The 288,358-nt window shown below is 39.5% G+C and overlaps 3 protein-coding genes, 1 long non-coding RNA gene and 2 pseudogenes across 8 annotated transcripts; 3 read left to right on the plus strand and 3 right to left on the minus strand.

The window, feature by feature from the left end:
• Window positions 1-53,028: 53,028 nt before the first annotated feature.
• Window positions 53,029-130,475, plus strand: MAP3K1 (mitogen-activated protein kinase kinase kinase 1). Of its 2 annotated transcripts, none has more exons than XM_081231528.1 (20): window positions 53,029-53,567; window positions 93,619-93,769; window positions 94,418-94,618; window positions 98,328-98,528; window positions 98,954-99,070; window positions 99,454-99,602; window positions 104,826-104,947; window positions 105,538-105,619; window positions 105,734-105,914; window positions 107,992-108,270; window positions 117,830-117,951; window positions 119,573-119,664; window positions 119,936-120,125; window positions 120,438-121,719; window positions 122,095-122,247; window positions 123,376-123,538; window positions 124,690-124,821; window positions 125,680-125,822; window positions 126,440-126,571; window positions 127,876-130,475. In XM_081231528.1, exons 1-20 carry the CDS (start codon window positions 53,086-53,088, stop codon window positions 128,023-128,025), a joined length of 4,524 nt encoding a protein of 1,507 aa, XP_081087654.1. In that variant the 5' UTR covers window positions 53,029-53,085; the 3' UTR covers window positions 128,026-130,475. The 2 variants fall into 2 exon arrangements, with proteins under 2 accessions (XP_081087654.1, XP_081087655.1); XM_081231529.1 differs by lacking the exon at window positions 53,029-53,567 and adding an exon at window positions 74,396-74,448.
• Window positions 130,476-132,927: 2,452 nt separating this feature from the next.
• On the minus strand, window positions 132,928-149,094 carry LOC308615903. Its single transcript, XR_014015635.1, has 3 exons — window positions 149,010-149,094; window positions 145,501-145,569; window positions 132,928-133,072 (listed from the first exon to the last, which is right to left on the minus strand). It is a non-coding gene; the product is annotated as an uncharacterized lncRNA (long non-coding RNA).
• A 125-nt stretch (window positions 149,095-149,219) lies between these two features.
• SETD9 (SET domain containing 9) lies at window positions 149,220-156,628 on the plus strand (the record flags this gene model as incomplete). The annotated part of the gene is made up of 6 exons (XM_081231780.1): window positions 149,220-149,317; window positions 150,897-151,264; window positions 152,491-152,614; window positions 152,825-152,940; window positions 153,662-153,767; window positions 155,760-156,628. The coding sequence occupies 6 exons, from the start codon at window positions 149,220-149,222 to the stop codon at window positions 155,845-155,847; spliced, it is 900 nt and encodes a 299-aa protein (XP_081087906.1). The 3' UTR covers window positions 155,848-156,628.
• Window positions 156,629-160,340: 3,712 nt separating this feature from the next.
• MIER3 (MIER family member 3) lies at window positions 160,341-191,201 on the minus strand. Of its 2 annotated transcripts, none has more exons than XM_081233552.1 (13): window positions 191,128-191,201; window positions 189,645-189,669; window positions 186,548-186,693; window positions 177,785-177,919; window positions 176,449-176,569; window positions 175,418-175,503; window positions 175,154-175,226; window positions 173,242-173,393; window positions 170,703-170,784; window positions 169,278-169,372; window positions 164,670-164,797; window positions 164,444-164,586; window positions 160,341-164,332 (listed from the first exon to the last, which is right to left on the minus strand). In XM_081233552.1, exons 1-13 carry the CDS (start codon window positions 191,134-191,136, stop codon window positions 163,875-163,877), a joined length of 1,653 nt encoding a protein of 550 aa, XP_081089678.1. In that variant the 5' UTR covers window positions 191,137-191,201; the 3' UTR covers window positions 160,341-163,874. The 2 variants fall into 2 exon arrangements, with proteins under 2 accessions (XP_081089678.1, XP_081089677.1); XM_081233551.1 differs by having other exon boundaries at window positions 173,242-173,396.
• A 69,280-nt stretch (window positions 191,202-260,481) lies between these two features.
• On the plus strand, window positions 260,482-262,193 carry LOC308616314 (ferritin light chain-like; annotated as a pseudogene). The gene is made up of 2 exons: window positions 260,482-260,546; window positions 261,461-262,193. The product of its transcript is annotated as a ferritin light chain-like (transcript).
• Window positions 262,194-265,262: 3,069 nt separating this feature from the next.
• LOC308616315 (large ribosomal subunit protein uL30-like) lies at window positions 265,263-266,033 on the minus strand (annotated as a pseudogene). The gene has a single exon. The product of its transcript is annotated as a large ribosomal subunit protein uL30-like (transcript).
• Window positions 266,034-288,358: the final 22,325 nt, after the last annotated feature.

The raw sequence follows: 288,358 nt of genomic DNA on the forward strand, positions 1-288,358 counted from the left end.
AGCTTTTTTCCTAGGTTTGCCCTGCTCTCTCTCTCCTTGATTCCCTGCTCTGCCAATAGTGACCTTAAGTCGCTTTCCTAAATAATCCACCTCCCCCCTATGCCGCCACCCTTTCAAAGTTTCCTAGAAAGCTTTGGTGAAAGCATGTTCTATTTCTTTGTTTCAGTGTACTTGGGGAGACACTCTCTCTGTGGTTTCAACAATAAAAAGGAAAAAAGAAAATAACCAGAAAAGAGAAAAGGGACGCTCAAAATCACCATTCATTGTTCCTAAGAACCTACCCTATCAGTGATTTATCTTTTAATATTTTAAAAAATTTATTTACTCATTTTTTTTTTTTTTTGGCTGTGTTGGGTCTTCATTGCTGCACGCAGGCTTTCACTAGTTGAGGTGAGCAGGGGCTACTCTTCATTGCAGTGCGTGGGCTTCTCACTGCGGTGGCTTCTTTTGCTGTAGAGCACGGGCTCTAGGTGTGCAGGCTTCAGTAGCTGCAGCATGTGGGCTCAGTAGCTGTGGCTCACGGTCTCTAGAGTGCAGGCTCAGTAGTTGTGGTGCACGGGTTTAGTTGCTCCACGGCATGTGGGATCTTCCCGGACCAGGGCTCAAACCTGTGTGTCCTGCATTGGCAGGTGGATTTTTAAACACTGCACCATGAGGGAAGCCCTCAGTGATTTTTAAGAAGAAAGGAAGACTTGTCAAACCCCTCTTGCCCCAAAATTAGCTGGAAGGGATTTTGTTGGCTTTTTAGAAGTGTGTTCTTCTGGATAGGGGGGCTATCTTGGGGGCTGGCTGATCCTGAGGACTTATAACTTCTGTCTTCTAAAAGTTACCCCCTTACATAGTCTGTGGAAGACTCTAATTACATAGATCTTGTCCCTCAAAGAGTGTTCAGTTCTTAAAAATCTCAGACCTTTTAACTGCTAGAAGGGAAAAACCACACTGATTTTTTTCCCCAGTAAAACCGTATTAAACTATGGCTCCAAACTAATAAATCTAGTTTTCTCTGCTTTAAATGATGTGCCACTATTGTTTCTATTGACTACTCCCTCCATCCCGTTCTATATTCACATATGGAATACAATTCTGAAAATACTTCTTTTGACCTACTTAAGTCTTTATCCTCCCATTTTAGTTGTTTATCTCCACTTGTGACCAGATATCTCCACCAGTGACCTCAGATAACTCACAGAGGCATCAGTCAATGTAAAACTTTTACTACTTTTCACTGATACACCCACCCAAAGGGGCTTTTATTTGAGATGAATTAACTGTTCTCTCTCCCCTTCTCTGACAGTTTAACATCTATGTGGCCACAAGAAAAGCTTTCAATAGTTTAACCTTCAGCTCTTCCTCTGGTGGGAACTGAGAATAAGAATGATCTTGTCTGAACAACCTGAAACTGATTCCAGCCTCTACAGAAGGTTTTACAGTTTTACATCCCAGAAGAGTCCAAGACTTTAGGCAGAATGTGAGAACTGAAAGCCCGATATTGCTGTACAGGCTTCTCTTGAAAGGGCTTTGGCCTGATTCATCTGCACCTCATTATTAATTTACCTTTTGCTGCAGCAGAGACCAAAAGAAAAATGCCCAAGGACCAAATCTCAAAGAGGCCTCACTGAGCAGAATGAACAGACTTTATCCTGCTGTTTCTGGAAAGCAGTCCCAAATTAGTACAGAAATAAGAACAAGTTGTTCCAGCAACACAAGTCTGCTTCTTTTCCAAACTAGTCTTTAAAACAAAGTACATAGAAAAGTAAGAGTTAAACAATGCTTCAAAAAGCTACTAAATCCAGTGAAAGCATTGGAACTTGGGTAAGTAGTCACTTAGGGATAACACTGATTGGAAGAGCAAAGTGACTGAGAATTTTTGAAATCCTAGTTTACAGATTTAAGTTCTTAACTATTAAAAGTCACTCAAATCATATTTATTGTGAAATCAGCATCTTCTGGAGAAGGCACAATAAAATGCAGTGGATGTGCATTTTTTATAGATGAGGTGAAATAAATTGAAATCAGAATCAGACAACCAAAACATGGGCCAGGTTGTTGCAGTATTTAAATACACTTGTTTAAAACTGCTCTAAGGACACAGATATAGATGTGTATGAAGATACATTTTTTTCTGGACTGATAATCACGAATGTTGGCTATTTTTAGTTTTCATTTCATGTTCAGTGTAAAGCTACTCAGTTGAGCTTTCTAACCACATACTAGTGACAGTTTCTTTCTAATATAAAACGTTTTGTCTGGTCAGTGAGGCTAGAGGCCATTTTAATTTTTCTATATGCTTTCTTATATTAAAAACCAAATACAGGGTTTCCCTGGTGGCGCAGTTGTTGAGAGTCCGCCTGCCGATGCAGGGGACACGGGTTTGTGCCCCGGTCCGGGAAGATCCCACATGCTATGTAGCGGCTGGGCCCGTGAGCCACGGCCGCTGGGCCTGCGCGTCCGGAGCCTGTGCTCCGCAACGGGAGAGGCCACAACAGTGAGAGGCCCGCGTACCGCAAAAAAAAAAACAAAAAACAAAAAACAAAAACCAAATACATTCTATTTTAAAGTTAAATATCATTACCTATTCTATTATTCAAAAAAATTGGGGAAGCGGGAAGCCATCCCATTAAAGTTAGAACTAGTAGAAAAACATTACGCAAGACATTCTCTAGGAATCCAATGCAAGACATTCTCTGGGAATCCAAACATTTTTTCCTGGTAGCATATTTATTTCACTGCCCATTCATGACCAGTAGATTTCAGTTGTGTTATGTTCCAGTTGTTAAACTTCCTGAAATTAAAAAAAGCACCTCAAGACCCACCAGAATAGAGTTTTTTGAATACGAACACGTTATTATGTGGTCATACTTTGAGTAGAGCCATAGGAGAGAAAAAAAAAGTCTACAGTTTCATGAAGCCTACTGCAGATTTTTGAGTAGAGTATGCTATTCCTCAGAGCTATGGGTACTTTCGTACTTCTTTACTTCTTTGTTCCTTACAAAGTATTATTGTTTTATGTTTTCCATTGTCCAGACCCCAAGAACCTTGACTGAAGAAACAGCAGTCTGTGCCGGGTTTGAATGCACCATTAGCACCCAGGGTAACCTCAGTCCATAGAATGTAAGAAGACAAGCGAGGCAATGTTTGTGGAGTCCAGCGGCTGAACCCGCTCCATTCCAGAAGAAATACCCGAATTGTCCTTCCTAAGCAAAAATTGCCACGATTCCCCATAAACAAGCAGTTGTCCGTTGACTGTTATAAATAGACTTTAATACACAACCAGCTGTCTGAGAGAGTTTATAACTGTTGACCAAAGACACAGTGGGGAAGGGAAATGGGAGATTTCCGCATAGCAGGAGAATGGCTTGTCTGCAGTGAGTGAGTTTGTGCACAGATCCCCCATTAAAAATATGTCAGCATGCCTGGATTCGAGCTAAAATTAGGGAAAGGCACAACGGGCTTCATGTTGAAGTCTTCTCAATAGATACTGTATTCTTGTCTCATGGGCACCCTCGAATTCAGGATTGTGAAATAAGTGGCAGTTACCAGCAGATAGCCTGTAAAGTGCTGCTCAAAGGAGATATTTTAGACGATACAGAGCAAGATGCACCAGTTTGGCTGTGATAAGAGCTAACCTTTCCCGCTGGTTCTTCCCCCATTTCCGGTACTGTTTTCCTTTATCTTTAAGATGACTCTCCCTTTCCTTCTTTCCCAACCTCCCCAGATAGACTGTTGAGAACACCCCTAGAGGATGGTTATTTTAACCAGGCCCAATCCCTGGGGCAAGATGGTGTCTCAAAAATCTGATGGGGTGTGACGGAATGGGGCCGGAGCAGCCTGCCAGGAGCACATGCTTCCCTGGTCTGCCGCAGGATCCCACCCACGGCTGCTCTGAGTTCTGACCAGCCAGCCGGAGATCACCGGCTGTGGCTATGGCTGAAGGTGCAATGGCTGTTGTTGCAAAGCTGAATGAAACTAGGCGTGTGCAAGGACAAACAGGCCTTAGAGGAATGAATATGGACACAAAGGGGCAGACCCAGAAGACGGACACAGGAGTAGAACCCAGAAGGGAAGACTTCTATTTCTTTCCCCTGTAAACTAAGTAGAGACAGAGAATGAAGGCCATATCTGAAGAGAAAATAGTAAGTTGTGTGTAGTTTTTAGATACACCTCTTCCCAAAGGTCTGTGAAATAAATGTACTTTGACACACTGAAATTTCTCTTCAAATTCCCAGTTTGATCCCCATCCGCTAAAAATTTTAAGAGGTATGATGAATTTTTTACATTGAAGTATAATTGACATAATTATATTAGGCTCAGGTGTACACCATAGTGATTTGATATTTTCGTATATTACAAAATGATCACCATGATAGACCTCATTACCATCTGTTACCGTACAAAGACAGTGCCTTGTTTACTATTTTTGCCCACACTTCGTGTTTCGTACCCGTGACTCATTTATTTTACAGCTGGAAGTTTGTACCTCTTCATCTCCCTCACCTATCTCACTCATTCGCCCACCACCACGGCTTCCCCTCTGGCAGCCACCAGTTTGTTCTCTGTATCTACGCCTCTGTTTCTGTTTTGTTATGTTTGTTCATTTGTTTTTTAGATTCTATATATGAGTGATATTATATGGTATTTCTCTTTCTCTGTATGACTAATTTCACTTAGCATAATACCCCTTAGATCTCTCCATGGTGTCACAAATGGAAAGATATCATTTCTTATGGCTAATATCCCATTGTGTGTGTGCACGTATATATGTACACACACGTTGTGTGTGCGTGTGCATATATATGTACACACACATTGTGTGTGCGTATATATACACATTGTGTGTGTATATATATGTGTATATATATATATATATATATATATATATATATATATATATATCCCACATCTTTAGCCACTCGTCTGTTAAACACTTATGTTCCTTCCATATTAGAGAGTATTATAAATTCTCTGTGGAGAAAAAGGCTCTCATGACTGGCTTTGAAGTATCCAGAGCTAGCACCCATCCTATAATTCCAGCTTACCCTGAAATTAACATGAATGAGAAAGTTTATGGTTAAACAAGAATTTTTTTTTCCTTCTGGTTGAGAAACATACAATTTAACACCAGGTCCTATTTTTTAGGAATTAGAAGTTCTATTCTATAGACTGAAAAACTTTAAACTGAGTAAACAAGGGAGTGTACCTCTAGAGATGTATACCCTGAAGATCTGAGATATTGGATATCTCCTACTACACACCTACATACAACTACTCTTTCCTCAATAAACCTGTTCGTTCATTTCCTCTTTTAGAAAGTAGCGCCTAACTCAGTATTATAAGAGGGTTAAATGAGTTAGAAGAGTGCCTTGCACCTGGCACTCAATAGTGTAACCTACTACAAATTCATTCGTTTAAAAAGTTCCTGAGTCTTTTTCTTCCAGGATAACTTTGTACCAAAGCATAACGTTCAGACAGAAGTGCGTGTAAGGGCTTCCCTGGTGGCGCAGTGGTTGAGAGTCCGCCTGCCGATGCAGGGGACACCGGTTCGTGCCTCAGTCTGGGAAGATCCCACATGCCGCGGAGCGGCTGGGCCCATGAGCCATGGCCGCTGAACCTGCGCGTCCGGAGCCTGTGCTCTGCAACGGGAGAGGCCACAACAGTGAGAGGCCCGTGTACCGCAAAAAAAAAAAAAAAAAAAAAGAAGTGCGGGTAAGATACCTCTTGGTAAATCTTCACGAACTGAAGATACCCATGAGACCCCTGCCTGGATTAAGAACATTCCCAGCACCTTAAGACCTCCCCTCTAGCCATTGCTGCCTCACCTGCCAGCTAACAATAACCAGTATCCTGACACTATTAGTTTTGCTTTTTTTTTTTTAAAAAAAAAGTTCAGGACAATTGGCTATTTATGTATTGTTTCAGTTGGCTATTTAAAAAAAAATAAAAAGATTCTCATCAGGTAAGAATGCATTTAACTGCAAGTAACCAAAAAAACGAACAGTGGCCTAAACAGCTAGGGCTACATGTTCTCATGTAAGTCAGGAGAGATAGTTGCTAGCAGTGGCCCACCTGCTCAATGATACCGTTGGGCAGAGGTTGGCCAAACTATGGCCCATGAGCCAATCACTGCCGGTTTTTGTACAGCTCACAGACTAAGGACAGTCTTTTTAAACGATAAAAAAGAAAGCAAAAAAATGTTTTGTGGCAAGTGAAAAGTCTATGAAATTCAAGTTTTGGTGCCTATGAATAAAGTCGTTGGAATACAGCTATGCTCATTTGTTGACATTTCCTCTGTGGCTGCTTCCACAGTGCAACAACAGGGTTGAGTAGTTGCGGCCGACTGTATGGCCCACAAAGCCTAAGATAGCTATCTGGCCCCTTACAGAAAAAGCTTGCTGATCTCTGCCCTACAGAACCCAAGGTCATTTCAGTTTTCTCCTTTGCCATCTTTGCCACATGACCCCCAGTAATTTGCTAGGCCCCAAGCTCCAAAGCCGAGCTTTCCTGGAAACCTTGCAGACCTCTACTTCCACCTCATAGACCAGAATATCATAGGGCCCTAGATGCAGGAGGGTGTGGGAGATATCCATGTCTTCTCACTCAGAAACAAACTTCAGAAGGAGGAAACATGTAGGTAAAACTATCAATACAAAACACAAAAACTAGGAAGTGCAGAATGTGTATGATCTTTTTACATGGAAAACTAAGCAAACGTGAAACCAAGAGTCAATAAAGACAGTGATTGACTTGTCTGTATAAAACCTCCATGTAGAAAAGATAAATTTTATATATTTGCCACATGCTAAGAGTTTCTACAAGAAAATAGAAAAATGATAGAGAAATTCAAATAATTCACGTGTCCTACAAGATATGCAAATCCTCATTTTTAAAGATGCAACTTAAAACAATGAAATAATCAGATTAACAAAAATTAACTTGCAAGTGTGTGGGGGGGGCAGGGAGAGAATGGACACTCACAGTGGATGAGAATATAAGTTGATACAGTCCTTTTTAGGAGGAAGCTCAGTATTGCAGCAAGACCAAGTCACATCTCTGACTAGCTGTTCTATGTCTAGCACTTTCCCCTAGAGAAATTCTCCTAGAGCATGAAGAAATGCACTCAAAAATTATCATAGCACTCTAACAGCATGTAACTTTAAATATTCTCTGAGGACCCACCAAGAATGCAGTCCATTAACTGGAACAATGTTCATATGCAAAGCAAGCAATCTGGCAGGGCACACGTCAGGCCAATGGTAATGACTTCAGGATAGGATCAGTGGTGGAAGGTGGGCCTTTCATTTGTATACTTTGCTATTCTTTACCTTTAAAGCACATACTACTTCCATAAATGTGTTAGAACTTCAGTTGCACAAACTTCCATAAATGTGTTGAACTCCAGTTGCAGGGATACTAAAACTCTAGCAAACAAGTTAGTGCACCCATTTTACAAAATACCATACAACGGAGACAGAGCTTGGAACAGACAGGAGCCAGGGACCATTATGTCTTCTAACTCAGTCCCCATCCCGACCACTATTCTTCCACATTGTCAACTTCATAAATTATGCTGCAAGGACAGGCTAACATGGAGAACTATGAACACTGCTGAGAACATTGAGTGCAGCGATCTTAAGGTTATTTCCAAATGTAACTGATGTATTCCTCCCCTTTCCTAGGATTTTAGGACCCATCATGCAATATTAAGGTATTGAGTAAATGCAGAGTGTCATCTTGAACTTTTCAGTTTCTCTTCTGCACCAACATCTAATAAGTAATTTTTGCATGAGTAGTCACATTGGAGTACTTCCTTATATTTTTGTAGCTACGTTTTAGAACTTAAAACCAAAAGTCATGAATAAACACTATAGAGGACAAACATTTCAAAGAGCATTTGAGCTACTTCTCTTTTCTGTGATCCTAGACAATAAGACTTGTGACCCAATCCATTTACTCATTCTGATTCAGACTCTCAAGGATATCAAAAGATAGCATAAGACCCACAAAACTAGTACAGATTGTAAAGAATATTAAAGATAGTAAAAGAGCTAATATAACTGAGTTAAACCATCTTTAGGCAGAAAATCTCTTAAGTGATAATGAGAGACTTAATCTGTCTGTGAGGTTCAAGTTCTCTGCCACCCAGGGTCAGTCTCCAGCGATGTCATCCATACCCAGCGGTTCCCAGGCTCTCAGCTGACACTCGCCACTGTCTAAGGCCTGGTGTCCTGCACCACGACTAGCCCATGCAGAGTGCTCCCTTGGACAGAGTCCTCACCTACTCCAAAGAGGCCAGGAATATTAGGTGGGGAGGAGTTGACAGTCTGAGACTTAAGCCAGCTTTGGGCCAGCTGCAGGCCTGTGGTACAGAGACGGACAAGAGGAGGGAAAGAGCTTGAAAAGGTCCCAAGCAGAGCCCTGATTAACACCAGTAACAGTTCTAACCCTACCCCAAGGGCAGGCACACACCCATTCCAACTCCTCCTTCCCCTCCTAAGTGACCCTTAAGATGACACAGAGCCTGGCCAACTCACCCATCTAAGACAGAGCAGTATCCAGACATCCCGACACACTGTGGGCCCAGCTTCCCCAGTGATGGGGTGGTGAGAACAGCGCTAGAGGGGCCTCTGCCCACAAAGACAAGCATCCAAGGAGGAGTTACTCTCATAGCTCCATCCTTCCTACTGTGCTTTGACAAACAGAAACCAAAGAGCTTCAAAGAGCTCTCATCGCTGTGAGGACTAACCCCAGGCCCTCACTAGAGTCCCGAGATCGCAGTGGCTGTGAGGCTGGTGGGAGGCTCCAGGGTATCTCAAAAGCAGCCTCACTTTTCTATCAGGGATGTGTTCACACAATACACACTCATGGTGTTCATCATCCCGGACCATCAAGGAGAAAAGCCTGACCTTGATGGGACCGCAGACCTGGAAGAACCACACGTGTCTCCTGACATTAAGGGGAGTTGGAAGCTGAGCACAACAATACTCTCTGCAGGCATCTCTGAAGTTTCACCTTGTGATCCTGCAGATGACAGAGCTTTTCTGCTGGAGACTTAGCCTGGCCAGGCCCTATCTACCAGTGACACTGGCCTGGGAACCCCAGGACCAGCTGCTCCACATCAGGGATAAAGGGCTCCTGCAGGTAAGGCAGGAGAAACAGAGGAGGCTGAGCGAGGAACCAGGACATAACCAGTATCCCTGTATCCTGCTGCCATTGGTGTAGACACACTCATTCAGGCCGGTGTCAGTAACACCAGTGATGGAAACTTTTCCTCTGCCATGTGGGTGGGTACCAACTCCACCCAATACCTTAGGGAACAGTAGATCTCCAATAATGATCCTCTGTCTGACAGATAGGATGGAAAGGTAATGGGGAAAGAACCCAGGAGGAATCTTTTGGTGCCCCTCCAATGATCCTCGAACTCTAGAAGTAGCTCAGCTCTGTGTGGGGGGCAATAGGTACTCAGGCCCACAGCTGTATCAAGGAAATCCCCAAGAAGGAAGCTGTTTCAAAATGGAGAAGCCAGTAACTGTATAGGATCTGGGAGCCTGGAAGGAAGAACAGACGCTGCTCAAGGAGGCTGCTATCACAGAACGTCCCACAGAGGAAGCTCCTTCCTCCCCATGCACCCAGCTTCACAGGATAGGGTGAAGACTAAGCAGCCCCAGCACATGCACACCCACCCACCAAGCCGGCTCTCGACTCCACAGCAGCCAGGCGTGGACAGAGATTCCTCTAATCCTGTCACCTACCACTTGTATTAAGGCCAAGAAAGACAGCTCCGGGGCTGACAATGATCCCAGTCACCATGACCTAGGATAAGCCACTTGCCCCGTCGTGTCTCCTAAACACACTGTAGTTGCCCAGGTTACCAGATGAACACTTCATGCTTTAGAGCATCCTTGCACACAGAATATCAAGGACATCAGCCACAAAACTTAAGAACATCTTACTATCAGAGCCGCAGAGCCAAGACCAGAAACAGACTCCTTTCCTGCTAGACCAGCTCAGGAGTATTTCCTGTCCCTAACTCCACGCTCTACCCCCAGGAGGCCCAGACATTTGTGGTCTCTTACACCCCACTCCCACACTGGCCCCTCAAAATGCTACCAGGCAGCTTCTGGAACATTTGTTCCCTGGCAGGGACCAGAGCTCCAGTTACTTACTTTTGAACGTGAGGGGGAAGCCACGTTGCCTGGCAGAAAAGGTCTCATTCATCTGGGAAGGCAGAATCCGGCCGGGACAGTCCTATGGCTCTGGCTAAACTGCATGAACCAAAAACCCAGAGCCGAAAGCTCAGGGACAAACCAAAGCAGCCCCTCCTACCGATACCATCTCCACTGTGCCTACTCTCAGATGCTGGACTGCCCTCTCCATGGCCTTTAAATATCCTTCTGCACAGGTGTAGGCCCTTGTCTAACCCCTGCAACCTGGGGCGGATCCTGAATCCAAGAAGAACTGAATTCAGGTGAGAGAACCTCCCTCTCCCAGCACAACTTCAACACCTACCCCTGCTTATAGAGTGGAGGTGCAAGAAGAGATAATACAGAGTGTTTCTTAACCTAAACCCAAAAGCACAGTACACAGTTAGTAGGTAGATGTGCTTCTGAGGAAGGTGTCAGCCTATGTCAGCCCAAATGCTGGCAATAAGACAGAGGTGGGCAGTTTACAAGTTACATAACTTTACCCCACCTTTGAATCCTCCAGAGTGGTGCTCTTTAGACTTCAGCGAACAAACAGCAGAATCACCAAGAGGGTTTGTTAAAACATATATTGCTGGGCCCCATTCCCAGGGTCCCTGATTCAGAGGTCTTGGGTGAGATCCGAGAATTTCTCTAACAAGTTCCCAGGTGATGTTGGTCCTGAGGCTACACTTTCAGAACAACTGATCCAATCATCTACACCAGGACTAGTAGATAGAAGTTGCTCACTAAGTGTATATTGATTCATCGATAACAAGCCATGCCTGGTGTGTTTTGCAGCTCTAGAATTCTTTAAAAAAAAAACAAAACAAAAAAACCTTTGGACTTCCCTGGTGGTCCGATGGGTAGGACTCCGTGTTCCCAGTACGGGGCGGTGAGGGGGTGGAGGGGGCAGGGTTCGATCCCCGATCTGGGAACTGGATCCCGCACACGTGCCGCAACTAAGAGCTCGCATCGCATAACTGAGTCTTCACGCGGCAACTAAGATCCCGCGTGCCGCAACTAAGACCCGGTGCAGCCAAAATATATAAATAAAAATAAATCTTAAAAAAAAAAAAAACCTTCAGGTTAAAAAGAGAAAATTCACTAAATCTGGAAATTATTGGAGGAAGTATCCGTGTAAGCAAAGTAACTGGTATTTGGAATTCATGTTCCCAACATTCTTTATCTTGTTTGAAGAGAGGAAATAGCTGGATCTCCAAAAATTTTAAATAATGAAGACTTCAGAAGCCAGTACAGTCCTCCTCATGCTTCTTAACACTTACAGGTTATTATGAATATCATAATAATAGTCTGTCAAGTAAACATGCAAGGGAGGCATACTTCATTCACAAGTTAACCCGCACTTCACAATATTTGCTTTTCTTAGAAGACCAAATCACATTGACACACACACACTCAAAAGAAGAGAAACTCAAAGTTTATTTATTCTCACTAAAAAATGTGGAGTGTGTGTCCCAAATTATACAAATGTATCGAAAGGAGCCATAATCAGGACATTCCATCTTTTTGTAAAAAATAAATTAATTAATTTATTTTTGGCTTTGTTGGGTCTTCGTTTCTGTGCGTGGGCTCTCTCTAGTTGCGGCGAGCGGGAGCCACTCTTCATCGTGGCGCGCAGGTCTCTCACTGTCGCGGCCTCTCTTGTTGCGGAGCACAGGCTCCAGACGCGCAGGCTCAGTAGTTGTGGCTCACGGGCCTAGTTGCTCCGTGGCATCTGGGATCTTCCCGGACCAGGGTTCGAACCCGTGTCCCGTGCAATGGCAGGCAGATTCTCAACCACTGCACCACCATTGAAGCCCACAGGATATTCCATCTTTAGAAACGCTTTGCCAACATTAGCTAATAGTCTCACACAGCAAGCTGGTAGGCGTGATTATCCTTGTTTTGCGGATGGAGAAACTGAGCAAGGAGGTAATGACTTGCCCCAGGCAGGCATGAGTCAGCACCAAATGCAGAGTAGACTCTATGTTAAGACAATTGCTTTGGATTTTCGTCTCTTAAAAATCAAGAAATACAAAACAAAAACAAAGGAGAAAATAACTCAATTTAGAAAAATGCATTTTGGTGTGAGAAATAGGCTTTTTTTAAAAAAAAACTAAGAATAGAATTTCACAAGCTAATAATTTGTATGCTCCCCAAGGTTCCTGCTAATTACCACCTCCTCCTCTGGGTTGTCTTTCTAGTCAATGAGAGGTTGATGATAACTCTCTCTTTCTACCTGATATGCTTTGCTTTTTAATGAGTAGTTTTTTATGAAACCCCAATTAAATATTTAGTGAGCTTATGAAATTTCTAGCAAGCATGGCTTTCCTTTTTGTTTACATAAATTAATCTTCAAATTCTCAGCAAAGAATAAAGGGGTTGCTCCCATGTAATCCCCAGACCTTCCCTAAATGCTTCAAAAGCTGTATCAAGTATGAATGTGTTAATTAAAATCCTTCATGACTTTGTAAATTGCTCTGAATAAAGGCTTTCAATAGTAATCTTGAACGAGAAGCTTGTTTTAGTAATTTATAGCTAAGCAGCTGTTGTTTTGGTAGCATCTTCAGTTTCTTTTACACAAGAAAATCTGAAAAGGAGTCATGTAGACAGGAAGACCAGATTGCTTTCCATGGTAAATGTTTTTGTATGCTTATCTCATAGAACTCTTAAAGTTTCAGAGAAGTAAACACCGGAAAAGACCATGCGTTAACCATCACACTGGAGAAAATGTTGGCCAATAATATGTTTGATTCATATTCCAATGGATTTTCTATTTCATCATTGCCATGTGATAGCTGAGTGTGTGTGTGATTAGCACATGGGCTGGCAAAATACAAGTCAACTTCTCTGAGGCCCTGCAAAGCTTAACAAATGCCTCTTCAAGGGTGTAAAGTAGGATTGACTGCTCAAGTTATTTCCTCTGGTATACCTGTCTGCACCACTCAGTTCGGTCCACTTGGACTTGGCAAGAACCAGGAGCTGATGAAAAGTACATAGTTACTAAAATGCTCAGGATCTTCTTGGCACTTGAGGTAATTTATGTAAAGCATATACTATAAATTGTAAATTACAATTCTCTTCCGTGTACAAGAATGTCATATGCTTCAGTAATGCAATTATTTCTAAGCTTTTGATTGAGTACCAGCAAAAAGAAATTAACATTTACCCCCAAATCTATATGTGTGTTTAGTCATTCATTAATAAACTATAGATGTATATTCTCTAATAATATATTATATATTATAAGACACAAAAACTAGAAGTTGAAAATGGATAAGAAAATAAATTGGAATAGTTGCTCTAGTATTTTCTTCCTTCTTTGAATGGATAATCTTTGGAGACTACTGCTCTAATGGAATGTTAAATCTGTCTTGAAAATAAGGGGCGATAACTATAATTAACATTTAACATAATGTAAGTAAATACTGATAAAGATCATTAATTCTCATGCTTTATGTATATTAACTTGCTTTATCTTGGTATCAGCCTTATGCAAGAGGTATAATTATTATCTTCACTTCCCAAATGATGAAACTGACCACAGACTTGTCAGCTAACTTGCCTGTGGCCAAATAATTACAAAGTAAGAGGATGCGATTTAAACCCAGGCAGTCTAGAGCTAGATTCTAGCTGAAACTGAAGACCTGGCAAGTTATTATCGTTCTAACCAGTGAGTGATAGAGGCCCCAATGCATTCGTTTCCATAATACCTGCATAATGGCATGTATCCTATCATATTAAAATTGTTCTTTTGAGTGTTTCTCTCTCCCACTAGAAGAGAAACTTCTTGAGTCTGGTGACTGAAGCATTTTTATATTTGTATCACAGCACTGAGCACAGTGCCTGATATCTAGAAAGCACTTGGTATAGACACTTGTTGAATGGATGGCTGGATGAAAGAAGAAAAGATTTTAAAAATGGATGGATCAAGGGGTAGATTTACCCAAAGCTACTAGATATCCACTGAAATTTTTTTTTCTTTTCTTTTCTTTTTTTTGCAGTATGCAGGCCTCTCACTGTTGTGGCCTCTCCTGCTGCAGAGCACAGTCTCTGGACGCGCAGGCTCAGTGGCCATGGCTCACGGGCCTAGCCGCTCCACGGCATGTGGAATCCTCCCGGACCGGGGCACGAACCCATGTCCCCTGCATCAGCAGGCGGACTCTCAACCACTGTGCCACCAGGGAAGCCCTCCACTGAAATTTGAATGTCCCTGAAATAGGGATAGGAAGCTATCCTGCCAACAAAGATAGTCTCAGACTTTCTTCTTAATGGGATATTGCTCCATTGCTAAACCACCACATAGGAAAAAAATATCTGCTGATATTATCCAAACCCCTTCAGATAGGAGTATTGTCCCACCCATGAGCTTTCCAATTCTTGACCCTAGAGAAACTGAAAAGATGAAAGAAGAAAAGATGGGAATGTTGTTTATGGAAATAATATGTCTCTCAGGAGCCTTATTCACAGTTTCTCTCATGAAAAGAACAAAACAACAGGCAAATCTGCCCTCATGCTCTGGAGTCAACAGGAAACTATTTCATTACAAACTTAGCCTGGATACCACTGGTGGGGGGGGGGAGGGGCATGTTGGGGGATGCATGGGTGAATGAATGAATGATGGGCTTGCTGTCTAAGAAATGGAATCCAAAACATTCCTACATTAAAAACAGCTGGCAGCCGGGTAAGATGGCGGAAGAGTAAGACGCGGAGATCACCTTCCTCCCCACGGATACACCAGAAATACAGCTACACGTGGAACAACTCCTACAGAACACCTACTGAACACTGGCAGAAGAACCCAGACCTCCCAAAAGGCAAGAAACTCCCCACATACCTGGGTAGGGCAAAGCGGAGAGATTCCCGCACAGAGGATCGGTGCCGAGCGGCACTCACCCGCCCGAGAGGCTTGTCTGCTCGCCCGCCAGGGCGGGCGGCGCTGGAAGCTGAGGCTCGGGCTTCGGTCAGAGCGCAGGGAGAGGACTGGGGCTGGCGGCGAGAACTCAGCCTGAAGGGGGCTAATGTGCCACAGCTAGCCGGCAGGGAGTCCGGGAAAACTCTGGAGCTGCCGAAGAGGCAAGAGACTTTTTCTTCCCTCTTGGTTTCCTGGTGCGCGAGGAGAGGGGATTAAGAGCGCTGCTTAAAGGGGCTCCACAGACGGGCGCGAGTCACGACTGAAAGCGCGGAGCCCAGTGACGGGCGTGGGACGCTGGGGCTGCTGCTGCCACCGCCAAGAAGCCTGTGTGCGAGCGCAGGTCACTGTCCACACCGCCCTTCCGGGAGCCTGTGCAGCCCGCCACTGCTGGGGTCCCGGGATCCAGGGGCGGCTTCCCTGGGAGAACGCACGGCGCGCCTCGGGCTGGTGCAACGTCACGCCGAACTCTGCCGCTGCAGGCTCGCCCCGCACTCCGTGCCCCTCCCTCCCGGCCGGCCTGAGTGAGCCAGAGTCCCCGAAGAGGCTGCTCCTTTAACCCTGTCCTGTCTGAGCGAAGAACAGACGCCCTCCGGCGACCTACACGCAGAGGCGGGGCCAAATCCAAAGCTGAGACCCAGGAGCTGTAAGAACAAAGAAGAGAAAGGGAAACCTCTCCCAGCAGCCTCAGAAGCAGCGGATTAAAGCTCCACAATCAACTTGATGTACCCTGCATCTGTGGAATACATGAATAGACAACAAATCATCCCAAATTGAGGAGCCCGGAGTCAGTGCTGTGCCTCTGAGGTGGGAGAGCCAACTTCAGGACACTGGTCCACAAGAGACCTCCCAGCTCCACATAATATCAAACGGCGAAAATCTTCCAGAGATCTCCATCTCAACACCAGCACCCAGCTTCACTCAACGACCAGCAAGCTACAGTGCTGGGCACCCTATGCCAAACAACTAGCAAGACAGAAACACAACGCCACCCATTAGCAGAGAGGTGGCCTAAAATCATAAAAAGTCCGCAGACACCCCAAAACACACCACCAGACGTGGACCTGCCCACCAGAAAGACAAGATCCAGCCTCATCCACCAGAACACAGGCACTAGTCCCCTCCACCAGGAAGCCTACACAACCCACTAAACCAACCTTAGCCACTGGGGACAGACACCAAAAACAACGGGAACTACGAACCTGCAGCCTGCAAAAAGGAGACCCCAAACACAGTAACATAAGCAAAATGAGAAGACAGAAAAACACACAGCAGGAGAAGGAACAAGATAAAAACCCACCAGACCTAACAAATGAAGACGTAATAGGCAGTCTACCTGAAAAAGAATTCAGAATAATGATGGTAAAGATGATCCAAGATTCTATTTCCCAGATCCAAAATCTTGGAAATAGAATAGACAAAATGCAAGAAACAGTTAACAAGGACCTAGAAGAACTAAAGATGAATCAAGCATCGATTAAAAACACAATACATGAAATAAAAAATACTCTAGATGGGATCAATAGCAGAATAACTGAGGCAGAAGAACGGATAAGTGAGGTGGAAGATAAAATAGTGGAAATAACTGCTGCAGAGCAAAATAAAGAAAAAAGAATGAAAAGAACAGAGGACAGTCTCAGAGACCTCTGGGACAACATTAAACGCACCAACATTCGAATTATAGGGGTTCCAGAAGAAGAAGAGAAAAAGAAAGGGACTGAGAAAATATTTGAAGAGATTATAGTTGAAAACTTCCCTAATATGGGAAAGGAAATAGTTAATCAAGTCCAGGAAGCACAGAGAGTCCCATACAGAATAAATCCAAGGAGAAATACGCCAAGACACATATTAATCAAACTGTCAAAAATTAAACACAAAGAAATCCTATTAAAAGCAGCAAGGCAAAAACAACAAATAACACACAAGGGAATCCCCATCAGGATAACAGCTGATCTCTCAGCAGAAACTCTACAAGCCAGAAGGGAGTGGCAGGACATAATTAAAGTGATGAAGGAGAAAAACCTGCAACCAAGATTACTCTACCCAGCAAGGATCTCATTCAGATTTGATGGAGAAATTAAAACGTTTACAGACAAGCAAAAGCTGAGAGAGTTCAGCACCACCAAACCAGCTTTACAACAAATGCTAAAGGAACTTCTCTAGGCAAGAAACACAACAGAAGGAAAGGACCTACAATAACGAACCCAAAACAATTAAGGAAGTGGGAATAGGAACATACATATCGATAATTACCTTAAATGTAAATGGACTAAATGCTCCCACCAAAAGACACAGAGTGGCTGAATGGATACAAAAACAAGACCCATACATATGCTGCCTACAAGAGAACCACTTCAGACCTAGAGACACATACAGATTGAAAGTAAGGGGATGGAAAAGATATTCCATGCAAATGGAAATCAAAAGAAAGCTGGAGTAGCAATTCTTATATCAGACAAAATAGGCTTTAAAATAAAGACTATTAGAAGAGACAAAGAAGGACACCACATAATGATCAAGGGATCGATCCAAGAAGAAGATATAACAATTGTAAATATTTATGCACCAAACATAGGAGCACCTCAATACATAAGGCAAATACTAACAGCCATAAAAGGGGAAATCAACAGTAACACACTCATAGTAGGGGACTTTAACACCCCACTTTCACCAATGGACAGATCATCCAAAATGAAAATAAATCAGGAAACACAAGCTTTAAATGATACATTAAACAAGATGGACTTAATTGATATTTATAGGACATTCCATCCAAAAACAACAGAATACACATTTTTCTCAAGTGCTCATGGAACATTCTCCAGGATAGATCATATCTTGGGTCACAAATCAAGCCTTGGTAAATTTAAGAAAATTGAAATTGTATCAAGTATCTTTTCCAACCACAATGCTATGAGACTAGACATCAATTACAGGAAAAGATCTGTAACAAATACAAACACATGGAGGATAAACAATACACTACTCAATAGCGAAGTGATCACTGAGGAAATCAAAGAGGAAATAAAAAAATACCTAGAAACAAATGACAATGGAGACTCGACGACCCAAAACCTATGGGACGCAGCAAAAGCAGTTCTAAGAGGGAAGTTTATAGCAATACAATCCCACCTTAAGAAACAGGAAACATCTCGAATAAACAACCTAACCCTGCACCTAAAGCAATTAGAGAAAGAAGAACAAAAACACCCCAAAGTTAGCAGAAGGAAAGAAATCATAAAAATCAGATCAGAAATAAATGAAAAAGAAATGAAGGAAACGATAGCAAAGATCAATAAAACTAAAAGCTGGTTCTTTGAGAAGATAAACAAAATTGATAAACCATTAGCCAGACTCATCAAGAAAAAAAGGGAGAAGACTCAAATCAATAGAATTAGAAATGAAAAAGGAGAAGTAACAACTGACACTGCAGAAATACAAAAGATCATGAGAGATTACTACAAGCAACTCTATGCCCATAAAATGGACAACCTGGAAGAGATGGACAAATTCTTAGAAATGCACAACCTGCCAAGACTGACTCAGGAGGAAATAGAAAATATGAATAGACCAATCACAAGCACTGAAATTGAAACTGTGATTAAAAATCTTCCATCAAACAAAAGCCCAGGACCAGATGGCTTCACAGGCGAATTCTATCAAACATTTAGAGAAGAGCTAACACCCGTCCTTCTCAAACTCTTCCAAACAATATCAGAGGAAGGAACACTCCCAAACTCATTCTACGAGGCCACCATCACCTTGATACCAAAACCAGGCAAGGATGTCACAAAGAAAGAAAACTACAGGCCAATATCACTGATGAACATAGATGCAAAAATCCTCAACAAAATACTAGCAAACAGAATCCAACAGCACATTAAAAGGATCATACACCATGATCAAGTCGGGTTTATTCCAGGAATGCAAGGATTCTTCAATATACGCAAATCAATCAATGTGATACACCATATTAACAAGTTGAAGGAGAAAAACCATATGATCATCTCAATAGATGCAGAGAAAGCTTTCGACAAAATTCAACACCCATTTATGATAAAAACCCTGCAGAAAGTAGGCATAGAGGGAACTTTCCTCAACATCATAAAGGCCATATATGACAAACCCACAGCCAACATTGTCCTCAATGGTGAAAAACTGAAACCATTTCCATTAGGATCAGGAACAAGACAAGGCTGCCCACTCTCACCACTCTTATTCAACCTAGTTTTGGAAGTTTTAGCCACAGCAATCAGAGAAGAAAAGGAAATAAAAGGAATCCAAATTGGAAAAGAAGAAGTAAAGCTGTCACTGTTTGCAGATGACATGATACTATACATAGAGAATCCTAAAGATGCTACCGAAAAACTACTAGAACTAATCAATGAGTTTGGTAAAGTAGCAGGATACAAAATTAATGTACAGAAATCTCTGGCATTCCTGTACACTAATGATGAAAAATCTGAAAATGAAATCAAGAATACACTCCCATTTACCATTGCAACACAAAGAATAAAATATCTAGGAATAAACCTACCTAAGGAGACAAAAGACCTATATGCAGAAAATTATAAGACACTGATGAAAGAAATTAAAGATGATACAAATAGATGGAGAGATATACCATGCTCCTGGATTGGAAGAATCAATATTGTGAAAATGACTCTACTACCCAAAGCAATCTACAGATTCAATGCAATCCCTATCAAACTACCACTGGCATTTTTCACAGAACTAGAACAAAAAATTTCAAAATTTGTTTGGAAAAACAAAAGACCCCGAATAGCCAAAGCAATCTTGAGAACGAAAAACGGAGCTGGAGGAATCAGGCTCCCTGACTTCAGACTATATTACAAAGCTACAGTAATCAAGACAGTGTGGTACTGGCATAAAAACAGAAAGATAGATCAGTGGATCAGGATAGAAAGCCCAGAGATAAACCCACGCACATATGGCCAACTTATCTTTGATAAAGGAGGCAGGAATGTACAGTGGAGAAAGGACAGCCTCTTCAATAAGTGGTGCTGGGAAAACTGGACAGGGACATGTAAAAGTTTGAGATTAGATCATTCCCTAACACCATACACAAAAATAAGCTCAAAATGGATTAAAGACTTAAATGTAAGGACAGAAACTATCAAACTCTTAGAGGAAAACATAGGTAGAACACTCTATGACATAAATCACAGCAAGATCCTTTTGGACCCACCTCCTAGAGAAATGGAAATAAAAACAAAGATAAACAAATGGGACCTAATGAAACTTCAAAGCTTTTGCACAGCAAAGGAAACCATAAACAAGACCAAAAGACAACCCTCAGAATGGGAGAAAATATTTGCAAATGAAGCAACTGACAAAGGATTAATCTCCAAAATTTATAAACAGCTCATGCAGCTCAATAGCAAAAAAACAAACAACCCAATCCAAAAATGGGCAGAAGACTTAAATAGGCATTTCTCCAAAGAAGATATACAGACTGCCAACAAACACATGAAAGAATGCTCAACATCATTAATCATTAGAGAAATGCAAATCAAAACTACAATGAGATATCATCTCACACCAGTCAGAATGGCCATCATCAAGAAATCTAGAAACAATAAATGCTGGAGAGGGTGTGGAAAAAAGGGAACACTCTTGCACTGCTGGTGGGAATGTGAATTGGTACAGCCACTATGGAGAATGGTATGGAGGTTCCTTAAAAAACTAAAAATAGAACTACCATATGACCCAGCAATCCCACTACTAGGCATATACCCTGAGAAAACCATAATTCCAAAAGAGACATGTACCAAAATGTTCAGTGCAGCTCTATTCACAATAGCCTGGAGCTGGAAACAACCTAAGTGTCCATCATCGGATGAATGGATAAAGAAGATGTGGCACATATATACAATGGAATATTACTCAGCCATAAAAAGAAACAAAACTGAGCTATTTGTAATGAGGTGGATAGACCTAGAGTCTGTCATACAGAGTGAAGTAAGTCAGAAAGAGAAAGACAAATACCGTATGCTAACACATATATACGGAATTTAAAAGAAAAAAAAAAAGTCATGAAGGACCTAGGGGCAAAACGGGAATAAAGACACAGACCTACTTGAGAATGGACTTGAGGATATGGGGAGGGGGAAGGGTAAGCTGTGACAAAGCGAAAGAGAGGCATGGACATATATACACTACCAAACGTAAGGTAGATAGATAGTGGGAAGCAGCCACAGAGCACAGGGAGATCAGCTCGGTGCTTTGTGACCGCCTGGAGGGGTGGGATGGGGAGGGTGGGAGGGAGGGAGATGCATGAGGGAAGGGATGTGGGAACAGATGTATATGTATGACTGATTCACTTTGTTATAAAGCAGAAACTAATTAAAAAAATTAAAAAAAAGAGATAATGTCAAAAAATAAAAAGCAGCATTAAAGTAAAAAAAAAAAAAAAAAAAAAAAGAAATGGAATCCACATATCTGGGTCTCAATCCAGTGTCAGTCCAGCATATGTGGTTACACTTCCTTTAGCAATATGCTTTGTCATAACACGAGCTACCCAAGCTGCAAACTGACATTTATCCTCAAACCATGGGAGTTAGTGTATTTCCTTCTCTTCATTTTGAGTGGCACAAATCAGCGCCAGAATGTGTCAGCCAAACCTTGAAAAGTTCCTTCTTATATTTGAAGCTGGAAAAACTTCAAGGCACTTTGACCCAAATATACTTTCTAGTAAAACGTGTGTTTCTTTCACACCAGTTACTCTGTACATAGTTTAAAGCACAAAGGCCTCTGAATCAAAACAGTGACTGTGGAACTGCTTCAACAAATCAAACAATGTACATAATGTAATGTGATGGGTTCCATCTAAGTACTACATAATTTTGTCTGTTTTCCATTGCTTTATATTCTTTCAAAGGAAATGCAGTTTTATAGCAGTTGAATTCTGGACTTTCTTTGTTACAATTATATATATTGTATATATTAATTATTGAATATATAACATATTTTCTATATAATATATATTTTATTTAGGCTCATTAGTGTTGCTCTTTGGACCTTTCTTTTGTTTGAAGCAATCAGATATAACTATCACTGTTCTAAAACACTGCCAGTCAAACTCATCATTTCACTCTGAGAGCTGTGCCTGCCTGTCTTTATTCTTCCCTCCTCAGGACAAGGTCCAGCACACTGTTGATAAATTTTTCCTGAACTGAGTAACTGTTGAACTACTTAGCAAAGGTAGCATTTTTCAAAGATGTTCATTTTAATGAGTAGGGAGAGAGGAGAGTCCTGCTAAAGTGTGAGTAAGAGGACCAGAAGGGCTTCCCTGGTGGCGCAGTGGTTGAGAGTCTGCCTGCCGATGCAGGGGACACGGGTTCGTGCCCCGGTCCGGGAAGATCCCACATGCCGCGGAGCAGCTGGGCCCGTGAGACATGGCCGCTGAGCCTGCGCGTCCAGAGCCTGTGCTCCGCAACGGGAGAGGCCACAACAGTGAGAGGCCCGTGTACCGCAAAAAAAAAAAAAAAAAAAAGAGGACCAGCAAAGCAGCATCAGTGTCACCTAAGAGCTTCTTAGGAATGCAGAATCTCAAAAACTCTCTTTCTTGTGCATTTGAACCAACTGGGGATTGTGGCAAAAAGCAGGTTCTGACCCCCAAAGTTGGGGTGGGGCCCAAGATCCTGCAGTTCAGTGAGTTCCCAGGTGATGCCTATACAGCTAGTCCTCAGACCACACTAAATGGGAGGTGTAGGTAAGAAGCCCAGGAAGACACTGCACCCACCAGGTCTGCTGACCAAAACAAAAAGATTTAATGGGACAAGTAAGTAGTTGATAAATAAGGATTCACTTAGTATTGATATATAGTCTGTGACTAGACCTTTTATGACTGAGTTACTATTTGACTTTAGTTAGACCATAAGATTTCTCTGCTTATTATCTCTATGTATTTAATGAAAGTAGGGCTTCAATTTGTTTTCTGATAATGTTTACATTTGTCCTTTGGATTCACCTTATGCATGCTATTCGTTGATACTACCAAGACCAGCTAATTTTTATTTATAGAAGAAATAATATAAAGATATAATTTTCAAGTAAAAAAGAGGACTGGTCTGTTAAAAATCGTTTCAATCTTGTTATGATTTAATCTTAATTAAAAGTTGTGGCAACAAAAACCAAGAAATCTCAGGGTTCTCCAGGTCTAGTTTGTTAGTACAAACCTCAGAAAATCACCTAATTGATTTCCGCACTAGATTCCTCATCTATAAAATAGGTTTAAAGTTAAGTTTTCTCAAACCATTAACGCTGAAAGATGCTAAGGAAATATATTGATTCCTCTACATATGTGGGTCTCAGAGAGTGGTCCCAGGCAATGCCTACACAGCTAGTATGACTCCAAGGTCAGCAGCCCCAGCATCACCTGAGAACTTATTTGAGAAACAAATTCTCAGAGCCCACCCAAGACCTACTGAATCAAAAACTCTGGGGACGGGGCCTGGGAATCTATGATTTTAACAAGCTCTTGGGTGAATCTGATATATGCTAAAAATTTTAAAACCCTCGCTCTCTCTATAAAGTGTAACAATGATCATTCTTAGTCAGATGTTCCCAATTGTTAAAGGACTTTTATATTTAGTTACATAAGTTCATAGGGTTGCGTGGTACAAAGATTTTTTTTTCTTTTTAAAATTAATTAATTTATTTTTGGCTGCATTGGGTCTTCATTGCTGCACACGGGCTTTCTCTAGAGTTGCGGCGAGCGGGGGCTACTTTTCGTTGCGGTGTGCAGGCTTCTCATTACGGTGGCTTCTCTTGTTGCGGAGCATGGGCTCTAGGCGCGTGGGCTTCAGTAGTTGTGGCACACGGGCTCAGTAGTTGTGGCTCACGGGCTCTAGAGTGCAGGCTCAGTAGTTGTGGCGCACGGGCTTAGCTGCTCCATGGCATATGGGATCTTACCAGACCAGGGCTCAAACCCGTGTCCCCAGCATTGGCAGGCAGATTCTTAACCACTGTACCACCAGGCAAGTCCCCAGAGATTTTGTTTTAACAGTATAAAAGCAATGTAAACTGGTTCCAAGAACATGGAAGACAGGTATTGGAGAATCTCTCATATCACAGCATATAGAAATGTATAATACAAAACTAAGCTCCAAAGAAATAATAGGAAATCTCAAGATGCAAAAAGTGATGTGGGAACCCACAGGCAGAACAGTAAGCAAGGACGACAGAGTGTCCCAGGGGGTGGGGTTTATTACCCACAAGGGAACAGAGATGTGGCCTGGGCCCAGTGAAGTCAGGGACCTAAAATTAAGACTCCTTCAGAAAGCTGAGACCCCCCCCCACCATAGTGAAAGGAGGATTAGAAAAACTCTGCTCTCTGCCCAGGAAGCTTGTCTTTTCCTCAGGCTCTGAGGAGAAAAAGAAAGATTATGTGGGAGATTTCAATCCCCATGGGATTTCAATCCCCAATGGGCTGTGTGTGAACGTGGAGACCGATTTAACACTGCAGGATGTGGAAATTCCAAAGTGAAATACCTGAAACTCCCGGGACCAGCGGAAGCAAAAATGAAACCTCCTTGCAGGAATGTTTCCACAGCCCAGGATAGCAGACTGTCACGAGAAGACAGAGAGAGAAAAGGTAAGTGTAAAAAAAAAAAAGACATTTTCAAACAAGGAAAGTCTACCATCCAAAAGACCTTGGCCAAACGAGTCGCTAGAGATTGTACTTCAGTGCAAAGAAAAATGAACCCAGAAAGAATTTCTTACAATTCCACAATAAAAAGACAACCCATTTTAAAAATGAGTAAAGAATTGGAATAGACATTTCTTCAAAGAAGATAAATGAGTGACCAATAAGCATAAGAAAAGATGCTCAACATCATTAGCCATTAGAGAAATGTAAACCAAAATCACAATGAAATACCAATTCATGCTTATTAGGACAACTACAGTTTTAAAAACCGATAGCAGTAAATGTTGGCAAAGGTGTGGAAAATTAGACCCCTTGTACATTTCAAGTGTGAATGTAAAATAATGCAACCATTTTGGAAAATAGTTTGGCAGTTCCTCAAAATGCTAAACGTATAGTTGTCATGTGACCTCACAACTCCATTCCCAGGTATCTACCTATGAGAACTGAAACATGTTCACATAAAAACTTGTACATGAATATTCATAACACTATTCATAATAGCTAAAGGTGGAACAACTCAAATGTTCATCAACTGGCGAATGGATAAATAAAGTGTGATACATCTATACAATGAAATATTATTTAATAATAAAAAAGAATGAAGTACTGCTACATGCTACAACATGGATGAACCTTGAAAACATTACAGTAAGTGAAAGAAGGCCATCCCGAAACTTGGAAAAATGTCTAAAATCTTTATGGAGGAAATTCTAAACATTTATTCCAGAGAAAAATGAAGACAAATATTTGGTGGAAATCTCCCACCATATTTTCCCGTAGTAACTTTCCCTGTAGTAACACTTTAGGCCTTTCTTCCCACTCCTTAAGTGAGTTTTTAGTAGAGAGTTTGTCTGACCTCCATGGGTCCCATTTTCTCTATTGGATGCAGCTAATCTATTAAATTGCTCCAAGCAGTGCAGATTCTCCCTCTCTGTGGTCCCTCTTCACTCTATCTGACCTTAAGTAACAAAGCTGGTTGGAGTGTTTACTTTGCAAGCCCAAACTTTCCCTAAATCCCAATGTCTCCGAGACTGACTGGGGAAGAGAGTAGAGGAAACCATGTCTTCACAGATCTAAAGCACATTCCCTCACCACTTTTATCAACAATAAAAGCGATACTTTGATCACCATGTATCCATCTCTGCTAGAGCAATTTGGGAGGGAAAGGGGGGAATTATTTAATGATCTCCGAAAACCCCAACACAACATGATCACATTGAAGGCTTACTATGTGCTGTACCCTATTCTAAGTGTGCTTTGTGAATTAGCATGCTTAAGCCCCACCAAACTCTGAAGTGAACTATTGTTAGTCTTCATTTTGCGTATGAGGAGAGTGGGACACACTGAGTAAATAAAAGGATGTATCACCTCATGAATGGAAAGATCCAATAAAATAACGAGGTCAGTTCTCTCCCAAATGATCCTATAAATTCAGTGCAAACTACAGTCAAAATTGCAACAGGCATTTTCACTGAACTTGAAAGTGGATCCTAAAATACACATAGGAGAGGAGAAACAAGAATAAAAAGCAAGAATATTCAAGATTTTGAAGACGAGTGGGGAGAGGGAGGTTAATCCTTCCAGATATTAAACTTAAGATAAATCAATGTGGTTGGTAGATAAATGGATCAATCAACGGAGATTAACAAGTCCAGAAACAGAGCCAGTGTCCACGAGAACTTGGCGTGTGACAGAAGAAGCTTCACAAATCAGTGGAGAAAAGGGTGTGCTCATCTAATTAGCTGTCCATATAGAGCAATAAATTAGGCCTCACCTCACAAGAACGTAGAATTAAATCAACACTTATTAAAGGTGTATGTATGAAAAATAAAACATTTAAAACTTTTTTAAAAAATTTAATACATTAAAATTAAGCGTCTAGGCAACAAGAGACACAACATACAAAATTAAGACAAATACATACTAAGAGAAGATACATACAATGTAAAGTTCTTAAAATCCAATAGCCCAGGCTTCCCTGGTGGCGCAGTGGTTGAGAATCGGCCTGCTAATGCAGGGGACGTGGGTTCGAGCCCTGGTCTGGGAAGATCCCACATGTCACGGAGCAACTAGGCCCGAGAGCCATGGCCGCTGAGCCTGCGCGTCTGGAGCCTGTGCTCCCCAACAAGAGAGGCCGCAATAGTGAGAGGCCCGCGCACCATGATGAAGAGTGGTCCCCGCTTGCCGCAACTAGAGAAAGCCCTCGCACAGAAACGAAGACCCAACAGAGCCAAAAATAAATAAATAAATTAAAAAAACATCCAATAGCCCTAGTATAAATTTCTTAGAACCTTACAAATCAAGTTGAAAAAGACTATCCATTTTTTTTCAAATGGGCAAAAGATAACAGCTAGTTCACATAAGAATGATCAATAAATATGTGAAAAGATTCTCATCAGCAATCAAGGAAACACAAAGGAAAACAATATGGAATGCTATTTCTTACACAAAGGATTGGCAGAAGATCAAAAGTCTAATAATATAAACATTGAGGAGTTGACAGAAAATCAAAAGTCTAATAATATAAACTTTGAGGAATATGTGGGGAAGCAAGCACCCTAAGTGTAAATTATAAAATTTGGCAATATCTAGTAAAACTGAAAATGTACATATCCTACAAACTAGCAATTCTACTTCTAGGAACTGACCTAGAGGCTCTCTCTCACATTTTCACTGGAAAGCTATACAAGGATATTCCAGGTAGCATCCTTTATCTTAGGGAAAAACTGGAAGTAAACTAAATGTTCAGTGATAGGCCAATAGATTAAAATAAAATTGAGGAATATTTACACAGTGGAACACTATAGAGTCTTAAAATACATAAGATAGCTCTACATGCATGAAGGTGATTAAATCTCAAAAACATTTCAAGACAGATTCATATAAATTTTTACAAACCATGAAACAATATTATATTTTGTTTATGGATACAAACACACATAGTAAGAGCATGAAAATATGGAATAACTTCAGGATGGTGATTACTTTTGGGGTTCAGGGAAGGGAATAGGAAAAGGAAGATTTCATCCTTATCTGTCATACTGTTTTATTTCTGCAAAACAATATTTGAAGCAAGACCAGTGAAATATCAGCACATTTTAAAACTGGTGAGTGAGGATCTAACTCTTTACTACCGCCATCAATTTTTGTAATTTTATATGGTTTAATAATTTAAGAAACAAAATATAAGCTTCATTTATTTCTGTGTTCCTCAAATTTTTTCTAAGTCATCAGCTACCTTTACATCTCCTTAACTACATATGAGAAACATATGCTTTAAAAACTAATAAAAAAAGTAACAAACTTCATTTTTATCGATTGTCACTATGATATCAAATATCTATAAAATTGTGAAGAAAACAAAAATATATATACAAATAAAACCGTTTTAGTTGGTTTTGAAGTAAGGAAAATGCCAAAGTAGAGAATTTTCTGCATCTTTATGTGGTGTAGAAATGGACTTGAAGGCTATAAGGAAAAAAACAAGACCATAATTTATTCCCATGAATCCATCTAGAATGCACTGCTTGAATGAAGGAAAAAGTAGCTGTTTACCAATCCAAAAATGGGCAGAAGACCTAAATAGACATTCCTCTAAAGAAGATATACAGATTGCCAACAAACACATGAAAGGATGCTCAACATCACTAATCATTAGAGAAATGCAAATCAAAACTACAATGAGGTATCACCTCACACCAGTCAGAATGGCCATCATCAAAAAATCTACAAACAATAAATGCTGGAGAGGGTGTGGAGAAAAGGGAACCCTCTTGCTCTGTTGGTGGGAATGTAAATTGATACAGCCATTGTGGAGAACACTATGGAGGTTCCCTAAAAACTATAGAACTACCATACGACTCAGCATTCCCACTACTGGGTATATACTCTGAGACAACCATAATGCAAAAAGAGTCATGTACCACAATGTTCATTGCAGCTCTATTTACAATAGCCAGGACATGGAAGCAACCTAAGTGTCCATCAACATATGAATGGATAAAGAAGATGTGGCACATATATACAATGGAATATTACTCAGCCATAAAAGGAAACAAAATCGAGTTATTTGTAGTGAGGTGGATGGACCCAGAGTCTGTCATACAGAGTAAAGTAAGTCAGAAAGAGGAAAACAAATACCATATGCTAACACATATACATGGAATCCAAAAAAAAAAAAAGTCGTTCTGAAGAACATAGGGGCAGGACAGGAATAAAGACAAAGATGTAGAGAATGGACCTGAGGACACGGCGAGGGGGAAGGGTAAGCTGAGATGAGGTGAGAGAGTGGCATGGACATATATACATATATACTACCAAATGTAAAATAGATAGCTAGTGGGAAGCAGCCGCATAGCACAGGGAGATCAGCTTGGTGCTTTATGACCACCTAGAGAGGTGGGATAGGGAGGGTGGGAGGGACATACAAGAGGGAGGAGATATGGGGATATATGTATATGTATAGCTGATCCACTTTGTTATACAGCAGAAACTAACACACCATTGTAAAGCAATTATACTCCAGTAAAGGTGTTAAAAAAAAAAGTGGCTGTTTAGTGCTTAGGGGCTTTTTTAGAGGACTTAAGGGACTTATTAGATGTTTAGATATTTGAAACAAGATAACCAGCTTTCAGGCACAGGTGGGCCTTAATTCCAGTTGGTTTCCTTCTGGTAGGACAAAGTTTCCATATGCCCAGCTTCTAAAATGTTATCTCAATTTCACCTGCAAAAATTAGATTATCCAATTTATGTGTGGGGAGTTAGAGAATTGTCACTTGACTTTGTACATATAGGGTGTGGCTTCTCACAGCCAGGGCCCTTTGGAGACCATAAACACTGAAAAGATTATGGGGTCCTTTCACCCAATTAGTAATTCAAATTTCTATTTTGACACAAGACTTCCACGCATGCTGAAATTAAAAGAATCCCTCTCTCCATTTTTGAGTGCGAAATTCTAGAAAACTATGTCAAAGTTAACTTGCTTATTTGTAGAGGGAGGATGCCCTTGCTTTTCTGGTGCTCTGGACACATCATAATCTCTGGGGTAGTCCTGCACTGTCTCAGCTATCTGTAAAGCTAAAGGGCTCTTTAAGGCAACCCATTATTTTAAACCTTACAAGTGACTAGAAAAAGCTACTAGAAGCTGTAAGTTTTCTCACTGGTTTCAGGACTCAGATTCTAGTCTGAAAAAGCAAACACTCTAGTAGTTGAATGAGTAAGTACCACAGGGCTGAAGACTAATGTTCATTTACACTCTCCTGTCCTCTGCCACAAAACAAGAACGTAAGACATCAGTGGAATTTGGACCTACGACCTTATGAATATGCTACGTGAACACTTTTTGAAAAAGGTATACACTTTAGCTTCGGGACTTCTTTTGTTGTGTTTGATAGAGTGCAATTACTGGAATAAGTTTGCCAAAATGCCTTTCCCAACCAATGCTACAGACTTCTGCAGATAAAGGTCACGGAGACATATGCTCTTTTAGGTTTCAAAAATAAGGTTAATTGTAACAGTAGGTATAGCTTTAAACCAATTAATTTTAAGCCCATGCAATCTTACCAAAGAGCTTTATATTTTTATAAACTTGTTTCAGCAAACTTATTGAGAGCCGGGACTATCTATCTGTGACATTCTGCTCAGTACCCAGTGAGGCGATGGGTGAAATGTCTAGTTGTTACATTACAAATCATAAGTCACCTGTTTTCAAGTTATGTAAAGACATTAAAAGGTATATGAGTTAGGGACTTCCCTGGTGGCACAGTGGATGAGACTCTACACTCCCAATGCTGGGGGCCCGAGTTCGATCCCCAGTCAGAGAACTAGATCCCACATGCATGCTGCAACTAAGAGTTCACATGTCACAGCTAAGGAGCTGGTGAGCTGCAACTAAGGGGCCTGCTTGCCACAACTAAGACCCAGCACAACCAAACAAACAAATAAGTAAATACTCTTTTAAAAATAAATAAATAAAATTTAAATAAAAATTTTTAAAAAGTACATGAATTAAAATTCACATTAATCTAAAAATTTAATTTTTTAAAACACATTCGTGGAAATGTAGTAGGAAATACCACCTGAGACCTTTTTGTGAAGTCCTTTTTTTGTGTGTCTCCAAATCAGTTTAGTAAATCCAAGAACACCACCAATCAATCTGTCAATTAATCAATGTTCTTGAGTCCTTGTTATATGAAAAGAATCATAACAGTTGCTGTGTGGAATTTTTTTTTTTTAAGTATAAAGGTTTTGGGCTTCCCTGGTGGCGCAGTGGTTGAGAATCTGCCTGCCGATGCAGAGGACACGGGTTCGTGCCCCGGTCTGGGAAGATCCCACATGCCGCGGAGCAGCTGGGCCCGTGAGCCATGGCCGCTGAGCCTGCGCGTCTGGAGCCTGTGCTCCGCAACGGGAGAGGCCACAACAGTGAGAGGCCCGCGTACTGCAAAAAAATAAAATAAAATAAAGTATAAAGGTTTTGCCCTTAAGAGATTTATAATTTGGTCAGGAAGAAAAGGCTTAAGTTCATTAAAACATAAATTGCCACATAAGAAAACAACACAAAAGCAGACAAAGGCAATGTATGATCAGTTGTCCAATCTAAATAAATGTGATTCTTTCATAAAAGGAAGAAATCACTGTGGAGCAAAATTTGGTATGTGAAATTTTCACTATTTAACCAAGAAATGCTGAAGGACAGGCCAGTCACAGACCAATTGAGCAAGAGGGCTCCCTTGCTCCAATGTTAAGACCAAACTAGGTCAAAACTATTTGGGTATATACATGTCTTTAAGGTTGTGAACTGAGATTGTAAACAGGGGAAAGATTAGGATAGCAAGCTGAGGTTGGAGAACCAAAATGCTGAGAGCTCCTTGCACACCTCCTGGGAACCCTTCTGGTCAGCAGTTCTGACACATTTGACATGCTTAATGTGGATGGTTACATTTGCATGTGTTCTCACAAAACGGATAGTATTGTTTTAACTGCAGCTAACTGTATCTCAACCTTAATGAGATATAGTTCACATACCATACAGTTCACTCATTTAAAGTGGACAATTCATTGGTTTTTAGTACATTCACAAAGTTGTGCAACCATCACCACAATAAATTTTACTATATTATCTTCCCACAAAGAAACTCTGTACCCACTGATGAATCACTACCTATCTTCCCTCTGCCCAGCCCTTGGCAACTATGAATCTGCTTTCTGTCCCTATGGATTTGCCTCTTCAGGACATCTTGCATACGTGGAATCAGACAATATATGGCCTTTTGTGTCTCACTTCTTCCACTTAGCATAACAAGGTTTATCCATGTTGCAGCACAAATCAGTACATACTTCATTCCTTTTTATGGCTATATAATATTACACTCTATGAATTTACCATACTTTGTTTTATCCACTCATCAGTTGAATGGATAACATTTGGGCTATTATGAAATAATGCTGCTATGAACATTCATGCACAAGTTTTTGTGTGAACATATGTTTTCAATTCTCTTGGGTATAAACCCAAGAATGGAATTGCTGCATCATATGGTATGTCTATCTTTAGCATTTTGAGGAACCACCAAACTTTTTCAAAGTAGCTGCATGATTTTACATTCCCATAAGTAATTTCTCCACAATCTCATCAACACTTGTTATTATTTGTCTTTTTTTATTATAACCATCATAGTGGGTGTAAAGTGGCGTTTCAGTGTGCTTCTGATTTGCATATCCCTGACAGTTAATGACGTTAGGCATCTTTTCATGTGCTCACTGACCACTTGTATATGCTCCTTGGAGAAATGTCTATTTCAATCTTTTTCTCCCTTTTTAAAATAATTAATTAATTAAATTTTATTTTTGGCTGCATTGGGTGTTCGTTGCTGCTCATGGGCTTTCTCTAGTTGTGGTGAGTGGGGGCTACTCTTCATTGCAGTGCGCAGGCTTCTCATTAAGGTGGTTTTTCTTGTTGCAGAGCATGGGCTCTAGGCGCACAGGCTTCAGCAATTGTGGCACGTGGGCTCTAGAGCACAGGCTCAGTAGTTGCGGTGCACGGGCTTAGTTGCTTCGCAGCATGTGGGATCTTCCCGGACCAGGGCTCAAACCCGTGTCACCTGCATTGGCAGGCAGATTCTTAACCACTGAGTCATCAGGGTAGTCCTGCCCCTTTTTAAATCAGGTTATCTGTCTTTTTATTATTGAGTTGGAAGAATTCTTCATATGTATTCTAGATACCAGTTCTTTATCAGGGTTGTATTTCCAATTTCTTAAGTGTCCTATGAAACACAAAAGTTTTTCATTTTGATGAAGTCCACTTTGTCTATTTTTCTTTTGTCTCTTGTGCTTTTGGTGTCACGTCTAAGAAACGATTATGAAACACAGGTCACAAAGATTTACCTCTATGTTTTCTTTCAAGAGTTTTATAAGTTTAACTCTTACATTTAGCCCTTTGATCCAATTTGAGTTAATTTTTGCATATGCTATGAGGTAGGGATTTCACTTCATTCTTTTGCATATGGTTATCTCATCCCAGAATCATTTGTTGAAAATACTATTCTTTCACTATTTAATTTTCTTAGCACTCTTGTCAAAAATCAACTGACTCTAAATGTGAGGGTTTATTTCTGGATTCTCAATTCATTCTATTGATCTAGATGCCTGTCCTTATGCTAGTACCTCAATGTTTTGATTACTGTTCCTTTTTAAAGTGTTTTGAAATGTTTGACTCTTCCAATTTTATTTTTCAAGACTGCATATATTTTTTTATTTATAACATATTTCATTTTTTATCCACATATCCCTTTTATAGTTGATTTTGAAACAAAGTCCTAGTGATAATTTACATAAAATCTGCCTTTTCCTCTTTGTGGAGGTGTCCTGTCATTCTCTTCTTTGGGTTGATGTTAAACATCAAGGCTCCTCTTGCTGGAACTGACTGAGGCAAAGCTCCCAAACAAAAGCCTTCTGTGAAGGTGGCAGTTCTTCCTTCTTCCTCAAAGTTCCTTCTTAAACCAGATCTTGTCTCTTTGCATTGTTTTTTTAAACTCTTGAGACCTTCAGGACAATTGCTCTATCTCTGATAATTGCAGTTGAACTGCCCAAACTGAAACTGAGTGAGGGAATGCCTTAATAATAGGCTTTTTAACTACACTATAAACTTCTTTGCTTTATACCTCTTTCAAATGTCCTCTTGGTTCCACATAGCTAGGGATATAATAGATTCTCTATAAACAATCCAAATAATCCATGGTTAATTGATGACGTTAGGTGAAAAAAAAACAGCTTTAAATGTTGATAGCAGTTAGTGAAAAGAAATCCAAATCTATAATTTCTAAAGTTTCTTTACCTGTAAGTACTTCATATATGTTGTTTTATATAGAAGTATAATAACTAACACTTATGTAGTACTCTCTGTGTTCCAGGCACTATTTAAGTGCTTTTCCTATTTAAACTCATTCACTCCTCTCACTGACACCACAAGTTTGGTACTACTATTAATCCCATCTTACAGATGAGGAAAACAATGCACATGGAGATTAAGTAATTTGTTCAAGGTTACATGACTATTAAGTTGAAGAGTCAAGTTCAAACCTGGACAGTCTTGCTCCAAAGTTTGTGTGTGTGTGTGTGTGTGTGTGTGTCAGTCACCTGTTTATATCAACATGGTGTGATACCATTATGTGGTAGAGGTAATTAGAGAATAGCATGCCATACCATAATGTACAGTGTGGTTCAGAGAGAGAATGTAAAAGGGATCAGAGAAGAGAGAGGTCCTTATGAATAGAAATGACTGGAAAAGAATTTCTTAAGTAGAGAAGATATGAGCAGGCCTTAGGTCCGTTTGCTCTAAGTCAATTTATCAAATGATCAATTTGCCAAATGACAAATTAGCTAAAATTTGTCAAAACATTCATTGCAGCTATGTTATTACAAGAGCCGTCCACATGGCCAAGAGCAGAAAGGAACAGAGCTATCTAAGTTGCAAGATTGATAGCCAAAATTGATAGTCATTTGACAAGTCTAACAAGTCTCTAGCTACAGAATTATAGCACAGCTTTAAGGAAACTGAAATGTGGGAAAAGTCCCCATCAAGTCAACGAATTGATGATTCAGCACATTAATCATTTGTGGAACTGATTTTTGGTGAACTGGCTTGTGGCAAATTCACTGCCAATGAGTTGATTTTTGCTGCATGCGCCTGATTCAACATCTAGAACTGGAATGTATAAACGTTGGTTTGATCCTACAATCCCCAACCCAATGACCTTGAATCCTTTTTTACTGTAACCTACAGTAAGGAATACACTTTTACACTTTACAGTGTGACCACACACATACACACAAGACTCACATTGCCCTTAGCTCAGACAATGCATTCTGGTATTTTCTATTCTATTCTATTTCTTTTTTTTTCCAATACTGATTACAACCCAATAACACAATTTCATCATCACTCAGTTGGTTATGACCTGCAGTTTAGAAAACCTCCTAACAGAAAACCTGTTGTAACTTTGAAGATACAGTACAAGGCTAATAGTCCTATAGCACCAAACTAACATGTGTAATACTATTTTGGAGATAATAATGGATATAATTCCAACTCAGTGTTTCAGGATACAGTTCTCCACTTACAATGAAACCGGGAACATTCTGTCTACTCTAAATCCTGCTGTGGGGCTGTAGGGAGATCTTGCAGATCCAAATAGCTTGTATGGCTGCCATGGCCTGGTGGGTAGATGTAGAGCTAGTTAAGGGGCTGGGGGGCATATGCCTTGACCACCAGATGCCTCACTAGTGGGGCCATTTTTTCCCCTCTACTAAACCTGCAAGTTTCACTTTCCACTTCTAGAACTTGCTATCTGGTGCCCATAGAAATTGCTCTTTCCCTTGTTCCACTAATAAACCAAACAGCATCTTTCAAGTCCTGGAATCAAGTCATCAATCCTTCGAGATTTTCTAGGGGGATATAGTGCTGGTGATAAGAAGGTGTGGATGGGATGGAAGTTTTCCGCTGTGTTTGCCTCATCCTTTTCTTTTTCCCTTGGGCCATGCAGGAACGACAGAATTGCACATAGATTCTTGTGGTGGGTTGTCAAGTACAGTAACATTGATTCATCATCATTTCAAGAAAAACCAGACTTGGGCGGGTCTGACTGGGCTTTCAGATCGTCTGGCTAAAATCACTATTTTATGATATTATTTCTAATTCAGTGACATATATTAGAGGGAACAATAATTTTAATAAGTACGCCATGTGCTTATTATATAATGTCCCTTCATTTAGCCATGCATTTAAACAAGTTAGATGCTGATTATACTTCAAGTGTAAAATGCTGAAGGCCTATTCTGCTCTTTTGAGTCCAATTAAAATTTTAATTACTTGGTAAAGTGAAGCACTTCAGGAAAGAGAGGTGACATTTCACCCAAAGATTTTTCTAAAGTTAAGGGTTGAAAAACAATATTTTTATGTGCTATTTTTCACTGATGACCAACCAGTGCTTTTTTTATGAGCTCATTTTGTTCAATTTTAACTATTTTGTTCAATTTTAACTATCTCCATTTGTTCATCTCCAGTGGATTTGTATCAATGCTACTGAATGCTAATAGAAGAGATGCGAGTCAAAGACAAAGAATAAGGAAAATATCTGGGATTTGCAAATCTCTGGGATTATATCCTTTGCAGCTGGAACTTCCCATATTGGCGTCAACCCAAACTTAATTTAGAGAGAAAGTTTGATTAGCATTCCTTCAGTTATGAGGACTTTATAAAGCAAAATGTTTTCTTGCCACTTTTGTTAGATTTTTTTTCCCTTCTTCATCCATGTGAGTATCTTTAGAAGAAGGAGAAAAAAGAGCTGCCCTTTGAAACAGACTTCACTTAAGAAGATGAATGTGGGGACCCCCTGGTGGTCCAGTGGGTAAGATTCCACGCTCCCAATGCAGGGTTTGATCTCTGGTCGGGAAACTAGATCCCACACGCATGCTGCAACTATGACTTTGCATGTCACAACTAAGAGTCCACATGTCGCAACTAAGAGTCCCCATGCCGCAACTAAGAAGTCCGCACGCTGCAACTAAAAAAAAAAGATCCCACATGCTGCAAGAAAGACCCGGCACAGCCAAAATAAATAAATAAATAATATAAATAAATAAGGTGAATGTGAAGTACTCAGTTTGCAAAACTGAGAAAATACAAAACTGAGAGTATTACATCGGCATTTGAGTATCGTGAATGCCTACTGTGCGTGTTGGATGATCCTACTGAATGCATGTGAATCTGTTGTGCAACTCCGGTCCCACGTTCTCTGGTGTGGCCCTGCTACCTTTGTGAATTAAAGTATAATGCTAATGAGGTGACGTGGCAGGCATGGCTCCTGTTTGAGTTACTCAGCATCATTCAGAGAAATTTTACTTTTACCACCAGCTAAACTTCTAACTCCAGTGAACTGCTGGGACATTTTGTGCTACTGCTCACAATAGCACTGGCCAAGGACTGCGAGTGATAACACTATCGATACTCAAGAAATCTTCAAGTGCCTGGTACCTCATAGGCACTCGATAAATATTTGTTGACTGATTAAGTGGTGCCTGATTGTTATACGAAGAATACATTTATTCTTCCTGGAAGCAGTGACGTAGAGTGGGAAGAATACCAAATTTAGGGTTAGCAACCTATCCTGCCAATTTGCCAGCTAAGTGATTTGGGGCAGCATAAAAAAAAAATCTCCCTGAGGCTCCATTTCCAAGTCTGTAAAATGGGAGGAAGAACTCTGTCTCGAAAAACAGTTGTGGGAGAATTAAATGGGGTGACAAAGCGCAAAAACACCTGACACACAGGGGGGAACCTCAGTAAATGCTGGTTGAATCAAATCCGAAATTACTCATTCTCATGAATGAATTTGTCCCTAATTTTAGTCTTTCCACCAATAGTTTTTATCTATATATTTATTTTGTTCTCTGCATTATTTAGTATTCCTCCTCCCTTAAAAATAATCAACTCATTTTTGGCAAAGTACAGATGCAGGCAAAAATAATAAGAATATTAAATATTACAATGTCAATAAAAAGGGATTAAGACCTTCTTTGAGATATTAGTAAGCTCACAGAGCAGGCTCCTAAGTGTACATTAGTAAGGGAAGCGATGAATCCAACGGTAAATTCCCTGGGTAAAAACAACTGTGCTGTTCACAGAGAACCCAACTGATTGTAATTTTATGCCATCCTCTCATCAAGGATGGCCTCTTGGCAGTTACCTAAGCTGGCATTATTATTAGGTTAATATGAAAAGTTATGACAGATGCTGAGATACTTCCCTTCAAATAAAATGAAAATAGCATCCAAGGAAGAAGAAAGACATACATGTGAAGGGGCCAAAAATCAGCTGAGTTGGAAAGGGGCCACTCTGAAGATATGCTCTGCCTAATAGGAGACTGACAGCTCCAGTCTGTGACAGGCCAGACTGCTTGGGAGCTGTCTCTTTTCTTCCAGTCCAGACCAGATGATAATCAGTAACTGTCACATGAACAGGCAGAGCTGGGCCTGGGCCTGAAACTGCAGTGAGGAACACCAGTTCCAGCCAACAAGACTGCAAAGCAGTTGGGAAATACGTAAATGCAAATGTCCTGGGTCTTCTTAACTTTCAACGCAGAACCTAAGTACCACCCAACATACAGTCAGCTGTTTCAGGAACATAAAGAATTACTTTTAGGGACTTCCCTGGTGGCGCAGTGGTTAAGAATCCGCCTGCCAACGCAGGGGACACAGGTTTGAGCCCTGGTGCAGGAAGATCCCACATGCCATGAAGCAAGTAAGCATGTGTGCACAACTACTGAGCGTACGCTCTAGAGCCTGGGAGCCGCAACTACTGAGCCCGCGCGCCAAGAGCTCATGTTCCGCCACAAGAGAAGCCATCGCAGTGAGAAGCCCACACACCACAACAAGGAGTAGCCCCCGCTCGCTGCAACTAGAGAAAACCTGCACACAGCAATGAAGACCCAATACAGCCTAAATAAATAAATAAATAAATTTATTTTTAAAAAAGAAAAGAATTACTTTTAGGAAAAGATGGCAATTTAAAATTGGCTTTGAAATGTCCTTAATTTCAGAAGCTTTTGATTTCCAACGATATTCCCATATAATTTTCATCCCTGCAAATTTTAGTTTTTGAAAAATTAAAAAACCTAGATCTTCTTGGAATTAGTTCAATTTACTTTGTCAGTATCTATTTCTAAAGAAGGAGATGACTCTTTTAAAACAAAATTTTGAGACCTTCTGAGATATCAAGTGATGTGAATAAGAGGAAGTGTTTATTTACATGGTCTCATTCTGCGTAGTCCACTGTTTTCTTATCTTAAAAGGAGTTGGCATTCCAATGTTTTCATATGTACTAATGAGCTATAACAACAATTGTCCACCCACTTAAATGAATCTATGTAGTAATAAAGAAGATAGTCTTGTGGTTTCCCCACCATTAGGAGGACTTCCCAAAGAAAAGCCATTCTTAGTTTACCTTTGCCTCCTCTCTCAGACTGGGATAGGATACAACTTGCTTTGTAGACTACAAAGCTGAGGAGAGTAAATGCTCCTTTTTAAGCTTCCACATCTTGCCCTATTCTCCTACAACTGGTCCTGCAGGCTCTCTGCCCACTAAATCATCTGAAGCAACAGATGCATTCTGCAATTGCCAGTAAATATGTGTGAGGGGAGGGCTCTCTGCAGGCTTTTCCTGTGGTTTAGAGCCATTACTACATTGACACTTTTACTTTTTCATCTTAGAAATTATTTTTCTTTGTAATTTAATTAGAGATGGAAGTCAATGATAGGTGTCCTCTTAGAAAAGGCAGAGCGGTACTAAACCAAGTCCCCAGATCAAGACTGTTTCCCCCACCTCATGAGTTGTATTTCTTTTTTACTTTGGTCTTTTTTTTTTTTAACTTGGTAAAACCAATTTAATTACTTAATGTACTGAAGAGCATACTGTGTCCACAACGTGCACTGAATATATAGCAAGGATCAGTCTCTCTGTGCTGTAATTTCAGACTGAAATGCAAAGTCTTCGTAATCAATTCAAATGTTCACCACTAAGATTTGGGGAAAATAAGTAAATAAAATCAGTTGCAAAGTTTTATACTTCCAGAAGGGAACCTGGCATTCTAGCATTTATTTATTTATTCCCCCCCATTTATTTATTTATTTATTTATTTGGCTGTGTCGGGTCTTCATTGCTGCATGCAGGCTTTCTCTAGTTGTGGCAAGTGGGGCTACTCTTCGTTGCAGTGCGAGGGCTTCTCATTGCGGTGGCTTCTCTTGTTGTGGAGCACGGTCTCTAGGCGCGCGGGCCTCAGCAGTTGCAGCACGCAGGCTCAGTAGTTGTGGCACACGGGCTTAGTTGCTCCATGGCATGTGGGATCTTCCCAGACCAGGCCTCGAACCCGTGTCCTCTGCATTGGCAGGTGGATTCTTAACCACTGCACCACCAGTGAAGCCCCATTCTAGCATTTAATGTCACCCTGGCTATTTCCTAAAATGTAAACTTTGTAATGTATGTAAATTGGGGGATTCATTATAGAAACACTTATTTTCAAAAGTTAGGCAAGTTATATCAATCTAACTAAACTTAGCCAAAACAAAATCACTGATAATCAGGAACACTTTTTGGAAATATTTATTATGTTATGTTTATACATATTATTTAAATGTATTATTATTTATTATTGAAAAACTGATACATGTCTGTTTTAAAATGTACAAATAACACAGAAGTAAAAAGTGAAAATTCCTCCATCCAACTCCCAAGAGTACTATTAACCATCTTACATGTATTTAAAATATATTTAAAAAAATTTTATCATATCATATTAGCATTATATATAATATAAATATATATAAAATAATATACATATAGATTTTACAAAACTGGAATTATATAATGTTCTGCTACTTGCTTTTCCACTTAACTACATTTCAGATACCTTTCTTTCTGCATCAATACAATAAATAGGCAGAATGAGCTATTTCACTCTTCTTTATTACTGAATATTAATTCAGTTTGCATAATTATTTTTAATCTAGCCACTACTAATTGACATTTGGCTTATTGTTACTCTTTAATGAATATAAACACTTCCCTAAAGGACATTCTTGGTCTCTGTAGAATAGAAATTATTCTCTGCAGAGTAGAAATGCTGCTTCAGAGGATAGGTTTATTTAAATTTTTGAACAATATTTCACATTGGCCTTTAACTATGGGACTCTATTGGATGCCTCTTGTGTCCACCTCACATCTCGGCCCACTGTTTACTTCCACTATTGCTGCAGCTTGGTGCAGCTGTCTGCAGCCTGACAGCACCTCACTCCAGCCTCACCTCGTCTCTAACCTCTGCTCCAGGTTTCTTAGGCTGTGTGGAGGGTGCCTGTGGGACCCTGATCAGCTTTGGCACTTGCGCAAACCTTGGAATGTGAAAGGCTGACATCTCCTGGTGCAATCCTTGTCCAATGAGGACAGGAGCTTGTGGGGAAATGTTCCCCTCCCCTCTCCCATTCTTTAAGAGGGCAATTGGGAGGCCAGATCTACATAGCTCCTCAGTAGGTCCTGGAAGAATCCAGCCCTGATTGCCCACAAGGGTGGTGACCAGCTGGAAAAGGGTCCCCTGGACTGGCTTTCCTCTCACTTTTTACTCCCCTACTCCTGTTCCCCTGTCTCAGGCTCTACTTTCTGGGGGGACCTCAGCTAACACAGGTACAGATTAAACCTTACCACTGATGACTGGTTCTTCTTGTCCTCAGCCACAGCAGGCACTAGCTACGTTTTTCAATATTGTCTAGCTGATAGGAAATCTCACTGTTTTAATTTGCATGTCCGATTAACAGTAAATTAAACATAAAACATATGTTTAAAAATCAGCAAGTGAACCACAATCAAGAATCAGTCATTTCGTCTAACATTAAAACCCTAAGGAAAAAAAAAAAAAAACCTAAGGAAAAACACTTTGTTGCCTCCCTCCCTCCCCATCAAGGTAGTACTTTCTGATTTTCACATAATCATTGACATAACAAAGGTAATAGCAAGGAAACAACATGACCAGAAGTCGTTTCCTACTGCCTTATAGCCCTTGAAATGCTAAAAGAGGACCGGCAAATGATAACTACTTAACTTGAATTGGAACTTTTGTCCATATGTGTTAGACTTTCATAAAATGTTAGAGCTGCAATAGATGTTAAATGTCCTCTGGTTCAGGATCCTTACTTTGAAAATGGAGGCACTAAGACCCAGGGAAGGGAAGTGCCTGAACGACTCACCCTATATGACACAGACAGAGGTGGCAACAACTTGGGACTCATGGCCCTTGGTTTGGCACTTTTTCTACTAAATCATAATGCCCTCTCCTCGGAAACTGATCATTTGGCTTTTCCAAAACATCCTCAGTTCTGGTGTCTGTTAGGACCCAATTTAGTTTTTGTTTTTCTTTTAATTAATTAATTAATTTATTTATTCATTTATTTGGCTGTGTTGGGTCTTCGTTACTGCACGTGGGCTTTCTCTAGTTGTGGCGAGCAGGGGCTACTCTTCGTTGTGGTGTGTGGGCTTCGCATTGCAGTGGCTTCTCTTGTGGAGCATGGGCTTGAGGCACACGGGCTTCAGTAGTTGTGGCTCTCGGGCTCTAGGGCGCAGGCTCAGTAGTTGTGGTGCATGGGCTTAGCTGCTCTGCAGCATGTGGGATCTTCCTGGAGCAGAGATCGAACCCATGTTCCCTGCATTGGCAGGCGGATTCTTAACCACTGTGCCACCAGGGAGGTCCCAAGACCCCATTTATTTTGAAATAAGAAAAGAAATGTTATTCATAATTTCACCATAAAGACACCACAAAGGACTATTTTTAAAGAAAAATATCCAGAGAGGTTATATCTTTGTAAGCAACGTTGTAACAGTGACCTCCTGAAAGAGCTTTCCGGTGGCTCCAAAATTGTGATTCGTTACTAGGATACTGGGATCCTGGCATACGTCACTGTTCCAAGTTGACATAAAAATATGAGGTTAACACAAATATCTAAAATAAAAAACAAAACGAAACTGACAATTGCTAAGGAGACATCAAGATCAATAAGAGGTCAGAGGCCTTAAATTTATTAGAAGCCTATAGCTACCAGCAATGTAAAGGGAAACTGGAGATCTGTATCTCACAAGACTAGATTCCAGAGTTAACTTTGTCTCTTTGGATATATTAGAGATTTACCTTGAATTTTCATATGTGTAGTTTTTATTTATTATGGTAAAACTCTATTTAAAATAATGAAAGTTTTCAAAAGTCATTGGAAGTGATTCATATATTTGGGCAATTGAGTTTTTAATGCATACTTTCAATTCCTATCATGGTTAACTAACCTATAATAACTCTGCTGAGTTTGCTTTAGCCATATGGTATTTCAGTACAGGGAAGAGGTAATATTTGCGGTGCACCTACTAAGTGCTATGTACTTTACATGATTTCAACTTCATTGCTAGCCCCGTCCTAGTTTGAGTTTCCATAAAAGCAGACCTTGAGACAAGATTCTAATGCAAATAGTTAGAAGGCCGAGTAGTGAAGAAATGATACAGCGAAGGCAGCTAATAAAGGTTTATTTCCAAGCTGGCTACTACTATGGGTAACTGGAGCTTAGTCTTGCTGGGAAAAAATCTAGAAATCATTGTAGAATGCACTCCTGGGTTATCCCACATCGAGGGTAAGAAAGCTGGTATGTTGGTCAATGTTTAACAAACAGCTCTGGGAGAGGGTGGGAGAGTTTTGATTTGTAGCATTTGTTTATTCCCGTGGTGTAAATACTCCCATCATGGCCAATTTTAAGCTGTCACTGTGACATCACTGAACTTGGAGTTGGGAAGAGATGTGCATTCCAGGTTCTCATAAGTTGGTGCAAACCACCTGTAGTATACCACTGCAACTCCCAATATTGGTTAAGGACCGCTCAGGATTGAAAATGCGGCCCACTTCCAGCTGGCCACATGGTCAACAAAGTGAGCTTCAGAGGCCAGAGAGATGCCAGCATGGAAATCTGGCTGATGTGTACCAAAGTAATGGTAAGGGTGAGAGGAAAAGGGCGAGGCTCCAACAGTATAGCCCCGTGTTAATAATGACTAAAGTCTGTACAGCTTGCCAAAGGTCACACAGCTAATAATGGAAGAGCTGAGATTCAAACAGAGACCTGGCTAATACTAGAGCCCTCTTGTCTCTATGTCATGCTGCTTCTCCTATAGAAAGCTGTATTACAATGCATTAGTGAACAAAGAAAATCATACTGTGTTACTTAGGGTAGATTAAACTGCTATAACAAATAGATCTAAACAAGTACACTAGAATTCTATTCCTTGGTCGGCAAAATAGATTTTTTTTTTCCTGGGAAGGAATTCAGGAGGTTGTCTAATGGGGCTGTCCTCTACCTAATCATTTGGGGACCCTTTTATTCTGTTGCTCTGCCATCCCATGGGGCATTATAGTCATCTGTGTCCAGACAGTGCCATGGTGCATATCCTATTGGTGAGAACCAGTTGCATGGCCATATCTAGCTGCAAGGAAGGCTGGGAAACATAGTCCCTGGCTGGGCAGCTGCTTCCCAACTACAACTATATGGTAATGGATGGAGAGAGGGAATTTGGTGGGCAGCTAACTGTCTCTAACACATCTTTCCAGAGAATATTTAGGCTAGATATTAATTTCCATTTCTTTGTATAATAAATTTAAAGATCTATAGTAATTCAAAGGTAATTTTTATGTTTGATAGACAATGATTTTTTTTTCAAATATAAGATTTGAAACAGCTTGGAACTTTGGGTTAAAAAATAATACAGAGTATAATATCCTTTTTCCCATTCAAAGGGATGTGTTAGTAAAAATCCCCATGGTAAAATTTTCACTTGAGATGCTTAAATCACTGGGGAATAAAAATTCCCCATTCTCACTGAGGCAAGAACTCTGAAAGATCTCATGAATATTTTTATGGTCACTAAAAGAATGATATCTAACCAGTGAAAATCAACAAATATATTTAATATGTTATATTAGTATATATATCCAATATCTATAATGGATATATATTGCATTTTTAAGATTTGAAGAACAGGCTGTGCAGCCAGAGCATATAAGTTCAAACCCCACCTCCACCACTTCCTGGTTGAGTAACCTTGATTAAGTTGCTTAACCTCTCCATGGTTCAGTTTCATCTGTAAAATGGAAATGATGATAGTGCCTACTTCATAGGGTTATTGTGTAGATTAAATAAGTTAACATATATGAAGCATTTATCACCATACTGGCATATAGTAAATACTCAATAAATCATTTATAACTATAAACTTTCTAGGATCCTCTTCCTACAAACTTTCAGATTTGTTTCATGTGTTACAGATATGGCTCCTTTTCTGCCATTCTCTTCTTCTGCATTTTAGATTCCCACTCCTCAGTTCTCTCTCATTTTCTCTCTGTTTCTCCCTTCTCTCCTTATGTCCCTCCTTCTCTCTCTCCCTCCCTCCCTCTCAATTATCCTCAATAAGAGACAACTAGGATGCATATAGAAATAAATTCTCACCTTCTTCTAAAGAAAGTGCAAAATTATATTCACAGATGCATTCGTATCCTTTTAAGGAAAGAGAACTTTTTCCCCATTAGGGATGGAATGTTGTGATTGAAGCTCAAATCCTAAGGAGTCTTGGACAGTTGGTATTTTGTAACAACTGGAGTCAGCTCCTTTTAATTGAGCATCTATTACATGAAAGGCACTGAGCTAGGGGCTCTGGGGAGACAAGGATGATGAAGAGGAGATGGTTCCTCTCTCCAGGGTCTCATGAGCTAGTGGAAAATGCAGACACGGACAAAAGTGGTTCTCCTACAAGGGCAGGCTCTGGAAGTCCTCTGAGGGAAAGGGCATCATCTCACTTTCTCTACTCCCAGCACCTGGAACAGGTCCTGCTCATTAGCAGGTGCTTAGCGGTACCTCCCTCAGACCTGGGCAGGAGAATACAGTGCACCATGCATCACAACTCTGGAAAAACAAATTTATTAAAGAACACACAGCTGCCCTGGTCACTCAGGTCTGGTGTGCAGTGCTGGCTTAGTATGACCCATAACCCTAAACATCTGCTCTAGAGACCAGTGCCTTTCAGGCCCCAGGGAAACACTGCTTCACATGTCTTGTCCCATGACCTTGACATGTCGAGGTCTGTGGCTGTGCTCCTGCTGATGTTGGATATCAACATTAATTTGCAGTTGGGGAGAATTTCACTAGTTGAAGTGTTCAGTAAGAGAAGAGATAAGCTAACTTGTCAGATCTGCCCCTCTGATAACAGGAATGCAATGGATTCCTGAATAACAATGTGTCATATCCTCTTCGTCTGAGTGCTCCTGTTCTTGCTTCTCTTTTTGACCTATTTCATAGGTCCTGAGCTACTCACCCATTAGGCCAGTATTCACAACAGTTGCTCACAAATGCCGAGAAAAATTTTGCAGTATTAAGCAATATGTATGACTTAGATTTGGATTTATGGAGGTATAAATAAAATACGTGAAGTATGTTGCTATTCCTTACATTGGCAACTATATGGATGTTGAATGCTAGGACTGCAAATAGTTTTATCCTAATAAAATATTTGATGACATTTAATTAAATTTTCAAAGAGTTAAAGATTCAGCTTTATCTGAATAATTTTTATTTAAAATTTTGATATTCATCAAATTTGTAGTTTAAAATAGAATTTTGCCTTTTAATAATAACAGATAACTGGATTGTCTCAAGTGATCAAATGTTAATTATGAGAAAATCCCAATTATAACAACATAATTAGTAATTTTGTTGAAATAAAAGTAGGAAGTTAATGTGTGTCTTTATTTTAGTCCTCATCCAAACACTCTCAGCCCATCAATGGAGCACCAGATAGAAATACAATTGTCTTTACTATTTTGTTGCCAGTCATATAAAAATCACAACTTTACATGTAACATTCAAATTTGTCTTTATATATATCCAGGTAGGAGCCTAGAACATATTTTATTTACTATTGGTTTACAATTTGACTTTTAACTAATTTAAAATGTTGTATGGGGCCTTCATGTGTACTCACCCTGGCCCTCCAAATGTTAGGAATGGGCCAGGCCCAGGGGTAGTGGTGTCCAGACTTTGGGGGTGGGGTGGATATAAGGAAGTGTTTTCAGAAGAAGAGGGCTCATGGGTGAAAGCACGGAGGAAAGAAAGCACGATCTGTTCCTAATCTGTGGCTGGAGCCCAGGCGCAGGACAGGGTGAGCTGTGTTGAGAACTGAACAGTCAATGGTGGAGCCAGAGGGACGTGGTAGACTGGGAGTGTGATGAGGGCAGATGGTAGGTCTACTCTGATCTCTGTGACACCCCTCGGCCTTGCATGGTGCCCAGTACCTAGGAGCTAATGCATTTAATACTGACTGAATAATGAAAGAAGGAATTTGGACCCTATACTGTATGTAATGTAGAACCACTAAAGAGTTTGAGGAGATGGGACAGAATCAGAACCGTAGTTTGGAAAGATAGCTGACAATGGTGCCTGAAATTTGTTTGAAAGTTTAACTACTGGAAGTAGGAAGACGAATATACTTAGTTATATGTTACCAATTTATATCTATTGGGATTCTTTATTTCCTGAACATACAGATGTGGATATTTAAAATTATACACTAATCTGGCCTAACCAGACAGTTAATGGTCCATAAAACTCCTGAGTCTTAGGTACAACAGCTCTAGGGCTGTGCTGTCTGATAACACTGGCCACTATCTACATGTGCCCTTTTGAGCACCTGAAATGTGGCTCAAATGATGTTCAAGATGCTCTGGAAAGTAAAAAACACACCAGATTTCAAAGATCTAGTACAAAAAGAAATGGTAAAAGATTTCATTAGTAATATTTTACAATGTTGATTACATATTGAAATAATAATATTTTGGATATATTGTGTAAAATAAAATATATTATTGAAATTAATTTCACTTGTTTCTTTTTAGTTTTTTTTAATGTGGCTACTAGAAAATTTTAAATTACACATGTAACTTGCATTTGTAGCTTGTGTTATATTTTATCAGGTGGCACTGTTCTAGTGGATGCCAATTTTGTATACATCTTTAGCAGTTTGGACCCCAAAACAATGCACATCGATTGCAAACTGAAGGTGCAAATGTTGCAAAAGATGCAGAAGTTGACTAAGCCACTGGAAGTGGTACTAAACTTCCCAGATTACATGTAAAGTCTTGTCAGCATAGGATTTAGCAGAGTTGGATCAGTGGACCACAAAGAAGAGAAAACCAACAAGGACACTGATTCAAAGAAAGAAATTGAATATTACAGGAGGACCTTGGCGAAACACAGGAAGTCTTCAAATATTTTTTTGCAAAAATGATAGTCATGATTAAGCCACAAAAGTTAAATGGAAAAAGAATATCTCATCATACATCAAAAAAAAAAAGCAAGCAACAGGGCTCATGCAAAGAATTCAAAGAATCAGTGCAGAGTTGTAAAGGTAAACAGAATTTTGCTAACTGTGAGATAAATGAAATTTCATTAGTTGTAGTTGTATTTTTAAATATAAAAATCCCAATTCAACTAGCTTTCATTGTTTACCATAAAATTAGTTTCTGATTTTAAATACATGTAAATACATGCAAAATGTTTAGATGGCTAGTTAATAAAAAGGAATCTCATATATATGCATACATGTATATATAATATAAAATATTTTCTTTTAGCTTAAAACATAAATAACAGGGTTTTGTTTTGTATAGTTGGGGGGTTTTAACCAGTATTTGGCTGTAGGGCCTTGGTCTTTTGAGTGTGGGTCCACTATTCAGAGCCCTATGTATCTTTCTCCCATATCTCGTTGTCGACAATTTTCACTTTTAATCTCTTTCAAGCAAAGTGAAAACTGATAGATAAGTTCAAAGTTCTTACAGATTTGAATACTTTTTTCCCCAATCTTTCACAATCATCATACCCACAACTAATGTGACAGAGATTCTTCTGTCTCACCTTCATTCATTCTTTCAAAGCATTTAACTTACTTTTCATTGGAACAACTTTCATTTTGCACTTACATACTCATGTTTAATAGTATTTAATTAAATTCCATAAGGACAGTTATAACAGGTATAGTCAGATTCGGGAAAAAATATGATGGATTCTCTTGGGGTCCATAACTCACCTGGTGTGCAGGTGTCACGAGCATTCATTGTGCTGTAGCATCCCTCTGCCTGCTGCACACCACACCGGGAATGACAGGTATCTGTTACTGGATGAGTCAGCTAAGTGGAGGCTTGTTAAGAAACTTTTTACTATAATGTCACCTACAGTGTACTTGTAGAGGGACAACTATCCCATAAATGACAAGATTTCCTGACTTAGGACATCTGGAAATACCTGAGAATTATGGTGTCTGGAAAGAGCACAGAGAAACCAAGTTCCAGCCCTAATTCTCCTGCAAGTATTCCATAATAATATTGATAACTCTGATAGGACACAAGCTTTTACTCTATTCTCAAGGTTATCTTCTTACTCTCTATGTCTACCTAAGACATAGATCTCACAGAGGAGTGAAACCACACACACTGATGGATCTGAAATTCTATCAGAGTCAGCCTGATAAATACCCACTAATAAAAATATTTGCAGATGGGAATGTTTTATTTATTTACTTTTATAAATATGAAAAACAACCAACAATATCCCCAGAGAAGAAGAAAACTTCTTGCATGTGCATAGTAGGTGTTTAATAAACACATGATGAATGATGCATGGGCTGAAATATTTCTGCCAGCACATATTAACTCCATTCATTCTAATATCAGTGATGTTTATGCACGATGAGGAAATGCACCAATATTAAACTGGATCCTCCAAATGAATGTGATGTAGGAACTGCAGTGTGACTTAGGGATCCCAGAAGCACTATGTGGAAGCAGTGATCTGTAAAGCACTGGCGTAAAGGTTACCATAGCTGTCATGGCATAAATGAAATCACTGCAACATTTGTATCTGAGTGAGGATAGAAATAAAGAAAATGAAATCACTGCAACATTTGTATCTGAGTGGGGATAGAAATAAAGAGCTTGGAAATAGGAACTGGAATTTTCAGTGTACAAGCAACCTTGGAAGAGACACCATTATGTCATTAAAGAAATCAAATTAAGGCAATTTGGCATATGCCTTTATGCAGTAATATAAAGCAGGCTCCTACAGCACCAAACTAGAACTAGAATCTTAACCATGCTTAAGCTGCAAAAACTATGGTAGCAATTCCATGGGTTAAAATCTCTTCAAAAAGACTTTGTATCAACATGTGGCAGAGGAAGAACACCCTTTTCAGTCAAGCATGTCCTTTGATTATTTTTCTACCTTAAAAAAAAATGTTTGGGGCTCCCCTGGTGGCCCAGTTGTTGAGAGTCCGCCTGCCGATGCAGGGGACACGGGTTCGTGCCCCGGTCTGGGAGGATCCCACATGCCGCGGAGTGGCTGGGCCCGTGGGCCATGGCCGTTGGGCCTGTGCGTCCAGAGCCTGTGCTCCACAATGGGAGAGGCCACAACAGTGAGAGGCCCGCGTACCGCAAAAAAAAAAAAAAAAAAGTTTGTCGATGTATATAGATGCACGATGACAACATGAATATTTACATAAAAGATTAAGGGGAAGGGCTTCCCTGGTGGCCCAGTGGTTAACAATCCGCCTGCCAATGCAAGGGACACGGGCTCGAGCCCTGGTCCAGGAAGATCCCACATGCCGCGGAGCAACTAAGCCCGGGAGCCACAACTACTGAGCCCGAGTGCCACAACTACTGAAGCCCGTGCACCTAGAGCTCGTGCTCCGCAAAAAGAGAAGCCGCCACAATGAGAAGCCCGCGCACCGCACCGAAGAGTAGCCCCTGCTCGCCACAGCTAGAGAAAGCCCGCTCGCAGCAACGAAGACCCAACATAGCCAGCAATAAATAAATAAATTAATTAAAAAAAAAAGATTGGGCTTCCCTGGTGGCACAGTGGTTGAGAGTCCGCTTGCCGATGCAGGGGACACGGGTTCGTGCCCCGGTCCGGGAGGATCCCACATGCCGTGGAGCGGCTAGGCCCGTGAGCCATGGCCGCTGAGCCTGCGTGTCCAGAGCCTGTGCTCCGCAACGGGAGAGGCCACAACAATGAGAGGCCCGCATACCGCAAAAAAAAAAAAAAAAAAAAAAAAGATTAAGGGGAAATGACTCAAAGTACCAAAAGCTGGGTGAAAGACCAGCACTTAAGGTTTCTCCATAGTGGTGTGATGGATGGAGTTCAGAGAACTGTGGCTAGTTGATAGTGTTGTATTTGGTGCTCCTCTCACTTGGTTCCATTTTCCTCACTGTACAAATGAAGAGGCAAAAGTAAATGTTTTGCTGGAATCCCATTCCACTTTTCTACTCTGGCCAAGCTTCAAAACTGGAACAATTTTGAAAAGCTGAAGGCGTCTACTTACTTTTCTCATTTACAGTTACCTAAATATGTGTGTGCAAATTTAAAGGTTTTCTGATCTAAATAGGAAAGAAAAAAGTTTATCCTTTCCAATGTAGGATTTGGTGGGTGTGGCAATCCGGGAAGACCTGGGAAATAGCTACTGTTTTCTTTGGATGATACACTTGGCTACCGTTAAAAGAGTGTATAATTATAGCCTAAATGTAGACTTAAACTTTTAACAGATTTATCTAAAGTTTCAAAATTTGTGCCATTGGATGTAATTATCTAAAACTATCTATGGCAGATGTTGCAGTACTCAAAACACTGAGCTAATATGAAATCTGAACCCGCTTTAAAAATCCCTCGGATATCACCATCCTCCTCAGTTACCATTTATAGCCAGGAAGGAGGTTTTCACTTTATCTATTTCCAAAAAATCAAAGGAATTATTTTGTAGACAGTTTAGACTCCTGTCGAAATATATGAATACTGACAGGATACAGCTCTCCTTCTGTTCCTGAGGAGCCCTCTGCCTCCCCCGCAGCCCAGCCCCCGCCTTAATTCCTGTTTCACAAAATAAATCTAGGGACTCTGCTCCCGGGTTGTGGGAGATTTCTCATCACAGACAAACAGGCTGGAGGAAGAGAAGGGAGGGGAGAAATAAACGCGACACGGAAGCCTGAAGAAAGGTCGAAAATCATTAACATGTAAATGGTGCTTTTTCCATTCCAAAGCACCTTATCGCCAGACGCCCCCAGGGACTGGAAGGGTTCGGAACTCCGCGTTAGGCAGCTTGGGCACTGCAGGGGCGGGGGCGGAGGGAACCCGGACGGCGGCCCGACCCTGCTGCGAAGAGGGACGTGCAGCTAAAGGCATAGGATTCGGGGAGGGCCAGAACCTGGCCGAGGATGACAATATCAAGCACTTCCTGGTTCCTTCCCCAAACGTGCTCTCTGTGGTCCTGTATATCGCTGCCTTCCCCAAAGACAGCGGAGGAAAAAATAGAAATCTATAGAGATCCCCCGGACCCCTGCCGCCCGCTCCTGTCTGCCTCTAGCCGGGGGCGGGATAGAGGGTAAGAAGAGTGTCCCAATCGGTGACTTCAGGTTTTGAACAAGATATTCCAGGAAACTTTTATTTGTAGCATGATTTTGGGGGTGGGGGGTGGGCAAAAGATGAGGAAAGCTTTTATAAAACTTGGTTTTTTTGGTGCGCGGCACCAGGGCCGCTGAACATTGGGTTTCTTTCGCTTTGCAGCAGGCGACAGCCCTGAGCGCCACCTGCGCGCCCCGTACGGAGTGGAGGCGGGGTCGGGGGTGGGTTGGTCCGCGCCCGGGTTCCCCGACGCCCACTGCAACGGGCAATGCGAATGACAGACTGCAGACTCTCTAGCCTGCGTCCCCTTAAACGCCCCATACATCGAAGTTCGAACTGCAGCTCCCGTGAGGCGAGTCCCGGCCGAGCCGGGCCGAGATTGCGGCGGAGAGGAAGCGGCGCTCCTCCGCCGAAGCTCCTCCTCTCGCCGGTGCAGCCCTGGACTACCTGGCGGCGCGGCGGGTGCGGCGCGCAAACCGCAGCGCGCCCCCGCGGCGGCCACCTCGGAGCCCACCTTGCTAGCCGGCGCGCAGGACAGAGCGCACAGCCGGCTCCTCACCAACCTGCGGCCGACTGTCTTCCCTCCACCGAACCCCGCGCGCCCGCGCGTCAGTCCCGGCCGGGCGCCCAGAGGGCCGCGCTCACGCAGTTGGCGCAGGCGGCCTTACGCTAGAGGCGCAGCGCCCGCCCGTCCGCCCGCCCGCCCCCTGCACTCTCCCCGCCCCCTCCCTCCCTCGCAGGGGCCGAGCGAATGTAGCCCGCGAGAGAAAATGGCGGCGGCGGCGGGGAATCGCGCCTCGTCCTCGGGATTCCCGGGCGCCGGGGCGGCGAGCCCCGAAGCGGGCGGCGGCGGAGGGGCCCTCAAGGCGAGCAGCACGCCCACGGCAGCCGCGGGGCTGCTGCGGGAGGCGGGCAGTGGGGGCCGCGAGCGGGCGGACTGGCGGCGGCGGCAGCTGCGCAAAGTGCGGAGTGTGGAGCTGGACCAGCTGCCCGAGCCGCCGCTTTTCCTCACCGCCTCGCCGCCGTCCTCCTCCACTTCCCCGTCGCCGGAGCCCGCGGACGCGGCCGCTGGCGGGAGCGGTTTCCAGGCTGTGGCGGTGCCGTCGCCCCACGGAGCCGCGAGCCGCAGCGGCGCCCACCCTGCAGAACCGGCGGCCGCACCGGACAGCGGCGCCCCGAGCCCCGCGGGGGCCGAGCCCGGGGAGAAGCGGACGCCCGCCGCCGAGCCGCCTCTTGCGGCGGCCCCAGCCGGGTGAGCAGCGCGGCCGGGGGCGCGGTGGGGACTTGGGGGGCGGGCGGGCGAGGGCAATGAATGAACCCCGGGCACCGCGCAGGGCGTCCCGGGGCTCCGTGCAGCGAGGCTGCACGCCGCTCGCCGGGAGCCCTAGGGCACCCCCTTTGACCCTTCCGGAGTCGGGCGGCGCCCCGGACCTGGCCTGGGGTACGGGACGGGACGGGGGCCCGGGGCGGGGACATGCGGGAGAGTTTGTTATTGTTTGCAGACATGTGACAGGCGTGCGAGTCGCGCCGCGGGTACCGGTTGAGATAAGGTGTGGGGGCCCGGGCTGGCTTTTGGGGGCTCCCGGAATCGGAGCTCTCCGAGGAGCCCCGGAACGGGACCCAGGCGTTGCCCTCCGGGCCGGGCTGGGAGGCGGGCAGCCGTGCAGCGGCGGCGACCCCGGAGGAGAGTCCTCGGGGGCGCCGGGGTGAGGCCCCAGCCTGCGGGCGGGCGGTGTAGGTGGGCGGGGTAGGTGGGGAGCTCTGCCCGAGGCCGGGGGTGGGGGGGCCGGAGCGCGGCGGAGAAAGCGGTGGGGTCCCCGTGGCTGTGACAGGCAGAGTCTCTCGGCAGGTACCGGGGGCCGGGCCGGGACGAAGGCTGCGCGCCCGATGCGCGGCCGCAGGGGGCTCCGGGTGGACGGCTCCGTAACGCCTGTCAAAGCGGTGTGGGCTGACCGGCTGCAAATGCGTGGGGGCTTGCGGTCTTTCAGGACGTGGGGTTTTCTGATTGCTTCCCTCAATGTCCTTGGGAATGAAGACTGCACCACTAAGACTTTGAGTGACTTCTGTTTGGAGTTTGAATTTGGCCTTTGAGGTTTGCATTTGGCGGAGTGGTGTAAGAGCCAGGACCGGATGTGTCAGCCATTCAGTTTCAAAGCAGTGGTGACTGCTCCCCGCAGCCTCTCCGGCGTGGTTGGGGACCGCGGCGCGGGTGCGGTACTTCCTGCTCCGTGCAGCTGCGCCGGCCGCCGCCGACTGCCGGCTTCCAGGGGACACAGAGCTGTGGCTCCGGCTCCGATAGAGCCGAACCGCCTGTGCGCTACGGTGTGTGTAAGGTAACTCAGACCAGCCGTTCCTGGCCTGACCCTTTCTGGCAACTGGAAATTTTTATGTTTAAGGAAATTCTTTTGACTGTGACAGCCATCATCCTTGTTTTTAAAAGAATCTGACTAGTGTATGCAAAGCACAAACTTGAGAGGTATTTTGAGTTGCTGGAAATGTTTTTGTGATAGTCACCCGTTTCCCTATAGGGTTTCCTGACCTTTATTCTGAGTATTTTAAAGACTGCCTTAGGTTTGTTTCCCTTGTGAAACGAATTTGACAGTAGGACTCATTGGCTTTGGTTAATTATCTAAAGTGATTTTGGGGGGAACTTGATTGTTTAAGACCACAGTTCGTTGATTCCTTGGAAGTTGCCCCTTTCCCTCTCCCCGCCTCAACCCCCCCCCCAAAAAAAAAACAACTAAGAATATGGTCAGCACTGTGCCATGGCAATACAATATTGATAGGAAAGATTTGTGACTGTGGTAGTTTTCTGTGTGCTCTTATCCATGTAACTTAGTCTTACAGGGTTATTCCTCTACACTACTGCTCCTGGGAAGATTGGATTAAAACTTGACTAGAATAATTCGTTGTAGGCAATTGTTACTACAAGTGAGCTCCAGATAAAAATATTAAACCCAAAATTTGAGAGATTAATTTTGTCTGTTCTCATGAGACCGAATTTTTGGATACAGTAAATAGTTTAGCAAGTGTCAGCATTCTAGTCATCTTAATGAGCTGTTGAATATAGCAGAAGAGGAACTACTGTAAAATTAACATATAGATGTTGTTTAGTGTTGTCTCCACACAAAATAAGAGGATGAAGGTGTAAGCAGATAGAATTCAGGGACTGAGTAATCCATGCTTAATTTTTGCATTTTGTAACCTAGGTTTTCCCCCCCTCTTTGTTTAAGGGGTGGATAATAATTGCACAGTATATGAAATAATGGGCTAATCAGCATAATCATTTTTTAGAATGAATGTCACTAGCCAGAATGCTGTTTATTCATCCCAAATCTTATACCTAAACATTTCATTTATAGTAAAATGTTGATTCCCTCTCCTCTTGAAATAGTGATTTTTTTTTTTTACAGTTTCCTTGTTAATGGGGTTGAAATTCATTTGATTCTATTGGTATAAACACTTTGATTGTAAGCAGTTAGTAAAAATCTCCATTGAACTTTACTTTTTTGACAGTAGTTACATTCATACTTTCAGGAGGAAAATCTAACATTGAGATTTTGAAATATTTTTGTTTCAGTGGTACTATAGGTACTATAGGTCTGGAGACCCCTTCTGTTTAAAGACTTATTGTATTCTTTTAAAGAGAATTCTGTGAGTTTTTTAATTTCATAATTTCCTCCAGTTTTTGATCTTTGGATATAGAAATTTAAATTGTAGAAAATACATTTTTGTAGTATAAATTATATAAAGAATACTCATATTAAAACAGAAGATTTTAAGTACATCCCTCTTTTTCAGGTTAGTAACTGAAATCAGTGGAAGTTTTTTGCCTGTAAGTGGCGCCCAAGGGTTTGGGATTTTTCTTTATATTACAGAATTAGGGGCTTTTTCTTCCTATTTACTGTCTTTGAAGAGAAATTACAGTGTTACTCTCCATTGAACAGGGTATTGTGAGTTGGTAGATATAATTACTCCATTCTATTTTTGTAACTTAAAAAACAACAACTATCAATTTGCTGGCCCCATGAAAAAACAAGATATGCTGTACTTGTTAATGTTAGTTTTTGTTTAAACTAAAGCTATTTCATAGGCTGCTTTTATATCCTCATAGAGCCCTCAGCTTTCACTTCCTTTTAGAAGCTGCTAGACTATAAATATAATATAGTGAATTTTTACTAGAGGAGGTATAGGAACATTATTACCCAAAAATAAGTTTTTTAAAAAGTTAAGTTGGTGATTTTATAAAACAATAGAGGTAGTTACATAAGTTAGTCTTACATGAATTTGTAAGTTTTGTAGTTATGAATTGTCTCCAAGTTCTGTTTTAAATTAGGTAAGGAAATTAATGCATTCTTCAAAGACTAACCTTATTAAATGTAATTCTGAAAAAGAAATATCAGAACTAGAATTGTTGCCAACTTTTGTTGTCTTTTCATATCTGATTTTGGCAAGGGTGACTGGTTAACCAACATTCCTTAATATATTATCCCCAATACACTATAATAACTCCATTTTGTTAGATACAAAAAACAGGAAGTAGCTCTGTTCATTTATATTCTTTCACATCTCCTGTAGTACCTCAAGCATATGTTGCATGTTTTAGAAATGGTCACAGACTTACTGACATAAAGATTCCAAAATATGGAATGAAAGGAGTGTTCTTTGCTTTCAACAAGAACAGAAGAACCAGCTACAGCTTGCCTAGGCTGTCTGCTGATCAGCCCTTGACAGTTGCTGTGAGCATTCCAGAAGAAGAAATGATGGGGTGGCAAGGCAGTTAGTGGGGAGTGGATTCCCCTGAGGAAAAATGTAGGGCATTCAGAAGTGCTCTGAGTTAGAAGGCACAACTTTTGCATTTTGTACCCAATTTTCTTGGGTTGAGAGTTATTTCTTTATGAAGAAGGCAATAGGAGAACGTGGCATGGAAAAGTAATAGTCTCCAGAGGCTACTTAAGAGCTGCAGTATATTGCACTTCTAACCTTGAAATGCCTTGCTATATCAGATATACCAAGTATATTCCTTAGACTTGGTTGTTTTCCTCAGTCTTGGCCTCCTTTTATATCCTAAGTCAAAAATTAGAGCTACTTTAAAATGTAAACGGGTAAAAGATTAATGTGAGGAAATGTGCAGTATTAGGAATCAACCCAAGTTGTTTTTAAGAAATAATTTAAGAACATTTTTAAACGGGAAAGAAATAATCAGGAACAGAATTAAATGTTCATTTACAAATGCTCATTGGAAAGCAGTGAGATGAGTCGGGTGTTCTTATTGCAAGAATATAAGAGGTTTTTTGCTGTGGCTAAACATGTTCATTGAGCATAGAGATGTGTTTAGATACCTTTTATATAGTCACTTTTCTTGCCTTCTGTGTGTCAGGCAAGTTATATATATTATCTCATTTCATCATCGCTGCAGCCTTCCAGTGCATTGTAGTTTCTGTTTTCAAGAGGTGGAAACTCATGTGCAATGCTAAAGCCCCATTATCACACAGCTAGAAGACAGGCTAGGATTCAAACCCAAGTTCCACTCCACAGTCCATTTCTTTTTCACCACTCTCTAATGTCTCCATTTTCTTTTTCAAGTTAATAATCAGATTAACTAACGATTTTGAAGGAGAAAGTTGTTCTTCAAGAGTCAATAAGCAATTGATAGGTTTCTACCCAGTGCCATTGCCAATACATTTGTCTCCTGATGTGTGTATAATGCATAGCTTTCTGTAACCTGGCCTCATCCCTGTAATACAAGTAAGCTGTGCTTAGATCACCTTATCATGTTAGGCAGGGAGAATAATTGATTAGCGTTGAGTGTTTTTTAGGTTTCTTGATTTGTGCTGTTTACATCGTAAGTGGAAGGAAATAAAGAAGCTGAAATAATATCACGTATTTATTTTTAATCATCACACATGGAGACAAACCGTTCCAGCATAGCTAGACCCCATCCCTTTGTACTTGTTTTAGATTTCATGCATCCAACATTTATGAACCTCTGCAAGGTGATGTTCTGGGTGGTAGAGAAAAATATCATCAATGCACAGCCTCTGTTTCTGTTGTCAGATTTTAGTATGAACATGTTTCACACTACCATGTTAAGCGTTGTAAGAGAGATAGGAACAGAGAGGGGCATCCAGATTAAAGAGTAGTGCCATGAATCTCACCCACGACATTCCACACTGTATTCCTGCAGTGAGTACAGTAGTACCTCACTAAAACTTTCTGAGGAATTCATTGACCTTCTAGGTTTGTAGTTAAGGGTGGTAGCTTTGTTCTGCTTTCTGCTTGTACATTTGGTCTGCTAGTTTTTGCTCTTTCCCTTTGGTCTCTTTACCTTTTCTTAGGACAGGTATATGCTGTAGCTCTTCCATTTCCACAGCAATGGCAACAGGAATTTAGATACAGATTAGTTTCAAACTATTTCTGCCTACTCTTAAGAGGTATATGTATGGAACTGCAAGTTCAGACATGATTTTTTTCTTTCTTGAAAGAGAAAATTAAAATGGGGGTATAGGAGCAAGAAAGCGAGTATCTACCAATGCTGGCGTTAGAATTCATTATTAGTAACAGCAACTCTGCTAGTTAAGAAAACAACATTGGGAAATGTAAAATATGCTCTAGGATGTAAGATAATCAAGATATCCTTGTCTTCATTTACTCTGTGACATATCACGGTTGGTTTAGGTATGTCTGGTATGGAGAGGAGCTCTGTACTGTTAGTGATTGAGTCCTTTGAAGTCCTAGTCTGGTTAGTTTTGGTTTAATAGATTGAGATGTTGTAGAGTGCCAATAACTGTTCAAGTTCTTAAGACCCAGCAAGCGTGTATTTCTGTAAGTACAGTCTGTCACCTGGGAATTATTAATGAGACAGTTAGACTTCTTGAAGACCGGAGGAAGTGCCTGGAGCTCACACAGTGCTGTAGTTAGTGTGTTTACTAAGTTTATCACATGTAAGCATGATGATGATGAGTATATGTGGAGCAAGGAGAGGGTAGATACTGGGCAGTGGGTGCAGGTTGTACTCTTGACAGATAAGATGTGATTATTACCTTTCTTTATTGCTGAATAGCCATTCGACTGATACAGCATCAAATAATCTTCAGACTAGTCTTACAGCATTCTGAATACTAAATATCAACTGCTAACAGACAAGGAACTCTGTCTTATTCTTTGTCATTGCTCAGCACCTAGGCTAATGTCTAGCACCCATGAATATTGGATGCACATGAGTGTTAGGATGAATTCATTTTCCCAAAGTGGTTGTATTTAAATAAGTGTATAAGAAGATACACTAACTCATGACTTACTGTGATGTGATTTTAATCATAATCTAGCTTGAGGCAGGTTTTGAAGGCAGGAACTATTTCTTATGAGTTTTTGTGCATTGCTTGGTATTTTGTAGCAGTAGTTGGTATTTAGCAAGCAGTAGTTAATAATAATGACCAATTTTATATAATGTAAACCAAACAGTAATTAGTTTAATAACTAAGTGTAGTTACAGAATAATTGGAGCCATGTATAAACTGTCAAATATTGAGAAAATTGAGTTTCTGGTATTTGAGTGTCTAGTTATTTGGGCTGATAGGTAAGCCAGATCCTGATTTTCTTCTTAACCCTGTGGCAACCCTTCCTGAATGGCTTCTCCTCACCTTCTTGAACATTAATGTTAGAAGATACTCAGGTCCAGGCCTTCTGTCATTCCCTCTCTTCCACCCCCACCCCAGGCTCATTAATGCATTTAGATCAATTTTTGACCATTCACGAATGATTGCAGAGTTTATTTTCCTAGCCATGATCTCTCCTAAATGCCACACCTGTCTACATGACACGTCCATACTCAGATATCTAAAACCAAATTTAGGATTTTCCCTGTACCTTGCCCTACTAATACATTCCCTGCTCATGAAATGGCAGAACCAGAACCTAGGAGTTGTCCTTGACAACTTCTGGTCTTCAGGTGATTTCATCTATTATCCCATCCCTGGTCCACCTTCTGTGATCTCTCATTTGGACTAATGTAATAGGAAGTAGCCTTCTAACTTGCTCACTCTCTCCTACTTTCTCCCTTCCAGCTGGTTCTCCATATTATGTGGCCAGAGTGATCATTTTACAATGTAAATCTTATTATAACAATTTTCCTCTAGAAAAGTAAATTAAATTGAATTTTAAAACTTTCAAATGCTTTCCATTTGGATAAAGACCACAGAATCCTTAACATGCCCCACAGAGTCCCTGCCTGGTTTAGCCCCTGCCTGCCTCTCCAGGCCCATCTCTGATCACGCTCACCCTTGTTCTCTGCAGGATTGCCTTAACTTCCTCAGACTCAGCACACCACCTCCTGCCGTAGGGCCTTTGCACGCACCGCATAGGCCCTCTGCCAGGAGCACCTTCCCCAGTCCCGAGCCAGCTCCTCAGTGCTCAGATCTTAGCTCACTGATGCTTCCTCAGGGAAGCCTTCCTTCCCTGATCTCCCAGACTGGCTTTGTAGCTCAGTGTCCCTACTGTCAGTGTTGTGATTTTTTATATTTGTTATGTCATTTGGTGAATGGCTGCCTTCCCTGGAAGACTGTAAAATCTGAGTGGGCAGAGCCTTTGGCTGGGTAGCAACCCAGCACCTGGCAAAATGCCTGGCACAGAGTAGACCCTCGATAAATATTTGTTGAATAAATGGATGAGGGTAATAATGACATGGCAAGTTCAACCTAGTGGATCATCTGTTCTTCCCCTTTGTCAGATGTAGTCTGGGACGTAGCTAAGATGGGGTTAAATGGCAAAAGCCTTGTCGGTTTGTGATAGATTCATTAGGCCGTATCTGGACTATTAAACACAGCAAGTGCCTCAGGTGAAGTAGGACAGCTTAATGTGGTACAGAGGAAATAGCTATGTTGCATGACTGTATGCTGTAGGAAGAAGTGTTTGCTATGTGTATTTAGTTCTCCTGCTCTTACCAGGGAGTTGAGAGAGAGAGAGTATATGTGTGGGCTCATGTGTGTGTGCATATATATGAATAAATATACACCTGAAGGTGTTATGCATTAATATAATGATTCCTTCTTCCGAGTTCTCAGTGTTATCTAAACTTCGGGTACCACTTTTAGGATTTTTGTCCCAATAACCCTGCTTCATCCAAAATTTAATTTGTTATTGATAATAATTCAACTTGGGATAAATAGTTACCATTTGCATTAAAGAAGATGTTTGCTAGACAAGTACTATATGAGATTTCAGGAGCCAAGAACCCACGTAACAGAAAACGATTTACCGGTGGTAACTAAACCTGGCAGCCTCCCTTATCTAGAACATGGTTTAGCACTAAGAAGTAAGTAAAAAAGGCTCTGAGCTGCCAAAAGGCCTGTAACAAAATCTGCGCTTTGAAGTTCTTTGATTTTACACTTAGAAGAGTTCCAAGGGCATTCACTCAGAATTCGCTGACATTTATTTAAGTTATTATTCTTGCAGTCTTGTCCATTCGGTGTCCCTAACATGCAGCAATTAAAAGCAGCCAATTAGAAGGTGAGTAGTGTGAGCAAGAGACAGGTTCCCTGAAGGCAGCATATAAGCAAAGACCTGACAGGTGAGGAGAGAGAAGGGAGGAGAAAGGGAGAGATAAGAGGACATTAAAACATTGCAGTTGGGGCCACCTGGTGTTTGAACGTTAGGTTCCACATACCTGGATTGCCTTTAAGATTATAAATTTATTAAATCACAGCACTTTCCAACATTACTTTTTGGGCATCAGCTTCCTTATTTGTAAAATGAGAGTGATCAAGGTTATATGATTGGTTTTGTTTTTTGTAATAATGATTACTGTGGCTCATTATTGCAAGGTTGTTGTGTTTATAGTTGTAGAAAGTATTTTGATCCTGAGTGGTAAACATCTAAATTATTTGGAAGGGGTGGTCCTGTAGCCTTGATGATGCTGAATAAATACAGTCCTGTTTGGAATTACATAAAATTGGATGCTGCTCATTACAAATGTCTTGTGGATTGGCTTTGTGGGAAAATCGTTTTGCTTTATTTGTTGGCCTGAGTCATTTTATATCCTGCAGTTTTAAAAAAATGCTTGATAGTTAATCACCACCACCAGTATGTACTGCCCTTTCTCCTAGCTAGACTTTGAGAAGTCAGGCAGTAAGCGCCAGCTTTGCAATGTTGACCAAGTTATTTAATTACTGCAAGGACTTTGGTTTAATAAGATGGCTACTTGTGAAAGGATTCTTGATGTTCACATGCTCTTAAGATGCTCAGTGTTTTGAAAAAGACATTTCACAATTCTTTTTTTCTCTTTCAAAATAATTAATTGGCTCTACCTGTTATTTATGGTCTGGATTTTATTGGTCTTCTTAAATTCTTCTTGGGTAATAAATCAAATTATTTTCACTGAACCTTAGATTTTAAAAAAGATGTGACATATTAATGTAGATGTTAATATTCCTGGAGAAGGTTTAGTGTCTTAATATAAATTTATTTTGAATTTTGAAAATATATTTCAATTATTCTGGTACACTGGCACCTCCACACTGTTTTACAAGGTCCTTATGATTTCTCTGGGATTCAGAATTTATAGAATTAAACTTCATTAATAAAATGATTAGACAGTCCTTTTGAAAGCAACAGAAAAATTTATTTTTTAATTTATTTATCTTTTAACAAAAGAACAGTATTATGTAGACTGCTATACAGTTTGCTTTTTTCTTAATAGTATTTTGTTCGTTATCTTAATGATGAAGGTAGAGCTGTCATTTTCCATCACTGCATAGCATGCTATCATTTGGCTGTCTCATTAACCAGTTTCCTATTTTTAGACATTTATAATGTTTTGTTGTTATATCAAGCTGTAGTGACTACCGTTGTACCTACATTTTCATGTGTTTGTGCATTTGGTTTTGCAAAATAAATATTCAGAAGTGAAATTGCTGAGTCAAAGGACATGTATATTTAAAAATTTTATCATGTAGCCAAATTGCCCTGCAAAACACTGCGCCAGTTTACATTTTTCTCATGGTGAGAGTGTGCATTGCCCCACATTCTTGCCCGCGTTGGATATTATCAATCTTTCATTTTTGCCAGTGTGGTGGATGAAAGATGTTTTCTTATTTTAATTTGCGTTTCTTAGCTTTTTAGCATCATGGTACAACTTGTGTTTATTAACAATTTCCTACTTCTTTTGTGTATTTCCTTTCACACATGGGAGAGAATTGTTTGTTTTTTCTTGTTGATTTTTAAGCATCCTTTGTATATTAGAATATTAGCTCTGACATTTATTGGAATTGTTTTCTTCTACTTTTGTGTTACGAATTTCAATTATAGTATTTTTCCATAAAGAAGCTTTAAATATTCCTTCAAATTTCAATCCCTTCCTTCCTCCCTTCCCCCTCCTCTCCTCCCTCCCCCATCTCTCCTCCCTCCCCCCTCCCCTCCCTCCCCCTCCTCCCCTCCCTCCCCCTCCTCTCCTCCCTCCCCCTCCTCTCCTCCCTCCCCCATCTCACCTCCCTCCCCCCTCCTCTCCTCCCTCCCCCCCTCCTCCTTCCCTCCCTTCCTCCTTCCCTCCCTTCCTTGCCTTCTAGAGAGGGTAGGCTGTGTAGTGGTTCAGAGTACAGATGCCTGAGTTCTAGTCAGAGTTTCACCACTATCAAGTAGTGTACCTGGGAAGTTACTTAACTTCTTTGCACTTAAGTTTCCTCAACTATAAAATGAAGATACTACTTCAGAGTGTTGTGAGGACAAAGTGTTTGTATAGTTCTCAAAACAGTGCTTGGTGCAAGGCAAACACTGTATAGGTAATAGCTATTATTATTCCCTACTGCAAGATTATAAAAATTCACCAGTCTTTTCTAATACTATTTTTCTAGGTTTAAAAAAAAAAAAATCTCTGATCTGTATGAAGTTTAAGGGGTGACACAGGGCCCTAACTTTATTTTCTCCAAATGATTGGCTAGGTGTCCCAGCACTGCTTATTGATTAAAAGTTTCCCCTTTATCATATACTAAATTTTCAAATATTTCAAAGTTCCCAAATACATTTCTTTAGATCTTATTCTTGCACCAAGGGCCTAAATTCCTATATAACCACATTTCAAGTTTTGTACGAAGATTCTAAAAGATTGTCATTGACTAGAGAGAAGAAGATCTATCAGAAGACTATTAGCTGTATCTTTGCTGAATCGTCCTTATTAATATTTTGGTGCCTAAAATCTCTTGGCTTCAATGACAGAGCCTCTGGGATAGCTTCACCAGGAGGTACAGCTCTGCCAGGCACTGCAGCCGGCACAGTGTCGGAATTGAATCCCTGTCTTCCGCAGCCTCTCTGTCTTCCCCTTCAGATCTCCTGGTCCTTTGGGATGCCGTTGGTAATTCCTGTCACCACCTCCCTCATCGCCGTGCTCTTACTCCTCTGGCTTTCTCACCCTCAGCTTCCAGTCAGTGTCCAGTTCTGTTGTTGCCAGTTGTCTGCTAGCCCTGGAATCCACCCGCGCAGCTGCTAACCCAGGGTCAGGCCTCTGTCACCTTGTCCCAGTTCTTGCAAACCTTCTTCCTAACTAGCCTCTGGCTTTTGGACACGTTCTCCTCAGTCGTTTCTCTACACTGCAGGTAGAGTGAGGCTTCTATGATGCAAGTCTGATCTTGACACTTCAGTAGACAAAAATCCAATCTAGTCTTCTCATTTTAAAAATGAGGAAACTGAAACACAGGCTTAAACAGCTCAGATAGCTAATCAGTGGTAAAGCTGGGAAATCCCAAGTCTGTCAAAAATAATTGGCACTTTTTCTGGCATTCAAAAATAATTTCTTTTCAAATAGATGCATAATAGATTTTGCACCTTGTGAGTGGTGGATAATTTATGTGATTTGAATGGCTGGTGTTCAGCATGCCTTCTACACACAAACTGAGGCCAGGAGAATGATGAAATGCTGTAGAATGAACTGCTTACAGTATACTATACAGTTCAAAAGATGCTTTTGTATTTGCTGCCATCTAATTGAAATATATAGGTTATTATAATCTTTCAACCTGAAAATCAAGCAGTATCACTCAACTTAGATACTGTTAGTTACTTGTGTCATTAGTGTCTTAATAAATCTTAAAATCTACAATTGTTTCTTTTAAGATACTTATTCATGTAAAGGAAATGTAACAATTCAATTTAATTCCCCAGCTTTATTCTGTGTTGATACTGTGTTCCACACTTTCAAATGGCTGTGTTCTATCTTTAGATAAATGAATTCAGAGAAAAAAAAAAAAAAACGACAACTCTTCTTCATCCTGAGAATCAAGTCCAGGCTCCTTAGTGTAGTTCAGAAGCTCTGGTAATTGGCTCCGCTCCCCTCGCAGCTCCCCTTCCAGAACACCCTGCTCCAGTCATTCAGCGCTATGCTCACATGTTTGTTTCCCCGGCTAACTCTTTCTTTTCTCTCAATGTGCTCAATGTTGTTTCTTCTGTCTGGAACACTCATTTTGTCTCCGCTGTGAGATACTTTTTAATATGTTTTTATTCCCTCTGCAATAAAGAATTATTGGTATCCTACTAAGTATAAATGTGTCTATTTACAGAAGTCAGTACTGTATTGTGAATTTTGCTGAACTCTTTGATTTAAAGTTCCTTGGTATCTGAGTTAGATTTGCCACTTTTAAAGCTTTTTAGTTTTTCCTCTGTCATTGCATACATAGTCATGTCTGACTGAACAAGTGTTTACGAAAAGTTCTTTTTAAATTATACTTGATTGTAAAGTGAATCAGATTTTTCTGTTAATTTGTGTTAAAATTTCAGAGGTACAGTCTCAGGAAAATATTTTGGTGCCAAGCGGTGTACCGTCAGTCCTCCATATCTGCGGTTGCAGAACTCGCAGGTCCCGAGAGCCGACTGTACTAAACAGATTTATAGTATAAGGGCTTGAGCATCTGTGGATTTTGGTATCTGCAGGGGGTCCTGGAACCAGTGTCCCGTGGCTACTGGGGGACGGCTGTATTGCTGTCATCCAGAATAATCCAGGACCATCTCAAGTCAGAGAACAAATATGCTCAAATGCTTCAAGCACAGAGCTTGATGGTGGCCTAGGCACATCCATCACAAGGTTTATATCAGCTGCCCAGCTTCCATGGGCAAGGTGCCGGGGAGCTGATAGGTTATAGGAAAACAGGCACATCAGATGTAGGGTCATTCCAAATCTTTTTGTCTGGTCTGTGGGTGCTCTTTCTAGAAAAACGAAAGGGCAGAGTAGTCAACATGCCAGGATGAATGCCCATGGTCAGTGCGGTCATCACTCTTGACACGGGCAGGGTCATGCCTTCATGAATACTCCTGGAGTGACTGCTGTGAGCCAGGCACCAGGGCGCTGGGGACCCAGCAGTGGGGAAGCCCATGAAGGAGTTTGACAAGGTAACAGACTGCCTGGTGACAAGGGTGGTGCTGACCTCAGTCAGCTGGGAATGAGGAGGGTATAGGGAGGGTCTTCTGGGAAATGGGAGGTCCACCAAGTCGTGAAGAATGCCGAGGAGTTAAACCAGTGAAAGGGACTTGGAGGGAGACTGTGGCCCGTGGGTGGGGTCGTGTGGAGAACACACACAGGCCTGGAAGTCCGTGGTAGGCTTGGGCCCTGACGTGGAGAACTGTGAGTGTAGTGCAGGTAGCCCTGTCTGGGTGGGAGCAGGGTGCGGACAAGGCTCAGCAGCCAAGCCTGGGACAAGGTTCCTGGCTCTGGGCAGAGAACCATGCAGAGCTCCCTGCCTCCTCATTGCCGCCACTGGGCAATCCTTAGGTCGCCGTGCTTGGGACAAAATAAAAAGCCTTTGTAGCTGGGTAAGTAACTACAGTGCCCTAGGAAGTCGGTCAGGAGGCCCAAAGCGGGAGTTACATCAAAGCTGGTGCAAGACAGTCTGAGTCTGAGATCACAGTCTGGGAGCTGTGTGGCTCTTGCATTTCCAATAGCTTCCCATAGTTTCAGAGGCTCACAGATTGGGAAATGTAATCAGGCAGATGAATTCCATCCACTCTGGTCATGAATGTGGTTTTGGAACTGCACGATTACATTTCAGGGGCAGCACAGGGTAGTGATGAGGATGCTGGACCCGAGGAGTCAGAGCCTCTTAGGCACTTACTATCGCTGGACTCCAAAGAAGTCACTTAACTTCTCGGAACCTCAGATTTCTCATCTTGAAAATGGGGTGAGTGGGGGTGATTAGACAGGATGATGAAGTCTGGTTCTTAACCTAGAAAAGCACTCAATAAAAGTTAACTGTCTATAATATAACTGCAAGTAACTATGAAGACTCACTGCTTAAACCTTGACTGTACAGATGAGGATGAGGTAAAGAGACTCACGGTTCCCTTACTAGTTACCATTAATTTAACAAAGGCAGTTTATATAGATTATGCATCATCTTGGGAGCAGTATGTTTTCCTTATTATTTTGAAATTATTAACGAGAATAGTGGAAAATGCAACTTTCAAAATTATGTGATGTGGGATAAAGCGTGTCATCGGTAGGACAAAATGAGGGTTCTCATCACTTTGTGAGGACCTAAGGCTGGTCCCCTGGGTCTCTTTCTCATCTGTGAAAGGAAGAGGTTGGCTTACATAATTTTTTCGTTCCCTTCAAGCTCTAGCAAATTATATTCCAAAATTTTAATTTGAAAATTATTTCTCGTGGCTAAATTTAGTTCTAATTATTAAAACAAGTAGATTTTTGAACTTATAAACTCTTGGAATTTTAAAGCTGGGTACCAACTATAAAAAGAAATGCAAATGAAAAGCAATGAAGGCTCAGAAAAGAGATAATCATATTTATTACCTGACATTATATGATGAGAAGTATTTTTTAAAAAGCATATAACTGTCGGGAGAGCAGTATTTTGCAAAATGGAAAAAATAAATTAGGGCAAGGTCGTTTGCATGTTTGTGTTTAGCAAATATGCTTAGAGAGTAGTTTAGAAAATAACTTTTTATGCCTAATTTTTAGTAACTTTACTGCTGTTAAAAACTATCTTTTTTTCCTCAACTTTAATTATATAAGGAAGGGACATTCCTTAGGGATAACCTGTAATAAGCAAAGCAGCCCTTTGACTTTTTCCTATGTTTATAAAGACCTTTTTGTAAACATGCATATGTATACATACTCTTTTGTTTAACTAAAACTTTTAAGAGACAGTTGTATTGTTTCCTAATTGTGAAAATTCAGATTTCATTCTGTTTTAGGAGTTCTTTTCACATGATTTGTGTAGAGTTGGCAGTTGCTGGAAAGTATGAATTTCACTATGAATTTTTTTTTCTTTTTACTAATTTGGGGCTCAAGTGGTGGAAAATCTTGAGTTTCAAATAGCTTTGGAATTGAACTTTTTAACTGATTTAATCATTGTGGTTACACCAATTTGAAGCATATTCACACAACACTCTCTTGCCCGTCACTATTCTTCATATATAGAACTGAAGCTGCTTATAATTCATTGCAGAGCGCCCGGACATCCAACAGTAATTACTGTTTGTCTTAGATTCCTGGTAGTGAAGAATACTTGACCCTTCCTCCTTCCATTAAAACCCACACAGCTCTCTAATTCTGATTGTTGTGATCAGTTGTTCAGATATTTGGGAGCACTTACTGTATGCTGCCAGCACATGATTTCCAGACAAGGCTGTGATAAGAAATAGAGCAAAGTCCTTTTGAGCCTTGGTTGCCTTAGCACCATTCTTCCATCCGATCGTGACTGATTATGGTAACTGGCTATAGGTTTTGTCACCAATAAATAAGGCAGCTAGACTGTCATTTGCACAATGCAAACTGAAATCATCCTGCAGTTTTATAAGTGGATAGTAGAACATTCCCTCCACTGCAAGAAGATTTGCTAGGACAGTCTTAAATAACGCCCAAAACACATGAGAACAAAGCCTTCCCTTTCGGCACTTAGGTCCATAAAGGCAGTTTTGGCATCAAAGAGAAAAGGTTTATGTTCAAGAACTACTTGATTTCTATTCTCCCTCTTACTTCCTAGGCCAAGTTTTGGTGATAACATATAAAACCATTAGTGTGTAAAGTCAGCTTATTTCTAAATACAGCAACTTGAAAAAGAAATGTGTTCAGAATTACACTGTATAATATAATGCTTTATTCTTATTCACCAAAATAATGTATTTTAATTACTAAAAACAAATTAGTAGAAATTTCTTATCTAAGTAGAAAATATGGTCAGCCATGTACTGAGCCAAGATGAAATTGTTTTTTCTGAGTTGTGTCTTTGTTTCTTGTTCCCCCAGTCCCCAACACATAGACTTGCCACCTCCCCCATACACACACACACACACACACACACACACACACACACACACACACGTCTTGCTAAAGTACTGACTTTTCATTCCATGCTGACAAGTTGTGCTGGAACTTGCCATTACAGGGTCTTCAGTAAGCAATTTACACTGAATTCTGTGCTGTAGCAAGGCTCGTGTAGTGCCAGTGCATTCACACTTTTTCCTGTATTTCTCTGTTCTTTATTAAAAATATATCTCATTTTATAAATTATTTATTGAACATTTATAGGGTTTGCATTTTTTATCAAATCTGCTTTACACTTTAGATTACCTATACCATACTTTTACTCCTAGGCTGACTTCCCGTCCTATACTGTTGGGTTACCCCTGCCCTGGTATATCATTTCTTGTGAATGTAGGGCATATACCCTGAAAGACCATTATTCAAAGAGAGACATGTACCACAATGTTCATTGCAGCCTATTTACAATAGCCAGGACATGGCACCAACCTAAATGTCCATCAGCAGATGAATGGATAAAGAAGATGTGGCACATATATACAGTGGAATATTAGTCGGCCATAAAAAGAAACGAAATTGAGTTATTTGTAGTGAGGTAGATGGACTTAGGGTCTGTCATACAGAGTGAAGTAAGTCAGAAAGAGAAAAACAAATACTGTATACTAACGCATATATATAGAATCTAAAAAAAACAAAAAAATGGTACTGATGAACCTAGTTGCAGGGCAGGAATAAAGACATAGACATAGAGAATGGACTTGAGGACACGGGGTGGGAGGGGAAAGCTGGGGCAAAGTGAGAGTAGCATCGACATATGTACACTACCGAATGTAAAATAGCTAGTGGGTAGCAGCCGCATAGCGCAGGGAGATCAGCTCGGTGCTTTGTGACGACCTAGAGGGGTGGTATAGGGAGGGTGGGAGGGAGGCTCAAGAGGGAGGGGATATGGGGACATATGTATGCATATGGCTGATTCACTTTGGTGTACAACAGGAAACTAACACAGTATTGTGAAGCAATTATACTCCAATAAAGATACATTTTAAAAAATACATTTTATTTAAAAGCCAGAGAGTTGTTAAATCTGTGGCAAAGGTTAGCCCAAAGACGTAGAAAATTGCATGCTATTAATTATTCATTTTTTAGATACCTAATCTAGGATTTTTTTTTTTAGTGTGCTGTGGAGATTGCCTACATTAAAAACATTGATAATAACACACAAGTTTTGTAAAAAGCTTTTACGTAAGGAGTAACATATTTAAAATGTTGATTCATTCTTTACCATATGCTTAGGCAGCCACATGTCAAATCTTTTTGAATACAATACTGTCTTCTTTCCATAAACCACTGAAACTTCAGCTTTCCAGCTCTGCCTTCCACAACTCTTTTACCCCTGAAAATGAGATAAAATTTTGGTTTCTTAGGATCATGTGTGTGAATTCGAGGTTCAGAGACTGTGGTCACTATGGTGATCTGACAGCCATCACCACCTCTCCTCCGGGATTATGTCACCTGTAATTGTCATGGGGGAAATGGTGACATCAGCACTCTTAGCTGCTATAATGTCAGAATCTGCCTCACAGCCCAGGAACTATTTTGGAGTCTCTCCTAGAGGTCTGGGAAGTGAAACATCACTAGTCTCATGTTGGATCCTGGGCAGCAGAGGGATCCGCTGGTGTGCTGCAGCTGAAGCCAGGGTGGATTCCTCGGCTTGGACCATTTCAGATGTCTCTAAGAGCTGCCCCTCCTGCATAAGGCTGGCTCAACAGGATGCCGAACTGTTCTTGCCTGCTGGAGCATAGGAGCAGCCACCGGGACGTTTTTTAGGAGACAGGTCAGGAATGGGATGGAGAGCAGGAAGGGCGGGTTGTGGCGGGCGGCTAGAAATCAGTCTCCAGAACCAGTGAACTCTGAAACCTCATAGGGCTGCTTCCAAGGTAGTTAGACTCTCAGAGAGGAAGGTGGGCCACAAAGACCTAGGCCTAAATTAGCTTTAACCCCTGATTTGTAACTTAAGTCTTCCTAATTGTTCATTTTGTAATTAAAGTTTAATACGACTAACCACCAAGTGGGCCTTTAGACTGCCATTTCAAAAAATTGGTAGCATGCCAACTTTCACACGTATTAAATATTTAGAATCATTGACCGTTTGTTTCCCTGGGAACTTTAAATATTAAAAAAAAACTTTTGAACATTCTAGTCTATTCAAAATATCTATGATTGTTTATGTCGGACTAATAAAAAAATTAGAAACAAATGAATTCCATGAGAAATTTTTTTTTGAACCATGAGAATTCTTTTTTGACCTTTCAGTAGTCAAGTAGCGCTACTTGAAGATGAGATAATGTGGATAATACTTTAAAAACCAAAATTATTCTGATGCAAAACTTGTCTTTACTGTCTCAGGTAAAATGAAAAGCCTACTCAAATTGCAGTTCAAATTCAAGAGTTCCTTATGGACATATCTGATTCCTTCTTTCTCCCTTGTAACTATTGGATAGGGAATTGCCAGGTGTCTTTAGTTGAAAAGTACTTAACCTGCTTTCCGACTGCTTATTGTGGTGGACTGAGTGTTGGCATTGGCTCAGGCCCATCAGGCCCGTCTCCAGTATTATCTTACCACTTCTGCAGGACATTGGGTAAAGTTATTTAACTGCTTTGAATCTGACTGTCCTCATCTGTGAATTAGAAATAATGATACCTTTCCTACTACCAGAATTTGAAAAGATTGAATGAGATGGTGGATATGAAATTACTTTCAAAGGGTGAAAATAAAGCCCTAAGGGACTTCCCTGGTGGTCCAGAGACTCCACGCTTCCAGTGCAGGGTGTGCAGGTTTGATCCCTGGTCGGGGAACTAAGATCCCACATGCCACGTGGCACGGCCAAAAAATTAAATAAAAAAAAAAATAAAGCCCTGGGAATTATGGTCACAGTATTTTAGAATTCAAAAGTACAACCTCCTGACTCTCAGAGTGGCATTAGAGAGGTTCCGTCATTGTAAGGAGGTTGAGCGCTGAAGTGCAGCGCGGGGCTAGGGTGCCCCTGCCTAGCTCACCTTAGTCCATCCTAGTTTAGCTGCATTCTCCTGCTGTGCTTGTCTTATTGGAAATATCAGTAGTAGTTAATTTCCTCTGTGCCTGGTACACTGGTACATTATATAGCTTGTCTCATTTTAAGCCTTGTACTGTCCTTGTGAAGTAAGTGCGGTTTTTATTCCTATTTTACAGATGAGAAAACAGAGACCCTGAGAGGTGAGGTAACCTGTTACCTAGTGGGTGGGTGAAGCCTGGGTGTGAACCCTGGCAGTTTGACTCCAAGACTGTGCTCTTTAACCTTATGGTAATCTTTTATGCATATTTTAATATTTTTTTTAAAATCAGGAGATGGGTTTGCATTATATCAGAGAACAAATTTCATTGTCTATTACTCATTTCCCTGTCTTGGCTGTTTAGGTCCTCCAAAATATACAGGAAGCATCAGTGAAATGTTTTAACATTTTTCGTTGTTATGTAAAGTTCTTATAAAACAAGACCAGTTGTAAACACAAATTTAGACTTCAGTGTGTTTACTGTACCAGAAAAGAGAGTAGGCTCAGGGTGCAGATGTGGCTGAACTTCCTTCACGCGCACACCTTTGCCAGCAGAATGGGAGATGTGCTTCGATTGTGTGGTCAGTGTTAACACTTGTGGAGCCTTCACCCTTTACAGAGTGCTTGCACAGACTGTCTCATCCTCACCCTGCGACACAGGCATCTTCCCATTTTACAGCTGGTGGGAATACCTCAGAAAAGTTAGGGGGCAAGAGGCAGAGTGAAAACTCCTGACCCTCTGCTCTGTATATACCCACGCTCCCTCCTCTGGGCTTATTCTAGGCTCACACCTGCATGCCCTATTGCATGCTCTGAGGTAGCTGCCTTGGGTAGCTCAGGCATTTAAAATATATTTGTTTACAACTAAACATAGCTGTTAGAGCTCTTTATAAATGGGTCATGAAAATAATAGCTAGTTTTCATTTCCAGTGGTTTCAAATTAAAGCTCAATTTAGACTTCGGCATTCTTTTAATTGGCGTGTTTTGAATGTTGGTTGTGCCTGTTTACTCATTTGAGTAAAGATACTAATTTCTAAGGCACACATCCAATATAGAGTTATGCCTAAATGGGCTTCAGTTCATTTATTCTCTTACTGTTATTTGTTCTCTACTAGTAATATAAGTTAACGAATGCCTGCCTATCAAGTATTTTGTCTTCAGCAGGCATCTTCTATAATTAAAAGAGCTTAGTGGCTCTGAGAGAATTCAGTAATTTCCCTGACTCTATGCCTCCCCAACAAACAAAGGAGATTATCTTTGAGTTTAACTAGAGAAAGGTCACTCAGGTAAAACTGAAATCTCCTTTAAGGCAAGATAAATATCTTTGCCCTTAACTGGGTCTCTAATATTCCATTATTTTGTTTCTTAAATAACAGTAGTAATGTGTTTGCAGTCCCAGAAATCTTATATATGTGCTGCTTCTGGACAGTTTCACTATCATTCCAAACTCAGTAATGTTTACTCATATACCATGTGGCTACTACTGTTCTAGGAACTGAGTTATCCCCAGATAAGAGCTGGTAGGTAACAAGATAATTCAGTTCTTGTGTTCTCTAGCTAGTTACTGATTACCAGTAGCTAGTTTCATGAGAAGCTCTTGGAGAAAACTGAGGAGTAGTTGTAGGTTCTACCTGGGTTTGACCATTTTCATGTACACACTGGATATGAGACAACTTCATGAATGCTGCCTGTTGATTGTCCTTTTAGGGTACAAATGATGTAGGCAATGAAGAAAAAAGATGAAGAAAGAAATACTGTTGCGCTTTAAGAAAGCCCTCTTAATAAAAACGTGAGTTGACACCCCCCCCAAAAAAATCAAGAATGATTGTGTCAGACTCCTGAAAATGATTTTATTATGTGTATTGTATTTATATACAGCTTTTAAGAAAACAACTTGTAGGAAGTAAAATATGCTTAGCTTTGTATCTTATTACATTGATAGTAATTCCACCTCTGGGATTGAAGTTTCCTGGCTGAGACGCTTCTCTTTAATGGTACCATTGCTCAGTTAGTCTTGGGTTTCTCAGAATCTCTCACAATGGCCAAGAATTGAGGAATGAATGGGGACTTCCTGTGGGCAATTTTGATTTCTTGATAGGTAGGCCCCGGCTTATATTCATACCTCTGAAAGGATAGTGGGGAATTCTAGCTCAGATTCCCCCGAGCAGTGCCAGGATTTCCTGGAAGAGAGCAGAGAAGAACCTGCCGGAAAATGATACCTGAGAGGCAGAGGAGACGATCTTACCCAAGGAGAAAATGGTCAGCAGTAGTAATGCCACTGGGCAGGATGCAAGGGTAGCTGTGACTGTCTCAAGGCCAGAATTTAGTGGAGTATTGAGCATTGGAGCCACTGAGCTTCCTTAAGGGATGACAGGGCAGTGAGGAAGCCCAGGCTCCTCTTGAGAAGCTGGAGGAGGACCGAGTGGGAGAGAGGCAGAAGCCTGAGAGTTTGCAAAAGCGGGGAAGAGTTTTGGGGTTGGTTGGGTTGGGTTTTGTTTTAAGGCAAGAAGAAGGAGAATGCTTATAGGCTGAAGAGACGGAGCAAAGAGGGGAGGTTTGTTGTTAAAGTAGTGAGTGTGCTTTCCTGAAACACTGACATTTCTTAAGGAAGGGGCTTGGAGGGCGCTTGACTGCATAGTGAATAGGAAGCCAGTCTGTGATTAAGTTTGCCATGGTTATGAAATATGTTGGTAGGAGTTTTCTCTGTGTTTAAATTATTATTGCTCATGGTGTAACAAAACATTCATCCACCTGACAAATTTATTAAGAATTGGCTACATGCCAGGCACTAGGAATATAGCAGTGATGAAACAGACAAAAATCCCTGCCCCCATAGAGATTATGTCTTCACAAAAACATGGTTGTAAGTATTTTTGGAATCCATTTCGTGGTTTCTACTTGCACTTTTTTTCATGCTTTGTGGCCGTCCCTTAGAATGACGTGAACACTAAAGTGACCTTCCTGCACCAGATGTTCAGAGGATTGCTTTCTGTTCAAGCCTTCCGGGTGGCTCTTGCATTTTTCTACCCTCTTCCTAATTGCTGTTAGTAGTTACCTTATGGAAATACTGTCCAGGTCCCATTTTAACTTGGGCAGCATGTGTACCTGACTGGGAGCCAGTCAGATTTTGATGTCGAAGGTGTGGGTGTGGCGATAGTCTGGGGAAGTAACCCAAGAGTACTTTCTTAGTAATAATAAAATATCAAAGTTTTAAAATGATTGCTTTTTAGAAGAATAATTTAGGACATATTTAGAAATATCCTTGTAAATATTGCTTATTATCTTGCATAACTGATAGACTTTCTTGGATGGAAAGTAATAGAGATATGGCTGATACTTTGGCACTTAGGCAGTTTATCTTTGCTTCAGGTAGAGGGTGATTTGTTACTTATATGTCGCTAGTGGTTGTACCATTGATAAACATTTGTTTATGTCCCCTAAACACATTTTTGAAGTTTTGTCATATATACGTGATCGTCAAACTGTGGGAAAGTTGTTGAGAACAGCTGCTTTAGCTTATTGGTGAACATCCATTCGGCAAACTTCTGTTGAAGAGAAAGGACCCGGGAGCATGCTCTGCAGCCTGCCATTCTGGGAATGCTTACTTGGAACACTGAACAAAATTGATTCAAGTCCCTCGTCTCATAGTTTACCTTAATTCATTTGAATTTTATGTTTTAGTCACACTTGTATTTTTAACACAAAACGGTCACTGCACCCCTCTCCTAAATCTTGGAATAAAATTGACATTCTAGAAGTAGATGCTCTATTTTTTTTCATGCTTATGCTGTGGTTTCAAATGCATCCTGCTAGCCGTATCCCCTCCAAATGAGGAGAATCCAGGTTTGAGGAGTCTGGATTGGGGGTTCTAGCGCTCTCCCTTCCCTGGAGACACCCCATTCACCGACCTCCTCAGCTAGTTCCCTTCCTTCCACTCAGGTTTCTTCCTAATAGGATGTAGTCTTGTCTTCTGCCGCTTCCCTCCCAGGCACAACATCTTTGGGGATTTTCTTCAGAATTCTTTCTTCCTGTTAACTACAGGAAAATCAATAGGTATTAACAAAATTAGAGATATGGACAAGTTCCAAAGTTATGGAAAAGTTTTTTCCACTGAAATACATGTGTCTAGGCTTATGGTTTTGGGCTTCTTTTACTGACCATCTCAGTGTTTTACTGGGGGTGAAATCTGTCACTCTTACTACAGCTGGTATTGCCAGCTCTTGTCTCTTTCTGCGGTGTTCCTAAAACTACTGGTGGGGAGTTGGTTTACGCAAAGGCCTCAGTGAAGCTTATTTACATCTTAGAGATCTTTCTGTTGGAAAGGTGTTACTTCCTCATAGCCTGCTGTGTACAAGTACCAGGCATTGGAGAGTCAGTACTGTTAGAGTGGTGGATGAGTAGGACACAGGCCTTGCCATCTAGAAAAAACACAGCCCGAGGGGAAAGATCAATCTATTCCTTTATTCAGCACATATTTATTGAGTGTCTGCCATATGCCAAGCTTTCTTCTAGGGCAAGGAGCATAAAGTTAAGACTCATTTCTGCTCTCAAGGATTTCACAGTCAAATGTTGGAGACAGACAAGTAAGAAACCATTATAACAGAGTGCTATTTGCTGAGTTGGGACCGAGGAAGGACCACCACCACCACCACCACCACCACCCACCCCCGACTGAGTTAGAAGGGCTGTGACCAGTGGGGAAGGCTGAAGGCACCTTCTGGGATAGTTTCTCCAAGGAAGGGAGGACCCTAGAACTTGTGATGAGGTGGGAACTACAGGATATACCTAAGGAAAATTAGACAAATTTTATTTTTATTTTTTGCTTCTTCTGTTTACTAGATAAACTCACATTTTATTAATTGTCAACATTGTTTCTGTTTTTCAACTTAAAAGTTTTGAGTTTGAGTATCAGCCAGAATGATAATGAATTTAGTCAGTTATTTTAATTAAAAAGAATATTAATATGCATGCTTCTGAAAGAGTTGCTGTCATGCTTTAAAACAAAAAACAATAATACAATTTATAAAGTACAGTATAGTTCTTTGCCCCATTTCCATTCAGGTTATTCTTTTATAATTGAATTCTTTAAAATTAGAAAACGGTTAGGAAGAATGGCTTTTGAAGCATGTATCAGGCTAAATTGTAAGTCAAAACCTGCCAGTTTAAAATAAATGCAATTCTTTGGTTTTCCTAAATTGTAGCTTTTGCTACAGTGAAAAGAAATTAGCATATTTATGAACACCTACAAAATTCCATTGAAATGAGAAGACATTATTCAGGTAGACAGAATGTAATGATTCAGACTATTTGGGACAGGATATTGGAATTAATGTGGCTTCTCTTTCAAGTTATTTGTGGGCAGATGACATCTTTAATATTAATAATTGCCTAAGTTACATTTTTAAGGAAAGAGTGCCACCTATTGAATGAAGGTTTTTTTCCTCTCCTCCCATTCCATTCCTAGAATGTTCTGTTTCACTTTGAATCCTTGGTTTCTCCAACTGTGTACTATAATTAATTCCAATAGGTAATTTATGCCAGATAGTGAACAAAGAAGTTAGATTCACTCTTGATCCTATCTTCCAATGGATTAACTAGGGTGGCTAGTATTCTTAGAGGGAGTTTGTGCCTCCAAAACCAACTGTAGAAACAAAACCTAAACATAAGCATGATTCAGCACTTTGCAAGTTTCAAAACCTTCCCATTATTTTAATGTATTCTCTAGCTGAAGGGTTTTTTGTTTGTTTTAAGATGGGTGTATGGACACTCAGTGAATAGGAATTATTCCGGAATAACTGAAAGGGATTGAGGAGTTTATGAAATTGGTCAAGATCTACTGGGGAGACCTCTGTCTCCCAGGGGATATTAGTACAGAGATTGTTGGATCACAACTTGGCCATAGGTCACTTGGGGAGATTCCTGAGGTTCAAATCCAAATACCTACTTCAAAATAAACCACGTGGTACTTTTCAGTAGTTCTTATCTGTGAAAGGTTGAGAACATGAACACTAGCAAACACACCAGTATCAGACGTAAAAGATTTCATTTGAGAATTTACGTGGCCATTATTTGTAGTTTATTGGCACGTTTGTGGTGTATTGGCTTAATACATTGCTAGGCATCAATTGTCTCCAGCTTTTCCACTTGTTTATTGGACTGTGCAAGTAGGGAGTGATTTTTTTTAAAGGAGGTGAACTGTGTGCTAAATTGATTTATACTTGCTGATGTAGACAGATTAATTGTACAACCCACTGAGGGATGATATTTTGTCTTAAAATCCTAAAGTCAAAAACAAAAAAATAGGGCTTCCCTGGTGGCGCAGTGGTTGAGCGTCCGCCTGCCGATGCAGGGGACACGGGTTCATGCCCCGGTCCGGGAAGATCCCACATGCCGTAGAGCGGCTGGGCCCGTGGGCCATGGCCGCTGAGCCTGCGCATCCAGAGCCTGTGCTCCACAACGGGAGAGGCCACAACAGTGAGAGGCTCGCGTATCGCAAAAACAAAAAAAACGAAAAAATATATCGTGTAAGGTATTAAAATTCATTCCATATAAAATGTTTAAGTTGTCTAACCCAAATATGTCAAACTTATGGCCTAAATACCAGATGTAATTAACCAAAGATGTCACTTCTTTTTCAGTTTAAAGAATAAGTTGCATCTAAGAGAGTAGATCTTAAAAGTAAAATAAATAAGTAAATAAATTGCAGTGACATCTATTCATGTTACTTAAATAAGGAGTATTAATTGGCTGAATGGCAAGCATTCTGTGAAAGTATTATGATTTTTTAATAATACAAAAGCAAAAAAATTTTAGCAGTAATTGTGTTTTCAGATTAGCAGTCAGAATGACTCATTAAATGTTAACACTGTATCCCAGCTTTTCTCCATTTAAAAAAAGCACAGTCTCACCTCTCAGACTTGACGCAGATTAAGCATTTCTGAAATGATACCACATTATGGGAAAAGCAGGCTTTGTGGCTGCAGAGAGCCCTGGACTCGGGAGTTAGAATTCAGATTGGAACATTGTCACAACTGAAGCTGAGACTTGGCCAGAAAGCCACCATGCTTCATTTCTCATTTCAGGCTACTACTTCATATCTTTTTGACTCAGAACACTTAAATATGCAAAATGGTTATGTGTCTTTTAAGGAAGAGAAATTTGTGGTTCTTTCATTTAAAAAAACAACAACAAGAAAAGTTAATGTTTTCAGTGTTTAAAAAAAAAACGCTTGAAATCCATGTTCTGTGGTCTCTCCTTTCTTGAATGTTTCTCCTAACGGTTGTTTTATCTTTCTGAGAGAGCTTTGATAGAGTCCCTTGTACATAATACATACCCTTTTTAGTAATTAGATTTGAGTTGCTTTTATCATAGTGCCTATCAGGGGTACTGAGTCTAAAAGTTTAGTAATTTCTAGCCTGAGTTTTCACAGGGTCTGTGGATCCGTATTTGTTCTATGGTGTTGGTAATGTTGAGAAAGGATTCTCACATTTTAAAACACCGGGAGCCACCGGATTATAGATGTACAAAGAATATTTTATGCAAATAAACTATTGGGAGGTATTCTCCAGATATAACAATTAGAGGGAGTTTGTGGATCCTGTTGAGCTTTATATTTTTTGATATTATTTCTCCCTCACAGAACTATATAGCATTTACATAGTGGCATTAATAAATGAATCATGTTCATTCTGGATGGCCCTGAATCTTGTAGTCTGATCTGATTTGGTAAATTCTTGAATTCCAGAAAGATTGTGAATTACTTAAGATTATGTAGCTGGCTAATGGCCTAGTTATGACTTGGCTCTTAATCTCAAGACTCCCCAGTCCTGTTATTTTTCTTTTGTTCTGTGAAGCCTCCCACAATGTAGAGAAGAGTAATTCAGTAGCACATGTTTATTTTTAAGGAAATATATCAACCACACAGAGGGAAAAAATCGAGCATAATATAATGAACAGCCATAAAACTGTTGCCTGTATTTAATAAATATTAATGTTTTATCATATTTGCTGCAATTGGGTATCTGTGCTTTAAAGAAACGGATATTAAAGACACAGTTGGAGCCTCCTTTGTCTTCTTACCTCCCTCCTTGCACCCCACGGGTAGTGGGCCACGTAGTAGCCTTGTTTGGCAGTTTTCACATTACAGATGTCTCTAATCAACACTGTTACCTCCTGAAACTAGAAAACAATAGTTGTATTTTGCTATTTTCATCTGTTTTTCAACTAACATATTGTTAAAAGAAATTATGTGTAACATAGACTAGAAGGAAGAGCACAGGGCTTTGAAGCCAGAGAGACCTGGTTTTGAAACAAAGAATTCCCACTTACTGTGGATCCTTAGTCAAGTTACTTATCTTTCTGTAAGAGTTTCTTTGTCTGCACAAGGGAGACAATGTGTCTTACTTACATCGTAGCCTCTGTGAGAGTTGGAGCCCCTGTAAGGATAGCACCTAGCATGATACCCAGTACAGAGGAGGTGCTCCATAAAGAGTAGCAGATCATAAGTAATGATCATAGTAATAGTTGTAGTAGTTGCATTTATTGTGTGCTTACCATACACTTGGCACTATTTTAAGTGCTTCATCCATGTTCATTCATTTTAAAACTGTGAGATGAGAACTATATGCTAAGGGCTTAAAACAGTGAAAGGCACGTAGGAAGTACATCATAAATATTGGCTATTATCTCCATTTTACAGAAAAAAGAAATTAATGGAAGAAAATTAGGGAGGTGAACTTCCTTTTAATCACTTTACCTATAAACTTATTTAATCCTAGTAGCCACTCTATATGGTAGGTATTATTATTATTATTATTATCTTTTTTTTTGCGGTATGCGGGCCTCTCACTGTTGTGGCATCTCCCGTTGCGGAGCACAGGCTCCGGACGCGCAGGCTCAGTGGCCATGGCTCACGGGCCTAGCCGCTCCGCGGCATGCGGGATCCTCCCGGACCGGGGCACGAACCCGTGTCCCCTGCATCGGCAGGCGGACTCTCAACCACTGCGCCACCAGGGAAGCCCCGGTAGGTATTATTATCCTTTTTACAGTGAGGAATTGAGGTACAGAGAGGTTAAATAACTTGGGCCAAAGCCATACAGCTAGTAGGTGTCAGACCTTGGATTTTAACTCAGGCATTCTAGCTCCAGAGCTCATGCCATGATCACCATGCCATACGTCTTGATGATGCTTGTGGTATGACTTCTCTATGTACCCTATCCTAGGAACATGTCCTTCAAGTTGTGTCATTTCTGTTGAATAAGAAGCCCTTTTGAATTTGCTATGTATACAACCAAGATTTTACTGGTTTGGGTGGCTATTGCCCCATCAGTTCCCCTCACAAACCCCACCGCCGTCCTTTCTGAGCTCCCCAGTGTGGGCCTGGCAGGACTAGTGAACGAATTTGGTCAGTTCCCCGTAGCCACCTCTGGACAGCTCTGCCTCCTCGGCCACCGCCCTCGCCTCGTTCAGCCACACTGGTCTCACTGCCTCTGCTGAGCACTGATGCTGCTTCTGCCCGGATCTGCTTCCCACCAGTCACTGCCAGGACTGCTGTCATCAGTGCTGAAGACACACAAGTGCTTCCACTGTGCCGGAGCTCCAGGGGTTTGCAGTGAAGTGAGGACCGTGCCCCAGGCCCCTTTTTTATTTCAGATTCTGGGGCTTTCCTCTAGGCATATAGAGATATTTAGAGCAAATGGCTTATCAGGGGGTTTTGGCTTTGTTTCTGTTTTTTTGGCTGATACCTTCTTTGTCTTCACCCCGGACCTAAGTCCTTGGCAGAGAGTGAGCAGACTGGGCCTGGGGCAAATGTTAGTGACAAACTCTGGCCTCTGCTAGTGGTTAGATTGGGCCACTTTTGTATGTCTGACATCCACTTCTCCTAAGATGAGTTTGTACCAGGTGAATCTACTCATCTTAAGCCGGCTGCCAGATCATCTTTTTCCCACATATTTTGATTCTTGGAGGCTTAGTTGCACTAAAGACAATTGCTGAATTTTATGATAGCTCGTGAAGCCTTATATTAAGTCATTAAAACAGCTGGTGTTAGTTTCTTCTCTGGATTTTTCTTCTTAGACCTGTTGACTCATTTGAGCCAGAAAGGATATAGGGATGATCCCATACAGATTTCTCACAGTATATTCTAAGGACCACTACTCTGTCAAAGATGTTTTGCTTAAAGGACTTCTGTGCCAAATAAGTGCAAGGAATACTGTGTTACCTTCTTTTTTTCCCTCTTGGAAAAATATGATGCACATAGGTCTTTAAATGAATGTGTTTATTTTATCTAGTGTTTCCTAAACAGCAGAATCATAAACTGTTTAATATTCTATAGAACATTATTTTCACCAGAGCTGTTTCTTTTGTCAAGAAAATCTTTCAGCCTTCATTGGCTCCAAGCCTGCCAGTCCTGTTCTTTCATTAAATATTATTCAGGCATCACCTCCTCTGTAGATCTTTCTAGGACTCTCCTAGATAAAATTAAGATGGAGATCCACTCCATCCTTGCAACTATTTATGATATATTAAAATACTTCTATTATAGCAGGGTTGGCATCTGTTTTCTCTGTTCTGCTAGACTAAGCGCCTAGAGGGATAGAGATCCTGTCTTACTTTTCTTTATCCCACTTTGTATTTGTATCTCTGTTGCCTAGCCCAGAGCTTACACGTAGTAGGCGTGCCAACATTCATTGAACAGAGTGGTTTTCTAGCATTAAAAGCATAGAGAAGAAAAGCTACATTTGTCAGGAAGTCCTTCTTCCTCATTCTGAGCATCCCAGTTAACATGCCTTTCCACCAGCTAGGAGGAAGTACTGTAGAAATAGGGCTAGCTGTTCCGCGGGGTTTGAAAGAAATCATTCTCCTAGCAAAGAGGCTGTAAGAGGGCTTTGTGCACTTCAGCACTATATGCCTTCTCATCCATTAATCTGGGAATGTTAAAACAGTCCAAGGGTTTTTATTAACACAGAAGGTACTCAAAATGTTACCTTTGTAACTTTAAACCACTTTTCTTAAACTGTGGGAGGGAAAATGTGCAGTAACATACCACTTTTGCAATTATTAGTTAGTTTTGTTCATTTGATCTTTTAGAATATTCAAACTGAAGCTGCCACATTTCTTTCAAGATAATCGACTTAGTAAAAATGTAATCACACATCCATTGGAGAAGGTTCCAAAGAAAAACAACATACATCAGAGCCCCCCATAACACTGACTTGGGAGCTTTTTGATGAAAACCAAAATGGTGAAGGAGCAGCCATCTTTTCCCCCTGGAATACCTGCTTTGTGCCATGGATTATGTACCAGTGCCCTTAGATGGAGGACAGCATACATTGCTTTTCTGAAAACTGCCCCAGTAGTAGTAGTATAGGGAGTTCCGATATACTTCTGTAATGTAGTATAAAAGCTCACTTACACTTATGCATCAGTTGTCTTGTACACATTCCCAACCCTAGGTTTGTCAAGTAGCATGAAAGGGGAGTTCTTGAAAGCAAATACACATTTAGCCAAATACTGTAAAAAAATTAGCATCCTTTTCCTTGCTTACTGATCTATATTCAACAACTGAAAAGAAGTTGTTCATACGTCCCACGATCTATATTCAACAATTAAAGAAGAGGATGTTCATACGTCCCATTTTTTTCCCCAAAGGTTTCTAAAGGTTCTTTGTCAGTTATCAAGGACACAACAAAGGAAGGAATAAACAGTGGAATTTTTAGCACTGAATGTTAAAAGAATACAGGCTTACAGAGTAAAAAGTATTTGAAGCTTTCATGGGTTTTTATTGGAAAGGAACAAATGAGAAATGCAACCATATTGGTCTTAAACTCCCCCTGTAAACAATGACTCTTAAAAAATAGTTTACATTAAACCTGTAGATTTTCTTGAGTTCATGAGTGAGAAGAAAAGAATAGTGTGAATCTTATCCCATAGGAAGATGGGTAGAAGAATAGTAGTACTTAGAAATTTTGTTACAGAAGTGATTACTTTGATGAGTAAATAAAGTATTTTTGTAAAATATTTAGTTTAAGTAATAACCGTTCCAGGGACAACTAGCAACTTTTCAGTCCATTTGTTTTGTTTATCATTGGTAACAGAACTGCATTCAGTTTTTCTGTCACTAAGATATTCATATATTTTGTGACACAATGAATCTTACAAAATCACAAAACTCATTTCTGTCCAGTTCTATTTTTACAATTTTCACTTGTCTGCATAAATATTGCCATCAAATTTCAGCTCATAATTTGTGACAAGTCAGTGAATTTTATTGAACTTGAATCATAAGACATTATAGAACTGACGTGTTGGTTTCACTTTAGTCTGATTTGTTTTCTTTTATGCCCACACATGAGGGGTGTTCACTTGAAGAGACACCTGCCCTCACCTTCTCTGGTTTTTCTCCTTGACTACTTTTTTAAACATAATATTTTTTATTTCAAATTGCTAAATCTTCTAGGATATTCACTTCCTTACTAACCTAACTTGATTACTGACTTGATTCATCTAATTTCCTTTAATTTTCTTTAAATTTCTTATCAATTTTAATAGTCATTGCATATACTTGATTGTCTCTACATAACTACTTCCCGCCTGAATTTGCTGTATGTTTGAGCTGTCTGAATTATCTTTTCCTCCTGATGAGTTTTTTGTTTGTTTTTAAATTTATTTATTTTTTGTCTGGGTTGGGTCTTCGTTGCTGCCCACGGGCTTTTTCTAGTTGTGGCGAGCATGGGCTACTCTTCATTGCGGTGCGCGGGCTTCTCATTGTGGTGGCTTCTCTTGTTGTGGAGCACAGGCTCTAGGCACATGGGCTCAGTAGCTGTGGCTCGCAGGCTCTAGAGCGCAGGCTCAGTAGTTGTGGCGCACGGGCTTAGTTGCTTCGTGGCATATGGGATCTTCCTGGACCAGGGCTCGAACCCATGTCCTCTGCATTGGCAGGCGGATTCTTAACTACTGCACCACCAGGGAAGTCCTCCCAGATGTTTGTAGATTTGAAGTGATAACGAGCTGCTCTGACTCCAAATCATTGGTTGCTTATCAAGTCCGTGGCATCTGTTGCTCTGGGTGCTTTGTTTGTGGCTGCAGGACATGCCAGGGGAAAGGACCTGCCCCCAAAGAACTTGCACTTTCCTTGTCTAGGCTGACCTAGGTCAGCTAGAGAGCGAGTATTTGCAGTATGATTATCCACTAATTTTTTGGTTTAATTTTGGTTAATTTGAAACATACTTATCACGACTCTATACCATGTTCTACTTTTCAGAATTCTGTAATTTTTAGTGGAGAATAATTATAATCTTAAAACTCAAATGGGGTGATATTTTAATAGAAAGGAATCCTTGATATAAGTTGATTTTTAGTATGTGCAAGACAATTTAGAATAATTTATAAATATGAATCAATCAGAATAACTAAGGTGGTATTAAGCTGCTTGTAATCATTGTTGATAGTAAGCTATATTATCATCTTTGTTATTTGACCTCCATATTATTTAACTTTTGATATAGTTAACCAGAACATGAGATTTTTGAGGATGAAATTGTGTGCCTGTATCCTTCAAAGGACTAAATAGGAAGGTTTGCACACAATACTAGAAGTAGTTTTTCTCACCCTGATGAAGATTTCTGATAGAGATTCAACATATTATAAAACTGATTATACCATGGCCATACCCATATTAAGAAATCAAAAGTCCTTTGTTATGCTAAAGAGAGGATATTTACTCTGTATTGAGGGATAAAAAAGTAGTTGCCTGTTTCTTGGTATAAATAAATAGGAGTTGTGCCATCTTTAGTTCTTAGGGCCAAACATTACAGAGCACAACCTGGAATGAAATCTTCTGGGGACTAATTTTCATAATGTGAGCCACTTTTATATATTATTTCTTATGTAAAATTAGACGTGTTGTAAATGTTGCATTACATAATGATGGAAGGGTTGGCCTCACCAATGATTTTATCTAATCCTTCTTGCTCAGAAGAGGGAAAAGGCCAACAGTTGCCAATGACAATATATCTCTGGAGAAATTATCTTAAGTTAAGGAAAAACAGAGTTGTTCCACCACTGAGATACAGATTTTTTGGCCTCATATCTAGGTGTATGAATTTTAAGCACTTGTAAATACTAAGTTTGCTTTTGCCCTGGAAATCATTCATATCTGAGTTAAATCCAGTATTTTTCACAGACTTTATCACCTTGGACACATAACCTCCCTGCTCTTTTTCTTATCTGCCAGTGGGATAGTTAAGAGTCCCATTCTCATGAGAACTGACTGAGATGACCCACCGTTAGCACAGTGCCCTGTCGATGGTAAGGGATGGTTAGCCTCTGTTAGCCTTTATGCTTCACCACGTTCTCGTCATCCTTTCCAAAGTCATTCCTTCTCTTGCCTTTGGCCTGGCAACTTAAATTTTAAGGGTCCCAGAGTGGTCTAGTTTTGTTTTGGGAGATGGTTCCTCCCTGCTCTCTCTCTTCTTGGTAACAAAGCTTGTGGGTTTTAGTATGTGAATTCCTGCTGCTAAGATAACTTCCCAAGCAGACCTCAGTTGGGTGGCTCTGAACTGTGACTGTCCCAAATAATTCAGAGCATTTTCCAGGATTCTTTGAGATTGCTTGGACACTGAGAGAATTGAGATTCTCTCTAAATAAAGTTATCCATAATCTAAACTGTTCTGGAAATCTTTATGTATACTAAGGTTAAACCCCATTAATTTCCAGAAAGGTTTCATATAATCATTATAGTCTTTGTTACTCCTATTAGAGTGACGTACTCTACTAATGAATAAAATTAATGTGCTTCTTTAATTCTTATCGAAAGTCACCATTTAAAAAACTTGTTTAAACTTCTTTGAATCCTGATCAAGTAGATATCAACTTAGATGCTGACTGATGCTGACTCGCTGTAAAAACAAAATCAGATTTGACAGTGACCTGCTAGACCAGTGAAGAGCACAGGCTTCAGAGTCAGATCGAGTGGGGTTTGAAGCCTCTTCCTACCACTTAAAACTGTGTGACCCTGGGCTTGTAACCCAGCCTCTCCAGACCTCAGATGGTAAAGACCTGATAGGGTTGTCGGGAAGATGAAATGAGTTAATACCCGTAAAGCACCTAACACCTTGCCTGACACATAACATTCACTTTTTCTGTTATGACATAAGTCTGGCAGTTACTTCTCCGATCACTAGTTGTTGACTAACATTATATTTTCATGCTAAAGATGAACCATTTAAGAAATACCTTAAAGAAATTATAGTAAACTTGTAGGATTCTGTTTTTCAGTGTTTATCCAATGTCCTTTGTGTGCCAGGGAATGTGCTGAGTTCGTGTTTTCATCCGGCTCTTCGGGGTTGCAGGGAAGAGAGACATGTTAGGGTTTATTTCAGTGCAAAATAAAGGACCCGTGAAGTTTCTGCACATACATGTGGCCTCTGGAGGACACGGTGATTCACCACCTGGGGAGGTATGTGTAAAAGTAGCTCCAGCTGGCTGACATCATGGACAGGGGACCCAGGTACAACTCTTATGTTTATTGCTTATTCCCTTCTCCCTGTCTCTAACTACGTCTTCCCTCTGACTAATTTCTCTCTCTTCTGCCTTATTTCTGGCTCATTGCTCCTATTTACTACTTGGCTCTTCTTCTCTATTTTGATGCCATTCTTCCTGCCATAACACTCTCCATGTATCTTGTACTCAAACTTCCATAGAGAGAAGGTCTGGTTAAGATGTATAGCACCATCCAGTGTAGAGGGTGTTTGGATCAGGGCACATTCTTACACCAGCCAGCTGTGGACTGCAGGATGGGTTCAAATATATAAAGCATGGTGCCCCGGGTGTCAGACACCACCCTGGGAAGAGGAATTGGCTATGGCTGGATAGGCCCTCTGGCTTCTTGTAGGGTGCCTTTCGTGGCCTGTCCAGGACATTTGGCACTGATGATAGAAGAATGAATAAGATGTGGCAGCCTGTCCCAGAAGAGCTCCCAGTGTGGTGAGGGAAGCAGATATTTAAACAAATACTTGAGTTTATGCTGTATGATAATTAATACTAGCACACGGGGAGGGAATGGCTAACTGCTGTAGAATGGTGGTAGGAAATTCTTTACTGAAGGCATATGAGATGACAAAAGGCGTATTCCTTGCAGGATATAAATCTTCTGCAAAGACAAGAGAGATGTGAAATATCTTGGTGTGCTTAAGAAGAGAGTATTTTAGTGCTGTGAGAAGAGGGCAATGGCTGGCATTTAAGGGGTTCCAGGAAGAGGGTCTAGTATATGATACCAGTGAGGTTAGTCAGAGTGTGAGAAACAGAACTAGGGAAAAATCATCTCCTAGAAAACAGGTGGGGGAGAGCTACAAGAGTGGCAGTCTAATCAACAATGGCTGGTACCACAGTGGGTCAGATAAAGGCAGGACTGAGTGGCTTCATTGAGAAGGGGCCATTGAAGCATCTCGTTTTATAGCAGGTAAATTCTGTACGTCTAGAAAGAGTCTAAACTAGAAACCTAACCTCAGGGGGAAAAGGCTTTTTGAAGCTCTAGGTCAATCACAGATTCATTCTGAGGAATGTTTAGAAACCAAAAAAAGCAAGAAACCTCATGTTTTCTAAATAAATAGGGAAGGAGGATAAAGCTTAATCTGTAACAATGTTAAGTTTCTCATAGTTAATCTGAATACAATTTTATTAGGTCTTCAAAGTAGTTTCTCAAAATATATGTTTGTTTTGCTCAAAAGTCAAATATACAAGCTACTATTTTAGTTAAAATAAGAAGTATGGTTCTAGGTACTAGACAGGGCAAGAATAACTCTCTTATTCATGTTTAACCAAAATGGATTAGAGGCCCTCTAATCTCACAGTGATTTTGCAACTGTCTGTTTAGATTAGTTTGTGTTTAAAAAAAAACAAAACAACTTTCCTGCTATAGCTATGATATTAATTGGATAAGATGACTAATCACTGCTATATACATGCAGACATACACACATAGCTGGTAAAAATAAAAACCCTGTTTATGTCTGATCTGTGAAGACTATATGTTAAGGTTATAACAAAACGGTAAGTATGTAAGAAAAACTTGTTTTTCTTCCCAGTTTGGTTTTCGTTTCAGAGATAAATGAAGCTAAGTAGGTATGATTTTTTTTTTTTCCTGGCAAGTAGAATAGAATTTACTGTATATTTCATTGAATCTAAGATTCCATTGGTTATAAATTGTACCATTATTTTCTATACCATGAAGAAATTTTTAAAACCCTGTCCATTAAATTATAACAGCATTTGATTCTAAAAGGCATTCAGATTTCAGAGATATTAAAATGTGAGGCACAGGCATGGGAAAGTTGAACTAAGAAAGGAAAGTTTATACAAGTTTAGTGGAGGAGGTCGCAATGGGGCCCGGGACCAGGGGCCCCCTTGGCAGGCTCGGCAGAGCCGGGGCTCCAGGAGGACATGCTGAGGGTCCGGTCCTAGCTGCCTTCCTTAGGCGGAGTAATTTTTTTTTTTAATGTGAAAAAATACACATTTTAGAATTAATGATATATAGTTATTACTTATGAAGACATTAGAAAAAACACTTAGGTTTATATTTGCAGATCAATTTAGGAACAACAAAAATTGTTCTACTGAATAAGATCTAAGTTACAAACTGAGTCTTAATTAAATACAGAACTGTAAAAAGATTAACATGAGTAATCATTAAATTTTAAAACTAGGAAGATCCTTAGAGCTGCCAAAGATGTTAGTAAATGATCATTCATTTAATATTTGTTTTAATACCTATTGTAAGCCAGACATTGTTAGATGTTGGTTGTATAGCCATGGATGAAACACTCACTGTTCCCTCCCTTTGTGGAGCTTACATTTTGGGGGTTGCGGTGGTTTATAGGTTTGCAAATTGCAATGAGCGCTTTAAAGCAAAAGCACAGAGCTGTGAAAGAGTGGAACTCGAGATTCCTAATTTGAGATTGTGAAGGTCTGTAAGGAGTTGAAGAAAAGCCAAAGAGTGGGTAGAAATGAACAAGGTAAAAAGTAGGCAAGTAAGAAACAGCCTGAGCAAAAAACCCGAGCAGGAAAGATGTTGGAGCCAGGCAGTGAAAGAAACAACAGAAGGGGGTGGGCGGTCTGGGTGACTTCAGTTGAGGTAAGACTGGATGATGCAGGGCCTCACAGGCCATAATTCTGGATTTTAGTCTAAGCCCAGGGGGAAGCCACTAGAGAGGGTTTTAATGGGGGAGGTAACCTTGGCTGCTCTGTGAAGCCTGGATTGGAGTAAGATTCAAAGTGAAGAAGCTGTTGCTAGTTCAGACCAACTAAGTTGGCAACTTGGCCTGGGTGTTTTGAATGGAAGATCTGTTTTCTTGAAAATAATTTGTCAGTATTACCTGAAGTCTTAATTTTGTGTACATTTGGACCCAGCAATTCCATTTCAGGGCATTTATTCTAAAGAAATAATCTTAGATGTGTGCAGAAGTTGAGCTACTAGTATGTTTATCCTCTATTATTTATAATAAGAAATTGGTTTGAAAGATGATAGTATTTTGAAAACAAGTGGAAAGGAAAGAGGAAAATCATACTGACTTTAAGGAAGCCACATCATCCAGGAAGATTTGTTTAGATAAGGAGAGTTCTCTGTGTGTTTGAGCGGGTACTAGGGAAAAGACACTGAAAATACAGAATTGAGAAGAGATGCTCATAAAACAAATTTGGGGGAGGAGAGACATCTAGGACCAGGGGAAGATAAGCATCTTTGTCAGGGAGTGCTGCACCATCTGGTGTAAAAATGCACTGCAGTTCTACAATGGGACTTACTAGCCTGGGAACCTAAGCCATGCCTTGCAACATTGTTACAGGGGGGAAAGTGCTTTTCAAACCAGAGTTGTAAGTGAATTTGTAGTATGCGGTCAGCCCATGAATTTGATTGCCTATAAATCTGAGCTTCCTAAGTACTGACTGAGCAGGATGAAGTTTTGAGAGAGTATTTCTCTCTCTCTCCCCTCCCCGCCTTCTTTCCCTCTCCCTTACTTTTCCCCTTCCCTTTCCTCCCTCCCTTCCTTAGCCTCTCGTCCCTCCCTTTTCCTCTGACCCACCCCTAACATTTACACTTCATGATATATTTAGGGAAGGAAAAACAGCCAAACACTTGTAAGTAAATAATAAAATCAACTTCCTCCCTCCTTCCCTCCCTTCCTTCTTCCCTCCCTCCTTCCCTCCCTCCCTCCCATATTACCTTTCTTTGTGACAGTTTTTGTACCTCCGTGGTGGAAATATTTTACTATATGGTCTTAATGCCCCTTTGCAAGTTTCAAATGTTAGTGTTCTTTGCATTACTAAAAATATCTAGGCCAGTCTCTGGCACAGAGGTATTTAAACATACTGGTTTTCACTCCCCTCACAGTGTTGATGCTTAAGTAAAACCAGTTAACTGTTATTTCCTTTCTAGTGCATATTTAGTTTTAAGTAGGTTTTTTTTGTCTTGCTCTTTGAGTTGTTTTTTTTTTTTTTTTTTTGGCTGGTTCTTTGCAAATACTGCTGCTTTATAATTATGATTAGCTGGAAAATTCCTAGAGGAGTTTAAATTTGACTTTTTGGTAAGCTTGCAGTTATCATCTCTGGTATTTCCTTGAGTATTTCCTTTTCCTATCAGTGTAAAAAAATAACTATTCTGTAGCTTTACAGAATTTCCAAAATAGTTACTGAAGTTAGCTTAGTATTTTTAAAATTGTTACTTCTCCCAGAATGCAGTTGCTTTAACTCTTTCCTTATGAACCAGTTTTAAAACCCATGCCTGTATATATTGTGTTGCATATATCCATGTATGGATATGAGTGTATTTTGAAGTTAGTGGATGTTTTACCTATTAGGCTTTGTAGAAATAGTTCTCAAAAGTTACCAACCTGCAGGTTATTTTATTATGGTAACTCCACAATATATTATGGAGTAAAGGTCAAAATGTTTGTACCAGGTCATTTTTACTATTTATATATGGAGTACCCCAAGTACTATATCATGTTCTGAGAAAACAAATTTAATCATTGAGGTGTTGAAAAAATATTGTGGGATCACAGAAGATGTGGTTAGGTTTCACCTAGCTTATTAAATATTTAGCTGATTTCAGCAAATGAGCATATCCACCAGATTTTATCTATATTGACTTAAATTGTTGGAATTCCTGGGATAAATAGTAGTGAAATACTCTTCTAAATATTTGTCTGTTATATACTCGAGTATGTTAGAATGGTGTAATTAGAAACAGTGCAGTTTTCATGAATGTATTTGTTAATGCAGTGCTTAATGTCTTAGGATGCTTTTTATTAACTACCTAGAAATAAAGGTCTGCATTAATATTACTAGTAAGCCTGCACCTTCTAAATAGAACCTTTCTTTTTTTTAAAATAAATTTATTTATTTATGGTTGTGTCGGGTCTTCATTGCTGTGTGCAGGCTTTCTCTCGTTGTGGTGAGCGGGGGCTACTCTTCGTTGTGGTGTGTGGGCTTCTCATTGTGGTGCTTGTTTCAGAGCACGGGCTCTAGGCGCATGGGCTTCAGTAGTTGTAGCATGCAGGCTCAGTAGTTGTGGTTCGCGGGCTCTAGAGTGCAGGCTCAGTAGTTGTGGCACATGGGATTAGTTGCTCTGCGGCATGTGGGATGTTCCTGGACCAGGGCTCGAACCCGTGTCCCCTGCATTGGCAGGTGGATTCTTAACCACTGCGCCACCAGGGAAGCCCAGAACCTTTCTTTTTAAAGGCTAATATTATTAAACTCATGTTATCAGGCAACATTCAACACTATCCATGTTATAATTTCAACAGTATAATGTGATTCACAATGATATTTTCATGTCTTGCTTAAATCATTTGGGGGTTTTAGCAGTTATCTTTTTAGTTACATGTCCATTGAAAGTATGAAATAGAACCATATTGTTCTTGGAAATTTTTTTTCATATATAAATCTCATTCTCCTTCCATTTTAGGCGTGAGATGGAGAATAAAGAAACTCTCAAGGGGTTGCACAAGATGGACGATCGCCCAGAAGAACGAATGATCAGGGAGAAACTGAAGGCAACCTGTATGCCAGCCTGGAAGCACGAATGGCTGGAAAGGAGAAACAGGAGAGGCCCTGTGGTGAGTGACTGTGGGTTACCTGCTAATAAGGAAGAAAGCATAAGAGGAAATGAAAAATTAAGCATAAATAGATCCTCTTGTAAGCTTTTTTTTCCTTCTTCATTTTAAATGCAGTGGTTTTATTTGCCTTGATATTTTCTAGACACTTGAACAAACCATAGCTAAAACTATTCTCATTAAGCAACTTAAACTGTTCTAAGAACTAGTCCCTTTGGTTGAGTGGGAGAGGTAATGCTTAAAGCAACACTGCCCTCTAATGTCAGTATCTAAAATCCTTTAATTAGAGATTTACATTGTACTTAAAAAAGAAAAGCAATTTTTCCAATTTTATTTTGATGTTTTATCTCTAAGGTAGGATCTAAGGATCTTAATTCCAAATCTTCTAAAATTATGTATGACAACATTTTAAAATGTATTATGTATTATCAACATTTAGTTGATAAAGCCTAAATGACTAAAATCTATATGGGTAAAAAATAGTCTTCATTTATGGCTTAAAGTAATAATAAAGGAAGCTGATATATTGTCTGTTGTGTTTGTATAATACTGCATAATAAAACACTCACTGAGCTCATGCCTTAGTCTGATGTTCAAATTTACTTATTTTTTTATTTTTTAACTAATAAAAATATTGGCATTTTAATTTAGGTGGTAAAACCAATCCCTATTAAAGGAGATGGATCTGAAATTAATACCTTGGCAGCTGAGTCTCAAGGAGAGGGCCAGGCAAGCGCTGCTTCCTCAGCTCCCAAAGGCCGACGCAGTCCTTCCCCTGGCAGCTCCCCATCAGGCCGCACAGTGAAATCTGAATCTCCAGGAGTAAGGAGAAAAAAAGTTTCCCCGGTGCCTGTAAGTTAATGTTTTAGCAAATATGTTAAGTTTCTACAATCTTTAAACTTATTTATAACACGGAAAAGATGGGCTAGCCGTCTATTAGAGCAACAATTCCCAAAGTATGGCCCACAGACCCTTGCTTGGGGGAACCTGCCCTGAGATGCTTCCTGTGGATCCATTAGGTCAAAACTAATTTTGTAATAAAACTGAGATGTTATTTGCCTCTTTTACTGCATTGACATTTACAGTGGTGGGTAAAACTGCTGGTGAATTTGCCTGAATTAAAACTATGACAGTAGAAACTGTATTCTTCACTTGGGTATTTGGTAAACATTTCCCTTAAGAAAAATTAAGTAAGACTCACTTCAAGGAAAACAACTGATATGTTTCTTCACTAGTGGTAAAATTTGAGATTTCAAGCAAAAATTAAGAGTTTTGGAAAACTCATATCCACCACTGTAAGCTTGAAAGCTTCCCAATACTTAGACTTTTCTATAGGCCAGTGATATTATCAAATGTGATTTTTTTTTGTATATTGCACAATGAAATGTATAAACTTTTAGAAGATCTGCATAACTTAGTGAACCAGAATTTTCCATATGACCAGTGAATGATGAAACAAAATCATTCTTTAGTAAATGATCCATTCCAAGTATATAAAATAAACCATCTAGATTTTAATGTAACAGTAGGAAAAATTTGTTTATGTGGTTTCAGATTCCACATTACAGCCTCCTTTACGGAAACCACTCCTTTGATGTAGTATCAAAGAAGAATATTCATCATTATTTGAAAAGGATTTTCCAAATGCATATCTGTGTGAGGCCAGATTTTCTTCATGTACTTTAATCAAAACACTGTATCACAGCAGATTGAATGCAGAAGCATAGATGAGAATGTAGGTGTCTTCTGTATTGAGCCAGACATCAAAGAGACTTACAAAAAGATAGGTGCTAATCCTCTGAGAGAGACAGACAGACTTCCACTGGCAGAAAGCAAGTTAAACATTCTAACCTTGAACAAATGAGTGAATGGCAAAATGACTGAGATATAGTGACCACAAGGGGAGATTTGGTTTTCCTCACATCTGAGGTGGTTAAAGCATATAAATACTTCAGAAAGTCAATTTTAAGTAAAAACTTTTTACAGTAAAGCCCCAAATTCTCAATAGTATTTATTGGCTTTATGTGGACACACCTTTAAATTAGCTTCTCAAAACAGGATCATTTATTAGCTCATGAATCTACAAATTGGGCAGGGCTCAGCAGGAGTGGCTTATGTCTGCTCCCCATGGCATCTGCAGAAGCTGGAATATCCAAGACTGCTTCTTCACTCACATATCTGGTGCTTCACCTCAAACAGTTGGGGGCTGTTGGCATCTCTTTCTTACAGTGTGGAAATTGGGTTGCAACAAGTGTTTCAAGCTAGGAAAGCACAAGGAACAGATTCTCTCTCACAGCCCTCAGAAGGAACCAACCCTGCCAGCACCTTGATCTTGGACTTCAAGCCTCTGGAACTATGAGACAATAAATTTCTAAGTCCAAAAAAAAAAAAGTGATTCAAGAGGGCAAATCTCAGCGTGGAAGCTCTTATCAAGCCACTACTTGCATCATGTTTACTAATGCCTTATTGCCCAAAGCCAGTTACATGCCCAAATCAAGAATCAACGTGGTAGAGGACTACAGAAGAGTGTAAATACTGGGAGGTGTGGTTCGTGGGGGCCATCAAAGTAAAAGTCTACCACAAGTAAATACAGAATTGTGTCTCCCCTCCCCCTACCCCTATTTTGGGATATGTGCTAGACAAAGTTACTTCCTCATTCTTTATAACAGCTACCTAACATTTCATTATCTGGATAAATCATGGCTTATTTGGTGAACTACATCCTAATGGACATTTATATTCCTTCTTAACTCCATTACTAAAAACAATGCTGCAAAAATATTTTTTATGCATACATCATTTTGCACATCTTTGAGCATATCCATAGTCTGAATACTTAGCAAGTCCAATAGCAGATGCATATGTACTTGTTTTTGTTTTACTTTTAAGTAATTGCCTATTAAAAATAATGGTTTTATTAAGATATAATTCATATAATATACAATTCACCTGTTTAAATTGTACCGTTCATTGAGTTTTGGTGTATTCACGTAGTTGTAGCCATCACTGCAATAAATTTTAAAACACTTTCACCACCCCAACAAGAAACCCCAGGCTAATTAGCAGTCTCTCCCCAGCCCTAGGCAACCACTAATCTACTTTCTGACTATATATAATTTGCCTATTCTGGACATTTTATATAAATGGAATCATATAATATGTATGGTCTTTTGTGACTGTTTTTTTGCACTTAGCATCATGTTTTCAAGGTTCATCCATGGTATAACTCCATTCATTTTTAACTGTAGAATAATATTCTATTGTATGGATATACATATTTTGTTTATTCACTTATCAGTTGATGGGCATTTTGTTTCCACTTCTGGCTATTATGAATAATGCTACTGTGAACATTTCTGTACACATTTTTGTGTGGACATACCTTTTCATTTTTCTTGGGTATATACCTAGGAGTGGGATTGCTGGATCATATGTTTCACAAAGCAGCTCCACCATTTTACATTCCCACCAGCACTGTATGAGGCTTCCAATTGCTTCATTTTCTCGCCAACTTTTATTACCTTTTAACTATTTAGTTAGGCATCCAAAAGAACTAGAATTTCCACTGGGCACTGATGGAAAGACCAAGTTCCAGGGGAATCAGTGAAGTGGAGTGAGAGCAACATATATCACCCTCACCACAGGAGAGTTTTTATCAGCCTCCAGTGAGATGTCTTAATCTGGGAAGAGTCACTTGCCACTAGTTCTCTACAGAGTGTACCATGGGGGGAATTCCATGTAGCTGTTTGTAAATTACCAGTCACAAAAGAGCATTTAGTAATCCCATAAGTGGAAGCCAGGAAATTGGATGCTTAATTTTTATCACTAGAAACAAATCATTTTACCTGCTTATAAGGCGAATTTTCTGTGCTTTTTATTTTGATTTATGTAATACTTTTCAAAGAAGTCAAATACTTATATAGTAATTTGTAAAATTACCACATGGTTGTCTCTCTCGGCCAAAGATTTATTTTTAGTTACAGGGATGACAGACTTTAGAAGTTTACTCATAACGAGTATGTCAGACAAATGCATTTGCAAAATACATTTTGTCCCATCATATTATATATGAGGCATTTTTTCAGAATATGAAAATGGTGTCGGCTATGGCCTTTTTTAGGTAACTTTTTTCTAATGGAGAAGTGAGCAATTAACCTAATTTTTATTTTTTTAAAGCATTTCTTAATTTTTAAAAAAATTTATTTTATTTTCTTTTTGGCTGTATTGGGTCTTTGTTGCTGTGTTTGGGTTTTCTCTAGTTGCAGCCAGCGGGGGTTACTCTTCTTTGCGGTGCGCAGGTTTCTCGTTGCGGTGGCTTCTCTTGTTGCGGAGCACAGGCTCTAGGTGCGCGGGCTTCAGTAGTTGTGGCACGTGGGCTCAGCAGTTGTGGCTCGTGAGCTCTAGAGCTTAGGCTCAGTAGTTGTGGTGCATGGGCTTAGCTGCTCTGGGGCATGTGGGATCTTCCCGGACCAGGGCTCGAACCCATGTCCCCTGCATTGGCAGGTGGATTCTTAACCACTGTGCCACCAGGGAAGTCCCCTAATTTTTAAATGTTGTGAAGTTTCAGAGCGGGAGAATCACACCACCTCGAAGAGCCCCTTCACCAGATGGCTTCTCACCATACAGCCCTGAGGAAACAAACCGCCGTGTAAACAAAGTGATGCGGGCCAGGCTGTACTTACTGCAGCAAATAGGGCCCAACTCCTTCCTGATTGGAGGAGACAGCCCAGACAATAAATATCGGGTGTTTATTGGGCCTCAGGTAGGAATTGTCACCATTTTACATTTTATTAGGATCTGGTACTAACTCTATGCACTGTAACATTCTTAAATTTAGATCAGTTGTGTAATTCTCTTTAGTAAACTAAAGAGAATTCAAATTATATTTTGGGAACTAATAAACACTTTTATTTAATGTGTTTATGAAGGGTTTTACTATGATTTAATATACTTCAGAATACAAATTTGGTCTTTTTAATAAACCAAAAATAAGAGATTAATTCATGGAGATAGCTGTAGGCTTTTCTTGCGTATCCTTATATATCTTATTATATAAGGATAATGAAGAAAATTATAGAAAGTTTAGTATAATAAACTTGGAAATATTTAAAAGTGATCAACTTAGGAGTTCTAATAGGACACAGATTTATTAAACTATAGGTTTGTTTGTTTTTTTTAACTCTTTAGAACTGCAGCTGTGGGCGTGGAACATTTTGTATTCATCTACTATTTGTTATGCTCCGAGTGTTTCAGCTAGAACCTTCAGACCCAATGTTATGGAGAAAAACTTTAAAGAATTTTGAGGTAATTTTTAAATAAATGCTTTACAGTAAAATTGTCTACAGATTTTTATGATATTCCTCACATTTTTCCATGAGCTTTAAATTTAAATAGACAGTGGTCATTTTAAAGGTGTGAAGGTATGTAAGGATTACTTGCTGTTTGTAAATAGTTCTCTTACAGTCTATTGACTAATTAGTTTTTCCTTCTAGACTAAAAAAAAAGTAAACACTGACCTGCTGTAAAAGTACTATCCGTAGTAAGCTATATGTATTCTTATTTTTGAAGCCCTTAAATTGGCTTTGTGAAAAACTGAAAAAATAAAAGGCAAATAATTCAATCTCTAGAACTCTTCTTATGTATATTATGGCACAAATGTCATTGTTACTGTCTTTTTTCAATGTTAGGTTGAGAGTTTGTTCCAGAAATATCACAGTAGGCGTAGCTCAAGGATCAAAGCTCCATCTCGTAACACCATCCAGAAGTTTGTTTCACGCATGTCAAATTCTCATACATTGTCATCATCTAGCACTTCTACATCTAGTTCAGAAAACAGGTTAGTACTTTTTAAGGAATTAAAAGCATTAATCCAGTGTTACTTTTTAATTTTAGGGATAATTTATATATATATACTTGTTAAGTTGCTCTAAAATGATTTAATTATTGAATCTTGGCTTTCAAGGTAAAATCAAGGGTAAAAAATAGTAAAGGTCATCTAAGTATATATATTTGGATATTCTGTCCTGAAAACTACAGTGTTGAAAACGGCACCTTAAATATCAGAATATAATAAATGTGCATTTCACAAGAAAAATCAGGTGGCAGGTATAAAATAAGTGGCTACTGTTTATCAATCATCACTTTGTGCCAAGCACCTAATATGTTGGTCTCATTAGGTAGGTTTTATCACTTTTGCAGATAATGAACCTGAGGTATTATATAAATATGTCTATAATTTTTTGATATAAATAAATTATGTACAAGGCAAAGTGGTTATCCAGAATCACTTTCAAATATAGGATGTTTAAATTTCATGACGTCCCTACTTCTCTCATAGATACTCGCAGGGAGTCCTCATTACAGCCTCTTTTACATGTGAGAACATAAGCAGGCTCTTCTGAACAAAGAGACTAATCAGTTGTAATTAAGAGATACAGTAGCTGTTAATCATAGTTGTTAATTAAAATCTGCAGTGCTTCTCAAACTTTTCCATCGCTTAGCTGCTGATAAGAATAAACTCATAACCCTGAAGGATCTGAGATGTAGCCCAATATGACAGGTGTGAAAAAATTAAGAGTACTGTCATAAAAAGTCATGTCAGTTTTCTTTCTTTTCCAAGATTTCTTTATTGCTTTAATGAAAAAATGAGGTTCTTAAAAATTACTCCAGAAAGGAGTGCTGCTTCTCTTAGGAGGGCACCCACTATGTGTTCCCAGGAACCTCAGCCTGAGAAGCACTGGTCTAAGTGCTTTTAAGTCTCATTCTCATCCCATCAATCTTTTAAGTATTGTAACTACTTCAAAATTCATGAGGAATAGAAAGTGATGATATCAGGACAAGGGCAAGATGAAGTAAAGAGTTGAGAGAGAAGTTTTTTCATCTATGGAAAAAGTAAATGTTTGAATTTTATTATTTTTTATTAAATGAGTTGATTTTAGAATGAGAGTTTTATGAGGTTTTTTTGACATTAGAGATTTTCCAGTTTACATGGTTCAGTGATAAATAAAGCCAGAAGAGGTCATTTGAACAAAGGCAGAACTGGAACCTGAGTATCCTGATTTCTAGTTCAGAGCTCTTTCTCTTACCTGTTATCTCTTCTAAATAAATGAAAAAATTAGCTTTACTTCTCAAGCTTCCTTATCCAAACTTCTAGAGCCTTTCTCTTATTGATTGATATTTCTGTAGCTTTTTATTTTGGAAAAAAATAATAACTGCTTAAAACCAGGTGGCCAAAGTTAAAATAGAAAGTCTCTCTCTCTAAGATGAAAAAAAGTACCCTTTCAATATGGGCTGGCCATAATTTGGGGGTTTTATTGATTCATTTGAATTTTTTGTGTCCAAGGGGGGAAACCAAAGAAGTTATAATCTTCCTAAGATTATACTGTGTAGGTAAGTAGGTTAATGTTTCATGTAATCACAAATTTTTATGTCTAAAATAAATATTTTAAGACTAAAATTAATTAAAAAAATTTATCTGGAGATCTTATTGCAGTATATTAATTTTAAATGGTATATAAGAAACAATGAAAAACAGAATTGGGACAGATTGAATATGTGTATAAAAAATAATTAACAAAACCTTACCAACAAAATAAAAGCTGCAAACAGAAACCTATGGTCCAGTACATAAATGGGCAAAGGACATGAAGAGAATTTTCACAAAAGAAGAATTTCAGGGTGCTGACAAACATATAAAAACTGTTCAGGCAACCTAATAACTAAGGAAATGCTCACTTAAAAAAATATATATATATCAGATTTATTTACAGAATTAGTAGATCCTTTGTAATGCGACAGTTCAGTTCTTATAAGATGCTTTATGGTATGTAGTGGTATAGCCTTTCTGGAAAAAAATAATGTGACTTTTAAAAACGTTTATAGTCATTGATCCAGTAAATGTATTTTTTATTTAAGAAAAAAATTTTAATTTGAGAAATGTACAAGACTTACATATATGGCTGTTTCTCACAGTACTATGGTGAAAAATTGGGAACAACTTAAATATCCAGCAAATGAATGGTTAAAATATACCCATATTATGAATATTTCATGCAGCCATTAGAATTATGCTTTTGAAGAATACTGAGTGGCATGAAATAAAATCCAGATTATAATACTGTCATGCATGAACCCATTTTTTATATATAAAAGGTATTATAGGTACATAAATATTGAAATGAATTAAAAATTAATGGTTATTAATGGGTGGTATTATGACAGGTGACATTTTTGTACTTTAAATACTTTGGGCTTTGAGGGTCATTGGGTCTCTGTCACAACTATTCAGCTCTGCCCTTGTAGCTGAAGTAGCCGTAGACAATATGTGAATGAATTGGTGTGGCTGTGTTCCAATAAATCTTTATTTACAGAAGCTTGACTAATTTGATCCCCCTTTAGTTCGCTAATCCCTGCTCTCTACTCAAGTGATTTTACTTCTGAAGAAACTGCTAGAAAGAAAATCTGAAATGTCAAAAAAGAGGGCACAAAGAGGTTTCTAACGGTTTCTTAAAATGTGGAAACAACTCAAATGTCCAGCAATAAGTGGATTCTTAAGAAGTTAGGATCTGTCTAATCAATGAAAAATTATGCCACCACTTGAAGAGTTTAATAAGTAGAATTTTTATGATAAATCTCTTAAGAACATGAAATTGTACATGTATATAGATAAATGATCTGAATAATGTTTACAAAAGATGTACTTGGAAAAAAGGCAGAAAATACCCCAGAATGGAATATTTTTAAGTCAGAAAAGCATTTAAGAAATAAGTTGTACTTACAATTTGACTAAATTGTGGAACTTTATTTTTCCTGTATTTAAGTCTTTTGAATAAGCTAATTTTGGTGTAATTATTTGAAAAATTATTTGATCTTGGGTCATCTTTGCCATTAGTATTTTTATTATAGATTGTTGTGTAAATCATTTCTGCAGTGTTTTTGTTAATTTCTATCATTAATACATGCATATTTTAATAGCTTTTCCCCCCTCCTCATAGCTCCATAATTATGAAAAGAGATAGAGAGACAGGATAGATAACTGGGAGGGAGAGAGACTAGTAAGTGTGCTTCAGCTCAGGAGTCACACATCGTGACATTGATGACATATTTGTTCAGCTTTCAGGGAAGTTTTTTGGGGAACTGTTATTTGCTGTCAGTCACTCAGACCTGTTTTTCAGGAATTATAGCTTAAGATAGTAGAAGTGTAATATTGAGCCGAGGCGAAAGCCTGAGCTTAGTAGAAACACGAATTTGTAGGGATAAGTAGGTTATGGGATATTCTCCTCAAATTAAAGCCAAATGATAGATTTGCCACGAACTGTTCTGTGATCTTGGGCAGCTTACTTATAATACCCCAGAATCTTGTCTTTATGTTGTAATGGAAATATTGTTATTGATTTTAAAAGCTATTCATCACATCATGAAGGTTCAAACAAAAATTTGTAAAATAGAAACAAACCTCCCCCCCTCCAGTCTGGGCTGCACACAAAATGACTACTGTTAACAGTTTTTAATACATCTTTTAAAATTATATAAAGAAAGGAATATAAAACTCTTCTCTGCATTCTATGGGTATGCAGACACACACATACCCCAATACTTCTCTCATCTTTCCTATTGTTAAGCACTATAGTCATGACATATATTTTGATCTGCAACTTGCTTTTTAAATTAAAAAAAAATTTTTACTTTATATATCAAGAACATTTTCCTCAATACAAAAAATATACACTACTTCAGCTATATAAGAGTGTATGGATATGACAATATATTTTGCCATTGCCATAATGAATGGACATTTAGTACACCTAATTTTTTGTTGGCCTATTAAATGCAATAAATTTTATATTTTTTTGTTTACATAAAATCTTTCTGAAGGATAGAATTCTAGAAAATAGGTTTTTTTAGGTCATGGATATATACATTTAGTATTTTAAGAAATACTAGCAAATTCCTTTCTAAAAATTTCAGGGTTTTTTTTTACTCCCACCAGTAGTGTATATGAGAGCCTGTTTTCCTATGCCATTATCAACCTACTTAATTTTTGTCAGTCAGATTATCCCATTCCCCCCACAAAGACAAATAAAATAAGATAGAGCTTTATTAATTTAACATGTATTTTGTACTTCTCTTTTCACATTTATTGGCTATTGGTCTTTTTAATTTCAACTGCCTTTTAATCTTCTTTGCTTGTTTCACTGTTGAGTTGTTAATATTTTTCTTACTGATTTTATATTTACTTTGTATATAATAGGAATAGTCAAATATATACAATATAATTCAGATACACATAATAAAGTTACAATTTTGCCATAAATGGAACCATTCTATACAAGTTTGAATTCTGTCATGTTATCTGCTTTTTTTCACCATATGGTATATTATGGATCTCTGATCCTTTTCAAAGGCTTCATAGTGTCTGGGTGTACCATTTTCTTACCCTTCTTTTGATGTTCCTTTGGTTGATTTTTTTCCTTATGCTAAATAGTTCTGCAGTGAACATTCTCACACATATATCTTTATTACATCTCTTTATTTCCTAGAAGTCTAGTTGAAAGGTTGTGTGCATTAAAAATGTGACATACTTGTTTCTAGGAAAGTTGGACTACACACGCACCAAAATTGTCTGAGATGGGTCTTCATACTTAAGGATGTGGAATAGATAAGCTCTACAGTCCTTCTAATACTTGAAATCTTGAAACTGTTGGCATGTAGTATGTTTGTACATAGTCAAATCTTATAGCAGTGTGTTTATTCAAAAGGTACAATAACAGAATTTTGGGGATACATATCTCTCTAAGACTGTAGTTCATATATTGAATTACATTCATAGCAAGGAAAAAACCATACCCACAACCTATAAATACATGGTGGTATGAGTCTGATTCAAAATTACTGTATATTAATAAGAGAAGTATTTCTCAAATAGTTCATATACAAGACACTCCTAAACAAGAATTTCTAATTAATTTTTTCATAGTCTAAAGAAGCCACAATTGTTTTTAGCATATGGCATTAATTCTGTTCTTTTGTGGTTAATGCTTTTGTTTCCCCTTCTTTATAGTATAAAAGATGAAGAGGAACAGATGTGTCCTATTTGCTTGTTGGGCATGCTTGATGAAGAAAGTCTTACAGTGTGTGAAGATGGCTGCAGGAACAAGCTGCACCACCATTGCATGTCAATTTGTATGTGGCTCTTTTTCTCTCTGTGCTTACTCAGTGTGGTTCCTCTATCAGCTAACTATATTATTTAGGATTTTAACGTGGCCTTCAGCAAGACTGGTGAGAGAAGAAAAGAAGTATACCTAGGCCCTGTAAAGTTTTCAACAAGTAGGAGTTTAGGATCTCTTAGGGATGAGCAAAGAAATATTATGCAGTGTGACGTGTGGTAATGGAAGGCATGCACAGAATGAGAAACAGTTCTGATCTGGAAGATGCACGTGGAGGGGAGGAGGTGGAAGAAGGTCTGGGCAGGCCTTCCAGAGAGGGTAATGCCAAAGCAAGTTTTGGAATAACATTACCAGGTTATCAAGTGGGCAGCATGTTTTGAAAAACAGTAAACAAAGTACTTGTTATATATAGCATGTTTAATAAAATAGCATTTGCAACAATTAAAAGCATCAATAATTTAACCTTCCGTGTTTGCCTGCATTTAGGTAAACATAATGTTTTGAGGTTCCTTCCATATAAATCCTATACTAGCCATTATGAACAATTATTACATAAATACTTTAAACATTTATACTTTTCTAAGTTTTTTTTCCATAATTTTTCAGGGGCAGAAGAATGTAGAAGAAACAGAGAACCTTTAATATGTCCCCTTTGTAGGTCTAAGTGGAGATCCCATGATTTCTACAGGTAACAATTATGACTTAATGATTTGGGTATGTTTAATAAAGAATTAAAATGCTCTCAAAGTGTTATTCAAATCTGTTAATTATTTTTAGCAAGCTTTGTTAATTTTTCATTTAGCCACGAGTTGTCAAGCCCTGTGGATTCCCCTTCCCTGCGAGCTGCACAGCAGCAAACCACACAGCAGCATCCCTTGGCTGGATCACAACGAAGGAATCAAGAGAGCAATTTTAATCTTACTCATTATGGAACTCAGCAGATCCCTCCTGCTTATAAAGATTTAGCTGAGCCATGGATTCAGGTTAGTAGTTCTGATTCTTCATTTCTCAAAGAAACATTTATAGACTAATTAATGTAGTTGTCTCCCCAGTTGTTTATAATTTAAGAAAGTACTTTTGCTTGCCTCCATCATGACTCGTATTCCCTTGAAAATTTTAATTTTACCTTTGATGTTAATACTATGCCACTTATTATAGAGCTTAATCAAAATTTCTTTGTAATCTCACCTCCCATCTCTAGAAACATCTTTCTAAACTAACAGACACAAAAGATTATTCAAGGATAGACACTAGAACCATTTAATGCTAAGTTGCTCCAATGTTTAATCCTGCCAAGAATTTGTCATTTTTCTTATTTGTTGCCATTTAAACTCAGTTTCTCCTATTCATATTCTCATGGCATATGTTAGATACTCAATAATTGCTGAGTGGATGAGTAAGAAAAGAACGTGGTATTTACCTTGTATTAGTCATTTTTATTTGTAAGGACAGTTTCCATTCCTTTACTTTCTCTGCTGCTTAAATACTTTTTCATCCTTAGTAAATCGGAATTTCAGTTGGTTGGTTGGATTCTAATGATTTTCTTTGTTGTTATCTGCTTAGTCCATATGTAGAATCCAAAACCAGATATCTCCAGTAGATTATAGTGAAGTAAAATGTTTTTGAAATTCCATTAAATTCATTAACAGACACAATAACTCATTAATCTTATACATCAGAAGGATTTATGTCCTTTTTCTTTTTGTGACCATTATAGTCCTGCAGCTTTTGAATTCTCTTTTCTTAGCATGTTAACAGCCTAATAGGAATCTAATAAAATTTACAAACTTAATAAATATATTATTTATTTTATCTAGTTCATTACTGGTATTTAACATAGGCCCTCACCTGCTCCTTCATGAGTCCTCAAGAAAACTCTCAATTTGATACTAAGCTATTGGATGCCATTTTTTCAAGGCAGTGGTTCAGGTTTGTTTTGCTTAAGCTTTAGGTTGGCCTAGGCTATATATTCCTAGTTTTTTTTTTTTTTTGCGGTACACGGGCCTCTCACTTTTGTGGCCTCTCCCGTTGCGGAGCACAGGCTCCGGACGCGCAGGCTCAGCGGCCGTGGCTCACGGGCCCAGCCGCTCCGCGGCATGTGGGATCTTCCTGGACCGGGGCACGAACCCGTGTCCCCTGCATCGGCAGGCGGACTCTCAACCACTGTGCCACCAGGGAAGCCCCCTAGTTTTTTAAAATTAGGAATATCATATAAGACATAATTAAGACTTAGTGGTATGCTGTTTAACAGTGCCAGGCATACAACTCTAATTGATTTATTCTCCTTTACTATCACTTTAAAACAGAACACATAAAAAAATCATGATTTATTTTCCCCAAAAATGTGTTTATTCATCCCTAATATTTAGAACTTTTTCAAATGATACATTATCTTAGATATTAAGTTTACTTTCAGCTAACTGATCCATAATGTCAAGACCATGCACCCTTTCTTTTCTTTAGGGATTCTCTGGCTTTGCAGATGTGATAATGATGACTATAATGACATGCACTTTAATTTTAAGTATTTCATTATCCTTTGCTGATTTGAACACAGTGTTTTTCTTTAGTCTTGATTTTTCCACTCTATTCATTATATTTTTTCCAGTTAACCAAATAAGAGCCTTTGCCTTACTACTATCATTGGTAGGAGAAATACTCTTATCTCTTGAACACCTGCCCCAGTGCCTTTCTTGATTTGGCTTTTTTTAATCTTCAGTTTTTTCTCTGTAAACTACTTTAACACAAATACAAATTTGAGGTTCTTCACAGATATGTTTATTTTGTTTTGTGGTAAGCACCGGAGTACAGAAATGCATATATATCCATCTAATTACTTAATGGCGTTCGCTCTTAGTTTTACTTGAGCTAATAAATGTTAAGGACTTTTGCTAATTATCAGTTAACTTGAGTATGTCCTTACAGACACATTTGAAAATTGTATAGTATGGTGAAGACTTAAGAAATGCCCAATTTTCCTTTAGTAACCAAAAACCATACTTAATTCAAAACACTTCAGTTTTTTTTCACATTGAATTCATTTTGTTTGTTTGATGATAGGTATTTGGAATGGAACTCGTTGGCTGCTTATTTTCTAGAAACTGGAATGTAAGAGAGATGGCTCTCAGACGTCTTTCCCATGATGTTAGCGGGGCTCTGCTGTTGGCAAATGGGGAGAGCACTGGAAATTCCGGGAGCAATGGCCGGAGCAGCCCGAGTGCTGGAGCTGCCAGTGGGTCTTCCCAGACCAGTGTCTCAGGAGATGTGGTGGAGGCATGCTGCAACGTTTTGTCAATGGTCTGTGCTGACCCTGTCTACAAAGTGTACGTTGCTGCTTTAGTAAGTAGCTTTATTCTACAACCATAGCGTTATGGGTTTCTTGGGTTGTTTTTTTTTTTTTTTGACAGTTTGCAGATATCATTTTTAAGATTCAGTAAAACTACTTTACCTAATTTAATTCTGGAAAATCCAAAAATTTCTTTTATTCCATAATCCCAGGAAATTGCAGTCTTCCATTTAACCTCTTCACTTGGATTTTACTCGTTTTAATCTGGTCAAATTTTCTTATATGCTGTTTACTTTTCTCTACTCTGAAGTAGCAATAGCAAGACTTCCCTCATGGCACAGTGGTTAAGAATTGCCTACCAGTGCAGGAGACACGGGTTTGATTCCTGGGCCAGGAAGATCCTACATGCCACAGAACAGCTAAGCCACAACTGCTGAGCCTACGTGCCACAACTACTGAGCCTGAGTGCCTAGAGCCTGTGCTCTGCAAGAAGAGAAGCCACTGCAACGAAGCCCCTGCTCGCCGCAACTAGAGAAAGCCCATGCGCAGCAATGAAGACCCAACACAGCCAAAAAAAAGCAATAGCTTGCAATTCATACCTTCACGTTTGCCTTACATTATACATGACCAACTTAAAGATTCTTTTGGGATAGCAAAGTAACCAAAGTTACTTTGATTTTTTTAAAATTTGATATTAGACATATATTTTTTATTAATTTGATATTAGACATTAAGAAGAACTGATTTGGGGGACTTCCCTGGTGGTCCAGTGGTAAAGAATCCACCTTGCAGTGCAGGGGACTCAGGTTTGATCCCTGCTCAGGTAACTAAGATCCCACGTGCTGTGGGACAACTAAGCCTGCGGGCCACAACTACTGAGCTCACAGGCCTCAACAAGAGAGCCCATGTGCTGCAAACTACAGAGCTGACACACTCTGGAGCCCATGAACCACAGCTAGAGAGAGAAAACCCACATGACACAACTAGAAAGTAGCCCGAGCGCTGCAACAAAAGATCCCACATGCCTCAACGAAAGATCCCACGTGCCGCAACTAAGACCTGACATGGCCAAAAATATAAATAAAATAAATAAGTATTAAAAAAAAGAACTGATTTTTTTTTTTTTTTTTTTTTTTTTTTTTTTGTGGTACGCGGGCCTCTCACTGTTGTGGCCTCTCCCGTTGCGGAGCACAGGCTCCGGATGCGCAGGCCCAGCGGCCATGGCTCACGGGCCCAGCCGCTCCGCGGCATATGGGATCCTCCCAGACCGGGGCACGAACCCGTATCCCCTGCATCGGCAGGCGGACTCTCAACCACTGCGCCACCAGGGAGGCCCAAAAGAACTGATTTTTAATGAATGTTTTATGGAAATTCAGAAACCTTTTCACAAAAGAGGATTCCATGACATAGATTACTAAGTTGTTTTTCTAGTTTAACCTGTTAGAAGTTGTCTTTCATGAGTGAGATGGAATGACAAGGAGGCTGTTCTGTTTGTAATTTTGTAGGCTAAAATTTGCCTTTCTCCATTATGAGTATATACATCTTTAGAACAGGGTTTCTCAACCTCAGCACTTACTGACATTGACACATAATTATCTGTTGGGGGCAGGGGTGCTATCTTATGCACTTTAGGATGTTTAGTAGCATCCTTGGTGTATACCCACTAGATACCAATGGCCATCCTATCCTCCCCTTAGTCATGACAACCAACAATGTCTCCAGGCATTGCTGAATGTCCCCTGAGGGCCCAAACTGCCCCCCAGTTCAGGACCACTGCTTTATTTATTTATTTATTTTTATTATATATATATATATATTTTTTTACAGCAGGTTCTTATTAGTCATCAATTTTATAATTTTATCCACATCAGTGTATACATGTCAATCCCAATCTCCCAGTTCATCCCACCACCACCACGCGCCCCCGCCACTTTCCACCCTTGGTGTCCATGTATTGTTCTCTACACCTGTGTCTCAATTTCTGCCCTGCAAACCAGTTCATCTGTACCATTTTTCTAGGTTCCACATATATACGATAATACATGGTATTTGTTTTTCTCTTTCTGACTTACTTCACTCTGTATGACAGTTTCTAGATTTCATCCACGTCTCTACAAATGACCCAGTTTTGTTCCTTTTTATGGCTGAGTAATATTCCATTGTGTATATGTACCACATCTTCTTTATCCATTCATCTGTTGATGGGCATTTAGGTTGCTTCCATGACCTGGCTATTGTAAACAGTGCTGCAATGAACATTGGGGTGCATGAGTCTTTTTGAATTAATGGTTTTCTCTGGGTATATGCCCAGTAGTGGGATTGCTGGGTCACATGGTAATTCTATTTTTGTTCTTTAAGGAACCTCCATGCTGTTCTCCATAGTGGCTGTATCAATTTACATTCCCACCAACAGTGCAAGAGGGTTCCCTTTTCTCCACACCCTCTCCAGCATTTGTTGTTTGTAGATTTTCTGATGATGCCCATTCTAACTGGTGTGAGGTGATAACTTCATTGTAGTTATGATTTGCATTTCTCTAATAGTGATGTTGAGCAGCTTTTCATGTGCTTCTTGGCCATCTGTATGTCTTCTTTGGATAAATGTCTATTTAGGTCTTCAGCCCATTTGTTGATTGGGTTGTTTGTTTTTTTAATATTGAGCTGCATGAGCTGTTTATATATTTTGGAGATTAATCCTTTGTCCATTGATTCGTTTGCAAATATTTTCTCTCATTCTCAGGGTTGTCTTTTCATCTTGTTTGTAGTTTCCTTTGCTTTGCAAAAGCTTTTAAGTTTCAGTAGGTCCCATTTGTTTATTTTTGTTTTTATTTCCATTACTCTAGGAGGTGGATCAAAAAAGATCTTGCTGTGACTTATGTCATAGAGTGTTCTGCCTATGTTTTCCTCTAAGAGTTTTATAGTGTCCAGTCTTAGATTTAGGTGTCTAATACATTTTGAGTTTATTTTTGTGTATGGTGTTAAGGAGTGTTCTAATTTCATTCTTTTACATGTAGCTGTCCGGTTTACCCAGCACCACTTATTGAAGAGACTGTCTTTTCTCCATTGTATATCCTTGCCTCATTTCTCATAGATTAGTTGACCATAGGTGTGTGGGTTTATCTCTGGGCTTTCTATCCTGTTCCATTGATCTGTATCTCTGTTTTTCTGCCAGTACCATATTGTCTTTATTACTGTAGCTTTGTAGTATAGTCTGAAGTCAGGGAATCTGACTTCCTCCAGCTCCGTTTTTTTCCCTCAAGACTGCTTTGGCAATTTGGGGTCTTTTGTGTCTCCATACAAATTTTAAGATTTTTTGTTCTAGTTCTGTAAAAAATGCCATTGGAAATTTGATAGGGATTGTATTGAGTCTGTAGATTGCTTTGGGTAGTATAGTCATTTTCACAATATTGATTCTTCCAATCCAAGAACATGGTATATCTCTCCATCTGTTTGTATCATCTTTAATTTCTTTCAACAGTGTCTTATACTTTTCTGCATCCAGGCCTTTTGTCTCCCTACGTAGGTTTATTCCTAGGTGTTTTATTCTTTTTGTTGCAGTGGTAGATGGGAGTGTTTCCATAATTTCTCTTTCAGATTTTTCCTCATTAGTGTATAGGAATTCAAGAGATTTCTGTGCATTAATTTTGTATCCTGCAACTTTACCAAATTCATTGATTAGCTCTAGTAGTTTTCTGGTGGCATCTTTAGGATTCTCTATGTATAGTATCATGTCATCTGCAAACAGTGACAGTTTTACTTCTTCTTTTCCAATTTGTATTCCTTTTATTTCTTTTTATTCTCTGATTGCCGCAACTATGACTTCCAAAACTATGTTGAATAATAGTGGTGAGAGTGGACATCCTTGTCTTGTTCCTGATCTTAGAGGAAATGCTTTCAGTTTTTCACCATTGAGAATGATGTTTGCTGTGAGTTTGTCGTATATGGCCTTTATTATATTGAGGTAGTTTCCCTCTATGCCACCTTTCTGGAGAGTTTTTTTCATAAATTGGTGTTGAACTTTGTGAAAAGCTTTTTCTGCATCTATTGAGATGATCATATGGTTTTTATTCTTCAGTTTGTTAATGGTATATCCCATGATTGATTTCATATATTGAAGAATCCTTGCATCCCTGGGTTAAATCCCACTTGATCATGGTGTGTGATCCTTTAAATGTGTTGTTGGATTCTGTTTGCTCGTATTTTGTTGAGGATTTTTGCATCTATATTCATCAGTGATATTAGTCTGTAATTTTCTTTTTTTGTAGTGTCTTTGTCTGGTTTTGGTATCAGGGTGATGGTGGCCTCATAGAAGGAGTTTGGGAGTGTTCCTTCCTCTGCAGTTTTCTGGAAGAGTTTGAGAAGGATGGGTGTTAGCTCTTCTCTAAATGTTTGGTAGAATTCACCTGTGAAGCCATCTGGTCCTGGACCTTTGTTTGTTGGAAGATTTTTAATCACAGTTTCAATTTCATTACTTGTGATTGGTCTGTTCATATTTTCTATTTCTTCCTGGTTCAGTCTTGGAAGGTTATACCTTTCTAAGAATTTGTCCATTTCTTCCAGGTTTTCCATTTTATTGGCATAGAGTTGCTTGTAGTAGTCTCTTAGGATGCTTTGTATTTCTGCAGTGTCTGTTGTAACTTCTCCTTTTTCATTTCTAATTTTATTGATTTGAGTCCTCTCCCTCTTTTTCTTAATGAGTCTGGCTAATAGTTTGTCAATTTTGTTTATCTTCTCAAAGAACCAGCTTTTAGTTTTATTGATCTTTGCTATTGTTTTGTTTCTATTTCATTTATTTCTGCTCTGATCTTTATGATTTCTTTCCTTCTGCTAACTTTGGGTTTTGTTTGTTCTTCTTTCTCTAGTTCCTTTAGGTGTAAGGTTAGATTGTTTATTTGAGATTTTTCTTGTTTCTTGAGGTAGGCTGGTATTGCTATAAACTTCCCTCTTAGGACAGCTTTCACTGCATCCCATAGGTTTTGGATCGTCATGTTTTCATTGTCATTTGTCTCTAGGTATTTTTTGATTTCCTCTTTGATTTCTTCAGTGATCTCTTGGTTATTTAGTAACGTATTGTTTAGCCTCCACGTGTTTGTGTTTTTTACGTTTTTTTCCCGTAACTGGTTTCTAATCTCATAGTGTTGTGGTCAGAAAAGATACTTGATATGATTTCAGTTTTCTTAAATTTACTGAGGCTGATTTGTGACTCAAGATGTGATCTATCCTAATGTTCTGTGTGCACTTGAGAAGAAAGTGTAATCTGCTGTTTTGGGATGGAAGTCCTATAAATGTCAATTAAATCTGTCTGGTCTGTTGTCTCATTTAAAGCTTGTGTTTCCTTAGTAATTTTCTGTTTGGATGATCTGTCCATTGGTGTAAGTGAGGTGTTAAAGTCCCCTACTATTACTGTGTTACTTCGATTTCCTCTTTTATAGCGGTTAGCAGTTGCCTTATGTATTGAGGTACTCCTATGTTGGGAGCATATATATTTATAATTGTTACATCTTCTTCCTGGATTGATCCCTTGATCATTATGTAGTCCTTCCTTGTCTCTTGTAACATTATTTTAAAGTCTGTTTTATCTGATACGAGTATTGCTACTCCACCTTTCTTTTGATTTCCATTTGCATGGAATATCTTTTTCCATCCCCTCACTTTCAGTCTGTATGTGTCCCTAGGTCTGAAGTGGGTCTCTTGTAGACAGCATATATATGGGTCTTGTTTTTTGTATCCATTCAGCGAGCCTGTGTCTTTTGGTTGGAGCATTTAATTCATTCACGTTTAAGGTAATTATTGATATGTATGTTCCTATGGCCATTTTCTTAATTGTTTTGGGCTTGTTTTTGTAGGTCCTTTTCTTCTCTTGTGTCTCCCACTTAGAGAAGTTCCTTTAGCATTTGTTGTAAAGCTGGTTTGGTGGTGCTGAATTCTCTTAGCTTTTTTGTTTGTCTGTAAAGCTTTTGATTTCTCCATCGAATATTGCCGGGTAGAGTAATCTTGGTTGTAGGTTCTTCCCTTTCATCACTTTAAATATGTCATGCCACCCCCTTCTGGCTTGTAGAGTTTCTGCTGAGAAGTCAGCTGTTAACTTTATGGGAGTTCCCTTGTATGTTATTTGTCGTTTTTCCCTTGCTGCTTTCAATAATTTTTCTTTGTCTTTAATTTTTGCCAATTTGATTACTGTGTGTCTTGGTGTGTTTCTCCTTGGGTTTATCCTGTATGGGACTCTGTGCGCTTCCTGGACTTGGGTGGCTATTTCCTTTCCCGTGTTAGGGAAGTTTTCGACTATAATCTCTTCAAATATTTTCTCGGGTCCTTTCTCTCTCCTCCTTCTGGGACCCCTATAATGCAAATGTTGTTAGGTTTAATGTTGTCCCAGAGGTCTCTTAGGCTGTCTTCATTTCTTTTCATTCTTTTTTCTTTATACTGTTCTGCAGCAATGAATTCCACCATTCTGTCTTCCAGATCACTTATTTGTTCTTCTGCCTCCGTTATTCTGCTATTGATTCCTTGTAGTGTATTTTTCATTTCAGTTATTGTATTGTTCATCTCTGTTTGTTCTTTAATTCTTCTAGGTCTTTGGGTAAACATTTCTTGCATCTTCTCGATCTTTGCCTCCATTCTTTTGCTGAGGTTCTGGATCATCTTCACTATCATTATTCTTAATTCTTTTTCTGGAAGGTTGCCTATCTCCACTTCATTTAGTTGTTTTTCTGGGGTTTTATCTTGTTCCTTCATCTGGTACATAGCCCTCTGCTTTTTCATCTTGTCTATCTTTCTGTGAATGTGGTTTTTGTTCCACAGGCTGCAGGATTGTAGTTCTTCTTAGGACCACTGCTTTAGTTTAATTCTTATCTGGTCCAGTTTTTCTTTTAATTCTTCCACTTCATTTTTAAAATTTATTTATTTTATTTGTTTTTGGCTGAGTTGGGTCTTCGTTGCTACACACACGCTTTCTCTAGTTGCAGTGTGCGGGCTTCTCTTGTTGCAGAGCACGGGCTCTAGGCGTGCAGGCTTCAGCAGCTGCAGCACGCAGGCTCAGTAGTTGTGGTTCGTGGGCTCTAGAGCACAGAGTCAGTACTTGTGGCACACAGGATTAGTTGCTCCACGGCATGTGGGATCTTCCCAGACCAGGAATCAAACCTGTGTCCCCTGCATTGGCAGGAGGATTCTTAACCACTGTGCCACCAGGGAAGCCCCTGGTCTGTTTTTAAAACTCATTTCATTTCTCTGCTTCCACTCTTAATCTTTTTCTAATCCATCCTATAACAACTCTGCCTAGCAAATCTTCTTTTTGAAAGGTAGTATAGTATAGTGTTTATGAACATTAGTTTGGAGTCAAAATTGAGTGACCTCATAATTTATCATCCCAACTGGGATACTTGGATAATCTCTCAACTGGGACTGGCCTAGGCAATCTGGATATATGGTCAAAATCAGAGAGACTTTGATTCGAATTCTGGTTCTCCAGTTTGCTAGCAGTGTAACTTTTTAGGACTCTTAAACTTCAGCTTTTTTACCTATAAAATAATGAAAATATGTACCTCTTAGGTCTGAAATGAGATTGTGTTAGATACCTCTAACTGTAATGTCTAGTACATTATGAGAACATTGAATATAATAGTCATCATTATTCCTTAAATGCCACTTTATTCCCCAGCTCAGAAACCTACAGAGGTTTCTGTTTCTTCAACAGCATTTCCTAAGGCATATTCTGTGGAAGTTTGGCTGGATTATGAAAAGTTCCTTCCCTTTCTTCCCTGAAGAAAGAGTTCTGTGTTCAGTTAAAATTGGTGAATACTAAATTCATGAGGTTAAATGGGTCTGTTCACTGAAAGGCTTCTAGGAACCTTCATAAGTTAACATACATTGGGAATCTAATCATGGCATAAGATGCATTATTTCCCAAATTTATCTTAACCATGGTCTGTTTTTTCATATACCATCTTGAGGGACCAACATACTATAGAATACTATAGAATAAAGACTAGCATACTGTAGAATAAAGACCAGCGTACTATAGAATAAAGACCAGCATAGTGTAGAATAAAGACCAGTGTTCTTGGCTCAACTTTTTACCTCTTTCTTCTTACCATTTTCCAACACAAACCTTCAGATATATTTGACCATTCAAAATAATGCCTTAGTATCTAGTTGTTTATGCCTTACTATCTGGCTGTTTATTATCACTTCACATGGTTTCCCAATGTGTTCATGAGCTCCTGGAGTGCAGGGACTCTGAATGATACTGTATTCTGATTCCTCTACAGTTATTTAGTGTGCCAGGCACAGTGAGGGCAGACATGGTTCCTGCCCTTAGAGCTCTCCCTTCCCTTTCTCCCCTCCCTCTTGCCCTTCTTTGTTTTCCCTTCCCCTCCCTCCCCATATATAATTTTTTGCTGAACAATTTGAAAGTTATGTGCAGGCATCATGACATTTCACTTCAAATACTTTAGCATGTATCTCTTAAGAACAAATAACATTCTTCTGTATAATTACCATGCAATCAGCAAACTCTGAAAATTTAGCATTAATAACAATATTATTATGGACTATGAAGTCCATATTCAGATATCCCCAAATTGTCCCAACAGTGTTCTTTTCAGCTAAACTACAGACTTTATTCATATTTCACCCATTTTTCCATTAATGTCTTTTTTCTCTTTTAGGATCCAATCCAGAATCTCACATTGCACTTAGTTATCATGCCCCCCCTAATCTTCCCATCTGTGACAATCCCTCAGTCTTTACTTGTCTTTTGTAGACCTTGACACTTTTGAAGTGTATTGGCTAGTTATTTTGAAGAATGTTCCTCAATTTGGGTTTATCTGGTATTTTCTCACGATTACATTATGGATTTTTCGCAAGAACACCAGAAGTGATGTGCCCTTCTCAGTGCATTGTTATCAGGGGGTATATCATGTCAGTGTGTCTTATTATTGGTGATGCCATCCTTCATCACTTGCTTAAGGTGCTGTCTACTGGGTACTGTAAAATCACTATTAATAAATGTCTTGGGGGAGATACTTTGAGACTGCAAATATCCTGTTTCCTATCACAGATTTTAGCATTTGTCAGTGGATCTTGCCTATAGCAATGACTACTGTGGTGTTCTAACGGTGATCTTCTATGTCCCATATTCCTCCTTTATTAGTTAATTGGAATTTGTCTATAATGAAGAGCCGTCTCTTCTCTCCCATTTATGTATTTATTCAGTTTTTTATTTCTGTCACCATAGACTCATGGGTATTTATTTTATTCTATGGGTTATAATTCAGGACTGTCATCATTTACTTTGTTGCCCCAGTTATTCCATCTTTAGCCATTGGGAGCTCTGTCAAGTTGGCTCCTTTCCTCATTTTCTTTTTAAAATAACTTTTTATTCTGAAATTAATTCAGACTTTTAAAAATTACAGAAATAGTTGAGAGTTCCTTTCTACCTTATCTATTTATTTATCCAATTTTTTATTTGTATCAGTATTAACTCATGGATTCTTATTTTATTTATGGGTTATAATCTATTCCTATCATTTTATTTCTCAAATTGTCTCAGATTAGGCCATTGTCTCTGATGCTTTTTAAATGTAGTTAAACTGACCTTCAGTTTTCTTCCCCCAGAAAACGCTGAGAGCCATGCTAGTATATACTCCTTGCCATAGTTTGGCAGAAAGAATCAAACTGCAGAGACTTCTCCGGCCAGTTGTAGACACCATCCTAGTCAAGTGTGCAGACGTCAATAGGTAAGGCCCTAAAAATGAACTGCTTCAAACTAACCATCTTGTCCTGAAAGCCTAGCACAGAGCCTCACACCTAGTGAGTATTTGATACATACTTACTAAATGAGGCTTTGAATACTGTTTTCTAATGTGAGATTTGAAATTAACATGTAACATTTAAAGCTCTTAAGGCCTAGGAAGAACTAATGGCAAGTAAAAACCAGGCTAACAAACTGCATGGACCTCCACATTATTGTATTGTGATTGATTCTCTTTTATTTTAAAGTAATATTCTTAAAACTGAAGTCCAGTTGATAAGAACAGCAGGTGATATATGAGATATCTCATTTTAGAGAATGAGTTACACAGGATAGGAACGAATAAAATCATTATATGTGCTTTGCATTATCAGGACCAAAAAAACAAAAACCCCATTCCATTATTTTCTTTGTGATGGAATTCTACTCTAACTGTGATAGTTTTGTCAAATGACAACAATTCCATATATCCCTGCAATATCCTTAAAAATCAGCAAGGAACAGGAACAGCCCTAACTGGAGGTAGAGAAACGAGCATATGGAGATAGGGAAAATGGGCACAAGCTATGCTTTTATTAGACCACTGGTTCTCTCTCTCTTATTTTTTCCCTTTCCATAAAATGGGAGGAAAAGACCACTTTTCATATAATGAGCATAGCTACAGTAAACACTTTTTTGGCAGTTCTCATCTCTTCGTGTCCCAGCAGATCTCAGGTGGTAAGAAGCACTGACCCTCCCTTGGTTTGCCTCTGCCATTACCTCCTTTTGGAGCTCTTCTAGTCCAATTTTGTCTTCCTCCCTAAGTCACATGATGTAGTCTGTAGAGGATCTCAGAAATTAAGCACTTAACTTTGACTTGTTTCTCATCTCATAAAGTCTGTCTTTTGTCTCCACTGTTTCTCTACACAAGCCTACACGTTGTAAGTATTAGAGGTTTTCTTGTTGCTTAGAGAGAATACTATAAATATCTGAAAAAAATTAACAAGTAATTTGCAAAATGCATAGAAAAATCATTTCATTTCTTAATATTATAATAGGGTTTTTTTTCCCTAAGAATTTCAATGCTTTTATGGCACTTGTTTTGTTGTCTGCTTTCTGAAATTCTAAAGTTAGGTTGTTTACCTGGTCACTTGAATGACTGAACATCATAAGAAATATGGTAAAGAGATTTTATGATATTTAGAAGTCATTCTGGCTATATAAAGAGAATATAAAGGTTTTGGATGGGAAGATTTTGTTTTTAATTCAAGAGGACTTAGTGAAAATTCAGAAATCAAAATGTCTGAGTCTTTTCTTTCTTATTTTAACAAGATATGATAATGAAAATAAGCCTTTTATCTGGTTTTGTATTTAATACTTGCTGTTTAAGAGCCAGTAGTGAAGATTCTGTGCTTAACACAGAAGATAAGGTAAAATTTATGAAATTAGACCTAATAATAAATATTATTACTTATAGTGACATCATTAATGCAGTCTTAGTGGTTGAGAAGCAAACACTCCTAAAAACATTTTTTCCCACCTTTTCACAAGGCATTACATTACTACTCTCCTTTTAATATGTATTTTATCCAAGGTTCAAGTCTGATGTTGCTTCCTTTCATTTTTAGTCGCACAAGTCAGCTGTCTATATCAACGCTATTGGAATTGTGCAAAGGCCAAGCAGGAGAGTTGGCCGTTGGCAGAGAAATACTTAAAGCTGGTAATAACTTTTTACTTAAAATTAATATAGCATGTTTTATCATTTTCCTTAGACGGTCTAATCTCATAATCTCTAATAGGGCAGTTACAGGATTTTGAAATAATTTTGTAAATTGACTCAGCTAACATTAGAAATAGGAATTAATCTAAAAGGGAGATTCTTGAAATTAATATAATTCAAGTATTTTTGTTAACCTTAAACCATTTGATCATGTTTTGTTTTAGATTTTAATATCACTGTTTTTCAATTATTTTTACTTTCCTTTCTGTAGGATCCATTGGTATTGGTGGTGTTGATTATGTCTTAAATTGTATTCTTGGAAACCAAACTGAATCAAACAACTGGCAAGAACTCCTGGGCCGCCTTTGTCTCATAGATAGACTGCTGTTGGAATTTCCTGCTGAATTTTACCCTCATACTGTCAGTACCGATGTTTCACAAGCTGAGCCTGTTGAAGTCAGGTAATTTTTCTTCTGAAAATACATTTTTTTTCCTCCTCTTACCTACCCCATCCCACCGCCCCCCACCACGCCCATCCAAGGACACATTCTAGATGAATGAAAGACTCAAATTACGGCGCACATGTAGGTTACTGATACCTTAATATTTGATTGGCAAACACCTGAAGTCTAGGCTATTTAATTAAAAATTTATAGATCCTTTATACTGATTTTTTTTATGTAAAAGTTGTGAATTAGTACCGTTTTCTTTATTTGTATATATTTTGCAGTAATTTTAATTTGTTTTATAATTGAATGTGTTTTTTCTTTCAGGTATAAGAAGCTGCTGTCCCTCTTAAACTTTGCTTTGCAGTCCATTGATAATTCCCACTCAATGGTTGGTAAACTCTCCCGAAGGATATATTTGAGTTCTGCAAGAATGGTTACTGCAGTACCCCATGTATTTTCAAAACTGTTAGAAATGCTGAATGTTTCCAGTTCTACTCATTTTACCAGGATGCGTCGTCGTTTGATGGCTATTGCAGATGAGGTAGAAATCGCTGAGGCCATCCAGCTGGGCGTAGAAGACACTCTGGATGGTCGACATGACAGCTTTTTGAAGGCATCAGTCCCTAACAGCTGTCCAGAAGCCACAGAGAATAGTTCCTTTGAGCGCACAGACCATTTAGAGAAAACTGGAAAACGACTGTGTGCTACAAAATTGAGTGCCAGTTCAGAGGACATTTCTGACCGACTGGCCAGCATTTCAGTAGGACTTCCTAGTTCAACAACAATGGAGCAGCCAAAGCCAATGGTTCAAACAAAAGGCAGACCCCACAGTCAGTGTTTGAACTCCTCTCCTTTATCTCATCATTCCCAACTAGTGTTCCCAGCCTTGTCAAGCCCTTCTTCATCTGCCCCATCTGTACCACCTGGCACCGTAACAGATGTCTCTAAGCATAGACCTCAGGGGTTTGTTCCCTGCAAAATACCTTCTGCATCTCCTCAAACACAGCGCAAGTTTTCTCTACAGTTCCAGAGAAACTGTTCTGAAAACAAAGACTCAGATAAACTTTCCCCAATCTTTACTCAGTCAAGACCCCTGCCCTCCAGTAATATACACAGGCCAAAGCCATCTCGACCTACCCCAGGTAATACAAGTAAACAGGGAGATGCCTCAAAAAATAGCATGACACTTGATTTGAATGGTAGTTCCAAATGTGATGACAGCTTTGGCAGCAGCAGCAATAGCAGTAATGCTGTTATACCTAGTGACGAGACAGTGTTCACCCCAGTAGAGGAGAAATGCAGATTAGATGTCAATACAGAGCTCAACTCCAGTATTGAGGACCTTCTTGAAGCGTCTATGCCTTCAAGTGACACAACAGTAACTTTTAAGTCAGAAGTTGCTGTGCTGTCTCCTGAAAAGGATGAAAATGATGATACCTACAAAGATGATATGAATCATAATCAAAAGTGCAAAGAAAAAATGGAAGCTGAAGAAGAAGAAGCTTTAGCGATTGCCATGGCAATGTCAGCATCTCAGGATGCCCTCCCCATAGTTCCTCAACTACAGGTTGAAAATGGAGAAGACATCATCGTTATTCAACAAGATGTAAGTATAGTCTTTAAGAGGTTAGAGAGTTTCCTCGGGCCGTGCTAAAATAAAACTAATTCAGAAATACAGCTTTTAACATGAGTTAACTGTTAGAAGCAGATTTTTCACATAGAATTAATTATACAACAATTTTTTTAATCATTATTTGAACAGAAATACTCATTGCCTATTTCAGAGGCACTTCTGGTTGATTCTACAATGGTGATCACTTATGCATTTGACATTGGTCACCAACACTGTCCATTCAGAGGTCAAGTTTATAGGTGACTTGGGAAGCCAGACTGAACAAGAGTAATATTTTGCCAGGCTGATTTCACAAACTCTTACTCTTTTAACTTAACAGTAAAAGGATTGCTCTCATTTAATATGCAGACACCAGAGACTCTACCAGGACATACCAAAGCAAAACAACCTTATAGAGAAGACACTGAATGGCTGAAAGGTCAGCAGATAGGCCTTGGAGCATTTTCTTCTTGTTATCAGGCTCAAGATGTGGGAACTGGAACTTTAATGGCTGTTAAACAGGTAAATATCTAGTGAGCATATAAATGATTAAAATTATAAAAGTGAAAAATGAGCAAATAAAGGTTATATCCCCATATGTATATATTTTAGTTTTTAAAGTTTTCAGAAACCTAAATTTCTTTTTTAAAAATATTCTATTTATTTATTTATTTATTTTTGCTGCGTTGGCTCTTAGTTGCGGCACGCGGGATCTTCATTGCAGTACGTGGGCCTCTCTCTAGTTGTGGCTTGCAGGTTTTCTGTCTCTAGTTGCGGCACGCAGCCTCTCTCGTTGAGGCATGTGGGCTCAGTAGTTGTGGCGTGAGGGCTTAGTTGCCCTGTGGCATGTGGGATTTTAGTTCCCTGACCACGGATCAAACCCACGTCCCCTGCATTGGAAGGCAGATTCCTTACGACTGGACCACCAGGGAAGTCCTGAGAAATCTAAATTTTAAAGTAGATGTTGCCACAGCACCAAAAGTATCATGAGTTACGTTTGAAAGTTGAAGCATGATTATTGTCATGGTTCATCAAGATGAAACATCAGGATGGGCCCTATAAAGGTTGCAGTTTTTGTTTGCACTTTTTTATATTTATTAGAGGTATGGTTTTATACTCCCTTCAGCAAAGTTACTGGTGCAATATCATCTTGGGATTTCTGTGGTTTACTTTTTATAATGAGCATGCTTATCAATATATGACAATAGTTGGGAACTCCCTGGTGGTCCAGTGGTTAGGACTCAGCGCTCTCACTGCTGGGGCCCAGGTTCAATCCCTGGTCAGGGAACTAAGATCCCACAAGCCTCATGGTGAGGCCATAGTAAAGTTTTCATGTTTAAGTCATGTTGGTTCTTATGATTGGGCTTTTCTCATTTTTTTTAGTCTGTCTTCAGTCAGTTTTGAAAGATTGGTTATGTCTCAGTCTTTTTTCATCTCCTGATACTTTACTGCTGCTTGTTAGATTCTTATTATTTAAAAGAGTTTGATTTGGTTTTTTTATAAAGTATCTACATTGCATCCATGAGCATAAATGCCTTCTAATATTGATACATAAGTTAATTTGGGTTTGTCCATTTTAGATTGTTAGTGAAAATTATAAATAGAAACTCATCAGAATTCAAAACTTTGTAAACATGTTTACCGAAATAGGTGACGTATGTCAGAAATACATCTTCTGAGCAAGAAGAAGTAGTAGAAGCATTAAGGGAGGAGATAAGAATGATGAGCCATCTGAATCATCCAAACATCATTAGGATGTTGGGAGCCACATGTGAGAAGAGCAATTATAATCTCTTCATTGAATGGATGGCAGGTATGTTCATGTTTTAAATTACAAATAGTGATACATAGACTTAACTTTTGCTTGATATTAAATTTAGGAAAAACCATTTAATGAACAGTTATTTTTATTAAATAGTTTAGATTCCTAAAAGTAAATTGCCTCAACATAGTAGTATGAACTGTGAATAGTTTGTCTTTCATTTAAATATAAATAAAATATTCATTACCTCTACCTTTTAAACTTTTTCAGTGTGTCTTTTAAAATGATTGTGTACCATTGTTTTATAGGAATAATTTTTTTAAACCTGCCATGGTAAGATCCATATTTGTCCAGTTGGCCATCATTAATAGGACAGATTTAGGAAATATTTTAACATAACAATATAAAAATAAAATTAGTTAAGATATAGCTTTAAAAACTAACAGGTAAACTAGCACTGAAGCGTGAAGTTGAACCTTGTCATCTACTTGAACAAATAGAGACTGAGTTTTATTTTGTATTATACCGTATATACAGTAAAATAAATGACTTGGGATGTAATGAATACATAAGCACTTGATTTAACTTCTTAGATTTTTTTGTGTTTGAAGAGTGTCATTTCTATTTACAAATCAGTTCTTTAGTACATTCTCTGATGTTGGTTGTTACCTGGGTTGATGGTTGTATATAGGTTGACTATTATAAACAATTTTAGATGAGGCTTATTGAGTTTGTGACTTGTCCTAGGTCAGAGCTGGTAAATAGTAGGATATGAAGCCTAACTCTGGGTCTTCTGGCTCCTCCCATTCTTTTTACCTTCTGTTAAATAACATGTTACCACTGTTTACTTATGTCATTAAGAAAGAGATTTTGTATATCTTGGTCAAAAAGACAGAGAGGTGAATTGTACATAAGAGAAATAGTTCCATCCAAAATTGTTAACTTTTAAAGCTTTCTGAAACCTTGACCTTCCAGAAAACCAGTTCATGAGGGTTCCATGAAAATGTCTCCTAACTGATAGATTTTAAGATTACTGGAATGTGTTAGTTTTAAAACCAGTTTCACTTCTGAAGCAGATGATAAATTTAATATTTCAAATGTGAATGTGAGTTCATGCAGTGCAAGCTTATGTAACCAAAGTGTAATGAACAATTTTAATTTTGGCTTAAGTTTATGACAAATTATTATTATTACATGTTTAGGGGGATCTGTGGCTCATTTGCTCAGTAAATATGGAGCCTTCAAGGAATCAGTAGTCATTAACTATACTGAACAATTACTTCGTGGCCTTTCATATCTCCATGAAAACCAGATCATTCACAGAGATGTCAAAGGTAGGAATTCTTTTAATTATTATCTTCTTATTATCAATAAGCAGAAAACAAATGTAATTTTAAAACTTAGACCTTTGTTGATAGTTTCTAACTTGAAATCAACTATGGATTGTTTCTCCTGAGTAACTCAGATCACTAGAGTTATCAGAAGTGAAAGGAACTTGAAAATAACTGGGATATTGTAAACTCCTTTTAAGAAAAATCCTCTCAAATCTTTTGCAGTTTGGTTTATTAAAGAGCAACTTCGGGGAATCCCCTGGTGGTCTAGGTTAGGACTCAGTGCTTTCACTGCCGGGGTGCAGGTTCGATCCCTGGTCAGGGAACTAAGATCCTGCAAGCTACGTGGCCAAAAAAAGAGAGCAACTTTGGTTTTCTGCCATGAATGCCTTTAGGATTTGATATAACACATTCGAGTAATTTTATAACATTAATTTTTTATTAAGCTATAATTATGAAATTACAGTATAAAGTCTGAATTGGTCTAGGTCAGTATGTTTCAACAGAGCTTTGTCTCAAAGTGTAAACTACACTAAAATTGGAACTTTGAGTAAAGATTTTGCTAAGAATCATTATAGTAAAGGTTTAACACTTACTATTTAAAGTTTTACGAAATCTCTGGTTTTGTTCCTTATGCCTTGATGCTTTGTCTGATTTTCCCTCTGAGGCTTTGGATTTTTTTTACACTGCAGAGACCTATGTGCCTTTACTAATGAAGTGATTTGAGAGGAAGAGTAGATTTCTCTGACACACAGTCTACTTTCTCTCTTTTGCCATTGTCCTGTTTCATTAGTGGTATTTTACTGAGTTTTTAATCTGTTGTTTTTAACATATAAGGTCATTTGCTGTTTTTGTTGACAGGTGCCAATTTGCTAATTGACAGCACAGGTCAGAGACTGAGAATTGCTGATTTTGGAGCTGCAGCCAGGTTGGCATCAAAAGGAACTGGTGCAGGAGAGTTTCAGGGACAATTATTGGGGACAATTGCATTTATGGCACCTGAGGTGAGAAGCAGCTTTGAGTGGGATGAAAGACAATATTTTGGAGTTCTGTGTGACAGCATTACACCCAATAATTTTGCAGTGTTACCCACTGTGTGCTTACTAATTAGAAGTCCACGGCCCTAAAACTAAGGTCTTAATGATATCCTTGATTTCAGACCCTTAATCCCTGCCTTTCCATAGCCTTTAAGCAAATCTATTAAAACCTATTTCTAACAAAGGATTATTCGGTAATTTATAGTAGTTGTTTTCTAGTAAACCCAAGGTGCATAGTTGCTATTCTGAACTTGGCCTCTTCTGTTATGTTCAGAACTCTTCACGTTCATACGTAGTTGATGATTGGTTGTCCTCTTGCTCTGTAGTTTACTACGCGTACTGAGGCGGCTTTGAAATTCTATGATATGACTCTCCTTCAGAACCTCACAATTCTCCAAACTATTTTTGTCCCACATAGGAGATTGAGCATGTTTATGAAATAAATGAGCCATCAGGTAGTCTGTGGATTTGTTCTTTGTACATTGTTTTGTTCTTTAGTAAAAAACCAGAATCCATAACTACAGAATGGCTTTCTCTTTTTCTAATGAGTCATATTTCCAAATTAACTCTCTGCTTTATTTTAGGTCCTAAGAGGTCAGCAGTATGGTAGGAGCTGTGATGTATGGAGTGTTGGCTGTGCTATTATAGAAATGGCTTGTGCTAAACCACCTTGGAATGCAGAAAAACACTCCAATCATCTTGCTTTGATATTTAAGGTAATCATGAGATAAAAATTACTTCTTTCTGCTAAAATTGGCAGAAGGCAAATTTCCATGGGTTCTCCTTCGCTGTCAATCTAACGTGAAGGCGTATCTCCCTTGAAATCAATGTATGTGTATGTATCTCCAGGAATTGACATGGTGTGGTGAACGCTGGCAGCATGAAGTGTCAGTTCTCATGATTCATGGCAGTCATGCTCTGTCAAGTCACTGAGAACAAGCGATTAGCAAATACTGAGTCATTGCTCCTGGGTCAACTATGTACATATATATATATATATATATACACACACACACACACACACACACACACCAAACTTTTAAATTAAAATACTCGAAGCTCTTTATGTATTATACTGTCACAAATTGTTTAATCTGTTATTTCCTATATTTAAAAATTTCACACCTAAGTCAGAGGCCAAGGCTGTTCCACCTTTCTGACAACTTTCAAATCCATTCTCTCCACTTCCACCAGAGAATAATGTAATGTTTGAGATTTTTAGCATTTGAGTTGCACATGTGCTCATTTAAAAGCTTGGGCTTTGTAGTCATACAGACCTGGTCCCAAACCCTGGTTCCATCCTGTAACAGCCATGTGACTAGGAGAGTTACTTATTCTGTCTATCCTCTGTTTTCTTGTTTATAAAATGGGTGTAATAATAGCACCTCCTTGATGAATTATTTATATTACATTATCTTATGAGGATAAACAGAATTACCTCTGGGCCGGAGTAAAGCACTTAAAACACACAGTCTGTGCAGAGTGGGTAGTATTAGTCCTCCGAGCTGATCCCCAGCACCTCTCCCCTGCCATAATCTCCTCCAGGTCTCCCCATGCTTATATAACTTCCTCAGTCACCTGAAAATAAAAAACCAGTGCAGTTGTGTTTCTGATATACTAAATTGACTGGCCAGGTTTAGTCTGACTTACTCTGAATAGCTCTCTGTGCTGAAAAAAAACAGAAAATGTGCAGTGAAGCAAAGAGGACAAACCATTCTGGAGAGTGAGTATGAGGAAAGCAGAATTGATCTGAGTGACTATTTCACCTGCCTCATCATTGTGATGCACTTAGCCTTGTTCATTTGAGACAATAAAGAGAACTGTAGCTCCATCTGATCAGCATGTATTTGGTCAAATTCATGAGTTTTTCCATAGACACCTTGTTAGCAAAAAGTCCACCCACTTTTAATTCCTCTATGTATAGGATGCATATATAGAGGTTACAAAATACATGCACGTGTACTTCTGTATCAGAAGCTCCGGTTGTGGAGAACTTTAACCCTAGTGTTTTCTCTTACAGATTGCCAGTGCAACTACTGCTCCATCAATCCCTTCACATTTGTCTCCTGGTTTACGAGATGTGGCTCTTCGCTGTTTAGAACTTCAACCTCAGGACAGACCTCCATCAAGAGAGCTACTGAAGCATCCAGTCTTCCGTACTACATGGTAGCCAATTATACAAATAAACTGTAATGGAGACAGGATGCTCAACAAGAGAAAAAACTTTTGTGGGGAACCACATTGATAATCTGCTGGCCTTCATGCCACTGAGCAGCTATGAACAAGATCAGTGGGGAACCCTTACCTAAGTATGTGATTGACAAATCATGATTTGTACCTAAGCTTAGTATGCAAAAGTCCACAATTTGTGCAGAAACTGTAAACTGTGCCTTTCAAAGAACTGGCCCTAGGTAAACAGGAAAGCAATGAAGTTTGCATGATTAATTAACAGAAGCATAATTTTTTGGAGCACTTTTTCAGCAATATTAGCAGCTGAGGGGCTCAGGATCTGTTTTAATGTTTCAGTTATTCTTCCATTTCATATTGTGATCACAAGCAGGGGGTTCTGCAGTTCCTTTTTTTTTTTTCCAGTCACTGGCTATAAAAATCAGTGTCTGCCTCTTTTAGGTCAGAATATGCTATAAGTAGCAGTAAATAAATGTATTTTTAAAAGTTGATAACTTCTTTATGACCCACAATTGACCTTTATCTTTTTAAATGCCTGGGCAATTGTGGTTCATTGTGCATTTTACTGTTGGCCCATTCATTTCGTTTTTGGAAATTATGGTTCTGTATTTTCATTTCACCTTCATTTATGTTTAATATTCAGGGAAAGGTGATCTTTTCAAACCAGAAAAAAAAAAAGAACTAGATGTGAACCAGAGTTTATTAAATATCTTGCTATTGCAAGAGTTTTTTAAAATACAGATTTAATTTTGTTTGTTTTTAAAATTGGAATATGATAAAATACTACCTTCATTGAGTCAGTCACTGCTCTTCTTATGCAGGTTAAATATAAATTAAGTGAAAATCAACTGTTCTCTGTGATGCAGCTCACAACCAAGATCAAGATGACCTTGAAATGTATTTGAATTTTTTTAATGTATCAATTTCTTTTGTAGGAAACTTCACACCATTTAAGTCTTACTCTGTATGTAATTATCCATCATGCATCATCACCACTGATAACAACGTTAACTGCTATTTTCCTTCTGCCATGCATTATCTCTTTACAGTAGGCCTGGCTGATACATAGACAGATAGATAGATAAAGAAAAATTAACTTACTCAACTACAAACGATAAATTTGCTTTGAACTTGGAAAATGTGTTCAGAAAGATAAGTGAAATTGAATTTCATTTACACACTAATTCCTTGGATTTTGCACAGTTATCTAACGGTTTTTGTCTAAACTGAATTCAGATGCATGGAATCCTGAAGGAAAATGGCAGCTCTTTTACCCTTTTTTCTGTGAGTCTTTTAAATTAAGTACTGATTAAGTATTTAATACAGCTTTTTGAGATGTTAAGTTTTAACTCTTCAGAAGCCAGCTGAATTGTTGCAGAGTTAAATAAAATTGGTTATTCTCAAAGACTCAGGATAAGCTAAATAAGCTATATTGAGTACATTTTAAATGTACAACACAAATTGGAAGTAAAATAAGTTACAAGATAAGTTTACAGGGATATATTGCATATAATTTTTAAAAGGCAGTTTTTTTTATATGAATGTGTTTCTTAGTGAAATTTTACATTCCTTTGGTTGGAAGATGATTGGCAATATTTGAAGAGTTAAACATAGTACAGAAATGTGAAGTTTGGTAGCTCTAAATGTGTTGTATTTTCTTTCTTTCTTTTTTTTTTTTTTGACTACTTAGAATTTTCACAGTTCTAATAAGATTGTTTCCAAGTCTCTCATGTGCAAGCTTTAAAGGATGCACTCTTGCCATTTTATGTACTGGAAGATCATTGGTCAGATTAATACTGTGTCTGACAGAGATGTAAACTGTATAAACTGAGGAACCTCAGCTAATCAGTATTACTTTGTAGATCACCATGCCCACCACATTTCAAACTCAGACTGCCTCTAGATGTCAAAAATCCATTGTTTGAGTTTGTTTGCAGTTCCCTCAGCTTGCTGGTAATTGTGGTGTTTTGTTTTTTGTTTTGTTTTCAATGCAAATGTGATGTAATATTCTTATTTTCTTTGGATCAAAGCTGGACTGAAAATTGTAATGTGTAATTATTTTTGTGTTCTTAATGTTATTTGGTACTCGAGTTGTAAATAACGTCTACTGCTGTGTATTCCAGTTTCTACTACCTCAGGTGTCCTATAGATTTTTCTTCTACCAAAGTTCACTTTCACAATGAAATTATATTTGCTGTATGACTATGATTCCTAAGACTTCCAGGGCTTAAGGGCTAACTTCTATTAGCACCTTACTGTGTAAGCAAATGTTACAAAAAAAATCTCTGGGTTAAGATAATTTGGCTTAAATGTATCCTTTGTTATTTTAAATATATCAAGATATTTTAATTAAAATTTTTACCCCATTGAACCACTTTTATAGTATTTGTACCTATTTTGGTGTTTTGTCTTTATAGTAAATAAAAGTTTTTGAACAAAGGTTGTTACTTTTATTTATTTTGAAATAATTTCATACTGACAAAAAAGTCCTAAGAACACCACAAAGTGCTCCCATATATACCATTCACGCAAAAGCCCCATTCAGATTTTGCCAGCAGCCCAGTTATATCCTTTATAGCAAAAGGATCCAAACCAAGATCAGCTTTGCTCTTGGCTATGTTTCTTGAGTCCCGTTCAATCCAGAACCATTCCTTATGCCTTCTTTGACCTTCACGACCTTAACTTACTGTTTTATAGAAGTCCCTCAATTTGCATTTGGTGATTCCTCATGATTCAATTCAGAGTATGCATTTGTGACAGGAATATCTCAGAGATGATGGTGCAGGCAGTGTTCTTTTCAGTGTCTCGTATGTGGAGGTATACAAGGTCAGTTTGTCCCATTGCTGGTGATATAAACTGATCATCTGAGAATGCTTTGCCACTGTAAAGTTACTCTTTCCCTTTATAATTAATATCTACCTTTATATTAAATATTTTGTGGAGGTGATACTTTGAGGCTACATAAATAGCTTGTTATTCATCCAACTTTAGCTCTCTGCTCTTAGCTTTCTTGCCTGAATTATTACTCTGATGGTTGCCAGATACTGGTTTTCTGGTTCCTGCACTCCTTCTGTATTCTGTTAATGGGCATTTTGCTATAAGGAAGAGCTTTCTCTTCTTTATTATTCATATATATCAAAATGGGTTTGTGGATTCCTATTCAGTGAGATAAAATCCATTACTGTCATCACGTATTTGCTCAAATTGTCACATTTAGCCATTGGGAGCCTCTCAGAGCTAGCTTCTCTACGGACTGACAAGCCACCATTATTCTTTGAACACTTCTATACTTTCAGACCCATCTCGTGAGTTTGGTTCATCCCTGGGATCAGCCATTTTTCCAAAGAGCCCTGACTGGTATTTAAAAACTGGGTGCTAGATACACTCATTACTCCTGGGTGTCACTGCTCTCAGGCCCTCCTGGTAGACAAAGCTAGAATATATGTTTTTTTTTGCATACGTATGCAAAATACATATACATATACCTACCCATACACACACATAAACCATGAGTTCACACCAACCTTTCCATTTCAATCTACCACCACCCAGGTTCATTCAAGCTTTCCCTCTTTCCATATTTGTACCTCCTTTTCTGGACAGTAAGAAGCCTGGCTCCCATTTGCCTCAGTATACTGACTGACTTGCTCAAGCTCTCCACCCACCCATGTAACCCATCTCCTGATCCCCATTAGGCTGCCAGCTCAGTCGGCTGCCTTCTCTGCATGGGCCCCAACCCCTGCTGGACTGCCCTTATTCCAGCTTACCTAAAGCCGGACATACACGTATGTATACTTTATTTTTTAGGGCAGTTTTAGGTTCACAACAAAATGGAGCAGAAGCTTCAGGGATTTCCCCCGTGACTCCTGGCCTCACACCCTGCACAGCCTATCCCACTATCAGCACTGAAGTGGGACAAAATAAAGGAAAGCTTTATTTAAAATTGTTCTTTTAAAAATTAACTGAAAATTATACCTTTTAAAAAAAAATCTTACGTGGTTTGACATGTTATATACTTGCACATAAATACTGCTACTGTTCCCAGACAGCACAGCTTAAACTTAATTGATCCTGTTCATACAACTCTATATCAGACATAAAAAAAAGCATAAAAACCATCCTCCTATGTTAAACTGTTGGGAATAGGAATAAAGATTTATTCAACAGCTACTATTTGTCAGGCATACTTTACAACACAGTGATTATATTCCATTTCACAAATGAGGAAATGAGGCAATTTCAATCATTCTGCAATTCAGGCTGTACCAGGGAACTCACTTCGCCTACCCCAGAGTCTCAGTCTTAGATTGTACCTTGTGGTTGTATGTTACTGTTTTCTACTTTCATCCTTCGTATTTCTGCTCAGTAGTTGTTTCTCACATGATCACCCTGCAAGATAGGTAATGTCACTGAAAACTGTGAGTTCAGAAGCTATCTTGTGTCTACATTTGTTTTAAACTTTCTGTATAACGTGATTTAAAATGTACACCTTTTAAATAGGCTCTGGATATTTTCCCTAAAGGGCACACTTCAGTCATTTCAGGAAAATATTAACTTTGAGAAAAGCTTTCTGTTTCAGAGGAATTAATAAATTAATTCTGTCCTTGATTTTACTTCAGTGATATTAACAGTTTTACAAAATGACCAAATCTGCAGGTTAGATGGAATCTAGAAGAATGTTGGGGTATCATGCCCACATGGAAATGCCAATGAATGCATTTGTGAACTGATACAGTAATTCACTTGTTATAAAACAAAATGCATGAAATAACTGCAGTCACTGGAGAACACAGTGACAAACGTATGCAAACTGCCATATTTCCATGTCATGACAATTTTTAGGTTTGTCATTTTAAAAATTTCTGCTATAAGCAAAAGTCGCATGTTGAATTGACATAAGGGAGGAAAAGTAGGTGATGATGATGGACTTCGTGACCACAGAGCCTGAGACATCACCTGGGTCAAATCTGGCTCTGCCACTTGCCAGCCGTGTAACCCCTGTTTGACTTTCTGAACCTCCATTTCTGCATCTGTAAAATGAAACCAACAGCTTTGTGAGAAGTAAGAGAACCTATGTAAATGGCTAAGAACAGTACCAGGCACAGTGGATGCACAATATGTATTTTATGAATGAATGAGTGACCCAAAAGTCACAGACTCAAATGCCTGTGGGCCTAGAAGTGTCCTTAGCAGAGCTTTTGGCTGACCTGAGAGTTCATGCCAAATTCATGTCCAAGGGGGTCCATGGTTGCCATGTTGCAATGAAGGAAAAAAAAGCCCAGTGTTTCCAAAGCCTCTGAATTTTCAAAAGAAGCTGGAGAGATCTGGATTTTACATGCAATTTCTTGATGTTTACACATTGGAATCTAACTTTAAATTTTATAAGGAACAGTAGGCTAAACAAAACTCATATGCTTGATGTGGCCTGTGACTAGCTGCTTTTTGACCTCTGACCTGGGTCCAGGCTTATAAAACAAAAAATGAAGTAGAAAATCAGAGTGAAATCTCAGCTTTAGGAAACTGGATCCAGGACTTTTGTCTTCTGAGATATATGAGATAAGGGGAAAATGGAGATGCTGATTGTAGATGCTAGAGAACTAACCTATGAAGAGAAAATTAACGTCTAATTTTATGCACTAATGTGAAATGCTTACCGCTAAAGCCTAATTATCATGTAGAAGACTATGTATATAGCATTCAAACATGCAGGACTTCCCTGGTGGTCCACTGGTAAAGAATCCGCCTTACAATGCAGGGGACATGGGTTTGATCCCTGGTCTGGGAACTAAGATCCCACATGCCGCGGGGCAACTAAGCCCGTGGGCCACAACTACTGAGCCCACACGCCTCAACTAGAGAGGCTGCATGCCGCAAACTACAGAGCCCACGTGCTCTGGAAACAGCACGCCACAGCTAGAAAAGAGAAAACCCACACGCCACAACTAGAGAGAAGCCCGTGGGCCGCAAGGAAGAGCCTGCATGCTACAACAAAAGATCCAGCATGCCTCAATGAAGATCCCGCATGCTGCAACTAAGACCCAACGCAGCCAAAAACAAATAAATAAAATCTTAAAAAAAACAAATATGCCATCACAGTGGTATAGCTAGTCTGTGAGTTTCATTTTACAGTAGGTATTCTGCATGATCTGTGACTAAAGAACTTCATCCACAACTGAAGCCAGTCTCATCACTTGCGATCAACCTGGTATTACTGTGGCCCATGCCCCATGACCCTCAGTTCATAGCTCTGCCAAACCTGTAGAGGTAAAACTAGGCTAAGCTGATGACATAAGAGGCAAAGTCTTCATGCCCCAAAGTTCCTTTCCCACAACGCTGAAATTCGTATTGGAGTTTATTTTTGAGATAACTAACTGTTATTTTCCCTTAAAGTCAATTTGCTTAATGAGATCTCACAACATCTACGTAGACATACTCAGAGGATGAGGGTTGTAACTAGGATGAAAGGGAAAGAAAGAAAAGGAGGAGGAATAATAAGGTATGGGGAAATATCGAAAAATCTTTGGCAGGGAGTAGCACAACCATATTTGCATTTTATAAAGGTCACTCCAGCAGTATCTTGAAGAAGGAATCAAAGGGGCGGTACCAGAGGCAGAAAGAAAGTCCGAAGACAACTGCATTATCTAGATAAGAAAGTGTGAGGGGAGGGCTTCCCTGGTGGTGCAGCGGTTGAGAGTCTGCCTGCCGATGCAGGGGACACGGGTTCGTGCCCCGGTCCGGGAAGATCCCACATGCCGCGGAGCAGCTGGGCCCGTGAGCCATGGCCGCTGAGCCTGCGCGTCCGGAGCCTGTGCTCCGCAACAGGAGAGGCCACAACAGTGAGAGGCCCGCGTACCGCAAAAAAAAAAAAAAAAAAGTGTGAGGGGAGAGTGATGTCAGCATCAGGGCAGAATACAATGTCCCTAACAACACTGAATCATGAAGAAAGAGAAAATCTGAACAGACCAATAACGAGTAAGGAAACTGAATCAGTAAACAAAAACCTCTCAACAAAGAAAAGCCCAGCGGGGCTTCCCTGGTGGCACTGTGGTTGAGAATCTGCCTGCTAATGCAGGGGACACAGGTTCGAGCCCTGGTCTGGGAGGATCCCCCATGCTGCGGAGCGGCTGGGCCCATGAGCCACAACTACTGAGCCTGCGCGTCCGGAGCCTGTGCTCCGCAACAAGAGAGGGCGCGACAGTCAGAGGCCCGCGCACCGCGATGAAGAGTGGCCCCCGCTTGCCACAACTAGAGAAAGCCCTCGCACAGAAACGAAGACCCAACACAGCAAAAACAAATAAATAAATTACTAAACTCCTACCCCCAACATCTTCTTAAAAAAAAAAAAAAAAAAAAGAAAGAAAGAAAAGCCCAGGACCAGATGGTTTTGCTGGTGAGTTCCACCAAACATTTAAAGAATTAACGCCAATTCTTTTCAAACTCTTCAAAAACACTGAAGAGGAGGGAACACTCCCAAGCTCATTTTATGAGCCCAGCATTACCCTGATATCAAAGACAGATACGGACACTACAAAAAAGAAAACTACAGGCCACAGGTGGTCCAGGATGGCGGTGTAGGAAGATCCTGAACTCACCTCCTCCCACAGGTACACCAAATCTACAACTACATATGGAATATTTCCCTCTGGAAAAGACCTGAAAACTAGCTGACCAGCTCCTTCACAACAAATGATAGAAGGGCCACATAGAGGCAGAGAAGTGATCTCACTAAAACCCCACCCTCAGTGCAGCGACCCCCAGTCAGGAGGGATGTCAACAATGCAGAGCTTCTCAATGAGGAGTGAGGGGTTTGTGCCCCGCATCGGGTGCCCAACCCTTGGGACCTGCAGAGGAGAGGTGAGCCCCCAAAAGGTCTGGCTTGGGAAACCAACAGGACTCACGTCCAGGGGACCCAAAGGGCTGTACAGAACTGAGACATTTCTCTTAAAGGGCTCACATGCAGACTCACTTGCCCTGGGGACCAGTGTAAAAGCAGCAGTTTGAAAAGTGCCTGTTCTCCACCATGGCTGTATCAATTTACATTCCCACCAACAGTACGAGAGGGTTCCCTTTTCTCCACACCCTCTCCAGCATTTATTGTTTGTAGACGTTTTGGTGATGGCCATTCTGACTGGTGTGAGGTGATACCTCACTGTAGTTTTGATTTGCATTTCCCTAATGATTAGTGATACTGAGCATCTTGACACGTGCCTGTTGGCCATCTGTGTGTCTTCTTTGGAGAAATGTCTATTTAGGTCTTCTGCCCATTCTTTTGATTGGGTTGGTTTTTTTGTTTTTTGTTTTTGATATTAAGCTGTATGAGTTGTTTATATATTTTGGAAATTAATCCCTTTTTGGTCACTTCATTTGCAAATATTTTCTCCCATTCTGTAGGCTGTCTTTCTGTTTTGTGTATGGTTTCCTCTGCCGTGCAAAAGCTTTTAAGTTTGATTAGGTCCCACTTGTTTATTTTTGCTTTTGTTTCCATTAATCTAGGAGACAGATCCAAAAAAAAAATATTGCTGCAATTTATGTCAAAGCGTGTTCTGCCTATGTTTTCCTCTAGGAGCTTTATAGTATCCGGTCTTACATTTAGGTCTTTAATCCATTTTGAGTTAATTTTTGTATACGGTGTTAGTGAATGTTCTAATTTCATTCTTTTAAATGTAGCTTGTCCAGTTTTCCCAGCACAAATTATTGAAGAGACTGTCTTTTCTTCATTGTATATTCTTGCCTCTTTTGTCATAGATTAATTGACCATAAGTGCATGGTTTATTTCTGGGCTCTCTATCCTGTTCCAATGATCTATGTGTCTGTTTTTGTGCCAATACCATACTGTTTTTTTTAAACATCTTTATTAGAGTATAATTGCTTTACAATGCTGTGTTAGTTTCTGCTGTATAACAAAGTGAATCAGCTATACATATACATATACCCCCATATCTCCTCCCTCTTGTGTCTCCCTCCCACCCTCCCTATCCCACCCCTCTTGGTGGTCACAAAGCACTGTGCTGATCTCCCTGTGTATCATACTGTTTTGATTACTATAGCTTTGTAGCAATTTATAGTATAGTCTGAAGTCAGGGAGTATGGTTCCTCCAGCTCCATTCTTCTTTCTCAAGATTGTTTTGGCTATTGGGGGTCTTTTGTGTTTCCATACAAATTTTAAAATTATTTGTTCTAGTTCTGTGAAAAATGCCATTAGTATTTTGATAGGGATTGCACTGTATCTGTAGATTGCTTTGGGTAGTATAGTCATTTTCACAATGTTGAATCTTCCAGTCCAAGAACGTGCTATATCTTTCCATCTGTTTGTGTCATCTTCAATTTCTTTCATCAGTGTCTGTTTTTTTTTTTTTTTTGGCTGCACCAGGTCTTAGTTGCAGCATGTGGGATTTTTGTTGCAGCATGTGGACTCTGTAGTTGCGGCATGTGGGCTCTTAGTTACAGCATGCATGTGGGATCTAGTTCCCTGACCAGGGATCGAACCCAGGCCCCCTGCATTGGGAGCACAGAGTCTTAACCACTGGACCACCAGGGAAGTCCCTCATCAGTGTCTTATAGTTTTCCAAGTATGACTCTTGTATATCTGTAGGTAGGTTTATTTCTAGGTATTTTATTCTTATTGATGCAGTGGTAAATGGGATTGTTTCTTTAATTTCTCTCTCTGATATTTTGTTGTTAGTGTGTAGAAACTAACAGATTTCTGTATATTAATTTCCTTCAACTTTACCGATTTCATTGATATGAGTTCTAGTAGTTTTCTGGTAGCGTCTTTAGGATTTTCTATGTATATTATCATGTCATCTGCAAACAGTGACAGTTTTACTTCTTCTTTTCCAATTTGGGTTCCTTTTATTTCTTTTTATTCTCTGAATGCTGTGGCTAGTACAAAAGTGGTGAGAGTGGGCATTCTTGTCTTGTTCTGATCTTAGAGGAAATGCTTTCAGATTTTCACCATTGAACACGATGTTAGCTCTGGGTGTATCATATATGGCCTTTATCATGTTGAGGTATGTTCCCTGTATGCCCACTTTCTGGAGAGTTTTTATCATAAATGGATGTTGAATTTTATCCAAAGCTTTTTCTGCATCTATGATCATCTCCATATGAGATGATCATATGGCTTTTATTCTTCAATTTGTTAATATGGTATATCACATTGACTGATCTATGGATACTGAAAAATCCTTGCATTCCTGGTATAAATCCCACTTGATCATGGTGTATGATCCCTTTAATGTATTGTTGAATTTGGTTTGCTAGTGATATTGTGAGGATATTTGCATCTAAGTTCATCAGTAATATTGGCCTGTAATTTTCTTCTTTGTGGTATCTTTGTCTGGCTTTGGTATCAGGGAGATGGTGTCCTCATAGAATGAGTTCAAAAGTGTTCCTTCCTCTGCAATTTTTTAGAATAGTGTTAGAAGGATAGGTGTTAACTGTTCTCTAAACTTTTGGTAGAATTCACTTGTGAAGCCATTTGGTCTTTTGTTTATTGGGAGTTTTAAAATTACTGATTCAATTTCAGTATTCATAAAAGTTTTAGGTCATGAAAAACAAATAAAAGCAGGGGTAGATTAAATTAGACCAGATTAACTTTGACCCAGTTTAAAAATAATAAAAGAACAAACAGCTGCAAAAGGTATTTTTGAAATTAGAGAAATTTAAATATGGGCTATATTCATGATATTGAATTACAGTTCACTTTTAAAGATATAATGGTAATGTGATTATGCAGAAAATGTCATTCTTATATATGTGTGTGTGGAGAGAGAGAGAGAAAGAGAGAGAGGAATTGTTACAAAATGTTAACAACTGGTGAACCTACATAAAAGATACATGGCTGTTCACTGCACTTTTCTGTAGGTCAGAAATTTTCAAAATAAAAAATAGGGAAAATATTTATGTTTGTATATTCTTTGGTTTGTTGTCATTTCTTTTTTTTGTATTTTACCTGGATTTCCTTTTTTTTTCTTTTTTTTTTTCCTGCAGCTGGGCTCCTGTATTTCAGTGGCAATTCAGCCTACACTAATTGACCACCAGTGAAAGAATTATTTAGGGAATTACACAACATCCAGAAGAGGGCAGCAGAGTAAAAGTTTTCTTTAATTAAAAGATGATCTTAACAGTGTACTGACTTTGCCAAATATCTGAAAATCAGAGTTTACATCACCTCTTTCTCAGGAATAAGCAGTTAGCTCAGTGTTCCTCTTAGAAAACTGAAAAGACTAAGGCAATTCACCGATAACTCCATTTTTCCAATCAAAAACTTAGACTCAGTTTAAGAATAAGAACAGGACATTCTTATTCTCCTATCCCCTTCAGACAAGGGTAACAGTTATAACCAAGGAGAGGCTCTAAAAAGACACTTGATGCCTTTTTCCTGGTTTCCTGTTCTCAAGACCTTGCTCTTGAATTGCCACCCACCCACCCATCCAGCCATTCACCCATCCATCCTGCCAACCACTGTTTGTCTGAGCTTCCCAAACTATTCCTACATGCTAGTGCTCTGCTTAAGAACCTGCAATGACTACCTACCGCTTACCTCAAGATTTTCTAATGGTCTGATCTTACTCTGCCTAAAAATTTTATTTACTACTATTCCTAATGCAAATTTTTGCTCTACTCAGATTGTTACACTCTTGTTCTCTGAACCCACAGTATTCATTCCCACCTCTGCAGTTTTGCTCATGCCAATGGTTCTCAAACGTTTTGGTCTCATACTCTGGTCTGAGAAGCAGCTGAGAGCCAATGGCATAGAATCTTCCAGTTGATATATTCAAAACTGCCATAACCAACTGTGTACTAATATACAGCTCCCGGGGGCACCATTCCTAAATATTTGTATGTTTATTATAATCGTTTTCCACTAGATGGCAGTAAAGTGGCTGGAGGCAGAGGTGAGTTTTGCTAATTCACAGACCAGCAGAGACAATTTTTTTCTTCTCCTTTTTAGGCAGTATGTTATTTTCTTTTCCTTTTCCTTTTTTTTTTTTTTCTTCAGGGGAGAGCATGAACACAGTCCCCCACTACCACAAATTATGCAGTCGAGTTTTTCACATTTGGGGAAATCGCAGGGGTCAACATATCCGGAGTACAATGGATAAGCCTCACCCTGGGAAAACCACCTTTGTGATCATGGTATCTCCCCTGCCAGGTAAGTATTTCATGCAGTATTTTATAAATTAATTGATTAATTAATTAATTAATCAATTAATTTATTTTTGTCTGCGCTGGGTCTTTGTTGCTGTGCGCGGGCTTTCTCTAGTTGCGGCGAGCGGGGGCAACTCTTGTTGCAGTGCGTGGGCTTCTCTTGTTGTGGAGCACGGGCTCTAGGCACGCGGGCTGAGTACTTGTGGCTCGCGGGCTCTAGATCGCAGGCTCAGTAGTTGTGGCGCACGGACTTAGTTGCTCCGCAGCACGTGGGGTCTTCCCAGACCAGGGCTCGAACCCGTGTCCCCTGAATTTGGCAGGCAGATTCTTAACCACTGCACCACCAGGGAAGTAAGTCCCTCATGCAGTAGTTTAGATCCTAAAGCACAAAATAACTTTGAAATACTTTGCGTCTAATTTTATCAATATGCAATATACTACTGTAATTCATAGCACTGACATTAACTTCAATATCCAAAGTTTGAAATGCCTTGTCACAAACTTTCCTTCTCAAAATTTTGCATCACAGTATGTGGCTCTAACACTCAATTCTCCAACATTTTTGTCTTCAGACCCCATTATACCTTTAAAAATTACGAGAATCCTCAAGGAGCTTTTGTTTATGTGGGTTATATCTATTGATATTTATTGTATCATATTAAAACTGATACATTTTTAAATATTTACTTATTAACTCATTAAAAATAAGAATTTAAAAATCTATTACATGTTAATATGGATAACTTATCTTTATGAAAAATAGCTAAATCCCCCCCAAACAGTGAAAAGAATGGCATTTTAATATTTTTGCAAATCTATTTTATTTCTGGCTTAATAAGAGACAGCCAGATTCTCGTATCTGCTTCTGCATTCAATCTGTCTTATCACATAGCATGTAACCCCTAGAAAATGCCACTGCACCCTTGTGGGAGAGTGGGAGTAAAGGCAAATAACCTTTTAGTACTATTATGAAAATAGTTTTGGCCTTGCCAATCTCTAAAAGGATCGTGGGGACCCCCAGCGTTCCTAGGCTACACTTTGAGAACTGCTGGTTTATGCTATCCCTTCCTTTCCACCTCTCTTCTACCTATTTCTCTTTGAGGCACTCCTTACTCCAGTAACTCATACTCAAATGCTATAGTAATTAATATTTAATTTTTTCTAAAGTATATGTTTTTCCAACTACACCATAATCTTTTGAAGCTGTAGCTAGGCACACAGTTATCAATGAATACGTATTTGCCAGTTATGTTACCCACATTAGATGATGTAGCTATTCAAATAGCCTCCAGAATACTCACTAACTTTAAACATCCACTCTCTTACAGCAGAGAACTGTGAAATCATGATTCATGCAAAGTGAGCCTGTCCTCCAGTTTATAGTTTGAAAATCAGTTCTTTCTTGGACAAAGTCAAAGCTCTTAGTTATTTACTGATCTTGCCCATAAAGAATATTAAGTGGATAAATACTGCCAAGAATTCATAAAATGTTTGAATATCTGCTAGTTTGTCAACATAAACTCAGTCTTTTCATCATTTTCCACAGAGAAAAAACCTTAACGCCCTCCTCTAAGGGTGGGAAGAGGACCCTTCCTTGCTTGCCCAGGAGCAGATAAACATTGGTGGGTTCACTCAAAGTAGTTCAGCAGTTCCCTCCTGCATTTCCCTACAAGACTGGCTTTCCAATTCTGGGCTATTTTAAATCTTACCTTCTCATCTCAAACCTCCAATATTCCCCTATAACTATTCTCAGTTGAAGATCTTGCCTCATAGGTCAGTGAGAAACTAGAAGCCATCAGATTTAGCCCTCAACTTTCTCCAACCAAATCCCCTAGTATCCATTGAGTGCACATTCTCCGCCTTCCCTCCTACTGCAGTTGAAGATGTATCCCTGCTCCTGTCAGAGGACAACCTCTCCACTTATGCTCTGAATCCACTCCCACCTTTTCAAGAACTTTATTCTGGAAATTACTCATACATCTATATAAATTTCTTTCTTTCTGTTGGATCATTCTCATCAGCACACAAATATACTATAGGATCTTTCATCTTACAAAATTTCCCTTCACCTTTGGCAGAGAAATTGCCTCTCTTTCAGTAAAACTTACTAAAAGAGTTGTGTACATTTGTTTCTCCTTCCCCACCTCACATTTTCTCCCCAACACACTCAAACTTTTCACCAAAACTGCTTTTAATCAAGTCATCATGGGCCTGCATCTTGTAAAATTCATGGTCACTGATCCATCTACGTTTTTGCCATCTCCTTTTTCTTCATGTCCTCTGGCTGAAGACTCTGAATTTTATCTCCAGCTATGGCTTCATTTCAAAGCTCCAGATATGGATATTCAACTAGTTACTTGTCATTTCTCACAGGTATTTTAAAACTTCACCCTCCCACATCCAATCCATCATCAAGTCAGGACAGCTCCTCCAAAATATAATCCTAATCCATCCACTCTCTCCATCTCCACAGCTACCACTCTAGTGCAAGCTATCATTATCTGTCACCTAAACTACTGTACTAGCCTCCTAATTAACCTTCATTGTGTGGTAACTGCCCATTTAATTGTCCACAAAATACTCAAAGCGATCTTTTAAAAACAAGAATCAAATCATGTTACTTCTCTGCTCATAACCCTCCAATGACTTCCCATGCACACTAAGAATGCTAATTCCTCACCCAAACCTGCAAGGCCCTCCATGATTTGGCCACTTCCCTGACATCACCTTTCCCTTCTCCTTTACTATCATGTTCCAGCCACATGGCCCTCTTTTCCTTGCTTGAATATATCAAACTCCTCCCCACCTCAGTGCCTTTGCATTTCCTATCCAGAGACTTTCCCCATAGATCTTCCCAAGTTTGGTGCCTTCTTGTCATTTAGGTCTCAATCATACATGGCACCACCCTATCCAATGTTGCTACCCCTATTCCCACCCCAAGTGACCCTTATAAAGAGGGTGAAGTCACAGGAGGAAACAGATGACACACACAAAATTATCCATCCCACTCCCTTCTCAGTACCCTACCTCATTTTCTTCAGGGCACTAATCGCTATCTGATATTATTTATGTGTTTAATATCTGTCTCCTACACTAGAGCCTGGGATGTAGTAGGTGGTCAATAAATTATATGTTGAAATCTCATTTTGAACTCTGGAAGTTACAATCCATTTAGGGACACTATTTGTGGATTTTAAGGATATTAATAATAAAGTTTATCTATCCTACATGGCATTTTTGTGATTAATAGCATAAATGGCTTTTAAATGAAAAAATACAGCACACATATCTTTAGTTGGGTAGACTATTTCAAGAGACTGGAAACAATAGGAAGTAGGGGTAAAGGATCAGAGCAAAGAAGGTAATTTTGGACAGCAGCACATCTCTATGCCTACCAATGCTAACCTTTTGCTTGTTGTATATTATATATTAGAAAATTGTCTGCCTGTCTGTTGTTTCTCATTTATTTGTATTTAAAATTTTATGTAAATCATTAAAGACAAAACAACTACAAAATATACACTCTTTTCAACTGCATTTGGTATGTTCATCAAGAGAGAGCATATCCTGGGACATAAAACAAGTCAATAAATTTAAAAGAACTGAAAACATACGTGTTCTCTGACCACAACAGAATTAAGAACCAATTACAATAAGATATCTAGGAAAACTCAAAATATTTGGAAATTAAAAACACTTCTAGGGACTTCCCTGGCGGTGCAGTGGTTAAGAATCCACCTGCCAACAGGAATAAAGACGCAGACATAGAGAATGGACTTGAGGATACGGGGAGGGGGAAGGGTAAGCTGGGACAAAGTGAGAGAGTGGCATGGACATATATACACTACCAAATGTAAAATAGATAGCTAGTGGGAAGCAGCTGCATAGCACAGGGTGATCAGCTCGGTGCTTCGTGTCCACCTAGAGGGGTGGGACAGGGAGGGTGGGAGGGAGACGCAAGAGGGAGGAGATATGGGGATGTATGTATATGTATAGCTGATTCACTTTGTTATACAGCAGAAACTGACACACCATTGTAAAGCAATTATACTCCAATAAAGATGTTAATAAAAAAAAAAAGAATCCACCTGCCAATGCAGGGTACATGGGTTCAAGCCCTGGTTCAGGAAGATCCCACATGCTGCAGAGCAACTAAGCCTGTGCGCCACAACTACTGAGCCTGTGCTCTAGAGCCGAGCCACAACTACTGAGCCCGTGTGCCACAACTATTGAAGGCCATGCACCTAGAGCCCATGCTCCGCAACAAGAGAAGCCACCACAATGAGAAGCCTGTGCACCACTATGAAGAGTAGCCCCCACTCACCACAACTAGAGAAAGCCTGAGCACAGCAATGAAGACCCAACATAGCCCAAAATAAATAATAAAATAGTTATTAAAAAAATAATAAATAAAATATAAAACACTTCTAAATAATTCATAGATCAAAAAATAAATCACAAGGAAATTTTAAAAATATTTTATACTGAATGCTAATGAAAATACAATATATCAAAATTCCCAGGATTCAGCAAACATAATGCTTGGAAGGAAATTTTTAACTTTAGATACATATATTAGAAAAGAAGAGAATTACAGTAAATATTAAACTCGCTTACTATCAGTGATGTTAAGGTTCTACTTTAAGAAGCTAGAAAAAGGGCAAAATAAACCCAAAGTAAGTAGGACATATAAAATAATAACAAAGAGAAATGGCCAAAATAGAAAATAGACAAACAACAGAGAAAATTAATAAAGTCAAAAGCTGTTTCTTTGAAAAGATCCACAAACTTCCAGTTACAATGATGAAAGAAAAAAGAAAACATATCACCAAAATCAAGAATGAATTATCACTACAGATCATATAGACATTAAAAGGATAGTAAGATTATATTTATGAACAACTTTATGCTACCAAATTTGACAACTTAGATGAAATGAACAAAATTCCATGGCTAAACTTGAAACAAGATGAAACAGAAATTCTGAATAACCCTACATCTTTAAAAGAAATTGAATTCATTTTCAATGAAAACTAGAAACCCACAGTTTCACCAGAGAAGTCTATCAATATTTAATAAAGGAATAACACCAATCTTATATTTAAAAAAATTTTTTTTAGAAAGTAGAGGAGAAGGAAACACTTCTTAACTCATTTTAGGAGGTCAGCATAAGCCTAATACCAAAACCTGAAATAAAACTACAAACAAGCCATGAAACCAAAAATTTTAAAATACTTCAAAATAAACATGGGATGACAACAAAAGCATATAAAAACCAATAGGGTATGACCAAAGTGTTACTCACAACTGAGTAGGGTTATCTCAGGAATCCAAGGATGGTGCAACATTTGACAGTGTGTCATTATAATTCACTCTATTAACAGAAAAACAGAGAAAAGCCATGTGATCATCTCAATAAATAGCAAAGAAAAGCATTTCATATTCATCATTCAAAACTTAAGACAAAAATTCTTGACAAATCAAAAATAGAAGAGAACTTTTTAAACTCTATAAATTATACCTACCAGAAAATTACAGTAAATATTAAACTCAAAGGTGAAACCTCAGAAATAGAAGAATGAAGTATATTCATACAAAATAATAAGGGGAGATTGCAAAATATATCTTTAATAAATAAAAGTTGAATATACAAAACACACTCACACACAATTCTATGATTTTCTACAGGAACATACACAGATAGGTACATACATAGAAATAAGATTGGCAGAAAACACATCAGCCTGATAACCTCTGAGGAGAGTGGTAAGGACCAGGATTGCTGGAAGCACAGGTTACAGGGTGTGGTTATAGGAGACTTTTTAGCCTTATCTACCATGTTTCTGTTTGTTATAAGGAGAATGCTGTTTTCATGAATTACTTAGATAACCAACAGGTAATTTTAACACCATGAATTTAAACTCAACATAGTATTGGAAGTCCAAACCAGAGCAATTAGGCAAGAAAAAGAAATAAAAGACATCCAAATTAGAAAGGAAGAAGTAAAACTATCACTATTTGCAGATGACATGATATTATATATAGGAAACCCTAAAGACTCCACCAAAAAACTGTTAAACTACTAAACAAATTCAGTAAACTTGTGGGGTACAATTTCAACATGCAAAAATCTGTTGCATTTCTATACACTAATAAAGAACTAGCAGAAAGAAAAATTAAGAAAACAACCCCATTTACAATTGCAACAAAAAGAATAAAATACCTACGAATAAATTTAACCAAGGAGGTGAAAGACCTGTCCAGTGAAAACTATAAGACATTAATGAAATAAACTGAAGATGACACAGATGGAAAGATATTAAATTATCATTGATTAGAAGAATTAATATTGTTAAAATGTCCATATGACCCAAAGCAATCTACAGATTCAATGCAATCCCTATCAAAATCCCAATGGCATTTTTCACAGAAATAAAACAAACAATTGTAAAATTTGTATGGAACCACAAAAGATCCCAAATAGCCAAAGCAGTATTGAGAAAGAAGAGCATAGCAGGAGGCAAAATGCTCCCTGATATCAAACTATATTACAAAGCTATAGTAATCAAAACAGAATGGTATTGTCATAAAAACAGACACACAGATCAATAAAACAGAATAGAGAGCCCAGAAATAAACCCATGCATATAAATAAATTTACAACAATTAATTTACAAGAAAGGAAAGAAGAATATACAATGGAGAAAGGACAGTCTCTTCAATAAATATTGCTGGGATAACTGGACAGCCAACATGCAAAAGAATGACACTGGACTACTGTCTTACACCATACACAAAAATTAACTCAAAATAGGTTAAACACTTGAATGTAAGACCTGAAACCATAAAACTCCTCAAAGAAAATATAGGCAGTAAGCTCCTTAACATCATTCTTGCCAGTGATTTTTTGGATCTGACACCAAAAGCAAACTCAACAAAAGCAAAAATAAATAAGTGGGACTACATCAAACTAAAAAGCTTCTGTACAGCAAAGGAAACCATCAACAAAATGAAAAGGTAAGCTGCTGAATGGAAGAAAAAGGGTTAACGTCCAAAATATATAAAGAACTCATACTTATCAACAGCAGAAAAACAACCTGAGTTTTAAAATGGCCTCAAGATCTGAACAGATAGTTTTCCAAAGAAGATATCTAAATAGCCAACAGGTACATGCAAAGATGCTCAACATCACTAATCACCAGGGAAATGCAAATTAAAACCACAACAGATATCACCTCACACCTGTCCGAATGGCTATTATCAAAAAGACAACAAAAAACAAGTGTTGGTGAGGATGTAGAGAAAAGGGAACCCTTGTACACCATTTGTGGGACTGTAAATTCGTGCAGTCACTATGGAAAACAGTATGAAGGTTCCTCAAAAAATTAAAAATAAAACTACCATATGATCCAGCAATTCTACTTCTGGTTATGTATCTGAAGGAAACCAAATCACTGTCTTGAAAAGATTATCTGCACCCTCACGTTCATTGCAGCATTATTTACAATAGCCAAGACATGGAAACAACCTAAGTGCCCATCAATAAATGAATGGATAAAGAAGATGCAGTATATATATATATACAATGAATACTACTCAGCCATAAAAAAAACCACGTTATCTTGCTATTTGCAACAACATGGATGGACCCTGAGGGCATTATTAAGTGAAATAAGACAGAGACAGACAAATAGCGTATAATCTCACATATATGTGGAATCAAAAAAAAAAAGTTCATAGAAACAGAGAACAGACTGGTGGCTGCCAGGAGTTGGGGGGTGGAGGAAATGCATGAAGGGGGTCAAAAGGTACAAACTTCCTTTTATAAAATAGTAAGTCATGGGGATGTAATGTACAGCATGGTAACTATAGTTAACAAAATTGTACATTTGAAAGTCACTAAGAGAGTACATCTTAAAAGTCCTCATGACAAGAAGAAAATTTTCTATATATGGTGACAGATGTTAACTAGATTATTGTGATCATTTTGCAATGTATACAAATATCTCATCATTATGTAGCACACTTGAAACTAATATTATGTTATATGTCAATTATACCTCAAAAAAGTAAAGAAATAAGTAAATAAGTAAGATCTGGGCAAAACGGTCCTTTGTACCAGAGGTACATTGTAGATGATTAAACTATATGGTAAAAATTTTAAAAGCACTGGAAATATATACAAAAACTACTTTTTTGTTTTTAAAGATAAGTATATTACTATAGGTAAGAAGTCAACTAGTTCCTTTTAGTTCCTTTTAAGTTTGGAGACCTTAAAGTTACTCTTTGAATGCCATTTGTTACACATCCTGGAACTGAATTGCCCCCATTTAGCAAATCAGGTAAATCTGGAGGATGTCAATTTACCAAACACAACACCTGACAGCACAGCCTCTAGAGTTTGCCAATTATCCTATATAGGAGAGTGAAATAGAAACTTTGACAGATATTTTTTCTTTCTTTTTATTCCTTTTTGGAATACAACAAATTAGTCCTAAGGCTACTTGAATTTGCCTGAATTTTCACTAGATCTGACTAGTTCAATTTAGACTTTTAGGTTAGGATTTACCCTCAATCTCAGGCAAAGAACAGGAAAGCTGACTTTCCAGACTGAGGAAACGGCATCAACCCATTTATTTTTTAATAAACACCTGCTGATTTGAAGATGGTTGAGTTATTCTAGTAGTTTACCCCCCCTGCAACTAAGCGTGGTCTAATTAATCCTCTCCTAAATGTGCGCGCGTGTTTGTGAAAATACACGAGCGAATGGAGAAAGGAAAAGGGAATACGGAGCCCTCCCACAGCTCTACGCACCTCTGTTTCAGCGAGCTGGGGTCAATAAAGCAGAGGCACGGAGACGCGGCGATAGGAGGCCAGGAGGTACCAGGGTCGCCGAGCGCGGCACTGAGTGCTGAGACCGCAAAGGGGAGGGACGGCGCGGCCTCTACTCCTCCTCGGGTCGGGGCGGGCCCGAGAAGACCCGCCTCCCCCGTGCCGTCCTCATCACGGCACCACAGGACACCCATGCCGGGCCGCCTGCTGCGCGGCCTCTGGCAGCGATGGCGTCGTTACAAGTACCGCTTCGTACCCTGGATCGCGCTGAACCTAAGCCACAACCCGAGGTGAGAGGGCGGGGCGGCTCGACCAGGGCCGTTTTCCTCTAACCCAGCGACGCCATCTAGACCGCTGGGACTTGAGCTAGAGGGCCGAGGTGGGCGGAGCTTCTGGAGGGCGAAGCCTCAAGCAGGCGGAGCCTAAGACGACCCAGGGACCTGAGTGGGCGGGGCCCTAGGTGGGCAGCGCCCGAGGTGGGCGAGGCGGAGGCTGATGGAGTCCGAGTTGGGCTGGGGGCCTGAAGAGGGTATGGGGCTTTTAGGTGGGCGGGGCCTAAGGCCTATTTCCCGTCGTCCCCGGCGCGGCGAGGTCCGCTGGGACCTGATCGCCCGCGGGCTTTGGCTCGAGTTCTCGCTTTTGCTTCTGCATGGGCTGGGGTGCCTGGGTTTGGGGGAAAAATAGGAACTTCTGAAAAAGAAAAGAACTTGTACAACGTGAGGGTGCGTGGCGTTCTCTCCGCCAAGGCAGTTAGAAGCTTGAAGTTCCTTAGAAAAGCCAAACCGTGGTTTATTTTCACAGCTCCGTAGTTGGTATGGAGAAAACAGCGCAGCTCGGCTGTGAGGATAACAGCTTGGTGTAGCTGATGTATAAAAACGAGTAAAAATCCAATAAAAGCGTGTCGGAATATTGGATTTAGAATACGGATTCAGCACTTGAAGAAGGGGCTCTAGCTGAGTGGGTGGCCGTAGGATCATTGTTATTGCCGGCTTTAGTAAGTGGCCTGCTTGTGGTCTGGAAGAAGTCAACGTAATGCTCACTTAAATAGGTAAACGAGCTCCGTTGAAGGCTGGTTAATAACCAAAGAGCTTTCCCAGAGTTTCATACTACGCAAACGTGAATTCACCTGCATCATTACTATCGAATTGTGAGGCGGAAATTGGTTCCTTTAAGTAAACCAAGAAGTAAAAATAATATTTAAAAATTATTTACGGAAATAAGTGATCATTAAAGAAGTAATTACTGTGGTGGTGTGATGAATTGGGAGATTGGGATTGCCGTATATACACTAATATGTATAAAATAGATAACAACCTGCTGTATAAAAAAATACATAAAATTAAATTAAAAACAAAAAAGTAATTACTCCTGGGAGAGAATGTGACAAAATATATAATGTTAACTTAAATTTGTCTTTGAAACTACACGCGTGTGAAAAGAGCCATTGCAATATGAGGATTCTCATTATGTAATAACATTCACATAATGGCTTTGGGTGTAGTGGGGAACTAGCCCTGTTTCCGCTTCTGGCTTTCCCATTTACCCGCTTTCGGACCATGGGCAATTTCCCTAACATCTCCAAGCTTGAGTTTCCTTGTCTGCAAAAATAGGGTAATGAATGTAAGGACCCAACAGAATTTGGTATGTAATGGGCCTTTCATAAGCATTAGCTGTTGTTGACTTGTGTAGGTATTGTTGGGAGTCAGGTAACTAGAACTAAACCTAAAAAACTCTTTTCTGAACTACTTGGTTTTATGCCCTTCAAACACATGAGAATAATCTTCATACAGGCCAGTAACCCAGAAGACATCAAGACAGTCTGGCTTTTATCAGTTGAGGGTAGTGAATAGAAACTTTTCCCATTTTCAGGACCCTCCGATATGTTCCAGAGGAATCCAAAGACAAAGTTATCCCAGATGAAGAGGTCCTAGGAACATTACTGAAAGTTTTCCAGGCTCTATTCGTAAATGATTTCAATAAACAATCAGATATCTTGACTGTGCTTCCAGAACCTGTTAAATCAAAATATCAAGACCTACTGTCAGTTCAGCATCCAGGGGTGAAACAGCTTGAATACAGACATCAACAGCAAAACACCTTTACACCAGAAGAAATTCTTTATAAGACACTGGGTTTCAGTGTCACCCGAGCACCTAGCACATTGATTTCGGCTGGAAAAGGTGTCTTCGTTAACAAAGGATTGGTACCAAAAGGCGCGGTTGTATCTATGTATCCTGGTAATGACATAATTAGTACTTGGCCAAGAGTTTCTTATAAAAAAATATAAGTTCAACAAAATGCCTATCCCTGTAATTCTTAGAGTAAGGGGTTGTATTGGAAACTCTGATTTCCACAGATTTCTTTTTTCCACAGATTTTTAAACCCTGATTTGGAAATTAACTGTTTGTAAATTATCTCATGTATTAGAAAGTATCCTGGAGTATTTGTTGGGATAAATACATTTTTCTTTTAAGGAAATTTTTCTAATCAACGTTTAAATTTAGGAGATTATAGTATGGCCTACTTTGATAAGACTGATTACTTAGAAATCACTAGAGAATAAGTCAGTTTGGCTTAGCTAATTAATAATTAAAGGTAAAAAATGATATGGGTTAAAACATGAAAGATAAAATTTAAACCTATAAATCACTGAATAAAGATCTTCCTGCCATTTCTAAACTTGAAAAGTAAAGAAGCTTCTTTTCAAAAGATCATTGACTAGAATGCTAAGTAGAATGTTACTTGTTAAACATATTATTTGGTGTAGTGGAAAGTCTGCGTGAATGTTAGATAGACCTGTGTTTTTAAAAAGTCATTCTACTATTTTTTAATTCTGTGTCCCTAAGCAAGTGAGTCTCAGTTTCCTCCTACACAACTATCCTAACTCCATAAAGACTAAATAGGACAAGCCAGCAACAAACAAATTAATAGTAAACTAAATAGATTAAGATGCCTGGAACATAGGAAGCACCCTGTAAATATTAATTTTCTCCTTTCCTTCATTGCCAATGAAAGGAAAAACAACCTGAATGTCAGACTCATCTATTCCCGTATATATCTACATTATTTAATTGATTATTAATAAAAATACTTTTCTTAAAAGGCTCTTTAATAGATGACAAATCACACTCTACTTTAAAAAATAAAAATAATAACAAAAACACAGCTTTGTAAAACTGAACCTAAAATGTGGTGTTCACATTTTTTTAACCAAAATAGTCATATTTTATTTGGCTGTGTGGACAAGTTGGTTCTGTGCTCCTTCTGCTATTGGCCACTCTTTAATGAGGGAAGGTAGCCGAAGAGAATCTGATGGTCTAGACTGGAGGTGAAACTTTAGAAAAAGGCAGAGAAATTAAAACCGATTCTTCCACATTATGTTTATGTTCCAGAGAAAGGTCCTTATCATGATGTTTATGATTTTTATAGGTTGCTATAATAATGTCTTTGTCTTGTATACTAGGTACAGTATATCAAAACTACGAGCCAATCTTTTTCCAGTCCATTGGAAATCCATTTATTTTTAGATGCCTGGATGGGGTACTCATTGATGGAAATGACAAAGGAATATCAAAAGTCGTATATAGGTAAGCTGGTGCCATGTTCAAATTCAATTATAGGAGGTAGAACCACACCACAATGACTCTGACCACTAGCGTTTGTACTTTAAAGAAAAATCATTTAGGCAGCTGCCCTATTGATTAGACAAAAGTTTTTAAAGAAAAATTTCACTCTTCAATTCTAGGGTTAACTTTCAATTTTAACAATCTCTTAGCTAATGCTTTCACCTGTTTCAGATCTTGCAATGGGAGGGATCAACTTGGCCCTTTAAAAATGAGTGATAGTACATGGCTAATGTCAGAAATTCATAATCCACTGGCTGTAGGACAGTACGTCAACAATTGTTCAAATGGTAAGTTGGCACCTTGGGGCTGTGAGATATAAATACAGCAGTGGTAATGCTCCTCCTTTGCCATGTGACTGAGTGCCAGAGGCAGTTGAGTTAACATTTCAGCTATTCTAAGCCCTTGAGTAAACTCTAACTTTATAATAGCTGATACCAAAGAGAGAATTTGGGGAGATAATGATATACATTAACTGGAATTCTTTAACTTACTATTTTTATTCTGATTTTTCAGTAAATATAGGCAATTGATAACTGCCCTTTTGATCATTATTACTTTAATATTTTTAATAGTTAACTTAGACATTATTTTGTCAGTGCCTCAACATAGCCTTATAGATTAATCACTAGACACTAGACTGGTATCCCCTTTCTGTTGCTAAGTTTGTGAGTTACCTACCTTCTCTAGGACTTAACTTTCCTACAAGTTTGATCATATGGCTACATTTAACATAGACTTTGGTGTTAGGGAGACATGAATTTGAAGCCTGATTCTTCTACTTAACCTTTACCCTCTCTGAACCTGTTTCCTGATCTTCAAAAAGTAAATACAACATCCAAACATATGTATATAGATATATAATCTAGCAGTGCCTGGAACACAATAGTGATTATTAATTTGAACATTTTCTGATAATTTAGAAAACCATACATCAAGTGCCATAATTCAGTACTGTTTTCCATGACCTTCTAAAATGTCTGTTTCTAAAAATTCTGTACTTGTTCCTAGACAGAGCAGCTAATGTCTGTTATCAGGAATTTGATGTGCCTGCGGTTTTCCCTATAGAACTGAAGCAATATCTTCCAAACATTGCATACAGCTATGACAAACAAAGGTCAGTCTTCTGGAAGAGCTTTTCCTATCTTCTGTCTTATGCTGTACCTAAAAAATATATATTTTCTATGAAAAAACTATATAGAGATTGGGGTAAGTTTTTTTTAGTGAAAAATTATAACAGATTTTTATGTGCATCACACTTTAGTGTGTTAATGTAGGTTATTTGAAATTAAAAATTTTCCATTAACTTAGCTTATTCTGCTTATTATTACCCACTTTTATTCTGTGTAGTATTTTATAAGTTATCAACCTTAAAGTTTGTTTCAGGTGACTCTGTTGTGTTTCCTACCTACAAAATCTTCAAATAAATTTTACTTTAATTATTTTAAGGATCCTGTTCTCCATTTTACATGGAAGCACCCAGTTGAAGAAAGGGACCAAATTACACTATTACTTCTTTTGCCTACTTCACTATTAGGTTCAGAAACTTAGTCAAAAAAAGGGAAATATTCAGAAGATACGTATTTTTTAATTTGCTTTTGTTTTTACCATAATTTATTTTTTATACAATTGTTAAAGGTTACTTTCCATTTACAGTTATTACAAAATATTGGCTATATTCCCCATGTTGTACAGTACACCCTTGTGGCCTTACACCCAGAAGTTTGTACCTCTCATTCCCCCACCCCTATATTGACCTTAGTAACCACTAGTTTGTTCTCTATATCTCTAAGTCTGCTTCTTTTTTGTTATATTCACTGGTTTGTTGTATTTTTTAGATTCCACATATAAGTGATTAGAATATATGTATTTTTTTAATAATGTTATTTATTTTGGGCAGCATTGGGTCTTCATTATTGCGCATGGGCTTTCTCTAGTTGCAGCGAGCGGGGGCTACTCTTCGTTGCAGTGCGTGGGCTTCTCATTGCAGTGGCTTCTCGTTGCAGAGCACGGGCTCTAGGCGTGCGGGCTTCAGTAGTTGCAGCATGTGGGCTCAGTAGTTGTGGCATGCAGGCCCTAGAGCACACAGGCTTCAGTAGTGCTGGCACGCAGGGTCAGCAGTTGTGGCTCGCGGGCTCTAGAGCACAGGCTCAGTAGTTGTGGTGCACGGGCTTAGTTGCTCCGTAGCACATGGGATCTTCCCGGACCAGGGATTGAACCCGTGTCCCCTGCATTGGCAGGAAGATTCTTAACCACTGCACCACCAGGGAAGTCCCTGTATTTTTATTGTAACATTTCTTCTCTGATTGATCATTAAGTGGAAAGTCTACCGAGAATACTCAAGTAACAATTTTTAAATATAAGTAATTATGTAGAGCTAAGAGTTCTTTATTAACAATGCTATAGGAAGACATTGTCTTTATATCATTTCACTGAGCTGCCAATTGCTAGCAAACTTTATTTTGTACAGGTCCTATTAAATTGTCTTTTGAAGATGAATGATATTTAAAACTTAGACTATTCCCTGTACTTAAACCTTGATAACTTTCATGTCTCTCTATGTGTGTGTGTATTTAACAATGAGGTTTTTTTAGCCTTATACTCTGGGGCATAATATTATTACTGTTCAACAAGTACAGGAAAAGTTAAATGAGTAGGAACATTGAAGGTGTGCATTATGTTTTGTTGTGTCCATAAAAAGTATTTTTTTAAATTCCCATAAATTATAAAGTAATGTTTCCAGCTTTGCAGAATACAAAGATACAAATTAATTTCTTTAAAGTGTTGAATTGTAATAAATGTCATTTTAAAATGCTTTTTGTGATACCAGTTTTGAGGGCTTGAACATAGAAACAACATTTTCAAAAGAAGTAGTCAGTTGTATAACAATTGATTTTTGGTCTTTTTAAATAATACAAAATAAACATACTCTAAAATGCCTTCATCAGTGATAAGAACTATTTCCTCATGGAAATCAAATACATAAAGTAAGATGACAGTAAGGAATCTGAATAAAATTCTCTCTCTAAAATCCATATTGGTTGTATTAAAACATGAGCTTGTATCTGTTAATACTCCTAATTTTGTCTATGTTTCTTTTTGTTTTCAGTCCACTTCGATGTGTCATTCTTGTCGCACTCAGGGACATCAAACAAGGAGAAGAGCTTTTTTCAAACTACTATACAATTGTCAGCTAACTGTATGAAATAAGGTTTTCTATTCAGCTATTGAGTTAATTCTAAATGTTTTTGTTGTTTCTCTGAGTTCCACCTGCAGAGCAAATATTTTGAAACCTAATTGGAGTGGGAACTTTTTTGTTTTTATTGATATTTGTGTTTCAGTTCCATCATGAAAGCTATTTGCTTCATTACAATTTCAAATTTGTAATGCAATTCCAGTGTTAATTGGTTTTCACCTAAGTACACAGTAGTTTACTAAATTAAAACCCACTGTCTGAACTTACAGTTTCAACTTTTCTTTTGTATATTTTGATTATCTCTGTGGTGGTTTATCAAATTTTAGCCAGGTCATCAGCAATTCTTGTACTATTGATGTGTACTAACTTCCATAAAGACTTAATTTTTCCAGAATATTCTAAAACCAAAAATATTTGTTGTGTTGTCATGAGTTAATTGGGGTGTGTTTGTGTGTGTGTGATATAAAGATTGTTTTAGGGACTTCCCTGGTGGCACAGTGGTTAAGAATCTGCCTGCCAGTGCAGGGGACATGGGTTCGAGCCCTGGTCCAGGAAGATCCCACATGCCGCAGAGCAACTAAGCCCGTGAGCCACAACTACTGAACCTGTGCTCTAGAGCCTGTGAGCCACAACTACTGAGCCCACGTGCCACAACTACTGAAGCCCATGCACCTAGAGCCCGTGCTCCACAACAAGAGAAGCCACCACAGTGAGAAGCCCGTGCACTGCAACGAAGAGTAGCCCCGGCTTGCTGCAACTAGAGAAAGCCCACGCGCAGCAACAAAGACCCAACGCAGCCAAAAATAAATAAAATAAATTTATTTTTTTAAAAAAATTAACAGAAACAAAAAAAAGATTGTTTTAGCTGGTTAAGGGAAAGATGGGGGGTCATCATACTATTTACTTTATGTGAACATTTACACACACACACAGTTTAAGAGTATAAGATTGTTTTGGCATGGAATTATAGTTAAAAGATGGTGGTGGGAGGAACACCTATCCCCTATTCCACATTTCTCATATTTGGACGGCTTCCATTAGTAATTCTCCTGCCTCTTTCTCTACCCACTGGAGAAAGAGTGATTTTCTGAGATTATCTTTAGAGAAGAACTTGGCACCCATGGCCCAAACCCCTCTAGTTCTTTCTCTGTGGACTCTCCCAGCTGAGTCTGTTCTGGGCTGCTCTCTGCCCTGTGCAGGGAGTATCCTGTAGTCAGCCCAGCCAGTGAAGGAGTGAGTCTAGTTCAGAGGTGGAGTATTAGTGAGCTGATCTGGCCTCAGCTCTGAAGCCACATTCTCCAGTTTTATTAGTAAGAGTTACTTTGATCTCCATCAACCTGACTCCTGCATCCAGCCCTCAGTTCCAAACTTGGATAGGGAGGGGGGTGTTACTTATTGGGCCCCTCAAATCCTAACATGGCACCTATACAACCGGATCCTGGCCATCTTCATTGCTACACCAACAGCTTTTCTCAGTTTATTGCAATTTCAGTGGCCTCCTGATTGCCTTCCCTGTTTCCATTCCTGCCCCTTTTACAGAGTAGACCACCAAGAGGGATTCTTTCAAACACAAATCAGATCCTAACCCGCCTCTGCTCAGAACTCTTTGACTACTCTTGCTTTGGAGTAAATGCCAGTCTTTCATTACCTCTGATCTCACGTCCTGCTCACTCCACCCAGCCACACCTGCCTCCTTGCCACTCCTTGAGCGTGCCGGGCACACTCCCACCTCAGGGCTTTTGCACTAGTTCTGTGCCTCCAAAAACCTCCCCCCAGATAGCCATACAGCTCATTCCCTGTCACCTTGCCTAACCAACCTATGGAAATTTATAATGCCCAACCGCCAACCCCTAAAATTCCCATTCCTTCTCTGTAGCATTTATCATGTATGTCCATGTAAATCCATGGAAGCATCTCTTTTTCTCAGGCTCATTTGTTTTTTATTTGTGCTGCCAAGATTCTGAGAGGCCAGGGGGACTCATATTGTTAAAAAAGCCAAGCCGCTTGACCAGGAAGATCCTATTGGGCTTACCTGGTGGCGCAGTGATTGAGAGTCCCCCTGCCGATGCAGGGGACGCGGGTTCGTGCCCCGGTCCGGGAAAATCCCACATGCCGCGGAGCGGCTGGGCCCGTGAGCCATGGCCGCTGAGCCTGCGCGTCTGGAGCCTGTGCTCCACAACGGGAGAGGCCACAACAGTGAGAGGGCCACGTACAGCAAAAAATAAATAAATAAATAAATAAAAATAAGATCCTATTACTCAGAACTTTATGTAAAATACAGAAACTTAACTCCTGTGGCCATATTAGGTATTTAGGAGTGAAGTATTGCAATGTCAAAGACTTTAAAAATAAGTCAGAGGACTTCCCTGGTGGCGCACTGGTTGGGAGTCTCCCTGCCGATGCAGGGGATATGGGTTCGAGCCCTGGTCCGGGGGGATACCACATGCCGCGGAGTGGCTGGGCCCGTGCGCCACAGCTGCTGAGCCTGCGCTCTAGAGCCCGTGTTCCGCAGCTGAGGGCGCCGCAGTGAGAAGCCCACGCACTGCAACAAGGACCCAACGCAGCCAAAAATAAATAAAAATAAAATAAATTTATAAATAAATGTCAGAAAAAATGCATATTATATAGAAAGAGAACAAATATGGTAAAAAGTTAATTGTTCAACCTGGATTGTTCTTTATACTGTTATTTTAACTTTTGTCTTAAAAGTTTTATTTTTTTAAGTTGGGAGAAACGTCACCATCAGCTTAAGAGTCATCAAACATTTAGTGAATGCCTACTGTGTGAAGGGTCCTGGAAGATTCAAAGAATAAAACATAGTTCCTGCTGATAAAATGCTTACAATTGGACTATAAAGCGTGCCCAGTACCATGACTTGGTCTGGACTGGAGAGGTGAAGATATTTTTAAAAAATAAAACATTGATTTTTTTTTTTAAAGAACCACGTTCTCCTTACTAGAATAATTTTTTAAGGTTTATAAATGACATATCATTTCTGACATGCTTATGAAATGCTTTTATTAATTCTACACCAGGAAACACCTTTGTGGCAGTATTGGCTTTTTGTGTAAAAACAATGTCATCAAAATCAAGGTACACTATAAAGCATGTGTCTCTCTAAAGTGAATATGCCAGCTATAGTATATTAAACCTTGAAAAATGTGAGCATTTCTGGTCTAGGACTATGACGTCACTACCCTGTGCACTGTTCTGTCAAGAGAACCCAGATAGCCACAGAAAAGAGAATAAAGATCAGAGATCACTTACCTGGGTGGGAAACTGTAAACAGTGCTATATCCCAGGGACTAAATTAAAAATGAAAGTGTGGGGCTTCCCGTGGCGCAGTGGTTGAGAGTCCGCCTGCCGATGCAGGGGACACGGGTTCGTGCCCCGGTCCGGGAAGATCCCACATGCCGCGGAGCAGCTGGGCCCGTGAGCCATGGCCGCTGAGCCTGCGCGTCCGGAGCCTGTGCTCTGCAACGGGAGAGGCCACAACAGTGAGAGGCCCGCGTACCGCAAAAAAAAAAAAAAAAAAAAAAAAAAAAAGTGTGTATAATGAAATACCCAATTTACAGAGGACATGAAATCTTTGATAAGTCAGAGAAGCAGCTGGCTCAAAAAGCATACCACTGATGGAAATTATGGCCAAAATGGGTAAGGTCTACAAGTGACTAGATTATTCTGCTCCCACCCACAAGGCTCTCCTCCCTCCCCTAAAAGACTAAAGCGCTATGCTCTTATATGGCGTTTGGCTGCCCTCTTGGCTGTATTCAAAACACTGGTCCTTGCACCTCCTTTGAGGGCACTTCTGTGTATGTGTCCACCAGATAGCCCTGCACATTAAGGAAGAAATGTGGTTTTAGATAAGCAACTGAAGGAGAGACGTCAAGGTTTTTATCCTCCTCTTGTCCTTGTACAAAGTCTGGACATTATGTGCAATCTGATCACTGCATATTAAGAATGGAACTACAGAGAGAAAGCTCTGGTCAGAGCAAGTGAAATATGGGGACAAACTTGTGAAATTAGGCTAAGGTGAGATATTTAGCTTGAAAAGATGAAGACTTAGGGAAGATATTTCTAGAGTCTACTAAACTATGAATATTATGATAAGGCAGACTAGTTTACTATAAATATATTGTCAAATAATAACATCTGATCAGATTTCAGATTTCATGTCTTCCTAAATGACAACAGTTACTGAGAACCTTGTTTGAAACATAAGACATTCAATAAATACTTCCTGAATGAAACTAAAAGTACGTACAATCCCCACTTTGGGATAACGAGAATTTTATTACAGATGGAAATTTATTTTAGAGGAGTTAAAGACAACTTATTTTATCTACCAATTTTATTACTTACCTATCAAATATCTTATTTACTACATCTAAAACCAACTTAACAGTGGTTAAATATCTACCCATGTGTTATAGCTTAAGGATTATTAAATAAAAATCTATTTGTGGCAAATACTCACACGAACCAAGAAAAAAAAAGATTTCCAGATTTTTATTTCTGGAACTGTACACCAGGTATTAAAGTACAACAAATACAAAATAATGCTCAAAAAAATCAGTGTTTATGTACAAATATTAAAATCAATGCAACAATAGCAACTTCCTCTTGAACATCTGATACTAAAACTTGTTCTGATTGTCACTAATCAATCTCATACTCACAGCGTACTTATTTCAAACTGGGACAACTGGAATCACTGGTCATCTAAGAGGAGCTTTAATATCTACCATATTTAACAATAAAACTAAGAGTTTCCTCCTTTTAGTGAAAAAATTAAGAACTTTTTAAAAAACATAGTAATGTCAATATTTTTATAAATTATTTCAATTTCCATTTGTAGACAATGTGCTTTGAAACTCTGGGCAAACAATCTCCTTGGTGGTCAGGTTTATTTGTTGGTTTACATTCAAAGTTGAAGTATTCACTAGAGACTTTGGTTAAATTAAAGAGTATCACTATGCTCTATTAGATCTGACGTTCTCAAATATTATGACCCTCAATTGTAAAAATTAAAAAGGAAACAATTGCACAATTCTTTGACCTAATTGTACACACTTTAGTATTGTTTAAACAGTATTCTACATCCTTCAAGTAAATTCAGCAGTTGACCATGACAAGAGGAAAACTAAACACTGAAAAAGCTAGTATGGAAAAGTGGAGTACAACTAACAAAAGTAAAGTATTGCTATAATCACAGCACCAGTTTCACTTCTAAATGAATCCGCTGTCCTCTTCAAACCCCCTGTACATAAAAGACACATCAGCCAACCCTGCAACTGCTCACCATGGATTTTTGGTTTGTTCATACAAAAATAATATGGCAAAAGAAAAAGAAAAAAGAATTTATCACAGTTTGTTATAAGAATTGTGCTTAACACTTGATAATAAAGGCATTATTGTTTCTTCGTATGACTGCAAATCAGTTATTTTCACGCTCTCAAACGCAATTCTTCTAATAAACAGCAACAAATTCTCTGTCAAGATGCTTAAACGGAAAGGAAAAAACCCAGTAAATCCAGATTTAAAAGGAAATTCAATAAATAGCTATTTTACATGAATAAAGTCATAGTGGTACAATTCATGAATGTCACATCAAGCATGCACAAAAATGGTATTATACATGGAGGAAGCAGTCAGAAAATATTTAATTAGATCTAAAAAGAGATGAAGACTTTACATATATATACAAAAATCTTGCAAATTATTGCCTCATTTTAACAAGGAATTAAAAGTAAACGTTACCAGCTAGTTAGCGCTCTCTAAGAGGCTAAAATCAGATTGGTCTTTAAAAATCTATTAAACTAGCTGGAAATTATTTTTCTCTCATATCATTTCTGGATTTTGGTCAAAAACCTTTATTTAAATAACTAAAGTGTCCATTCAACTTGCTGATAATCAAAACTTTAGATAAGAAACACTGTTTCCATCTTATATCAAGATCCCAGCAATGCATAGATAAACTGAATATATTACTGCATCAGCTATTGAGAATGGGCATGTTCATTTAAGTGCAACTGGTATTAGCATTCAGTCATCTTTGTGTAAATTATTTTATACAGACCAGCCACTGTAAACCCAGAGTAAAAATTAAAGTTATAACAATGGAAGATTATGGCCAGTATCTTACTAAATTATGGGTGTATTCATTTTTAACAAAAGAAATTAGGTTCAAAGTTTAGCACGACACCACAGCAATAAGAAGCTGACAACTTGGAAAAAAATATCTGAAAGCAACATAGAACCCAGGCTACCCATTATTTACTGTGTGCATACAGGAATGCTAGACTTTAGATGTATAAATTAGAGACTGACTTTAAGTTATTAATTTAACTACTTTTCGTCCACTGTGCTAAACTAGCTTTTATAGTAAATGTGCTAATGCGTAAACACTTCAAAGCAATCTTCATTAAAATGCTGCAAAGAAAAGAATACACATCATCCAAAACTAAGGATGTCATTGCAGTTCACAGTTTGTATAATAAATACCCTCCCTTTCCATCACTACTAAGGTAACTACATTCTATCTATTCATCAGCACAACCTTGAAGCGACTTATACTTACAAATATCAGCAATGTAGCCAAACATTTAAGTTTCTGAAAAGCAAGACAACTAGTAGAAATTGAAAATTTTAACTGACAGTGCAAAAAAAAAAAAAGTAAAATTCTGTGTTTTAACTGAACTATAAAAGCAAAGCTTATCACATCCTAATACTGCATTACATATTGTTTGAATTCACCTTATAACTTAAAGATGCATGTTTATACAGCAAAAATGGCCTAAGTTTAAGACAATGGCTTCTCATTCACAATGTTTGGAATAAAAATAAAACTGAGTTTGAGATGCAACTGAACGTCAATCACTTTTTAAAACTTAAAGTGGTAACGTACCATTCTATTTCAGATAGGAACTCACATTTTTCTTGCCAGTAACTGTTCAAGCTAAACAGAAAAGTTTAAATATACTTCAAGGTTCTACTGCATTTTATGTCTAAAATCTAGAAATCCCTCCTAAATATTAACACTTTGAACTGCACCGCTATAAAAAAACTTAAGAGGTGTCCCAAAATGTAAACCAATGAGTGGCAACATCCTAGGCTTTGTAGACTGTGCCCTGCAAGTCAACTGCCTCAGGATAAACTAAATTATCAATGACTGGTATGATTTTTATGATTACAATCTTGATAATGGTGGACAAAACCCCATCTAAATACCACACCTTCAAATGCCAAACTTTTAGCCAATAAATGAAGTTACACAGAAATCTTCCGGCAGTAAAATGACCAATTCTGTGTAAGGTAGCCCTGGTCTAGAATTCTGAAACAGGATCCAAGCAAGCGTCTTCATAATTTGCACGCAGTTCCTCGTGCTGGCTTCCATAAAGATGGACTTGCTGTTTTGTAAACTGAAGTGCTCTAGTTGAACATGAGAGAAGTTTCCATTTTTAAAAAAATCCTTGCATGTTTGTGCAGTTTAAAGAAACCTACCCCTGCTTTTATTTAATTAAGAAAATAAAACCAAAAAATGCTACATTGAGCAGGGATCAGGATCGGTACCTGTAAACATTGTTATTCCACTGCATCCATTACGGCAAAAGGAATTTACATGAATAGAAGCCACTCCATTCAGTTCAGAACATCTGTGCTGGTTTTGAGCTGGTGGCCTCTGTCTACAGGTTTTAAAATTGGGAGTGAGGGCAGTGGGGAACAGAAAAGAATAGAAAAAGAAGGGAGTGGGGAAGAGGTACTGGAGATGAGGAAGAGATAAGCAGAGCTTAAAGCTGCACCACAGAGTTCAATCTTAGTCCCCAACTCTGCTGATCATAGTTCATTTCCACATTTATGGATTGAAAATGAAAATACTCTTGATAAATCAAGATATAGTTCTATACATACTGACATCACTGATGTCATAGTGAAAAAAGTTCAAACTTCCAGTGAAAGACTAAGCAAACCTGATACTTTCCTGGTACTGGTACTGCACACCCACTGTTTCTGGGCCCCTCATTCTGGTCACTCAGAATGCAGGGCAGCATGCTGATGCAGAGCGTGGGTGCTGAGGAAACCATTGGTCTCGTTGGCAGACAGACTGCCAAAGTCAGCCACAGACACGGCCATTTTGGCACTGGTGATGTGATGTGTGTGATTTTCAAAGTCCACACCCAAATTATTTGCAGAAACCTCATTCATAAAGGATTCAGGAACAGCAATGCCCATTTTCAATCTCTTTGCTGGTCTTTCTGACTCTTCACTGCACATGTTCATGGGGTTTAGCTCCGAGTGATAGAATCCAGTCTCAAATAAGTTAAAACAATCACTTTCCCCGTTGCTGGGCAGGGTGAGTAACTCCTCTGTTCCAACAGGCACATGATTGACTTGTCCACGGGGCGTGCTGCCCAGTGGAGGAAAGCTATCATCCAAACAACTCACATCCGCTGGATCGCAGACGGTCGCTACACTGCTGGTCAAAGCTAAAAAAGAGACGGAAAATGGTTTAAGTAAGCGGTCTGACATCACGCCACAAAGAGGATATAAGTTTGCCCCAAGCTATGGTAAAAAATGCAAAAAGATGCTCATGTTACCTGTCAAGTCACTGGCAGTGAAAGAGTTGAGAATGTTCAGCTGTTGATCAGGAACAGGCTCAGGTCGGTTAGATGTTAAGGCTGAAGAATTTACTGTCCCACCCAGAGCTTCTGTTTCATCTACCAAACGATCCATGTAGTCCCTAAAAAACACAGCCCAATAATTTTATGACTGCTTATCACAGTTAAAAACAAAAATCCCAGAAGTCAATCCCACAGTACTTACGTAACTCCAGGGTGATGGTTGTAGCGTTTCTTTCCAAATCTTGTCTGTTGAGCGAAGTAATCATAACGTTCTGATTTCTTCCACATATAGTAGAATGCTACACATTCAGCAACTGTTCTAGTTCTCACCTAACAAAAAAAGTTGCATTTTTAAAAATCAACATATTCTATGCATTTTTTAATAACTATTTTTTTTACAACCCATAGGTCTTATTTTCTATCTTCCCAATTATGAAATTCTGAACTTTTTATTAGTGAACTGTCGTTACATTTACACTATTTAATAATGAAGCTGCCTTCAAAAGCCCAAGGCTTGGGCTTCCCTGGTGGCGCAGTGGTTGAGAATCTGCCTGCTAATGCAGGGGACACGGGTTCAAGCCCTGGTCTGGGAAGATCCCACATGCCGCGGAGCAACTAGGCCCGTGAGCCACAACTACTGAGCCTGCGCGTCTGGAGCCTGTGCTCCACAACAAGAGAGGCCGCCATAGTGAGAGGCCCGCGCAACGCGATCAAGAGTGGCCCCCGCTTGCCACAACTAGAGAAAGCCCTCGCATAGAAATGAAGATGCAACACAGCAAAAATAAATAAATTAAAAAAAAAAAAAAAAAAAAGCCCAAGGCTTTTTATTTAAATCAGAATGTAATAATAATAATAAATGCGTATCCAGAAATTATCTTACACCTTTACTGAAAATCTTAAAACACTGACATTCTTTACTTTTCTTCACTGAACTTTCACTGTGATTCTGACTGTAGCAGGGGTCCTTCTTAACCCTGAGGGATCCATGAATGAGCTTCACTGGGATCTATTAATTCCCAAAATTTCCTGCAGGTACACTTTTCTGGGGGGAAGGGTGCAGCTTCATCAGATTATCAAAGGGTTCCATGGCCCCAAAGAGATTGAGAACCGTCTGCAAAGGGATCAGTACTCTACCGCATCTGGAATTTAAGATGATTGCCAGATAAAGGCAGAATTTTTTTCCTTTAACATGCACTTGGCTCTTAGTGCCAACAGAGTTTGGTAAGAAGAGCAACAACAATAAAATTTGAGCCTCGTTCAACTTGGCTCCACATGCAGACTAGGGCTCTTCTAACTATATATAGCTAAAGGTATGAGTTCAGATGTACAGACAAAATTCTGTGTCTTTACCCAATAAACACTTTCTCCCCTGCTTAATCAGTACCCAATAAGGAAGTTTCAGAATCTCTGTCCTGATTAGTGAGCATGTTGTGATATAAGATCATAATATAGGAACAAGCTTTTTTAAACCAAGAAATAAGGCATACCTTTCAATAAACACATTAGCCATAAGTCTTCAAAAAGAATATAGGCTTCTTGGGAACAGAGACCTTTCCTGTCTTATTCATTGATGTATCTCTAGAGCTTAAAATAATATCTGGTAAATGATAGAGCTTATTTGTGAAATAAATGGATATATTTCATAAATTATTGCAAAACTGAGGTTTTATTTTGACTTAAAAGGGCAACTGTTTCATCTTTCAATAAATTAAACACTTAATCTCATCTGTGAGAAAACAATAGGTTTTCATACATACAAAAAAGCATTTAAGTATTCAACATCATACTGGAAGATCTAGCTAAATGCAATAAGAAAAGAAATAAAAGGTATACAGATTGAGAAGAAAGAAATAAAACTGTCTGTTCACAGATGAGATGATTGTCTATATAGAAAATCCTAAAGAAGCCACAAAAAACCCTCCTGGAACTAATAAATGATTATAGCAAGGTTGCAGGACACAAGGTTAATATGCAAAAGTCAATTGCTTTCCTATATACCAGCAATGAGCAACTGAAAATTGAAATTAAAAACACAATACCATCTACATTAGCGCCCCCAAAATGAAATACTTAGGTATATACCTAATAAAATACATGCAAGATCTATATGAGAAAATCTAAAAAATTCTGATTAAAGAAATCAAAGAAGGCTTAAATAAATTGAGAGATATTCCATGTTCACAGATAGGAAGACTGATTATTGTTAAGGTGTCAGTTCTTCCCAACTTGATTTATAGATTCAGTGAAATCCCAATTAAAATTCCAGCAAGTTATTTTGTAAATACTGACAAATTAATTCTAAAGTTTATATGCAAAGGCAAAAGACCCAGACTAGCCAACACAATATTGAAGGAGAAGAACAAAGTCGGAGGATAGATACTACCCAACTTCAAGACTTACTATTAAGCTATTGTAATCAAGATAGTGTGGTACTGGTGAAAAGATAAACAAATACATTAATGGAACACAATAGAGAGCCCAGAAACAGACTCACACAAATACAGTCAACTAATCTTTGACAAAGGAGCAAAGGCAATTCAATGAAGGAAGGATCATCTTTTCAACAAACAGCGCTAGAACAAGTGGACATCTATATCCACCTTTCACAAAAACTCAAAATGGATTATAAGACCTAAAAGTACACTACAAAACTATAAAAGCTCCTAGAAGATAACACAGGAGAAAACCTAGATGACATTGGGGATAGTGATGACTTTTTAGGAACAACAATACAAGCATAATCTATGAAAGAAAAATTGATAAGTTGGACTAATTAAAATTAAAAACTTCTACTCTGCAAAAGACACTTAAGAGAATGAAAAGACAGGCCAAAGACTGGGAGTAAATATTCAAAAATCACACATTTTTTTTGGACTGTTATCCAAATTATATAAAGAACTCTTGCAATTCAACAATACGAAAACAAACCACCCAATTAAAAAATGTGCTAAAGACCCTAACAGACACCTCACCAAAGAAGATATATAGATGGCGAATAAGCATATGAAAAAATGATCCACATATGTCATCAGGGAAATGCAAATTAAAACAAGATACCACTACACATTTTAGAATAGCCAAAATCCAAAACAATGACACCACCAGATACTGGCAAGGATGTGGAACAACAGGAACTCTCTCATTCATTGCTGGTAGGAATGCAAAATGGCACAGCCACTTTGGAAGACAGTTTGGTGGTTTCTTACAAAACTATCCATACTTGCTTAAAGAAAAAGAGAAAACAAAAAACCATTGTAAAGCAATTATACTCCAATAAAGATGTTAAAAAAAACCCAAAACAACAACAACAACAAAATATCCATACTCTTACCATATCATCCAACAATCACACTTACTGGTATTTACCCAAAGGAGTTGAAAACTTATGTCCAAAGAAACCCCTGCACACTGATGCTTACAGCTGCTTTACTCGTAATTGCCAAAACTTGAAAGCAACCAAGATGTCCTCCAAATGGTGAATGGATAAACAAACTGGTACATCCATACAATGGAATATTATTCAGTGATAAAAAGAAATGAACCACACTAAGACTCCATGCTCCCAATGCAGGGGGCCCACGTTCGGTCCCTGGTCAGGGAACTAGATCCTACCTGCTGCAACTAGAAGTTCACATGCCGCAACTAAAGATATCGTGTGCCGCAACTAAGACCAATATAGCCAAATAAATAAATAAATATTTTTAAAAAAAAAAAGAGAGAGAGAAATGAGCCACAGAAAACATGGAGGAACCTTAAATGCATATTACTAAGTCAAGAAGCCAATCTCCAAAGGCTACATACTGTATGATTCCAACTATATGACAAGGGATTTTTTGATCAGTGAAACTATTCTGTATGATACTACAATGGTGGATAGGCGTCGTTATAACAACACAAAGAGTGAACCTACTGTAAACTATGAACACTGGGGGATAAAAACATGGCAAAGTAGATTTACCAGTTGTAACAAATGCACCACTCTGGTGGCGGGGCTGGTGGGGGGAAGCCGTGTGTGGGTGGGAGCAGGAAGTACATGGGAACTCTCCATACTTTCTCCTCAATTCTGTTGTGAACCTAAGACTGCTCTAAAAATAAAGTCTATTATTTAAAAGTGCGTGTATATTGTAACAGTTTGGGATAATTAAACCTCATTAAAATATGCTTTGCTTATTCTTTCTTTTTGTCCTAAGGAACATAGGATTCTAAAATATTTAGGTGGATAGGTCAATATTCTATGCCTATTGCTTCTTTTTTAAGTTTATTTATTATATTTATTTGTTTTGGGCTGTGTTGGGTCTTCGTTGCTGCACGCAGGCTTTCTCTAGTTGTGGTGAGTGGGGGCTACTCTTCCTTGCGGTGCGCAGACTTCTCATTGCAGTGCCTTGTCTTGTTGTGGAGCAGGGGCTCTAGGTGCACAGGCTTCAGCAGTTGTGGCACATGGGCTCAGCAGTTGTGGCGCGTGGGCTCTAGAGCGCAGGCTCAGTAGTTGTGGCGCACGGGCTTAGTTGCTCCGCAGCATGTGGGATCTTCCCGGACCAGGGCTCGAACCCGTGTCCCCTGCGTTGGCAGGCGGATTCTTAACCACTGCACCACCAGGGAAGCCCCACCTATTGCTTTTTAAACTAGATTTTACATTTCAGAGCAGTTTTGGGTTTACAGAAAAATTGATCAGAAAGTAACAGAAATGGTAATAGCAGGGGAGCATTAACAAGTTATAGCTTTTATTCCCTACCCTAGAGGCTCATAAATTAGTTGCTTGTATTCATTATAATTACTAAGCAATTTCTCTATACTAATTTGCCTAACTTACCTTATTCTTCTGTATAAGATGAAAATCTTTTCCAAAGAGCATGAGTGCGTGTTCAAAGCTCCGGCATTCTTCTTCTGTCCATGCAGTCATTCCTTCTAAAGAAATTTTAAAACAAAATAAATTGGCCTCAAAACTCTTATATATACAAATGACTGATTTACTTTCAGTATGTTTTCCTAATAAAAAGGCTATAAACTTCTACACACACACACAGAGAGACAAGTTCTTTATGTGGAGAGTTTAGTTAGTAATCTTAACTAAAAAAATCTGGAATACCAAAATACAAACAACTGGTTTTTTTCCTCTGCATGATGAGACAAGAATTTTATATTTTTTTCTATAATTCAAGCACATTGTTTTTCTGATTTTTTAAAGCAATGAGCATTTTTTTTAATTAGGGGGAAAAAAGGTTATTTTCTTTATAGAAAAAAAAGCCTTACTTTGGTCTTATGTCAAAACCATAAGTTCTTTCATTAGAGACCATAAATAATCAACACATATTTATTTAGAGTCAGTTTGCAGAGTGCTATACTGTAGGAATATAAAGGGAATAAAAAACAGCCCATGCTCTCAAAAGACTAAATCCCATTCAACTTCCTGGCATATGTCAATGTTGATGAATCAAATCTACTTGGGGCAGAGGAGACTTGAAGTGCCTCACAATGGGGACCAGGTCCCCAAAGCCATTAAGAGTAGCCCATCACAAAGGTGAAAACTTTGTTCAGAGTTTTGAGAGCTTAAAGTAATTTTTTCAAAGAAGCAGCTTTTACAAGGAAACATTTCAATAGACTATCTCACCTACAAGTTTAAATGTATTGTTTCCAGCTTTTATATTTTTCCAAGTCATTTATATAATATTAGTAAGCATTATTTCACTCTACATATACTTAATGAAAGCTATGGTGCATGCAATTGATTTATATAATGACAAAAATACTGAAATTAAAGTTAACCATTTTCCTTGACACACACAAACCAAAACCTAAGCACTGCAAAAATGTTATTACATGATTACTAAACATACACTTCTTGCAATAAATTGAATGGAATATATTATACATATTTCTTTTTTTTAATCTTTAATCTCCTTTTCATTTCCTGTCTGGTTTAAGAAAAAGAAAAAACAACTTTTTTCCCCCAATGAAATCATAAAATCATTCTTATTAATTACTTTGGATATATTGTCATCTCTGGGGTCTGCTTTGTTCTGGAGGTGACAGGGGGGTAACTAATTTGTATTTGAACAATCTCTGGTACGTCTAAAAATAGAGGGCAAGAAAAGGAAAAAATTATTTGCTATGAAGATGAAAATAGATCTTATACAAAAGTGTTATAGGATTGCTCCGTCCTTTATACTTTGCTTATTCTGATCCCCAAATGACCATCCCCTATCATTTCCCTCTCTTGATCCCAAGTGTTTCTTACCTTGAGAGGCCTTTCCATTGCAGCAGTACCTTTCAATTGCTTCCTTTATATTATGGTTACACTTGAGAAGTTCATATAATGCCTTAGGGCAAGGGGAAAAAAAACTATTCAATAAAACTTACCAAAAGTTCATACTTAAAAAAAAAACCCCAAAACAAACAAACAAACAAACAAAAACAGGTGTATTGTAAGAGACCTGACAAATACTAGCTGAAGTGCTCTCTAATTTCAGGACATTTGAAGCGTATGTTTGCCCAGACATTTAATCTACGTAACTATCCTGTAGATTGACTCTGGTATCCGAAGAGTTTGTTCATTCTGATTCTACCTCTCAGAAGTCATCTACCAGTATCATTCTTCACTTTTTTTTTTTATTGCCAGGCCTTCTGAGCTGGGAGAATATCCCTATTTTAGATGATTATTTCTAGTAGGGAGAAGTCGAGAATTATGGTCTTCTCTCTTGATAGCACCTTCTGCCTGCCTTTTAGAGTTTTAATAAAAGAGAATAGCAGCAGGCCTGGAATAGAAGGATGGATATTTTAGTGACTGGAGTTTATAGTTATTTCCATCTACTATGGAAGATATCATTTTTTAAAAATTAGAATTTCTTCCCATTAAACCTGTTTGGAATTTTGAATATACTAAATAGCAGCTGACAGAACTCAATTGAAAGTTAAATAATAATCCACCTTCCCAAGTAAGTTTCAAGAAAGGCAAGGATATTAGTAAACCTATTAATACATCAATAGGTTAATAATCAATACATTAATAATCAATCATTAAAAACAATCTCAACAGCTGCTAAAAAAGCTTCAGATAAATCAGTACCCATTTCTATTTTTAAAAAGACAAAACCTGTAACGGTTATAAGTAGATGGATACTACCTTACTATAAGAAAGACAGCCTGTATCAAACCAAGGCTGGTATTATTCTTTTTTTAAAATTTTTGACCACACCCCGTGGCATGTGGGATCTTAGTTCTCTCACCAGGGATTGAACCCATGCCCCCTGCATTGGCAGGTGGAGTCTTAACTGCTGGACTGCCAGGGAAGTCCCAAGGCTGGTATTATTCTTAATGTAAAAACCTTACATGTATTATCTTCCATCAAAAGCAGGCCTCAAACCACTGTAACTACCAAAAGTCTCTGAGAGTTATAGCTAATGCAGTAAGACATATTCTATGAATAAGAGATATAATAATGGTAAGGAAGGAACAAATGTATAATTCAGTAATGACTTTAAAGCTAGAAAACCTAAGAGAAACAACTGAAAAATCATTATACTAAATTAAATAGTAGCTTGAGAAAAAAAATTTTTAATTTATATTTCTCTAAATCAACAATATACAAATACAAATATAATAGCGATCCCATTTACAACAGTGCTAAATACTGTATTTAAAAATAATGAGGAATTAATTAGATGCATGTTATACTTAAACAAGCAAAAACACTTGAGTGATTAAAAAAAGTCAAATGCATAGAGAATCAGAACATGTTCTTGAAGTAGGTTTTATGTTTTAAAGGTACTAATTCTTCCAAAATTAATTTATAGTTTTAATGGAGTATCAGTAGAAAAAGCCAATGGGATTTCTTTTTGACAGCTGACAAAACTACTTTGAAGTTCAGCTAGTTTGACTTCTCTATGTTATTCAGAAATTCAAGTTTGAGTCCACCTATCTCTGGGCACTCATTAGTTGGGATTAGCTAGGCTGGAGATAGAGTGAAAAAGTATATGAGAGGGGCAAACAACGTCAGAGAGAAAAAACCCTAATAGGCAATACTTCCACCCTTAACCCACACACCATCAGGAGCGTACTCCATCTACAAGCACACACAGTATTTAACGAATGCTCCTAAAGCAAATTTATACACTCTTTTTTTTTTTTTTTTTTTTTTTTTTTTTTGCGGTACGCGGGCCTCTCACTGCTGTGGCCTCTCCCGTTGCGGAGCACAGGCTCTGGACGCGCAGGCTCAGCGGCCATGGCTCACAGGCCCAGCCGCTCCGCGGCATGTGGGATCCTCCTGGACCGGGGCACGAACCCGTGTCCCCTGCATCGGCAGGCGGACTCTCAACCACTGCGCCACCAGGGAAGCCCTATACACTCTTAATAGACATAAACTTTAATCACATCCTGAATAAAATTCAAGAATAATCCAAAAAATAACTTTAACATAAAATCTAAAAGTCCAACCACAGAGAATGTTTAAATAAACAATGGAACATACAGACATCAAGAATGAAGTATTAAAGAAATCTCAATGGCAAAGAAAATAAGACTAAGTGATTAAAAGGATATAACATGGTAGATAAAGTAAAATATATGTGTGTGTATACAGAAAAAAAAGGCCAGAAGACATGAAACAATAGAACGGTCATCATCAGGTCTTGGGATTTTTTTTAAACCAGTATTTTCCAAGTTTTAAAAATCAGAAAGAGACAGCCAGTTCATATGTGAGAAATATTTGAATCAAATATAAGAAAATCTAGAAGACACTATATCAGTTAGCTGCTGTTTCAACAAAAGTTGATGTATACCTGTTCATTGTCCCTTGTGTGTGTTCCTGCAGAAATCCTGTCCATTATTTTTTCGTTTCCAGTTCTTAATGAGGTCTCAACAAGGTACTCCTTAACTTTGCTCTCCAAAACCACACCAGGACGCCAAAGTAATTGGTCTTCATTTTCATACACTGCTAAAGAAAATCCCATCAACACATTAAAAGTAGTGAACACACTTAGAGATGTATACAAAACTGTTTCTCCTCTTCCTACACAAGTAACTAACTTTGAGGACACTAGTAATTTGATTGTCTGGCAAGCTGAGTCTTTCATTAGTAAAGGTTTAAAACAATTTTTTTTTTTAACTTTATTAAGGTCCAAGTATTCCAGTCACTAGAGCAAGTAGTTCGGTGATTGGATTTACTAACAAGTTAGAAGGCTTTTTCTATGCCTAGTAGTCTAATATAAAACCTGGTAGTGGTGTCTTACATTCTTCTAATGAGGGGGTAAAAATAACCTGTGTAAATTCTTTAATAACCTTATTGCAATTTTCTCTTAAACTCCCTAAATGGCTCTATGAAAATGTCTACAGGTTAAAAATTGCAAACAAATTAAAACAAACAAAAATAAATAACAATCAAAATATCTGCCAATACTGAAATACCTAGGAAAGATATATTTTTCCTTTACTGATTTCTTCCCAAAAGGTAAATTTTTATTTTAAAAAGGAAGCAAAAAAATAAAAAGGAAGCAGACTAATTAAAAATGGGAAAAAATGATAAACAGTAAGATAAGTAAACTTTCCACCTCTTAGAGAAGCTGATATTTAATAAGCGAAATGACACTAAAACAAACTATATTTTATTAACACAAACACTGTTGCCATACTGAAGGTTTCTACTTCACACAATAAAGTCATACAGATAGCCCAAGTATTTATCCCATTGCTTCAACTGCAATCCATCCTTCAATTGTAAAATAACTACTAAATATAGCGAATAAAAGTAATTTACTGAGAGCTCACTATGCAGCAGAGACCGTGGTAAGTGCTTTACATTCACAACTGTTTAAGGCAGGCATTTCTATTCCCAATGAGCAGGAAAGTTAAAAATAAAGTGTGCCTGTGAAGCAATAAGACTGACTTTTGAGGTAAGTTTCTAGAACCAGTTTCATAAAGAAACTTTGCTCAAAACTGAAATAGGTAATATAGTTTGAGTTTATTCCCTCAAAAGATAGAGAAGGTATACGTCCCTTTCTGAAGGTACAGAACTGAGAGAATATTACCTCCGCTATGTTTCATCTAAGGACCAGCAGCTGCTGAGCATGTACTTTGCCCATGGCCAAATCTACATGTTTCCCAAGTTCGGCTAGGAAAGTGTACCTGGATTTTTACTTCCCACCACCTCACCCCTCCATATTTTCAGAACCAGCTATAGTTGGAATCTACCAAAAATGTGAGGAAAACTGATTATACTTAAGTAGGGGTATATAACAAAAGCAACAGAATCTTTACATTCTACCACCTTATCTTTCAGGGCTGGGGCAAGAGAATTTCTTCTAGCTTCTTTTTTCCTTAAGCGTTTCTTCCCAAGAGGATTATATTCCTAATGTTCTCATTATCTCAGGTGATAGGATGCTACCAACTTCCACTGCAGTGGGATGTAGGCCAAAGAGCTGCACTTTAAGAGCAGCTCCACTATTTTAACAGGTGCTTCGCATACTGAGTAAGAAGCACTGTAAGGGGCCAGGGCTGGGGGGGAGGGGGCTAGTTCTCTGAGTCTCATGGTTAATTAATCTCATGACACATTACTCCTAAGTCAGGCCTAATTCTTCCCTGACTACAAATCTATCTTTATACTCACAGGATGAGCATACAATCAGATATTTAAATAAACATATTGAGCGGTAATTTGGCTTACCAAATATTATCAAAATTAAAAGGCTTCCTTACCTTTCTCATTACCAGCATACTCTCCAAGATAAGGTGGAATCTCTGCTTGATATTGTAAACCAATCATTATTTCCTACAGGAAAATTCAGAAGTAAAAACAACTTATTACAAAAATAAATACTGAAAAAAAATGTTCCAATTCATTAATCAGTTACTACAAATATAAAGTTATCTCGCAAAATTATCATAAATGATTTCAGAAGCGTTTTTAAAAGCTACTTTAATCCAAATGGTCTACTAAATTATGATGGTAACTTAACATACCTTCCTCAAATCTTCAGGTGAGTTACCACTGTCTGTTTCAACATCTTCAACCTCTGATTCTTTATCTCCATCACACGTAGTATTTGCTTAAAAGAAGAAAGTTAAATTTTAAAAAAGGGTTTTGTTGCCTATTTTTGCAGCACTTGAAAGAGTGCCTGATATTTTATATTTTACTTATGATAAAAATCTGTTGAATAAATGAGATCAGCACAAATATACTAAACCTCTTGTACTATTCTCACATTTTGAAACTGGTCAAAACAAGACACTGAAAACACAAAGAAACTGCACAGTATCCTTATAATTATCTGGTGTACGGTCATATAGTTTGGAGAGGCAAGAGGAAAACCACTATGGTCCCCTTAAAAAAAGAAGGTAAAGCACTAGATTAAACTGATTACATTAATCCAGAGTGAGACATACACAAAGAGCTGCACACTGAGTCCATAAAAATTATCTTTTTGCACACATATGTGTATGTGTATTGGAACTTATTATCTGAACAGTTCTTCTACCATAAAAATACCTGAGAAATAAGCAAGATTGCATATAAGAAAATATTTCAGTTCAAAGACCTTTTAAATATTACTGATCTACATTAAGGGATAACACCAAGAACTAAAAGAAAAGGATTAAATAAATCACTGAAAATAAAAAATACTTTTGGAGCAACTGATGGTAGTTTTCAAACTGACGGTAGTTTATCAGGAGAGTAAGAGCCTTTTAACAGAAATCCAAAAAATGTCTATAAAATTTCATGGCTGAACTAAGATTGGTTGCCATAGCAACAGATGAGTCTTGGGAAAGAAAACTGCCCTGCAAAACCAAGCAAATGCTTTTGCTTTTAAAGAGCATATTAGCTTACATCTCCCCCAATAAAAAAAGGTTATAATCTTGTTCAGATTATAATAGTATTTTATTTCAATTAAGTAAAACGCTCAGATATTCTGACATAACTACTGAATGTAACAAAATGTATTCAAGCTACAGTATCAGTGCTACTACTGATCAGTAATGATTGGAGTTCTTACATCGTAAAGGTCTAGGGAAGAAATCGGAAGTTTCATGGGAAGTCACAGATGGTGTCAGATCATCTGCAGAAGACTGAGTTTCCTCATCATCACCTGACAATAGGTCTTTTGCTATTTCCTCCTATAAGAATAGGAATGCAATGCTAGGGTTAGAAATGATTACATCCCATCAATTTTGAAAAAAAAGTCTTTATAACATTATTCATAAACATTATGGTATTATAATACAATTAAGAACTAACTGAAGTCTCAGTTTTGAGAAAAGTAAATTTGAAATTCTCCTATAATTTACTTCACGTACATAATTAGTTAATAACATTTACTAATTATATATAATAGTGATGCTATACTATTATACATTTATGATATAACAAAAAATTTGCTTAATTTGTGGGTATGTAGAGAACTTATCTGAAGTGGTAGACTAATTTTTAGTGAATTTACAACAAAAATAATCTTACTTCTAAGTAGTTAAAAATTAAACTCACTTTCTGCCAACTTAAATAACTAAAAGAAAACAAAAAAGTCTCCAAACTCCACTCTTCCGATAATTTTTTAGAAGTCCAACTAATGCACCACTCCGACTAGTGATATAATTTTAAAACAAACAGTTCAGAATTAATTTTTATGTAAGTATATAGCCATCCTTGTGCCTGGTAGGTACATAGTAGGCACTCAATATTTGCTGAATGACTATGGTCATTAAGGTTTTTGGTACATTAGTATCACATTTAATTGAAAAGTGGGAACAACATAACTCACAGGAAGGTGTGGAGTCCTCTCCCTGCCTGAGACCTGAAAGATGAGGAAAGTTTCCCAGGGATCTGTTAGCAGAGACCATGACTGAATTCTCCTTGGCAGGGACTAGGCCTCCCCTACAACCAGCCTATGTTAAAGATGTATCACTGAGGCCTTGGCTGCTATGGTCTCTTTCACTCCCAGAGCCCAAGAAAACAGAACTTCTCTCCATCCACTCCATGCGTAAGCCAGATTGGTTTGAAAACTTCTGGGGGATTCATTAATCAATGCATTCAAGTGTCCACAGGATCAAAAGAAGTTAGGGCAAAATCTAAGTTTAGATATAGTATGTCTACACAGGAAAGATAAAAAGTTATGGAAGAATACTCAAATATGCAAAGTATTATGAAGCTATTACTACTTTTAAAGTAGTGAGATCAAAGCCAAACAATATTCAAATCAGTCACCAAAACGATAAGAGCAATGCATCCATAAGAAGTTCACAATTCAGAATTATGAAATGCTTTAAATTAAATAAACTAATAAAAACAGTCAATGGTAACAGATCTGGAATTTTTTTCTACATGCTTGTACTTACTTTGTCTAGTGTCATATCTGGTAGTTCATCTGCAAGTTCACTTGGGGAGCTATTTGCACTGGAATTTGCAACTGCTGGAATTGTAGGTTCATAGCCATAGAATGCCAATAAATCTTCTAGAGGCATGTTTCCTTCCTATTCAAGCCAGAACACAAACATGAACTCAGCAGATGCCACAATGCTGAACCTCAGATAAACCTTGATGCCATTAATGTTCATAAAGCACATTATCAAAACAGCAGTACCAAATCAAAACCAAGTTTTAGTTTTGCTTTTTGTAACTGTATCCAGAAAACAAGATCAAACACCTAGAGCTATAATTAATATATGAACAAAAGTCTAACAATTAACATCTTAGTTTTCATTTTCCAGCATTATTTTACTTTTTAAAAACTTCCTCAAATATTTGCCTTAATGCAGATTTTTTTTTTTGCTTTTATATTACTATAAAGATTCGCCTTGAAAACACTTCCAATTAATCAGTCAATAACGTCACATAATTTTTAGCTTGTTTCCTTGCAATTAACAGTTGACTACTTGGTTTATTCTTCACGTTATTTAGAAGATACCTAATGAGAAAACCTTTGCTGAACATTTACTAACACTATTATGTTTATATATTAATGTTCAAGACACAGTTATCCTTTGATATTCCTACTACTATATCTATATTCTGTACCAGTTGTTTTTTTCCCACAACTGTCTGATGAAGTTTGCATTATCACCATCTTACAGATGAGAAAATTGAGGCTTAGTTCTGGGTTCGAATCCCAGGCCCCCAAGTTCTCTTACTGGCAGTGCTGCTTTGATAAAATTACAGACTCTGGCTGCAGGGCTACCTGTGTTATGAATACTTATGCCATGCCACATAGTGGCACCCAGTCATTGTTTTTTCCCTCCACTAATCTGAAAATGAGTGCTATATTTCCTTTTTTAAAGTATTTTAATTCAACCACTAAAATGCATAGAACTATTTATAATTATCATTTAAATAACTTCAAAACCATATATTCATGAACTAGTTAATTTCTTAAATATTTTAAAGACGTTTATGTCCATCTATTAAGAGATTCACTTTTAAAACTAGCTTACGGTTTAATTTTCCCTTTAAAAAAAATATCTAAGTCATGAAGCACACAGCATGAAAACATGAAAGCAGAGTATGCAAAACATGCCTACAGTTGATCACAAAGTGAGCTGAGGAGAGCCAATGATGTCTCCCAGAGAGCCAGCTGGCTGCCCACCAGGGCCCACAGGGGACACAGGTTCTGGGGGTCCCTAAGAATTTGCCTTCACCTTTGCAGTATAGAACTCACATTTTTCACTATGCCTGAATGAAACAGATTCATGTTATAAGCTTAGAATAAGGTATATGACAGAATGCTAACTTGTGAATTTGCAGTAGCAGACATGCACCTTTCCAATGACCATGCCACTCATGAAATCTTTTCAGCTTGGAACTGAAATCAGTAAAAAGCTGCTTTGGGAGCATGGACAAATTCAGCACAAATTAAGGTGGATGGTCAGGATGGACAGAAATTCACCCATGCCACGGGAAAACCTCATGAAGTATTCTTCTCCCAAATGAAAGAACCCTTCGAAGGTGCCAGAACCACATTGAGAGTTTCTCCAGTCCTGCTCCTTGCAGAGTCCATACAGCCCATTCCCTTTGGTTCACACTAGTTGTAAGAGGAGACTGGTTACAGCCTTTGCCAACCACCTGTTAGCAATAGTTCTCCAAAACTTTACAGTTTCAGATTCCCTCCATGAACTGGGGAGATGGCAACTTTCACTCATCATGCACTGATAGTCCGCCTTCCCATCAATACAGCATTTACTGAGCTCTAGGTACCATCTGGAGGACTACTGGCTATGGGTAAAGAAATAAAATTTCCAAAAATAATGAAAAGAAATCCCTGCTCTCAAGAAATTCAGTCTTGGTGGAAGGAACTGATAAGTTAACAATTGTAAAACACTGTGATAGCTGCTTTAATCAGTTCTGGAATTGGTGCTATGAAATGGTAGGTACAGAGAAGGGAAGACCTATGCTCCAGGAATAATAGTATATGGTAGGGAACTATCACACAGAGGACAAAGACTGAGCTAAGTCTTGAAAGATGAAGAGGCTTTTAACAGATGAGGGTTGTGTGCTAGGGACTTGTGGTTCATCGTCAGAAACACTGACTGAGCAGTGACTCTGCCAGGAGCCCACTGTGCCAGGTGCTAGTATGAAACACAGGTCTTGCCCTTCTACAACTTACAGACTAGGGGGATACCAACAATACTCAAATACGGAACTGCCAGTTAAGATGAGTGCAAAAGAAATCACTAGGGTCCTGAGATACAGAATTATGTGGAGGGCCTACAGTCATAGGGTTACAGAGGAAGACACTGAATGACTTCAGCTGAGGCCCGAAGTCTGAGAAGTGACCAATCCCCTGAGGAGCATTCCAGGCAAAGGAAACAACACACTTGAGGCCTGAATATGGTTTTCCACTAAGCCAACGGCCAGAGCACAGAGAGTAGAAGGAAGAATGGCTCAAGAGGAGATTAGAAAGACAAGCGGAGGCAGATCACAAAAGGCCTCATGGGAAAGAAACTTGGACTTTACATTCCCAGGGGAATGGGAAGCCATTGGAGAATTATAAAGCTGGAGTGACATGACTTTATTTCTTCTTAAATCCTGGGCAGCTGTATGAAGATAAGTTTGGGGAGGTGAAGAGAGAAGAGAAAAGCAGTGAGACCACTTAGGAGTTGCATGCTGGGTTAGGGTAGTGAAACAGACATGGAGAGAAGTGAATAGATGAGATGTATTCTGAGGTGGAATCAAATGGGCTACTGGAGTAAAAGGGAGAAAGAAGGACAACTCCCCAGATTTCTATCTGAGCAACTGCCTATCGTGATAACTTTTACTGAGATAGTAAAGACTAAAGTAAGGAAAGGTTTATGAAGGAAAAAAATTAAGAGCTCTGCAGAGGGATTTCCCTGGTGGCGCAGTGATTAAGAATCCGCCTGCCAATGCAGGGAACATGGGTTTGAGCCCTGGTCCGGAAAGATCCCATCTGCCGCGGAGCAACTAAGCCCGTGCGCCAGAACTACTAAGTCTGTGCTCTAGAGCCCACGAGCCACAACTACTGAAGCCCGTGCGCCTAGAGACCGTGCTCCGCAACAAGAGAAGCCGCTGCAACGAGAAGCCCGCACACCGCAACGAAGAATAGCCCCCGCTCGCCGCAACCAGAGAAAGCCCGTGTGCAGGCAACAAAGATCCAACTCAGCCAAAGATAAATAAATAAATTTATTTTTTAAAAAAAACCAAAATGTTTGAGAGGAGGAGAATACGGTGAATTTCATAATTAAAAAAAAAAAAGAGTTCTGCAGAAGACACAAAGTTAAGTTTGAGAGGACTATGAAACATCCAAGTGGAAAAGTCAAGTTGGCTAAGAGCCTGGAGCTCAGAGGATCAGGCTGGGCTAAAGATATAAATCTGGCATTCATTAGCATCTAGATGATATTTAAAGCCACAGGAGTACATGAGCTCATTCAGGGAGAGTAAAGAGAAGGGGATCTATGCTTTATTAGAAGAATTTTCAGATATATTACCCTATAGACAATGGGACACGTCTGGAAAACTTTAGATATGATTTGTATTTTGAAAAAGACATCCTAGGGGGAGTAGAAGAATAAGAGCCTGAACTAAGAAGGGAATTAAAGAAAATGTTTCTTGACTTACGTGAGAGAGGGAATGCAGGTAACACAGGAGTCTAAGTGGATTGCTCGTTTCTGGCCTGAGAAGGTTAAATAGCTATAGCATCATTATAAGACCAAAACAGAAGACAAACTTAAGGGTAGAGGGTGGGGCAGTAGATGATTTAAGGTGAAAGTCGAAGCACTGGGTTTGAATGAGTTATCCAGAAGAGGAATACAGAGTGAGAAGACAAAAGCTAGAACCCTGGGGAATACCGTCAATCAAAATGAGGGTAAAGAAAGAAAAGTCCATAAATACTACAGAGGGAAACACCAGAGGGAAGAAGTAGAACTAGGAGAAAATGCAGGATTATGTAAGTTAAGAAAGAAGCAAGGGTGGAGAAACCACGGATGGTCACTTGGGTCAAATATCAAAGAGAGATCAAGCAAGATAAAGCAGACATGAATTCTTTGTATCTGTCAATCAAGAATTATTGGTGACCTTACAACCTGTTGGGAGAAGCAAAGCTGAGGACTGAATGGGAGGGGAGAAAGTGCATACACTATAAAAAGAGAATGTTGAAGGGCAACACAGGGTCAAAACAGAATTTCCAAATGTGGGAAATATATGAGTAGGAGGCCTTACTGGAATAAAAAAATAAGTAGAAGAATAAACTGAGGGCTAAAGGGGTGGAATCTAGGGACTAGCTTGGGAAGATAGTGTGGAAGATACTTTTGGGACCGGAGAGAAGGAAGGAAGAATTAGCATAAAAGTTAAGTTTGCATGTGTGGGGCAAACAGGAGGTTCTGGGTAGTCATTCATGAAAATCCTACTTTCTCTATAAACATACAAGCATGATCATCCGTTGAGGGAGAAGGGGACCATCTTAGTGGAAACCTCCTTAATACAGTCAAAGGATGACACTGTAATGACCCCTAGAAGGGGCTGGTGCTAAAACACAGAAATTATCTGTACTAAAACTTTAAAGCAAAACTGGAAAAGTTTAATCCAGTCTCTGAAGCACTTTACAAATGAGCTTTCTGTTAGAGCCTATTAATAAAGCACTTAGTCCTTTGAAGCACAGAAGAAATGTTTTCAAAATTGAATTAGCAAATCTCAAAGTCTCTGAGGATCTGTGGTGGCTAGATCAGCTTAGAAGTTTGATCTAGCACCTTATCCCAGGGATGAGGATTTTTCTCTTCTACAATATTTCTCAGGCATTTTGTTGAACCTTTTTAAATTTCAAGGGACACATCTGAGTCCAGTCACACTTATAAATGAACTGTTTTGTAAGTCAAAGGATTTGTAACAGGAAGAGCACAATATTTAGAGGCAGAAGACTCCCTAATTGCTAACTACTACTGTGGGCACATCACCTAACCCCTCTCACCTCTATTTCCTCATCTGTAAATAGAAAAACACATTATTTCATTAATCCTATGATGCATAACCTCACATATCAGAAATCAGGATGCAGGTCATTACCACTGTAGAGATTTCTCATAGTAATGTCCCTCCCTGCTCCCATCTATGCTATTTCTAAATCTATGGTACATCTTACAATCAACAAGGCCTCTGAGCCAAGGAAATAACGTTAATACTTGTCTGACACACCTGATGGTGTTGCTGAATGGGTCAAATGACATTGTCTAAGTGAGGTACAAATTAATTTTCACGTAACACCAGTCTGGTATCTTATAATACAGGATGCAAAACAGCATACATATAACTTTTTTAAATGTTTTAAAAATAAATCAATAAGGACCTAGACCAAAGTCTCATTTCGCAATGCATATCAGAGGAGAAATCTATATATTAATAAAGGCAGAAATGTAAATTACTTTTTAAAAAGTTATAGGTCTAAATCTAGGATTATTAAATTAAAACCTCTCAGGAAACAGTAACATGAATAAATTAAAATGTAGAATGATATAACATAAACCTTATTTTAGTATGGTTAATAACTAAAATCTTGTCACATAATCTATTCTCTATACTTACCAAAGTGCTACTGTAAGAAAACTGATTTTGTACCGCTCTTATTTTCCATAACATATAATGTACTAAAAATTTGTAAGTACCAAAATAAAGGCCATATGTATAGACTACAAACTATCAAATTTATTTACTATGAGCGTAACAACTTGTAGTTTTTTAAAACGTTAACACCAAGGCTCTAAGACTGTTACCATGTACCAACACCTAAATCACTGTTCCAATAATATAAGATTAATAGAATACATTATTTTAAATTGTGTAGAAATAATTTCAAACTTCTTCTAAAAATAAAATGATCCTTACTCTTTATAGTTGTGTCTCTATCTACTGTTTCTTTTCTTTGTTTTCATGTTTCATTAAAACATCAATAAAGAACAGAGACCACATCGACACAGTTATGCTTTACTGCAGATAAGAATCACAGTTCAGATGAAGTGAGCAGTCAGTCACTCTTAGAAACAGCTCCTCTTGTCCCTTGCTCAATGAGAGAAGGATTAGCCTTCTGAGCAAGGACACAGCTCTTAGGTCTTCACTAGAATTTGTTTAACAATCACCTGGATTTTTGTCTCAATTTCCAAGAATGCGACAAAATGCCAAGAAGCAAAACTGCCTAAGTACAGAAAAGTTGAAACATTTAAAGGCCTGTAATTTTTCAGAATCTACAAATTCAGTGACAGGTGTCATTACAAAGATTTAATTACTGGAGTTTACTAAACAAAATGAAAATCATAGCAATAGAAACTAGGTATTTCTGTGAATAGCCAAGCGAGTAACTCTTTGCTGTTGATTATTTCGCTATATCTTCCCTAATCTTCTTTTAAAACTCACCACACAGATTAAAGCAGCTATTACTATAATCTCTGGAAGAATAAAACCTACAAATCTGAAAAACAAAATTTTACCAGCCCATAAAAACCTCTACCAGATTACCCATACTCAAGTAGTAACTACGTTAACACATTAAATGAATTTTAAATTCTTACTAGTTTACTGACAGAACATCTATTTGTGTGGTTAAAGCACAGTCTGGCACATTCATATTCTTTTCTTATGTCATGCTGTAAATAGACTGTTGTCTCCCTATCTTTAACAGCAAACACATAATTAAGGAAGGTACATTATAAGACCACCTGGGACTTTTTTTTTTTTTTGCGGTACGCGGGCCTCTCACTGTTGTGGCCTCTCCCGTTGCGGAGCACAGGCTCCGGACGCGCAGGCTCAGCGGCCATGGCTCACGGGCCCAGCCACTCCGCGGCACGTGGGAACTTCCCGGAACGGGGCACGAACCCGTGTCCCCTGCATCGGCAGGCAGATTCTCAACCACTGCACCACCAGGGAAGCCCCGTCACCTGGGACTTTGGACCAAGCCCACAGCAGTGTCCTGACATAAAAAACTACAGAAGAGAAGTATGTATTCTAAGAAGCCTTCCATGAACTTCCACGAGGCTAAACACCTTTTACTAGACATAAATCCTTTCTCCCATAGCTCTCACTGCTTACTGCTTTCATAGTTCTTAGCAGAGGACATCAAAAAAATCTTTGCTCTCATTTGTCACCCCACACTAGACCATAAGCTCCTAGAGATCAGAAACATTGTCCAATTGCGCATTTTTGCAATCCCAGGACCCACCACAGTCCTTGGCTTAGTGATAATGCTAGCTGGATTATAATTCTCCATTATTCTAGGCTACCTACTCATAAGAGGTAGAAACAAATTCCCTGAATAAAGTCAAGGCAGAGCTTGAGACTCTTGGGTATCTTTTCTCATCAACAGGCAACAACTTATCAGCACCCCTGAAAGAAGTGATGGGTAAGACTTTTCTTCTTGATTATTTCCTAACAATTTTATCTCTATATTCCCAAATCTGTTTGGCTTTTACAGGAGGTATATGTATTTTTTTTTAATGATTAAATCTAACCGCAACCACGTTGGATTAATCTGCCAAAGGAATAAACATGTTTAGAAGATTTCAGGTCTACAGGAGCAAGCCTGGGGTCTAGGCCCTGAAGACTCTGCTTCTGTTTCCCTGTGTGTTAAGATGAAAGAATAAACGCAGTAATAGCACAGCCCTGCCTCACAAAGATAGCAGAAGAGATTACTTAAGAAAGTGCTTTGTCTTCTTCAAGAAAAAGAAGTATGAAAACTCAGTATTCTTCCCGAAAACTTTTGTTATTCTGGGCTGATTAGAAATTTGCAAATAAGGTTAATTTACAGATAAGTATAATCTTTTCAAGGAACCCCTCTCTCTGTAGTTCCTGGTATAAATATATGTTTAAAATCCAGTTCATTTGAATTTATACTGATTTGGGGTTTTAAAAGTTATAAACTACATTTACCTTCCCAACTTTCTAAAAGATGACTGGGTGGGGAGGAAACAGGATATTACTAATTCACATTTAAAAACAGAGTAAAACTTTTTCTCTCTCCATTTTCTTATAGTAATCTATCAGATTTTAAGTTTCTTGAAGGAAAACTTCTCCCTGTATCTACTGCAGTGCTTAGTTAAACTCAAGTTTGCCCCTCAGTAAAATAGTGTGATATAATGCAAAGAGGCTGGGCTAGGATTCAGAACTAAGTTTCCTACAGTTCTCTATATCTCAATATTCTCATCTGTAAATGTACCTAGTTCATTGTCCTGGTATAAACTTAAAAACAGGTTAACAAACATAAAATAATTTTTAAAAGTTATATGAAAATGTACTTATTAGGCTATCCTTCAAAATAATAAGAAAATCAGTAACTTTCTGCACAAGTTAGGTCAAAAGGAAATACGCTGATACTATTTTTTTAATTGAAGTACAGTTGATTTACAATGTTGTATTAGTTTCAGGTGTACAGCCAAGTGATTCAGATATTTATATATATGTGTGTATATATATTCTTATAAATATGTGTGTATATATATATTCTTTTTCAGATTCTTTTCCATTATACACTATTACAAGATACAGTTCCCTGTGCTATACAGTAGGTCCTTCTGATACTATTTTTATTTCAGGTAGGTTATAAATAATTTATAATAGAATGTCAAAATCTTTACCATAAGTTTGTATTAAAATACTAAAGTAAAATCCTTTACCTTTTCTAAGTCTTCAATTTCAGAACTGAAGTTTTTACCCTCATCCATCATTTCCTCTTCTTCAAGAGTTCTTTCATCATCATAGTCATGGACCAACATCTCAGCAGTGGGGTCAAAATCATGATCCTCAGAAGACAAAGACCCAACTGGAAGGAAACAAACTGAATCACTTTACAGGTTCACAAGGCTATTTACAAAAGAAAATAATTTGTGTTCTACCGCCAGTTCCTTGATACACTTGTCTAAAAGCAGCAGAAAAATGTGAGAAGGATTATGAAAGGAAGACTTCACAAGAGTCTTATATAGTGAGGCTAAAAGCTTCAGTAGAAGGGAATATTAACCTTACTCAAATTCTAACCCTCAAATAAAGGTTCAAATAACAACAGAAATGTGGTTTTTAGAAGAAATACAAATTTCTGTGAAGCAGCTATACAGCAATTCAGTCTTCAAAAGCACTACCTCACTTTTCATGTCTAAAACAGTATTTCAGGCTCCCCAGCATTAAACCATAAGAGCATGCTTTTCTTTGGACTACTAATAAAGTTCTTAAGGTTATGTGAAGGGAATACAGAAAATCATATCTAAGAGCTTTGGAAGATGTATCCCATTGCAAGTTGTTTTGGTCAATTCCAACTTGTTTATAAGATGGTAATGCTTGGCAATTCCCTGGTGATCCAGTGGTTAGGACTCTGCACTTCCACTACAGGGGGGATGGGTTCGATCCCTGGTTGGTAACTAAGATCCTGCAAGCCACGTGGTGTGGCAAAAAAAAAAAGATGGTAATGCTTTTTAATGGCAAATCTGAAGTCAACAGGATACCCTGAAAACCAAGTTGAGAAGTGAATACTATCCATAATCCCGAGAAAATGAAGTCAAATTTATGAAAAACAGGATTTTCTCCATTTGTTTTACTCTACTACGTAATTTAATTAGATCACTCTCAGAGCTGGCAAGGAAAGAAGTATTAGAATCTTGGAGTGGAGAAAGGGAGAAGTGGAAGGAAGCATATTCAACACAAAAAGTTTGCTGTGTTTTTAGTCAAGCTATTTAATATTTTAAAATTTGAAACATTTAAGGACATTAAGATCATTACCAAAACACTGAACTAGACCAAAGATTTTTCACTATGGAAAAAACCACAGACAATTCAATGTTTTTGATTCTGAGTTCAGAGAACTCTAATCATTAGCCCTAAAAATAATAAAATTCCTATGTGACTCTATTCTTTAGGAGGTTTACATTATGTTATTTTTTGAATGCTGAAAGATATTAACCTGCTCATTTTAAAGGCCTGTTGAAGTATAGGTAGTTTAAATTAATTTTAGAGAAAGATGAATATTTGTTAAATAGCTGAAAAGCAGAACAACCATTACAAATTTTCTTTGAGAAATTCCTGGAAACTTTTGGGGTATGCCAAAGTGTAAGGTATGAAGTAGATGGTAACTCTTCTACCTCCTTGAAAGCAGAGCTCTACCCTCTTTCTAATCCACGTATCACTGGGCACACTTTTAAGGCTTCCCCTGAAAGAGGAAAAGTGTTCATTCAATAACAGCCAGAAACAGAAGGGCCTGAGGGTCTACTCTTGGCTTTGTCCCTGGCTTTCTGGGACCTGAGGCAAGTCATTTAAACCATCGGGGCCTGGGTCCAGTTTTTCATTTATAAAATTCATAGGGTTGGTTTAATGACCTCTAGTCTCTTCTGGTTCTAAAATGTTCTTAAGAATTGGCTAATTGATTATAAACAAGTTATAAGTTTGTTTAAACACTAAAACCACACTTTTTGCTTTTTATTTAGATTGCAACTTCTTAAAAGCAGACAGTGATGCAAAATGGAAAAATTCCATTATCATCCAGATGTTTGGCATCATGTATATAAATATTCTTTCCCCGAAATCAGCTATAACAAAGAAATGTTTGTCTCAAAATTAGAGAAACTTAAAACAATTTTTAAATGTAAAGACATAGCTATTTTCAAAATAGCCACAAATTTCTTCTACTTGGTGTTAATTATTTTATAATACCTTAAACGATAATCAAGTGAGACATTAAAGGTTGACTCAAGACACGAAGTAATACGCAATGAAATGGACTCTAAGGCAACATGTGGTAACAGAAGACTTGGGAGCCCATCCAGACTCTGCTATTAACTAGGTAACTCTCGGTAGAGTTATTTAGAAGTCTCCTCAAGTGTAAAATAAGGGAGTTGAACTAGTTCAGAGGCACTTTTCCTGGAGACTACGAGAGGGAAAAGAGGAAGCCAAAAGGGGGCTGGAAAGAGAATAAGAAACTGAAACAAAGCTGTCCTTAACATTTCAGCACATGAGGAAAGGTCTCTGCCATAGATGGGTTTCAGGGGTTCCACAAACCCCAAGTTATATGCAATTATCCATTATGTGCAGAGTTCTGAAGACAGAGTCCCTTGCTTTCATCAGATCCTGACAGGGGTTTCTAACACCAAAATGGTTAAGAAACACTGTCCTAGATGATCTAATGTTGTCTCACCTCAAAAATTCTGTATTATCACTTTTCTTTGCCAAACTCAGAAAGTATGTGTTTCTTTTAATTAGGATAGCTTTACATAACTCTCAATTTTGAATTTAATACAATCCACAGACACTTCTCAATTGTGAAAAATGTATGAGACAAAATAAGAGGAGATGAAGAGTCAGGATTAATGATCAATATAAGCACCCCCAAAGTTCTGACAAATTAAAGAGACAATTTCTCAAAAAAATTAAAATGTAAATTAAACTGCTAAAGTTAGTGGAAAGTTTGTGACAGATTTGGGATTAACCGTTTCAGGCTTGGAGGAAAAAACACGATATGTGAGAATTAAAGATCTATTACTTAAAAAGAACGTTTGTCAATTAGCAGCTCTGTAACAAAAGTATTTTTTTCAACATGCCAGATAAAAGTGAGAAAAGAGTATAACTGTTCCTTCCTCCAACAGCTTAATTACCAAAATGAACACTGAAACCTCTTAAAAACAAATGATGAAAAACTCGCAAGACAAATTTTTGTTGGAAAAATTGAGCAATAGATCTTTCGGTCCCCATCACCTTTTGGGACCCACTGAAAAGTAAGAAAACGGGACAAACCTGGGCTCGAACTTCCAAAAGAAGCCTAGGAGAGAAAAGAAAACGTGCGGTTAGATCGCGCAGCCAGGGAAAGAGGCAGCGCCGGCAACAGGGCGCAGAGGAGGCGGAGCCCAGCGCTCCTCCGCAGCTGCCAAAAGTGCAAGACGTAGCTTCGCTCCAATCGCTCCCGGCCCCTTTCGGGCCCCTCTTGGCTGCCTCGCCTTCCTCCCCGAGTCCGTAATGTACAAACTCGCACACCGGGGACGAAGCCCGTGTCTAACTGGCAACTCCAAGACTCCGCTTGGAGCTCAGCAAGTTACAAAGTAGAGAAGCAGAACCCAGAGCAGTCGGCTCACAGCATCGGTCCCCCATACCCCGGCATCTCAGGAGTCCCCAAAATCCCACCTGGCTCTCCACGGCCCCAAACAACAACTCGCAACCTAACACCCTTTCCTGGAAGGGACTCGCCCTGCGCATCCAGTCCACCTCCTGGGTCCCGGTAGCCCCAATTCCTAGGCTGTCCTCTGCCCCCGAGCGTAGCCAGCTCTCAACCGGACACTCGCCCCCAAACCAAAGCTCAAGCCCCCCCCCCCCCGCGCCATACTCTCTCCGGCGTCCGGAGACGCGGATCCGCAGCCCCAGAGATGCTGGTTCCTTCCAGGGTGTTCAGTCGCTCCCCGGGCCCGCCAGCGAGCCCCTCGCCCTAGCGGGCTCCTGCCGAGGGGCTTCTGCTGTGCCACCCCCTCCCCCCAAGCTCACTAGTCCCGGGGCACACGGCCAGGCCAGCTCCGCTCGCCCTGCCTCCCCCCTTAAGCCCGGAGAAAAGTGGGGCTACCAAGAGTCCGTGGAGAGAGCGTCGAGGGTCTTGGTCCTCCCCGTTTACCCACAGGAGCTCCCGCACCTCCCGGGCTGCAGGGCGGGGAGTCCCGCTCGCCTCTCGAGAAGCCCAGCGGCCGCGCATCCCGCTCGCCTCCGCGCCCGGAGCAAAGTGGAGCGTGAGGCTCCCTCGCACCGCAGCCTGGACCCAATGGGCCGGGGTCACAGAACACTCCTCCAGCAGGGCAGTGGCGCAGCCCGCTCCCCGCTTTGCAATCCGGCCGCGGAGGTGGGGGGGGGATCGGCCGGTTTCCACCCACCCCGGCCCCAGGAGGCGGCGCGGAGGCTCCGGCGGCCCGCGTCAGCTGCCCGGGGGCACGGCACGGCGGCGTCCGCGGGCCGGGGTTCGCTGCCGCCGGCCGCCGCCTCCCGTCCGGCCCCATCGCCCGGCCGTGTCGGGGCAGGAGCCGCCGCGGCCTAGTCCCGGAGGGAGACAGCTCCCGCGCCCGCTCCCGCCCCCCGGCCGGCCCCGCCGCCGCCCGTCGCCGCCCCGCGGCCCCGCGCCGCCACACCGCCCCCCGTAGGGCCGCGGGAAGGGCCCCGGATCCCCCGAGCCGGCTCGGGGACCGCGGGAGGCCGCCGGGTACCCGCTCCAGCCCGGCCGCTCCTGCCCGGTTCCCCTGCTCACCTCCGCCATATTGGTACCTTTAGGGCGAACGAGCAGCGCCGAGCCCAGTCCCCGGATGGGGAGCCTGAGCCAATAGCAGCCGCCGCCGCCGCCGCCGCCGCCGCGGTCCGCCCGGCACCCGCCCGGCGGCGGAGGCGGCTCGGCCCCTTATAGGGCAGGGCGGCCCGCGACACCCCCGGCCCGCTCGCAAGCCCACCCCATCCGGCGCCCCTCGCCGCGCCCCGCGCCCGCTGCGGGTGCCTCGACCCGCACCCGCGCTCACCCGTCCTTCCCCTCTCGGCTGGAGTAAAGTTCCTGCCGAATTGGAGGCAGACGGGGGACGGATGGAAACATCGGCGCAGGACAGACCCACGTCCACCCAGTCGAGGCCCAAGAACCGGCCGGGGCGGCTGCGGACCGACCGACAGACGCTCCGGTCCGGGAGGGCGTTGGGGAGAGGGGCAAGAGACTTGGAGGGACAACTCGACAGACTTCCCTAAGTAAGAAGAGAGGAGGTGGTGGATGGCCGAGAGGAAGCCCCGAGAAATGGAAGAAGTGGCTGATGGACGGCAGTGTCAGTCCAGAATGAGAGGACAGCGACCAGGCATTTTGCGGTTTCCCCTAAGAGACCTGCAGGAATGGGGGATGCAGATCAGCGTACACCGGCCCATGGAGTGGACGGTGGAAGTGGTCATTTGCCAAACAGGCTCTGGAAGATAGTGACAGTACGGAAGAAAAAGCAAAAGATCAACAGGGCAAAGAAGTGATAGTGAATAGAGTTGCACGATTCAAAGAAGATGCTTATAAAATACAAACTCTGCACGTTCGGGAAAAAAAATTAGAACAGTACTAGAGCTTGTTAATCGCCAAATAGGGTGATAAGGGAATAGGGTTGATCCCAAATAGGGATGACCCAGAGGTACACACTTGATAGACCTGTGGAAGAGCAGGAATACTCAAGGGCCTGAAACTGACCCACCTCCCACCTCCCTCCCAAAAGGTCAAACATTTGCTTAGGGTCAAATGGGAAACTAGACCTGTGGGCAAGTGAATGGGTTGAGGATGGAGGACAAGGTTTAAGAGGTGTACCTTCTCCTAGGCATGTCTTATGGCCGTTTGGTCTTCATTGGGAGACCTAAGTCTAACTCCTGGCAGTTCCCTTTTCACACTGAACAACTCTGAGCAAAGTACACAAAAATATTCACCAACAACTCGTTGGTAGCCCACAGAGGTAAATCCTGCAAGAAGTTCGAGTCCGTATTCCTAGTTGCCTTGGCACACAGATGTCTTGAGGCAGGAGGCCAGAAATAATATGTATGGAAGACAAAGTAAAAAAAAAAAAAAATAAGTGGAAAAGAGAAGTCGACTGTAAGGTCCTGGATAAGTGAGATGCAAACACAATTAGAAAAGTATAGCAGGGCCCTATAGAAACTTGGAGAAGAGTGTAATCTCAGACACCAGAGCTCTTCTATCAACTATTGCTAAAATGTGTAATATTAAATAATAGAATTGAGGTTATTTGCCGTAATCTCACAAATTGAGAGACTTTTTAGAAGCTTAAACTTTCCATTCTTTTAGTCCAAACATGAAAGGTCTGGATTTTAATCCGAGGTTGCCTTCGATTCTCCCCTCCAATGGTGGAGACTGGATTATGGATAGGAGGGGAGAGGATTACTTTCAACCTTTTTAAGCAAGGCATCTCAAAATTAAAGTTATTCCACTGGTGAGTTATTTATTTATGGAAATTTTAGGAGAAAAGTCACCTCAACCATTTCAAAACATCATAAAGACATGGACAATTACACTTTCCCTGCTGTGAAAGATATCTTTCGACATTCTGTCCAGTCAAATAACTCAAAAACAGCTGAACTTTGAAACCAGAGGGCTTGGCACACATTGTATGTACTGTCCTCAATGAGGCGTTTAGAGTTTTCAAAGTAAAAAATGGCTTGAAATTAAGTGATTAGAGAAGTGGTAGTGAACACATCCCATGGACAGAGCCATTAAACAATGCCCTGAGCTGGACCACAGGCCACGCCACCACAGAATGGGGTTGGGATCGAGTCATGGAGAAAGTGTCTCCAGCAGCCTGTCTTGTCATACTTAACACTAAGGAGAAATGTTTCCTTCATAGCAAAACGTGGCTAATCCAAACTATAAATGTGGCCTTAGGTTCCATTTTGCCCTAAGAAATATACAGACTCCTGCACTTGCTTAAACTTAGTAGAGTGTCTGCAGATTGTGTTTTTATTAAGCTATAAAGATTTTGCATAGGCACTTGTAATTTTGGTTGCTTATATTCTCTCCAACCTAGTATGTAATTCATGTAGTCTATGTCCAGGCTATTAAATAAGGATTCATAGAAAGATAAGTGAAGCTAAATTAATTTGCAGATTAAGAAAATAGAGCCACTTGCCACTCCTAATCCCCAGAGTAAAAGTATACCACCCAGTCTTACATAACACATTCCTTTTATGATAAAGTGTGTAAAGTCTACTGTTTGTACATGGATCTTTCATTCTTTTTGATGACAAGGCTTCTAGCAGTTGGTACAGATAAAAAGTCCCCTTGTTCTAGGGAGTTGAAATAAAAAATTACTTTTTACTGTTGTTATTATTATACACAACAGGTGGCATTATATAGAAAGTAAGTCCTATGCTGGACACTGGGCACGATGGGATCGCTGTAAAAGTTCTTGTCAAAGCTTACCATGTAACTGAGTAATTTTTATACGTGGTGGATGGGAATCAGAGCAAGGAAAACTCGAAACTGAAACCACAGTAACACCTAAGGAGAACCAAAATGTAATAACATCCTCCAGCCATCTTTAGAAATGAAATAAGAAAAGATTATAAATGTATGGTTTAAGATGTCTTACAATAAATATATACAATAAAATAAGAAAATGTACGTATAAAAAATGAGGGCCAGTGAAACTAATTAGCCTAGGAGATTAACACCAGAGAAGAAGTTAGAACAAGAATATGCAGGTAATGAGGTGTGATACACAACATGAGAGTTAAACCATAAATTTGGCTTTCTGGAGCTAAAGCAAAAAATAAAAAATAAATACAATCTTTGCTTGATTCTCACTGTCCTTGATAAGAAATGTACAAATTCTTCCATGGAAACAAAGCTTTTCAGAACCTTTAAAGAAATGTCTTGCCTGAGCTACATAATAATGTAGTACTGTAGAGGGCAATATCCTCTGCCAGATCCTCAAAGGGCACTGGTAGGGTTTGCCACACTGTTTCTTTTAGTGACCATCCATGAAAGTTGAGGGCATCCTATAAATGTATGACCTACTGAAAGCAGTTTTAACAGGGCCACGGTTATGCAATACAAATATTTAGCTTTCTACAGATTCCATCGAACCCAAATAGACTATCCAAAGTTAATGTCTCAATCTCAAGTGCCTGTGCTGGTCAGGCAGGCGCAACGAACAAGTGAAGCTGGCCATTGTGAAGACTAGAGTAGGGGCAATAGCAAACCAGTAGACAGTAACCCTACCGGAATGGAGCAGCCACTAACTCAGTCTCAGCACACTGGCTCTAGCCTTGTGAGAATGTGGGCCCAAGTGCTTCCAGGCACTCTCAATTTCCAAGAACATCTGGAAAGCCAGATTTGTATGTGACATCTCCTGGTTTTTAAAATTTATCAACTAATTTAAAAAAATGTTCAACACAATGTAGATTAAATACACCACGTTACATAAATCACGTGAACTGTGAGCTTCCAGTTTGCAGACTCTTAGAATCTCTTAACCTAACCTCTCCACATGGCTTCGGGTAAGACTGTAATACCAACATTTCAGCTCACTATCACATCAAACTTCTTGCATTTTTCTAAACATATCCATTTATCCTGTGTGAAACTCAAGTATTTCTTGACAGAATGGATGGCTACTCTCTGAGAAAGCTAAGTCACTGTAGTAAGCTTTGCCTAGACAAAGATTGTTAAGAGAAGGGAGATGGTCTATGTAGTTATTTTAAAAAAAAAAAGAAAAGAAAAGAGCTTTCACAGAGACAAAAAAGAGAGAATGAATCCTCAGTTCATTACAAAGAAAAAAAGAACCTGGTCCACTGATATGAGAATCTACTGGACCCATGAGTCAAGGATGTCCTTGAAACAAGATGGACATTATCAGGCTAACATACCTTTGTAAGGCAACCCAATCGTAAGATCTTATAACAGCAATGTCTCTTAATTTAAGGGCCATTCTCAAAAGAATTTTGAATAACTGTATCCCTTTCCACATATCCAAGTTGACATCTAATTTTTTTATTATAAATGTAAATAGGTGCAAAGGATATATTAATACTTTCCAACATATTGTAACGGTGGTCATTTAAAAATAAAGCTAGGGACTTCCCTGGTGGTCCAGTGGTAAAGAATCCACCTTACAATGCAGGGGACGCAGGTTCGATCCCTGGTCAGGGAACTAAGATTCCCCCATGCCGCAGGACAACTAAGCCAGCACGCCACAACTACTGAGCTCGCTCCCCTCAACTAGAGAGCCTGCATGCCACAAAACTACAGAGCCCATGTGCCCTAGAGCCTGCGCGCCACAACTAGAGAAGAGAAAATCCGCACGCCACAACTAGAGAGAAGCCCATGCACCAAAACAAAGAGCCTGCACACCACAACAAAAGATCCTGCAGGCTGCAACTAACACCCAACTCAGACAGAAATAAATTAAATAAATAAATAAATAAATAAATAAAATAAAAATAAAGCTGTTATATAACACTACAAAATGTATGCAATGGAATCTAAATACCATAGCAATTTGATATATCCATCATTCTATAAAAAAGAACATAATTCTTCTTTAACAATAGGAAATTTTACATTTCTTTTTCTCCTTGAATTCATATTCTCATTCTATTTCCTGCAAAGAATTTTATCCCAGTGTAATATGCTTTATGCCTAGAAGTCATTTGTTGATACCCCATTATCATTCTCTGCCACAAAAATATCTCTATAAATTGACACTCAAAATTAAATAATTTTCCTCTACAATATCAATACAATTATTAATTCATAATTGATCAAAATAATATAAATGTATTAAAAGTTTTGATTAAATCTTATTGAACAAAAATACAAATTACATTGGAAACTAATCTCTTAATAAGATGAATGGAACCTTAAAAAAATTAGTTCATGTACCTATGGATGAATATTTCTTAATGCTAGCAAAAGAGTAAGTTTAACATCAATTATATTCTTTTTATTTGTATAGAAGTAAGCTCTGAGAAACCATATTCATATGATAAGAAGATAGGAGTGGAAGGGTTTTATTATTAAGCCATCACTCAATGCTTTGAACTCTTTAGTAATATATTATGTTGTGATCTGTCAAACATTTTTAATGATCTTACACTGATATTTTGATTGTCTTCAGTTTTAATGAAAGCAAAGAATTAAAAGCTACCTGACTTGCAAAAGGACTTGTTACCCTGCTCTTATAGTCCTGCACTATAATCACTTTAATTCTGATGAATACCAGAAAAGACTTTGCCAAGACTTATCAAATGACTTTTAATTGTAACAGTTATTTTTTTTTTTCACTTAGAAGCACTTGTTTAACCCAACACATACAGAAAAGGGAGGGAAAATGGAAATATTCTTAATTTCAATACTTTGTTCCGAATACCGTATTTTAAGTAAAATTTATTTATTTTTATTGTGTCACATGTTTTACATATGTTTTTGTTAAAACCTTGGAGCTGTGAATTTAGCCCTTTCAGTTTGTGGAAAATGTCTGCCATAAACCCAACTAGCAAAGACTGTCTTCTTTGTCAAACCAAAGTGCCAGGTCAGACTTGCTTTCTTTCAGAAAAAGCCTGACTTCCTTTTTCGGTCTTAATGAGCATGTTATATCTTATTTTGAGGCATGTTAAAAACCATTAAGAAATAAATTACAAACCATGTACCATAAGATATATTATTGAAAGCAGGCAATTCAAGATTAAAATGATGTAAGATCTAATAGAGTTATTCATTTTATAATAAGTTAAAAAAACAAGACTAATCAATATGCAGTTCCTCATCAGTTTATCATTCAATGTAATGTGTAGCTAAAAATCCATAATTTATTTATAAGGAATATGATAAAAGGCATAGTATTCCTTTGGTAAACATGTGTACATGTATGCATTGAATCTTAGTATTTGCTTTGGGAATAAAAAAGAATTATCAGTAAAAAATCAGAAATACTCCATTAATTTTATTTGCATTCAAACTTTTCTTATGTATTTGATAACAGAGAAAGGTATATGCTACTAAAAATAATCAGTCCTTTTAATAGGAAGTGGACAAATATTATAAGATGAAATCATACAAGGATCTTTACCTGTAGCTTTTATCTAGTGTTCATAGAAATGAGGAAGTCTCTGAAAACATTTCAGTTTCCTCTCAAAAACATGGCCTACAGATGATTATTGAGACTAGTTGAAAATACTTGCTTAAATTTAAATAGTTTTTAGTATTTCCTACCAATTCTTTAATCTGCTCTTTCAAGAACCCTCCTTCAAGAGCAATGCATTCTTTGACAATGGTCAAGAGAGAGAAGAAAGAGTCATTAAATAAAACTTATTCTCCCTCTTACTACCTACACTCCACAACATAATGTCTGATATCAGAAAATCCCAACAAGGAGAGAAATACCCCATTCCTCACACCATGCTTAACCTTTAACTAAAATTATATTATATAAGACAGAGAGATTTAACATGCATTAAAAATGGCCTAAAAGCTTATTATATTTCCTTTATTTCAAAAAATATATTGTGAAAATTTCTTCTTACATCTTATTAACCCTAGTTACATTAATAAAAAAAATTGTTATTTCTCTGAGATTGACCAAAACAGGTTGAACAAAACAACCATAAGTACTGACAATTGCTTTGTAGTTATACGTTGTACTGTATTAGAATGGAAGCTAGAGAAAGTTCTGAAAAAGCTGAACTCAACAACGTCAGGATTTTAGCAAAAAGTAACTGGGGCAACCAGCTTGGAGAACTGGGTTTGAGATGGAACACACAGGGCAAGGATATAGGGACTTCTCTTGATGGAGGAACATTGCCACTTCCCAAGGCAAGTATTAGCAGAACTAATTTAACGGCTGCATAAATTATCTTGAAGAAAGAATGCACAACTCAAGGAGTGCCAGTGACTTTGCTCTCCATTCCCCTCCATCAATATACTCTGGGTTTACCTTGAAATGGGAGACTCCAATCTTCTGTACTCTTGGTTGGCTTCTCACAGTGTGAGCACCTTGCTGCCCTGAGTATAATTCTGGTGTTTAAAGATACATATATATATTTTTTTTGGTACAGTATGACCTATAAATACAAGCCATAGTATTTAGGCTTAAAGTATAGACACTTTCCTAAGCCAGTTCAATTTCTTCTAAAATTATTATCATGAAATGTTTCAGGAACATCAAAATATATGCTATTTAAATAGTTTTTCCTCCTTTTTCATTTAGTTGCACAACCAAATGTAAATACAGTGTGATTCCACATTACATGCATTTATTGAGTACCTATATATTTTTTTTTTGGCCGCACCGTGCGGCATGTGGGATCCTAGTTCCCCGACCAGGAACCAAACTCGTGCCCCCTGCAGGGGAAGTGCAGAGTCTTAACCACTGGAGAGCCAGGGAAGTCCCTTGAGTACCTACTAAGTACATATTTTTTCGTATAGTCTTCTTCATCATCACCTTGGAGGTAGCTGTTATTGTCTCCACCTTATAGATAAGGAAACTAAGGCTCAGAGAAATTCAAACTTATCCAGCTTTTAAATGACAGAGCTGAATTTGGGCTCAAGTCTGCTTGAATTTAAAGCCTGAGCTCTTTTCTTTTCTTTTTTTTTATTAGTTTCTGCTTTATAACAAAGTGAATCAGTCATACATATACATCTGTTCCCACATCCCTTCCCTCATGCATCTCCCTCCCTCCCACCCTCCCCATCCCACCCCTCCAGGCGGTCACAAAGCACAGAGCTGATCTCCCTGTGCTCTGCGGCTGCTTTTCTTCATATTAAGATGTTAATGAGTGAACCAAGAACCATTAGAAAACAAAAAGATAGCATTTAAGTGAAATCTTGATAATTTTATAAACGAGACTAAGCAATCTCTCTTGGGAAAAAACAAGTGCTAAACTAAGGGACCAACTTTTAGAATAACCTGTGAAACTGGATAAAAGAAAAATGTGTATCAGATCAACTTATTGTAACAATACAGTAAGGAAAATAATCTGAGTTATACAGTACTTAAAAGATGATAAGCAGAGGGCGCAGAGACCGTGTCCATCTCAGTCTATTGTTTTGCAAACATCTGGCCTAGCATACTGCTTGGCACACAGTGCATGTACACTCAGTAGATATATTTGAATGAATGAATCAGGATCTAGTTCAATGGTAGCCACTTCCTTAGAGAGAAATGACCTAAGGTATACAATAATGATGATAATAGGTAATGAGTCCTAATGCATCATTAGGAACAGTATTACAGAGGCAACAGTCATTCACTTATTAATCCGTTTACAAACCATTTCCATCCCTGGACTTTGGTTAGATTGGGACTGCCCATGTGGTACACGTACCAGGAAGCCCAGCCACAGACACCAGCCCTCTGACTTCACTGTGCAGTCAGGCAGCCCTACTGCTCACTTGTTCTGACCTGTTGTGGTCCTTTCTCCTTCCTCCACCTCAGATACCCAACTCTCCTCCATGTCATACCACAGAGTAACGTCCCACAGGGATCCCTTACTTGTGTGACTCACTGGGACATGCTTCTTTGGCTTTTACTCTCAGCATCTCCCTGAGACCTCCACTCACCCATAACTGAAAGTTTTTCCTGGCCCATACTGGCCACATCAGCTCTACCTGGCCTTCCATCCAGGAGAAGAAGGGACATATGATTTCACTGTGCTGGGATCTATAAGGAGATTCATCATAAGTCTACACTGCAAAACAGCTCTCCTCATGCACTAACTTGTATTTCAACTTTTGAAATACTTATGCCCCGACATTTATATTTGCACACAAATGAATCCACCCCACCACTGGGTGGATTTCTCTCCAAAATTACCATGTCAAAGTTGTACAAGAACAAGCCTATACTTTGGGAGAACTTCTCTCAATAGAAAGAAGGAATTTTAGGAACTGATTGTATCAGAAACATCTTATGTGCTGTGTTAGGGCCACCATAACATAGTACCCCAGGCTCGGCGGCTTAAACAACAGAAGTTTATTTTCTCACAGTTCTGGAGCTAGAAGTCAAAGACCAAGGTGTCGGCAGGTTTGGCTTCTCCTGAGGCCTCCCTCCTTGGTTTGCAGATGGCTGCCGTCTCATCGTATACTCACATGGCCTTTCCTCTGTGCACATGTATCCCTGGTGTCTCTTTGTGTGTCCAAATTTCCAATTATAAGGACATCAGTCAGATTGCATTAAGCCCACCCTAATAGCCTCATTTTAACTTAGTCATGTTTTGAGAGGCCCTATCTCCAAATATAGTCATAGCCTGCAGTACTGGGAGATTAGGACTTCAGCATATTAATTCGGGGGAGGGGGGAAATGATTCAAACCATAACAGGCGCCCCCTCAGATTATTTCCACCCAATCTGCCTCTCACGCTTGCAGCCTCCACTGTGGATGACCAGTTCCATGCACACAGCTCCTGCTGGTATCTGGCTTCTTCTCCCATTTCTGCACTCAGACAATGAATAGCTGCAAAGCATGGAATCTGGCTTCCTGAGTGACTGTTCGGGGGATTGGATGGTGTAAGCCAAAAACGTGGAGGTTTGAATTCCATAGGAGGCAAGCTTAGATGAATGGGGATGTGGGAGACTGCAGGGCGCCAGGCAATTAAATTCCCTTTCCTCCCTCCCTTGGGTGGATGACTCTGGGGCACAGTTTCTCCACCCAGCCTGTCCCTGAGATGTCCAGTGGTTGAGAAGATGTACTTGCTGAGTGACTTGCTGGGTCTCCTGTGGCTTTGTCAAGAAGCAATGACCGGGCTTCCCTGGTGGCGCAGTGGTTGAGAGTCCGCCTGCCGATGCAGGGGACATGGGTTCGTGCCCCCGTCCGGGAGGATCCCACATGCCGCAGAGCGGCTGGGCCCGTGAGCCATGGCCGCTGAGCCTGCGCGTCCGGAGCCTGTGCTCCGCAACGGGAGAGGCCACAACAGTGAGAGGCCCGCGTACTGCGAAAAAAAAAAAAAAAAAAGAAGCAATGACCGGCATGGTTATGTATCACTTTGCACTGCTTCCCATCCTTCCCTCTTTCTTCCCTCTTGCTACCATGGTTTTGCACTTCCCCAAATCATCATCTCTTAATCCTTGTCTCAGGCTCTATTTTCTAGGGAACCCAGGATAGAACACTGGCATACTTGCCAGCTGGAAAATGAGACTGAAAAAGCAAAAACAAAAACAAAAACACAACCCTGTTAATTAAAGACAAACATTGACAAGGAATCTTGGGGCTGATTCTGAGTTGAGTACCATGTAATCAATAACATGCTCCTGCATTATATACATCATGTTCAGAGGACTCATCACTCTTTATGAAATATGAGATTAGAAAGTGTATCAGTTGGTTCCAACTGGGAACCATTCTAAGATTTAAAACAAAGGAAATTAATCCATGAATTGGTTACATAGGCCATAGGTTTGGCTGAGATGCCAAACAGAGGACTGTGAAGCAATCCATAGATTTGCAAAAGCAGAAAGTGCTACGCCTTCTAAGCTGGAAAGACAAAAGGAAGAATCTATGTTACCACAGCCCAGAGGCCAGTCACTGGGGGAAGCTGGTACTACTGTATGCTTGACTAGCTACAGCTGACAGCTGTGCTGGAGATGCAACTAGGCATAGAGAGAAAAGGACAAATACCCTGGTTTTCCTCTTCCCCCTCCAATTTCCTGCCAGTGCCTCCCATTACCTGAACTGGGAAGAAGCCAGCTGACCCAGGAGCCTGGGAAATGCAGCCTGCAGGAATTGGCGTCTGTCATATGGAGCAGTTCAAGGGAAGGATATAGAGTGAAATTAACAGCACAGGGTAAGGACTGGCCCAGAAAACAAGAGAGGTTAACTTGGAGAAGTTGTTAGAAGGTCAATAACTTGGAGAAGTTGTTATAAGGTCAATAACTTTACAGGTCAGGGTACTGTACCTTAGAGGAAAAATAGATATGTAACACAGCTATAGCATAGTGGACACTGGAATAAAACAGCCCTGAGTTCAAATGTTATTTGCACATGTGACCTTGGAAGAGTCATTTAATTTATCTGAACCTCAGTTTCCTCTTGTCAATCTGTGTTGTAAACCTCTTAGAAACGATGTGTAATGCTTTAGAATTGTCCCACTGAGGGGTGAGGAAGTTGGAATTTTATCCACTAATTCCCATCCCCATTGAAGGTCACTCCTGGCATTCACTCCTGGGCACTTTTGGCCTGACTTTCCTTCAGGAGGGCCAGGCCCACTGTCAGGCAAAGAACAACCTTAGGCAGAGAGATGTGGGAACCAGGTGTGAACAGGTACTGTCCAAAGACAACTCCAGGGTAGACTGAGGAATATGGATCAAACATTGGCAGTATCTGTTGCTGATATATAACTGAAAAAGATCTGGGGATCATAATGGACCACAATCCAGCCTTAAATCAGCACAGTTGTGCTTTCATGTTTCCCTAGACCAGTGCTTTTCAAACTTTTCTGACCAATATCCACAGTTAGAAATATAATTTTACATTGTGACCCAGTACACGTGTGTTTGTATACTTATATATAACTTAAACAAAAGTTTCATTAAACAATATTTATTCTAAGTAGCATGGACTCTGATATCTTTTTATTTCATTAGACTTTTTTAAAGAAAGGTTGCAAGTCACAAAATTGATTTCATGACCCTCTAAAACCCTCAGTGTATTTTCTTAGCTACTCTAAGTGTGGGCTGCTGCCGTGACAAGTTAAGGAACTGGAGCCAGAATGTAAATAAACTTTGTTACTATGCACTAAAGTCATTAAGCACTCAATTCAGCTGACATTTTTTCATAGCAATATATTCTCAATGAAGGAAGCAATATGTGTTGATTCATATTTTGGCTCAAGCTCCTTCTCTAGTCAGAGAGCAACAGTTCATGGATCCACACTTTGAGTAGTACTACCCTAGACCACACTTGAATGGGGTTAAAAAATGGCTTGTTTTAAGGGTAAAGAAAGAATTTTTCTAACATTTGCCTTTCTCCGTTGTTAAAAGATCCCTAGTCCTCCAAAATCTTCCTCAGTTTTTTCTTGGGGTCTCTAAGGGTCATCTCTGATGATGTCATCAAACCACATTTACAGATGGTCCCCACCCTCTCCTTAGTGCTGAAGGCTAGAAGCGAGGGTGAAGACGACTGCCCACCCCCTCTGCTCACCCCTGCAAGAAGGACCACATGGTCCATACGCTCCTGGTTCCCTGTCCCTGCTGCCACCCAGCCTATGGGGAAATGAGATTCGAGTTCCACTTCTGGGGACCAGAAAAGGAGGAAAACGGGGTCCCACACTGCAACTGTGGGCCCCTTCTCCAGGCAGCAGGTGAGTTCTGTGAAGCTACTATCTTCCAGGACAGCAATCCTCAAACTGGAGGATGCTAGGGCAGTGGCCCTCAACCAGCAGCGATTCTGCTGCATCCCCCCACCCCGTCTGGCCCCTGGAACATTTAACAATATCTGCAGATATTTTTGGTAGTCAAGCTGGGGCGAGGGGGTTGCCACTGGCATTTTAGTAAGCAGAGGTCAAGGATGTCGGTAAATATCCTACAATCCACAGGACAGTCCCCACAACAAAGAATTAAATAACCCAAAACACCAGTAGTGCTGAGACTGAGAAACCCGACCCCCAGGGTACATGTAGGCTTCCCAGGGGTGAGCAGGCAGATTGTTCTAAGCTGATTGGTTATTTAGCTTCAATTCCATTTGTAATCTTTCCTAAATTTGGTCTTCCATGGTCTGCCAATTCTCCTTTCCCACCTCTCTTTTTTTTTTGTGGTATGCGGGCCTCTCACTGGTGTGGCCTCTCCCATTGCGGAGCACAGGCTCTGGACGCACAGGCTCAGCGGCCATGGCTCACGGGCCCAACCGCTCTGCGGCATGTGGGATCTTCCCGGACCGGGGCATGAACCCGTGTCCCCTGCATCGGCAGGCGGACTCTCAACCACTGCGCCACCAGGGAAGCCCCCCACCTCCCTTTTACAATGACCCTTTCCCCAAATCCCAAATAAACATTCCTAGGTATAAAAACTTCCAAGACACCCCGTAAGGGACAATTTGTGTCTACAGCTCCCTCCTGTGAGAAGGAACTGTGAGGCAGTTCCCTGGGTGCAAAACAAAAGAGCTTCATAAAAACACTAAAGCAGCAGCATCTTGTTTCGTGCACGTGACAAACTCCTGCAAGCCCCTGAACCTTATGCAGCCATCTATATGTCTTAGAATTATAATCCAAAAGATAAGGTGATCACAGGGAGACATATGAACACATTTATATTAATTGATAAATGAAGCCATATTTTTTTTTCCGACTGAAAATTCAATCTGGTTAATGGGTCTGACAATGAGGACTGGCTTCGCCATTTCAATTACACAGCATACATTTCCATAAACTAAATTGGCTAAATCTGCAGACCAAGGTACAATATACAACGTGCCAGAAATGACATCTTTTTCAATTATTTAGATTTATAATAGAAATATTTACATGTTAACTTAAAAATGTGAAAGGAGGGTGACACTGTTGGTGTGAATGTAAGCTGGTGCAGCCACTGTGAAAAACAGTATGGAGGTTCCTCAAAAAACTAAAATGAGAATTAACACATGATCCAGCAATCCCATTCCTGGGCATATATCCGGACAAAACTATAATTCAAAAAGATGCATGCACCCCTATGTTCATAGCAGCACTATTCACAATAGCCAAGACATGGAAACAGCCTAAATGTCCATTGACAGATGAATGGATAAAGAAGATGTGGTACTAAGATTAGGAACAAGGCAAGCTGGCCCACTCTCACCACTATTATTCAACATAATTTTGGAAGTTTTAGCCACAGCAATCAGAGAAGAAAAAGAAATAAAAGGAATCCAAATTGGAAAAGAAGAAGTAAAGCTGTCACTGTTTGCACATGACATAATACTACACATAGAGAATCCCAAAGATGCTACCAGAAAACTACTAGAGCTAATCAATGAATCTGGTAAAGTAGCAGGATACAAAATTAATGCACAGAAATCTCTGGCATTCCTATACACTAATGATGAAAAATCTGAAAGTGAAATTAAGAAAACACTTCCATTTACCACTGCAACAAAAAGAATAAAATATCTAGGAATAAACCTACCTAAGGAGACAAAAGATCTGTATGCAGAAAATTATAAGACACTGATGAAAGAAATTAAAGATGATACAAACAGATGGAGAGATATACCATGTTCTTGGATTGGAAGAATCAACATTGTGAAAATGACTCTACTACCCAAAGCAGTCTACAGATTCAATGCAATCCCTATCAAACTACCACTGGCATTTTTCATGGAACTAGAACAAAAAATTTCAAAATTTGTTTGGAAAAACCAAAGACCCCGAATAGCCAAAGCAATCTTGAGAACGAAAAACGGAGCTGGAGGAATCAGCTCCTGACTTCAGACTATACTACAAAGCTACAGTAATCAAGACAGTATTGTACTGGCACAAAAACAGAAAGATAGATCAATGGAACAGGATAGAAAGCCCAGAGATAAACCCACGGACATATGGTCACCTTATCTTTGATAAAGGAGGCAGGAATGTACAGTGGAGAAAGGACAGCCTCTTCAATAAGTGGTGCTGGGAAAACTGGACAGGGACATGTAAAAGTATGCGATTAGATCACTCCCTAACACCATACACAAAAATAAGCTCAAAATGGATTAAAGACCTAAATGTAAGGCCAGAAACTATCAAACTCTTAGAGGAAAACTTAGGCAGAACACTCTATGACATAAATCACAGCAAGATCCTTTTTGACCCACCTCCTAGAGAAATGGAAATAAAAAGAAAAGTAAACACATGGGACCTAATGAAACTTCAAAGCTTTTGCACAGCAAAGGAAACCATAAATAAGACCAAAAGACAACCCTCAGAATGGGAGAAAATATTTGCAAATGAAGCAACTGACAAAGGGTTAATCTCCAAAATTTACAAGCAGCTCATGCAGCTCAATATCAAAAAAACAACAACCCAATCCAAAAATGGGCAGAAGACCTAAATAGACATTTCTCCAAAGAAGATATACAGACTGCCAACAAACACATGAAAGAATGCTCAACATCAGTAATCATTAGAGAAATGCAAATGAAAACTACAATGAGATATCATTTCACACCAGTCAGAATGGCCATCATCAAAAAATCTACAAACAATAAATGCTGGAGAGGTTGTGGAGAAAAGGGAACACTCTTACACTGCTGGTGGGAATGTGAATTGGTACAGCCACTATGGAGAACAGTATGGAGGTTTCTTAAAAAACTACAAATAGAACTACCATATGACCCAGCAATCCCACTACTGGGCATATACCCTGAGAAAACCATAATTCAAAAAGAGTCATGCACCACAATGTTCATTGCAGCTCTATTCACAATAGCCAGGACATGGAAGCAACCTAAGTGTCCATCGACAGATGAATGGATAAAGAAGATGTGGCACATATATACAATGGAATACTACTCAGCCATAAAAAGAAACGAAATCGAGCTATTGGTAGTGAGGTGGATGGACCTAGAGTCTGTCAAACAGAGTAAACTAAGTCAGAAATAGAAAAACAAATACCATCTGCTAACACATATATATGGAATCTAAAAAAAAAAACAACAAAAAAACTGGTCATGAAGAACCTAGGGGCAAGATGGGAATAAAGACACAGACCTACTAGAGAATGGACTTGAGGATACAGGGTGGGGGAAGGGTAAGCTGGGACAAAGTTAGAGAGTGGCATGGACATATATACACTACCAAATGTAAAATAGATAGCTAGTGGAAAACAGGCGCATAGCACAGGGAGATCAGCTCAGTGCTTTGTGACCACCTAGAGCGGTGGGATAGGGAGACTGGGAGGGAGGGAGATGCAAGAGGGAAGAGATATGGTCACATATGTATATGTATAACTGATTCACTTTGTTATAAAGCAGAAACTAACACACCATTGTAAAGCAATTATACTCCAATAATGATGTTAAAAAAATAAAATAAAATAAAATAAAAATGTATGGATAAAAAAAAAGATGTGGTACATATATACAGTGGAATACTACTCAACCATAAAAAAAGAATGAAATAATGTCATTTGCAGTAACATGGATGGAACTAGAGATTATCGTAGTAAGTGAAGTCAGTCAGAAAGAGAAAAACAAATACCATACAATATCACTCATATATGGAATCTAAAATATTACACAAATGAACCTATCTATGAAACAGAAACAGACTCTCAGACATAGAGAACAGACTTGTGGTTGCCAAGGGGGAAGGAGGTGGGGGAGGGATGGATTGGGAGTCTGGGGTTAGTAGATGCAGTCTATCATATATAGAATGGATAAACAAGGTTCTACTGTACAGCACAGGGAACTGTATTCAATATCCTAAGATAAACCATAATGGAAACGAATATAAAAAGAATGTACATACATGTGTAACTGAATCACTTTGCTGTACAGCAGAAATTAACACAACATTGTATTATAAATCAACTATAATTCAACTTAAAAAAATGTGAGAGAAAGGGTGATAGAAGCCAGAATAGAGGTTACCTATGGGTAAGAGAGGGCAGGTATCAATAAGAAGGGAGCATGAGGGAGCCTGCTAAGGTGATGGAAATGTTCTACATCTTGATCTTGGTGGTGGTAACGTGAGTGTATAAATACGGAAAAATTCACTGAGCCTTACACTTAAAATCTGTGTACTTTAGAAAAGTTATATTTTAATAAAAGCAAGAAAAAAGTAAAGTTTTTTTTTTCAAAATTATTTTGTGAGAGTATTCAAGCAAAAAATGTTGCAGACTACTGCTTTAGGAGAATAAGAAGACTAGATTTTCCTGGGTTTTTCCTTGTTTTCCTATAGCCATGGTCTAAAACATGTCTCTTCTGTCCTCTATCCTCAAGACTCCTTCTTCCTAACCTGTCTCATTTGCTTCCCAAGCCCTTCCACTAAGCCCCTGGAAGTTATATTCTGTGATCAACACACCCCTACACCATGAATCACTTCCCAGGCATTTCCCTCCACCACCTGCCTTAATTGAAATCTACCTCCTCTCCTTGACTGCCCCCCCTCCAGGATACCATCTTTTCATACTGCACAGACCTCAGAGTCAGGAGGGGAGGTCTATGGCCTTGCTCTTCTGATAGGAAGCAGGGTGCTGCACCCTCTGAGAATCCTAGCACTCAGTCATACAACCTTCGCCCCCGTCACTGTCATTTACTGACTGCCTGGCCAGTGCCCTTCACCCACCGAGGATGTGGTATACACACAGCCTTCTCTGCCTCGATCCCTGCTATTCTCTTGGTTACATTTACACTTAACAGAAGATTTCAATTTCGATAAAGTCCAGTGTATCCATTTTTTTTTAATGGTTGGTGCTTTTGTAGCCTATGTAATTTTTGCCTACTCCAGGTTTTCAGAGATTTTCTCCAATATCTTTTTTTCAAAATATGTTATAGTTTTAACTTTAACATTTAGGTCTATGATCTAGTTTGAGTTAATTTTTATGTATGGTGTGAGTTAAAGGTCAAGGTTAATTTTTTCTATATAGATATATAGTTGTCCCAGCACCATTTGTTGAAAAGCTTTCCCCATTGAAATAACTTGGCACTTTTGTCAAAAATCAACTGAGTACAGTGGTCCCTCTGTATCTGTTGGGGGTTGGTTCCAGGACTCCCACCCCTGCTTAGATACCAAAATCCACAGATGCTCAAGTCCCTTACGTAGAATGGTTTGGTATTTGCATATAACCTAAATCCTCCCATACACTTTAAATCATCTCTAGATTACTTACAGTACCTAATATTAATACTGTAAATGTTATGTTAATAGTTGCAAATACAATGTAAATGCTATGTAAATTGTTACTGAAGTGTGGCAAATTTAAGTTTTGCTTTTTGGAAATTTTTGGAATTTTTAAAAAATATTTTCGATCTGGGACTTCCCCGGTGGTCCAGTGGCTAAGACTCCACACTCCCAATGCAGGGAGCTCGGGTTCAATCCCTGGTCAGGGAACTAGATCCCACATGCTGCAACTAAGAGTTCGCATGCCACAACTAAAAGATCCTGCATGCCACAACTAAAGATCCTACATGCCACCGCTAAAGATCCTGTGTGCCACAGTGAAGATCCTGCATGCTGCAACTAAGGCGTGGCAGAGCCAAATAAATAAATAAATATTAAAAATTTTTTTTTGATCTGAGGTTGGTTGAATGTGTGCATGTGGAACCCACCAATACAAAGGGCAGGCTGTACTCTGCGGTTTTACATGAGGGACTTGAGCATATGTGGATTTTGGTATCCTTAGGCAGTCCTGGAACCATTCTCCTGGATACCCAGGGATGACTATATGTATAATATATATATTCAACTGGATCAACTGAGATATTTATATTACATTATATACATTATATATATATACATATAATGTCTATTTCTGGGCCTCATATTTTGTTTCATTGTTCTATATGTCCATCCTTAAAACAATTCCACACTGTCTCGATGACTTATAGTAATAAGATGTATAATAAATCTTGAAATCAGGTAGTGTAAACCCTTCAACTTTGCTCTTTTTCAAAATTATTTTAGCTATTCAACATCCTTTGCTTATTCCATATGAATTTTAGAATCAGTTCATCAATTTCTACAAAATGCCTACCAATATTTTCACTGAGATTGCACTGAATCTACAGATCAATCTGGAAAGAAATGACATCTGAACAACAGTGAGTTTTGCAATCCACGAACATGACATGTCTCTCCATTCATTTAGGTCTAACTTTCTTTCAGGAATGTTTTATAGTTTTCAGTGTACAGGCCTTGCACATCCTTTATTAAGCTTATCCCTAAGTATTTTATGTGTTTTCAAGACTATTTTAAATGACATTTAAAAATTTTCATTTCACCATTGGTTGTTGCCAGTATATAAAAACTTAAGTTTTATATATTGACCTTGTATCCTACAACTTTGCTGAACTTATTTATTGTTTTAGTAGCTTTTTGTAGCATCTGTAGAATATTCTATGTTCACAAATTTGTCATCCATAGTTAAGACAGTTTTACTTCTGTCTTTCTAATCCAAATATCTTTCTCTTTTTCTTGCTGTAGTACAATGGCTAGGACCTCCAGGACAATGTTTAAAAAAAAAAATGCGTTAAGAGTACTTATCCTTCCTTGTTCCTGATATTTCTGGGGGAAGGCATCTTATTTTTTACTGTTGTGGTTATGAAATATATTCATGATTTCTCTGACACTCCTCCCTTCAAAAAGTGGAGCCTTAATATTCTCCTCTTGAATGTGGGCTGTAGTTAGTGACTTGTTTCTAATGAATAGACTCTGGTGGAAATGATGGTATGTGACTTCCAAAAGACCAGGTCATAAAAGACATTGTGGCTTCCTCCTTGTTTTCCCTTTCTCTTGGATCACTCACTCTGGGGGAAGCCACTTGCCAAGTCGTGAGAACTTTCAAGAAGCCTTGTGAAGAGATCCATATGGTAAGGACCTGAGGCTTTCTATAAACAGTGAGTAAGAACCTGAAGCTTTATCCCAACAGCTTCATGAATGAACCATCTTAGCAGATCCTTCAGCCCTAGGCAAGTCTCCAGATGACTATAGCCCTAACTGATGTCTTGAATGCAACCTCATGAGAGAATCTCAAGCAGAACCACCTTGCTAAGCTGCTCCCAAATCCCTAACCCTCACAAATTGTGAGATGATAAGTATTTATTGTTTAAGCTGTTCGTTTTGGGGGTAATATTTTATACAACAATAGATAAATAATACAGTCATTAAGTATCATAATGTTTCCTGTATATGCCCTTTATCATCATTCCCTTCTATTACTAGTTGGCTAAGATTATTTATTGTAAATGAGGGTTGAATTTTGTCAAGTACCTTTTCTCCATACATTGAGATGATCATATGGTTTTTCACCTGTATTCTGGTAATATGGTGATTTTCAACGTCTAACCAACCTTTCATTCCTGGGATAAAATGTTACTTTATCATTCCCACTCTACAATACATTCACCTTGTTGAGCACTAAAAAGGAATGAACTGATACATGCAACAACATGGATGACTCTCAAAAGCACTCTGGTTCCATTTATATTAAATTCACGAAATAGCAAAACTAATCTAGAGACAGAAAGTAAGTCAGTGCTTGCCTGGTGGCAGAAAGTGGGTGGGGACAGCACAGGGCAGGAGGAAATGGTGATGGAAATATTCTGTATCTTGATTATGGTAGTGCTTATACAAATTTATATTTGTAGTGGTTATACAAATGTATAACTCATTACTCAAGCCGTTAAAATGGGTGCACTTAAATGTAAGTGAATTTCACCTCAAGAGAGTTGATGTTTAAAAGTTTATACTTGAATTCTGTGAAACTAAATAGGTTGAGAATGTATTTCCTTGTCATGCCCATTAAAATAAAAATGCTAAAATAGTAGGTCTAGGTTATCTTTAAGCATGGTTATCTGTGTTACAACTAAAGCTAGCAATTTGGTTAATGACCACAGTAAAAGAGAAAACACTGGCCTAGTTAATGGATTTAATCTATTTTCCAAGTCTAAATGGTTGTTAAGTGAAGGCTACTGCTGTGTATAGAATCATTACTGTAGGGAAGTGTACTCACTGGGCCTATTTTCCTAGGGTGAAATTCAAATATGTTTGAGAAATCCAAACCCAAGTCAGTTTTCCAAGGGAGAAACCTCTACTTAAGTGATCTCAGCCTCAGAATAAAGGGTTAAACAGAAACACAATCCATGACTTTTCTGATGGTTTTTCTCATTGTGCTGAAAGCATTTCTTCTTTAGCTGCGATAACCTTGATATCTGTCTCACCCTGAACTAGGACTCTTCAGCCTGGAACACATAGAAATGGTACAAATGGCAACACTTGTTTCTAAATAAACCAGCCATAGAAGAGAAGTTGTTGATAAGAGGAACAATCAACATTATCAATTGTAAGTTACTGTCAGTAAGAACTGTGATTTTTTATAACCAAGCCTAATGCTGACCCTCCTCTCTCTTATCTTTGCATTTGCAGAAAATGAAAAGACTGGAGGAAATGAGAGTCTACCTCTAAATTGGTAATTGCACTGGCCATGCTCTCATCCTTGTTACTCTCAGGCTGGAATTCCAGAATAGCTGCTGCCCCCAAGTCAGCCCCTCCTGCACCCCTCAGCTTGTCATTCCAGCAACAAGAGCAAAAGAGAAAGAAAAGGGCTAAGATAACTGTCAGTCACATTCAACTTTCCTCTTTCTCTACTCTTTTATTTCGAGGGTAGAATCTGAGAACCTCACTATCTGCAACCCCTTTTCCTTAAGTTGGGGAAGCAAGAGATAGTTATGCCTCTGTGATGGAAAATGTCTTTTGTAGGAAAATGTGAAGAGCCCTGATATCAAGGAAGTGCAAGACAACTGAGGTCAGGAAGCCCAGGGGAAGCCAGGAGTCAATAGCAAGAACTACGGGGACCATAATCCAAAAGACAGATAACTCTGGATGAAGATGTGAAAAAATTAGAACCTTCATACACCACTGGTGGGAATGTAAAATGGTGCAGCTGCTTTGAAAGGCATCCTGGCAGTTCTCAACAGGTTAAACAAAGTTACCACATAACACAGCAATTCCACTCCTAGATGTATATCCAAGAGAAAGGAAAACATGTGTCCATACAATAATTTATATACAAATGTCAGAGCAGCATTATTCATAACCACCAAAAAGGGGAAACAACTCAAATATTCATCAACTGAAGAAAGGATGAACAAAATGTTGTATATCCACACAATGGAATATTACCTGGCAATAAAAAAGAATGAAGCACTGATATAATATGGATAGATCTTGAAAACATTATTCTACATGAAAGAAGCCAGTCATAGAGGATCATATATTGTATAATTCCATTTAAATGAAACCCCCAGAATAGGCAAATCTATCGAGACAGAAAGTACAACAGATTAGTGATTGCCTAGAGTAGCAAGGGGGAACAGGCACATGGAAGGGTTGGGGGTTGTTGGCTAAGTAGTACAGTGTTTCTTTTTGGGGTGATGAAAGTATTCTAAAATTCATTGTGGTGATGGTTGCACAACTCTAAATTCACTAAAAGTCATTGAATTGTACACTTCAAATGGGTGAATTGTAGGGCATGTGAATTATATTTCAATAAAGCTATTATAAGAAAAACAAAAATACCCAAAACATACAGGGGACCAAGGCAGGAATAGAACACCCGGAAATTAGCCAGAGGGAAAGAGGAAGCAGGCAGGTGGCCTGAGGCAGTTCCTAGGCCGCACTACAGTACCGCTGCTGTCGGTCTGTATTTGCTACAACATGAGGCATGGATGGGATGAGCTGAATTTAAAGGGCCAGGGATGGGCTAGGCACTACTGTACAGCAAGCTGCTGTTTTTATGGCAGACGACTGCTTCTATCGTTGCTATTAAAAAGTGCCAAGGGCTTCCCTGGTGGCGCAGCAGTTGAGAGTCCGCCTGCCGATGCAGGGGACACGGGTTCGTGCCCCGGTCCGGGAGGATCCCACATGCCGCGGAGCGGCTGGGCCCGTGAGCCATGGCCGCTGAGCCTGCGCGTCCGGAGCCTGTGCTCCACAACGGGAGAGGCCACAACAGTGAGAGGCCCGCGTACCGCAAAAGTGCCAAGAGGCTGCTTCTGTGTTCAGGTCTCTTTAGGGGGCAGATGGTGAGCCCCATGTTCGTTTGTTTATTTAGGTCCTCGGAGTCAGGAAGTTGACTCACTCATACTCAGTTTAAGATATTTTATCTTCTTTGATCCCATATAAGGCCTTTGGTGGTGGGTATATTCCTTTATATTTATTCCTTTTTACTCCTATATTCTACCCAAGCAACCATTCTAGTGGGCATAATGAACATCTTTTGGATAGTATGTGCATACTTGCATATTGAGTGTTACTGATTTGTATGCAAGTATTCTTAAATTTAGCAAATATTATTGCATTGGACAGCTCATTCTGGTTCTTCTTTTTTCTCCCCCTTTTTTTTTCACTCAGCACACTGTTTTTAAGGCCTAGCCATGCTGTTCGGTGTACGTCTTTGCTTCTAACTGGTGTGCATCCTCTACATGTTACCAAACTTCTCTCCTATATGTGACTGACATATAGGCTGCCTTCCTCTCTCTGCTACCCCCAGTAATGTGTGGCATCCGTGAGAAAGCTCCTCACAGATCTCCAGCCACAGGCAGGGTAACTGAGCAAAGGCCCCAGCTGCTGTACTCTGAAATCCAGCACTGCGTTTCACCTGAGGTCGTGTTTCCCACGGGCTGCTCCCAGCCAGTGACTAAGTGCAGCAGGGACACTAAGACAGGCCCATTCCTGGGAGACATGGGATTCCTGTCACAGCTGATTTTGGCTTGAAGACTTCCTGCTGGACTCAAATAACCTTCCCTAGTTTGTACAGCAGTCTAGGACACTTCCACCAACAGTCCTTCCCTCTCTCCTTCACTTGGGATCAGACTTGCAACATGGTATGACAGTCCTCCCAACCCTCCCCATTTTTGCTCACAGGCATATTCCCTAGTAAAATCTTTGTACATTTAATTGACTTAACCCACATCTTGGCATCTGTTTTTTGTAAGACTCAGGCTAATCCATAATGCTGTATCAAACATCCTCCTACGTGTCCCCTATTAAGTGGTGTAAAGATTTCTTGGGGATGTACATCTAGGAGGGAAGTTATTGAATCCTAAGGTGGGACCAGATTGCTCCCTGGAGGGGCTGATCCCATCTGCATTCTCAACAGCAATACATGGGATTCCTATATCTTCTCATCTCTGGCTCTCTGTGGCATTACCCACTCATTTCTGTCCATCTAACAAGCATAGAGTAGTATCTCTTTGTTGTATTAAATTTCTTTTCTCTGATTGCTAAAATTACCGATCATTTCTTCATATGCTTTTTAGTCTTTAGGAATTCCTCTTCTGTAAATTGCCTGTTACATTCTTTACCCATTTTTATCTTGGGATTGCTTTCTTTTCCTTTTTGGTTTTAAGGAATTTCTTGTATATTCTGGATACTGAGCCCCTGTTGATTTTAGGCTTTGCAAACATCTCACAATTTACCATCCAGTAACTTTGTTCATGATATCCTTGACTGAACAGAAATCATTCATTTTAATACAAGAACATCTTTGGGGAAGGGGAGAGCTGTTAACATATCACATCATGGTCAAAAATTTGAACCATGGCCAGAAATATCCAGACTTCATTCTAGGCTCACCATCTCCTAGATGTGTACATCTAGGCAAGTTACCTCTCTTTCAACTTTTCATCTCTAAAATGGGGATAATATAAGAGAATCCCACCCATCTGAAGCAATTGGGATAAATAGATCAACTTAAAATGGAGAATCATAAAATGCCATACCTATGTTAAACATTTTCTTTTAACTTAAAACATACAAATATGTATTTATTTATACATCTTTACATAGAGCATAGGCTTTTTCTTTGGCTATACTGCACATCTTTCTTCTTACCTAATCCAATCCACAATGCATTGGCAATAATTTCCAGTTTGGGATTCTTTAAGGTATATCAAGAATTTATATCTTCTATATTTTTACAAGTTTTTTCTACCTGTTACAATTATTCTTACCCATATTTAATCGACAGAAAGTTTTTTTTTAATACCTTTCCAGAGGATTCCACTTAATTTTCTTAGGAACAACTCTTCACACTCATATCTAATGTTTATGTACTAATTAATCAAATTGCACAATTGTAACAAGCACAATAGGCACAAACAGGTTTGAGAACAAAGATAATTTCGTAAGCATATGACTCAACATGGGGGAGCAGAAGTACACAGGCAAACCAGAGTCCTTAGCTATAAATATTCCATGTGTCCTCGGAATTCATCCTTGTGGGTCATGGAGGAAATGGAGAGCCCTGGAGAATCTGATGAGTTATTTTAGTGGATTCTGCTTAGGAGTTTCCATTGTTATCTGTCTTTTGGTTGGCTGTGCTGAACACTGCACCTGGCACCTCGTAAGTGCTCGGTAATTGTTAATCATTATTAATATTAAACTAGTGGTTCTTTTTTTTTTTTTGCGGTATGCGGGCTTCTCACTGCTGTGGCCCCTCCCGTTGCGGAGCACAGGCTCCGGACGCGCAGGCTCAGCGGCCATGGCTCACGGGCCCAGCTGCTCCGCGGCATGTGGGATCTTCCCGGACCGGGGCATGAACCCGCGTCCCCTGCATCGGCAGGAGGACTCCCAACCACTGTGCCACCAGGGAAGCCCTAAACTAGTGGTTCTTAACCCTGGGCAACCTGTCTCTTGCTCCTGCCACTCCGTCCCCCAGCCCAGGAATATTTGACAATGTCTGGAGACTTCTTTGGCTGTTTCAACTGGAGAGGTGGTCTAGTGTCTGGTGGAAAGGTACTAAAGAGGACAGTCCTCACAACAAAATGTCAATAGTGCCCAGGTGGAGAACCCTGTACTAGACTATGCACTTCAGGAGAACAGTAACCACATAGGTATTTATTCACAATTGTATCTCTAGTACTTAACATCTCATGGTCCATAGTAAATAATAAGTATGTGTTGGTGCATGCATGCAAACTGACTAAATGAGAGAGAAGCCTTTGAGAGAATTGAGGGCACATTCCCAGAGTCGGGGCCCAAGACTTCAAAGGGGCACAAACAGACCCCTTCCCAGAAAATTAATCTAGACTACTCTATCATCGACATGTATACACTGCCGAATGTAAAACAGCTAGTGGGAAGCAGCTGCATAGCACAGGGAGATCAGCTCGGTGCTTTGTGACCACCTAGAGGGGTGGGATAGGGAGGGTGGGAGGGAGACGCAAGAGGGAGGGGATATGGGGACATATGTATGCATATGGTTGATTCACTTTAGTGTACAACAGAAACTAACACAGTATTGTGAAGCAATTATACTCCAATAAAGATCTATTAAAAAAAAATCTAGACTACTCTGTTCCTGATCCAGCTTCTGCATATTACAGCTGGTCAGCTGTAGTTGGTTTGACCCTCATCTGCTTATACTGTTTTTGCCTGTCATATCTACCCACTAAGAATTTTATTATTATTCTTTTGGTAGTTGATCTCTGGCTAGATACCTGAACTTTGCTCTAACCCTGAAATTCAATGTTGGTCCACTTCTCTGGAGAGCCCAGTCCTGCCATCCACTAGTGTTCAGCATCTCACCCTCCTGCCTGGCACCTGAATGCTTGCTTCAGCTCTGCCCCTGGCTGTGAGGAGATTAGATGAAGGGAGAACACAGTTATTATAACTGGTTAAAGAAAGGTCCTGAATGAAGAGAATAAAAGAGGTCTGGCCCAGGGAAGCAGAAGAACTATGTTCTCACCCTGGTTCTTCTGCTTATCAGCAATATCTTGGGTAAAATCTCATATTTACTTTTTCTTTACGTCAGTTTTTTTCATCCATAAAATGGAAACAATAATGCTTTTCAACCTATTTTATAAAGTGGTTTGTAATAAAATGATAACATGAAGATGATTTTCAGAAAGGTTTACAAATAACCTGAAAGTCTTTAGTAACTGTCAAAGAAACCAACTTTTAAAAAAATGGATATAAATAAATATAAATATATGTATATTTATAGACCACATCCCCACGCCCTGGCATTTTCCCAGGCAGGCAGAGAAATGCTCTTCCCATTTCACAGATGGGAAAACTGAGTCCCTCACAGGTTAATGTTTTGCATAGTTCAAACAGCTGGTATGTTCCAGAGAGACTGGGCCGGGACACAGACCAATGCTCTTTCAACTAAGATACTAGGCTACTAAGCAGGTCCTTTGAAGACATGTGAAAATGACTTTGATAAAGTAATACAAAACAATCACATTATAAAAGGGTTTGGCATGAAAGGAAGCTGCACAGCATACACCCTAAGGATACTTTTATAGTCATGTCCCAGATGTAAAATTGGGAAACAGTGAAACTATGCAGCTAGTTGTCTTTTTTTTTTTTTTTTTTTTTTTGGTTTGAAACATTCCACTCAGAGAGGATTTGCACGTGGCCCTGAAATTTCTCTGCTCATTCAAGTTTTGGCCACTCTTTTTGTGGCATGGATCTACAGAACAGCAAGTGCCATAACCTTTAATTCACGCATGACTGTCTCCTGTGTCACTCTGTGGGATTCAGCCAGGCCTGACAATACTCACGGATGGATAGAAGGAAAGGAGGCACCAGGACTTGGACGCATCTCTGTCCAGCGGGTCAAACACAAGGGAGGGAGAGGAAACCAGCAGCTGCGGCTGCAGGGAATTCCAGTTTTGTGCACGCTGCCGGGGCGGGTGCAACTGGAGAAAGCTGAGCAGGCGGCTGAGAAGGAAGAGGATCCCAGCAAGCATGTGAAGTACAGGAGTGGGGCATTCAAGGTGGAGCACCCTTAGAAGTCTGGGACACCCAGCCAGGAATCTGTCAGCCCTGGGGATATTTGTGATTCTGATCCCTGGGATCTGGACTGGCGAGGCCAAGGGAGGCTCCTGTTCTAAGAGGAGACGGGGACATCACCAGGTTATTGAGAACAGGCTCAAATACAGAAGCCCAGGCTCAAGACATGGGGCCTGTGAAAGAAGATGGAGAATTCAGGAACAAATTAGGCACTGCTTATGGACCTCTACGGGGGTTGCTCAGCTGGAGTAGAAAGACTGCTCTCTGGGGAGAGAAAAAGGAATAAACCAGGCTCCAGACTGGACAAAGCAGGAGGGAGCTGTCAGCTGTCAGGAGGCAGTGGGACCCTTGATCGCCTCTGTTGCCCCACTGTGAGCACAGTACCCCGCATGCTAGAGTCTCTGGGCTGCAGAACATTCCCGTCTCACCTGCTGCCCCTGGAGTAGCCCCATGGGTCATACCGCAGAGCTATTACTAAAGAGATAAAGGAAAACTTGGGAAACGCTCTGGGTTGAGATTTTAAATATTTACAGTATTCTCTGCAATTGATTCTCAGTCGACTTCTTTGCTCCCTAGTGCCACCTTGCACCTGCCACTAGAGCTCCTTCTAGGTAGCCAGCCCCGACCTCCTAAACCTGTGAGCATTCTCTTTGAACAAAGCCCATCAGAGGTGTCTAAATGGGAGAGAGAATTGGACGAAAGGAACGGGGGAGGGAAAAGGACCAGCTCTAACTGAAGTCAAAGTTGGAAGGAAACTGAAAAGTAAGCGGTATAAAGAGAGACTGCAGGTTGCCCTCCAAAGCATTCTGTGCTAGGATTGAGTCATCCTTGGGTATAAATCTTTTTGATGCTGATCTACAAAGGAACGAATAAATGAATGAATGGACAAATGAATAAATCAGTGAATGATTCAAAGAATCAGTGGACTGATAAACAAATGACTGATGAGGATAGGAAAATGGCAGTGTGCAACCATCACTATACAGATATGTGTATGATTGTGTATATGTGTGTGTGTGTATGAATGAGGAAGAGTTCAGAGGGTTGATGGGTATAATAGGTACACAGAGGGCTACTCTGGCTCTTAGACAGGGATTGGTGACAAAGTGAAGGGGAGTAACAAGACCTAAATTGCCTCAGAAACCCTCACCCCTCGATGGCAACAGATATGTGTGGCAGCTGTATCCTGATAGCCGATGGCTGTCACGTTCATCTCTCTCCTTCCCCCATGGGATATGGAGCAAAGAGGGGCCCAAGTCAAAGGATGCTCCACTAAACCAGTCCTTTCTCTGACAAGTCCCTTATGTTTACTCCCTGATACTACAAAAAGAAACAGAATCACTCACAGATTTTATAACTAATGCTTTCATGCAAATGAAATCCTGTGTCTCTGAAAGACCAGCCAGCTACCCAGCATTGGCTAAAATAGTACTTGATGCACGCACTAGGCAGTGGAGTGGTGAAACTGTGGCTGTGAAGAGTGGGGTGACTTCCAGCTTGATTTTATCTAGCCAGTATATAGGGGAATAATGTATCCTAATGGCCTGTTGTGGATAACCTTTTCAGAATGAACATCAAGTTCTCAACTGATAGAGGGAGTGAGTACCAGGATCACCTGGAGAGCTTTGTCGAACTTCACATGCCCCAGGCATCCTAGCCCTGATTCTGGTATTTACTGCCTGAGACATAAGCTACTAGAGCACAAGGAATTAGATCTGAAGTTGTTTGCACCCAACAGAATGCCTACCATGCAGTGTGAGCTCAATACATATTTTTATAATCATAGAATTTGGAGAGATTTGGTCCCCTCCTTGCTTGAAGTGGCCTTAGAGCTCAACCAGTGATCTTATTCAATGGCAGAAATTAGGTCCAGAGTAGTGAAGTGACTTGTCCAATATCACACGTCTAACTAATGGCTCAGCATGGCAACTGAAATTGCAGGAGAATTCAGAGAGGTTAGCATAAAAATGTATATTAACCAGTGAATGTAATTGTTTTCTGAAAAGGGCAAAGCACCAGTTTTAGGAAATTGGTCAGATGGTCTGATTGAGGGGAAGAAAAGATATGCTAGGCTCACCCGTCAAATGTGGGGTGTATGGGCCATGGGTCTGTCCTATCTTTAGGTTCCTGGCCTCTCCCTCCTACTGCCAACCAAGCCTTGTCACACAATCCTAAGCCTACAAAGTAGAGTAGATGGGCATGGTTTATTAGAAGCATCTCCTGCAGCAGGAGAAAAGGAACCAGGGTCAAATGCCAATTCAGTGCTTCAAAGAAGATTCTCAGAGAGAGGTTCATTAATCAGGAACAATTTAGGTAAGCTTCCATTTCAAGATGTGTAATCTCTATTATGAAAACTCTCACCACCATTAAAACATCTTTTCCTGAAGCAACAGCAAAATGAACATGGCTACCAATTTTAGGGGGGAGGCTACTTACTTCTATCGTTAAGAGCCAAGAAATCATTGAGCACTGAAACAGTTACTTCTTTTTCATTGGGCAAAGGTCAACATAAAAACCACAGCCTCGGGACTGCCCTGGTGGCACAGTGACTAAGAATTGCCTGCCAACACAGGGACACAGGTTCAATCCCTGGTCTGGGAAGATCCCACATGCCATGGAGGAACTAAGCCCGTGCTCCACAACTACTGAGCCTGTGCTCTGAAGCCCGCGAGCCACAACTACTGAAGCCTGCATGCCTAGAGCCTGTGCTCCACAACAAGAGAAGCCACTGCAAGAAGCCGACACACTGCAGCGAAGAGTAGCCCCCTCTTGCCACAACTAAAGAAAGCCTGCGCACAGCAACGAAGACCCAAAGCAGCCAAAAATAAAGTTAAATCTTTAAAAAACAAAACAAAACAAAACACAGCCTCTGCTTTTAGGTTAATTTCTTTTCAATACTTCACACTCAAAGGATTTGAAACATAAATCTGCTTGGCTTTGAGTTGCTGGAAAGCAGGTTGTTATTTAAACAAACACACCACCAAGAGTGACACTTTCCACGTGGCCACTAAGACACCACCTAGAGAAGATATTGATGAGGTGTAATCATCTTAGACTGTGCTTTGGCGCTTGAGCAGCACAGGGAACACTGATATGGAGGGGGTGCAACTTTGTCAAGCAAATGGCCCAGTCCTTTTGTTACCCTTTTGACAATAAGGGCACCTTATGAAACAGGGCTCTGTGAAGCACTTATATCATGTCTTAGGATTCTATCCATCCATTCAAATGTTTTAAACCAACATCAAGTATTGCCATATGAAATATTTTAAACGTACATCTGTAATCCTGATAAAAAATGTTTAGGAAGGCCTGTTCTTGGCCACTGTATTTCCAAAAATATCTCTTGCATACACCAACAATTGAGCACACAATCTGTGTGATTTGTGCCTTCAACCACTTGCACTGTTCTTCATCTTTGAAGCCTGCTGTTGAAGGGCATTCATCGCAAGGTCACGCAGCCTCCAAAGAGGATCGTTTGACAACGGCACACAAAGTCATCCACAGATGGAAGATAAGAGCCTTTGTAACTGTGTGGGGCCTGCATGGTTGCAAAACGTCAATGAGACGAGAGAGGTGTTACCAGGAGAGCACGGACTCCTTTCTGAAATTGAAAAATGAATACTACTGCCTTTTTTGCCCTGAGATAACTGATTTGTGAAATCCACCAGTCAACTGAGATTTAAAAACCTTCCAATGGTAAGACTTGCAGTATATACAACATTCTATGAGCTATCCTAAGATAAATAAAATCATACCCGATTCCTCATATTTTCATCTAACTCTGGTGTTAATAGTTAAAATAATCAAATTTTAAGGAATTTTTTTCTAACCAAGTAATTTCTCAAACAAATTTGAGAATAAAAGGCTCCTCTACTAGAATGATTTGTACAGAATGTTAAATGGAGCACTTGGATTAACACGTATCTCAGTATTTAACTGCACCCTTCCAGGCAGACCTCAGACAGAGGAAAGTATGGAAGAATGACGAAGAGTCTAATCTACCCCAGGATAGGCTTACATCTCACTTTCCAAAGAATTTCAGTTGTAATAAACTTTACCCGAAATTATTTTATGACAAGAGATTGTAATTCTAAGTAATGAAACTCAACATTTCCTTCTTCTGTTGCCCATGGTATAATGATTTAAAGTTGGCAAGCCCTCCCTTGGTCACACAATCTATGAAATTAAAATATGGCTGTGGTTTTGGTCAAGGCCAATGAAATCTCGCAACCCTGAACAACTTATAAGAATAAAATGTTAAATTAGCAATTCCAGGGACTTCCCTGGTGGCACAGTGCTTAAGAATCCAACTTCCAATGCAGGACACACGGGTTCAAGCCCTGCTCCGGAAGATCCCACATGCCATGGAGCAACTAAGCCCGTGCGCCACAACTACTGAGCCCACATGCCACAACTACTGAAGCCCGCGTGCCTAGAGCCTGTGCTCCGCAACAAAGAGAAGCCACCGCAATGAGAAGCTCACACACAGCAACAAAGAGTAGCCCCTGCTTGCCGCAACTAGAGAAAGCCCGTGCACAGCAATGAAGACCCAACGCAGCCAATAAACAAATAAATAAACAAATTTATTTTTTTTAATGTTTAAAAAAACAAATTAGCGAGGAGCTTCAAGATGGCGGAAGAGTAAGACGCGGAGATCACCTTCCTCCCCACAAATACATCAGAAATACACATACATGTGGAACTACTCCTACAGAACACCCACTGAATGCTGGCAGAAAACCTCAAACCTCCCCAAAGGCAAGAAACTCCCCACGTACCTGGGTAGGGCAAAAGAAAAGAAGAATAAACAGAGACAAAAGGATAGGGACGGGACCTGCACCAGTGGGAGGGAGCTGTGAAGGAGGAAAGGTTTCCACATACTAGAAGCCCCTTCGCGGGCGGAGACTGCAGGTGGCGGGGCGAGGGGGGAAGCTTCGGGGCCGCAGAGGCGAGCGCATTAACGGGGGTGCGGAGGGCAAAGCGGAGAGATTCCCACACAGGATCGGTGCCGACCAGCACTCACCAGCCCAAGAGGCTTGTCTGCTCACCCGCCGGGGAGGGGGGCGCTGGGAGCTGAGGCTCGGGTTTCGGGTTTCGGTCGGAGCGCAGGGAGAGGACTGGGGTTGGCGGCGTGAACACAGCCTGAAGGGGGCTAGTGCGCCACGGCTAGCTGGGAGGGAGTCCGGGAAAAGTCTGGAGCTGCCGAAGGGACAAGAAACGTTTTCTTCCCTCTTTGTTTCCTGGTGCGCGAGGTGAGGGGATTCAGAGCACCGCTTAAAGGAGCTCCAGAGACGGGTGCGAGCTGCAGCTATCAGCGCGGACCCCAGAGACGGTTATATGACGCTAAGGCTGCTGCTGCTGCCACGAAGAAGCCTATGTGTGAGCCCAGGTCACTCTCCACACCTCCCCTCCCGGGAGCCTGGGCAGCCCGCCACTGCCAGAGTCCTGGGATCCAGGGACGACTTCCCCAAGAGAACGCACGGCCGCGCCTCAGGCTGGTGCAACGTCACATTGCCTCTGCCGCCGCAGGCTCGCCCCGCATCCGTACGCCTCCCTCCCCCCAGCCTGCGTGACCCAGAGCCCTCGAATCAGTGGCTCCTTTAACCCCCTCCTGTCTGGGCAGGAACAGACGCCCTCAGGAGACCTACATGCAGAGGCGGGGCCAAATCTAAAGCTGAACCCCAGGAGCTGTGCGAACAAAGAAGAGAAAGGGAAATCTCTCCCAGCAGCCTCAGGAGCAGCGGATTAAATCTCCACAATAAACTTGATGTACTCTGCATCTGTGGAGTACATGAATAGACAACGAATCATCCCAAATTGAGGAGGTGGACTTTGGGAGCAACAGTATATATATATATATATATTTTTCCCCCTTTTCTCTTTTTGTGAGTGTGTATGTGTATGCTTCTGTGTGTGATTTTGTCTGTATAGCTTTGCTTTTACCATTTGTCCTAGGGATCTGTCTGTCCATTTTTTTCTTTTTTAATTACTTAAAAATTTTTTCTTAATAATTATTTTTGATTTTAATAACTTTATTTTATTTTATTTTATCTTCTTCTTTCTTTTTTTTCTCCCTTTTATTCTGAGCCATCTGGAGGACAGGCTCTTGGTGGTCCAGCCAGGTGTCAGGGCTGTGCCACTGAGGTGGGAGAGCCAAGTTCAGGACACTGGTCCACAAGAGATCTCCCAGCTCCATGTAATATCAAACAGTGAAAATCTTCCAGAGATCTCCATCTCAACGCCAAGACCCAGCTCCACTCAATGACAAGCAAGCTACAGTACAGGACACCCTGTGCCAAACAACTAGCAAGACAGGAACACAACCCCATCCACTAGGACAGAGGCTGCCTAAAATCATAATAAGGCCACAGACACCTCAAAACACACCACCAGACGTGGACCTGCCCACCAGAAAGACAAGATCCAGCCTCATCCACCAGAACACAGGCACTAGTCCCCTCCACCAGGAAGCCTACATAACCCACTGAACCAACCTTAGCCACTGGGGACACACACCAAAAACAACGGAAACTACGAACCTGCAGTCTGCGAAAAGGAGACCCCAAACACAGTAAGTTAAGCAAAATGAGGAGACAGAGAAACACACAGCAGATGAAGGAGCAAGGCAAAAACCCACCAGACCTAACAAATGACAGGAAATAGGCAGTCTACCTGAAAAAGAATTCAGAATAATGATAGTAAAGATGATCCAAAATCTTGGAAATAGAATGGAGAAAATATAAGAAACGTTTAACAGGACCTAGAAGAACTAAAGAGCAAACAAACAGAGATGAACAACACAATAAATGAAATTAAAAATTCTCTACAAGGAATCAATAGCAGAATAACTGAGGCAGAAGAACGGATAAGTGACCTGGAAGATAAAATAGTGGAAATAACTACTGCAGAGCAGAATAAAGGAAAAAGAATGAAAAGAACTGAGGACAGTCTCAGAGACCTCTGGGACAACACTAAATGCACCAACAGTCGAACTATAGGGGTCCCGGAAGAAGAAGAGAAAAAGAAAAGGACTGAGAAAATATTTGAAGAGATTATAGTTGAAAACTTCCCTAATATGGGAAAGGAAAGAGTTAGTCAAGTCCAGGAAGCACAGAGAGTCCCATACAGGATAAATCCAAGGAGAAACACATGAAGACACATATTAATCAAACTGTCAAAAATTAAATACAAAGAACAAATATTAAAAGCAGCAAGGGAAAAACAAGTAACACATAAAGGAATCCCCATAGGGTTAACATTTGATCTTTCAGCAGAAACTCTGCAAGCCAGAAGGGACTGGCAGGACATATTTAAAGTGACGAAAGACAAAAATCTACAACCAAGATTACTCTACCCAGCAAGGATCTCATTCAGATTTGACAGAGAAATTAAAAGCTTTACAGACAAGCAAAAGCTAAGAGAATTCAGCACCACCAAACCAGCTTTACAACAAATCCTAAAAGAACTTCTCTAGGCAGGAAACACAAGAACAGGAAAAGACCTACAATAATAAACCCAAAACAATTAAGAAAATGGTAATAGGAACATACATATCGATAATTACCTTAAATGTAAATGGATTAAATGCTCCCACCAAAAGACAGAGACTGGCTGAATGGATACCAAAACAAGACCCGTATATATGCTGTCTAAAAGAGACCCACTTCAGACCTAGGGACACATACCGACTGAAAGTGAGGGGATGGAAAAAGATATTCCATGAAAATGGAAACCAAAAGAAAGCTGGAGTAGCAATTCTCTTATCAGACAAAATAGACTTTAAAACAAAGACTATTAGAAGAGACAAAGAAGGACACTACATAATGATCAAGGGATCAATCCAAGAAGAAGATTTAACAATTGTAAATATTTATGCACCCAACATAGGATCACCTCAATACATAAGGCAAATACTAACAGCCATAAAAGGGGAAATCGACAGTAACACAATCATAGTAGGGGACTTTAACACCCCACTTTCACCAATGGACAGATCATCCAAAATGAAAATAAATAAGGAAACACGAGTTTTAAATGATACATTAAACAAGATGGATTTAATTGATATTTACAGGACATTCCATCCAAAAACAACATAATACACATTCTTCTCAAGTGCTCATGCAACATTCTCCAGGATAGATTGTATCTTGGGTCACAAATCAAGCCTTGGTAAATTTAAGAAAATTGAAATCGTATCAGGTATCTTTTCTGATCACAACGCTATGGGACTAGATATCAATTACAGGAAAAAATCTGTAAGAAATACAAACACATGGAGGCTAAACAACACACTACTTAATAACCAAGAGATCACTGAAGAAATCAAAGAGGAAATCAAAAAATATCTAGAAACAAATGACAATGAAAACACAACGACCCAAAACCTATGGGATGCAGCAAAAGCAGTTCTAACAGGGACGTTTATAGCTATACAAGCCTACCTTAAGAAACAAGAAACATCTCAAATAAACAACCTAACCTTACACTTAAAGCAATTAGAGAAAGAAGAACAAAAAAACCCCAACGTTAATAGAAGGAAAGAAATCATAAAGATCAGAGCAGAAATAAACGAAAAAGAAATGAAGGAAATGATAGCAAAGATCAATAAAACTAAAAGCTGGTTCTTTGAGAAGATAAACAAAATTGATAAACCATTAGCAGACTTATCAAGAAAAAAAGGGAGAAGACTCAAATCAATAGAATTAGGAATGAAAAAGGAGAAGTAACAACTGACACTGCAGAAATACAAAGGATCATGAGAGATTACTACAAGCAACTATATGCCAATAAAATAGACAAATTCTTAGAAATGCACAACCTTCTGAGACTGAACCAGGAAGAAACAGAAAATATGAACAGACCATTCACAAGCACTGAAATTGAAACTGTGATTAAAAATCTTCCAACAGACAAAAGCCCAGGACCAATTGGCTTCACAGGCGAATTCTATCAAACATTTAGAGAAGAGCTATCCTTCTCAAACTATCCTTCTCAAACTCTTCCAAAATATAGCAGAGGGAGGAACACTCCCAAACTCATTCTACGAGGCCACCATCTGATACCAAAACCAGACAAAGATGTCATAAAGAAAACTACAGACCAATATCACTGATGAACATAGATGCAAAAATTCTCAACAAAATATTAGCAAACAGAATCCAACAGCACATTAAAAGGATCATACATTATGATCAAATGGGATTTATCCCAGGAATGCAAGGATTCTTCAATATACACAAATCAATCAACGTGATATACCATATTAACAAACTGAAGGAGAAAAATCAGATGATCATCTCAATAGATGCAGAGAAAGTTTTTGACATAATTCAACACCCATTTATGATAAAAACCCTCCAGAAAGTAGGCACAGAGGGAACTTTCCTCAACATAATAAGGCCATATATGACAAACCCATAGCCAACATCGTCCTCAATGGTGAAAAACTGAAAGCATTTCCACTAAGATCAGGAACAAGACAATGTTGCCCACTCTCACCACTCTTATTCAACATAGTTTTGGAAGTTTTAGCCACAGCAATTAGAGAAGAAATAGAAATAAAAGGAATCCAAATTGGAAAAGAAGAAGTAAAGCTGTCACTGTTTGTACATGACATGATACTATACATAAAGTATCCTAAAGATGCTACCGGAAAACTACTAGAGCTAATCAATGAATCTGGTCAAGTAGCAGGATACAAAATTAATGCACAGAAATCACTGGCATTCCTATACACTAATGATGAAAAATCTGAAAGTGGAATTAAGAAAACACTTCCATTTACCATTGCAATGAAAAGAATAAAATATCTAGGAATAAACCTACCTAAGGAGACAAAAGACCTGTATGCAGAAAATTATAGGACACTGATGAAAGAAATTAAAGATGATACCAACAGTTGGAGAGATATACCATGTTCTTGAATTGGAAGAATCAACATTGTGAAAATGACTCTACTGCCCAAAGCAATCTACAGATTCAATACAATCCCTATCAAACCACCACTGGCATTTTTCACAGAACTAGAACAAAAAATCTCACAATTTGCATGGAAACACAAAAGACCCTGAATAGCCAAAGCAATCTTGAGAAAGAAAAACGGAGGTGGAGGAATCATGCTCCCTGACTTCAGACTATACTACAAATCTACAGTAATCAAGACAATATGGAACTGGCACAAAAACAGAAATATAGATCAGTGGAACAGGATAGAAAGCCCAGAGATAAACCCACACACATATGGTCACCTTATCTTTGATAAAGGAGGCAAGAATATACAATGGAGAAAAGACAGCCTCTTCAATAAGTGGTGCTGGGAAAACTGGACAGCTACATGTAAAAGAATGAAATTAGAACACTCCCTAACACCATACACAAAAATAAACTCAGAATGGATTAAAGACCTAAATATAAGGCCAGACAACATCAAACTTTTAGAGGAAAACATAGGCAGAACACTCTATGACATAAATCACAGCAAGATCCTTTTTGACCCACCTCCTAGAGAAATGGAAATAAAAACAAAATAAACAAATGGGACCTAGTGAAACTTAAAAGCTTTTGCACAGCAAAGGAAACCATAAATAAGACAAAAAGACAACCCTCAGAATGGGAGAAAATATTTTCAAATGAAGCAACTGACAAAGGATTAATCTCCAAAATTTACAAGCAGCTCATGCAGCTCAATAACAAAAAAACAAACAACCCAATCCAAAAATGGGCAGAAGACCTAAATAGACATTTCTCCAAAGAAGATATACAGATTGCCAACAAACACATGAAAGAATGCTCAACATCATTAATCATCAGAGAAATGCAAATCAAAACTACCCAGTCAGAATGGCCATCATCAAAAAATCTACAAACAATAAATGCTGGAGAGGGTGTGGAGAAAAGGGAACCCTCTTGCACTGCTGGTGGGAATGTAAACTGATACAGCCACTATGGAGAACAGTACGGAGGTTCCTTAAAAAACTAAAAATAGAAGTACCATATGACTCAGCAATCCCACTACTGGGCATATACCCTGAGTAAACCATAATTCAAAAAGAGTCATGTACCAAAATGTTCATTGCAGTTCTATTTACAATAGCCCGGACATGGAAGCAACCTAAGTGTCCATCAACAGATGAATGGATCAAGAAGATGTGGCACGGGCTTCCCTGGTGGCGCAGTGGTTGGGGGTCCGCCTGCCGATGCGGGGGGCGCGGGTTCGTGCCCCGGTCTGGGAGGGTCCCGCGTGCCGTGGAGCGGCTGGGCCCGTGGGCCATGACCGCTGGGCCTGCGCGTCCGGAGCCTGTGCTCCGCGGCGGGAGAGGCCACAGCAGTGAGAGGCCCGTGTACTGCAAAAAAAAAAAAAAGAAAAAAAAGAAAAAAAAAAAAAAGAAGATGTGGCACATATATACAATGGAATATTACTCAGCCATAAAAAGGAACGAAACTGAGTTATTTGTTGTGAGGTGGATGGACCTAGAGCCTGTCATATAGAGTGAAGTAAGTAAGAAAGAGATAAACAAATACCATACGCTAACACATATATATGGAATCTAAAAAAAAAAAAAAAAAAAAAGGTCATGAAGAACCTAGGGGCAAAACGGGAATAACGATGCAGACCTACTAAAGAATGGATTTGAGGATACAGGGAGGGGGAAGGGTAAGCTGGGACAACGTGAGAGAGTGGCATGGACATATATACACTACCAAGCATAAAATAGCTAGTGGGAAACAGCCACATAGCACAGGGAGATCAGCTCGGTGCTTTGTGACCACCTAGAGGGGTGGGATAGGGAGGGTGGGAGGGAGGGAGATGCAAGAGGGAAGAGATACGGGGACATATGTATATGTATAACTGATTCACTTTGTTATAAAGCAGAAACTGACACACCATTGTAAAGCAATTATAGTCTAATAAAGATGTTAAAAAAATTAGCAATTCCACTTCAATTAATTTATCTTAAGAAAATAAAGATGTGAGCAAAGATTAATGCACAAGGATATTCATAGCAGTATTTGTTTTATAGGAAAAATTGAGAACAATTTTAATGCTCAATAACATAACACTAAATACAGTAAGTGCCAATGTGCATTCCCATGTCCAATCACGTAAGTTATTTCACGTGTCCAGTGTACATTTGTCACATGCGTGCATCCTCTACAAGTGGTTATGCTTTTGTGTACTTTACTGTACAGTATTCTGTAGAGTACAGTATCTTTATCTCAAGCCCAGGATGTCTGGAGGCAAGCATAAAAGCAGTGGTGATGTAGCTGGTACTACTGTACTTTTCAAGGTATACTGTACTGTAAGATTAAAAATGTTTAATTTTTTGTGTTTGTTTGTTTTTTATGTATTATTTGTGTGAAAAGTATTATAAACCTACTACAGTACACTCTGTATAGCCGAATGTGTTAGTTGGGTACCTAGGCTAATTTTGTTGGACTTAACGAGCAAATTGGACTTACGAACGTGCTCTCGGAACAGAACTCGTTCGTATGTAGGGGACTTACTGTAGATGATGGTATAGCCATTAAAAATGATGATCAAAACGTAATAGTATTACCTTAAATATTAAATAATGGGGAAAGTTATAAAATACTAAAGACAGATAAGCTATTTTTTATGGGAAAATGTACCTATATACATAAATAGTCCAGAAGAATATACGGTATAATTATGGGTTATTTTAACATTCTTCCTTCTTTCTAAATTTTCTGGAATAAATATATGAAGACTTGTATAACTTTATTATTAAAAACACATTTTATTTAAAAAAAGAATAAAAGTATCAGAGACCAAAAATGCTACTGGCCAAATGTTTGTCATTGATACCTGCAGCCCCTCCTTTCTACTTGAAAAGTCAGGATAGGCTAACTGATGAAACAGATAAACCCTAAACCTTGGCAGCTCTCCTAGGCAGCTCTTCTCTGAGCAGTGACTTCGGAACCAAGGCTCTTTCAATCTACAGCCTTCACTAAATCCTTTGCATTAGAAGAGAGAATATTTAGGGTTACACAGGTTTTCTTAGACAAGCCCAGATGTAACTCACAATATCACCCAATTCCACTGGCCAGACCTCGGTCATAATGCCACGTCTAACTACAAGGAAGACTGAGAAACAACTAGTTATGTGACTAGAAGGAAAAAGGGAATAATTTGGTAATCAACTAGCCAGTTGCAGCTCTACTAGCATAACCAATACCAGGACAACTTCCACATGGAAATTCTACTTGTTACATAGAGGTGGGAGTGAGACATCCTTCCAAGAACTAGAAAATGAGGAAATGAAAATTAACCTAGCTAAAGCCAACCCCAGTACATAAAAGTGTATCCAATTCCTACCTTTTTGAGCAATGAACAGGAGAGAATCAAATGGATATTGCAAAAGAGGGCAGGCATTCTCACCTATACTCTGTGCTCCAGGGCTTACTTTTTCAACCACCAACTCATGACCACGTTGCCAGAACGTAAGGGCTTCACGCTATCCATGACTGTAACCCATGGATTACTATGGGTTAAAGATTGACCAGCATTATGCTTATTTTGATAGACCCAGAATGAATTGGGCTCATAGGGTCCAGTCTTCAGAAACATGACTGTACCAATAGATCTGAAATTGTAGCACAATCAAACATTAATGTAGTCAAATATTTTAACCCAAAATCTAACAATATGAAACACTCTGTCTAAAGAAAGAATGTATTGATAGAAAGATATTATCTTCAGAGAATTTAGTAAAAGAAAGAGCTAAGAGTAAGGATTTGGCAGTTTATTCATCAACGTTCAGTAACAGACATTAAATCATAATTTTAGCGAATATTCATTGAACTCTGTGGCTCTCGGGCTTCTAAATATTTCACACACGTTGTGTCACCTAATTTTGTAACAACTCTATGAAGTAACTTCTGTCGTCATATCCTTTCAATAGAGGAAGAAACAAATGGTTAGGGAGTGTTAGTGACCTGCTTAAGTTTTCAGTTTGTGTCAGAGTCAGGAGTGAACCAAAGGTTTCTGATACCAGGAGCTGAGAGTCAGTTCACTCACAGCATCACATGGGACATGAAAATCATGGTCACCCAAGAAGTGTACCCTGTGGCAGAGCAGAAATAACTCATCATGTTCCACCTTGGCCTGGATGAAATATTTCCCCAACCGATTGTTTCTAAACTTGGCTGGTGTCACCAGGGAGCTTATAAAAAATACAGTTCCCAAGCCCTATCCCAGCCATTACTAAATGAAAATCTCTACAAGCAGGGCTCGAGGATCCATACTCTCACAAAGATCCTATGGTGATTCTGATGTGCAATTACATTTGGGAATTAATACTCCAGAATTTCCCTCCCTTGGCTCTGATTCACACAATTGAAAGATTCTATTTAAAAATTCAGCCATGTTGACAATGGGACACGTATCCTAGATGGTGTGCATAAAATTCCACTCACAGGAAAATTTATACTCTTTTGTAAATTAATAAGTTAGCTTTCAGTTTTATAGATTAGTCTTTTAGAAACTTGATCGACATAAGGAGAGCGCCCCCCGCCCCAAATCTGTTCATTTCAGTTTGTGGTTTGGTTGGGTGAACAAGAGTTCTGGTTTGCCCAGAGATTTTCTAGTTTTCACAATGAAAGTCTCACTTCCCAGGAGATTCCTCTGGTCAAATTGGTATGATTGGTAGGGTGACCACCGCATCCCAGTTTGCCCGAGACTGCCCCATGCTTTAAAATTGAAGGTTCCATGTCCTGGGAACCCCCTGAGTCCCAGGCGAACTGCACTGGCTGGTCACCCCTACTTGTTCACAAATCACTGCTTCCCTATAAGACTACCTCTGCATAGTCTGATAACCTCAGACAAATTCTCTATTTTACCTTTTACTAAAATATCCCATCCCAAGACTCAATGATATCCAGAGTTTCAGGAAATAAGGATTTCACTCCTATGGAGGCCTCATATATAGCAAAACATACAGCTTAGAGGCCACAGTGGGGACTTATTCAGAGAAAAGAAAATCATCATTTAGGATTTCTCAAAATTGGAACGCTCTGTAATTTCCTCTCATCCCTTCATAAATAGGATTGAAAAAGCAAACAAAGGTGTGTTGCTATTTAGTTCCAAACACTGATGGGAAGGAATCCAAGGGTCACACCAGATGTGTGATCACGGAAACTCCAAGGTCTTTGGAGTCTGCAGAAAAAACTTTGATGTCACCAAGTGTTCCCGATCAAAGAAGACCCCCAGTGCCTCCCTCCTTGACCGAATGTCTCTGTGATGTGGGGTTCAGACTTCATTACTCATCTCTCACACTGGATGTGTTTCAAGTGAGTGACCCAAGTGAATGAGTTTGCCTAATTAGATTTCCACTTTGTTTCTGAGACCTTTTCTTCATGCAACAATTGGTGAGCACTGGGTCACTCATTTATCAATTAACACATCTGAATATTCATAAACAGCATCTGCTTTAGTGTTCCCAAACTCCGCTTCATGAATAATTCACGTCTGACAGCAACCTATGTTATTCAATTTATTTAAAGACTACAATCAATATAGCATGCTGCTCTAAAACACAGCAACCAGTCCTTTAACTGGAGTGTGCTTTACAATTTCTTTCCAGCTATTTCTCCATCACACTGAATCACAAATATAGGGTAATTACTAATAATTCTATCTCCATTTGCATGTCACCACAATCAACATATTGATTGCTTTTTGATTATAATAACTGGTTGGTTAAATTGAAGGTTTGCGATTAAGAATGTTAAGTTCTGATATTTATTTAATTCAGCTGCACCAATTTAGGTTCTACACGGTAATTTCATAAAAAGCTTTTGAGAATCAAAGTAGTTATTTGAATCAAGTTATAAAGAGAACCCAGTTTCCCCAGGAGAATCTGGCATTTGAATAAATTACACCAACTAGGGGTTTGGTTTTCCCTCCTGGAGCATACACATCATTCCAGCATTATGCTTATTTTGATATGTAAGTAGAATGGAGGAAAACGTAGGGAATTTCTTAGGTTAATTTCTTATTTTAGGATTTAAAGGAATAAGCTCCAGAGAAAGACTCAATAAAGACTAAGTGAAATTTTGCTCTAGGCATAAATAAGGTCTTAAACTGGCTGGGTAAAGACAAAACAAGAATTATAGGAGAAATATGATAGGATAGTCACTTTGGTAGAGAATTTGAGAGCTTATCAAGATTTTGGTTTATAGCCCGGAACCTCATTTCAAAGGAATGAAAATCCACTGTATTTTAGAGTCCCTTAGGAGGAGACACCACATGTTCACATAAACTGAGTTTTGTGATTAACAACAATCGGCGCAGACTAGAATGATCAGTGGGAGGCAAGTCTTACTGACACCATTCAGACTGCACTGTCAACTCACCTCCTCTTACTCTCTTTGAATGGCCATAGGTCAACGCCTTCCTCATTCAAGAAACGTAAGTTCTGATGAGGACTGTGGCTCTCCCTCCACTAACCAGGGACATGACGAAGTTATACAGAACCAGCTTTCATACTTTCGTAATTTAAAGACCTACATGTTTCATATTGTCATGTTTCTGAAACCAAGATGTATGATTAATATATTCTTTCCTCCTCCTCCCGAAGAAAAGCTGTTATTAATTGCATAATCTCACACTTCATACCGTCTTAGACTGAAACCATGATACTATCGTTGCTCATGGGCTCACGTAGACGAGAGTTTTCTGGAAGTATTAATCAACCTGGACCACGCCTGACTTTTTACAGAAACCCAACTCTTTCTTATTCGTAAAGCCACTGTGGGAACAAAGGCTTCCAGATACCCTACGCTCAGTTCATCGTGGTTTACTTCCATGTCAGCATTGGACACCACTCAAGATGAAACTTCTTTGTCATCTCTCAACTCTTAAACTGTCTTCCCCAGACTATGTTTTTCCCCTTTCTCCTGCCCCAGTCACTGCTTTTCCTCTCTCTCCTAAATCCGCCCATTGTGCTCCTGGCAAACCCTATTTCCTATATACGAACTCCACTGGGTTTTCAACATCACAAAGTGTTCCCTAGCTCTCCTTGCCTAAACTGAAACCCAGACCTTCCCGAAGGAAACTGTTTGCCCTGTCACCCTCCGAATAGTTGCTTCTCACTCTTCCAGGCATGAAGTACCCTGAGGTCAAGAGATTAGCTTCACAGCATCTTCCCTAAATAATGATGCATTCAGGCCATTATGTTTCCATCTTCTTTTAAGGACCACAACCTGGTTTTACGGTCCCTGCTTCCTCATCTCTCTAATTTGTTAACCTCCTCATTATGTTCCATCATTCACTATGAGCCTTGACTTCTCATTCCCTCTTTCCCCCAATTTATCATCACTGATGGTTGCTCCAACATCCATATGAAAGACCCATTCAACACCTCAGGGTCTTGTTTCTTTACCTGTTCAACTCCAAATACCATCACCTTCACCTACTTCAGTTTATACATTTTAGACCTCACCACCTCCTAAAATGATTCCACCTCAAACGTTCCATTAACTGGATCATAATCTCCTATCCTCACGTTTCTCCCACTCGGTCCCACTGTCCTTGTCGTTCTTGTTTCTTCAGCCTCTCTGCACTTTCTTTTCTACCTAATCTAGAGCCTATAGTCCATCACTTCTGCCACTCTCTATCCAGTTTCCTCCACCACCTCCCTCTTTGGTCCTTCCATCACACATGGCCGGCAAAACGCCAAGCCTGGAGAACCCAACCTCATGCCTTCTGTGCCCCACACCTAGTCTGTGGGCGCTGATGGGAAAAAAAAAAAAAAACCCAACTCTACAAACACATATAGTCAAATCACTCTGAACTCCTGGACTCCAACCAGGTCCTCAGTGGCTGCCTGACAATCCTATTGTCTGGGTAGCTTTACTCTCACTCTCTACAGAAATCATTTCAAACTCCTCCACCCTTTTCTTAACCTATAGCCCAATCACTCCTCACTCTCTATTGGAGACTTCACCTCAAGGAAAATAGAAGCCATCCTTTGGGAGCTCCCTCAACTTTCTGCTACCTAATGCACAAACTTCCTGGTGTCTCTACCGTTTCTTCCTTCTTTTCCCCATCGCCAAAGTGGGAAAGATGTACTGTCTCTTATTTCAATCTGTTCTCTCTACCTGTAATCTGATCTTATTTGGTTCTACTACCTCTCAATATTGTATCTTTACTCTTGCTCTCACACTAGCTCCTTACTGGAAGAATTTAAACAGGCCCTCATCTTAAAAAAAATGAACCCGCTCTGAACTCCGTATCTACCCAGACTTATTTTCTCCCTTTCATAGACAAGACTCTACACAGAGGTGCCTGCACTCAATATGTCCTCACCCTCACCTGTCCTTCATCGCTTGGCTACTGCAGTCTTGGCTTCTCATGCCACTGAAGTGACTCTCACTAAGATCTCCAATCCCTGTTGTTAAACATTTGACCTCTGTAGTGTTTGCCCATATTAACCATGTCACTGTTTTGAAGCTCTCTTTCCTAGAATTCTATGAAGCCATGTTCTCTTGGTTCCCATCCTGCTTCTCTGACCACTTCTCAGTCTTTTTCTCTAGACACTTCTTCCTCTGCTCATCCTTGAATGTAAGTGATGCTCAAGGTTCTGTTTTGGCTCTCTTCTCTTCTCTCCTGGGCGATCTTCATCACTTCTGTGCCTTCAATTATCATCCATATGGTGTCAGTTCAGGTTTTCCAAAAAGCATTCACCAAGACGTGATAAGACGTGCAAGAGATTTATTGGGGGAACATCTGTAAAGGATACAGGGAAGGGAGAAGAAATAGTCTGGGAAAACATTTAGATCATGATGTCATTCTGACACCTTTGGAAGAAGAGGGGGAAGGAAGGAAGATTGGTAGGAAGAGTCTCAGACTGCCAGCCAGTTCTAAGAAAGTTCTAGTCAGTTCTATGGAGAATCCTGGAACCAAAGTCACCTGTTAAGTAGTCCTGTGGCTGGCTGGGAAGTGTGGCCTTGGTGTGAACACAGTACAGGATCCAGAGCAGGCTGAGCTGGGTCTGTCAGTCAACTATGCTTCTCGTAGCGGTTTCTCTTGAAGGAGGTCTGAGCAATGCACTTTCTGGTTACCACACACACCAATAAATTTCAACCTTGGCAGGGCATGAGAACCCTGATGGGGCTCTTTAAAACCATATGCATCTACATCCTGCCTCCTGAAACTTTTGATTTAGTTAGGCTTCATTGAGGTCAGACATCTTATTGCAAGAAGCCCCCCAGCAATTCTGATTCCTAGCCAAGTTTGGGAACAATGATCTTTGTGTTGATTACTCGACCTGTTCTATTCAGTCTAGATCTCCATCCTTAGGTCTGGACACATATAATCAACTGCCTACTGGGTCTTTCCATTTGGATGTCCCATATTAAGATCAATATAATCTGCCCAAATCCTGTTGCTTCTCCCCTATTTCAGGGACTGCCAATACCTTTCACCTCTCAGTGGTCCAAATCAGAAACTATGGCATCCTCATTGACTCCCCTCTCCCTCATTCCTCACAGGCACTTAGTAACCAAGCCCTGTTGATTCTGCCTTCTTGATATTTTCTGAATCTCTCTCTCTTCCCCAGTGCCACTATGTTAGTTCAAGCTCTCACTGTTGCCTCCATTCTTATCCCCTCTAACTCATTCTTCACACAACAGCTAGGTTACCCTTCCATAACACACATCTGATAATGTCATCCTGTTGTCTCCTCATGGTTCTCAAGACAAAGTCAAGAATCCTTCATATATTACACAAGGCTCTACACATTTGGACCCCTGTGTATCTGCCCTGTTTTATCTTTTGCTGTCATCCTCCCTGCTGCTGAGCTACTTGCAGTTCTGGGAGATCTCCAGGCCTCTGTATCAGCTGCAACCTCTTCCTGGAATACCTGTCCACTTTTTTCCTTGCTAATCTCTAGTCTCTCAACTAGTCTCTCAAGGCTCCATTGGAATTCACTTACTTTGTAAGCCTTCCTTAAGATCAATGTCTCTTTCTAACTCCTCCAAGACTGGGTTAGATGTCCTTGCATTCCCCCCGCAAAGCATCCTATCATTGCATGTTTCACAATGATGCATGTGATCCTTGAAGCTATGGATGTGCCTTCTTCACTATAATATTCCCAGCAATTAGCACAGTGCTTAGCATAATGTAGGCACTCAATAAATATTCATGTATGAATGAATGAGGGAGTGATGCTGTGGCCTCTGTACTAGACACTGAAGTTCTAAGCTATACACCGTGAGGACTATAAGCAGAAGAAAGAGCATGGGCTTTGAAGTCCAGCATGGCCTCCTTCTGCATAAACCTGGGCAAATACTTAACCTCTCTGACCTTCTGTCTTCTCATCTGTAAACTGAAGACTTTCCTTCTGGATTGCTATAATGATTAAATGAACTGTTATTTAACACATGGTGCCTGTCATATGCAAGGTGCACCCCAAAATTCTAGCTTCTTGATTCTCTTCACTTTTACAATATCTCAGTCTGACTCTTTATCCAGTCGAATCCAATATGCCTTCTTCATTCTTTTCCCATTAGAGCTGTTTCCTTCCTGTATATTAGACCACCTTCCCACCACTCATCTACATAGCCAGCTTCCTCTTTTCTTTGATTTCTTCCAAGAGCTGATTCCTGCACCTCGTTGCTGAAGCAGACACCGCTGATGGTTTTTACAGAAACTGCGGCGTCAGACGCAGCAGCAGACCCATAGGTTACTGCACGTTCATGTGAGCAAACGATAGGGCTTGAATTCCCCGGTGGGAAATGATACATATAATTGCTGAAGTGGACGCCGTTCTGGTTTCTGCAGAAACTGTACTGTCAGATCCTTCAGCAAGTGGATACTTGAACGCCCAAGAGCAACCAGGCAAATCAATTCTGGTGTATCAGAAGTTCTTAGACAGATCTTGGGCATTAAAACATAATCTGGTGGGGCTTCCCTGGTGGCGCAGTGGTTGAGAGTCCGCCTGCCGATGCAGGGGACACGGGTTCGTGCCCCTGTCCCGGAAGATCCCACGTGCCGCGGAGCGGCTGGGCCCGCGAGCCATGGCCGCGGAGCCTGTGTGTCCGGAGCCTGTGCTCCGCAGCGGGAGAGGCCACGGCAGTGAGAGGCCCGCGTACAGCAAAAAAAAAAAAAAAAAAAAAAAACATAATCTCATGTAAGTATCTGACGGGGACAAAGCAAAAGCTATATAGCAGATCCTTCTCACCCAGATGTTCTAAAACCAACTGACTTAGGACTCCCGTCCTACATAGATGAATTAACTAACTAATTAAATTTTCCAGTAGTTACTGAATGTCTTGTGTGCACCAGGCACTGTGACTGGTCTAAGAACCGTACAGGTTGGAACGGGAAGCAGTTTAGCACAGCACTTAACAGCTTGGCTCCAGTTCCTGTCTGCTCCAACTCAGATGTAGGCTCCATCGCTCACTACTTGTGTGACCTTCATCAGTTACCTGCTCTGTGCCTCAGTTTTCTTGTCTGTAAATTGGGCATAATGGTAGTACCTTCCTGATAAGATTACAAGGAATAAATGAGTTAATACATGTTAGGTGTTATTTAGAACTGCGCTTACCACAGTATGCACCTAAATATATTAACCATAATTATTGTGGGAACATAGAGGAGGGCATCCACCCCAGGCCTGAAGACCACGACAGGCTTCCTGGAGGAAATGATGTCTAAACTGAGACTAGAAGAATGAGTATAGGTGAAGGAAAGAGTGTTTTAGACAGCAGGAACAGCATGTACAAAGCCCCACGTCCCAGTGACTCTGATCCAAGGTAGAAAACTGTTAGTTGAGAGTTGCTGGTTGTAGTGTATGTATGTATGTGTGTGTGTGTGTGTGTGCGTAAATAGTGATAAAATAATGATAAAAGTAAGCAGGGGTGCCACATGTCTTCCATTTTTCCCTTCACATTACAATCTTCTCCACCCTGCTCGAGGCTGACTTCTATGGACCATTTCCGTGGCTCCTTTGTTTACTGGCTTCCAGTTGTATGTGGTCAGTGAGAAGGCTGAAACGCCATCTGATGGAGGAAGGAAAGTAGGGTGGGATATCACTCCCCTGGCTCCCTTCCTGTAGGGTGTCAGTGAGCCACAGCTCCTTTCAATCAGCCTCATCACCCAACAACCATCCCCAGGCATAGAGAAAGAATCCCAGTGCAGGAAAACACCAAGGAGAAGGAGGTCACCAAGTCTGATATCCTTTGGATTCCTAAATATTTCTAACACCACTGGATGTTTCCCACCCTATCCCAAGTGTCAGCCCTGAGGAGAAAGGTCTCTATCTTTCTCTTTGTACACCTCTTCTATTTCTTAAAATCTCCTAGGGTCAAAAAGTGTGAATTTCAAAAAAAAAAAAAAAGTGTGAATTTCAATAAACAGAATGAAAAGACAACCTACAAACTGGGAGAAAATATTTGCAAACTGTGTGACCCTCAAGGGGTTAATTGCCAAAATATACAAACAGTTCATACAACTCAATATCCAAAAAACAAACAACCCAGGAGTTCCTTGGTTGCCTAGTGGCTAGGATTCGGTGCTTTCACTACCATGGCCCAGGTTCAATCCCTGGTCGGGGAACTGAAATCCCACAAGCCTCACAGTGAGGCCAAAAGAAAAAAGAAAAAAAGAACCCATTCAAAAAATGGGCAGAAGATCTAAATAGACATTTCTCCAAAGAAGATCTACAGATGGCCAAAAGGCACATGAAAAGGTGTTCAACATTGCTAATTATTAGAGAAATGCAAACCAAAACTACAAAAAGATATAACCTCACACTGGTCAGAATGACTATCAAAAAATTTACAAGTTATAAATGTTGGAGGGACGTCCCTGGTGATGCAGTGGTTAAGAGTCCACCTGCCAATGCAGGGGACATGGGTTCGAGCCCTGGTCCGGGAAGATCCCACATGCTGTGGAGCAACTAAGCCCGTGTGCCACAACTACTGAGCCTGCGCTCTAGAGCCCACGAGCCACAACTACTGAAGCCTGTGCACCTAGAGCCCGTGCTCTACAACAAGAGAAGCCACCGCAATGAGAAGCCCGCACAGCACAACGAAGACCCAGCACAGCCATAAATAAATAAATAGATAGATAGATAGATAGATAGATTTTAATAAATAAATAAATAAATGCTGGAGAGGGTGTGGGGAAAAGGGAACTCTCCTACACTGTTGGTGGGAATGTAAATTGGTACAGCCATTATGGAAAACAGTAGGGCAGTTCCTTACAGAACTAAAAACAGAGCTACCATATGATTCAGCGACCCTGCTCCTGGGCATATATCTGGAAAAGATGAAAACTCTAATTGAAAAAGATACATGCACCCCAATGTTCATAGCAGCACTATTTACAACAGCCAAGACATGGAAGCAACCTAAATGTCCATCAACAAACACATGGATAAAGAAGATGTGGTATATATATTACAATGGAATATTACTCAGTCATAAAAAAGAATGAAATATTGCTATTTGCAGCAACATGGATGGACCTAGAGAATATCATATTAAGTGAAGTAAGTCAGCCAGAGAAAGACAAATATTATATGATATCACTTATATGTAGAATCTAGAAAATACGAATGAATTTATTTACAAAACAGAAACAGACTCAGAGATATAGAAAACAAACTTATGGTTACCAAAGGGGAAAGGAAGGGGAGGGATAAATTAAGAGTATGGGATTAACAGATATGTATTACTGTATAGAAAATAGATAAACAACAGGATTTACTGTACAGAACAGGGAACTATATTCAATATCTTACAATTACTTATAATGGAAAAGAATATATATATATATATGTATATATATGAATCACTTTGCTACATACCTGAAGCTAACACAATATTGTAAATCAGCTATACTTCAATTTAAAAAAAAAGATGTGGATTTCAACTTTTTCTTTTCTTTTTTAAAAAATTGAGGTAAAATTGGTAAACACATTAATTTGAAGTGTACAACTTAACAATTCAATATTTGTGTACACTACAAAGTGATCACCACAATAAGTCTAGTTACCAGCTGTCACCATACAATTGACCTCCTTGGCTCTTTTTACCCACCAACCCCATAACCTCCTTCTTCTCTGATAACCTCCAATCTGTTCTCTGTATCTAAGAATCTTGTTTTGTTTTGTTTTGTTTGTTCATTTGTTTTGTTTTTTAGATTCCACATATAAGTGAAATCATAAGGTATTAGTCTTACTCTGACTGACTTATTTCATTTAGCATAATACCCTCAAGGTCCATCCATGTTGTCACAAATGGCAAGATTTCTTTCTTTTTTATGGTTGAGTAGTATTCTATTATGTATGTATACCACATCTTGTTTATCTATTCATCTATCAATGGACACTTGAGTTGTTTCCATGTCTTGGCTACTGTAAATAATGCTGCAATGAACACAGGGGTGCGTATATCTTTTCAAATTAGTGTTTTTATTTTCCTCAGATAAATACCCAGAGATGGAATAGCTGGATCATATGGTAGTTCTATTTTTAATTATTTGAGGAACCTCCATACTGTTCTCCACAGTGGCTGCACCCATTTACATTCCCACCAACAGTGCACAAGGGTTCCCTTTTCTCCACACCCTCACCAACACTAGTTATTTCTTGTCTTTTTAATAACAGCCATTCTGACAGGTGTGAGATAATATCTCCTTGTGGTTCAATTCTTTACTTTCTCTATGTTATGTCCTCCCTGTTTGTTGGGGCAGATGGCTACACAGTCCAACCATTTGATGGAAGTGGTGTCTACTTTATGCCATGATATCAACCTCTATATACTGAATGCCTCAAGAGTGGCTCTGGAAATGAGATCCATAAGATAACTTGGCCCCAGGGATTACCTAGGGCAAAAATACATTTGTTTAATATGCTCAAGATATTTCACCTATTATGTGAAGATTTACAATAATGTATATATAGTAAATTACACAATTCTTGGACATAGCAAGCATTTATTATATAGTAGCAATTATTATTTTGTAAGTTAGAGATGATGCAGTGATGTGGTTATTATTAATTCTTAGGCAGTGACTCTGAAGGGCTCTCTCTATTGCACCCAAGTGACTACAGACCCACTTGCATAGTCTTTCTTCTTTTTTTAAAAAATAAATTTTATTTATTTATTTATTTATTTTTGGCTGTGTTGGGTCTTTGTTGCTGTGTGCGGGCTTTCTCTAGTTGCAGCGAGCGGGGGCTACTCTTCGTTGCGGTGCGTGGGCTTCTCATTGTGGTGGCTTCTCTTTGTTGCAGAGCATGGGCTCTAGGCGCGCAGCCTTCAGTATTTGCAGCAAGGGGGCTCAGTAGTTGTGGCTCACGGGCTCTAGAGTGCAGGCTCAGTAGTTGTGGCCCACAGGCTTAGTTGCTTCGCGGCATGTGGGATCTTACCGGACCAGGGCTCGAACCTGTGTCTCCTGCATTGGCAGGCAGATTCTTAACCATAGCACCACCAGAGAAGTCCCAGCGTTTCTTCTTTTGGCCGATTTTTTTTTTTCATTTTATGGTTTTTAACCCTGCATCTGTGTTCTTCTGTGTGGAACTGTGATAGAGAGAGTTGTCTCAATTCTGTTATCACTTGCCATGCAAATTTCCTGGCTTTTCTGCTTCCCAACACCACTCTGCTCTGCCTTGGAAAGCACATCTCGAAGTAGGAATGGGCAGCCACCACAGCGGTCCCTGATTCTAGCCCTGCAATTCTCTCGTCTGTACCACTTTCTCAAAGCCACTGGGAACAGAAACGTTTGTCAGGTGTGAAAGCTGCTGACACTAGTCCTGGCCGCTAGGGACACTCTGGTCTCTCTAGTCACCAAAGCTGAAAGTGGTCAGGTAGAGATCATAGGAATGGGCTCTTCTGCATGAAACAAGTTCTTGACCTAATGTAAATAGATAAGCCCCAGATTGGTTTTGTTTGCACAGTTCCAAGGGTTTATAGGAACCTGATCTTTCTTTTTGGTGTTATCTCACTTGGTTGGTAGACCAAGATGCATGAACTTTCATCTTAAGACAGCTTGGGGATGGCACTGAGGTAAGACAGGGTGGTTTATAAATCTTTTCTAGAATCCTCCAATCTTCTTTCTCTGTTTGGGTCCCCAGCCCATCCTGTCTAGCCTTGAGGTGCACTGCACACCTCCTATGTAGCAGCCCTGTTCTCTGGAGGAGGAGCGTATTCTACTTGGTCTCTTGGCTCTTCAGATTCATCTTCTGGACATTATGTGGGCTTCCAGACACTGGAAATCCTGCCTTAACTCATGATCTATTTCTCTTAATCCTGTTAGGTTTTGTTTGTTTGTTTGTTTGTTTGTTTGTAGTACGCGGGCCTCTCACTGTTGTGGCCTCTCCCGTTGCGGAGCACAGGCTCCGGATGCGCAGGCTCAGCAGCCTTGGCTCACGGGCCCAGCCGCTCTGTGGCATGTGGGATCTTCCCGGACCGGGGCACGAACCTGTGTCCCCTGCATCGGCAGGCGGACTTTCAACCACTGCGCCACCAGGGAAGTCCCAATCCTGTTAGTTTTGTCTGACCTAAATCATTAGCTGGTTGTTAGACCTGGTTCTGTCTCTAATTCAACTCAGTGTCTCTCAAATCATGGTATGGAGACCACAGACATCAAAGCCACTTGATATGTTTGTTAAGAATGACAATGTCCCTCACCTAACACACACACACACACACACACACACACACACATCCCTAGATATTAGGTACAAAAATTTAGCAAATCAAATCCAAGTAATACACCAAGACCAAGTGGGATTTATTCCAGGTATGCAAGGTAGGTTCAAGATTCAAAAATCAATCCGTGTAATCCACCATATCAACATGCTAAAGAAAAAAAATATTAGCATATCAATTGACATAGAAGAAAAAGTTTGATGAAATTCGACACTCATTCATGATAAAAAAAAAAGCTCTCAGTATATTAGGAATAAAGGGCAATTTCTCAGCCTCATGAAAAGTATTTACAAAAACACCTAGGGACTTCCCTAGTGGCGCAGTGGTTAAGAATCCGCCTGCCAATGCAGGGGACACAGGTTTGATCCCTGGTCCGGGAAGATCCCACATGCCGTGGAGCAACTAAGCCCATGCACCACAACTACTGAGCCTGTGCTTTAGTGCCCAGGAGCCACAACTACTGAGCCCGTGTGCCACAACTACTGAAGCCTGAGCGTCTAGAGCCTGAGCTCTGCAACAAGAGAAGCCCCGCAATGAGAAGCCCGCGCACCATAACAAAGAGTAGCCCCCGCTCGCCACAACTAGAGAAAGCCCATGCGCAGCAACGAAGACCCAACAGAGCCAAAAATAAATAAATAAATTTAAAAAGCCTATAGCTAAAATTACATTTAATAGTGAAAGGCTGCGTTCATTCACAAGAAGATTGAGAACAAGGCAAAGATGTCTGCTCCTACTTCTCTTATTCAACATAGTATTGGAAGTTTTAGCCAGTGCAGCAAGGCAAAGCAAGAAAATAAAAAGCATCCAAATTGGAAAGGAATAAATAAAACTGTCTCCATTTACATGATTGTCTACACAGAAAATCCCAAGAAATTAAAAAAAAAATCTCCTAGAGGGCTTCCCCGGTGGCGCAGTGGTTGAGAGTCCGCCTGCCGATGCAGGGGACGCGGGTTTGTGCCCCGGTCCAGGAAGATCCCACATGCCACGGAGAGGCTGGGCCCATGAGCCATGGCTGCTGAGCCTGCGTGTCCGGAGCCTATGCTCCACAACGGAAGAGGCCACAGCAGTGAGAGGCCCGCGTACCTCAAAAAAAAAAAAAAAAAAAAACTCCTAGAATTAATAAGTGAGGTCATCAAGATCTCAGGATAGAAGAAAATCATACAAAGATCAATAGTATTTCTATACATTAGCAATGAACACATGGACACAAATTAAAAATATAACACCATTTACAATTTTTCAAAAACCAATGAAATACTTAGATATAAAACTAACAAAACATGTACAGAACTCGCATGCTAAAAATTACAAAATGCTGATGAAAGAATTCAAAGAAGATCTAAATGAAGAGACATACAATCAATATATTCAGGGACTGGAAGACTCAACATATTATGTCAATTGTCCCCAAATTGATATACACATTTAATGCAATTCCATTCAAAAATCTCAGCAACATTTTTGTAAATATAAAAAAGATTATTCTAAAATTTATATGAAAAGGCAAAGGAACTGGTATAGCTAAAACGTTTTTTAAAAAGAATAGTGGGAGGAATCAGTCCACCCAATTTCCAGACTTATTATATGGCAACAGTAATCAAAACTGTGTGGTATGAGTGGAAGAATAGACACATAGATCAATGTGTGACCAGAACTGAGAATCCAGAAAGAGAGCCACACAAGTATGCTCAACAAATTTTTGACAAAGGTGCAAGAGCAATTCAATGAAGACAGCCTTTACAACAAATAGTTCTGGAGCAACTGACATCCACAGACAAAGAAAATCAACTCAACTTCAACCTCACACTTAATATAAAAAATTAACTCAAATTGGATCACAGACTTCAATGTGAAATATAAAACCTTGAGGAAAAAGAGGAGACAATCTTCACAATCTAGGACTAGGCAAAGAATTCTTAGACTTGACACCAAAAGCATGATCCATCAAAGGAAAAACTGATAAACCTCATCAAAATTAAAAACTTTTACTCTCTGAAAGATCTTTTTTTTTTGGCAGTACGCGGGCCTCTCACTGTTGTGGCCTCTCCCGCTGCGGAGCACTGGCTCCGGACGCACAGGCTCAGCGGCCATGGCTCACGGGCCTAGCCGCTCCGCGGCATGTGGGATCCTCCCGGACCGGGGCACGAACCCGCGTCCCCTGCGTTGGCAGGCGGACTCTCAACCACTGCGCCACCAGGGAAGCCCACTGAAAGATCTTGTTAAGGTGATGAAAAGATAAGCAACAGCTCAGGAGAAAACATTTGCAGACCTGATCAATGACGAGTACCTAGAATATATAAAGAACTCTAAAAACTCAACAGTAAAACCCCCCCGAACAATCCAATTAGAAATCGGGCAAAAGACATGAAGAGACATTTCACTGAGGCAGATACACAGATGGCAAACACACACATGAAACGGTATTCAAAATCATTAGCCATTAGAAAAAAGCAAATTTAAAACACAATGAGAATACCAGCATGCACATACCAGTATGGCTAAAATCCAAAACAGTGACAACACCAAATGTTGTCAGGGATATGGAGAAATCCAATCACTCATTCATTGCTGGTGGGAATGTAAAATGATACAACCACTCTGGGAAACAGTTTGGCAGTTTCTTTAAAAATTAAACATGTAACTACCATACCACCCAGCAGTTGCACACCTAGGTATTTGCCCCAGAGAAATGAAAAACTATGTTCACACAAAACCTATAAACAATTGTTTATAGTAGTTTTATTCATAATAACCCCAAACTGGAAAGAATTCAGATGTCTTATAAAGGCTGAATGATTGAACAAACTGTGGTACATCCATATCATATGATACCACTCAGCAACAAAAAGAAACAAAACTATTGATACATACAACTTGGGTAAATCACCAGATAATTATGCTGAGTGAAAAAAGGCAATCCGAAAAAGAATTTATGATTCCATCTACATAACGTTTATGGAATGTTAGAGAACTTGAAAACAGTGGTAGCCAGGAGTTAAGGACCCGGATAGGGGTGTAGAGAGTAAGTGTGGCTACAAAAGGGCAACAGGAGAGATCTTTGTAGTCATGGAAATGTTCTGTTCTGTATCTTGTCTGTATCAATGTCTATACCCTGGTTGTGTTTGTGATGTTATACTATAGTTTTGCAAGATGTTACCATTAGGGGTAACTCAGTAAAAGTTACTCAGTGTGATCTCCCTGCATTATTTCTTATACTTGCATGAAAATCTAGAGTTATCTCAAAATTAAAAGTTTAATTTAATAAAGAAAAATGTTAATATTGATATCATTTGCCAATATTAATCATTAGTTGTTTTGGATTTACTTGTTATGCTTTTATTAAAGTCATTTTTCTAATTTAAAAAATGACCAAGCCCCTTACCCCCAACACACACACATACATGCATGCACACATATGTACACAAGTTTACCTAGAATTAGGTACTAGTAGTCTACTGGTCTGGTGCGATGCCTAGAAATCTACATTACTAGCAGTCAGATAACTTTGATACAAACTAAACCACTGCTTTAGGTGAAATTTGGTATTATTCCCCATCATTGTACATTAATGTTCCAACATCATGACCATGTGGTGTCAGGGGAAGGAGAGAAAAGTCCTTGAGCTTTGCTACACAAATGTCTCCCAAGGAAATCTGGCTCCTACAATTTCATAGAAAACGCTTCCTATTGGAACAGACCAGAGCCTCTCATTTCCTGTAACACCATCTTTGCTACCTCTTCAGGCTGTGCCTGGTGACCCATTTAGTTTTACCTGGAGGAAAAACCATAACATTCAGAGTCTTAGATCAAAATTAAGATCTTTTGAAAAGTACAAATGAGCTGATTTTAAAATAAAATGTATATTCTTACAGTTCCTGATCCTGCAAATGGCAAAGAATGAGAAGAAAGTCCACTTTCGAAACAAAAGCTCTAGACCCCATGCACTCACAAGACACATTCTTGTCTTGGTGTGAAGGTCCACAGCTAAGCTAAGGGATACCATTTCCTCCTAAAATCTATTTAAGGAAAACAGGGATTTTAAAAAGACACAATTACCTTTGATACCAAATAGAGAGAATCAAAACCTGTAGTAGACAGCTGCTTGTTTCCCAAAATGTCTCGGCAGCCTCACAGCTGCAACTTTCCTGAAACCTGAGGAATTAAATTTAAGACAAGAAGTTGGAGGCTAAAGAATCGAGACTTTAGAATACCAAAGCATTAGAAGGTTGAGAGGAATTTTGATTGACTAGGCAAGTAATCCACACCAAATAAATCTACGTCAAGGTAGGGGAGCAATGCAGTGGGGTTCAGGAAGGGGGGTGGGTATGCTTGGTGTAAATCTCACTTTCACATTCTAGCATTTGAAGACCTTTTCCAGTATATTTCATGGCCAGGAATAGACTTTACTACCAAGCAGTTAGGCTTTCTCCTAGAGAACAAAGGGATCATCTGTATTTTTTCTTCTCTGTTAGAGGGGGATGGGGGGGAATGAGCAGGGACTGAACATTCCTGAAAGTTCCACTTGGTTTTTGTACTGGCCAGAGGAATTGGCTGCAAACAACAGACAAAGATTTAGGGGTAACTAAGCAGAATAGGAATTTATCATCAGGAAACCTGAAGAACCTAGCTCAAAAAAGGAGTATGAACCAAGGTGGGGCAAACAGGTGGGCTCACTGCTATGACCATGCCCTCCTGGCTGGGGGCCATTGCTGCAGCTGCCACCACTGCTATAAACTGAACATTGCCAATGACGCTGCTACCACTGGACCGTGGGGGTCACCACTGTTGTCACCATCACTAGGGGAGCCGCCTACTCTGGGAATAGAATCAATCAGAATGAAAAATCAGGATTTCCAGGAGATTCTAATGAATCAGGACTTCTGAAGTGTGGCCTATAAATTGGTATTTTAAAATAAACTCTCCAAGGAACCTCTCTGGCAGCCCAGTGGTTAAGACTCGGCGCTTCCACTGCAGGGGGCTCAGGTTCAATCCCTGGTTGGGGAACTAGGATCCCACATGCCAGGTGGTGAAGGAAGGAAGGAAGGAAGGAAGAAAGAAAGGGAGGAAGGAAGGAGAGAAGGAAGGAAGGAAAGAAGGAAGAAACTCCCCAAGAAAAGAACTTTAAAAAGAATAGACAGATGTATATGTATAACTGAATCACTTTGCTGTATACCTGAAACTAACACAACATTGTTAATCAACTATGCTCCAATATAAAATAAAAATAAAAACAAAAACAAAAATAAACTCCTCGGGCTTCCCTGGTGGCGCAGTGGTTGAAAGTCCGCCTGCCGATGCAGGGGACCCGGGTTCGTGCCCCGGTCCGGGAAGATCCCACATGCCGCGGAGCGGTTGGGCCCGTGAGACATGGCTGCTGAGCCTGCGCGTCCGGAGCCTGTGCTCCGCAACGGGAGAGGCCACAACAGTGAGAGGCCCACACACCGCAAAAAAAATAAAAAATAAAAAATAAACTCCCCAAGCTGATTTTAGAGATCCACCTGATCTGGAAAGCAATGACTTAAATGTAGAATATTAATCATGCTATTGCCCTAATCAAAGCCTTCCTGTTTGTTTTCTGTTCAGAATTATTCAATGGCCTATTATTATCAATGGGAAATTAAGTTCAGATTCCTTAGACTAGCATTCAATACCCTACATTTTCTGGCCCTATCCCATTTGTCCAGATGTATATCCTCCTCTCCCCTCTGTGTACCTATCACACCAGTCCCAGTGAACTGCCCTAATCTTTCTGAGGCTGTACTGATGCTCCTCTTGGCTCCACTCCCATCTTTATCTGCTGAAATACTCTTCATTTTTCAGGTAACCTTCACCACAAGCTCTCCTTAATTACTTCTCAGCTTTCTCTGAACTCTCTTTAGCACTTTACCTCTCTTTTGACGCATCATACTATGACTTATGCTACAGATTTTGTGCCTATGTATTATGTATAGTAATAGATAAGAATCTTTGAATCACATATTGTATATAGAATAGTACCTGACACATAGTAGATATTCAATAAATGTATGAACAAAAGCCATCTTGAGAATTTTTCCAGTCAGATTTATAAAGTACATTACCCGATAAATGTTCCCAATTAGGGGCAGAGCTGGCCACAAATTCTGGTATTCTAAATTAGAGCCTGTTCTTCAAATTTATAGACTGTGATTCTTTAAAAGGAATGGATGGTCACACTAAGTCCCCTTAAATACAAATGTTATTTACCCTATCACTGAATTGAATACCAAAAAAACTGTGTCTTACAGAGTTAGATCACACCCTTTCCCTCAAACGTTAAAATTAAGAATATCTATCAACTTAGAGCAAATATTACTTACTCAAAGATAATTTCTGTCAATGTTAGCCCAGAGAGAAGCACTTCATTGTAAATATGTAGCAGTGAATTTTAGAAAGAAGGACTCCACAGGAGTCCCAGCCTCAACTCACCACCTGGGTTCCAGACTTTTATTATTTACCTCTACTATTTATCCCCAATTTGTTTAGCTCTTCTCTTTAGCCATTATGTCAGCCTTGTCTATTCTAGCCCACCCTCTTCTCCAGGGTCCCAGCAAGTCATTAGACCAGTGTCACTTTCATGCAACCAGAATTTGGAAAAACTAATAGCCCTTTTCTGCATAGTATCCAGGGTAGCCTGGACAGAGCTAATTAGAAGAATTATGATCGTGGATGATCCCAGACAAGATTCTTTTGACTCTTGTCATTCCATAAGTGAATCTGCATTGTACACACAATGTGGCATGAGAAGCCTCTGTTAAATGACAGCAATCCATGACCCATCCCTCCAAGAGCCCTCTCTTCTCCCTTAAGTGCAACGGGAGAGTCATGATAGCCCCTCTGAGATGATACCTCAGTGGAATGTCAATAGCCAGAGTTTATTTCTACTGTACCTTCAAGGATTGGGAGCATTTACTACTACTTAGGCATACATACTCAGGTCAGTGTCTATAATCTTGACTGGGAAGGGCAATGCCCACAAACTGGGAAAGTTCTTGATTTTCACATTAGTTTTTCTCATTTTGTTTTAGGTCATGAACAAGGAGACCTGCTATGACCAAAGGTTTTATGATTGTGGAAATCAATCTATGGAGAAACAAAACTAGGGGTGAGAGGGATCAACAAAGTTGTGCATGACCCATTTATTCACACATTCAACATTTGTTCATCCCTTCTACATATCTTGTCTGGGTTCCACGCTAAAGAGGACTCAAGATGAGAAAGATATAGTTCCAATTTCTAGGCAATAGTTTGTATAGAGCTGATATAATAGAATCACCCTTAAGCATTAATATTGCTGGCAAAAAAAGAAAAGTCTAACAAAAAAAGTGTAATACATGCTAAGCTTGAAAGCAAGTAAAGGAAATCCCCAGGTGCCAAAGAAACAAAACAGGAACTGGAGCCAAACCTCTCAAGAGAAGATTAATAAATCAATATAGTCCTCAGAGGCCAACAACTGGGGCACTGGTGGTTTCATGGGGATGAGAGGTGAGGATTTGGGCTTCCCACAAAAGCCATGGCTCACAAAGCTGCTCTGCCCATGACAATGAAATGGAAAGACACTGACCACTGTCCAGGGAAGTGTCAATGAAGCTCGTTTTCTACCAAAGGAAAGTGACATCCATCAGAAATCAGAACCCAAAATCTGTGCCACAAGTGTGGGAGTCTACAAATTCATACTACCCTGTGGAAGAGGGAATACCAAACCGAAAGATTAACCTAGAAACTTTCCAGAACCAATGAAACCTTTAGGGCTCTAGAAAAGGCATTATAAAACTATCTTGAAGAGATGTCTCCCATATCAAGGGTTCCCAAGACCATGTCGAGTTTCAGTGATTTGCTAGGAGGACTCACAGAACTTCGCACATAGTTGCCCTCATGGCTAGGATTTATTACACTGAAAGGATACAAAGCATAATAAGCAAAGAGAAAAAGCACATGGGTGAAGTTAGGAGGAAACTAGGTAAAATTTTCCAAAAGTCCTTTCCCAGTGGAGTCACACAGGACACACTTAATTCCCCCAGCAAGGATTTGTTACAACACATGTGATATGCTGTGTACCAGGGAAGCTCATTGGAGACTCAGTGCCCAGGATGTTAATTGGGGGCTTGGTCATGTAGGTATCCTCTGCCTAGCTCATACCCAAATCCCAGACTCCCGCTAGGAAAGTATATGTTCGTCATAAGCCAAGTTGTACAATTTAAGCAGAGTGAGCCACTTGGATCAGTTCTGAGAATAGTGGGACCACTCTTAAAATCTAAGTGTGTGGAATGGAACCACAAAAAGACCTTAAGCATTCTCACCACACACACTAAAAAGGTAACTATGCAATGTGATGGATGTGTTAAATAACTTGATTGTGGGACTCATTTGACAATGTATACATATTATCAAAACATCACGTTGTGGGCTTCCCTGGTGGTGCAGTGGTTGAGAATCCACCTGCCGATGCAGGGGACACGGGTTCGTGCCCCGGTCTGGGAAGATCCCACATGCTGTGGAGTGGCTAGGCCCGTGAGCCATGGCCGCTGAGCCTGCACGTCCGGAGCCTGTGCTCCGCAACGGGAGAGGCCACAACAGTGAGAGGCCCACGTACAGCAAAAAAAAAAAAACCAAAAACCATCACGTTGTATACCTTAAATATATTACAACTTTGTTTGTCAATTATACCTCAATAAAGCTAGCAGGGAAGCAAAAACAAACAAACAAGCAAAACTGAAGTCTATTTCTATTGCTTACAACCAAGAATCTTGACTTATATAAGAACAATCTGAAAGAGACTTTAAAGAAATATATACTGGGCTCCAAAATCTTGAGGCTACAGAGCTTACTACATATAATGTAGTAAGCTACATATAATGTGAAAAGTGCTGTAACAGACACACCTACAAAGCATTCTGAGAACCCAGTGAAGGGAACCTTTTTCTTTGTGGGTGGAGTGGGGTAGGAGGCCAGGTCAGGCTTTATAAGGAAGTAACATGAACCTGAGTCTTTAAGGGTCCGTAAGACTTCATCATACAAGGAGCTGAGAAAAAAGACTTGTATTTAAAGGGGAAAGCATGATCAAATGTAAGGCAGGAGGGAAGAAAGCCTGAGGATAAAGAAATTTAGGGTATGAACACAATTAGATATAAGGCTGAGGAGAAAATATGGAGAGTGTCTGAAGAAGGATATGGGAAATTCAGGTGGATAAGCGGGTAGAACCAAATTCTATAAAACCTTAAAACGACATTCCAAAATGTTTCAATATTATCCTTGTCTGATTTCTGTCAGTTTTAGAGGTAAAACATATTGGTCCATCAGCTACATGACCTGGCAGGAGATGAGCAGGTCATTGAGATGAAGAATGGATTGGGGCTAGAGGGCAATAATCCAGCCCCAAGCCTAGTGGCTGAAAGCAGGACAAAAACCATGAGTTCTTTCAAAGAACGAACTTATGGTTACCGGGGGGAATGGGGGAGGGCAGGGATAAATTGGGAGACTAGGATTGATATATACATACTACTATATATAAAATAGATAACAATAAAAACCTACTGTAGAGCACAGGGAATTCTACTCAATACTCTAATGACCTATATGTGAAAAGCGTCTACAAAAGAGTGGATATATGTACATGTTTAACTGATTCACTTTGCTGTACAGCAGAAACTAACAAAACATTGTAAACCAACTATACTCCATTAAAAATTTAAAAATAAATAAAAATAAAAGGAGTTGGCTGGAACTCAGAAAAAATAAAATAAAACAAAGAAGGCTTATTCAGATAAAGGAGCCTTATTCTGATAAAAGAAACCGTATTCAGATAAAACAAAGAACACATGGGAAAAATAAAAAACAAATAGCAAGATGATACATTTAAATCTAACTATATCAATAATCACAACTGTAAATGGTTTAAACACCCTGTTTAAAAGACAGAGATGGTAGAGTATCAATATTGGCTCATCAGTTTTGTAATGAACTGAATTTTGTCACCCAAAAATTCATATGCTGTGGCCCTAACCCCCAGTGTGACTATATCTGGAGATCTGGGTCTTTAGGAGGTAATTAAGGTTAAATGAGGTCATAAGGGTGGGGCTCCAACTCAACAGAACTCTAGTCTGAAGTTAGAAAGAGGATATTCTCATCCTCTCTCTCACTCCTGCTTTCACTCTCTCACTCTCTCTCTCTCTCTGTCTCTCTCGCTCTCGCTGCCTCTTGCTCCCTCTCTAATCGCACCCAAGAAACGCCCTGTAACCACACAGCAAAAAGGCAACATTTGCAAGCCAGGAAGGGTGCCTGAGACTGAACAGACCAGCACCTTGACCTTGGATTTCTCAGCTTCCAGACTGTGAGAAATAAATTTTGGTTGTTTAAGCCACCCAGTCCATGGCATTTTGTTACAGCAAGCAGAACAGAGTGCAACAAATTGTAACAAATGTACTACATTAATGGTAGATGTTAATAATAGGGAAAGCGAGGGGAGGAGAGTAAAGGGGTTTATAGGAACCCTCTGTACTTTTGGCTCAATGTTTCTGTAAATTCAAAACTGCTCAAAAAAGAAATTCTATTAGTTTTTCTTTTTTTTTTCTTTTTTTTTTTTTTGCATTATGTGGGCCTCTCCCTGCTGTGGCCTCTCCCGTTGCAGAGCACAGGCTCCAGACGCGCAGGCTCAGCGGCCATGGCTCACAGGCCCAGCCGCTCTGCGGCATGTGGGATCCTCCCAGACCGGGGCACGAACCCGCGTCCCCTGCATCGGCAGGCGGACTCTCAACCACTGCGCCACCAGGGAAGCCCAGTTTTTCTTTTTTAAGGCAGAAATTATCCAACTGATTATAAAAGCAAGATTCACTATATAGTGCCTATGAGAAATGCATATTAACTATAAAGACACAAAAGGTTAGAAGTAAAAGGACAGAATAAGATATACCAGGCTAACACTAATCAACATAAAGCTGGAAAGCCTATATTAATATCACACAAAGAAGGTTTCAGAGCAAAGAATCCTGCCAGGGACATATAAATTCAATTCATAAATGATAAAGGGTCAATCTACCCACAAGGACATAACAATCTTAAACATTTATGCAACTAAGAGCAGAGTTTCAAATAAACATGAAGCAAAAACTGATAAAACAATACAGGGAATATAGCCAATAATATTATTGTATAATAACTTTGTATGGTGTATAATCTATAAAAATATCAAATCACTATGTTGTACACTTGAAATTAATATAATATTGTAAGTCAACCATACTTCAATAAAAATAAATAAGATGGGGAAAAAGACTGATAGAACTACAAGGAACAGTAGATACCCCATAATCACAGTCAGAGATTTCAATAGCCCTCTCTCAATAATTAATAGGGCAAATACAGAAAAAGTCAGTAAGGCTATAGAAGACCTGAACAAGGCTGTCAACCAACATGACCTAATAGATGTTTATAGAAGCCCCCTCACCTGAAAACAGTAGAAAACATCGTCTTTTCAAATGCATATACAATATTTATCAAGATACATCATATTCTGGAGCATAAAGCAAGTCTTGATAAGTTTTAAATGACTCAAGTCATAAAAAGTATATTCTGTGACCACTGGAATTAAAATAAAAATCAATAACAGAAACCTCCATTTAATTGGAAACTGAATAACACACTTTTAAATAACTAATGGGACAAAAAATCAAAATGGAAATTAGAAAATATTTTTGAACTGAGTGCAAAAACACATCATATCAAGATGTATGGGATGCCTCAGTGGTAGGGTGAAAAATGGCCCCCAAATATATATACATCCTAATCTCCAGAACCTGTCAATGTTACCTTATATCAAAGAAGGGACTTTGCAGATGTGATTAAGCTAAGAATCTTGAGATGGGCAGATTATCCTGAATTACTCCAGTAGGCCAGTGTGATCACAGTAATTCTTATAAGAGGAACCAAGGAGGAGCCAGAGAAGAGGGTAATGTAATGACAGAAGGAGAGGTGGGGGTTGTGTACTTTGAAGATGAAGGAAGGCGTCACAAGCCAAGAAATACAGGCAGCACTAGAAGATGAAAAAGGCAAGGAAACAGATTCTCTCCTCAGAGTTTCCAGAACGAGCCAGCTCTGCCAGCACCTTGACATTAGCTCAATAAATCTGAATTTGGACTTTATTTATTTATTTATTTATATTTATCTATCTATGGCTGTGCTGGGTCTTAGTTGCGGCTTGCGGACTCTCAGTTGTGGCATGCGGACTTAGCTGCGGCACGCACACTCTTAGTTGTGGCATGCGTACTTCTCGGTTGCAGCATGCAGACTTCTCAGTTGTGGCATGTGGACTCTCAGTTGCAGCATGCACATGGGATCTAGCTCCCTGACCAGGGATCAAACCTGGGCCCCCTGCATTGGGAGTGCAGAGTCTTAACCACTGGACCACCAGAGAAGTCCCTGAATTTGGACTTTTAATCTCCAAAATTTTAAAAGAACAATTTTATATTGTTTTAAGCCATTAAGCTTGTGGAAATTTGTTACAAAAGCAACAGAAATCTAACACAGCCCTTAAAACAGTATTTAGGAGGAAATTTATGCTACTAAATGCCTCACCTTTTGCCTTATGAAACTAGTGGGGAAAAAAATGAATGAAATCCAAAGTAGCAAAAGAGAGGAAATGATAAAAATCAAGAAGAAATCAATGAAATAGAAAACAGGAAAACAATAGAAATCAGTAAAACTAAAAGTTGGTTCTTTAAAATCAATAAAATTAATAAAACTCTAGCCAGATTGATCAGAAAAAGAAAAAGAAAGAAGGCACAGAAAAGAAAAAGAAAGAAGACCAGTATCAAGAATGAGAGAAGTGGTATCACTAGAGAGTCTAAGGTATTGAAAGAATAATAAGAAAATATAATGAATAATTTTGTGCCAGTAAATTCAACAACTTAGAAAATAAAATGGAGAAGTTCGGGACTTCCCTGGTGCCGCAGTGGTTAAGAATCTGCTTGCCAATTCAGGGGACACGGGTTTGATTCCTAGTCCGGGAAGATCCCACATGCCACAGAGCAACTGAGCTCATGTGCCACAACTACTGAGCCTGCACTCTAGAGCCCTCGAGCCACAACTACTGAGCTCGTGTGCCACAACTACTGAAGCCCGCATGCCCAGAGCTCATGTGCTGCAACAAGAGAAGCCACCACAATGAGAAGCCTGTGCACCACAACGAAGAGTAGCCCCCGCTCACCCCAACTAGAGAAAGCCCGCGTGCAGCAATGAAGACCCAATGCAGCCAAAAATAAATAAAGAAAATACAGAAAAAATAAAAAATAAAATAAAATGGAGAAATTCTACAAACTACCAAAGTTTACTTCAAGGAGAAGTAAATAACTTGTATAGCCCTATATCTGTTAAAGAAATTGAGTTTATAGTTAAATATCCTCCCCAAAGAAAAGTCCAGGACCAGATGTCTTTACTAAATTCTACCAAATATTTAAGGAATAACACTAATTCTACACAAACTTCTCCAGAAAATTGAAGAGGATAGAACACTTCTTAACTCACCTATGCGGCCAGCATAAACCTGATACCAAAACCAGAGAGATATTACAAGAAAACTACGGAGCCATATCACTAAAGAACATAGATGCAAAAATTTCAAATAAATTTTAAGTGCAATTTGTATCTAACTATATATAAAAATGATAATATATCATAATTACATAGAGTTTATCCCAATGTATCCCCATTACATGGCACTTATCCCAAGAATGTAAAATTGGCCTAACATTCAAATATCAGTCAACTTAACTCACCATACAGGATTTTTTTAAGCTAAAAACTAAAATAACAACAACCCTGTATGATCATTTCAATAGATGCAGAAAAAGTATTTGACAAAATCCATCATCAATTCTTTAAAAAACAAAAGAAAAAACTCTCAGCAAACTGGGAAGAGAACTTCTTCAATCTGATAAGGTGCCTTTACAAAAAACCTATGGCTAACACCATATTTAATAGTGAATATTGAATATGTACCCACGTATGTTCAGGAATAAGACAAAGATATGCACTTTTGACATTTCTATTCAATGTTATATTGGAGGGTCTAACCAGTGCAATATGGTTAAAATAAAGAAATAGGTGCCAGATTAGAAAAAAGTAAAACTGTCTTTATTTATAGAAGACAGGATTGTCTATGTAGAAAATCAGATGGAATTTATTTAAAAGGTACTAGAATTAATAAATGAGTTTAGCACCAGCAATTCCACTCCTGGGTATATATCTGAAAAAAACAAAAACACTAACTCGAAAAGATACATGCACCCCAATGTTCATAGCAGCATTATTTACAATTGCCAAGATATGGAAGCAACCTAAGTGTCCATCAACAGATGAATGGATAAAGAAAATGTGGCATATATATATATATATATATATATATATACACACACATACACACGCACACACACACACACACAATGGAATACTACTCAGCCATAAAAAAGAACAAAATTTTGCCATTTGCAGCAACATGGATGGGCTTAGAGGGCATTATGCTAAGTGAAATAAGTCAGACAGAGAAAGACAAATACTGTATAATATCACGTACATGTGGAATCTAAAAAATACAACAAACTAGTGAATATAACAAAAAAGAAGCAGACTCACAGATATAGAGAACAAACTAGTGGTTACTAGTGGGGCAGGGGGGCAATATAGGGGTAGGAGAGTGGGAGGTACAAACCACTGGGTGTAAGACAGGCTCAAGAATGTATTGCACAACACAGGGAATATAGCCAATATTTTGTAATAACTGTAAATGGAAAGTAACGTTTAAAAATTGTATTAATTAATTAATTAACTAAATGAGTTTTAGCAAGTTGCAGGACTCAAGGTCAATATATAAAAACAATTGTATTTCTATACACTAGCAACTAACAATTAGAAATTGAATTAAAATTTACATTTAAAATAACATAAAAATATGAAATACTTAGGGATAAATCTGACCAAAAATATGCAAGCTATGTACAGTGAAAACTATAAAACATTGCTGAGAAAAATTAAGGAAGACTTTAATAAATGGAAGAGGTATGGTGTTCATGGAAAACTCAGTATTGTTAAGATGTCAATTCTCCTCAAATTGTTCTATAGTTTCAACACCATCCCAATCAAAACCCAGCAAGCTTTTTTGTAGAAACAGACAAGCTGATTCTAAAATTCATACGGTAATGCAAAGGATCTCGAATAGCCAAAGTGTCTTTGAAAAAGGAAAACAAAATTGGAGGATTAATGCTACCTCACTTCAAGACATCATAAAGCTACAGTAATCGAGATAGTGTGGCATCAAGAAAGACAAACAGATCAGTGAAATAGACTGAGTCCACAAAGAGGCCTACACATATATGAATAACTGCTTTTTACAAAGATACAAAAGCAATGCAGTGAAGAAAAGATAGCCTTCTCCACAAATGATGCAGGAGCTACTGGATATTCCTATACGCAAAAATGAATTCTGATCCACACCTTGCATCATTTAAAAGATTAACTAAAAATGGATCATAGTACCAATTGTAACCTTAAACCTAAAACTATAAAATGTGTCTTAAAAAACGTCTATCAGGGGCTTCCCTGGTGGCGCAATAGTTGAGAATCCGCCTTCCAATGCAGGGGACACGGGTTCGTGCCCCGGGCCGGGAAGATCCCACATGCCGCAGAGCGCCTGGGCCCGTGAGCCATGGCTGCTGAGTCTGCGCGTCCGGAGCCTGTGCTCCACAACGGGAGAGGCCACAATAATGACAGACCCGCGTACCACAAAACAAAACGCCTATCAGAAGTTCCGCAGTTCACAAGGCCAGAGGGTCCTGTGTATTTGTCTCTTGCTTCAGTAGCATTTGGACAGAACAGACCCAGGGACGCCCTTTCCTCCAGTCTCGCAGCACCCTCCAACCTTTTCTCCAGTTGCAACCGTCAGAATCAACCCCTTAGCCACCCTCCGCCTCTAGGACCAGCCAACACCACGAGCTCCCAGATTCGTCAGAATTATTCTACCCAGGTGGAGAGTACCGTCTACACCCCCCCACCCCGGTCAACATGCATCTGCGGGCACTTAGCTCTCTTTGGGCTTCTATTTCCCCTGGGAGGACGTGGCTCTGGAGGGCACGGACCCCTTCTTCCGCGAATTGTCGGAGGAGAAGCCCGAGGGCGCCTAGCTGCTCTTGAAAATGCAAAACGAGCAGAGCAGCCACGCCCTCTTCCGGGACCTGCAGACGCCATCTCAAGATGAGCGGGGTAAACCCCAGGACGTTATGGAAGCCGCTGTTCTCAGGGAGATGAACTTGAACCAGGCCCTTTTGGATCTGCATGCCCCTGCCCCGGCAGACCCCACCTCTGTGACTTCCTGGAGAGCCACTTCCTAGAAGAGCAGGTGAAACTCATCAAGAAGATGGGCGACCACCTGACTAACCTCACAGGCTGGCCTGGCCCCCAGGTTGGGCTGGGCGAGTTTCTTTTCAAGGCTCACCCTCAAGCACGACTCAGAGCCTCTGGAGCCCAGCGGCTTTTGAGGAGCCCTTCTGTTGTCAGGGCTTCTGCCTGAAGCCTTTCTCTGCAGCCACTAGGCATCATTTTAACCACCCTGGAGCCTTTTCCTGAGCTTTGGACCAAGTGGGAACAATAAAGCTTTCTACAGGGAAAAAAAACAACAACAACAAAAAAAACCCAGGAGAAGTTCCCAAGTCATTGTGATCTCAAGTTAGGCAAAAATTTCTTAGATCTAAAGCCAACAATTATAAACTGGACTAAATCAAAACTTAAAACTTCTTCTCTTTGAAATACATTAAGAAAATAAAAAGAAAAGGCACAGACTAGGAAAAAATGTTTGTGAATCGTATTTCTGATAAAGGTCTTGTATTCATAATATATAAAGAATTCTCAAAACTCAGTTATTAAAAGCAGGGGCTGGAAAAGATATTTCTACATTTGTGTTCATATAGCCTGTTATTCACAGTAAGCCAAAAAGTGAAAGCAGGGACTTCCCTGGTGGCGCAGTGGTTCAGAATCTGCCTGCCAGTGCAGGGCACACGGGTTCGAGCCCTGGTTGGGGAAGATCCCACATGCCGCGGAGCAACTAAGCCCGTGCGTGCCACAACTACTGAAGCCCGCACGCCTAGAGCCTGTGCTCCGAAACAGAAGCCACCACGATGAGAAGCCCGCGCAGCACAACAGAAGAGTAGCCCCCGCTCGCAGCAACTAGAGAAAGCCTGAGCGCAGCAACAAAGACCCAACGCAGCCAAAAATTAATTAATTAATTTTTAAAAAGTGAAAGCAACTCAAGTGTCCACCAACAAAGGAATGGGAAAATGTGGTATATACATACAATGAAATATTACTCAGCCTTAAAAAGAAAGGGAATCCTGACACATGCTACAATGTAGATGAATCTTGAGGGAATTATGCTAAGTGAAAGAAGCCAGTCACAAAAAGACAAACACCGTATTGATTCCACTCATACGAGATACTGAAGAGTAGTCAGACTCATAGAGATAGGAAGAAAGCTGGTGGTTTCCAGAGCTGAGGTTGGGGAGAACTGGGCAGTTATTATTTAATAGGTAGAGTTACAGTTTTTCAAGATAAAAGAGTTCTGGAGATGGATGATGGTGGTAGTAGCACAACAATATGAAAGCACTTAATGCCACTGATCTGTACATGTAAAAATGGTTACACTGGTAAATTTTACGTTACGTGTATTTTACTGCAATTTACAGAAACCTCAGTAAATAGAAAACAACTCAATTGTTTAAATTGGGCAAAGTATTTGAACAGACATTCCCCAAAGAAGATAAACAGATGGAAAATAAGCACATGAAAAGATGCTCAACATTGTCAGTCATTGGGAAAATACAAATTAAAGGATCATTACATACCTATTAGAATGGCAAAAATTAAAACTACTGACCATACTAAGTTTTGGCAAGGATATGGAAGAACTGGAATTTTCAGGTAGTGTGGATAGAAATGTAAAATGGTATAGCCACTTTGGAAAATAGTTGGGTGGTTTCTAAAAAGTGAAACATACACTTTCCATATGTGATCCAGCCTTTCGACTCCTAAGTGTTTACCCAAGAGAAATCAAAACATATGTCCATACAAAGACTTTTAAAAAAATATTTATAGCAGTCATATATAATGGCTAAAAACCTGGAAACAACCCAAATGTCCATCAACAGGTGAATGCATAAACAAATTGTGGTATAGCCATATGATAGACTACTACCTGGCTCCTTTTTTTTTTCCTCCTGTTTATTAACAAAAGGAATATGGATGGATCTCAAAATAATTATGTTTAGTGAAAGGAGTCAGATAAAACAACAGTACATACATCAGTACATACTGATGATTCCATTTACATAACATTCTAGAAAATATGCACTAGTCTCTAATGAAGGACAGCAGATCGGTTGCCTGGGTATATGGGGAGGAAGCAGGAGGATGAGATTACAAGGGGCACGAGCAAACCTTTGTGGGCGTTGGATATGTTCATTACCTTGATGGTGGTGATGGTTTCATGGCTGTATGCGCATGTCAAAACTTATCAAATTGTATTCTTTAAATATGTACGGCTTATTGTATGCCAATTTTACTTCAGTAAAGCTGTTAACAAAATAAACAAAGGAGCTTTGCGAGCTCAGACTTGATCTGCCTCAGTAACTTCCATCTGTTGGTGGAAACAGAGATTGAGAATAATAACAATTTGGAATTTTCACTTTGGGAAATAACCAAGGAAGACAACCTGGGATGAGAAAAAAAAAAACTGCTGAGCCACATGGAGAGTTTTAAAGAGGTCGAAAACTGTTCATTTTCTCTGCATTTAATCAACATAGAAAGCCTCAGAGTCACATGATATTGGAGCCAGGAGGAATCTTCGAGAGATAAAATAGTCCAATTTCTTTATTTTACAGATGAGAAAATGAATCCAAGCGAAATAAAGGGACTTGCCTTAGGTCACACAACTTGCAGAGCTAAGAATAAAATGTGAGTCCTCTGAAGCTTACTCTAATGCTATTTATTTTTCTTCATCTAGCTAACCCAAACCCTTGGGTAATTGTTAATCTAGGCTGTTCTATGAAAATATGGAATAAGACAATACCTATGAGATGCTGAGTTCCTTCATGGCCATGTGGATGGCCATGAAGATAGAAGGGAACACCACTACCTTTACCTTCATATTTTCAGTCCCCAAACCCTCTTAGGCAATACTCCTTGTAGGGCAGTAATGCTCTCCTGGCTACCCTCAGAATCTAAGCAACTTAAAACCATTACTTCTGATGTGAACTCCTCACAGGTACAGTCAGGTCTGCTATAATGCTTGTCTTGAAAGCACAAATTTGTTCCAATGTGATTGATATATTAGGAAACAACATATGAGTATAATGCAAGCTTGCCTTGGCCTATATGAGATCTTATGAGCAAGAAATACGAGGTGAAAGCAGAAAACCAGCCAGCCAGCTGAACTGAGGTGCCTGGGAATACACAAAATGCACACACACACGCTCCTCAGATATCTACCAGCCACCTCAGTTTACTGTGTGTGTTGAGTTGTGCCCATCCACATCTGGTGTTAAAATTTTTCCTCTGATGTTAGATAACTTACCTTCCTACCACTGTACAATGAACTACAAGCTGCAGCCCTTCCAATGCCTACTTGCTCAAACAAATTTCAAATCTGTTTTTAAGGTAAAGTGACGTATTTATTGTATTATTTATGAATTTCCTTTTCTTTTTCAACTTGAAAGCAGTCACTGTTTATTAACTGACCAGATTATAAAAATAATCATGGGAGGCACCATAGTTCATCCTTCTAAGAAGTCTGTTGATCCGGTCTCCCCTGTTGCCAGCAGCTCTGCCTTCTACACAATGCAATGCCTTTCTCTCCATTCCACCTTATGAAGAAGATAATTTGAAAGACCACAGGAAGATGTTTGCATTTTCCAACAGTATGGGCCTCATGAATCAGATCCTCCATGCAGATGATGTCCTATTTACCAAGAGATCGAGCAGTCGAAGTGTTATCTGTTGGGACAGTTACCTTCTTGTTGATCTTGCTATAACCGCGCTTGTAGATCAATTCTTTTACTGATTTCTGTTTCAGGTATCTCATACACTATATGGTTCCACAGTCCTCAGCATGTTAACTGAGCCTTACTGAGCTTAACAAAGGTGCCATGAGGAGCTGAAAAAGGTAAAGAAGATGGAACACCTTTCAGATCTTTGGGCTCACACTGTTGATACTCTGATCCTGAAGACAAATGCTCATTTGGGTTCTAGAGTTACACAGAAGTTACCCACTTTTCTTGCCATCTTTGCCAGTCAAATCTCACTTCTGTACATCTGCCTATTTTCCTTATTACGGTGCTTAGCTTTTTCATACATAAGCTTCCTCCTTGCCTTTTGAAGCATCTTTTGGGCAAACTTCTTTCTCAGGTGCATGATCTTCAGCTCTGCAAAATTCCTTTGCTTTTTCCTGATGGTATCTGGCATAGCAGAAACCTTTTTTCCCTTCTCTTCTATACCCTCCATGATTCCAGCCAGAAAAGAGGTTACTTATACATTTCTTAACCATTTAACATGTGTAAAACTGTGCTACCATTTTTATTAGGTTCTTATATCTTTTTTTTTTAATGTGTCACTGGTGAGGTTTTGGAGTGTTGTCTCCCTGGGCGCATCTTTTCCCATAAGCCCTGTGGGTTTTATTGCACTATTATTGTGCATAGCATGGTGATTTTTATGAAGGCATGTGTCATATTATAGCAGAACTGTATTAAGAGTGTGGGATAAACCCTTAAAAGACTAATCTTGGGTCTAACAGCTGTGGGTGCACACACACACACACACACACACACAACCTTGTTTAAATACAGTTGACCCTTGAACAGTGTAGGGGTTACGTGCGCTGACCTGCTGCACAGTAAAAAAAACCTGAGTATAATTTATAGTTGGCCCTCCTTATTGGCAGTTCCTCCAATGGCAATTCCTATATCCACTGTTCCATATCCATGGATTCAACCAATCAATATTAGTACTGTAGTCTTTACTACTGAAAAAAAATCTGTGTATAAATGGACCCATGCACTTCAAATCTGTGTTGTTCAAGGGTCAACTGTTCTACTAGGCAGGTATCCTGTCATATGAGTTTGTTTCTGGGCTGACAGGAGAATAAAGTATCCATTTCAGAGTCAGCCCACACAGCGGTTCTTAGTTGCAGGATATGGATCCCTTGTTCCTTCTGACTAACCTTGGATGGGATGGAGACCATTATCACTGGCCACCAGCAAAGACAAGCATTAAATCAGTTCACACATAAATGGATCAGGCTTACCAATGACTCATCCTCTTGGCATCTTAAGTGCTGGAAACAGTATAGGTCAAAGCATGTTCCATCGTGGGCTGTATCAGAATCACCTGGAAGATTGAATAGAAAGAAGATTCCTGGACCTCACTCCAGATCTGCCAAATCAGAACCTCTAGGACTAAGGAATCAGGAATCAGCATTCTGACACTCAGTGATCCTCATACACCCTGAACTTTGGGAACTACTGGACTAGGATGTCTGGCTAAACAAGGCATACAAATATAGAGCCAGGTTCCCAGGTGCTTGATATATAGCCAAACTACTTTTTACCTAAAACAGCTGGGTTTTACTCTATTTTATATCATTATTGTCCAAATACAATGGCTTTTGTCCAGTTTTAGACCATTATTTTTGTTTTTGTTTTTTTTTTGCGGTATGCAGGCCTCTCACCATTGTGGCCTCTCCCATTGCAGAGCACAGGCTCTGGACGCGCAGGCTCAGCGGCCATGGCTCACGGGCCCAGCCGCTCCGCAGCATGTGGGATCTTCCCGGACCAGGGCACGAACCTGTGTCCTCTGCATCGGCAGGCGGACTCTCAACCACTGCGCCACCAGGGAAGCCCCTAGACCATTATTGTTGAGGATTTGTCATGGGTGCCACCTGTTAACCTGTTATGAGGAATTGGGGGTTGATAGAAAGGAAGGAAAGTGCCAGAGAGGGGTTTGACATATTAGAGTGTTTTTCTGTAGCTTGTTCATTAGGTTCATATCCCATCTGCCTATCAAATTTTTCTTAGAACTTTGAATTAAATTTCTCTGGTGTGTTCTGAAGCAAAGACAGGACATCTGTAGCTTCCTAATGAATCATTTCTCTCTTCTATAATCTAGCCACTGATAAACTGGCACTAAGTTCTGTATTTGTGTACAAGATGGGTTGGGAACAAAACAGCAGTTAAAAATTGCAGAGCTATTATGAGTGCATTAAAGGACTATAATTATTTTTCTGGAGTACACAGCCATTATTATAGTGTTCCATACAGTAATGCCTTGTAATCATCAGCAAGTGTTAATGTGACCTTTAACATGTTTCACCTTGGAAAGTATTTTATTATGATTCAAGGTAAAATAATGAAAGATCTTAACTCTCTCATTAACAGCCCCAAATAAATATTGTAAAATAACTCTAGTACTTAGTATGCTGAGAGGAAAGAAAGCAAGTTCTATCTTCTAGTGTGTGCAAGAGGACACGGTAATAAAGAGGTGTTTCTGAAGAAATGATGCAAATGGACATGAAAGTACAGAACTAAAATGGATTTGCTTTGTCTCTTTTGAAATTGTTGAAACAAGAACGACCAAGATGAAATTTATTATGCATGCTTTGTAAAATGGCACCAGATATCACAGAATTAGCATGAGAATTACCTAAGTTCTAGAAACCTCCATTCCCAGAAGTTATGTTGATGATTCATCTTGCCCACCCTTTTCTAAATAAGACTTGACTTGTTCAAGAATTGTCACTTTCTCATGGCATGACAAGTGTCAAGCTTGTGTTTAAGAGTAAAATGCCATGATATCTACACTTACTTTCAATTAATGTCCAGAGAAAGAAAAAGAAAATATGGCAAAATATTAATTAACCATTGTTGAATCTAAGAGGGTGGTATATGGTTGTTCACTAAACGTATTCCAACAACTTTTCTGAATGGGGGAAATTTCTCAGAGTATACATTTGGAGGGAAAAAAAAAGGAATGCACAGTTTAGCCACTTAAGGTCAATGAAAATATTTATAGTCACTCCAGAAACCCTTGAAATCATACCCAAGCCTGTGAGTACGATTTAATATGTAATTCTGGTTTGATGACTTGGCATGGCACTCCTGTAAAATTATGACTGAAGAAGAAGGAAGTGAAACTTGATAACTGCCCTACCCACTGTAATTCTTTTGATACTGAGTATATTCCCCTCCAGAATATGACTTGTATTGTAAATGTTACAGTGGTTTTCTACCTTCAGGCCCATGCTTATAAGATTATTTCTCCTTCTGTGGTTGACTAAAAACTGAGTTGTCATAGTGTGGAGATCAAAATTAGTTTCTGTAAAGAACAGGTTTTACGTAAGTCTTCAAACCAGTTAGATCCTAAACTAGGAAATGTTTATAAATAGACTTGGATCCATGAATAAAAGCTCATTTATCAAAATAAATGACAAGGTGGATTTATTTATGGAGTAAAATCACGGAATCAAGATTTTCTCCTAGAAGAGTCATAGATGTTTTTATGTTGTGTATGTTTATATTTGTTTCTATGTGTTACATATGTTTCCATTTCAGGAACTTGAAGCAACTCGTTAATCTCAAATTCTCTTTTCCTCTCTCCCTGTCATCATCTGTCTTCTCCAGTTCCCATTACTTCTATCTCAGACTCTCATACTTGAAATGTGGCTCTGGGCAAAAGACCATATCTCATCTGCAGAATGAGGAGGAGGGCGAATGTACCTCACAATCCTCCTGGATCCCATATCAGTTCGGCCTCTTTTTCATTTGCCAATTAATTGTGTTGTTTACTCTCCACACTCCCTGGGAACCCACCAGGCTCATGATCTCTCCAATCAATCATTTAAATCCCCCCTTCTTTGAAACAGCAACAAGAAGATTCTCTCTCTCTCTCTCTCTCTCTCTCTCACTCATTCTCTCTCTCTCCCCTCTCTTCTCCTCTCTCCCCTACCAGTTTCCATTTCCATAGGTCCAACAAATGACCACTTCCTGAGTTTCTAAACTTAGCTCTTAGGCTACCTGACCTATTAACCCTTTCACAGCTGGCTCCCCTCTGCACCTGCTGGACCCATTATAGTTCTACATTCCATGTAAACCAAAAGATTCTTAAAACATGCTTGGTAAATGCTGGTTTCCCGACTCCTAGGAATGCAAGTTCACGACAGGTGATGTGCCTAATGGGGTCAGCTGGACCTAGTTATATTCTCTACTGAATTCCTAAGGTATAGCCCCGAGACTTCCCGGTTACCAAATGTTTCCATCTACCTCACCATGAACAGCTGGTTCCAGATGCACGGTTAAAGTTATGAGCAGACACAGAAACACCTGTGCATAGTTTCCTAAAGCACCTTCAGGATGACAGGTATTGTGTATGCTTGTCTGCTGCTGCTATTATTAGAAGTACTTCATACTGACTAAGCTGTTGTTGAGGATGAAGTGGATTAAGATTTATGGAGTCTGAGTGGTAAACACGTGACATACGGCTCTGGGGGCAGGCTGGGTGGTGTGCAGTTTTATTCAGCGCCACACCTCAAGTGCTCATCAGGGCAGCCTGCATTAAGGGCATTTTCTCAGCAGCAGAAAGGCAATTCAGATGTTTGAATGACTCATCCGATTGACCTTCCACCACAGCCCAACTATCCTCAGGGGATGGGCAGGCTGACAGCAAAATGCCACAGGGAAACACACTGGAGGGGAAGCAAGGGAACCACAGATGCCCACCAACTGGGTAGATGAATCACTGGGTCCCTCTGTGCCTTTGTTAACCTGTGAAGTTCACGGACAACAGCACCTGCCTCCTACTTGCCTTGGGAGGTTGTTTTGAGGACTGAAGGCAATGCTGGCCAAGTGCTTAGAACTCTGGAAGATACTAGAATTCAGACAAATGGAATGCCAAGTCACAGTAGACATATTGAACCCTAGGTCCTTCCCTACAATGACAGAGGCATGTCATTTATGTCATTTGTTATTGCAAATGTCTTTACATTTTGATCAAATTAATAACTAAAGAGCCACTAGATACCAAGTACTCAACTACGTTGTGATGTGACTGACCCTCTGGTGGAGTCCTAGAGGTGGGGGAAGAGAGAAAGCAAGGGCCCTTGAGATGTGTGAGCTGGAGAGTGTAATCTTACGAACTACCTCTGTTCAGAGTGGGAGAGCACCAATGAATAGGTACAGCAGATTCCGTCCTATTTTGGCAGAGACATTTGATGAAAGCCTGTTGAACTGGGCCAGGAGCAGTGTGCATCCACCAGCCATTCTCTGTAGATTGGACTTGTGGATCTTACCAGCACTCAAGTGGAGGGAGAGCAGCGCTGAGGGCAAAAAGCACACGCAAGTGTGATCTCTGATAGATCTCACTTCTCCAGAGGATATGTAGAATAAACCACAAATCACAAAACCCGGCCTATGGAAATATACCAAGAACAAGAGAAGGGGCATCATCCTTAGACTCAGACAACTCACAGGCCCCTGAAAAGATTTCCTGTAGGAATCAGAAAAAAAAAAAAAATTGGGACGTTTCCCTCCTCAGAAGAATGCAAAGTAACTGACCTCTTTAAAACAGATTCGGGGCTTCCCTGGTGGTGCAGGGTTAAGAATCCACCTGCCAGTGCAGGGGACACGGGTTCGAGCCCTGGTCCGGGAAGATCCCACATGCTGCAGAGCAGCTAAGCCCGTGAGCCACAACTACTGAGCCCGTGTGCCACAACTACTAAAGCCTGCATGCCTAGTGCCCGTGCTCTGCAACAAGAGAAGCCCGCGCACCCCAAGAAGAGTAGCCCCCGCTCACCACAACTAGAGAAAGCCTGCGTGCAGCAACAAAGACCCAATGCAGCCAAAAATAAAACAAATAAAATAAATTAATTTAAAAAAATAAAATAAAACAGATTCAGAAAAGCACAGGATGGATTGAGATGAAAAGACAATAGAATGAAACAAAAATGGAGGTGGGTGAATGAAGTCTGAGATAGTGGAACTAAAATCCATAATGGAGACAATAAAGAACAGAATTGGCAATGCAGCATCACCTTTCTCAAGGGTAGTTCAGCAACATGTATTAATATTCTTAAATATGTACATGGCCTTTTACTTAACAAGTGTATTTCTAAAAAATTTAATCCAAGGAAATAATAGTACAAATTTACAAAGATGGAAGTATAAGATGTTAATGAGGGCTTTTATCATAGAAAAATGTGTCCACCAATGGAGAATTGCTTAACTAAATTATGGTATTGATATATCACAATATTAAAGTGAACACAGCATTAATAGTTTTAAAATTCTTTTTCATGTTCTTTTCCATTATGGTTTATTACAGGATATTGAATATAGTTCCCTGTGCTATACAGTAAGACCTTGCTTTTTATCTATTTTATATATAGTAGTTTGTCTCTGCTAATCCTAAACTCCTAGTTTATCCCTGCCCCACTCCCTTTTCCCTTTGGTAACTATAAATTTGTTTCCTATGTCTGTCAGTCTGTTTCTGCTTTGTAAATAAGTTCATCTGTATCATATTTTAGAGTCCACACATAAGTGATATCATATATTTGTCTTTCTCTGACTTACTTCACTTTGTATGATGATCTCTAGGTCCAGGGCACACTTGAACAATACTACTCTTAGATCCAGACAAGAAGTAGTACCTCTGCCTTGGGCTTCATGCTTTAGCTTTGCTCTGCACACCACAAACCCTGCAGATCATAAGCACAGACACACACACACACAAATATCAGAGAGCATGCCTGCCACTTAGAATCTGACCATTAGCACTGGCCCAGCACAACCTCTAACCCTAAACATCGGCTCCTGTTCAGCCCCCAGGGGAATACTTCTTCCCCTGGCTTACCCTATAACCTCAAAACAAAAGGCAACTGTATCAAAATGCCATGAAGATTTGCAGGTTGCTCCTCTGCCAACATTGAAGGCCAGTGTCGTTTTAGAATTCAGGGCAGATCTGAGCAGCAAAAGTTCTGGGGTTAGAAAAAAGACAAATTTGTTAGCTTGTCAAATCCGTCTCAGAGAGCTTGAAGGCAATAAATTCTTCCGTGTGAAGTATGTCCCCACAGTGCCAAGGCTTCTTTTCTTCCTTTGTTTTCCAATTCACAGTTCTGGAGGAACTGACAAATTAATATTGTATTCACAACAGTCACATAGAGTAGCAGAGCAACACTTTGTAACACTAAACAAGTAGTTTTACCCTTTAATTTATATTGTCTCTCAGACCCCAAACCACCTCCTATATTTTGTTGTGTGAAGCCATTACTGGGACTCTGCAAACTACATTCCTACTTTCTGCCAAAAGGGAAGACTGCAGGAAGGCTGCAAGGCCAGAGAAGGCAGGGACTTGCCCCTCTCTCTGTGTGTTGGGTGTTCCTGGCTGCATCACCTCCACGACAGCCCTTCAATGTGGCAGCAACAGCTGGTTCATGTCCTGCTTTTTGTGGCCGTCCCAGAAACAGTACCACAGCATCCACTAGCCAAGACAACTCTCCCCATTCAAAGTCTCCACCCCAGTTGTGCAGTGCCCTCCTCCCAGCTTCTAGTTTCTTCTTTGTTCTCCCAGCCCTGGGCTGGTGGCTTCTACAGCTACTAACTTCATGTTACTTTCATGGCTCCTTTTCAGTATTTTAGTCTGAGGATACCTGTTTACCAATTCCTTAAGTTTTTGCTTCCTAACTGGACCTTACTGATACAATAGGTCTGAATGGAGTAAGCATGAAGCATAACAATAATTCTTCACAGTGCAATTAGATGGGCGTTGAGTGCTGGAATTGTGTATGGCTTTATTTTTATAAACTTATTTAATAAGATTTAATTAGATTTTAAACAAATTAAAGTACAATTTTATTTAAACACTTTGAGATTAATTTTTTTTTGTATTATGATTTGTACTGGGCTTTTTACTTTTAATAATAATCTTGAATATTTTAGAAGAAAAAACACCTTACTTTAAAAACATGATATATTAGTCAGGATTCGAGTGAGAGATTTATTTCAAGGAACGGGTTCGTGTGATTGTAGGGGCTGGCAAGTCTGAAATCTATAGGGCAGGCCACCACGTCTGGAACTCTTGGGCAGAATTGATGCTGCAGTCTTGAGGCAGAATTTCTTCTTATCTGTGAAACCTCAGGTTTTGCTCTTAAGGCCTTTCAATTAGTTGAATGAGACCCACTCACATTACTGAGGATAATCTTTACTTAAAGCCAACTGGTTGTAGGTGTTAGCCACATCTACAAAATACCTCCACAGCAACACCTAGATTAGTGTGGTTGAATAACTGTCTAGTACAGCTGAGCCAAGATGATACATAAAAATAACCATCATTTTTATACATTAAATATATATAATAATTTTTTATAAAATAATATCTATAAAATACATAAATATATGTTTTTATTTTATAATTTTACATTAGTTTACATTTTTTGTAAATATATTTAATGTTTAGATACCTTGAATACTGTTTGATTTAGAAATGAAAAAGACAAAGAGTAGAGCCCAGAAAAAAAATTTGAAGTTGCAGAAACTTCATCTCTCTGTTCAAGTTCTGTACCTGAAGAGAATACTTTTCTTGACCCTCTATTGTTTTTGATAAGTAACTAAATCTTTGTTAAACACAGAATTTGTAATATAATGTTCTGTTTGCTAACTTATGATGATCATAGCCAGCTGAAGGCTGCTCATTCCCATTGTTTTCAAGTTTGGGACATTTAAGCAGATCACCTCTTTCCAAAATAGAAAATCTTGAATACCTTTGCTAAACATGCTCGGATTTGGCAATTTCCTTGAAATATGTTGCAACCAGGGTAGAAAAATGTTTATGGTCATTGACATTTTCTGTCAAATTGCTGCATAAGAAACTTCATGATAACTTACTAATGTAAATATTTTCATTTATTATTATTATTCTTTGGCTAATTTGGTAGGCCAAATTGATGGTAGGCCAAAAATGATATATTGTTTTTATTTTAATTATTGGTGAAGCGATATCATTTCTCAAGTTTGTACTTAAGTTAACACTATATATTATAAAGCATGAAATTATTTATAGTTTCTGACCAAGCAATTCTACTTGTTAATTTATTCTGAAGAAACAGACCATACTAGTTATGAAAATATTTTTTTCTGGAGTTATTATAGCATTGGAAAACTAGAACCATCTGGAGTTATTATAGCACTGGAAAACTAGAACCAATGTTCAATGAGTGGAGACTTATTGTTTAATTATAACAAATTTATTTATCGACTTTATGCAGCCCCCCAAAATGGCTGCTATATTAAGTTTACATGCCATCATGGGTAACAGGGCAGGAGGAAGGGGTGAGGAGACTCATAAGTGTAAAATATTAAAAAAAAATTCAAGATACTAATTACTCATACACTTCGAGTGTATTAAGATTTTTTTAATGCATTAAAAAGATCAGAAGGAAATTCATCAAAATGTTGATGTTGGTTATATTAAGGTCACAAGATCACAAGTATGAGTTTTCTTCATGGATGTGTGGATATGTATAACTGACTGACTTTGCTGTACAGCAGAAACTAACACAACATTTTAAATCAACTATACTCCAATTAAAAAAAAAGAATGTACTGACTCACTTTGTTATACAGCAGAAACTAACACAACATTGTAAAGCAATTATACTCCAATAAAGATGTTTAAAAAAAAAGAATGTATATATATGTATAACTGAATCACTTTGCTGTATGGCAATAATTAACACAACATTGTAAATCAACTATACTTCAATTTAAAAACCTGCAAAAAAACATTTTTTCTATAAAAGGGTTATATAACTATTTCCCTGCAAAGAAAAGTGAAAAAAAAAGAATTCCATACATTCCACTAAAACTTTTGAACTCATTAAAAATCTTTATTATTCAGAGCTAAATGAAATATTCAACTTTTCACTTTCTTTAAATCACCTCACTTTATGAGTTACTGTGAAGGTGGAAACCTTCTGAAGACTCCATCAAGTTTTTCAAGTTTTCCTTTGTCACCTCCAAATGTCTTTTTGTAGTGTTTTGTTCTTTCTTATTGTCTTAAAGAAATACCCTGCCTATTTTCCAAAAGTAAGTCTTCCAATTGTGTCCTTGGTTTGAATTCCTTCCTGCCCTCAAAACTTTGCCCCATCCATCATGGCCTCTCTCCTGTGTATTTGCCTCTTCTTTCATTGGATCATTCCCTGGGCCTAGTGCAAAATCAAAGTGTGGAGTTCCTTATTCAATATTACTAAGAGCAGCAGCAGCAGCAGATCCTTAAGCCAATCATGGGGTCTTTCTGAGCACAGGGCCCTGTGTGACTGCACAGTTCATGTGCCCATGAAGCCAGCCCTACATGACAGACTCTCTCCTACTTTGTTTTCTATCTCAGTGAATGGTACCATCATTTACCTAATTTCCCTGGTTATCATTCTGGCTCTTCCTCTCCCTCATCCCTCACACCAATAAATCACCAAGTCTTGAAATCTCCCACTTACGTATCTCTCAAATTTGCCCACACCTCTTTATCCCCAATGCCAATCTCCCTAATTCAGGCTCTCATCACCCCTTACCTAGAAGACTGCTTTAGCCTCTACCACTCCCGCTGCCTCCTAACTCACTCAGCCACAAAGACAGCCAGGAGAATCATCTCATCATGATGCAAATCTCATCATGATTCTCCCCCCACCTCCCCTGATGACAACACCTCAATGACACCCCTTGTTTGGCGGATAAAGTTCAAACACCTTAACATGGCTTATGAGGCCCTTTCTGATGTGGTCACTGCTTACTTTTCAAGTCTCAACTCTCTTTCCCTCCTGGAGGCCATTCTTTCTCCTCCATCCTTATGTGTTATAAGACCCTCAGGCATCCAGCTAGGCTTCATAACAAACTCAGGACAGGTCACACAGGCAGGCCTCATGAGGAAAAACCGGGAAGAGCTGTAGAGCTGGGCCTGAATCCTGCCACACGCACAGGCGGCCTTTGCAGCAGGACCCCCCATCTCCCCCATCCTGGTGGGGCCGTATGGTGGGGCAGTACAGTGCAGTGGCTAAAAGCAGGACCCCGGGAACCAGATTGCCAAGGAACTTCATGCTGTTCTGCCTCTGTTTCTTGTCTGTCAAAATGACAGTAATAAAAGTATCTACCTTAAATTAAGGATTAAGTGAGTTGATATACATAAAACGCTTAGGACGTTCTCTGGCAAGCAGTAAGTACTATATGAGCATCATCTTTTTTTTTTTTTTGAATTTTTGAATTTTCTTTTACCTATTTTTTATACAGCAGGTTCTTATTAGTTATCTATTTTATACATATTAGTGTATATATGTGAATTCCAATCATCATCGACACAGCTAAATCTGTTTCTGCTTCTTCTCTCTCCTGTCAACCAATACCTACTATCCTTTCTCGTCCTCATGGCTTCTGCTCATGGATGGCTTTGGTTTACTCATGTCTTCCACCCCCTCCTGGAATGTACATATTGTTTCCTCTCTGTGTGAGTTTAGCTTCTACTGCAATTTGCCAACTGCTCAGCTAGCTCTTGCGATGTTCCAGTCTCCCCGAGAGAGGATCTGATTGGTCCAGAAAATCACTGCAATCCCTCTGGGACAACCTGCTGCAGTTCTGAGGCAGGGACAGGCCCCCCCCAATCGGGGGCTGCTCCCCTCTGTAGGGGTTCAGGGAAGGAACCTCTCAGAGGCGCCTGTGGGTGAAGCTAGCATTCTGAGCCATGGTCTTGTTCAGTTTGCACGTGTTCACTTAAGCCTGAAGCTCTGCTTTCTCTGACTGGTGTCAGTGCCTTGTCTCCGACAGCCAGTTTCTTTATCTTCTTAAAAAATTTTGTCTTCATATATTTTGTATTGGAAAGCCATGTATTACCTTCATTTTTAAAAATTTAAAATAACTGTACATTTAATTCTGCGAATATACGGCCTGTGTTTTTAAGTTAAAAAAAATTCTAGAAATAGTTTCAGCAACATAAGAAATTTCCAACTTAAATAGCAAAGAAATACATCCCACTTACAGCTGACTACAGATGTTTCTGTATTTCCCATCTTTTAAAATAACTATCATATTTGGTAATATGAACTCAAAGAATAATTATGAAAAGTCAGACAATTCCATATACCTCTAAAAATCTCATTGAAAATATTGTTTGTATGGGATCGACCATAGGTGCAGTGCAGTAACAGAATGTACATATGTTTTTTTCTTTCTGCACCACATGATAAAGTAAAATTCATGATTTATTGAAATATGTATACTCAATTAAAAAATACCCAGATATGCTATATAAAACATAAAAGGTGATGTGTGTCCTTGCCAGTTCATAAATTCATTCCAGATATAAATACCCAGGAATAATTTAAAAGCATAAGCATCCTATTGTATTTGTTTTTTCCTGTAGTTTTCTGCCCCAAATGTTATACAACATTTCAAAAATATAGAAAAGTTGAAAGGATTGTCCAGTGAATAAGCACATGGTTTATTTATCCATTCTTCTGTTGATGGACATTTGGGCCATTTCCAAATTTGGGGGCTATTATGAGTCTAATTGCTATAAATATTCTAGTACAATTCTCTTTGTAGACATACAGTGTTATTTCACTCTCTTAATGGTGCTTTTGGTGAACAGAAGTTTTTAATTTTGATGAAGTCTGATTTGTCAACGTTTCTTTCTTTATGGTTAGTTCATTTGTGTCCCAGTTATGAATTTTTTGTCTACCCCAATTCCATGAATATATTCTTAGGTGTTTTTCTAGAAATATTATTGTTTTGCCTTTCACATTTCAATCTATGATTTAATCTCAAGTTGATTTCTGAGCACGCTAAAATGAAGAGCCTGGAGTTCCCTGGTGGCCTAGTGGTTAGGATTCCAGGCTTTCACTACCATGGCCTGGTTTCCAGATCAGGGAATGAATATCCTGCAAGCTACATGGTGCAGCCAAAAAAAAAAAAATGAAGAGCCTGTTACTAGGGTCTTTTTATCCCATGTAAATATTAAATTGTTCCAGTGCCATTCACTGAAAAAAAAGTCACCCTTTTCCCACTGAATTGCATTGGTGATTTTGTTGTAAATCAAGTAACCATATATGCATGGGTCTATTTCTAGAGTCTCTATTTCACTGATCTATTTGTCTGTCTTTATGCCAATACACACAGACTCACTCTTTTAAATAGGTTTTAGATTAATTCTTTTTTTTTTTTAGGTTTCAGATTGATTCTTGTTGTCTGGTAGGTTAGTCCTTCAAATCCATTCTTCATCAAGATCGACTATCATAGATATTTTGCTTTCTTAATATAAATTTTTTAATCACTTGTGAATTTCTATAAAAAACCTGTTGAGATTTTTATGGAATTGCATTAAATCTATATGTCAATTTGGGGAGAATTGTCATCTTAACAATACTGAGCCTTCCAATCCTTGAAATGGTGTATCTTTCTATTAATTAGGTCTTCTTTAATTTTTCTTGACAATATTTTGTAGTTTTCATTGTAAAAATCTTGCATGTCTTCCATTGACTTCATTCCTGGGGTATCGATTATTTTGTACTATTGTTAATGATAGTTTTAACATTTTTATTTCCTAGTTGATTGCTGCTAATGTGTAAAAATACATTTTTCCTATTGACCTTGTATCCAGATACCTTTGCTAATTCAGCTTATTATTCTAGAAATTTATCTGTAGACTCAATGGGATTTTGTAAGTATACAATCAAATCCTCTGTGAATAGAGAGAATTTTACTTCTTCCTTTCCAATTGCATGCCTTTTATTTATTTATTTATTTTTATTGTTTTATTGCACTGGTGTTATCTCCAGTAAGTCTCCAGTACTGGATCTTCAGTACAATGTGAATAGAAGTGGTAAAAATAGATATTATTGTCTTGTCCCCAACTTAGGGGAGAAATGTTAAATAGTTCACCATTAAAGTAACACTGGCTGTTGTTGTTTTGGTGTGTGCCTTAGCAAATTGAAAAAGTGCCCTTCCTAGTTTGCTGAGAATGACATAAGCTTTTCTTCATTTCTTTGATTTCATATTTATATCTCTTCTCTCACACTGAAAATACTGGTTCCTAATAATGTGAACATAATTTTTTTGTTTTATCTTATGATGTACATGAGCTAGTTTCAAAAATGTAATATCAATAGCAATACCAAAGTTGCTACCAAGTAAAGTGCAAGATTTCTTTGTCCCTTTTTTCACTTTTATGATATATCTCACTAAGGATATATAATCAGAGTCCTATGTGCTAAAGACAGTTGAAATAATTTTTTCCTCTTTATGGTTGTAGCACCAACTTGATATACAGTTACATTGATTTGTTTCACTTTGCTTTCAGTTTTAGAGTTTTATTTATTTTTTCAGGTAAACTATCATATAATCTGGAAAAAAAAGATAGTTTTGCCTCTTCCTTCTCAATTCCTTTTCAATTTTTAACCTTCTAATTATTTTCCACTTTGAGTGCTTATGTAGGCTGAAGTCCGATGGAGTTAATTTGTTGTGGAGATGGTGATCAATCTTACCTGGTTCCTAACTCAAGCAGGAATGTGTACAGTTTTTCCCCAGTAAGTAAGATCCTGCTTTAGAGGTCATTATGTATACTTCTTAAAAGTACTCCCTCCTCTATATTCCTATAAGTACAACCTTAAGTCTCACCTTCATTACCTCTTTCTCGGCCTCAGTCTTTCTCTTTCCACTCTATCTACACTTTATAGTTGATTAGTTGTTCAATTCACTTCCTTGATTACACCTCTTCTGTGCATATTCTGTAAAATGCAAACATCTTCTTCATGAGGTGTAGTTGTTACAAGTATTAATAACACATGAATGGATTAGGGTTGGTTTTGGAGAGAGTGCAGATAGAAGGCATCAAATCCTCAATGGCATAAGCTGGAGAATAATAATCCAGAGTTAGACTGTGATGGTCAGAGAACAGAGGCAAAGTTGGGAGATTCAACCCTTGTTTGAGGGGAAAGGACCTCTTTGAAGACCTGTGACCCCTTCCCACTGATATTAATAAGGCACAATTATGTGACTTCAATTTACCTTTCAAATCTTCTTTTACACTATTGCCCTTGACAAACTCAGCCCAACTTACCTATTCTCTGTACCATTTCTGCACTCGGGATTTCCAAAAAGTTTCCTTTTGCTTCTGACACTTCAATTTGGTCCTCTGAAGCCATGTGCCAAGTATCTGCTGGCCACGCCCCTATAAGATTCACACATAACACAAGAGATTTGACCATGTTCTCTCCGCCAGCTATGTATGCCTTCTGCGCAATGAGCGTTTCTTGATCCTTACTCCTAGAAATAATTTCTGGCTTCTCTGAATTCACCTATACCTATACCTCTCTTATGATACCTCGATTCCTATCTTCTGCTGTGGTTATTAAAGTACAGACTTACCTCTGAATAAACTGGAAGTTTCCTGAAGTAACTCTGATCCATTTTCAGATTCCCATAACTTCTAGAATGACAACCGGCACCATAGTAATAAATAAGCATGAATGACTGTGTTCTGATCATTACAGAAAACACTGGCCTCCATTCCTCTTTTGCTATACTTTTATTAACAACCTAAGATTTCACTTTGCTTTTTCTTAGTGCTAGACTATTAGGTAACATAAGGTTAAAAAATCACCAAAACCCTTGGCTTTTTTTTTTAAAGAAAATCTCCGTCAACTTCTGTTTGTGAGGCTGATCTTTAAAGTTTAAATGTAGACATTAATCCATGCCAAATTTTATCTTGTGAGTGTCTATCACGTAGTCTGTGGAGATCTTGATTCTATCACCCAACCTGTAATCCGTGCCTCCAGCTTTTAGTCATCTGCCCATTTGGGAAGTATCTCTCCTAGGTCTTCATTGAGATAGCTTATAACAATATAAATATTCATGAATCCTGCATAAAACTACACACACCAGGAAAAAAAAAACCTCTAAGCCAACATGGATTGATTAATTAGAGATATTTGGCCACTATTATTAAATTAGCTAAGAATCTAATCCACATAATCCATTGTATTACTTTCCACATTACATTTCCTGGATTCATCTATAAGGATGTCATGATTGTCTTTGTCAGCTATCTCACTAAATCAAAGAATAAATATAAAAAGCTCTCCTTTCTTCTACCAATCTCTTGTAAGGAAGTAAATGAGCTTAATTTGGCATGCCTTGCTCCTGAGAACCCAGGCTGGCGCCTCCTGACAGATAAAAGGATTCTGATTTGTTTAACAAAGCCCAGCGTTCAGGCTCACCTGGCTCTCCCCACGTGGAAGGGAAGGCGTTACTTCTCCAGAAATAAAACAATCTGATGACTCACTCAGAGGAGAGAGAGGTTACTCCCCTTGACAGCTAATCACAACCTGGAAGCACGCAGATAAAGTAAATCAAGCTACATTACTCATCCTCCAAGACCTCCAGTTGATGAGAGAAGCGGGAAAGAGGGGTAGAGCCTCACCCCTGTTGTTTCCCAGCACTCGCACGCAGTCCACAGAGCTCCCCAGCACAAGAGCAGCCTTTAAATAACCCACTGATACCTTCCTCACTACCTTTTCTGTCCACGTTCTTATTCAGAAAATATCCACTACCAATTGTATAACATTCATTCCTAAGGATGGTCCTAAAATACAGGTCTTTCTGGCACAGAAAGATCTTCTGATAAAACTTTTTCTCTGCCAGAAATTATTTTGGTAGATGGTATACAATACATACTCGAATTGGGGCTTTGTTTCTTGTTAAATCCATTAGCTTGGAGGGGATTTTAAACTTTCAATTTGGATACAGGTTTTATCTATTGAGGTTAAAAGGTAATTTTTGAAAACATACCTTAATATATCTGAGTATTTCCTGGCCCTCAGCTCTCCTTCAAGGCAGAGTTCATAATTCTGTTAATTTGTGCATATTGAAGGAATCTTTTTAGTCAGGGCACTATGGTACATTCCAAGAAATTCCTAGAAACTCTAAGTTGAATTGGATCCTGTCCTTGCTATCTGTACTTTCTGTAAGGAAATATAATCCACAATAATTCTGTTAACAACTTCATGGGGGTGGGGCATGAAAAGGGATAGAACAGAAATAAACTTTGTAAGCAAAATTGAGTTTCTCTTAGGACGATTTCCAATATAAAAAGGTTATCCTGACATAACCTTTTTCAACTTCCAATCAAAATACTTAAGAAGAAGAAAGAAGATATATACCCAAATCAAAATAAAAACTGACAATTAACCTATGGGCAGAAGCAAAGGGAAAACTCCACTAAGGATAAGTGAGATGGAATCACCTAGAAAAGTTTAATCAGTTGCTCTCCCTTTCTATGCCCCTGGGGAAAATAGGGAAAATGGAAGAGCCCATCCTTTTGCCCCTGAAGGAAGAAATAAAAGACTGCAGAAATGAGAAACCTTCGACAGCCAACCTTCCCTCATATGGGAGCTGTGTTTGAGGGAGCTAGAGGGTTCTCTCCCCGTCCTCCCTTCCTTCTCTCTAAAAACATTTAAATTCCATGATAAAAACTAGGAAGGAGCTGGGATAATACTGGAGGTATTGTAGTCCTCTAAGTGAACACTGTAGAGACATCAGGAAAGAGCTGTGAAATAGAAGGATCTGGCAATGGTGAGGTTTCATGGAGCCCAGCAGTCAGAGGTTGATAGAGGTACTGGGGCAGGAGAAGATAGCAGATATCTCAAGCCAGCAGAGTCTTACTGCATGAAAACCTGCGAGAGGCTGGGAACCAGGCTAGGAGCTGCGCATCAGCCTGCCGTCTAGCTACTGATCTGACAGGGAAACACCCAAGCGGAAACCCAATGGCAGCCGTGTGCTGGTAAACCAGATCCCCCAAAGTCCTATTTTAAAGTATTTGCCAATTTCCATGTTGAGGATCTCAGCTATCAATATCACCGAACCACAAGTTGGGAAGAGAAGCAAACAACTCTGCAGTTGGTATAAGCTGAATCCATCACATTCCCTGACAAACAGGTGGATGAATTTCATTTCTGGAACGAGGAAAGAGGAGTGCATGAGAAAAATGCTTCAGGAACAAGGAAGGAGAAGGATGAGAATACCTAGCAGGGGTTGAGCACTTACTCTTCTAAATAGTTTATAGTTTACAAGGAACATCTCATTTAATCCTCATAGCAACTCTTTGAAGTAGGTGGTATTATCATAATTTCAAGACAACAATCTGAAGTTTCCAGAGGTAAAGTAATTTGCTTTGCTCACGCAGCTCTTAAGCAGTAGATCTGGTCTTTGGACTGCTGAACTCCAAAGCTCTAACACTTAAACTCTAAACTAAGCACAAAGTGAACCTGAAACAAATATCCTGATTTCTTGACTCATAACCATATGATAAACCATTCATCTTCCTCATAAACGGTTGTCATCTTCACTTTTTTCTCTTCTGATTTAATGAGAGACTTATATTTAGGACCTTTCCATTGCTCTTTTTTAAGTTAGAATGAGAGAGGCCTCCAGGCTGTGTGTGTTTGTGTGTGTGTATGAGGGGGAGGCGGCTGGAGATGTCGGGGGGAATATTCAAAGAGTGGACCAGCGTCCTTGAATTCCTTTCCAGGATGCCAGAATGCAATGCATAGAGATCAGAGGCTGGGACTGACAGTCCCAAGTAGAAGCAGCCTGTCATCTGTTAATCTTCGGATATTCTCCTAAATTCATACCAGAGAGCCTTTCTCTTTGCTCCTTGCCCTCGGTGTGAACACCCACATGGATAAGTCATCCAATACTCTAGCTTCACGGTGCCTTGATATATTCAACGACCTTTATTCCATAACAACTACCTCCTCCCAGGGGCACACCTGAGGACCTTTGTACATCTATGTGCTCCACCTCTGATAGATTGAATTCCGGTGAATTGCTCACACAACCCTCCAGCTCTTCCACGTCTTACTCCTCCCCTTGGCCTTTGATCTAGTCAAGCCCCTCACGCCCCCCCCGCCATGTATTGCCTCCTGTGTTTCCCCCTAACTTTCAGACCCTTCTGTCTTCTTTCTTTTCTTTACTCAGCCCAGACCCCAGGTTGTATCAGTTCAGTCACTGTCTCATCAATGAGCTCACCATCTTTGTCCTCTTGCCTCCCATCATACCCCAGTCTTCATTCATCCATCCTCTCAGCCCCTGAACTCACGTTGCTTTAGGGCTGCTGAGAAAATCATGTAATAAGGTTCTCCAACCTCGGATTATTCTTCCTCACAGCCCAAAATTTCTTCGGCGAATACTTCATCAGTAGTTTTCCCCATTCCTCATGGTAGCTATTTCAAATTTCTACCACTTTCCTGACTCCCCTACTCCACAGACTTAGGACACTGACTGCACTTCACAAGTGTATTCAGTTGGAGGTGCTGCACATACTTGGGGGATCATGGCACTGCAGAGCCCACAGTCCATAAGCACTGTTAGCAGGAACTTTAGTATCTCCTTCTTGAAGTTTCCACATTTCTTCTGAATTGTCTTAAAGCTCTAAGGGTTTCCCTGACAAAAGAGGGTCATTCTACCTTCCACACCCAAGTAGAGATGGCTCTGGAGTCTGATTAGGACCCACTTCCTGACTTCTTGCTGGCCCACATATTATTGATACTTAACCATACTAGCTAGCTCTCTTGACGATTCTGCCAGAGTTGTCTGGAGTCTTCAAAAAAGGGCAATCTCTTTCACATGATATTAATCTCTTCCAAGCCTCCTGCATTCTTTTTTTTTCTAAATTGAGCCAAAACCACGCACAAATTTCACAAACTTCCTTGCTCAGTGTTTCAGTTTAGCTCTACAAATAGATTCCAAGAAAATATACCTTTAAACTTCTATGCTCTGTTTTTTTTATTTTTTTTGTTTCTAACATTTTTTTAACATCTTTATTGGAGTATAATTGCTTTACAATGTTATGTTAGTTTCTGCTGTATAACAAAGTGAATCAGCTATACATACACATATCCCTATATCCCCTCCCTCTTGCGTCTCCCTCCCACCCTCCCTATCCCACCCCTCTAGGTGGTCACAAAGCACCGAGCTGATCTCCCTGTGCTATGTGGCTGCTTCCCACTAGCTATCTATTTTACATTTGGTAGTGTATGTATGTCCATGCCACTCTCTCACTTCATCTCAGCTTACCCTTCCCCCTCCCCATGTCCTCAGGTCCATTCTCTACCTCTTCGTCTTTATTCCTGTCCTGCCCCTATGTTCTTCAGAATGATTATTTTTTGCATTCCATATATATGTGTTAGCATACGGTATTTGTTTTTCTCTTTCTGACATACCTCACTCTGTATGACAGACTCTAGGTCCATCCACCTCACTACAAATAACTGAATTTCGTTTCTTTTTATGGCTGAGTAATACTCCATTGTATATATATATGCCACATCTTCTTTATCCATTCATCTGTCTATGGACACTTAGGTTGCTTCCATGTCCTGGTTATTGTAAATAGTGCTGCAATGAACATTATGGTAAATAACTTTTTTTTTTTGAATTTTTGAATTTTATTTTATTTATTTTTTTATACAGCAGGTTCTTATTAGTCATCAATTTTATACACATCAGTGTATACATGTCAATCTCAATCGCCCAGTTCAGCATACCACCACCACCACCACCCCCGCCACTTTCCCTCCTTGGTGTCCATATGTTTGTTCTCTGCATCTGTCTCGATTTCTGCCCTGCAAACCAGTTCATCTGTACCATGTTTCTAGGTTCCACATATATGCGTTAATATATGATATTTGTTTTTCTCTTTCTGACTTACTTCACTCTGTATGACAGTCTCTAGATGGCTGAGTAATATTCCATTGTATATATGGACCACATCTTCTTTATCCATTCATCTGTCAATGGGCATTTAGGTTGCTTCCATGACCTGGCTATTGTAAATAGTGCTGCAATGAACATTGGGGTGCATGTGTCTTTTGGAATTATGGTTTTCTCTGGGTATATGCCCAGTAGTGGGATTGCTGGATCATATGGTAATTTTATTTTTAGTTTTTTAAGGAACCTCCATACTGTTCTCCATAGTGGCTGTATCAATTTACATTCCCACCAACAGTGCAAGAGGGCTCCCTTTTCTCCACACCCTCTCCAGCATTTGTTGTTTGTAGATTTTCTGATGATGTCCATTCTAACTAGTGTGAGGTGATACCTCATTGTAGTTTTGATTTGCATTTCTCTAATAATTAGTGATGTTGAGCAGCTTTTCATGTGCTTCTTGGCCATCTGTATGTCTTCTTTGGAGAAATGTCTATTTAGGTCTTCTGCCCATTTTTGGATTGGGTTGTTTGTTTTTTAATATTGAGCTGCATGAGCTGTTTATATATTTTGGAGATTAATCCTTTGTTGATTCGTTTGCAAATATTTTTTCCCATTCTGAGGGTTGTCTTTTCATCTTGTTTATGGTTTCCTTTGCTGTGCAAAAGCTTTCAAGTTTCATTAGGTCCCATTTGTTTATTTGGTTTTTATTTCCATTACTCTAGGAGGTGGATCAAAAAAGATCTTGTTGTCATTTATGTCAAAGAGTGTTCTTCCTATGTTTTCCTCTAAGAGTTTTATAATGTCCAGTCTTACATTTAGGACTCGAATCCCTTTTGAGCTTATTTTTGTGTATGGTGTTAGGGAGTGTTCTAATTTCATTCTTTTACATGTAGCTGTCCAGTTTTCCCAGCACCACTTAATGAAGGGACTGTCTTTTCTCCATTGTATATCCTTGCCTCCTTTGTCATAGATTAGTTGACCATAGGTGCGTGGGTTTATCTCTGGGCTTTCTATCTTGTTCCATTGATCTATGTTTCTGTTTTTGTGCCACTACCATATTGTCTTGATTACTGTAGCTTTGTAGTATAGTCTGAAGTCAGGGAATCTGACTTCCTCCAGCTCTGTTTTTTTCCCTCAAGATTGCTTTGGCTATTCGGGGTCTTTTGTATCTCCATACAAATTTTAAGATTTTTTATTCTAGTTCTGTGAAAAATGCCATTGGTAATTTGATAGGGATTGCATTGAATCTGTAGATTGCTTTGGGTAGTATAGTCATTTTCACAATATTGATTCTTCCAATCCAAGAACATGGTATATCTCTCCATCTGTTTGTATCATCTTTAATTTCTTTCATCAGTGTCTTATAGTTTTCTGCATACAGGTCTTTTGTCTCCCTAGGTAGGTTTATTCCTAGGTACTTTATTCTTTTTGTTGCAATGGTAAATGGGAGTGTTTCCTTAATTTCTCTTTGAGATTTTTCATCATTAGTGTATAGGAATGCAAGAGATTTCTGCACATTAATTTTGTATCCTGCAACTTTAACCAAATTCATTGATCATCTCTAGTAGTTTTCTGGTGGCATCTTTAGGATTCTTTACGTATAGTATCATCTCATCTGCAAACAGTGACAGTTTTACTTCTTCTTTTCCAATTCGTATTCCTTTTATTTCTTTTTCTTCTCTGATTGCTGTAACTAGGACTTTGAAAACTATGTTGAATAATAGTGGTGATAGTGTACATCCTTGTCTTGTTCATGATCTTAGAGGAAATGTTTTCAGTTTTTCACCATTGAGAATGATGTTTGCTGTGGGTTTGTCATATATGGTCTTTATTATATTGAGGTAGGTTCCCTCTATGCCCACTTTCTGGAGAGTTTTTTTAATCATAAAAGGGTGTTGAATTTTGTCAGAAGCTTTTTCTGCATCTATTGAGATATCATATGGTTTTTATTCTTCAATTTGTTAATATGGTGTATCACTGATTGATTTGCATATATTGAAGAATCCTGGCATCCCTGGGATAAATCCCACTTGATCATGG

The sequence above is a fragment of the Mesoplodon bidens genome (genome assembly GCF_964165515.1).
Source record: "Mesoplodon bidens genome assembly, chromosome: 4".
In the NCBI taxonomy this organism is placed as follows: Eukaryota; Metazoa; Chordata; class Mammalia; order Artiodactyla; family Ziphiidae; genus Mesoplodon; species Mesoplodon bidens.

Bases quoted from the DNA above. Each gene is read 5' to 3' on its own strand.
- MAP3K1 (XM_081231528.1), top strand. From the start codon at position 53,086: ATGGCGGCGGCGGCGGGGAATCGCGCCTCGTCCTCGGGATTCCCGGGC. The intron at 94,619-98,327 runs GTAAGTTAATGT...AATGTTGTGAAG, and splicing joins AAAAAGTTTCCCCGGTGCCT to TTTCAGAGCGGGAGAATCAC. The intron at 108,271-117,829 runs GTAAGTAGCTTT...TTCTTCCCCCAG, and splicing joins AAGTGTACGTTGCTGCTTTA to AAAACGCTGAGAGCCATGCT.
- MIER3 (XM_081233551.1), bottom strand. The intron at 177,920-186,547 runs GTAAAGGATTTT...TGGCTTGAATAG, and splicing joins AAATTGAAGACTTAGAAAAG to GAAGGAAACATGCCTCTAGA. The intron at 164,587-164,669 runs GTAAGTACTGTG...TGTGTTTTTTAG, and splicing joins AACCATCACCCTGGAGTTAC to GGACTACATGGATCGTTTGG.